Consider the following 281,802-nt stretch of genomic DNA (forward strand, 5'->3'; position numbering starts at 1 on the left):
CTCCATGCTGTATTTTCACAGGCTGTTATACTCCCCCTCTGCACTTGCCCCTCCCTCTGTCTGAAGTATTCTCACACATTTGGAGGGGGAAGTGCTCCTGCACAGCATAACAGCTTGTGAAGCTGCAACTCTGAGGGGCTCTGGTAACAGCCCCAGGAGCCCTTTATTAGCATAATTATAAAAGTTGATTTTAGAAGGAGGGAGGCCATGGATAATAAATATAAGAAGATACCACAGTCCCGGTGCCTGGATCTATGAGTAATGTCCCTGGTTTATCAGGATGGATTCTGATGGGAGATTTCCTTTAATACCTAGCTGTCAAAGTTAGTCTTCACCTTCGGGGCAGAACCTGGGGATAGCCCATCAGTATTACCAATCCCTCTAAGCATTAATTGTATGAAACAGAAAATCCAGTGATTAAGATTGGAGCAATAGTTTCTTCCAAAAAAAACAAAATGACTGTATAATCAGACTGCACAGGTTTTTGGTTGTAGTCTGTAACCATGGAAACCTATGGGCCAGTATGGGAGCTGTGTACACATACAAGGATCAAATCAATACTAAAAGTATTTCAGATGGATGGCAGCGAGGCAGATTTATCACAGTCTCTGGTGCAGGAGTAGCATTAGACTGTCTAGTTTAACGTTACATTTCCTATAATTGTTGGTGCATGTCCAATGCAGAGCACAGAGCACAGCAGTGTGAGGACTCCGGCCCCAGTGCACTTGGTGAAGCTACAATCCTGGAATATAGATGCATTTTTCACAGTCCTGCTGCTACTAACAACATACACAAAGGTCTGATTACACAGTGAATATATCTTTAAGCAGAATATGTGGATGTCACAGGACGAGCCTTTCCGGGTGGCGTGATGGAAGATGCGCTGGATTGGTCAATTACTCACCTTCGTAGGAGGAGGGAGAACTTTATCCGCTTCCTCCTACTCATAATAAGATTTTTTTATAGAGGTTTTTTTAGTCATAGCTGCTCATGGCTTTAACCGTTTCATTGCCTGTTTCTATCCTGAGCTAGACCCAGTCCCACAGAGCTGAAGTTCTGGTACAGTGTGGATGTTGAAGTAGTGGAAATATTAGCAGTGTGTAGACTTCTTGCTGCTGGAGCCAAGAGATTGGACGATTCGCTGTATGTAGCAGCAGGTGACGCTCGGCCAACACTCGCTCTCAGGTTTCCATGTCCTGAGCTGTGGTCTGACTCTGCGGCGTCCAATCTGCTGGTGGGGAGGATAGTCTGCAGCGCAGCCAAGTGACTCCTTCTGGAGGGGTGTGAGAACGATAAGGGGGGCAAAGACGTCAGAGCCAGATGTGAGCAGAGACCCTGACAGCTGAGAGCCGGCACATTATAACATATAATAGACCCGCAGGCTGCAGAGCATCACTACAGGAGGAAGAGTCACCAAAAAGTGTCCTGCTATTCAACCAATTATGTGAGGACATGGGAGCGGTGGGTGCATCTGACAAGTACTTACCTCTCCTGGGTCTTCTCCCGCTGTTGGCAATGCTCCCTCTGGGTTCTGATACCGGCAGGAGAGAAACCAGGAGCGACGAATCCTCGTCAGATGTGCACAGCACTGCCCGGGCTCCGAAACTTCACCTCACTGGAGTATATATATATACTTTAAATGGACAAAGCATCATAGTCACCGACGTGGCCAAGAATCTTCTCTCATCATCCAACTGCTAAACATCTGCACAAATACATTACTACAGTATAATGGGGGAAATGATACATTCCATAGGGGCAGTATTATAGTAGTTATATTCCTGTACATAGGGGGCGGTATTATAGTAGTTATATTCTTGTACATAGGGGGCAGTATTATAGTAGTTATATTCTTGTACATAGGGGGCAGTATTATAGTAGTTATATTCTTGTACATAGGGGGCAGTATTATAGTAGTTATATTCCTGTACATAGGGGGCAGTATTATAGTAGTTATATTCCTGTACATAGGGGGCAGTATTTTAGTAGTTATATTCTTGTACATAGGGAGCAGTATTATAGTAGTTATATTCTTGTACATAGGAGGCAGTATTATAGTAGTTATATTCTTGTACATAGGGTGTAGTATTATAGTAGTTATATTCTTGTACATAGGGGGCAGTATTATAGTAGTTATATTCTTGTACATAGGAGGCAGTATTATAGTAGTTATATTCTTGTACATAGGAGGCAGTATTATAGTAGTTATATTCTTGTACATAGGGTGTAGTATTATAGTAGTTATATTCTTGTACATAGGGGGCAGTATTATAGTAGTTATATTCTTGTACATAGGGGGCAGTATTATAGTAGTTATATTCTTGTACATAGGGGCAGTATTATAGTAGTTATATTCTTGTACAATGGTTCAGTATTATAGTAGTTATATTCCTGTACATAGGGGGGCAGTATTATAGTAGTTATATTCTTGTACATAGGGGGCAGTATTATAGTAGTTATATTCGTGTACATAGGGGGCAGTATTATAGTAGTTATATCCCTGTACACAGGGGGCAGTATTATAGTAGTTATATTCCTGTACATAGGGGCAGTATTATAGTAGTTATATTCTTGTACATAGGGGCAGTATTATAGTAGTTATATTCTTGTACATAGGGGGCAGTATTGCAGTAGTTATATTCTTGTACATAGGGGGCAGTATTGCAGTAGTTATATTCCTGTACATAGGTGGCAGTATTATAGTAGTTATATTCTTGTACATAGGGGGCAGTATTATAGTAGTTATATTCTTGTACATAGGGGGCAGTATTATAGTAGTTATATTCTTGTACATAGGGGGCAGTATTATAGTAGTTATATTCTTGTACATAGGGGGCAGTATTATAGTAGTTATATTCTTGTACATAGGGGGCAGTATTATAGTAGTTATATTCTTGTACATAGGGGGCAGTATTATAGTAGTTATATTCCTGTACATAGGGGGCAGTATTATAGTAGTTATATCCTGTACATAGGGGGCAGTATTATAGTAGTTATATTCTTGTACATAGGGGGCAGTATTATAGTAGTTATATTCCTGTACATAGGGGACAGTATTATAGTAGTTATATTCCTGTACATAGGGGGCAGTATTATAGTAGTTATATTCCTGTACATAGGGGACAGTATTATAGTAGTTATATTCCTGTACATAGGGGGCAGTATTATAGTAGTTATATTCCTGTACATAGGGGGCAGTATTATAGTAGTTATATTCCTGTACATAGGGGGCAGTATTATAGTAGTTATATTCCTGTACATAGGGGGCAGTATTATAGTAGTTATATTCCTGTACATAGGGGGCAGTATTATAGTAGTTATATTCCTGTACATAGGGGACAGTATTATAGTAGTTATATTCCTGTACATAGGGGGCAGTATTATAGTAGTTATATTCCTGTACATAGGGGGCAGTATTATAGTAGTTATATTCCTGTACATAGGGGACAGTATTATAGTAGTTATATTCCTGTACATAGGGGGCAGTATTATAGTAGTTATATTCCTGTACATAGGGGGCAGTATTATAGTAGTTATATTCCTGTACATAGGGGACAGTATTATAGTAGTTATATTCCTTTCCATAGGGGGCAGTATTATAGTAGTTATATTCTTGTACATAGGGGACAGTATTATAGTAGTTATATTCCTTTCCATAGGGGGCAGTATTATAGTAGTTATATTCTTGTACATAGGGGGCAGTATTATAGTAGTTATATTCTTGTACATAGGGGGCAGTATTATAGTAGTTATATTCCTGTACATAGGGGGCAGTATTATAGTAGTTATATTCCTGTACATAGGGGGCAGTATTTTAGTAGTTATATTCTTGTACATAGGGAGCAGTATTATAGTAGTTATATTCTTGTACATAGGAGGCAGTATTATAGTAGTTATATTCTTGTACATAGGGGGCAGTATTATAGTAGTTATATTCTTGTACATAGGGGCAGTATTATAGTAGTTATATTCTTGTACAATGGTTCAGTATTATAGTAGTTATATTCCTGTACATAGGGGGGCAGTATTATAGTAGTTATATTCGTGTACATAGGGGGCAGTATTATAGTAGTTATATCCCTGTACACAGGGGGCAGTATTATAGTAGTTATATTCCTGTACATAGGGGCAGTATTATAGTAGTTATATTCTTGTACATAGGGGCAGTATTATAGTAGTTATATTCTTGTACATAGGGGGCAGTATTGCAGTAGTTATATTCTTGTACATAGGGGGCAGTATTGCAGTAGTTATATTCCTGTACATAGGTGGCAGTATTATAGTAGTTATATTCCTGTACATAGGGGACAGTATTATAGTAGTTATATTCCTGTACATAGGGGGCAGTATTATAGTAGTTATATTCTTGTACATAGGGGGCAGTATTATAGTAGTTATATTCTTGTACATAGGGGGCAGTATTATAGTAGTAATATTCTTGTACATAGGGGGCAGTATCATAGTAGTTATATTTCTGTACATAGGGGGCAGTATTATAGTAGTTATATCCTGTACATAGGGGGCAGTATTATAGTAGTTATATTCTTGTACATAGGGGGCAGTATTATAGTAGTTATATTCCTGTACATAGGGGACAGTATTATAGTAGTTATATTCCTGTACATAGGGGGCAGTATTATAGTAGTTATATCCTGTACATAGGGGGCAGTATTATAGTAGTTATATTCCTGTACATAGGGGGCAGTATTATAGTAGTTATATTCCTGTACATAGGGGGCAGTATTATAGTAGTTATATTCCTGTACATAGGGGGCAGTATTATAGTAGTTATATTCCTGTACATAGGGGACAGTATTATAGTAGTTATATTCCTGTACATAGGGGGCAGTATTATAGTAGTTATATTCCTGTACATAGGGGGCAGTATTATAGTAGTTATATTCCTGTACATAGGGGCAGTATTATAGTAGTTATATTCCTGTACATAGGGGGCAGTATTATAGTAGTTATATTCCTGTACATAGGGGGCAGTATTATAGTAGTTATATTCCTGTACATAGGGGCAGTATTATAGTAGTTATATTCCTGTACATAGGGGGCAGTATTATAGTAGTTATATTCCTGTACATAGGGCCAGTATTATAGTAGTTATATTCTTGTACATAGGGGGCAGTATTATAGTAGTTATATTCTTGTACATAGGGGGCAGTATTATAGCAGTTATATTCTTGTACATAGAGGGCAGTATTATAGTAGTTATATTCCTGTACATAGGGGGCAGTAGTATAGTAGTTATATTCTTGTACATAGGGGCAGTATTATAGTAGTTATATTCCTGTACATAGGGGCAGTATTATAGTAGTTATATTCCTGTACATAGGGGGCAGTATTATAGTAGTTATATTCTTGTACATAGGGGGCAGTATTATAGTAGTTATATTCTTGTACATAGGGGCAGTATTATAGTAGTTATATTCTTGTACATAGGGGCAGTATTATAGTAGTTATATTCCTGTACATAGGGGGCAGTATTATAGTAGTTATATTCTTGTACATAGGGGGCAGTATTATAGTAGTTATATTCTTGTACATAGGGGGCAGTATTATAGTAGTTATATTCTTGTACATAAGGGGCAGTATTATAGTAGTTATATTCTTGTACATAGGGGGCAGTATTATAGTAGTTATATTACTGTACATAGGGGGCAGTATTATAGTAGTTATATTCTTATACATAGGGGGCAGTATTATAGTAGTTATATTCCTGTACATAGGGGGCAGTATTATAGTAGTTATATTCCTGTACATAGGGGGCAGTATTATAGTAGTTATATTCTTGTACATAAGGGGCAGTATTATAGTAGTTATATTCCTGTACATAAGGGGCAGTATTATAGTAGTTATATTCCTGTACATAGGGGGCAGTATTATAGTAGTTATATTCCTGTACATAGGGGGCAGTATTATAGTAGTTATATTCCTGTACATAGGGGCAGTATTATAGTAGTTATATTCTTGTACATAGGGGGCAGTATTATAGTAGTTATATTCTTGTACATAGGGGGCAGTAGTATAGTAGTTATATTCCTGTACATAGGGGGCAGTAGTATAGTAGTTATATTCTTGTACATAGGGGCAGTATTATAGTAGTTATATTCCTGTACATAGGGGCAGTATTATAGTAGTTATATTCCTGTACATAGGGGGCAGTATTATAGTAGTTATATTCTTGTACATAGGGGGCAGTATTATAGTAGTTATATTCTTGTACATAGGGGCAGTATTATAGTAGTTATATTCTTGTACATAGGGGCAGTATTATAGTAGTTATATTCCTGTACATAGGGGGCAGTATTATAGTAGTTATATTCTTGTACATAGGGGGCAGTATTATAGTAGTTATATTCTTGTACATAGGGGGCAGTATTATAGTAGTTATATTCTTGTACATAAGGGGCAGTATTATAGTAGTTATATTCTTGTACATAGGGGGCAGTATTATAGTAGTTATATTACTGTACATAGGGGGCAGTATTATAGTAGTTATATTCTTGTACATAGGGGGCAGTATTATAGTAGTTATATTGTACACAGAGGGTGGTATTATAGTAGTTATATTCTTGTACATAGGGGGCAGTATTATAGTAGTTATATTGTACACAGAGGGTGGTATTATAGTGGTAATATTTCTCTACATAATAGTATTTAGTACATCCAGTCGTTGAGATTTAGGCCATTCAAACTTTTAATTTGTTAAAGATTAGATTTGGGTCTTCGGGTCATTGTTGTTCCCGTTCCCATGACTATGTAATAATGATCTTCTGCAGTAGCTTTCTTGTTTTAAAAAGACAATCTATTGTATAACAATGTCAGTAGAGACTTAATGGAACACTCCAGTCGCAGCTAATTCATTGAATAATACATGGTGCAGGGCCTGGAGGGAGGAGCAGGACTCAATTTGATTGTATTTCTAGAACCTGGAGTCCTGCTATGTCCAGGTTTTAGAATAAGTAATGGAACAATACAGATACAGACAGTGGGACATAATATCTGCCCTCTATGTGTCCCCTAGTATCAGCACCAGTTCTTGGGGCAGGTGCAGTGTAAGTGTCTGCCCTCCTCGGGGCCTGTATATGTATAATACAGAGTCCTCCCTGGAGAGTGAACGTGTTACATGAAGGGTTAAACATCACACAGTGATCGCAGGAGGAAAAACGTGAAAATCCTCCGACAAAAGGCGACACGTTCTGGAAGATTAACTGTGTACATGGCGGAACGGCAGCCATTTGTGGATGAATGGGGGAATCCGTGCGTCACTCGCCTCATGTCCGGATTATCGCTCCAGTCCTACGAGATCGGGGCAATGGTGCAGAAACGTGACGTGAGCAGATGGCGTCGCGGCTGAGCCAAGGTCATTAGAATATATGAATAATTAATTAGGGCAGTGCCACCTGCTCATATCATATATGACGACGCCTGAGAAAAGTCATATTTGGGGATTTCAGGAGAAGAATAATAATATTTTACCAGCGGAAAATTAATAAGACAACAACTGCATCTCCCAGACTGCACACAGCCCCAGGACCCGGACCCCAGGGTGACTCACAGGCAGGGGTGTAACATGACTGTAATGGGCCCTATATACCAAACCTCTCATCACTGTCTGCATCTAACAGGTATACAATATATACACGTTACATACACATGGACCTGGAGTGAATACAAATATACTATTAAGAAATTAATGTACTGCACACAAATATATACCAGCATATAATACCTAACGGCAATAAATGTACTGCACACATAAATATATACCAGCATATAATACCTAACGGCAATAAGTGTACTGCACACATATATATACACTCACCGGCCACTTTATTAGGTACACCATGATAGTAACGGGTTGGACCCCCTTTTGCCTTCAGAACTGCCTCAATTCTTCGTGGCATAGATACAACAAGGTGCTGGAAGCTCCTCAGAGATTTTGGTCCATATTGACATGATGGCATCACACAGTTACCGCAGATTTGTCGGCTGCACATCCATGATGCGAATCTCCCGTTCCACCACATCCCAAAGATGCTCTATTGGATTGAGATCTGGTGACTGTGGAGGCCATTTGAGTCCAGTGACCTCATTGTCATGTTCAAGAAACCAGTCTGAGATGATTCCAGCTTTATGACATGGCGAATTATCCTGCTGAAAGTAGCCATCAGATGTTACAGGGTACATTGTGCTCATAAAGGGATGGACATGGTCAGCAACAATACTCAGGTAGGCTGTGGCGTTGTACCAAGGGGCCCAAAGACACCATGACACCACCACCACCAGCCTGAGCCGCTGATACAAGGCAGGATGGATCCATGCTTTCATGTTGTTGACGCCAAATTCTGACCCTACCATTCGAATGTCGCAGCCGAGACTCATCAGACCAGGCAACGTTTTTCCAATCTTCTACTGTCCAATTTCGATGAGCTTGTGCAAATTGTAGCCTCAGTTTCCTGTTCTTAGCTGAAAGGAGTGGCACCCGGTGTGGTCTTCTGCTGCTGTAGCCCATCTGCCTCAAAGTTGGACGTACTGTGCGTTCAGAGATGCTCTTCTGCCTACCTTGGTTGTAACGGGTGGCGATTTGAGTCACTGTTGCCTTTCTATCAGCTCGAACCAGTCTGCCCATTCTCCTCTGACCTCTGGCATCAACAAGGCATTTCCGCCCACAGAACTGCCGCTCACTGGATGTTTTTTCTCTTTCAGGCCATTCTCTGTAAACCCTAGAGATGGTTGTGCGTGAAAATCCCAGTAGATCAGCAGTTTCTGAAATACTCAGACCAGCCCTTCTGGCACCAACAACCATGCCACGTTCAAAGGCCACAAATCACCTTTCTTCCCCATACTGATGCTCGGGAGAACTGCAGGAGATTGTCTTGACCATGTCTACATGCCTAAATGCAATGAGTTGCCGCCATGTGATTGGCTGATTAGAAATTAAGTGTTAACGAGCAGTTGGACAGGTGTACCTAATAAAGTGGCCGGTGAGTGTATACCAGCATATAATACCTAAGGGCAATAAATGTACTGCACACAGGCTAAGAGCAAATATAGAAATCACTTACGTATTGAGGCCCTGTTCACACTTGCGTTTTTCACACGCGTGTGCTGCGTTTGCTTTTCATGTGCAGAACTTGCATTGCACTCTGACCCATTGTAATCAGTGGGTGTTTTTCACTTGCATTTTTTTTTCAACGCACATTTAAATCTCTGCATTTGCTCCATGCAACTATTCACCCATGGATAACAGCCCAAACGCTCTACAGCGATTGTGAGGGGATGTGCTTTAATGTAAATGGAGGGAGGAGAATCAGATGGTGAGGAGGATTGTAGAGCCGGAGGGACATCCATGTACACGCACTCCTTAACCGCTGCTCATCAGGACACAACACTCAAGAGTTCAAGGAGAAATACATCATTTCTTCCATGTAAATACTGCCCCCTGGTGGTCACATCCATTATAGGTTTGCTAAATTTATCCAGGTACATGCAAATACTGCCCCCTAGTGGTCACATCCATTATAGGTTTGCTAAATTCATAGAGGTGCATGCAAATACTGCCCCTTGGTGATCACTTTCATTATAGGATTTCCAAATTTGTGCATTTAATGTGTCAGCAGAACATTGCCCCGTCCTCCCGTTACAAAGTTCACTGCAGGGCCGGTTCTAGACAAAGTGGGGCCCTGGGCAAAACTAAAAGTGGGGCCCCAAAATAAAACTATTTTATGACCAGTCACAGTCAGCAAAAGGCTCCCTTTAATATGGTAAAATAAACTGTAATTTTGGAGAATTTTATAGGAGATAGATAGATGATAGGGAGAGCATGGTGGCTCAGTGGTTAGCACTACAGCCCTGCAGCGCTGGTCAACATCTGCAAAGAGTTTGTATGTTCTCTCTGTGTCTTGTGGGTTTCCTCCGGTTTCCTCCCACTCTCCAAAAAATTACTGGTAGGTGGATTAGACTGTAAGGCCCATTGGGGACAGGGACCGATATTTTCTGAAAGCAGATACTTGCCCCATTTTCAAAATTGCATCGAGTTTACAGACATAGGCGCCTGCATGCAATTTTTTAAAATTTTACTTTGATGGCAAAAAATTTGTTCCAAACAGAAAATATATACCTTCACATCTAAATGTAATAGATGGACATGTGTAGAGTTCACAAATGTTCCCTATTGATATGTTCACATAAATAAATCCACATAATATCACTAAAACTTTAATAACTAGATATCTGCTTTTTAGCTAGAAATTTTTAGACAGTCACAACCTGCAAAATATATCAATAAAACAGAATAAACAGTAAAGGCGCCATAAAACCTATAGAATTTTGAAAGCAGAGAACCAGGCGATGCATTTGGCAATTAACATTCAAAATTTCCTCTGAAATATGTACAAATCCAGATACTGTACTTATATAAAGAAAATATACTTTCCTAAACAGTAAGATGTGAGGGGATTATACAGACCCCACATGTGAATATTCACCAAAATATGCAGCAAAGGAACTGCAGAAAATTGCACTGAGCCTCACACAGATGTATCCTTGTTGCTCCTTACACAATGGTCACCCAAATAAATAACTATATATCCATAAACCAAGCTAATGAGATATCAAAAGTCACTTTAAGATGTGCGCCATTGTATTTTTCATAAGAATTTGAGTGAGAACGTCATAACATAGGTGTAAATAATGGAGGATGGTGTTACATATAACTTTATGGACATGTTCTGGTCGCGGTGTAGTCACATTAGGCGAAGAGGATCGAATGTGCATCGTATCAGTCAATTTTACCAATAAAAAATAACTATCACAAAATAAAAGGCAATAAGAGAGAAAGTGTGTTTTTAGATAGTTCTGCATAGAGAAGGGTTAAAAACATAAATATTAGTTGATATTATCCCTTCTCAAAATGTAGTAACATATAAAGTGAATATTTCCAGTATCTGGGAGGTGCAGCAGCTCCTGTGTGCAGTGTGTTCTCCCTGCAGCCTGATGGCTAAGAATCTGGAGGGGGACACACATTTCAGGGGGCTGTATCTCTGGCTCTGTGACACATAGAACCTCACTTCTTTTTTCCAATGAAAGAGGAGAGTCTAAGTGTTAGGAAAACAGAGATATTAACTGTTAAACTGCCGTTGGGATTGATTTTTTTTATATATAAAATGGCACCTGATATTCTCACTTTAAACCTGAATATCTCTGGATCCATAGCACCTAGAAACAAAATTCATGATTCATTTGAAAGAAGAGATTCTCCCTTTTTAGGGGGCCCTGGGCAATTGCCCCCTTTGCCCACCCATAGCGCCGGCCCTGGTTCACTGTACTAGAATATTTTTCACCATTTGGATTTTTAATTCAGCAAAAACTTTTCCGAGTGCCCTTATCAATATTACCATCAATATTTTACGACGACCGAGCAAAGAACACACAGTCCACACAGAGCGGAAACTTCTAATACAGTTTTATTGTCATTAGGAAGGCACAGATCAGCAGTGAAGCCCTTATACATCCCTGATATCACAAGACTCCTGGGTCCATCTATACAAGTGGCCTCCATGTCTTGGCTCTGCTGGGAGTTGTAGTTCTGTAACACTTGGAGACCAAACAGCTATGAGCTCTCAAATCAACTACGCACATTGTACAGGAGAAAGATGGCAGCCAATGTCACATCCAGGAGAAGAGAATCTGAAGATTCTAGAACCCAAAATATTTGTAGGTGGCAGAATATTTATGACAATATACTGGGGCAATGCTGGGAGTAGTGGTTCTACAACAACTTATATGCCAAAGGTTGGAGACCACTCCTGTAAACCCTTTGTTAACTTAGAGATGGGAAGGGGGTCAATACTTTAACAAATACTGAACACATAACATTTAGTCATTAAAAAAACCAATAAAGAAACTTTCTGCCAGTAGAAATTGTGCAAATAATCCACAGATTTGAGCCCTAACGATGACCACTATTACACAGATATACAGGGAATACACGCTGAGGGTTGTACTTTTACAGCAGCTGGAAAGCAATGTTTGCTTGCATTTCCCTATACATACAGCGCCACCTAGTGTTACTGGATGAGAATGCACAGAAAGTAATAACATTGCAGGATCATGGAAACTTTGTATTGATAAATTGGCTATATTATTAGAATTTGTACAGGAAGGAGCGGACGTCTTGTTCTATAGGACTTTAGGTCAGGTCGATCCTTGAGGTACCTCTGTGTTGTGTTACTCTAGAACAGTTCACAGATTAGTAAGGAAATTCACATTCATCATTGCTGTCAGATGGAAGATGCTACACGACATTCTCCAGGACGATGGCGATGCCCTGACCTCCGCCGATACAAGCCGACCCCACCGCGTATTTACCGCCGCGACGTCTGATGATAGAAAAATAAGCAAGAATGAGATGTAAAGCAGCGGATGTGTCATATCTGCACTTCTATGGGGCGATCCATTGTAACGTACCTTAATTCGTGAGTCAGATGAGCGATTATTCGGGATCCGGAGGCGGCCAGGGGGTGACCTAGAGCGATGGCTCCGCCGTTGACATTCGTTTTCTCACGGTCCAGGCCTAAAGCTTTCTCCACTGATAAAAACTGAGCAGCAAAGGCCTCATTCACCTGGTAATAGAAATGAACACGATTTAAAGGGCATGTTCAAACGTGTTCCATATTTGTGATTGCAGGATGATAAGCAGCGATGTGTGAATATGGCCGAATTTGCAAGGTAATGTGGCAATACAACAGTATTGGTCAAAAAGAGTTCACAGACTGAACGGGAACAAGATGCAATACCAAAAGCAGCCACTGCCATGGGAGGCGCTGTTCCTGGAAATAGAAGATTAATTTCTTGATTCCGTGGCCAAGTTCATACCTGCATCCTATGCTTTATATAGATGAATGTAACGGAAACAGAATAACGAAGGTGAATGGTGGGGCTTCTGTATGGAAGGTTAGTCATGCTACAGCAGCCCTGTACTTACCTCCACCAGATCCATGTCCTTCAGGGTCAGGCCGGCTTTCTTTAGTGCTTCAGTAATGGCAGGGACAGGACCTAGAGAGAAGACATCACAGATGTAGGTACCACATACCCCGGGCCCCAGTGGTGGGTGTACTTAGGGCACCAAAGTTTGGAAGGTTTCTGCACTGGGAACTCCTGGCCAGCAGGGAGAGACATTATCCATTCACAAATTCAATATGGGATTTTCATTTTGGGGATTTGATGACAATCCCCCCTCCGTCCCAGAACCCCGCAATGAAAATCGTACATTGATCTTTTGGAAAGGATGATGTCTCCACCTGCTGGCCAGGAGAAGGTGCTACAGCAGAAGAGTGATTATCTTACCAATGCCCATGATCTTGGGTTCACACCCTGATACGTGGTAGGCTACGACCCGGGCCAGTGGCTTGAGCTTGTGTTTGGTGGTGGCTTCCTCGCTGGCTACAATGACGGCTCCAGCTCCATCGCAGATCCCCTGGAGGAATAAGAAGTCATCACTACACGGACGGATTATCCCGCTCCTGATACAATCCGTGGGAAGGTAAGGCAGACTCCGGCATACACACCCAACAAAAAAATTTGTACATTTTTATCATCCTAATTACCAAGATCTCTTCTCTCGCTAATATTGAAACTCGTCACTTCAGAGGATTTGTTACAATTGTATCCAGTCCTGGAATTCTCCCTCCGTCACATGGACAGACTGATACAATGTAGCGGTTTTCTAGAACTCTACATAAAGGTACCGTGCGTCCTCCTCACCGATGCATTCCCTGCCGTCACCACGCCGTCTTTCTTGAACACTGGGGGCAGCTTTGCCATCTGTTCCAGGGTGGTCTGGGGTCTTGGGTGCTCATCCTGCTCCATTTTAATGGGTCCTTTTTTGGACTTTAACTCGATAGGAGCCATCTCTGTGCTAAAGTGTCCGGCGTCCTGGGCTGAAAGCATCAAATAATAATATAAAAGAATGAATCTAATTATATTAGAAATACATTTGCACTCAGTGAGCTCCCCCTAGTGGTGACTACATTCATCGCTGTTTAGTAAAAAAAAAAACTATAAAATAAGCAGAAACAAACATTCACTACTCAGATATGACATTTTTCACACTAATTTGTGCAGTGAAGTATCCGTGGGGCCCGGACACATCTGCATTAGGATGTTAGAGTTTTCCACATTTCTCCTGTATAGAAGGACTCATCTTCGTGATACTCATGTTATAGCCGTAGCACATGGCAAAGTTTTGCCTGACAAACTCTGTCCACATGTCATCTAGAGTTACTGGACTGATCCCTTTAGAGATTAATTGGGCTTGGGCCAGTAAATCCAGGGGACACAAGTCTTTTGGACCAAATGTAACCACGTGAATTGATGCTTCAAGGAAATCTACCCTCCAAATCCATCATCATAAACCAGATGACCGGGAGAAGAAATGGCAGCTGCTCCTCACCCCTCCCCTCTCCATAGAAAGCCGCCTCATGTTGCGGTTAGACACTGTGTGCCATGATACGGCCATGTGCATGAGGCCTTACTCATAGATCACAGGCTGCTACACTGTGTGAGATTATGGTACATGAGGAGGGGAAAGAGGGAGGGTGCTGAGGGAGCGGGAGACCGTGTAACAGCCTCTGAAGCTACAGAACAGATGGGCTCTTGTAAAGCCCCAAGATCTCTTAAGGCTCATTAACATAATTGTAAAAGTTGCTGCCAGGTAAAAAATGTTTTTTTTTTTAGATAGAAAGGACTGCTCTTTTAGCTACAAACAGGGTGACCATTAGTAAAAGGAATGCTCATGGAACATTTCAATAACTGGAATAGTGAAAAATGTGGCAACAGTTTCCCTTCAAAGGGAGTGTGCTGACCATGCAGTACTGCTGCCAGTGTTAGGTATTGGTATTAAGTGTAGTCAGGCCTTTGAGCACATTGCGAGTAGCAGCAGGACTGTGAAAGATGCATTAATATTCCACTTGTATCTACTCCAAGTGCACTGGGTTTGTGTCCTCACACTGCTGTGCTCTTAGCACTCAGCTGCTCCACATACCCTCACCTATGCCTTGTGCGACTACTGTTGTATTTAACCAAAGACCATCCACAGCCATCAGGAGAAGCTCAATGCACAGAGCAAAGAACCCAGCAGTGTGAGGACAATCCCTCGATGCCTTTGATTATAAACAGACTGGTGTAATGTGAGTGCACTCACCGGCTTTCCACCTCTGCTGAGTCTGGTAGGAGTATTTATCACAGTCCTCCCTGGTGATGCCGTATTTTTCAGCCAGGTTTTCGGCCGTGATGGCCATGGGGGTCTTGATGAGAGAGTCGGTGAGACCGGCCCACAGGGTGTCTTCCATCTGCAGGAAGAGACGTCATTGCATTACATTAGAGCAGGGGTCCCCAAACTTTTTACATAGGGGGCCGTTCACTGTCCCCCTCAGACCGTTGGAGGGCCGGACTAAAGTTTAAAAATAAATAGCGGTACATGTGACCGCATCCATAATACACTGGCACCCCCCTCAATTAATTATTTAATATACCGGTACTGCACCCCCTTGTGAACTATTTTATATATTGGCCCAATAAAATTTATATACTGGGACCTCTCTCCATTACTTACTTACAATTAATTATTTCTTATGCTGCCCCTCATAATTAATTATTTCCTATTCTGCCCCTCATAATTAATTATTTACTAAGCTGCCCCTCATAATTAATTATTTCCAAAGCTGCCCCTCATAATTAATTATTTCCAAAGCTGCCCCTTATCATTAATTATTTCTTATTCTGCCCCTCATAACTAACTATTGGCCCCCAGTCGCCACAATCTTTTTACTGGCCTTTTTAAGAAAAAAATAAAAACCCTGTACTCACTTAAGTCTTCTTTCTTCTTGCCGCGTCCGGGCAGGAAGGGGTGCGCGGCCGTGTGATGACGCAATCGCGCTGCCGCGCAGCCTAGTTCATGGAGCGATGTGCGCCGGGGTTGTATTCCGGCCACATCGCTCCAGTAATAGTGCTCGAGCGGCCGCTTACTGCCGCATCGAGCACTATACAGTGACGGGCAGGAGCTTCCTGTCCGGACGGACGGAGGCTCCTGCCCGACTGTTGCATGCCGCAAGGTCCCGGCGTTGGCGCACCAAGTGTTGGGGGCCGGATCGAAACGGTCCGCGGGCCGCATGTGGCTCGCGGCCCGTAGTTTGGGGAACCCTGCATTAGAGGATAGATCTCCCCCGCATGAACAATATTGTGGGGCTCCTATGAGAGGGACTGACTAAATCGACCTCTGTCACAGTACAGAATTGTGCACACTGACAGCCCGATCGGGCCGATGGCTCTGTGTATAGTGCAATGTGGAAGTTCAGAGCTATTCATTGTAGAGACCGGAGCATCAATAGCCTGTACTGAATACTTGAGCTCCGGTCACATGACCTTCCACTTGGGCCACAATCTGCAGCAGTGGAAAAAACATTAGGTGGCTGCAGCTCGTGGACCTGACAAAAACCAAAGGGAAAAAAGTTTCATGCATACTTATACACATGACACTTATCTAGGAGCAAAGCTGGCTCCATCCGGCCTGCAAAGTCATTCATGTGTCTTCTTTGTACAACACAGCTACAAATACATAACAATGTACAGTGTAATGTATCGTCCTTCATTCATCTGGGGGTCTATATCTGCCCCTTTCCCCCAGATCTATGCCCCTCTATTGAAACTTCCACGGCTGACAGTGAATGGAGCGACAGGTTGCACGGAAATATGTCTCCGTTCATTTGGTAAAGTGCATCAGCATCTTATGCAAAACAGGGAAAATCCCTTTAAGAGAGAAGACTGGTAGGTAGCATTTAGGTGATGGGTCCAGAATAGATGGGGGTCTCCGGTGGGGACATAAGACATCTGTGTAGTCACAGCTATAAAGAAATACAATGAATTCCCCCTTTTATCTTTACCTTAATATCGACTCCCAACTTGGTACCAAAGCGGATGTTCCGGACGGCGTACGGCGCTTGGCTCATGCTCTCAGATCCTCCGCACAAGACGATTTCTGACTCCCTGAGGGCGATTTCCTATGATAAGAAGCACCAAAGGCACATGATATGGCACAGGGAAATTATAGCGATGCAGGTGGTGAAATGTATAATGTGTGGAGTGCGGGGGTTATAGTAGCTACGTTTAAGGGTGCGTTCACACCTGGCAGTACCAGATGCATTTGTAAACACATGACAGATCACCGGGCCCCGCCTTGCAGGGTCCACCTGCTGTGGGATCACCGGGCCCCGCCTTGCAGGGTCCACCTGCTGTGGGATCACCGGGCCCCGCCTTGCAGGGTCCACCTGCTGTGGGATCACCGGGCCCCGCCTTGCAGGGTCCACCTGCTGTGGGATCACCGGGCCCCGCCTTGCAGGGTCCACCTGCTGTGGGATCACCGGGCCCCGCCTTGCAGGGTCCACCTGCTGTGGGATCACCGGGCCCCGCCTTGCAGGGTCCACCTGCTGTGGGATCACCGGGCCCCGCCTTGCAGGGTCCACCTGCTGTGGGATCACCGGGCCCCGCCTTGCAGGGTCCACCTGCTGTGGGATCACCGGGCCCCGCCTTGCAGGGTCCACCTGCTGTGGGATCACCGGGCCCCGCCTTGCAGGGTCCACCTGCTGTGGGATCACCGGGCCCCGCCTTGCAGGGTCCACCTGCTGTGGGATCACCAGGCCCCGCCTTGCAGGGTCCACCTCCTGTGGGATCACCAGGCCCCATGCTTTACACTGCAGTTCTGCTTCTTCCCCTTACTTGGCAGCCGTTGACAATGGACTGGAATCCAGAGCCGCAGAGTCTGTTGACAGTCAGGGCTGGGACAGGAACAGGGATCCCGGATCGGAGGGCGACATGTCGGGTCAGGTATATGGCATCGGTCGCTGTCTGTAACACAAGTGACCCCCACATTACTGATAATATTCTGCATTACAATAAGATGGCGGTATATAGCACCATATAGCGGTATATACCTGAGCCACATTGCCGAATATGACGCTATCCACAGCATCTGGGGCCACGTTCCCAGCGGCGAGGGCGGCCTTAGCGGCGATCTCTCCCAAATCTGTGGCAGTGTGATCCTTCAGGACTCCTCCGTAAGTCCCAAAAGGAGTTCTCTTGGCCGCCACGACAAAAATACCTGAAACGGCAGCAACGTTTCATTACTGTAAAAACACCACTAAAGCTTTGGTAAAACATGGGGATAAGCCGGGTATGACCCCACAGCAGCACAGAGGATTTCAGGAGAAGAGTCGGCTCATAATGTAGGCAGCAATCTGTGATTATCTTACAAAGTGAGAGAACACAGACGTTATACACTGGATGGAGCTAGGTCACAGCAGCGCAGAGGATTTCAGAGGTTGTACCGTGTTTAACTACATGATAAGAGAGAACAAATCTTATTGTGGGGTCCGATCCCAAGAACCAGTGTCCCCTCTTCTCCCAATTTGATGGCCAGGGAGAAATGGACCCCATTATCGTGATAGGTCCCAGCAGTCACCTTCCTCCCCAGGCCCAGCACGAGGTACAATATAATATCCAGGTTTCACAGCGCTGCGGTGACCTTTGGAGTAGCTGCGGATGACAGTGACCCCTGCACCGCCCTATGTGCACAGTGATAGCAGCTCAGGTGTATGAGATATTACTGTACATGTCCTCCAGAGCAGGGTGTGTATATTACTGCCGCTGCCACTTTTTTCTATTTCAGTTCATCCTGAGGCTGCGGTCACACGTTTTTTTTCTGTTTGCGCTTTAAAACAGCTGAAGAGATTTGCCTAATTACATTGTTGTCAACATTGCATTTACAAAACGCACGTGTTAATGCTTTGTTAATGCATGTGTTAACAAAGCGTAACAAATGCATGCGCTAACATCACGCAAATGCATATGTTGACGTGCGTTTTGTAAACGCAATGTTGACAATGTAATTAGGCAAATCTCCTCTTCAGCTGTTTTAAAACGCATGCATTAGATGCAAACAAAACGCAACGTGTGACCGGAGCCTGAAGATCCAGTCAAGGAGGTGGGGCAGCTACACCATACGGTCAAGTTGCCCCGCCTCTGCTCTGCCACTCGCAACACTTACCCCACCCACTGTCTGATGATGTCATCCTCCTGTTTGATATTACTGTGCATTGCGCCATCCGGGCAAGCGCAGGAGTGGAGCCGCCTTCACCCCCGCAGAGCCCTCTCTCACACGCAGCGCTTATCCCTCCTCCTCTCCAGAGCGCTGACGTGTGCTCGCCCCGGCCCACGTTAGTCTCACTGCCGCACTATTACACTCCACTGATAGGTTCCCTTTCAAAGGGGGGGGGGGGGGGGAGTTCAAATGATTATTGCCTGCGCTGAGGAGCCGACATAAGGACGAGAGGAGAAATTCATCAAAGTTTTGTTCTTTTACAAAAAAAAAATTTTTTTTTGGCTATTTTAGCTGTGTGTTACCTGCAGGTTCCTCCCCAACACCAGGGATTGTGCATGGCAGGTGCATGGGATTGGCTTGCTGTCATTGTACTTTGCAGCTTTGGTGGTGACTAGAGGACAGGGCTACAGGGCACAGCTGCCCGGGTGCTACTAGCTGCTACTAACCGGGTGTCAGAGAGGCCTTAAAGGAGACAGCTAGAACTCCCCTTTAAGAGCAGCATTGGGTGAAACATTGCACCGGAGCAGTAACGGAGCACTTACCCGTGAGCAGGGGAGCCCTAGGAGCACTTACCTCTGACCAGGGGAGCCCTAGGAGCACTTACCTCTGACCAGGGGAGCCCTAGGAGCACTTACCTCTGACCAGGGGAGCCCTAGGAGCACTTACCTCTGACCAGGGGAGCCCTAGGAGCACTTACCCCTGACCAGGGGAGCCCTAGGAGCACTTACCCCTGACCAGGGGAGCCCTAGGAGCACTTACCCCTGAGCAGCGGAGCCCTAGGAGCACTTACCCCTGACCAGGGGAGCCCTAGGAGCACTTACCTCTGACCAGGGGAGCCCTAGGAGCACTTACCTCTGACCAGGGGAGCCCTAGGAGCACTTACCCCTGACCAGGGGAGCCCTAGGAGCACTTACCCCTGACCAGGGGAGCCCTAGGAGCACTTACCTCTGACCAGGGGAGCCCTAGGAGCACTTACCCCTGACCAGGGGAGCCCTAGGAGCACTTACCCCTGACCAGGGGAGCCCTAGGAGCACTTACCCCTGACCAGGGGAGCCCTAGGAGCACTTACCCCTGACCAGGGGAGCCCTAGGAGCACTTACCCCTGACCAGGGGAGCCCTAGGAGCACTTACCCCTGACCAGGGGAGCCCTAGGAGCACTTACCCCTGACCAGGGGAGCCCTAGGAGCACTTACCCCTGACCAGGGGAGCCCTAGGAGCACTTACCCCTGACCAGGGGAGCCCTAGGAGCACTTACCCCTGACCAGGGGAGCCCTAGGAGCACTTACCTCTGACCAGGGGAGCCCTAGGAGCACTTACCTCTGACCAGGGGAGCCCTAGGAGCACTTACCTCTGACCAGGGGAGCCCTAGGAGCACTTACCTCTGACCAGGGGAGCCCTAGGAGCACTTACCTCTGACCAGGGGAGCCCTAGGAGCACTTACCTCTGACCAGGGGAGCCCTAGGAGCACTTACCTCTGACCAGGGGAGCCCTAGGAGCACTTACCTCTGACCAGGGGAGCCCTAGGAGCACTTACCTCTGACCAGGGGAGCCCTAGGAGCACTTACCTCTGACCAGGGGAGCCCTAGGAGCACTTACCTCTGACCAGGGGAGCCCTAGGAGCACTTACCTCTGACCAGGGGAGCCCTAGGAGCACTTACCTCTGACCAGGGGAGCCCTAGGAGCACTTACCTCTGACCAGGGGAGCCCTAGGAGCACTTACCCCTGACCAGGGGAGCCCTAGGAGCACTTACCTCTGACCAGGGGAGCCCTAGGAGCACTTACCTCTGACCAGGGGAGCCCTAGGAGCACTTACCCCTGACCAGGGGAGCCCTAGGAGCACTTACCTCTGACCAGGGGAGCCCTAGGAGCACTTACCTCTGACCAGGGGAGCCCTAGGAGCACTTACCCCTGAGCAGGGGAGCCCTAGGAGCACTTACCTCTGACCAGGGGAGCCCTAGGAGCACTTACCCCTGAGCAGGGGAGCCCTAGGAGCACTTACCCCTGAGCAGGGGAGCCCTAGGAGCACTTACCTCTGACCAGGGGAGCCCTAGGAGCACTTACCCCTGACCAGGGGAGCCCTAGGAGCACTTACCCCTGACCAGGGGAGCCCTAGGAGCACTTACCCCTGACCAGGGGAGCCCTAGGAGCACTTACCCCTGACCAGGGGAGCCCTAGGAGCACTTACCCCTGACCAGGGGAGCCCTAGGAGCACCTACCTCTGACCAGGGGAGCCCTAGGAGCACTTACCCCTGAGCAGGGGAGCCCTAGGAGCACTTACCCCTGAGCAGGGGAGCCCTAGGAGCACTTACCCCTGAGCAGGGGAGCCCTAGGAGCACTTACCTCTGACCAGGGGAGCCCTAGGAGCACTTACCTCTGACCAGGGGAGCCCTAGGAGCACTTACCCCTGACCAGGGGAGCCCTAGGAGCACTTACCCCTGACCAGGGGAGCCCTAGGAGCACTTACCCCTGACCAGGGGAGCCCTAGGAGCACTTACCCCTGACCAGGGGAGCCCTAGGAGCACTTACCCCTGACCAGGGGAGCCCTAGGAGCACTTACCCCTGACCAGGGGAGCCCTAGGAGCACCTACCTCTGACCAGGGGAGCCCTAGGAGCACTTACCTCTGAGCAGGGGAGCCCTAGGAGCACTTACCCCTGAGCAGGGGAGCCCTAGGAGCACTTACCCCTGAGCAGGGGAGCCCTAGGAGCACTTACCCCTGAGCAGGGGAGCCCTAGGAGCACTTACCTCTGAGCAGGGGAGCCCTAGGAGCACTTACCTCTGAGCAGGGGAGCCCTAGGAGCACTTACCTCTGAGCAGGGGAGCCCTAGGGGCACTTACCTCTGACCAGGGGAGCCCTAGGAGCACTTACCTCTGACCAGGGGAGCTCTAGGAGCACTTACCTCTAACCAGGGGAGCTCTAGGAGCACTTACCCCTGAGCAGGGGAGCCCTAGGAGCACTTACCTCTGACCAGGGGAGCTCTAGGAGCACTTACCCCTGAGCAGGGGAGCCCTAGGAGCACTTACCTCTGACCAGGGGAGCCCTGGGAGCACTTACCTCTGAGCAGGGCCATGTTGCGGCGCGTGACGTGAGAAGGTCAGTACGAGAGTGGGCTGTTCTCCTTCACAGATCACTGGACACGCCCCCGCCGCCTGGGTAACGCCTCGGCCGCGCCCAACAACAATCACTAATCCGGCTGCAAATGTCAATCAATTGCCAAGCCGCGCCTCTTGAGGCCTAGACGTTTGTCAAATTTTCCTGTACACGGACACGCCCCTACCATGGACTCCTCCTGGTTACCTTTCACCTAGTTATGTCTCTGCCCTCCCCTCCTGGTGCCGGGTCCATGTCCTGATACCGGGCACTGCCAGCCTGGTGCCAGGTCCATGTCCTAATACCGGGGCACTGCCAGCCTGGTGCCGGGTCCATGTCCTGATACCGGGCACTGCCAGCCTGGTGCCGGGTCCATGTCCTGATATCGGGGCACTGCCAGCTTGGTGCCGGGTCCATGTCCTGATACCAGGCACTGCCAGCCTGGTGCCGGGTCCATGTTGTGATACCGGGGCACTTCCATCCTGGTGCTGGGTCCATGTCCTGATACCGGGGCACTGCCAGCCTGGTGCCGGGTCCTGATACCGGGGCACTTCCATCCTGGTGCCAGGTCCATGTCCTAATACCGGGGCACTGCCAGCCTGGTGCCGGGTCCATGTCCTAATACCGGGCACTGCCAGCCTGGTGCCGGGTCCATGTCCTGATACCGGGCACTGCCAGCCTGGTGCCGGGTCCATGTGTTGATACCGGGGCACTGCCTGCCTGGTGCCGGGTCCATGTTCTGATACCGGGGCACTGCCAGCCTGGTGCCGGGTCCATGTTGTGATACCGGGGCACTTCCATCCTGGTGCCGGGTTCATGTCCTGATACCGGGGCACTGCCAGCCTGGTGCCGGGTCCTGATACCGGGGCACTTCCATCCTGGTGCCAGGTCCATGTCCTAATACCGGGGCACTGCCAGCCTGGTGCCGGGTCCATGTCCTAATACCGGGCACTGCCAGCCTGGTGCCGGGTCCATGTCCTGATACCGGGCACTGCCAGCCTGGTGCCGGGTCCATGTGTTGATACCGGGGCACTGCCTGCCTGGTGCCGGGTCCATGTTCTGATACCGGGGCACTGCCAGCCTGGTGCCGGGTCCATGTTCTGATACCGGGGCACTGCCAGCCTGGTGCCGGGTTCATGTCCTGATACCGGGGCACTGCCAGCCTGGTGCCGGGTCCATGTCCTGATACCTGGGCACTGCCAGCCTGGTGCCGGGTCCATGTTCTGATACCGGGGCACTGCCAGCCTGGTGCCGGGTCCATGTTCTGATACCGGGGCACTGCCAGCCTGGTGCCGGGTCCATGTTCTGATACCGGGGCACTGCTAGCCTGGTGCGGGGTCCATGTCCTGATACCGGGGTACTGCCAGCCTGGTGCCGGGTCCATGTTCTGATACCGGGGCACTGCTAGCCTGGTGCCGGGTCCATGTTCTGATACCGGGGCACTGCTAGCCTGGTGCCGGGTCCATGTTCTGATACCGGGGCACTGCCAGCCTGGTGCCGGGTCCATGTTCTGATACCGGGGTACTGCCAGCCTGGTGCCGGGTCCATGTTCTGATACCGGGGCACTGCTAGCCTGGTGCGGGGTCCATGTCCTGATACCGGGGCACTGCCAGCCTGGTGCCGGGTCCAAGTCCTGATACCTGGGCACTGCCAGCCTGGTGCCGGGTCCATGTCCTGATACCTGGGCACTGCCAGCCTGGTGCCGGGTCCATGTCCTGATACCTGGGCACTGCCAGCAGGGTGCCGGGTCCATGTCCTGATACCCGGGCACTGCCAGCCTGGTGCCGGGTCTATGTTCTGATACCGGGGCACTGCCAGCCTGGTGCCGGGTCCATGTCCTGTTACCCGGGCACTGCCAGCAATGGAGTATATTGGCACCCTACAAACACTACATTCCTGTGCGCTGCCATAGTGTGCTCAGTCTCGTCTGATGTGTCTGGATTTAGGGGGAGACAGTAATGGATTCAGGGGAATAGTCCTGGGGTCGAGAAGACAATTTTGAAGAGAAAAATTCCTGGATTGATGTGTGTCAGTCCTGGATTCAAGGGGCACAGTCCTTGATAGAGGGGGCAGTCCAGGGCTCTAAAGGACAGTCCTGGATTTAAGAGGGATAGTCCTGGATTCAGTGGAACAGTCCAGGGTTCCAACTAATTCGGAATCCTCCAGACACAGGAACTGAGTGTAATTGTACAGCATTCAGGAAAAGAGGGTAATAAGATGGGGGTGAGGGGCAACATATGTAATATAATGACCCCCTTCTCAGTATAGTAGTACATTGTGGCATTAACATCTAACAATCCCCCCTGATTGTGTCCCTGGCAATTAAACCCCAGAATTGTGACCCCCAAACTTGATCCCCCCCTATGATTGTGGTCCACACACTTAATGGATAATATAGGCTGAAATAATCTAGTGACATAGTTGGACACAGTGGAGCGGTTTCCTATAGGGCCCCATAGGTCCAAGCACATACAGGAATCACTCCGAGCCTTCTGCATAAAACATAGAGAATTTATTAGTCCTTGTTCACACTGTGCATTGGAGAAGACATTGGGACATTATATACATTTTCCATGTGTTGTGTATATTACAGTGCATTGTATATAGATGACACCTCCCCGGACACAAGACGGATTCATACAGTGACATCACGTGTGACATGTGACCCCAGCTCCTCGCTATGTGCCAGGTGTGACCATGGTCCTGGTGATTGGCCGCTCTTCCTGCAATGTTCCCATTATTTTAGGTGCAGGAAGCCACTTTTGTGCCCTTATTTAAGTGCAAATTCACCGACTACTAGAGCTGTGGCTGCTCCTCCTGTGGCACCAGGGTCAGTGGGCAGAGACTTATGCTGGCACAGTAGTGTGGCACTTGCTTACAACACCAATAAGAAGCTTAAAGGGGATGTCTGGGATGGAAAAGTTATATCCTGTAGGAGGGGAAGCCATAGCGTAAGAAATGTATATGTATTCATCTCTCTTCTCCTCTCTGTTCCAGCACCTCAGCTCCTGACCCTCTCTGTTCCAGCACCTCAGCTCCTGGCCCTCTCTGTTCCAGCACCTCAGCTCCTGGCCCTCTCTGTTCCAGCACCTCAGCTCCTGGCCCTCTCTGTTCCAGCACCTCAGCTCCTGGCCCTCTCTGTTCCAGCACCTCAGCTCCTGGCCCTCTCTGTTCCAGCACCTCAGCTCCTGGCCCTCTCTGTTCCAGCACCTCAGCTCCTGGCTCTCTCTGTTCCAGCACCTCAGCTCCTGGCCCTCTCTGTTCCAGCACCTCAGCTCCTGGCTCTCTCTGTTCCAGCACCTCAGCTCCTGGCCCTCTCTGTTCCAGCACCTCAGCTCCTGGCCCTCTCTGTTCCAGCACCTCAGCTCCTGGCCCTCTCTGTTCCAGCACCTCAGCTCCTGACCCTCTATGTTCCAGCACCTCAGCTCCTGGACCTCCCTATTCCAGCACCTCAGCTCCTGACCCTCTCTGTTCCAGCACCTCAGCTCCTGACTCCCCCTGTAAACATAAGCTGCAGCGGTGACTTCACACTGATGACACATGAGACCACCAGCCATAGATAAGCACCAGTGAGGCTTAAGTGGTCCCCTGGCACATTGTAGGCTCTGTATACTGGGACCAGAAGCTGCAGTGCTGGAATGAAGAAGAAAAAGGTAGTAAAAGTTAATTTTTTGATCCGACAGCCTCCCCTGGCGCTGTGCACTACATTTTTTTGATCAGCACAGAAAGGTGTAAGTGCATCTAAGGAATCACATTGGGAACAAGTAGTCACCTGTAGTAATACAATATCTGGGCTTTTATATAGTTTTTTTTGTATAATAATTAAAAAGTTATTCTAAACATTGATAAAAAAGTAAAATCACACGTCATAAATAGAATATACATCACCGCTATGAGGGGAGATCTGGGGGGCCGCTCAGGCGTGAAAGAAGGACTGGAGTGTTTGTAAAGGACTGAGGATGAATATCAGGACAGGAAGGGGAGTCCTGGCTGGGTCCAGGTGCAGTGTCAGGCTGGTACATCTCGTATCATTGTATGTTATTATGTACAGCACAGAGGAGACGGAGGGACCGTGTGTTACTAGAGATCTGCTCAGCGTCCGGGTGCGTCGCCCAGTTGTCACTTTTTTCTAACAATTTTTATTATTACTCATTAGGAGGAGAAGTCACCTGCCTTCCCATCCAACCTGATCCGGGATCTCTTACTAGGAGTCTCTACAAGGAGATAGCGCTGGGAGGAGGATGCTCCGGGTGGTAACGTGGCTCCAACCCGGTGTAGCCTGACCCTGAGGCAGTGTAACCCATGACTGCATACGGGAATTGTTTGTAGTCTGTAAATATGGAGACACAAAAGTCTGCTGACAAACTGTGTACTCCATATCGACGAACTTATATAAAACTACCATCACAATCCATCCTGATAAACCAGGGACATTACCCATAGATCCAGGCACCGGGACTGTGATATCTTCTTATATCTGTTATCCATGGCATCCTTCCTGCTAAAATCTACTTTTATAATTATGCTAATGAGCCTGAAGGGCTCTGGAAGGGGTGTTACCAGAGATCCCCTGTAATGTAGCTTCACAGGCTGTTACACTGTTCAGGAGCCTCTGTGCCCCTGGTTTATCTTGCTTGATTTTGATAGTAGATTTCCTTTAAAGGTGTAGAAATTTATAATGGGGTAAGTGTAAGGCTCTAATAGGGTCTCCCTGATCACTGTCGAGAGCTGCGGGTCACGCAACCCCTGGATAACAGCACTTTGGACTGTGATGTCCCATGTCCCACAGCCCTTACTGCATGCACTGACACCCCCTCCCATATCAGTGGTAGAAGGCCAGCAGGACACAGGATGATACAGGAAGTCCTGAGTCCTGCTACCCAGAAGTCATGTGACCCACAGCTCCCAGGGTATGTATAATATGGGTGGTCCTATTAGGGTCTTATACCCTAGTATCCACCAAAGGGTCTTTTCATACTAAGACGATCATAAAGCGACTTCCTTCTGGACCTTTAGTGATCAGTATCAGAACCCGCCGATCACTTCTTCCATTTCCCTGCAGCGCCACCACCAGAGATCAGGACTTACCTTCAAAATAAAAACCCATAATACACTAGAACATGGATTTTCTATACCGGACAAAAGCTCCAGAGGGTTTTGGGATATTGTCCCATAATCACACATAGGCAGAGACCACGGTATTTGGAAGAGTGCTGTGATCTCTTCACTGCTTACCAAACACAGCGCCATACATGGTATAGTGGCTGTGCCTGGTATTGCAGCTCAGCCCCATTCACTTGAATGAGACTGAACAGCACACAGGTCATGTGACTGACTTAAGTGATGTCTCTCTGTAGGGGTGCGATGGTGTCACCCATCTCATTCTGAGGAACTACCCCATCTATAAAACCCCTTCTAAGATCTCCTTGTGCTACATAATAATCTCCGCTCTTCTCCTTCCTTCACTGTTATCTGTTCATTCTAATACATGGTAATGGGATCTGACTACAAAGAGTTTAGTTTGTAGTCGGTTACCGTGGAGACCCACTTAAATAACCTCATTTCCACATTTCGGCCTCAAACAAAGTTTCACCGTGTGTCAAGTCCTATAAACGCGGAGACGTCGTCCATCTTCTTGTAGTCTCTGAGCCGCCGCCGCACAAGACAACAACTTCTTTGTGAGAATCACAGCGCGATGTAAACATTTTCTACAGGATTTTTTTTTCTTTTAAAAATAAAAATAATAATAATAAATTTTCTTTTTCGCAAAATGATAAAATAAGATCAGCTTCTGCGGAGACTCAGACATATGTTTCCCTTCCGATGCGGCCTCCCGGTCCTCAGATTTTGACGTATTTCTCTCTCTTTCTAAATATATTTATATATATATATTTTTTTTTCTTGGGTTAGAATTTTCATTAAAAAAAAAAAAAAAATTCATTGTCTTTTTTTTTTCAAACTTTGTTGAGGAAATTGAGGCGGAGGATGTCGGGAATGTGAACAGTGTCCAAGGTGATTAACGAAGGGTTAAAGGGGAATAAGACCGGGAACATGTACTTGGAGTCTAGTAGGAGCTGCGGAGGGTCTTTCCGGTCTTGTAACTGAGCCTGGGGGGGGGGGGGGGAAATTACATATTAATAAAAATTTCAAACTACTTTTCTCCTGTATAAAATCAGCAGCTATCAGCAATGAGAAGGTTCTCACCTGGATGCTCCTGATGAAAGCCACCGTCACACGTTCCTCAAACTCATTGACTGGCGTGTACAGGTTCAGGATCTTTACTATCTGTAAGAGGAAGGAAACATCATCATTACATTCTGCGCTGGATTGGGTTTTATAATTAAAGGGATTGTCCACTTTAAGCACATTACAGCAAATAATTGATATTGTTTTTGTAACGAAAAGTAATTAAATTTTCCATCAATTCTTTATGGTTTTCTAGATCTCTGCTTGCTGTCATGTAACAGGAAGCGTCATTGCTTACTTCCTGTAGCTAAACAACGGTCCATGGTCACGTGACGTCACACAGGTGCATGGCTCGTTACATCCTTGGTCATGTGATGTCATATAGGTGCACGGCTCGTTACATCCCTGGTCATGTGATGTCACACAGGTGCACGGCTCGTTATATCCCTGGTCATGTGAGATCACACAGGTGCATGGCTCGTTATATCCCTGGTCATGTGATGTCACACAGGTGCACGGCTCGTTATAACCCTGGTCATGTGACATCACACAGGTGCACGGCTCGTTATATCCCCGGTCATGTGATGTCACACAGGTGCACGGCTCGTCATATCCCTGGTCATGTGAGGTCACACAGGTGCACGGCTCGTTATATCCCTGGTCATGTAATGTCACACAGGTGCACGGCTCGTTACATCCTTGGTCATGTGATGTCACACAGGTGCACGGCTCGTCATATCCCTGGTCATGTGAGGTCACACAGGTGCACGGCTCGTTATATCCCTGGTCATGTAATGTCACACAGGTGCACGGCTCGTTACATCCCTGGTCATGTGATGTCACAGAGGTGCAAGGCTCGTTACATCCTTGGTCATGTGATGTCACACAGGTGCAAGGCTCGTTACATCCCTGGTCATGTGATGTCACACAGGTGCACGGCTCGTTATATCCCTGGTCATGTGATGTCACACAGGTGCAAGGCTCGTTACATCCCTGGTCATGTGATGTCACACAGGTGCACGGCTCGTTATATTCCTGGTCATGTGATGTCACACAGGTGCACGGCTCGTTATATCCCTGGTCATGCGATGTCACACAGGTGCACGGCTCGTTAGTATCACACAACTCCGTTTACGGTTTGTGCTCTTGTGTGACATCACATGACATGAAGTAAGCAATGACGCTTCCTATAGAATGACAGCAAGCAGAGATCTAGAAAATCATGAAGAATTGATACAGACTATAGATTGGAAAATGCTTCAGCTGTTCATTACAAAAACAATATCAATTATTTTTGGGAATGTGCTTGAAGTGGACAACCCCTTTAAGGACATACAGGTGATTACTGATCCTTGTATCACCCCAGGGCCCAGTATCTGCCCCTCCTCACCTGCTGCGTTGTTAGTGCGGTGCACAGGGAACAAATGGCCTCCGAGTCCTCCTGAGTTTTCTTCTTCAGCTGCAGGAGTTGTGCGGCCTGGATCAGCGGCTCCATGGTCTGGGCGGCGCCGCTGTTGTGCAGGTTCTTCCCTCGGAGCCATTCCTCCAGCTGACTGATGTTATACCTGCACGAGACAACAGGGGGCTGATAAGAGACCAACCATAAGCCGAGCATAGACCCAAATAATTCCTATCTTACAGACCACATCAGGCTTGTGGTTCTGTGAGCTACAGAACCGGAGATACAGGGAGTTAAAAGAAAATTTCGGCTTTGGATTTTTACTTGCAGATCAAATTTCCAACTAGGTATTTAGTAGTTTTCCTGTATCTCAGGTTCTGTAGCTTACAGATCCACAAGTCTCATATAAAAGATGAGAATCTTCTCTTTAATATCACACCAGAGTATATTTCTTGGTTCTATAGAACCCAAAAAAGGGGCATCTGAAATGACTCTCGCCCTGCAGCCTCTAAACTTGACTCATCTCTGGTAAAATATGACTCTTTTATGCTCATTGTCACATGACTTTTGATGTGATTTTTTTAAAATAGGTAAACTGGTGAGATTTTACATAAAAGAGGGAAGTCTAGGAAGGACATTTCATCCCATAGCTGAGGGGCTGGGAGTTTAATGGTCTAAAATATAGTGACAAGTTCCATTTCAATGTACTTTATTTATGATATAGTATGAGCTACATTGTTTAGCAAGGTAAGATTAGAAGCATGGATGGAAACTAATTTCCATATCCTTGTAAAATAAATGAAATTTATTATGAAATTTACGTAACTGCAATGGATTAGATCAGACGGGTGAGATGCACTTCAGTTATTAGCCACCAAGTGGCGCTGTTCTGTAAATTTACAAATATGATTTTCTGCAATATGTAGAAAAAAATGGGATTTGACCACGACGTGTGAATGGACCCTTGATGGCCTCGATGTAAAAGGGTCTCATAAGGTTGACTCATAATTTAGGGTGCACTCACAGAGGTGAGGTGTGAGGTCTGTCCGGCAGTTTTTATGCTGGGACTGGACACCTACATCATTTGCATAGGATAGGGAAATATATAGGATGTCAGAACTGTTATGGAGACCCCATACAAGACGATAGGACCCCTGGGGCGGCCCTCACCTGAGCTGCATGCCGGTGCTCCAGGAGCAGACGTCCTTCCGCAGCAGCAGGTTGTTCAGGGCCACCGCGTTGACCATGTAGAAGAGCTGCTTGAAGACTTGCTGTATGATCTCCGGGTCCAGGCCGTGGTCACACATGATGCTGTTGAATAAGTTCAGCTGACGGATCACAGCTTCCAGGCTGTACGAGTTGTCGCCGCCGTCCACCATGCTGGACGAGCGCTTCCGGTAACCAGTCGGCTTCACCCCGGACAGACCCTGGATGCTCTCGTTTTCCAACATGGCGGAAACTGAGGAGAAACGGAATAAGAAATGGACTGATTTCAATGCATCAAGAAAGAAGCGTCACTTGACCTCAAGGACACAGCAAGTTGTAGAGAAATAGCTTTATTATTTCTGTCCTTCACTGTGTTACTGAGAAACTCTGAGTTGAATCCGTATGCTAATGAGGCAGCTGGCGCACCCTGAGCGCTGCTAGTCCTGCCTAAATCACTTCTAACAAGACAAGTCTCCTGCTTATCTTATGGCAGTGATACAGGATGGAATAGCAGTGCTCCAAGTGATCAGGTCACAGGGGCGTAAATTGAGGTGGGTGCAGAGGGTGCGGTCACAAACGGGTCCAAGAGGCGTCACTTTCCCAATATGAGACTACTAGTACTATAAACCGTACATTATAATTGGGGGCCTCGAACATACTCTGCACTGGGGTCCATCATCTTCAAGTTACGCCACAGGATCAGGACACGCTCAGGGTGCACCAACTGCCTCATTAGCATATGGATGCAAATGGGAATTTCTCAGGAACGTCATAATGGACAAATCATAGAACACTTCTCTATATCATGAGGTCGGCTGCTTATAATGTGGTGGATGTGATCTTACCGATCATTGGCTGCAATAGGCCTTCAGCGATCTTTATGAGCTGCTGGTAGATCTGGATGGACAGATCGCTGAGGACCTGGCGATACTCCGTGAGGTCGAAGTTTCGGAGACAGTGCTCGTTCTGCTTGGACGAGTTGCTGGTCATAAAACCCTGGAAAAAAGAAAAACGGAATTAACATTTCCTTTAAAAATCTGATAACAATTTTTTTTAAATCTATGTTTGACCAAAGGCTTCATGGTAACCTCTGCTACCCCCCTTTAGAAATCTTGGGACCCCAAAAGCCAAAAGGGGCTACTTACCTCGTCCCCACTGTATTGCTTCAGACAGTGGAGGAGACGGCTGGAGTTTGACAGCCAGAAAGACGTCATCTGGAAGTCATCGTTGTGTTTCTGATAACAAAGAATGGAAACAATGTTACATAAGAATTGTCAGACGAGCTTCATGACAACCAGCAGAATTCTGAATGCAGCTCTGAAGAAAGGTGCAGGTTGTATGGGTGCGATAATTAAAGTACAGGCAGTCCCCGGGTTACATACAAGATAGGGCCCGGAGGTTTGTTCTTAAGTTGAATTTGTATGCAAGTCGAAACTGTATATTTTATAATTGTGGATACGGACAAAAATAAATTTTGGCCCAGTGACAATTGGAGTTTAAACATTTTTTGCTGTAATTGGACCAAAGATTATCAATAAAGCTTCATTACAGACACCTTACAGCTGATCATTGCAGTCTGGGACTATAGTAACATCCAGAGAGGTCACCAGAGGTCAGAGGGGTCTGTCTGTAACTATGGGTTGTCTGTAAGTCCTATGGGTTGTCTGTAACTATGGGTTGTCCTTAAGTAGGGGAACGCCTGTATTCAAAATATGGATGATCTATCCATAGGATATTAGATTGGTGAGAGTCCGACACCTTAAACAACCCACTGATCAGATGCACAAAGCAGCAATGTTGCTCCGGTGGGCTCTGATTTGCATGTCCATCAATAATATGGCTTTTTGCTTCTCAAGTGAAAGGGGCTGAGGTTTAATACCACTTACAGCCACTACGTTATGCATGGCGCTGTTCTGTTTCTTTTAACAGCAGATGTGCAAGTTCTCCACCAATTTGGTATTGGTGATACCACATACATCTTATGACTGTACCTTTAGCACTTTCTTGATGCCGTTGATGGTGGAGGTGAGGAGGGAGTGAACCTTCTGGTCGTCGTTAATGTAGTCGGCGTGTCTGATACACATGAAGAGGATGTACGCGGGCAGACACGGCACACTTGTAGATATCAACTGCGGCTTCAGATCTAAAAAAAGAGACAGTGACACCATCATCAGACAGATCCACGTATCTCAGCTTCATCCTGGAATTTCTCGGGATTGTGGAGCTGTTCTGTTCTAGAAAGTTTCCGGACCTAGGATGAGGTTCCTGATCAGCATCGGCTCGTCCTCCTTGTAAAACTCCAACATTCCTTGGAAATCCTTCTCGATGCGCTGCACCGTCACCTGCCTGCTCAGCTCCGACTGCCGCCTCTCCGGCTGAATGATGTCCACCGATCCTGCAGACGGGACACAGGATTTGTACATTTCACATGGTTCTCGTGCAAAATACATCTTCAAACCCGAAATGTGTCTCCATAGTAACAGACTACAAGCAAAACTTGTGTAGTCTGATCCTGAAGTTATATTACTATCTATCTGTCCATCTGCTCACTAGTGTTTGGTAAAGTGCACTGGGTAGGTGAGAGATGGAGAGTTACACATGACAGCGAAATCATATTAGTCTGCATGTGCCCTGAATACGCAAAACGGAGATAAGTTTATATTAGATTAATTGAGAGCATATTATAGATCAGGTATTGTGTATGGGCAGCACGGTGGCTCAGTGGTTAGCATTACAGCGCTGGGGACCTAGGTTCAAGGGTCAACATCTGCAAACAGTTTGTATGTTCTCCCTGTGTTTGTGTGGATTTCCTCCAGGTCCTCCAGTTTCCTCCCACACTCCAAAACATGTAGGTAGGTTGATTAGATTGTGAGCCCCATTGGGGACAGGGACCAATTTGGAAAGCTCCGTGCAGCGCTGCGTAATCTGTGTGCGCTATATAAATAACGAACTTACGCAGCGCTGCACAAAGCATACCAAATCCCCATACTGTCCCCATGGGGCTCACAATCTAAACAACCTACCAGTATGTTTTGGAGTGTGGGAGGAAACCGGAGGACCCAGAGGAAACCCACGTAAACACGGAGAGAACATACAAACTCTTTGCAGATGTTGACTAGGGTGGGACTCTAACCCAGGACTCCAGTGCTGCAAGGCAGAAGTGCTACCCATTCAGCCACCGTGCTGCCCATATATAACGTTACCTTCAGATTCTTGCACTTTCTTCAGATAAAGCTTCAGTTGTTTTTTCAGCTTCTTCTCGTTCTTCTCCGACTTCTCCAGCAGTTCCTTCAGGTCCTGAAGAGAGATGAGAGGATGTTACTTATTCCTCAGCTCTTATATAACCAACTGAGACTGGATAATCTGCGAGACAATACACTGGACCTCAAAAACTCTTTCCTTAAAGGGGTTGTCCCGTTTATTTACATTGATTGTTGTCTCCACTGAATTGCACACATACACAATCACTTACCAGATTCTCATTTGTGAGTCGCGTGATCTCGTGCTGCAGTCCGAATTCCACCTGTGCCTCGGGGGACAGCTGCATGGCCTGGAGCAGTACCTGCTGCTGTTTGTCCAGTTCTTCCTTCAGCGCTTCTATCTGATCGGACAGCGCCTCCACCTCATCGCCGTGCTGCTGGCTCTGAGCTTGGAGCTGGGCCTCCAGGAGCCTATGGGATGGACAACATATAATAAAAAACAATTATCCCATTGAAGTCTTTTTCTTATTACCCTATTACACCGTCACCCTGCCACTGATCTCTGCTGACCCCAACGTGATCAGTGTCTCGTTTTCCCCATATGGATGAAATGGTAGATAGCACAAACCTTAAGACCTTTATATCAACACTGGAACTGCCAAATATATCTTCACCTTCTGGATCATCATTGTACCTCACTCCAAACCCCAGACCTTATTGCCTTTGGGATCATTGATCCCATTTTCCCATGTCCAGCAATATCACTTTCCTTATATGAGCCACTCTAGTCCATGTAGCTGCCTGCATCTGTCAGCTCCCTCTTCTGTGCAGCCCCCTCTTCTGTGCAGCCCCTTCTTCTGTGCAGCCCCTTCTTCTGTGCAGCCCCTTCTTCTGTGCAGCCCCTTCTTCTGTGCAGCCCCTTCTTCTGTGCAGCCCCTTCTTCTGTGCAGCCCCTTCTTCTGTGCAGCCCCTCTTCTCTGCAGCCCCCTCTTCTCTGCAGCCCCCTCTTCTCTGCAGCCCCCTCTTCTCTGCAGCCACCTCTTCTCTGCAGCCACCTCTTCTCTGCAGCCACCTCTTCTCTGCAGCCACCTCTTCTCTGCAGCCACCTCTTCTCTGCAGCCACCTCTTCTCTGCAGCCACCTCTTCTCTGCAGCCCCCTCTTCTCTGCAGCTCCCTCTTCTCTCCAGCTCCCTCTTCTCTCCAGCTCCCTCTTCTCTGCAGCTCCCTCTTCTCTGCAGCTCCCTCTTCTCTGCAGCTCCCTCTTCTCTGCAGCTCCCTCTTCTCTGCAGCTCCCTCTTCTCTGCAGCTCCCTCTTCTCTGCAGCTCCCTCCTCCTCCATGCTGCCTTCAGCTGACAGGCTGGAGGGGGGCCATAATTGAAATGGCTATAATTTCTGCACTGTGGCACCTAGACACACTTCTGGTGTCGTTTTATAGAGGAGGATCTCCCATTTAATATCGGATCAGGATTTTGTTTCCAGGTGCCACACACACAAAGATATCGGCAGTTAAACTTACAGTTGCGGATGGGAGCTGTATATAAAAACTGACCAGAACTTTAACAATGTTTATTTCAGGGGAGACTCTCCTCTTTAAAATGACACCAGAACTGTATTTCTAGGGAGCAAGGTTCTGAAGAAATAGCCATGTGAAGTGTGCACGCATCCGACTAGGATTTATATTTCAACTTAACTCCAAAAATCATGCTAGGTCTTATTTTGGGGAAACGCTAGATCAATGTATGTACAGAGATAAATGTAGCATGACCTGCTGCACCATTCATATGGAAGCAATCCCAATCTGTGGACCCCACCACTCAGCAAGCCATGGATAGGCGATAACTTGCAACTCATTCTAACCCCGTTAGAGGTTATATGAATATAGTAAAATGACAACTACAAATCTACTTGGCATTTTAAGGGTTAGAATGTTGAGTTTTTTAAGGGTAAGTAACTGATATTTCAGATAATTTTTGATATTGTGCGTGGGGAGAGTGTTGTGAACATTTTTCTAATATACTTCATTAAGAAAATTTTGCTTAGTTTGTAAAGTAAAAAATTGCAATGTGCCCCTTAGTTACAATGTTACTTCTCTGTTGCTATGGTAAATCTGTCTACAGGATTCTAAACCAGGATTCTCTCCTTTCTTATTTGTTACGCAGCTGTGAGTGGTATCCCTTTCTCCTCTCTCCCTGGCTGTAGTATGCTATGAGCAGTATTTTCAAAGATCAAGCTGAAAGTGAAGGGGTTAATCCTCCCTTCTCAGAGCGGTTTAACCAAACACAGGAAGATTATATGTGAGCTGATGTATAGACTCCATAGACACACACTGTACAGGCTGGAATACGCATCATGGGAGGGAGGAGCTTAATTTTTTTTTCTTACAAACTAAGCAGAATTTGTTAATTAAGTATATTATAAAAAATCTTAAATAACGGTTACACCTTAAAGTAAAAAATGCTGGAAAAAATAAAATCGGGAACAAAAAAAAAATCTACAGCAAGTCCCACGTTTCCCATGCAGCCCAGTGACAGGTCCACACGGCTAAATCTTTACGGTAAAATTGGTATCCCTAATGGAAGATTGACAGGTGGAGCTTTTGTACTGGGGGTCAATGTAGAAAAGAGGCGAGAAACAGGACTGCCAAGGGAGGAAATGACAGGAGAAGAAGCAGTAAATGCAGTAAAGGAGAAGAAGGAGAAGACAGACAACCTGGCCACTTGCTTTAACCCTTGATAAGCCAGGCCCAGCTCCCCGTCTTCATTCAGATACCCCCAGTCCTCAGTCTTTCTGGAGAGAAAGGACAGAAAAAAAGGAAAAGAGAAAAGGATTGCAGAGAAAGACACAAACATAAAGAAAGATTCTGATGGTTGTCACAGCCCCTCCCATCAGAAGAGAAAACACTATAATATATATATATATATATATATATATATATATATATATATATATATATATATATATATATATAGGATATAGTAAATAATTTACCTTATTTGGGCTATAAGGCGCACCGGATTATAAGGCGCACCATCAATAAATGCCTGCTAAACCGTCTAGGTTCATATATAAGGCGCACCGGATTATAAGGCGCACCTGATTATAAGGGTGAATGACCAGCAGGTGGCAGACCTGTGCACAGTACAAGGCAGCTGTTGTCTGTAAGTACGGGATCATATATAAGGCGCACTGGACTATAAGGCGCACCTTTGATTTATGAGAAAATAAAAGGATTTTTGAGCGCCTATAGTCCGAAAAATATGGTACTTGTTGGATCAGATACATTTTTCTATATTTCCCCCCCCCCCCCCATGCTTTGACCCGCTCTGGGGGGTTTCTCATCTCCTGCTTTACCTATTTGTCTCGCAGACTCCGTGGTACGCCTCTATGGCATCATCTTGGTCCATCTCTTTGTTGCTGTTGGGCCAGTTTGCTTCTGAGTCCTGCATAAAACATATGTTACATTAATAAATTACATTTAACCATAGACATGAGACCTTTTGTAAACAAGAACATTTACAATCTTTTCTTATTACTATTCTTGCACTTTTCCTCTTTCTCCCCTCTGCACTATTGTGGGAAGACTTTAGGGCAAGGTCACATGATACATTTCCCCCATTGCTACCAGTCTGTCTCCTTCCTCCTCTGGCAGCTGTAAATGTAGACCTCAGTAAATTTCCTAGTCTGTCTCCTTTCCTTCCTGGAAGTTGTAAATTTAGTCTAGAGAAGGTCCCATTTTAGTTAAATCTTATTCAAACTGTATAATATATTCTCCAGTAAGCTCCTTAGTCTCCTTCCCCCTCTGGCAACTGCAAATTTAGTCCCCAGGAAGTTTAAACTTAGTCTCCTTTTCCTCTGGCACCTGCAAATGTAGTCAAATTAAGCTCTACAGTCAGTAAATAGGCAGGAGTAAATATAGTGGGAAGACTTTAAAGCTATGTCACATGATACATTTTTCTATTGTCACCAGTCAGTCTCCTTCGTTCTCTGGCAGCTGTAATTGTAGTCCTCGGTAAGTTATCTAGTCAGTCTCCTTTCCTTTCTGACAGCTGTAAATTTTAGTCACATCATTTGTAAACTGTATATTATATTCTCCAGTACGTTCCTTAGTCAGTCTCCTTCCCCATCTGGCAACAGCAAAAATAGCCCCCAGTAAGTTTAAAGTTAGTCTCCTTTCCTTCCTGGAAGCTCTAAATTTAGTCTAGAGAAGGTCCCATTTTAGTCATCTTCTATTTAAACTGTATATTATATTCTCCAGTAAGGTCCTTAGTCTCCTTCCCCCTCTGGCAACTGTAAATATAGTCCCCAGTAAGTTTAAACTTAGTCTCCTTTCCCTCTGGCAGTGCAAATATACTCACATTTAGTTCTGTAGTAAGTAAATAGGAAGTAGTAAATAGAGATGGCAACTTTTTTTTTGCTACTATAGACACTAAGCTCCTTCCCTGACAAGCAGGACAGGAAGCTATTTCTTTTGGCTGCCCTGCAGTAAACAGAAGCTCTGTGTGCAGTGACATGATTGTAGAAAGGGTGCCTGAGTGTGAGTGACCAAAAGCACTTGGCCTATTAGGTGGACATAGATGTTGCTATACTATGAGCAGCAGGTGGCGCCATACATGCTGTGTAAGTGAACACTACAGCTTCCAGAAGAGGAAGGAGACCGACTGGTGGCAATGGAAAAATGTATCCTACAAATATATTTACAGGTGGGACGCCAAGTCCTCATGTATGAAATATTTACTCACCGTGTTCTTTTCTGAATCTTTTTGCTGTGCTGAGTTTACGATCTGCGTCCTGAGGTTGAGAACTTCTTCCTTGCGCACCTCCAGCTCCTCCAGGGCGGACTTTAGCTGGTTCAGTAGGAGGGTGTAGCCGCTGGGTTCCTCGTCGGAGTCCGCATCACCGGCAGAATCGGCAATGGCTTTTCGCAGTTCGTTCAACTCGTTCTTCAGCTTCTTGTTTTCAGACTCCAGTTCTTGCCTCTGAAACAGTGGTGGGAGGAGGATCATTAGATGCCACCAGTCCTGGTCAGTGCTGGTGGATCCATAACACAAGGGCCCACACACACAGGACCCTTACTAGGTGACTGCTGATTGTACCTCATTCTACCAACAGGAGGCGCTAAGCAAATTCATCATTTTCATGCTTAAAGATGGACTAAGCCAATCACATACAAGTATCTCACGACTGCAGGGTCAGACTACGTAGAGAGTTTGTTGTCTGTTACCATAGAGACACAACCTTCTGCGTTGGTGATGTACTGTAGGTGGATGTAAAATAAAGTTTTCACATAAAGTTATACACAGTATCTGGTGCCTTACCTTCAGGTTGTTGTAGGCGATGTCTGTGTCACGGTCATTTGCTGTCTCGATGACCTGGAGACACAAGGGATAATACAGCGTAATACAGGCACATTAGTGGACAGGGATGATTGAGTCTTTAAAGCCTTACGTTACGTGAACTTTATCCCTTAAATTTTGGAAATTGTGTGGAAGTGTCTAGTAAATCGCACAATGCAGTCTTCAATTTACTTGGTCTTAAAGGTAACCTGTCACTTGAAACACTAACTAAACAGATCTTTGAAAGCTACTATTATACAGCAGTACAACTATCCCTATATTGTTCCTCCCCATGCCTGTAAAGTTCTACAGTCCGTTGCCTCAGCACCTATGTGCACAGCCACACCTACAGCTCATTCCTGCCTCACGCTGGATGTAGGGACTCGCTAAAAGAGAACTCCTGAGGGAGAAGGAATGATGGGCTCCATTTCTCTTCAGCGAGTCACACAGCCTCTCTGTTTCCTGAAGGGAGAGGTGAATGAGGTAGTAGACCCTAGTTGGCTCAGCAAAAGAGAAAGCCGGAAGAGTGACATGGATGAACTGGAAGAACATGAATAACCATAGATGTTGAGTAAACTTAACAAACAGACAGTGGAACTTTACAGGCATAAGGGGGAACAACATAGGGATAGTTGTCTTGCTGCTTAATAGCAGTTTTGAAAGATATGTTTAGTGTGTGGCTGCACCTGCTGTTAATAGAATTCAACTATTTGCTTTACAGCAACCACATGGCCCATAGGAATCTGTAGCCTGGAGATGAGTCATTGACTTAAAGGGGAGAGTGTTGTGGGCATGCTCTGTGCTTGTTGTGGGCATGCTCTGTGCTCTTTGTGCAGGAAGGGTGGGGGTGGGAGGTATGTGGGGCTGTGACAACACCAAACGTGAATAGTGGATCCTGTGTTATCTATATACAGGCATTAACTGCTAGTTTCATCTATACTGTGTTGATGATGATGATGAAAAGTGATCTTGACGGAACAAGAAGTGTGAAGCTCAGTGTTCTCGTTGTGAAGGGAGATGAATATTTGATTCTGCATTGTCTTTATTTAGGTATTAGCAGTCAGTGTAATCCTGCCTGTGATAATAAGGAGAAGACTACTGAGAAGTGATCTCTACAAAACAGGAAGTGTCAGGCTTTTGTAAGACTTGATATGGATTTCATCCTGCAATGCTGTTACCTGAGCCTTTTTATTTTCCTCTTGTTCTTTCTTGTCCAGTTGGTGCTGTAGCTTCTTCCTCTCCAGCTCCAGCTCTCTCACCCTCTTCTGGAGCTTCAGGAACAGAGTCATGTCCATGGCAGCCTTCTCCAGCCCGGCTTCCTGTTAGGAGTTTGTGAAGGAAACAATGTGATCACCATTTGGGGTGCACAAGGCCATGGCACCCCACAAGTAGACAATGAATCCTTGCAGAAGTTTTAATACCCCTGTAAACATAATGGGGCGGATTTACTTACCCGTGATCCCGCGGTGCGTTGTCCGATGAGGATTCGGGTCCAGCACGATTCACTAATATCATGCAGGTGTCCTCATGAGTTCCTGCAGGTGTTGCTTCTGCTCCGAGGTCCGGCGGAGTTCACCTGCATCTTCCTGGTGCATGCAAGTGCTGATCTTGCGATACAAATCCTTTTTTAAATTCCACGGTTTGTCCGAATCTGATGGGTTGTCCGACACCCGCCCCCACCCCTTTTCAGTTGCATGCAAGCCGGCGGCGATGCGCCAAAATCCGATCAGGCGCACCAAAATCCCGGGGCAATTCGGAGCAAAACGGAAATATTAGGGAAACCTGACGAAAGTGCGGCGTTCGGACGCTAAGTAAATGAGCCCCGATATTTTGGAACACGGACACCTATGTGGGTGATATTATCGTGCACTTACCTCCACCTCCATTATGGTGTCTTCTGTGTCTCCTATTTCAGAGGTGGATATTGAGGGGTAGTTGGAATCGGACTCCAGGCTGCTTTGGTTGGAGGGGTTTCTGCGATGTCCCGGTGTTTGCTATAATAGATGTCAGAAAATGAATTATATGAAATTTCTCACAAGGAGTCTACAGCAGGTCAGTCAGTGTTAAGGTCAAGGGAAGGAGAGGGGGCGCACCCTGTGACCCTGTGAGTTTGGATCAGATTCTAAACCCAACTCCATTACATGATTACCATGGACTGCAAGGAGCGGAGCCCCATGTTATGTCACTCCTAAGATACCTGTCCAGGATAGTTGTCATAGGTACCGTTATAACCTAAACTTTCTGCAATGTCGTTGCTTTCTTCCAAAAACAGCGCCACACCTGACCATGGCTCGTGCCGGTATTGCAGCTCAGCTGTATAGAAATGAATGGAGCGGAGATGCAATATCCTGCACTACCTACGGTCATGTGCAAAGCTGTTTTTGAAAGAAAGCAGACAAGTTTTTTTAAAAACCTAAACATCGCCTTTAAAGGACATCTACCACCAGGATAAGGGATAGTAAACCAAGCACACGGACATTCTAGTGTGTGCACCCTCTGGCAGAATCTGCTCTTCTTTTAGCTTTTTATGTCCTTGTTTTTTTTAAAAAATTTAAATTATGCAAATGAGCTTGAGGGGCTACGGGCTCCATAGATGTTAATTAAGCCCAGAGCCCTTCAGGCTTCTTTGCATAATTTTGAAAGCCTTCTTTTTGTAAAAACAAGGGCATAAAAAGCTTAAATAAGTGCAAATCCTGCCAGAGGGGTCACACACCAGTCAGTGTGCTTGGTTTACAATCCTTCATCCTGGTGGTAGATTTAGTTTAAAGGGAACCTGTCATCAGAAATTGACCTCATTAACCATTACCAGTGTGTTACGATGCAGATAAACAACTTCCAAGTATGTTTCATGGCCCAGCACAGTGGCATCATCCATAAAATCAACTTTGAAGTGAGATTGTAAATTAGTTGTATAAAGTCATGGAGGCAGAGAGCTCAACGCTGAAGTCAAGCTCTCCTCACTTGAGAATGAAGGAAATCTGGTTAGTGATGTGTCTGGATACAGGACGTGAGGAGAGCTTGACTTCAGTGTTAGGGTGATGCCACGTATGGCGTTTTGAACCCGTTTTTGGTCCGTTTTTAAGCATGCCTTTTTTGAAAACGCATCCGTTTTTGACAGGTTTTACCAATTATCTTAATTAAAAATGGTAAAAAAAGGATGCATTTTTTAATGCATGCGTTTTTTAACGGACTGCTTAAAAACGGACCAAAAACGCCATTAATGCTCTTAAACTTTCCGCCTCCTTGACTTTATACAACCAAATTACATGTCACTTCAAAGTTGATTTTTGGACGATGAAATAGACATGATCTAGAAGGAGTTCAGCTGCTTGATGACATACTAGTAGTGGTTTATTAGGACAATTTCTGCTGACAGGTTCCCTCTGAGTCCCTATACTGAACGTGTGCTATGGTTATGCCATTACTGACCTTGATGAGGGTGACCTCCTCCCGCAGGTTGTCATATCTCTGCTCCAGTCGTGTGTATTCCTTCACTAGGTTCTGGTGGCGGGCTCGCTCTTCTTCCAGGTCCTTGCGGATTTCCTGGTTTTCCTTGAGTGCGCTCTGGGTAAGCTCATCTTAAAAAGGAAGAAATTTCGATTTACAAAGAGTTCAATCAAGAGACTGAGGGCGCATTCACAAGTTGCGTTTAGACCTGCGTTTTCGTCGCGTGTGAAACGCATATACAACAGCTGAGGAGGGGTGATTTGCCTAATTATATCACTGTTAGCATTTCCGTTTACAAAACGCACCGTAAACACGATGTTAATGCATGTGTTAACACCGTGTTAATACATGTGTTAACATTGCGTTAACAAACGTAAACGGTATTGTAATCAGGCAAATCACCTCTCCTCAGCTGTTGTAATGCGTCTCAAACGCAATGAAAACACGACCAAAACGCAACGTGGGAACGCGCCCTCAGGGTAATGGACGCCTGGTATCTGCCCGTGTCCAATGCAGCACATAAAAAGCCATTAAAAGGTATCACAATCTCATTTGACCTATCAAAAGCAACAGGAATTTCAAAGCAGCACAGAATTAGCAAAATGAAATGAAACATTTACCAAATTAACATAGAACTGTTCAGGCACTCGGTAATAATAAACCACAGATCATGTACCTGGAGTTAAAGGGGAAAAACCCCTGAGGCTCCTGGGCAGTGCAGAAGAATGGGAGACGTCTACAATGCTGGAACCATACACCCTCACACACATGCACACCTGGCTGAGGAGTGCCTGTGCCTTGAAGTGGAAGAAGGGAGATTTAAAGGGGTTGTCCACCTTTCAGCAAATAATTGATATGGTTTGTGCAAGAAAAAGTTATACAATTTTCCAATATGCAGGCGGACAACCGACTTACAGACGACCCCTAGTTACAGACGGACCCCTCTGCCCAATATGACCTCTGGATGTTACTATAGTCCCAGACTGTAATAATCAGCTGTAAGGTGTCTGTAATGAAGCTTTATTGATAATCCTTGGTCCCATTACAGCAAAAAATGTTGAAACTACAATTGTTACTGGGGCAAAATTTTTTTTTTTCGGCTGGATCTACAATTATAAAATATACAGTTTCGACTTACATACAAATTCAAACATATGGAACCTATATTGTATGTAACCCGGGAACTGCCTGTACTTTTGTATCAATTCCTCACAGTTTTCTAGATCTCTGCTTGCTGGCCTACTATACAAAGCTTCTATGTTTACTTTGGCTGGACAAAAATCTGACCATGGTCATGTGATGTCACACAGGTGCACGGCTCGTTAGTATCACAGAGAGTAATCAGATCTGTGTGTTATAACGAGCCATGCACCTATTGAAAATATCTATAACTTTTCCATACACAAACCATATCAATTATTTGCTGAAAGTGGACAATCCCTTTAATTCCCAGAGGACATAAGTATCCTTATCTTTCAAAACATGTTGTTTTGGCTCCATTCACACTAGTGATTGGAGCCATAGAAAATAGAGGAGACGCTTATGAGCTTGATTAACCCTTTAGTATATTCCTCTTTTACTACAGGTCTCCAGGTAGTAACTTCCCCCCTAGTTTTGGAGAGAGGAGTGGCCGGCAGCCTTGGTGTCACTGATATGTTAACAAGAAATACAGTTCCCTGTAATGTTCTACCTTCAGAACTTAGGAGGATTTGATTATTAAGTTCTTCTTTTTCCTCTTTGAGCTGAGAGTTTTCCACTTCTAGTTCAGATATTCTCTAAAAGAAGGATAAACAAAAAGAAGAGTGATGTTAAGTATCATTATAATTAAATTGTGCCTGTTTGAAGCCACCACTAGGGGGAGCTCAGGTGTCTATTGCAATCAGTTTTATCATAAACTGTATGGAGTACATTGCCTATTGTGGTAGCAAAGTGTTACTCATAATTTGGCGACAGTAGTACTAGTGGCGGTTGTAGAATTGGTAGCAGTAGGGTTGGTGGTGACAGTAATAGTGGACGCTGAAATACTAGTATGGTGGGAGTAGTAGTAGTGGTATTGGGGGTAAAAGTAGTTGTGTGAACATTGGTAGTAGTAGATACATTGTAGTAGAAATAGTGGTTGTATCAATTACAGTGGCACTAGTAATAGCAGAGGAGGCGGTAGTAGTAGTATTGTTGGTGGTGGTGATAATAGTAGTAGTGATAGAAGTGTCAGCAACTGTAGACATAGTGGTAGTAGTAGAGATACGAATATAAGAAGAGGTAGTAGTGGTGGTAATGATAGTAGTAGAAGTGGCACTAGTTATAGAAGATGTGGCAGTGGTGTTGGTGGTAGTAATAGTAAAATTAGTGATAGAAGTAATGGAGTCGTGGAAGTAATAATGGTAATGGTATTAGGTATAATAGCTGTATTAATAGTGGTGGTAGTAGGTATAATAGCTATAGTAATGGTGGTAGTAGGTATAATAGCTATAGTAATGGTGGTAGTAGGTATAATAGCTATAGTAATGGTGGTAGTAGGTATAATAGCTGCAGTAATAGTGGTGGTAGTAGATATACTAACATTGGAAGAGATAGTAGTAGCAATCGCACTAATAATAGCAGAGCAGGTAGTTGTAGTAGTGTAGAAGTTGTGGAGTATAGTATAGTATGGAAGAGATAGCAGTAGTAGCAGTGGTAGCAATGCTAGTAGTAGTAGAAATAGTGGTTGTATAAGTTCTAGTGGCACTAGTAATAGCGGAGGTGGTACTATTAGTAGTAGTAGTAGTAATAGCGGAGGTGGTACTAGTAGTAGTAGTAATAGCGAGAAGGTGGTAGTAGTAGTAGTAGCGATAGCGGAGGTGGTAGTAGCAGTATTGGTACTAGTAGTAGTAGTGGCACTAGTAAAAGCAGAGGTGGTACTGGTAGCAGTAGTGGTATTAGTAGTAGTAGTGGCACTAGTAATAGCGGAGGTAGTACTAGTAGCAGTATTGGTACTAGTAGTAGTAGTGGCACTAGTAATAGCGGAGGTAGTACTAGTAGCAGTATTGGTACTAGTAGTAGTAGTGGCACTAGTAATAGCGGAGGTGGTACTAGTAGCAGTAGTGGTACTAGTAGTAGTAGTTGCACTAGTAATAGCGGAGGTGGTACTGGTAGCAGTAGTGGTACTAGTAGTAGTAGAGGCACTAGTAATAACAGAGGTGGTACTAGCAGCAGTAGTGGTACTAGTAGTAATAGCGGAGGTGGTACTAGTAGTAGTAGTGGTACAAGTAGTAGTAGTGGCACTAGTAATAGCAGAGGTGGTACTAGTAGCAGTAGTGGTACTAGTAGTAGTAGTGGCACTAGTAATAGCGGAGGTGGTACTGGTAGCAGTAGTGGTACAAGTAGTAGTAGTGGCACTAGTAATAGCGGAGGTGGTACTAGTAGTAGTAGAGGCACTAGTAATAGCGGAGGTGGTACTAGCAGCAGTAGTGGTACTAGTAGTAATAGCGGAGGTGGTACTAGCAGCAGTAGTGGTACTAGTAGTAGTAGTGGCACTAGTAATAGCGGAGGTGGTACTAGCAGCAGTAGTGGTACTAGTAGTAGTAGAGGCACTAGTAATAACAGAGGTGGTACTAGCAGCAGTAGTGGTACTAGTAGTAATAGTGGCACTAGTAATAGCAGAGGTGGTACTAGCAGCAGTAGTGGTACTAGTAGTAGTAGTGGCACTAGTAATAGCGGAGGTGGTACTAGCAGCAGTAGTGGTACTAGTAGTAGTAGTGGCATTAGTAATAGCGGAGGTGGTACTAGCAGCAGTAGTGGTACTAGTAGTAGTAGAGGCACTAGTAATAGCGGAGGTGGTACTGGTAGCAGTAGTGGTACTAGTAGTAGTAGTGGCACTAGTAATAGCGGAGGTGGTACTAGTAGCAGTAGTGGTACTAGTAGTAGTAGAGGCACTAGTAATAACAAAGGTGGTACTAGTAGCAGTAGTGGTACAAGTAGTAGTAGTAGAGGCACTAGTAATAGCAGAGGTTGTACTAGTAGTAATAGTGGCACTAGTAATAGCGGAGTTGGTACTAGTAGTGGTAGTGGCACTAGTAGCAGTAGTAATAGCGGAGTTGGTACTAGTAGTGGTAGTGGCACTAGTAGCAGTAGTAATAGCAGTAGTGGTACTAGTAGTAGTAGAGGCACTAGTAATAGCGGAGGTGGTACTAGCAGCAGTAGTGGTACTAGTAGTAGTAGAGGCACTAGTAATAGCAGAGGTGGTACTAGCAGCAGTAGTGGTACTAGTAGTAGCAGAGGCACTAGTAATAACAGAGGTGGTACTAGCAGCAGCAGTAGTGGTACTAGTAGTAGCAGAGGCACTAGTAATAACAGAGGTGGTACTAGCAGCAGTAGTGGTACTAGTAGTAGTAGAGGCACTAGTAATAGCAGAGGTGGTACTAGCAGCAGTAGTGGTACTAGTAGTAGTAGAGGCACTAGTAATAGCGGAGGTGGTACTAGCAGCAGTAGTGGTACTAGTAGTAGTAGAGGCACTAGTAATAACAGAGGTGGTACTAGCAGCAGTAGTGGTACTAGTAGTAGTAGAGGCACTAGTAATAGCGGAGGTGGTACTAGCAGCAGTAGTGGTACTAGTAGTAGTAGAGGCACTAGTAATAACAGGTGGTACTAGCAGCAGTAGTGGTACTAGTAGTAGCAGAGGCACTAGTAATAACAGAGGTGGTACTAGCAGCAGTAGTGGTACTAGTAGTAGTAGAGGCACTAGTAATAGCGGAGGTGGTACTAGCAGCAGTAGTGGTACTAGTAGTAGTAGAGGCACTAGTAATAACAGGTGATACTAGCAGCAGTAGTGGTACTAGTAGTAATAGCAGAGGTGGTACTAGCAGCAGTAGTGGTACTAGTAGTAGTAGAGGCACTAGTAATAGCAGAGGTGGTACTAGCAGCAGTAGTGGTACTAGTAGTAATAGCGGAGGTGGTACTAGTAGTGGTAGTGGCACTAGTAGTAGTAGTAATAGCGGAGGTGGTACTAGTAGTAGTAGTGATACTAGTAGTAGTAGTGATACTAGTAGTATTAGACATAGGCAGTCACCTGTTGCATCTGCTGCTTCTCGCTCACATACAAGTCCTCGGTGATCTTCCTCTCGTCTCGGCTCTGGGTGAGTTCAGCTCTGAGGGCCTGGATCTCCTCCTGTAAGCTGCTGAGCTGGTTCTCGTCCTGCTGGTTCTGTCGCTGCCGCTCCAGCTCTTTCTGCAGCTTCTCCACCTCCGCTGTGTGCGCCGAGGTTACGGATACAAGTTGTTCCTTCAGGTCTTTGTGCTCTTTGTTCTGAAGAAAAGAAACGGACAGGGATCAGTAGAGACCAAGAGAGACCGAAACACAGACGTGGGAGGACACGCAACGTATCCCGTGTCACACATCACGGCTGCTCCGCTCTCACACCTCTCCCTTTGTGTGGATGGGACTGGGGCCATCATATAATAAGCTCATGTCACCCACTTGTTGTAGAAGCGCTGAGTGTATAAAGAGGGTGAGGACTTCTTAGTAGAGCACAAATCTTACATATAAAGAAGCCTATGATGGTCAAAGTAAATGAACTTTAGAAGTTGTAAAATTCTCTTATTCTACACCGATCGATCAAGTCGGCAGAAAAAGTATTTGTTATAGGTTTTCGCAAGTTAAAAATGTTTGTGCTACTATAACATTAAGAGAGGTGATGTGTCAGGGGCAGCAGAACAGCCAGCTGTGTGCAGGAGTTATACTCACTCTACAACACAAAAATACTACAATTATCTACAGTATTAACTATTTAGAAAGTGGCAGAATTTTTCATTGAAACAGAAAAAAAAAAAAAAATCACTAAAAAAGGTATCCATTGCCCTTAAAGGAATCAGTGTATTTCTGATGGTAGGTTTCCATTAAATCTCCCATCACAATCCATCCTGATAAACCAGGGACATTACTCATAGATCCAGGCACCGGGATTGTGGTATCTTCTATTTCTTATCCATGGCCTCCTTCCTTCTAACATCAACTTTTATAATTATGCTAAATGAGCCAGAAGGGCTCTGGGGAGGTGGGTTAATAGAGCCCCTCCATGCTGTAGCTTCTCAGGCTGTTACACAGTCTCCTCTCCCCTTGCTCCTTCAGCACATCACCCTCCCATTGCCCGCTGCAATTTTACACAGTGGCAGCCGGAAATGCTCCAGCACAGTGTAACAGCTTTTGACGCTACTGCACAGACGGACTACAGGAGGCTCATTAGCATAATTTTAACAGTTGATTTTAGAAGAAAGCGTAATCTCCCATGAGTTTACTACGCTCCTCAGGACTTTTTTATTATAACTCTACACGCCACAATTGCAGCAATATCAAGTTCTATAACTTATGCCAATCAGTCTGGGGCGCTCCGGCGATGTCACTGGATACTGAGCTCTGCACCTGCATCCTGATAGTGGCTTCAGGTTGTGCTGAGATTTCCTGCTGTGCTAGAGGCAGACAGAGCTGCTTCATGCACAGCCTGGACAGAGAGTTATTCACCTAGCTATCACAACGAAAGGAGATAAAGTAACAAAGAAATAACATATTGTGGAATAATAAGTAACACTGTTCCCAATATACACAGGGTCCAAAATATTGTGATAAGATTTGTAACAAAAGGTAAAGTAAAAAAATGGAACACTAAGAGGAAAATTAGAAGAATCGTACCTGATTTACAGCGCATTTTGGGTGAAAATTGTAATACATTTTTTTGCTTGCATGAGGCCACGCCCCTCCCAGTAAGCCCCACCCCCAACCCAGGTTCTTTTTTTCAAAATGCACAACTTTTGTCAAATGTTTTGCGAAAAAACTTGGCTTTCTCAACTAAATTGTCTATAAAAGAATATTATTTAGTATTAAAGTACCAAAAAAAGCCAAGAGCCCTGAGAATTGAGAAATAAGTCGGGTTATCCCCGGAGCACAGCGCCAACAGCGAATCAGAACAAATACCGAAATAATCTTATGGAGCCGATTCCACTGTGAAAACGAGGAGTGTAAATTGCCCCGTGTCCCCTACAGCTGATAAGAGAATGTACTCCACGCGGTGACAAAGAGTCGGAGCGGCCGCTATCGTAAATCATAGCCGGCTCATTGTTCTCCGCTCCGCGGGCTTTAAGTGTTACAAATAATCCCACATCGCAACGAAGAAACGGCGGATGCCGAGTCTGTGGAGGGTGGCGGTAATTAATTACTGGGTGAGATACCGTTCTGTTCTTATGGAGTTTGGTCGTTGTGAAAAAACTTTATATTATGCCAAAAACCATAGGGGAAATCGTTCACTTAAAGGGTAAGTTAATGGTTCTGATCCAATCACTGGTTTCTGTAGTCACGTGCACACGTCACCAGGTTTTACCCCTCTAAACTACCAGGCCTTGCAGGTCGAGTATGAAATGTCCTTTCTAGAATCTTTTATGTGAAACCGTATGAACTTCCCTATAAAAAAAAAAAAAATCTTCCCCAAACTCAGGCAAATATGACTCGTCTCACCTCATTCTCAGATGAGTCAAGTTTAGTGGTTGAACGGGGAGAGGCAAGTCAGATGCCCCTATGTTCTACAGAACCTAGAAACACACTGCTGGTGTCATATTAGAGATAAGAATCTCATCTTTCAGATTTCTGTGAGCTACAGAACTGGACATAGAGGCAGCTAAAAATAAGGCAGGAATTGGATCTTTTTCTACAGTGTATGGAAACAAAGCCATAAGCCCAATGTCGTCAGAAAGATGAGATCCTTCTATTTAATAAGACACAAAAAGCTTGTTTCTAGGTGCTATAGAACCAAAGAAACATGGGGTTCTGAAATGACTTTACTACTTCAACAACTAAACTTGACTCATCTCATGTGAAAATGAGGTGAGAAGAGTCATATTTGCCTGACTTTGCGGGAGATTTTTTTTTAAAGGTAAACTGGTAGTTTAGTGGGGTAACCTGGTGACAGGTTCCCTTTAAAGGAAATTTCCTATCAGAATACATCCTGATAAACCAGGGACACTTACTCATTGATCCAGGCCTAGTGACTGTGGTCATCTTCTAATTTCTGTTATCCACGGTCTCCTCCCTTATTAAATCAATTTTCAAAAGTATTCTAATGATCCTGAAGGTTTCTCTGTGGTGCAGCTTCATGAGCTGTTACTTGTCTCCCCTGAAGTCTCACACTGGGGGGGGGGGGGGGGAATTACTCCTACACAGTGTAACAGCCTGTGAAGATAGAGCACGGAGGGGTTCTGGTAACACCCCCTGAGTAATTCTCCCTAATTAGCGTAATTTTAAAAATTGATTTCAAAAGGGAGGAGAACAAATCTATGGATCTAGGAGTAAGTACCCCTATTTTTTCATGCTTGATGGTAGATGCGCTGTAAACATCACCAGTGAGGCCAATCATTTGATTCAGAGTCACATACACAGTTAACATAAGGAATAAAAGTCCCAGGGATTCTATAGGTGAGTTGAGTATATATCTTCATACAAATTTTCATTTTAAATTTATACTTGTCCTTAGTTTCCATCTGTATTTTTGCTCCAGAGCTGCACTCACAATTCTGCAGCTAAAACCTCTCACCACTCTCTGCTTGTTCAGTCTCTGAATAGATCTTGCTCTTGCTAATTCCATCCTGCCATGAATCATAATAAAACAGAAACTCTCCCACTTGTTGTGAAGCTCAGCAGTGCAGAATTCTGAGCGCAGCTCCGGAGTATGCACATATGAGGTTCTATCTGTTACCTGTTCGTCGATCTTCCTCTGCAGCTGCACCACTTTGTTCTCCATGCCCACGCTCAGCTTCTTGAAGTGCTCGGCCGTCCTGGCCTCAATCTTCAGCTGCTTGAGCTCCCGTCGGGCCATCATCCTGCGGAAGTAGCACTGGATGACAATGGCAGCGCTCCGGAACTTGATAAAGTTCTTGCGGGCGGCCCATCCTCTCAGGTGCTTCTGGATCACCTTCGCTTTGTGCTGAAGCAGGAGCTGAAAATCGGAAAGAAATTAAATTCTATTCGGCATTCTCCAAAAATTTACAAAAATTTAGGGACTTGTATTTCTGCACCTCAGCAGAGAGAACATGAGGAAGGTCAAAATTTGGTGGAGAATGCGGGCAATCACCTGCACCCTGGCTGGATCCTAGCAAACACTAGTGCAGGGAGCGGTCTACATTGATGGAGGTCACAAATAAAACCTGCCCAATACCGGCACCGAGCTCAGTACAGCACGCGCCGAAAATTGGGAAAGTAGGAGAACCAGGGCAGAAGGGAGGGGCAGACCATACATTGTTACTATACGAGATGAATGTGATACATTACCTCCCGATACGCTCTTCTATCAAACATGCCTCGCGTATAGGACTGGATGGTGATCGCCGCTCTCCGGATCCTCCGGTAGACCCGATACACTCGGATCATTCGGTATTGTTTCTGGAAGGAGATGGCGGCTCTCGTCTTGCGGAGATGGTCGGCCAATCTACCAGAAATCATGGAAAAAATACCGACAAAAGCTTTGACAACAGGACGTGCGTCTACATGGTCGGTCAGTTATCATCTTATATATAGTGAAAGGAGCATGATGTATCTCCTGTATATAATGATATATGTACAGCTGGTATAACCTGGGGATCTCCTGTATATAGTGATATATGTACAGCCGGTATAACCTGGGGATCTCCTGTATATAATGATATATGTACAGCCGGTATAACCTGGGGATCTCCTGTATATAATGATATATGTACAGCTGGTATAACCTGGGGATCTCCTGTATATAATGATATATGTACAGCTGGTATAACCTGGGGATCTCCTGTATATAGTGATATATGTACAGCCGGTATAACCTGGGGATCTCCTGTATATAATGATATATGTACAGCCGGTATAACCTGGGGATCTCCTGTATATAATGATATATGTACAGCCGGTATAACCTGGGGATCTCCTGTATATAATGATATATGTACAGCTGGTATAACCTGGGGATCTTCTGTATATAATGATATATGTACAGCCGCTATAACCTGGGGATCTCCTGTATATAATGATATATGTACAGCCGGTATAACCTGGAGATCTCCTGTATATAATGATATATGTACAGCCGGTATAACCTGGGGATCTCCTGTATATAATGATATATGTACAGCCGGTATAACCTGGAGATCTCCTGTATATAATGATATATGTACAGCCGGTATAACCTGGGGATCTCCTGTATATAATGATATATGTACAGCTCGTATAACCTGGGGATCTCCTGTATATAATGATATATGTACAGCTGGTATAACCTGGGGATCTCCTGTATATAATGATATATGTACAGCTAGTATAACCTGGGGATCTCCTGTATATAATGATATATGTACAGCCGGTATAACCTGGGGATCTCCTGTATATAATGATATATGTACAGCCGGTATAACCTGGGGATCTCCTGTATATAATGATATATGTACAGCTCGTATAACCTGGGGATCTCCTGTATATAATGATATATGTACAGCTGGTATAACCTGGGGATCTCCTGTATATAATGATATATGTACAGCCGGTATAAGCTGGGGATCTCCTGTATATAATGATACATGTACAGCCGGTATAACCTGGGGATCTCCTGTATATAATGATATATGTATAGCCGGTATAACCTGGGGATCTCCTGTGTATAATGATATATGTACAGCTCGTATAACCTGGGGATCTCCTGTATATAATGATATATGTACAGCCGGTATAACCTGGGGATCTCCTGTATATAATGATATATGTACAGCCGGTATAACCTGGGGATCTCCTGTATATAATGATATATGTACAGCTGGCATAACCTGGGGATCTCCTGTATATAATGATATATGTACAGCTGGTATAACCTGGGGATCTCCTGTATATAATGATATATGTACAGTTCGTATAACCTGGGGATCTCCTGTATATAATGATATATGTACAGCCGGTATAACCTGGGGATCTCCTGTATATAATGATATATGTACAGCCGGTATAACCTGGGGATCTCCTGTATATAATGATATATGTACAGCCGATACAACCTGGGGATCTCCTGTATATAATGATATATGTACAGCCGGTATAACCTGGGGATCTCCTGTATATAATGATATATGTACAGCTGGCATAACCTGGGGATCTCCTGTATATAATGATATGTGTACAGCCGGTATAACCTGGGGATCTCCTGTATATAATGATATATGTACAGCCGGTATAACCTGGGGATCTCCTGTATATAATGATATATGTACAGCCGGTATAACCTGGGGATCTCCTGTATATAATGATATATGTACAGCCGGTATAACCTGGGGATCTCCTGTATATAATGATATATGTACAGCCGGTATAACCTGGGGATCTCCTGTGTATAATGATATATGTACAGCTGGTATAACCTGGGGATCTCCTGTGTATAATGATATATGTACAGCTGGTATAACCTGGGGATCTCCTGTGTATAATGATATATGTACAGCTGGTATAACCTGGGGATCTCCTGTATATAATGATATATGTACAGCTGGTATAACCTGGGGATCTCCTGTATATAATGATATATGTACAGCTGGTATAACCTGGGGATCTCCTGTATATAATGATATATGTACTGCCGGTATAACCTGGGGATCTCCTGTATATAGTGATATATGTACAGCTGGTATAACCTGGGGATCTCCTGTGTATAATGATATATATACAGCTGGTATAACCTGGGGATCTCCTGTATATAATGATATATGTACAGCCGGTATAACCTGGGGATCTCCTGTATATAATGATATATGTACCGCTGGTATAACCTGGGGATCTCCTGTATATAATGATATATGTACTGCTGGTATAACCTGGGGATCTCCTGTATATAATGATATATGTACAGCCGGTATAACCTGGGGATCTCCTGTATATAGTGATATATGTACAGCTGGTATAACCTGGGGATCTCTGTATATAATGATATATGTACCGCTGGTATAACCTGGGGATCTCCTGTATATAATGATATATGTACAGCTGGTATAACCTGGGGATCTCTGTATATAATGATATATGTACCGCTGGTATAACCTGGGGATCTCCTGTATATAATGATATATGTACAGCTGGTATAACCTGGGAATCTCCTGTATATAATGATATATGTACAGCTGGTATAACCTGGGGATCTCCTGTATATAATGATATATGTACAGTCGGTATAACCTGGGGATCTCCTGTATATAAGGATGAATCTCATCATACCTGCGGGCTAGATATCCCCTTGTGTATCTTTGGATGGTGATGGCCGCCGCTTTCATCCTCTTATATTTCAGTCTCTGTAACCAGCCGCGTACGGTTTTCTGTATCATAATGGTGGCGGCGCGGAACTTATCAGCGCGCAGCTTCTCCAGATAAGCCACTTGTCCGGCACGGAAAAAGATCTTTGTGCGTCCAAACTGGAACTTGTCTGGATCCTGATAAAACCCAATATATATGTTCAGAACAGTCATTCACACCGCTGGTTGTACTGGTTATACTCCCAGTGTATACCTCTAGTGTGAAGGTAAAGGGGCGAGTCCAAATCAGCTACACCCCCTCATATAAAGCTGATCATGGTGCCCATCTGACCCCCTAGACCCCCATGTCTAGTAACATGAATGGGCTACAACATGGCAGCACAATATTACTAATTCATGACCCTGATACAAGTTACTGGCAACAATGTTACATCAGCTATTAGTAATACTAGTGGTCTCCTCATATGGGGAAGGGACACCCCAAAGCCCCTACCGACCCAGGGGCTATTCCAAGATCTGGACAGAGATCTAACAGAGTGACCTCCATATCACTTGTGTTCTGTGCGTCACCTTTATAAGATGCTCCAAAAGGTTTTTGCAGGTGATTTTCTTGTCAGATTGGGAAAGATCTTTCTTCGTCATCAATACACGGTATCTAACGAAGAAGTCATGATAGGTCCACCTAGAAAACAGAACATAGCTATAATACTATCTGATCTTAAATGGACACTAAACATATAAAAAGCACCAAAAAATATACCAGTATTGCCCTGTGCCTAGCTGTAAGACAACTGGCTACAACAGGAGCCTCTACCTGGTGCCTAGCTGTAAGACAACTGGCTACAACAGGAGCCTCTACCTGGTGCCTAGCTGTAAGACAACTGGCTGCAACAGGAGGATCTACCCTGTGCCTAGCTGTAAGACAACTTGCTGCAACTGGAGCCTCTACCCTGTGCCTAGCTGTAAGACAACGGACTGCAACAGGAGGATCTACCCTGTGCCTAGCTGTAAGACAACTGGCTGCAACAAGAGCCTCTGCCCTGTGCCCTGTACCTAGCTGTAAGACAACTGGCTGCAACAAGAGCCTCTACCCTGTGCCTAATTGTAAGGCAACTGGCTGCAACAGGAGCCTCTACCCTGTGCCTAGCTGTAAGACAACTGGCTGCAACAGGAGCCTCTACCCTGTGCCTAGCTGTAAGACAACTGGCTACAACAGGAGCCTCTACCCTGTGCCAAGCTGTAAGACAACTGGCTGCAACAGGAGCCTCTACCATGTGCCCTGTTTACAGTAGGGCTCCATTTGTTACTTGTGAACTGACTCCAGTCAAACATGTGACTGAAAATTAGGCGTTTAACCCCTGTGTCTGGCTGTAAGAGAACCGGCTGCAGCAGCAGGAACCTTTCACCTGTGACCTCTCTACAATAGGGCAAGGACTACCAGGCCTCACCCTTTATTTGAGAACTGAAGCTCAGTCAAAAATGTAACTGAGAATCTGGAGTTTAACTCCTGGGCCTGGCTTTAAGACAACTGGCTGCAGCTGGAGCCGCTCCCTTGTGCCCTTTCTATAATAGGGCAAATACTACTAGCCCTGCCCCTTATCTCAGTCAAAGATGAAACTCAGAATTAGGAGATTAACTCACATGTCTGGTTATAATACAATTGGCTGCAGCAGGAGCCCCTCCATTGTGCCCGGGCTAGCTGTCAGACAACTGGCTGTAGAAGGAGCCTCTCCTGTGCCCAGCCTACAATAGGCAAAGGCTACTAAACCCCAACCCTTATCTGAGCAGAACCTTGTGGTTCTGTGAGCTACAGAACTGGAGACACGGGCAGTTAGAGACACAGTCTCAACCTATTTCTTTACCTGTTGGTATCTCCCGTTCTGTAGCTCACAGAACCACAAGCCTGATGCCAACTAAAAGATAAGAATCTTATGTGCAATACAACACTCACTTTCTAGGTCCTACAGAACTGCAGGTAGAGTCGTCTCAAGTGACTCTCCCCTCTGCAGCCTCTAAACTTTTTTTTTCCCTTTCATATAAATCTTTATTCATTTTTTTTCCTTTTTGTAAAAAAAGAGATAAACACCATAAAAACAAAACAAACACATAATCCCTAAACCATCTCTAAAAAATTACCATGCCAACTACAAAGAGATACAGGAAATACAAATCCCACACCGATTCTTCCCGACCCCTCTAGTAGAGTCATCTTAGTCAAAATATGACTCCTCTCTGCTCATTGTCACATGACTTAGGCGGAAATTCTTTTTTTAAGTAAACTGATGAGATTTCACATAAAAGAGGGTATTCTAGAAAAAACATTTCTTTCCTGACCCGAGGAAGTCAAAATCCATCATGATAAACTGTGACAATCTTCGTATATTTGTTATGCATGGTCTCCTTACATCTAAAATCAACTTTTAAAATTGTGCTAATGAGCTTGAAGTGTTCCCTGAGGGGGGTTACCAGAGCTCCTCCGTGCTGTAGTTCCACACTGTGCAGGAGCACTTTCAACTCCCACTGTCTGAGATTACATCAAGCAGGGAAAATTCAGAGGGAGCAGGGGGAGGAGGGTAGTGTAACAGCCTGTGAAGCTGCAGCACGGAGGGTCTCCGGTAAAACCTCCAAGAACTCTTCAGTCTCATTAGCATAAAAGTTTATATTAGGAGGAAGGCACTGGATAACAGATATAAGAAGATCCCACAGTCCCGGTGCCTGGATCTATGAGTAATGTCCCTGGGTTATCAGGATGGATTTTGATGGGAGATTTCCTTAAACACTAAGTTATTGGATGGGATATAAATGTTACACGTCTGACCAGTGACTGGCGGATAGGATCAGTGCTTGGAAGCCACAAGGCAACATACTTGACAGAGAAAGTGAAGGCTTTGTCCCTTCTTCCAATGATCATTAAAGACCCCAGTAGTCGGACCCCCCCCCCCCTGTCCCCACTGAACATTGAATTAAGAAACACATTTATTGTAACATTATTTCATTCTCAATGAGGCATCCAGCCTTCTATCAGTCCTGTGTGAACACTCTCAACACCAGTATTCTTCCATTGATGTGGCCCGTGTGGGCTTGTTTTTTCAGGGATGAATTGCGTTTTTTGTTTTTTTTTCAATAGAACCAATTAAAGTGACATGTAAGATGTTGAAAAACCTTTATTATTTTGAAAAGATGAAGACGGAAAAAAAAATGAACAATAGTTTTTTGTGTTTGATTTCTTATCAGAGTCTGCCTTTGACAGAGCGTAATAGGGGAATAGTCATTGCAGACTTCATGGCAGACATTGGGGCATTAAGGTATCAAGGTTAGCAAAGGTTAAAAGTTAAGAAGTAATGGGGGGGGTGATAAGAGGGGCCACATACCTGGAGGGGTAGCCTGCGGCACTGATCCGGATGGTCTCCAGGACGCCACACGCTCGCAGCTGCTGCACGGCTCTCTTTGGATCGAAGCTGTAAAACAATTCAAGATTGAATATATAACGTTCCTCACATCCCGCCAATTTCCGATATCTGCCAATCACTCTCTCAATGCCGCTATTATAGAGATTATACCGCCATCATGTTTGGAAATAAAAACATTGATCGTCTCAGAAGAAAATTAATGAGTGTTTTATATAATTTGTGATTTACAATCAAGCAAAACAAACGCCTCAGCTCCGGCTGTCACTCATCTGTCTGCAGCTTATGTCTAACACAGCACAAGTGTAATAGGAAATAACTGGCGGAAGAGGCAAAGACCCAAATTATGCTTTTATTTAATAAGAAAATCAGATGAAAGGAGATATAGGAGATTGTTGACAATTTATAATACAGCGAAGGTTGGAACCACAAACTATGACATATTAAATATGATTCCTGTACTAACAATAACATTATAGAATACTGCCCCCTATGTACAAGAATATAACTACTATAATACTGCCCCCTATGTACAAGAATATAACTACTATAATACTGCCCCTATGTACAAGAATATAACTGCTATAATACTGCCCCCTATGTACAAGAATATAACTACTATAATACTGCCCCCTATGTACAAGAATATAACTAGTATAATACTGCCCCCTATGTACAAGAATATAACTACTATAATACTGCCCCCTATGTACAAGAATATAACTACTATAATACTGCCCCTATGTATAGGAATAGAACTACTATAATACTGCCCCCTATGTACAAGAATATAACTACTATAATACTGCCCCCTATGTACAAGAATATAACTACTATAATACTGTCCCCTATGTACAAGAATATAACTACTATAATACTGTCCCCTATGTACAAGAATATAACTACTATAATACTGCCCCCTATGTACAGGAATATAACTACTATAATACTGCCCCCTATGTACAAGAATATAACTACTATAATACTGCCCCCTATGTACAAGAATATAACTACTATAATACTGCCCCCTATGTACAAGAATATAACTACTATAATACTGCCCCCTATGTACAAGAATATAACTACTATAATACTGCCCCCTATGTACAGGAATATAACTACTATAATACTGCCCCCTATGTACAGGAATATAACTACTATAATACTGCCCCCTATGTACAGGAATATAACTACTATAATACTGCCCCCTATGTACAGGAATATAACTACTATAATACTGCCCCCTATGTACAAGAATATAACTACTATAACACTGCCCCCTATGCACAAGAATATAACTTCTATAATACTGCCCCCTATGTACAAGAATATAACTACTATAATACTGCCCCTATGTACAGGAATATAACTACTATAATACTGCCCCCTATGTACAGGAATATAACTACTATAATACTGCCCCCTATGTACAGGGATATAACTACTATAATACTGCCCCCTATGTACAAGAATATAACTACTATAATACTGCCTCCTATGTACAAGAATATAACTACTATAATACTGCCCTCTATGTACAAGAATATAACTACTATAATACTGCCCCCTATGTACAAGAATATAACTACTATAATACTGCCCCCTATGTACAAGAATATAACTACTATAATACTGCCTCCTATGTACAAGAATAGAACTACTATAATACTGCCTCCTATGTACAAGAATATAACTACTATAATACTGCCCCCTATGTACAGGAATTAACTACTATAATACTGCCCCCTATGTACAGGAATATAACTACTATAATACTGCCCCCTATGTACAAGAATATAACTACTATAATACTGCCCCTATGTACAGGAATATAACTACTATAATACTGCCCCCTATGTACAGGAATATAACTACTATAATACTGCCCCCTATGTACAGGGATATAACTACTATAATACTGCCCCCTATGTACAGGAATATAACTACTATAATACTGCCCCCTATGTACAGGAATATAACTACTATAATACTGCCCCCTATGTACAGGAATATAACTACTATAATACTGCCCCCTATGTACAGGAATATAACTACTATAATACTGTCCCCTATGTACAAGAATATAACTACTATAATACTGCCCCCTAACTACTATAATACTGCCCCCTATGTACAAGAATATAACTACTATAATACTGCCCCCTATGTACAAGAATATAACTACTATAATACTGCCCCCTATGTACAAGAATATAACTACTATAACACTGCCCCCTATGTACAAGAATATAACTACTATAATACTGCCCCCTATGTACAGGAATATAACTACTATAATACTGCCCCTATGTACAAGAATATAACTACTATAATACTGCCCCCTATGTACAAGAATATAACTACTATAATACTGCCCCTATGTACAAGAATATAACTACTATAATACTGCCCCCTATGTACAAGAATATAACTACTATAATACTGCCCCCTATGTACAGGAATATAACTACTATAATACTGCCCCCTATGTACAGGAATATAACTACTATAATACTGCCCCCTATGTACAGGAATATAACTACTATAATACTGTCCCCTATGTACAGGAATATAACTACTATAATACTGCCCCTATGTACAAGAATATAACTACTATAATACTGACCCTATGTACAGGAATATAACTACTATAATACTGCCCCCTATGTACAGGAATATAACTACTATAATACTGCCCCCTATGTACAAGAATATAACTACTATAATACTGCCCCTATGTACAGGAATATAACTACTATAATACTGCCCCCTATGTACAAGAATATAACTACTATAATACTGCCCCCTATGTACAAGAATATAACTACTATAATACTGCCCCCATGTACAGGAATATAACTACTATAATACTGCCCCCTATGTACAAGAATATAACTACTATAATACTGCCCCCTATGTACAAGAATATAACTACTATAATACTGCCCCCTATGTACAAGAATATAACTACTATAATGGAGAGGAAAAAAATGATGATTCATACGAATAAGGACCTCTATTCTTCGGTCCGAAACGCGTAACCTTTTTCTCTCCCCAGTGATCACTTTTTAAACGATGTATTGAAAATAAAGATGAATTTTTTTACTTCATTTGCCTGTTGCCGATGACATCATTTTTTTCCTCTCCATTTCCAATTTGGCCCCCGGGACCGGACCGGGTCTTGCATCGTTGCACGGCACCACCTTCACTACAAGCTGCTAATCAGGTGAGCTGACACCTGAGCCTTTTTTGGCTCTTTCCTCATAACTACTATAATACTGCTCCCTATGTACAAGAATATAACTACTATAATACTGCCTCCTATGTACCAGAATATAACTACTATAATACTGCCCCCTATGTACCAGAATATAACTACTATAACACTGCCCCTATGTACAAGAATATAACTACTATAATACTGCCCCCTATGTACAAGGATATAACTACTATAATACTGCCCCCTATGTACAAGAATATAACTACTATAATACTGCCCCCTATGTACAAGGATATAACTACTATAATACTGCCCCCTATGTACAAGAATATAACTACTATAATACTGCCCCCTATGTACAAGGATATAACTACTATAAAACACTTAATTTTTGTTTATAATCTATACATGTATTTTCATGGATTATAATGTAATCCATCAGACATGGCAGCATAAACCATGAAATAACAAATTGTCTTCTGTTCCTTCTGGTTTCCATCCTTATGGATCTTTATAAACAATGAGACAGGATCCAATAGACCCATCTGTGTTTGGAAATGTTTATCGCCGGCTCTGCTGATGCCGGTCCATTTCATGGCAGCTGCTCTGTACCAGCCGGAAGCTGTCTTTATGATACGCAGTAGCAGAGCTGAGTATGTCGGACGTGCGGCGTTAAGTTCCAGCTCTGCTACATCTGTGTTACAGCATATATACTCCTCAGCACTACACTTGTAGTTTGTGTAATGGGGCTGTGCTGCAGTACCGGACACAGCGGGCAGTCAGAGGTGGCGCTGTTCTGTAAATAATCATTATCAGAGGGAAATGATTGCTAGCCTTCTGGACAAGCCGGGGCTTACCTTCATGTCTGGAGGGCTGAGCGTAGGCCCTGTGAAGCGGCTGATAACAGGTTCCCAGGGTCTGTCGCCCAGACATCCAGCTCTGCCCAGATATACTTACACATGGAGAATGAGCATAGGGGGCGGACAATGGGGCGACTGTCCCGTCCTGCATCTCATTACTGGGGGCATCTATAACGCACGGGTCCACTTACAACCGGTAGAAACTTCTCTCCAGGGTCTGACTGGTAACAAATCCAACACAGCAGAGCCGAATGTGTCGCCGGATGTGTTGTAATGTCTCTCTGGCAGCTTTATATTAGGTTTTGCTGTTGTTATTGATAATGCATAGGATCAATCACAAATATCACATCAATGAGGGTCCGACATGTGGGACCCCGACTAGTGAGCAAACTCTGGTTATGAGAGTAACACAAAGAAGAAAGCTGGAAAAGCTCCCTGCGTAGTGGTAGAACCAGGTCATTACATTTCATTCAAGTGAAGGGGAGCTGCAGTAACACAACCTGGCCACTACACATAGAGTGGCGCATGACCATCCCCTGTGCCTTTTCTGCTGCACAAATTTGGTCTGTGGGGGGGGGGGCACCAAAAATTCTGGCGTAGATTCTTTTAAATCTGGCAGAAAGTCTTCCTAAGCTCCGCCCTCTTGCAACTTTTATAAAACTTTGCAGAAAGTGCCAAAATATTTATGCCGCTTTCCATTTAACCTGCTTTGCACCTGAAGTCCTATGAAGTGCCAAAGTAATATCCCCAGACGATCTACCGGACCACAAATCTGCTAATCTCACAAATGTAAATGTTTGTAAGGTGATGATCATAAGGAATTAAAGGGGTTGGGTGGGACTTAAATACTGATGACCTGTAAGTACATCAGGTAGGTGCTTCAGTGCCCGGCACCCCACTGGTGAGACAAGGTATTGCAGCATTCAGACAAGCTCTATGGTGATTCCTCTCCATAGTTTGTATGTTCTCTCCATGTTTGCGTGGGTTTCCTCCGGGGCCTCCGGTTTCCTCCCACACTCCTAAACATACTGGTAGGTTGATTAGATTGTGAGCCCCATTGGGGACAGAGACTGATGTGGCGCTATATAAATAATGGAATTATTATTATTATTTACCTGGCATAGCGCCACACAATGTACAGTGGCTGTTCTTGGTATTGACACTCAGCCTCATTCATAGTACTGACCAGGTCATGAGACTGACAGGTGTCACATCATGCGCCTGTAAAGCAGATGCTGGGGGTCCAAACCTCATGATATTGATAAAAAAAACCCTTTAAGACCAGGCACAATCCTACCCCTTAAAGATGACATGTCCTTGGGACATCTTCTAAACCTCTCCATAATTTTAGGCTAAGTGTGAGAGCTTAGTAAACATATAGGGGCTTATTTACTATGGGTCGCGGACCGCACTTTTGTCGGACTGTTCGCCGTTTTCGGGATTTGTGCGGCTTTGACAGGTATTTAACAGGGGTCTGCGCTGGGATTGTGTCACACGTGATCGGGTTTTGGCGCAGCTGTGCTGCTTTCATGCAACAGAAATCGGGGGGCAGTGCCGTCGGATGATCCGTCTGATTCGGACTGAGCGCAAGATTTAACTTTCAAATTGTGTCGCAAGACAATGCACTTACATGTACCGGGAAGAAGAAGGTGAACTCCGGGGACCTGAGCGGGGAAGCGACACATGCAGGATATCGGGCGCACGATCTTAGCGCGGCACAATGCACTTTCGGGGAATTAGAGCGGACGGGTAAGTAAATGTGCCCCATAGTCTTTCACCGAGGCAGCATAACCTTCCCCTCCCACCGATAGACCCCTAAAACCACAATAGACCCCATCGCAGTGATGTTGTGTATCCACAATCTTTTTGGAATAGTCAACTATTTGCACATTTTTTATAAATGGATATAAAATGCTGTGTATTGTACTATAAATTTTGGGTGCACAATGATAAAGGAATGCGGTGACGGATGCTCCGGGTTAAGGGCGATGTTTTGCGCAGTTGTAACTATAAATCTAGATCCAATGAGATTTATAATATCCCAGGTGATCTGGAACAACAAGTCCCATCATCTTATGTTTTATATTTTCCCCTGTGGGCTGATAGATGTCCCCGGGTGTCAGTATCTACAAGGGGTTGAAGTTCCTATACAGCAGGTCCATATTAATCTCAGTGTCAGACCTCAGTACTAGGAGAGTGATTCACAGCAGTGCGGCAGGAGCAGACGTAAATCTGTCTTTATGTCCCTAGTTTCATCCAATGATATATTGTATCTCCTCCACATACACAAAAGGAAACAATGACCACCACAATAGTGAGTGCAGCTCTGCAGTATAATATAGGATGTAACTCAGGATCAGTACAGGATAAGTAATGTCATGTATGTACACAGTGACTGCACCAGCAGCAGAATAGTGAGTGCAGCTCTGGAGTATAATACAGGATGTAACTCAGGATCAGTACAGGATAAGTAATGTCATGTATGTACACAGTGACTGCACCAGCAGCAGAATAGTGAATGCAGCTCTGGGGTATAATACAGGATGTAACTCAGGATCAGTACAGGATAAGTAATGTCATGTATGTACACAGTGACTGCACCAGCAGCAGAATAGTGAGTGCAGCTCTGCAGTATAATATAGGATGTAACTCAGGATCAGTACAGGATAAGTAATGTCATGTATGTACACAGTGACTGCACCAGCAGCAGAATAGTGAGTGCAGCTCTGGGGTATAATACAGGATGTAACTCAGGGTCAGTACAGGATAAGTAATGCCATGTATGTACACAGTGACTGCACCAGCAGCAGAATAGTGAGTACAGCTCTGGGGTATAATACAGGATGTAACTCAGGATCAGTACAGGATAAGTAATGTCATGTATGTACACAGTGACTGCACCAGCAGCAGAATAGTGAGTGCAGCTCTGGGGTATAATGCAGGATGTAACTCAGGATCAGTACAGGATAAGTAATGTCATGTATGTACACAGAGACTGCACCAGCAGCAGAATAGTGAGTGCAGCTCTGGGGTATAATACAGGATGTAACTCAGGATCAGTACAGGATAAGTAATGTCATGTATGTACACAGTGACTGCACCCGCAGCAGAAAAGTGAGTGCAGCTCTGGGGTATAATACAGGATGTAACTCAGGATCAGTACAGGATAAGTAATGCCATGTATGTACACAGTGACTGCACCAGCAGCAGAATAGTGAGTGCAGCTCTGGAGTATAATACAGGATGTGAATCAGCACCAGATGAATATCAGTAACATTTTGAGTCTATTCTTATGTATAGTATTAGGACACTGTACATTCTGCCAGTCTCACCTGAATGCCTCCTTTTCATCATTGGGTTTAATACAGCGCACATAATGAGGTGTAGTTGCATTTAAAGTTTCCATCAGCAAATGAAGAGAGTTCCGGAACTGAAAAAGAACATATAGAAGTTATTTCTCCAATAAGATTATAAGAGGTTCTGCCTCGCAGTCACACCCTGCTATGATGTCTCCATATAATGCACAAAGAAAGTAGCAGAGGATTCGGTCCATAACTCTCTCACTCCATCACAGCAGGAACATATATGACATTATACAGAAGTACTGACCTCTACTGAAGTGAATATAGGACTTGGATTGAGATAAAAACTTACTATTAGCTGCAGCAGCCTGTGTCAGTGTTGTCTCACAGTCAGCTCCTTCTATCTCCCCTTCCATCTCCATATTCTATACAACCATAGAATGTTGTGTGTATGTGATAAATCGGGAGAAGTCAGGGGATACAATGTGACCATTACCTGGTGTCCCACCGTCTTCTTATGTTCTTTATTGGCGTTCTTAATCGCCGGCTTTGCTGGTCTGACACTAATTTTGGATTTTCCTGTGGGGGTCGGAGGGACGGGATCCTTGTCCTCTTGGAACAGATCGGCGACCAGTTGATACTGTCAGAAAAATAGAAACTTCTCTGTAATCCTGGAAGGAGTTTCCTGGTCAATCTCTCATCAGACCAGAGTAGTAGAGCGAGCGGACAGATCTTTATAGACTACATCACACAGAAATATCAGCATATTCCAGATACAGTATTCTTCTCTAGGCTCAACACACTGAAACATTTTGACTCCACCGATACATTGTAGCAAACTATCAGCACAGAACATGGTGCTTTCCTATCTTATATTTCGGACACATCCCGTTATCATAAGACTGGTTAGGGACTGACCCCTGACAAGGGACAGGCAAAGACAATGTTATTGGACAAGCCAAGGTCAGGGCAAGCAGAGCCGTGGTCAGTGGAAAAGCCGGGGGCCAGTGGAAAAGCCGGGGGTCAGTGGAAAAGCCGGGGGTCAGTGGGAAAGCCGGGGGTCAGTGGGAAAGCCGGGGGTCAGGGGGAAAGCCGGGGGTCAGGGGGAAAGCCGGGGGTCAGGGGGAGCAGAGCCGTAGTCAGTGGACAAGTCGAGGTCAGGACAAGCAGAGCTGTGGTCAGTGGACAAGCCAAGGTCAGTGGACAAGCCGGGGTCAGGGCAAGCAGGGCTGTGGTCATTGGAAAAGCCGGGGGCCAGTGGAAAAGCCGGGGGTCAGTGGAAAAGCCGGGGGTCAGGGGGGAAAGCCGGGGGTCAGGGGGAAAGCCGGGGGTCAGGGGGAAAGCCGGGGGTCAGGGGGAAAGCCGGGGGTCAGGGGGAGCAGAGCCGTAGTCAGTGGACAAGTCGAGGTCAGGACAAGCAGAGCTGTGGTCAGTGGACAAGCCAAGGTCAGTGGACAAGCCGAGGTCAGGGCAAGCAGGGCTGTGGTCAGTGGACAAGCGAGGTCAGGGCAAGAATAATTTATCCATAATCAAGGCTAGGTAAAAGATGCTTATGTCAAACACAGGTACTTTATTGTTCCCACCGGGATAGGGGCCTCTAATGATCCTGGGTATGGTACCACTGGCCATGCAGACACAGATAACACAACTAGTGCTAAAAATTGGTAGCGACCAGACAGGGCTAGTAGGAAGATGAAGTCAATGGCTGGAGGAGGTCGGGTAAATACTCTGGACCAGTGGGAATTTCAGAAATGTAAGAAATAAGTTAGTGACTTAAATCACTTTATAAGATGTTAAACCTCCTGTAACAAACTCTCAGTCACATAGGTGGATGGCTCATTATATCCCTAGTCATGTGATGTCACCTCGATGCACGGTTCCTTATATCCCTGGTCATGTGATGTAACACAGGTGCATGGCTTGTTATATCCATCACATGATCAGGGAAATAACGAGACGTGCACCTGTGTGACATCACATGACCAGGGATATAACGAGCCGTGCACCTGTGTGACATCACATGACCAGGGATATAACGAGCCGTGCACCTGCGTGACATCACATGACCATGAATCAGTGTTTATCCACAGTAAGTGAACAATGAAGCTTCCTAGAATGACAGTAAGCAGAGATCTAGAAAATTGATACAGAAAATATTTTTGAAAACTGTATAACTTTTTATTACTCAAAAAAAACTATCAATTGTCACCGATAGCGGACAACCCCTTTAACCCCTTGACGTAAATCAAAATGTTCTTGTTCACGGACAGCAAGCAGACATATTAAACGTGTGAGAAATTGATACAAAATGTACATGATACATTCTTACCTTACTGGCTTTCAGGATATTGATCTGCTCTTCATACACTGTATCCCGATTCTTCTCCAGGAATCCATCGCACTGGTATTCCACCTATGGAACATATAGATGGAAGATGTGTCACAATGGGGGGGGGGGGGATCGCGTTTTTCCGTCGGGTTACCCGAATATTACCGGTTTTCGCCGATTTTCCCTGGATTGCCCCGGGTTTTGGTGCACACAATAGGATTGTGGCGCATCAGCGCCGGCATGCACACGACAGAAATGGGGGGGGGGGGTGTCCGTCATTAAGCCTGACGGATTCGGAAAGACCGCCATATTTTTTTAAAAAGTGTCGCTTGACACGCACTTACCTGCACCCAGCAACGGATCGTGAACACCAGTGAACTCCGATGGACTTCAGCGGAGCAGCGACACCTAGTGGACATCGGGCGCACTACCTTAGTGAATCGCCCGAAGACCCACTCCTCCACAGAGAGGACCTTAGTGAATCCCGGCAGACCCGAATCCTCGTAGGGCAACGCGCTGCTGGATCACGACAGGACCGGGTAAGTAAATCTGCCCCAATGAGCACTGGGGCAGGTACAGGCCCAATCTCATATTTTTTACAATTCCAACCTAAAACCTAACAGAAAGTCTTGTACTCTAATATACGCAACCAGGAAAGCGCAAATCACTACGTGGTCACTCAGATCCGAAAATTACGTTCTCCACCGTTCCCTTCTGTTTTTAAAGGTCAGGCTGCCTACAGCTCAATATCCAATATCATTGTACCAGATCATTGTGCCAAAATATTGTCTGTGACCTTCTCAGAGTACAGAGTCATAAGTGGGCGCTGCGGGGGAACCCGATGGGGCATCATTTGTAATTATATCCAAATAAGTAAAGGAAATCATCGAGCTCAGCGACTGGATAATATACCGCCATCTACTGCTGCTCAACACATAGGGGCACATTTACTTACCCAGGTCTGTCCCGATCCAGCAGCACGTTGTCTGACGCTGATTCGGGTCTGCCGGGATTCACTAAGGTCGTGCGTCCGATATCCAGCAGGTGTCGTTACTGCGCCGAGGTCCACCGGAGTTCACCTTCTTGTTCCTGGTGCATGTAAGTGCGTGTCTTGCGACACAAATCGGTTTTCCCGAATCCGTCGGGTTGTCGGACGGACACGCCCCCCGATTTCCGTTGCGTGAATGCCGGTGCCACAATCCGATCGCGTGCGACAAAAACCCGGGGCAATTCGGTGCAAAACAGCGCAAATCGGAAATATTCAGGAAAACCTGATGGAATCGCGGCCGCAGGGCCCTTACTCAATGAGCCCCATAATATATCATCTATGTGGTCAGATCTTCTCCATGCTCTATACAATGTAAATGTGACAGTAAAATGTATCTCAGTGGATATCATACTACTGAGGGACTTAAAAGGAGTTCAAAGCAAAGAGCACAGAGCACAGCAGTGTGAGGACATGCCCCCAGTGCACTTCAGGAATATGAATCCATATTTCACACTCCTGCTGCTACGAACAACATACACAAAGGTATGATTGGACATTTCTCCAAAAACAAATCCTAATAATATATGCAGAGAGCACAGAGCACAGCAGTGTAAAGACACAACCTCAGTTTACTCCGAGAAGCCACAATCCTGGATTATAAATCCATATATCACAGTCCTGCTGCTATGAACAACATACACAAAAGTATGATAACACATCTCTACAGGGACAATACTTAACACTATATACAGAGAGCACAGCAGTGTGAGGACACGCCCCTAGTGCACTTAGAGAAGCTACAATCCTGGAACATATATCCATATCTTACAGTCCTGCTGCTACTAGCAACACACACAAAGTAATGATTACACAGCTCTCCAGGGGCAATGCCTAACACTGTCTGCAGTGAGCACTGGACACAGCAGTGTGAGGACATGCCCCCACAAGTGCACTTGGAGAAGTTACAAATCCTGGATTAAAAATCCACATTTCACAATTCTGCTGCTACTAACAACACACACAACACACCCAAAAGTATGATTACACAGGTCTCCAAGGACATTACCTAACAATATCTGCACAGAGCACAGCAGTGTGAGGACATGCCCTCCCAGTACAATCCTGGAATATAAATAAATATTTCACAGTCCAGCTGCTACTTACAACAAACACATAAGTCGGAATGAACATCTCTCGAGGGGCAATAACCAACACTGCTTGCAGTCTGCATGGTACAGATACATTCCCTTTATTCAGCAACTATATATTATACATTGGAGGTCTCTCCTGCTTATACTTTATCAAAAATATTACATTTTCAGGATGTTTGGAACCTTATTTTCTAAAACAGAGCTCCAAATCCTCTGAACAGAGTTAAAACACAAAATGCTGGCTGCCTGCAGCTACCACTAGAGGGAGAATTCTACATAGAGGGATAGACAAGTAAACCAGTCTGCAATGAGCTCATAATCTCCCCCTAGTGGTGGCTGCAGGTAGCCAGAACATCTATGCAGTGGATTTGGAGCTCTGCATAAAAAAAACAAACAACAAATCATAAAGATGCAAAGAAAGTAATCACTGCAGAATATTGACCTGCGGATGACACTGAGGAGATACAATGACATAACTGATGATAGTGACGGGATTGTGCTGATCCGTAGGGAGACATCACTTACCATGTCAGCAAAGTGCGTGACAATGAAAGAGATATTAGACATCCGAGGTTTCTTAAAGTGCTGACTGCTGCCATGCCGGTCGTACAACTTCTGTGCCCAGTTCTTGTCTGTGCCTTTAGGGACCTGAAGACAAACAGCTACGATAATTACTACTATAGGCTGCCATGTATAGAAGCTGCAAAGCTGTGCCAGTGCTACTTGACCTTAAACTCTCTATATAATATAATATAAATATTCAAGCAGCATTGTTATTTATTACAACTCTTCTTATTATTCTTCTTACAACTCTAGTGTCACCCCCTCATCCTCATAGACTGTAAGCTCTTGTGTCACCCCCTCATCCTCATAGACTGTAAGCTCTTGTGTCACCCCCCTCATCCTCATAGACTGTAAGCTCTTGTGTCATCCCCTCATCCTCATAGACTGTAAGCTCTTGTGTCACCCCTCATCCTCATAGACTGTAAGCTCTTGTGTCACCCCCCTCATCCTCATAGACTGTAAGCTCTTGTGTCACCCCCTCATCCTCATAGACTGTAAGCTCTTGTGTCACCCCCTCATCCTCATAGACTGTAAGCTCTTGTGTCACCCGCTCTTCCTCATAGACTGTAAGCTCTTGTGTCACCCCCTCATCCTCATAGACTGTAAGCTCTTGTGTCACCTCCTCATCCTCATAGACTGTAAGCTCTTGTGTCACCCCCTCATCCTCATAGACTGTAAGCTCTTGTGTCACCCCCTCATCCTCATAGACTGTAAGCTCTTGTGTCCTCCCTCATCCTCATAGACTGTAAGCTCTTGTGTCACCCCCTCATCCTCATAGACTGTAAGCTCTTGTGTCACCCCTCATCCTCATAGACTGTAAGCTCTTGTGTCACCCCTCATCCTCATAGACTGTAAGCTCTTGTGTCACACCCTCATCCTCATAGACTGTAAGCTCTTGTGTCACCCCCTCACCCTCATAGACTATAAGCTCTTGTGTCACCTCCTCATCCTCAGACTGTAAGCTCTTGTGTCACCTCCTCATTCTCATAGACTGTAAGCTCTTGTGTCACTCCTCATCCTCATAGACTGTAAGCTCTTGTGTCACCCCCTCATCCTCATAGACTGTAAGCTCTTGTGTCACCCCCTCATCCTCATAGACTGTAAGCTCTTGTGTCACCCCCTCATCCTCATAGACTGTAAGCTCTTGTGTCACCTCCTCATCCTCATAGACTGTAAGCTCTTGTGTCACCCCTCATCCTCATAGACTGTAAGCTCTTGGGAGCAGGGCCCTCATCCCTATTGTTCCATAAGACTGTTATTATTCTGTAATGTTTTATTTTATTTGTATATGTTTCCCCCATAATCTGTAAAGTGCTACGGAATACGATTATTATTGCTTGTAAGATCTCAGCTATTAGTCAGTGAATGGAAACCTCTGAAGGTCTGAGCAACTCAAAACTCTGAAACAGAAATAATGGTGATATAAAAGAGCTCTAAACAAGACTGAGAAAATAGGCTTATGGTCAGGGGATGCACCAGCCATGAGGGGAGTTGAGCCTCTTGCCTCAGACTGCACCTCCTGCAGAAAAATGGGGGAGCAGCATCAGGGGCTTTAAGGTTTTTCTCTAGATTCGGCACCAGAATAAGGGTAACTTTACCAACAGTCTGCAAGCATATGCAATGGTCTGCAGGATTTCTGCTGCTACATTCATTGACAGAAATGGCCACTTACTGTCCAGACTCACCTTACACTCCTCATCCAGAAGGTCCAGAATTCCAAGTTTGGCCTCAATCAGGTCAATGCAGGGCTGGTTATCATAGAAGTCAATGAGGGTCCAGGGGATCTGCTCCTTCATGTATTCCTCCTGCTCCAGTTTGAACACGTGCTGCAAGGAGAACAGAGACTGAAGTGCTAAAACCCACAGGCTGCTGCTGGCTTCATCGGAACGGTGTCTCGTATGGAGGATGTTAGGAGCACAGCAGTGTGAGGACCCCTTATAGTGCCACTTTGAGAGGCTACAAACTTGGAATGTTAATAGATATATCACAGTCCTGCTGCTACTAACAACAAACACAAAGGTCTGATTACACATCTCTCCGAGGACAATACCTAACACTGGCTGCAGAGAGCTAAGAGCACAGCAGTGTGAGGAAAAGGCCCCTGTGCACTTAGATAAAAGTACAATACTAGAATATAAAGCCTTCTTTTACAGTCCTGCTGCTACTAAAAACATACATAAGGTATGATTACACATATCTCCAGGGACAATACCTAACACTGGCTGCAGAGAGCACAGAGCACAGCAGTGTGAGGAAACAGTACAGTGCATTTAGATAAAGTACAATACTATAATATAAATCTGGGGGTTAAGGAGAGGAGTCTGGAGCCGACATACTGAGTTAAACTGCTGCTGTAGCTTCTCGTTGGCATAGTTGATGCAGAATTGTTCAAAGCTGTTTATTTCGAACGTCTCGAACCTGCAGAGGAAGAGGAAAAGAATCAGTTCAGCTTTTCCATAACCCTGAAAGACAGCAGTTTCATTGGAACCCAGTGAAGTGGGGTGCTGACCGTTACCCAGCTTTCCAAACACACTGACCAGCAAGTCTGCCCATCAATACATTGCTGCAGACAAGGAGGACCTCATTTACTGCATGTATGTAGATGTCTATACAAGTTGGTTGTCTACTGGTTAGCAATAGTGCCACATATCATATAGTGGCTGTGCTTGGTATTGCAACTCGACTATATTTACTGGCAGTGAAGCTGCAGCCAGACCATTTGAGCAATAAAAATGCCGTCACTCCAAGCAGATAACTGGCCGGATATCTTGTTTTCTGACCTTTGCTCATCTGAAAACTACTAGAACTATCACACCGGGGCAGCATTCAGGGACAGCAGGAACTTATACCTAATAAATGGTCAGTAAAATCCCCATATACGGCTATACTGTAGTATGGCTGTGTATGGTAGAATCAATCAGACAACTTAGGGTTAAAGTACAATAGGGCGTTGGAAAAATAGTAAAAAAAAAGATTTTTTTTTGAAAAGTTAAAATGTAAAAAAAAAAACATAAAAATTCAAATCAAATCTCTAGAACTGGTATAAAAATAAACAGTAAAACTTATAAACATGTTAGGTATCGCTGCTTCAATAACGGTTATTCACTGCGTGTAATCCCGTCATGGCCCTCACACAGCTCTTTACTTTGAAAAATAAAAAGTTATAGATTTTTGGAGGAGGGGAGTAAAAAATGGGAATGCAAAAACAAAAAAAAGGGCCTGGGTCATTAATGGGTTAACAGCAGCACAGCAGGCTGGCGATAACTCCTTCCTTTGAGGCTAGCAGGGCTGTGGAGATAATGGGGCAGATTTACTTACCCGGCCCATTCGCGATCCAGCGGCGCGTTCTCTGCGCTGGATTCGGGTCCGGCCGGGATTTATTAAGGCAGTTCCTCCGCCGTGCACCAGGTGGCGCTGCTGCGCTGGAGAGCATCGGAACGCACTGGAATACACCGAGCCGGGCTGAGTGAAGGTAAGTGCAATTTTCGAGACACATTTTTTTTTTAAATGCGGCGTTTTTTCCGAATCAGTTGGGTTTTCGTTCGGCCACGCCCCCGATTTCCGTCGCGTGCATGCCGGCGCCAATGCGCCACAATACGATCGCGTGCGCCAAAAACCCGGGGAAATACAGGGAAAATCGTCGCAAATCGGAAATATTCGGGTAACACATCAGGAAAACGCGGATCGGGCCCTTAGTAAATGACCCCCATTGAGCGCCATTGGCTTGCAGGAATGTCAGTAAACCGGTGGTCAGCTTCACTGGGAATCATCTCCTATGAAGCCAGATGGGCTCTGCTACATCAGCAGCAAGATAGCAATAACTGTGGTAGCAGCACACAGAGACACATTCAGAAGAACAGAGTGTCAGAAGGAGAACTAATCTCTAGAATGAGACTAAGAGTCAAAACGAAATGACCCAGAAGTCTGGGACAGAGAAAGAATTTATCATCTCTATGTTCTGGGACTTTCCAGGGTGCCAGCCAATCATGAGCCTGATAACCTGCAGGAAGATACATGTAACATTTATCTGATAAATACAACATTTAAGCCTTTCAGGTTAACAGATACAAAATAACAAATCACAATTCACTGCAATGCCCCATTTCTGCCACTTGGTGGTTGTGTGGCACTAGGATGCAGCTTAACCAATGGAATGATTAAAGGGATCCTGAATGTGGATGAGGCCTTTAAATAAATGGCTTTAACTTAAGATATGGCTTTTTAAAAACTGAAGTCCCCCTTTAATTATTGCGCAAGCTACAAGTTCCTAACAGGATCACTCCTGGTAACTTTCAGTCGATATAGGTGTCACAACCTGTGCAGATAATGATACGGATACAGCAAACCTGCCCCCCATTTATAGCTTATATCGATAGGTACAGGTATGTATTTGTATGTATTAAATTTGCAAAATAAATAAGGTCAATAATCCCCCCCCAAACAATCGCTCCGAGCCCCAGGAGTGTATAACAATCCTGTATAATCCTCCCTCACCGCTGTGGTGCAATATTAAGCTGCTTTACATTTTTTCCCTTAGTTTTCTAAAAAAAAATTAAAAAGTTTTCATTGTGTGCAGTGCGCTCAGGCGATGGCCGCACTCGGTGCTGAAAATACTAATTGTCCTATTATAAGTGAGGGAAAGCGTCCATTCATCTGTTCTGAGACTCCATAATCTCGGAGGACAATTAAGGAGACGCAATGCGCCTGTCGGAGGCTTCTCCGAGCAGCGGCGCCGAATTGTGCAGAAGATTCACATTATCCGATCATTTACGTCCTGGGGCCCGAAGCAACGCAGCACCGAAATAATGATACCGCCCCCCTGCTAGACCCCATACATCATCCCAATACTGGAGACAGGATACCGCAAGGGGAGGGGAAACCACAAATATTCCTATTCTGACCCCACAAATGTCACATTTTCCTGGATCAATTGAACTTGGTAAAGAAATTCTCTATAGTGCTGTGTATACAGTTAATCATTTGTCTCTATGGTTACAGACTACAAACAAACCCTGAATGTAGTCTGATCCAGTAATTATATGCTAAAGAAGTTGACTGTAGGGTCAGTAATTATTGACTATTTATGACCCTTTACTTTAAAGGAAACCTACCACTTGAAGTGGCAGGTTTCCGATGGAAATACCGGGCACCAGCTCAGGGTGAGCTGGTGCCGGAGCTGATTTTTGTTAGTGTTTTAAACCGCGGTACCGCGGTTTAAAACACTTTTTAAACTTTATAGCCGGCGCAGGGAGGTACACGCTCGGCGCTTACCATGCACGCGGCTACATAGGAAGTGAAGGAGAGCCGCGCGCATGGTAAGCGCCGGCTATAAAGTTTAAAAAGTGTTTTAAACCGCGATACCGCGGTTTAAAACACTAACAAAAATAAGCTCCGGCACCAGCTCACCCTGAGCTGGTGCTCGGTATTTTCTTCTGAAACCTGCCACTTCAAGTGGTAGGTGTCCTTTAAAGGAAATCTCCCATCAAAATCCATCCTGATAAACCAGGGACATTACTGATAGATCCAGGCACCGGGACTGTGGTATCTTCTTATATTTCTTATCCATGTCCTCTTTCCTTCCAAAATCAACTTTTAAAATTATGCTAATGAGTGTTATCAGGGCCCCCTCCAAGCTGCAGATTCACAGACTGTTACACTGTGCAGGGGCACTTCCCCCTCCTATTTGTGAGAGATAACAACAGAAAGAGATAACGGAGCAAGGGGAAGAAGAGACAGTGTAATAGCCAGTGAAGCTGCAGCATGAATAGGTTCTGGTAACACCTCCAGAGAACGTCATGCTCATTAGTATAACATAAAAAGTTGATTTTATTAGGAAGGAGGCCACGGATAACAAATATAAGAAGATTTACACGGTTTACTGTGACTGATTTTGATGTTAGATTTCCTTTAATTGACTGAAACCATAGGTGTAACATGAGGCCACTGCTTAAGCACTTTGGCTTAGTGGTTAGCATTACAGCCTTGCAGTGCTGGGGTCCTGGGTTCAAGTCCCACCCAGGTCCACATCTGCAGAGAGTTTATATGTTCTCTCTGTGTTTGCGTGGGTTTCCTCCGGTTTCCTCCCACACTCCAAAACATACTGGTAGGTTGATTAGATTGTGAGCCCCATTGGGGACAGGGGCCAATTTGACATGCTTTGTGCAGCGCTGCGTAATCTGTGTGCGCTATATAAATAAAGAATTATTATTATTATTAGTATAGCAAAAATTATTAAAGGGAATGAATGGAGTATCAAACTGCAGGTTCAACCTGCCTCTCCATCAATTCAATGGAACAGGACCCCAACTCTCATAATTGAGGTTGTGGTGGTCAGACCCCACTTATCACCAGGTAGATAGAGGCCAAGATTAAAGGTCAATCCCTTTAATCCTTTCTGTCTCCTTTGTTTAATAACCTACAGACATGTAGAAGAAGCAGCATAGATGGCTCTTACCCGTATATATCTAGCACCCCGATAAAGGAGTGCTGCTTGCTGGTGGTGTGCAGAGCCTTGTTCACATGTTGCACTATCCAGTTGAAGAGCTGGGCGTAGATGTGCTTGGCCAGAGCGTTCCTGGCGTTGACCGCTTGCTGGACTGACATGTTCTTCACGTAAGTCTCTGACGTGGTGACCAGTTTGCGGTGGCACAGCCAATGCTCCATCTGGTCGTGCTCCACCCCAAGCAAGGAGCAGAAGTGGTTCAGATGCTCGTCTCCTTTCTGGTGAATAGGGAAGAGAAGAGGGATGGATGATGGTATAGAAAATACATAGAAGAATGTATACTGAACAACTGAAGATACAGTATGCATCTGTAGAGTTTACATGACCTGGGAAGTTTGGACACTGGAAATGAACAATGTAAATTTTCACCGGTGTCTGCGGGACCATCACTGGTGGCTTGCAGGGTTACGGTCCATAGATGTGATACCACTAGGTGTCAGTACAGGTTTTCGGCTCTATTGTATGTAGATTTACTTACTTGGTTCATTCGCGATCCAGCGTTGCGTTCTCCGACGCTGATTCGGGTTCTGCCGGGATTCACTAAGGTCGTGCGCCCGATGTCCACTAGGTGTCGCTGCTGCACCGAGGTCCGCTGGAATTCACCTCCTTCGTTCCGGTGTATGCGAGTGCTATTTTTGTGACAAATTTTTTTTTTTTTCAATTCTGTGGTTTTTCCGAATCCGTCGGGTTTTCCAACGGCCACGCCCCCCCATTTCTGTCGCGTGAAAGTCGGCACTGATGCGTCACAATCCAATCGCGTGCGCCAAAATCCTGTGGCAATTCGGCGCAAAACGGAAATATTCCGGAAACCCCACGTAAGTGCGGCGTTCGGACCCTTAGTAAATGAGCCCCATAGTGTCTACAAGTCATGAGGCTGCGAAACAATCACCGGTGACTGCGGGACAATCACCGGAGGCTGCGGGACAATCTCCAATGGCAGCGGGACAATCACCGGAGGCTGCGGGACCATCACCGGGTCCAATACCACTAGGTGTCAGTACAGGTTTTCTGCACCAATGTATATATTGGGGTACATTTATTTACTCGTCCCTGTGCGGTCCCCAACGAGAATGCACCAGCTTTCACTTACATCGTGCGCCCGATATCCTGCATGTGTCGCTTCACCGCTCAGGTCCGCCGAAGTTCGTCTTCTTCTTCCTGGTGCATGTAAGTGCTGGGGCTTGCGACACAATTTAAATGTTAAATCCCGCGCTCAGTCCGAATCAGTCGGACCATCCGACAGCCACGCCTCCCGATTTGTGCTGCAGGAAAGCCAGCGCCAAAATCAGATCGCGTGTGCCAATATCCCCTGCTAAATGCGGTGCAAATCGGAAATAGTCGGAATATCCAACGATAGTGCGGTCCGCGGACCCTTAGTCAATGAGCCCCTTTGTGTCTACAAGTCATCAGAACTGCAGCAATTAATGGAGCAGCTCCATCAGGTCAATCCTGTTACGGCCTGTAACAATGATGTAAGTGAGTGGAGCCATTAATGAATTAGTCAATGCGTATCTGCATCAATGCACCGTATAGCACCGCTGGCTGCAGCAGAGCCGCTCGTCACTCAGTTCAATGAGGCTTGGATAATAGATTGGGCAAATGGACAGCATCCGCAGGCGATGGATCTCCATCTACACTAGTCATATTCATTTCTACATTGGCCAATAACATTGGGGTCTCCCACAGGTGTAGACCCCCTTCCCAATGATGCAAAAGACATGAATTTGTAAGTCCCTGTGTATAGCGGTGTTATACGGCTTATTTTACTATCATCCTTTGAACTATTCTTCCCTGGGGCTTTCAGGTCTCTAGTGGTTCTAGATTTTCCGATTTGGTTCTCTGTAGATTTTCTTGTATCCCCTGACTAGCATTGGTACATAATGTAATGTACAGCTAATGGCCCATTCTATAATGGAAGTGATTCCAGAATATTCCTTACCGAGCAGCTGCTGGACTCCCCGTCCCGCTCTGAGACGATCTCTATGTTCCCCAGGTGCAGAATGGAGGCTATGATCTTAAAGATACTCATCTGATGCGACTCCTTCACTCCTGGCGAGATACAAACACATCATATACAGTATAATAACATAGGATGGGAAGTGGTAACTCTTATCAGAGCCCTGTCTGTCTTATGACAAGAGGTCAATTATTATAACTATTGGCTTATTGTCCACTTCCAAATCCTGGCGCGAGTTCAGACGCAGGCGCAGTGAAGCAAGGAGGGCAGACCTCTGCTTCCCTATGCGCATTGAGGATCCTAGAGGATTCAAGGACTTCCGTTACCTGGAGTTTCAGAAATAGGGCCACCGAGACAGGTAAGGTAACAAGGTTTATGACCCTCACCTCCAAATGCATGAAGCTATGCTCAGGGACTCCAAACCTACTGACAGGTTCCCTTTAACCAAATAGGAAATAGAAAGCAAGACGCCGCCCTCTAAGGTAGACCAACATATGATATCAATATACCGTCACCGCACCTCAGGTGGGGGTTCCCTTTTAGGGACAGGAGTGCCGGAGTCTACAAGGAGGTCCAATTACATGTTGCGATATCCTCCACTGGAAGAAACGCTGTGGCAGTGATGGCGAACCTATGGCACTGGTGCCAGAGGTGGCACTCAGAGCCCTTTCTGTGGGCACTCAGGCCATCAGCCCAGGACAGAGTTCACCAAACAGGACCAAATCCATTAAATTTTCCCACAGTCACAGGCAACTTATAAGATGTTGCTTTTAGCACTATTTTACAGCGACACTTCATTGACTGTTTGGAACTGCTTGAAAAGTGAGAAGGTGTTGACAGAACTGCATTATCTTTGGAGCTCATCCTGCTGGACCTAACATTCTTCCTGTACAGAGAGACCCGGGAGGGAAGCTACAATGATAGTCTGAATTTGCCCTCCTTCTTTCAACTGTATTGATGGCCTCAGGGGGGGCGATACAATTAAAGAAGTGGAAGAACTGGTAGCAATAAGTTACTGCTTAAAATGGCACGTTGGCACTTCACGGAAAATAACTGGACTTTGGTTGTAGTTTGGGCACTCGGTCTCTAAAAGGTTTGCCATCACTGCGCTGTGGGATCCGCATTATAAGACCCATTTCTGTCTTTATATGAAAGACAGGTCTTTATATGATAAGGTGGTACAGTACACAGTTTTACCCCACTAAACTACTAGTCCCCTCAGGTCATGGATGAAATGTCCTTTCTAGAATTCCATCTTTTAGGTGAAATCTCAGCCTTTTACCTATAAATAAATCTCCCCCAAATATGACTCATTTTCACATGAGATGAGTCAAGTTTATTGGGAACAGGAGCAGTGCCACTTTAGAAGCCCCTTTATTCTGTTCTATAGCACCTGGAAACATGCTGATAATTGAAGCTAAGATCTTTGAGATCACATCAGGCGTGGCTTTTTGAGCAACAGAACCAGGGATACAGGCAGCTAAAGTAATAGAGATCCAGTTTCTGCCTATTTTTTTTGCTGCCTTCCCGTCCAGTTCTGTATATCACAGAAGGTGATCGGAAAGATGAGATTCGTATCTTTAATTTGACACATAAAGCACGTTTCTAGGTGCTACAGAACAGAAGATAGAGGCGTCTGAAGGGACACTACAAAGAACATTACATCCCCTACCTGAGAGGGCTGGTAGTTTAGTGGGGTTAAACCTGCTGATAGGTTCTCTTTAGTAAGGTCATATGTATTAGGATCAAAAGTGACTTCTCAAAATAAGCTCAGTCTGTGGTATGAGGGGGATTACAACACAAGGATCCAATGTATCCCAGATCCCAATGACCGGCACTCTCCATCACCTAACGTCTTGTAAATACTTGATTTGAAGAATAAAACTTCATAAGGAGTGAACCAGCCGTCCTCCAAAAGATCAGCGCCTATCGTCCCATATCAGGAGGCGGACGCTCAGATACACAGTGTCAGACGCCTCCAGCTCATACACTTTGTGCCTCAGTCGTCCATCTGTTCTGTATTTTACATGTCCCATAAAAGCCCCGTGGCTGATGGCGTCCACCGCTGGTTAGATACAAGGTGACAATGTCACTTGTAAAATGCACAAAATGCTGTATGTAAACACACATAATTCTGCTACTATCCCGTTCATGATGTGAAAGGAGCTGTATACACAAAACGACAACATATTTCATTATAAAAGGTTAGTTTGCTAAATTGTTTCATTCTGAATTTTACATATTTTAGATCAAAAATAGTTTGGATATTGTAAGTATCATTTGAGAAACTGATATTTTAGCAGGAGAAAGATCCCTAAGCCATAACATTTAGGTTGGTAGAGGACTTGTTTTTTGCAGGATGATTTGTAGTTTTTAGTTGTATCATTCTGAGTTGAATATTTTTTTGCGTTTGCCCCCATATACTGACAGCCATCCTATGAGGCACAACCTCGAAAAGGGGTAACACAGTGGTCCCGAACGTGTGTCAAAGTGAACTCCCTTCCTTCATCTAACCCCCTACATGCTATAGCCCAAACTGACCAAAGCATTCATTGAGTTAATTAACCAGGATGAGATCTAGCTTTGATCACAGCCATTCAAAGTTTCAGCTGAAACTCTTAAAGGCATGGGCACAAGTCATGGACTACACCTAGTGGATAAGGGCCTGATATCTGGCAGTCCAATCACTGTCCAAGAGACAGTTCTGGCAGTCTCTGCGATCAGTGGAGGGATCTATAGGCACAGTGTAGTGGACATGCCGGAGTGCTACAGCCCATTCTTATCAATGGCATAGCCACTACACACCGGATGGAGCCATTCGCTTCCATAGTGTGGAGCCAGAGCTGATTGGTGGTGGAGCCACGTGTCGGACTGCCACCGATAACCAATCCGACAAAACAGGACATTGGTATAAAAATTCACATAAAACCCCTTTAAGGAACAGCCATCATTGCCATATGGGCACATCGCAAAGCAGGGAGGGGTTAAAAAGGCACCCCCTCTCCCCCCCACACCTTCTAAATGGAAAATGGAAAAGAGACATCAAACTGGAGCAAAGTGAATATTGAAAAATTGATTATAACAGGAGCTTCCGTCCATGCAACGGCGTCTTCCATCATCGCTGACATTTTCCAATCAGCGCTCGCTGGTAAATGCGCTAACGTAAGACAAACAGTTTGCTGAACGCTGTCTAATTAGCTGGCGTCATTATCCGGGTTATAAATTCTCCTCGGGAGAAGAAAGATTAAAGTTTCCTTTAAGAAACAAAATGCAACAAATTGCGGCCTCCGAGTGTAAGAGGAGCAACCAACAAGAAGCAACAAAGTAACACGTGAACTGCTGGTCCTACAGCAGACAGAACAGGACGGGAGGGGGTGAGGGGGTGGGGGGGGTCCTGCTGCTGCCAGTTGTCTTACAGTCCATTAAAAGATGTAAGGAGGAAGAGGTATGGCAGATTTATCTGTATATCTCTTTATTTTATCTGAACAAAATGAAAAAGTCATCACTATCATATTAGTGGGGGAATTCCATGGCGGCAGCAGCAGCGCCAATCGGATGCTGCAGTCTGATTCTAGCTACACCTTCCTTGAAGTTGAGGCAGCAAAGCCTAAGAAAGCTATGCAATGGGAGTCCCAGCAGCAAGATGGAGTTAGCTGGAAGCAGAGGGCTCTGTCCACTGTGCTAGTGGCTGTTCCAAGGTACTGCAGCCAAGTTTCATCCATTGAAGTTAATGGGTGATGAACTGCAGTACCTCAGAATGGCCACTGCACAACGGACACAGACTGCCTCTGTGTAGCTGGAGGCTTCTGCAAAAAACTTAGTGATGGGGTGAATCCCCACTGAACCTGTCCTACATAGCGGCCATAAAAATAGTTGAAATCCCTTTTATACAACTTTACTATTCATGACTCAGCCTATACCGTGGCCCTGAATGGGGTCACTGCACAAAGCCAGGGGCAGATGAAGATGGCCATGTATGAAAATTGTGCAAATCTAATTATTAATTGGAATTTACTTCCTTCATATGATACTAGATTCAGGTTATTTGGCAAAAGAGGGGGACCCCTTCTGTCCACATTCAGTTCTGCAGGTTGAGGACCGTTGGAGGACATTCAAAAGATCCTGGTAGGAACCTTATGGAGCATGAGGATATCAAGGCTGGAGGTCCTTCTCTTCATGATCTCTACAGGGCAGTATCCAACTTTATAATCCACTACTGCACAGAGCTCCAGCTAAACGTGGACTGGTGGGGTGCAAGGGAGCAGTCCACTGCCAATCAGATATTGTGGTCCTATCGAAGGAATTAGTGAGTTCTGTTAAGTAAATATTGATAATTACCATATATATGTGCTGAAAACCCAAACTCGGCTTATACTCGAGTAAAAAAAATATAGGTTTTACCAGGTTTTTGTGGTAAAATTAGGGGCCTCGGCTTATACTTGGGGCGGCTTATACTCGAGTATATACAGTACAAATTGCTGTGTCGCTTCCAAGAAGGTCATGAAACTGACCCAACAGCCATGGCCCTGAAATACATCCCTTACCCAGAAGTGTGAATGCCTGCCTGGTCTTCTCAAAGTCATCGGCGTCATCCACCCCGTCAATGACCGTGTCCCCTCCCTGCGAGGTGTAAAAAAAGTCCTCGGCTTGTGCTAAAATATAAACAAAAACAAGAACAAAAAAGTTATAAGAACAAAAACAATCACTGAGTGTAGTAAACACAGAAATGTCATCATGGCGACTCATATTGTTATCCGGATGGTCTATACATTCCCCAAAAATCTGGAAAATACTGTCCCCTATCTGCAAGACTATAACCTACAGCGTAATACTGATGTATAATACTAACACAAGGAGTTCTAGGCAGGAAGGAGTCACCGTATATATATTTTCCCTGCCCGCGGAGACAGATTCCTCCAGAAATTTCTATTTCTCACCAGAGACGAGGTTTAATTGGTTTAGCCGGAGATGAATAATTGTATCGTTTTATTCCTTTTCGGTTGTTATCTTTTATGTAATTACGGAATTTATCTCATATCGCAGAGAGAAGGTGCGGAGCCTCAGATAAATGGTGATAATGATAGAATACTAGAGAAAGTACACATGGTTCCCCTGTCAGTACTGGACTGGGTTCTTTGGCCCATGCTCCATAAACATCTATAAAAAATACCCTACTAGCCTCCAAATTGGGTTGTCTTCTGCTGGACCTCCAGTGGTGGGTTTGATCCTGGGCCCACCGGAGGATCCTCCGATTCTACGGTGGGCCAGTCTAATGCTAGGATCCTCCGATTCTACGGTGGGCCAGTCTAATGCTAGGATCCTCCGATTCATACGGTGGGCCAATCTAATGCTAGGATCCTCCGATTCATACGGTGGGCCAATCTAATGCTAGGATCCTCCGATTCATACGGTGGGCCAATCTAATGCTAGGATCCTCCGATTCATACGGTGGGCCAATCTAATGCTAGGATCCTCCGATTCATACGGTGGGCCAATCTAATGCTAGGATCCTCCGATTCATACGGTGGGCCAATCTAATGCTAGGATCCTCAGATTCTACGGTGGGCCAATCTAATGCTAGGATCCTCAGATTCTACGGTGGGCCAATCTAATGCTAGGATCCTCAGATTCTACGGTGGGCCCATCTAATGCTAGGATCCTCCGATTCTACGGTGGGCCAATCTAATGCTAGGATCCTCAGATTCTACGGTGGGCCAATCTAATGCTAGGATCCTCCGATTCTACGGTGGGCCAGTCTAATGCTAGGATCCTCCGATTCATACGGTGGGCCAGTCTAATGCTAGGATCCTCCGATTCATACGGTGGGCCAATCTAATGCTAGGATCCTCCGATTCATACGGTGGGCCAATCTAATGCTAGGATCCTCCGATTCATACGGTGGGCCAATCTAATGCTAGGATCCTCAGATTCTACGGTGGGCCAGTCTAATGCTAGGATCCTCAGATTCTACGGTGGGCCAGTCTAATGCTAGGATCCTCCGATTCATACGGTGGGCCAATCTAATGCTAGGATCCTCAGATTCTACGGTGGGCCAGTCTAATGCTAGGATCCTCCGATTCTATGGTGGGCCAGTCTAATGCTAGGATCCTCCAATTCTACGGTGGGCCAGTCTAATGCTATCTACCAACAGTATCCCAAAACTGCAAGGCAGAAGTTGTAACCACTGAGCCACTATTTTATCCTAGTCCTCAAGGCCTTTTGACCACTAGGGCAGGGGGGGGGGAGGGTCAGGATTTATGGAGCAAACATAATGAGGCAGATTTACTTAGGCAGTTCCTCCGACGTCCACCAGGTGTCACTGCTGCGCTGAAGAACATCGGAACGCACTGAAGTTCACCAAGCTATCCTGGGTAAAGGTAAGCGCAAGTCCAGCAACACTTTTTTTTAAAAAAAATGCAGCGGTTTTTCCGAATCCGTCGAGTTTTCGTTCGGCCACGCCCCCCCGATTTCCGTCACATGCATGCCAGCGCCGATGCGCCACAATCCGATCGCGTGCACCAAAATCCCGGGGCAATACAGGGAAAATCGACGCCAATCGTAAATATTCGGGTAACATGTCGGGAGAACGTGAATCGGGCCCTTAGTAAATGACCCCCAATGTATGGTAATGGTAGGTGCACCTAAAGTATCTTGCCCAGTTGTGTTGCAAGTTACGGTGATGGAAAACTGGCCAAAAGTAATCACCATTGGAAAAAAAAAAGGTTCAAGGTAATTTTGCTACATTTATTATGTTCGGCACGGTGCACATGACACTTTAGTGTGGTTTTATTTGTTTTGAATTAAAGGTTACATTTTAGCACAAAAAAAAAACAAAAAAATCACCATTTGGATAATAAAAGTAAAACATTTTAGCAATAGATTTGGGATAAGATTTTTATTGCAGCGAGCTCCTCCCCAGCCTAAGCCCCAGCTTCTTCTCCTACACACTTCCTCTTAGGATACATTAAAACTACTTAAAGAGGTTGTTCCGGAATGTAATGATGACCTAGATTTTGGGTACCCGACAGCCAGCCAATCCGCTATTTGAAGAAGTACTACTATCTCTTCTCAGATCAATGAGGTCTTCTTTATTGGCAACACAATACCCATCAAGTAAAAGTGATTCTTTTTCATAGGTTGTGTCTGGCAACGCAGCTCAGCTATGTTTTATTAAGGGAATTTAACATCAGGATGAACCAGGGACATTACTCATAGATCCAGGCACTGTGACTGTGGTATCTTCTTATATTTTTTATCCATGGCCTCCTTTCTTCTAATATCAACTGTTAAAATTATGGTAATGAGTCAGATGGGCTCTGGGTGTGTTATTAGAACCCCTGTGCTGTAGCTTCAGAGGCTGTTACACTGTGCAGGAGTACTCCTCCCCCTCTCACTGTGTGAGGTTACATAAGGCAGAGTGAAAGCTAAGTGCTAAGGGAGAAGGGCGGAGGACAGACTCTGGTAACGCCTACAGGCCCTTCCGGTCCATTAGCATAATTATAAAAGTTGATTTTAGAAGGAAGGAGGCCAAAGATAAGACATATAAGAAGATACCACAGTCCCGGGGCCTGGATCTATGAGTAATGTCCCTGGTTTATCAGGATGGATTCTGATGGGAGATTTCCTTTAAATGGATCTGAGCTGCTATACCACAAACATCCTGTAGACAAGTATGGCGCTGTGGAGTTATAACTTCCAAATGCAAAATTTAGATCTAGCTTAACAGGGGGTATTGGAAAAAAATGGGGTCCCTTCTTCCGCTGACCCCAATCATTACTGTACACCATAGCTGGAGCACATAGCGATAATTTGCCGTCTCCCGGTTGAACCATTAAAGTGTTTTATTTGATAAACTTTATTGATAGTGTAATTATGCACATTCTCACATAATTACATCTAAGCTCACGTCTGTGGGCTATAATTATTCATTACGATGATCTGATGGATTTTACCGATTTTTGTTTTTTGCCGTTTATGAGCGGAGAAAAGCTGAGCTGTCAGTAAAGACTTACACAGTGATAGGTCGGCAAATTCGGGCAGAGCGGAGGAGGCGCAGAGCTGGTAGAAGATGTGGTAGTTCCTCTCCTCTTCTGCCTGGGGAGATAAGAGAAGAGTTAGGGGCGAGCAAACAGAAAGTGGGGGGCATCTCCCCCATTATATTATTAGCCCCTCCCCCTTGTCTCATATATTTTCACTCTAGTTTCAGAAAACACATGAAAGTTGTGGAAGATAAAAATGTGTTTGTTCAGTTTTTTTTTATGTTGCAGATACAGTGAAACCTCTCCAGAAGACCACCCCTTTTACAATACCCCCTCATTAAAAAGACAGAATTTTTTTGGGTCTGTTTTTTTTACCCCCATTATACTATATGCAAGCCCCCCCTATAAACAACCCTTTAAAAGACCAATTTTCTGTTCAAAATTGGGCGTTTTGGGAGCAGCCATATTGGAAACCAGCACAGCCTTCCTCAACTGTCTGTACATGGTACAGGGAATTGGTTTATGGCAGCTGCTGCAAAAATTTTTTTAATGCTCATAAAATCAACCCATGAATATTATTTTCAAACAATGGATTCCAATTAAAGGACAATTCCACTTTTAACACAATTTACCAGTAGGATTTAGTAAAAATTTGCCAAGACCGGATACAGATGCTTCCCACAACAGACATCAACAATGATTCACACAGACCCCAATAACTGGGGGTATTATTGTGCCAATCCCATCTACTATGCTGTCAGCCATATCTGTCGGCAGCCTCGAGGTGTCATAATGGAGTGTTCTTTGAGTATCAGTGAGTTTTGAGTTTGCTGCTCTTTTAAAACAATCCATCTGGTTCAAGGGACCAGGAAGCAGTAACTTTACACTGCCCTACAGTGTGCAGGGTCATATGATCTACCCCCACACCCCCAGTATGGAGCCTCATTGCACCAGTGTACTAAAGACATCCATCCCCCTCAGTCACAGCTGCTGTGACTGAGGGGGCTGGATGTCTTCAGTACAGCAGCCAACAGCCACATGATGCAATGAGGTTATCTCTGGAGGAGGAGTCTATGTGACCTGGAGGCAGTGTAAAGGTGCTGCTTCCCGGTCCCTTGGACCACACAAGTTGTTTTAAAGTAAGTTTTTATATTCCCTGGATAACACCTTTACATCTTTCTTATGCATATGCCACAAAAATCAACTATTTAGGAAAGTTGATTTTGAAAGTCTGTACAGCAATGAGCTCCCGCTTCACCTTTAATCTGAAACCTCGATCTTTCTATCTTCTGCACTTTCTTGTGTTGTTGTCTTGTAACAGTTTTATAGATTTTCATTTTTTTTGGCAGAATTTTAACTACACTTGGGCACTTTGACCGCAAAATTCCCGGATGTCAATAACCAAATCCTATAGCAGTGGTGGCGAACCTATGGCACGGGTACCAGAGGTGGCACTCAGAGCCCTTTCTGTGGGCACCCAGGCCTTCACCCCAGCACAGAGTTTGCCAGATAGGACTCAAGGCTTCCTCCTGTGGTCCAGTACAGCCCAGGACTTGCCATTTTAAAGCAACATCCCTGGCTGCCAGGGTTACAGCAGGAACAAGGTGTGGATAGAGACATATTGGGGGTCATTTACTAAGGGCCCGATTCGCGTTTTCCCGACGTGTTACCCGAATATTTCCGATTTGCGCCGATTGTACCTGAATTGCCCCGGGATTGTGGCGCACGCGATTGGATTGTGGCGCATTGGCGCCGGCATGCGCGCCGAACGAAAACCCGACGTATTCGGAAAAACTGCCGCATTTAAAAACCGAAAAAGTGTCGCTTGGGGAGCGCTTACCTTCACCTGGTCCGAGGTGGTGCATTCCGGCGCGATGAGATGACTTTCAGCGCAGCAGCGCCACCTGGTGGACGGCGGAAGAACTACATTCATAAATCCCGGCCGGACCCGAATCCAGAGCAGAGAACGCGCCGCTGGATCGCGACTGGACCGGGTAAGTAAATGTGCCCCATTATTGTGGAGCTCCTGCTCTGGGAGCTGTGATTCTTCCTCTTCAGGGGACCCTAGAGGGAAGCTAAAATCCAAATTTCTTCATCATCTTTCTATTGTATTGGTGAACTCATTTCACCAATATGATTGAAACCTGAGATACAGCAATGATTAATTAAGTTAGTGCTTAAATTGTCATGTTGGCACTTTGCGACTTATAGATGGGTTTTGGTTGTACTTTGGGCACTCTATCTCCAAAAGGTTGGCCATCACTGTCCTATAGTATAAGATGATGTACAGTAGGAAGGTTCTGCTCCAGCCTTGCATCGGTGCCGTGACGCCTGCTCCTTCCATGTCCTTGTTCTAAGTTTATCAAAAAAAGAAAGAGAAAAAAATCAATCTGGCAGAAAAACCGTCGCCTATCTATCCCGGCAGCAGCAGCGCAGAGTGAAGGGACATTTGTCATTCACTGGGGAACCCGACTTCAATCTCCAAATGTTTCTCTTCAGCAGGGATCCAGTCTGAGCGCTTCATCACTCGGGCAGGTGAGAACAAATCTGATTCAATTACTTCTTCTCTCTTTTAAGGCAAAGTTTTCTTTTAAATTGGTGCCAAGGATGAGAAAATTAAATTGTGAGCCCTGAAGACGGACACGGAATCTGAAAATGGGCGCAACGGCCCAGATTTATCAAAACCAGTGCAGTGTGTACTATGTGCAGTGTGCTGTGTAGTGTGCAGGGGGCGCCAGATTCCGGATTTCTGGTGCACGTTCTTCATGAATCTGGTACCCCCTTTAGTAAATCTGGGCAAATATTCTGTGTATAGCAGAATATTCCAGTGATAGATAATAATGACTGAAGGAGTGCGCACCCTGCCCTGACCTCGGATCGCATCCTGATCACAACCTTCACCCAGACCAGGGGTGTCCAGTACTGCTGCTTCCTGACCCATCTGGGTCACTGATCACTAGACTGAGACTTCCCTGGTTGGTGGTAATATGGCATTTGCCTGTAGTGAAGTCCAGTTCTTGTACAGGGAAGGTTAGGGTGACTGGGGTGGATACTATGGGGTCACTAAAAAAACTATTTTATGAGTAGCCCCACATAAAAAAATATTGCATGGAATAAAACCCACTTTTTGTGTTGATTTGTAGGCGCTGCCGGGCACCTCATTGAGTGGAGGCCGCTGCTGGGCACCTCATTGAGTGGAGGCCGCTGCCGGGCACCTCATTGAGTGGAGGCCGCTGCCGGGCACTTCATTGAGTGGAGGCCGCTGCCGGGCACTTCATTGAGCGGAGGCCGCTGCCGGGCACTTCACTGAGCGGAGGCCGCCGCCAGGCACTTCGTCGTGTGGAGGCCGCCGCCAGGCACTTCATTGAGTGGATTTTGCTGCCGGGCACTTCATTGAGTGGAGGCCGCTGCCGGGCACTTCATTGAGTGGAGGCCGCCGCCGGGCACTTCATTGAGTGGAGGCCGCCGCCGGGCACTTCATTGAGTGGAGGCCGCCGCCGGGCACTTCATTGAGTGGAGGCCGCCGCCGGGCACTTCATTGAGTGGAGGTTGCTGCCGGGCACTTCATTGAGTGGAGGCCGCCGCCGGGCACTTCATTGAGTGGATTTTGATGCCGGGCACTTCATTGAGTGGAGGCCGCTGCCGGGCACTTCATTGAGTGGAGGTTGCTGCCGGGCACTTCATTGAGTGGAGGCCGCTGCCGGGCACTTCATTGAGTGGAGGCCGCCGCCGGGCATTTCATTGAGTGGAGGCCCCCGCTGGGCACTTCACTGAGTGGAGGCTGCTGCCGGGCACTTCATTGAGTGGAGGCCGCTGCCGGGCACTTCATTGAGTGGAGGCCGCTGCCGGGCACTTCATTGAGCGGAGGCCGCCGCCGGGCACTTCATTGAGTGGAGGTTGCTGCCGGGCACTTCATTGAGTGGAGGCCGCTGCCGGGCACTTCATTGAGCGGAGGCCGCCGCCGGGCACTTCATTGAGCGGAGGCTGCTGCCGGGCACTTCACAGAGTGGAGGCTGCTGCCGGGCACTTCACAGAGTGGAGGCTGCTGCCGGGCACTTCACAGAGTGGAGGCTGCTGCCGGGCACTTCACAGAGTGGAGGCTGCTGCCGGGCACTTCACAGAGTGGAGGCTGCAGCCGGGCACTTCACAGAGTGGAGGCTGCCGCCGGGCACTTCACAGAGTGGAGGCTGCTGCCGGGCACTTCACAGAGTGGAGGCTGCTGCCGGGCACTTCACAGAGTGGAGGCTGCTGCCGGGCACTTCACAGAGTGGAGGCTGCCGCCGGGCACTTCACAGAGTGGAGGCTGCTGCCGGGCACTTCACAGAGTGGAGGCTGCCGCCGGGCACTTCACAGAGTGGAGGCTGCTGCCGGGCACTTCACAGAGTGGAGGCTGCCGCCGGGCACTTCACAGAGTGGAGGCTGCTGCTAAACATCTAATTAATGAGGGGGCTGCAAGACAGTATATTAATTAGGAGGCTGCTGCTGGACAGTATGAACAGTTAACTTGGAGCTGAAAGTCACAATGTAACAGCTTCATCTATGTTACACCAACTGGTAGCAAAGTACTTAATGCGGTATAGAGGTATAGACTTGTACCAATACAACACTGCAAAATATAGTATACACCTGTCATGAGGCTCTACCTCATCCTAACACCTTTACATATACATTTACTATTGGATATCTGGCTATCTTTATCTATCTCTCTAGCTATCCTATCTTATCTATATATACCTAAAATATATATATGTTACACGAGTGCTGTGTACATGTCCGTGTAGCATATATACAGTACATGTATTTTCAAGTGTAATGTGTGGGACAGGGGGGGGGGGCAGTGCAATTTTAGGTATATATAGATAAGATAGGATAGCTAGAGAGATAGATAAAGATAGCCAGATATCCAATAGTAAATGTATATGTAAAGGTGTTAGGATGAGGTAGAGCCTCATGACAGGTGTATACTATATTTTGCAGTGTTGTATTGGTACAAGTCTATACCTCTATACCGCATTAAGTACTTTGCTACCAGTTGGTGTAACATAGATGAAGCTGTTACATTGTGACTTTCAGCTCCAAGTTAACTGTTCATAGAAAGTTTCTTGTTGCAAAACTTTTTCTGTGCTTCTTACCCTGCGCTCCCCTCTTACATAGGTGGCATTAGTTAGAGGTCATTTCTAAAAATTGATTGAAAACTCCATATGAAGGAAAACCGTAGACAGGGGCACAAACCTGGAACACGACACGGGACTTCTCCAGCAGGTAGGTTCTCATATTGGCACCAATAATGTGATATCTCTTGTCAAATCCGATCTGGATGTATTTCCCAAACCGGCTGCTGTTGTCATTCCGCGTGGTCTTGGCATTTCCGATGGCCTGAGGAGCGAAAATTCAAGAGGTAAGTGTCCATGTACGGGCTAAATAACATATTTGTAGGGGATCATATGTGACATAAAATAATAGATAATACAGGATGTTACAGTTTTACTATCCCTCACCGCTGCAACTCATGACAATTTCTTACATTGTTCTCCCTTTTGATGAAAGCCGTTGTGGTCACAAGAAGTACTGCTCACATAGATAAATATATGAGATAGATAGGAAGAAAATGGCTCTCTTGAGCCGAAACGTCGCTATTGTTATATGTGATGGAATAAAAGGACCACTTTGAACTTTTTTGACCACAAACGGAGTGCTGCACGTTTTCTTCATATCTCTATTTGGAGGACTTAAGGCCCAGTCCTGTGTTGCCTGCACCCACCTGCTTAAGACGTCTTGTGTGCTGCTTGTATTTTCCTTTCGTAGGAAGATAGATAGATATGAGATAGATAGATATGAGATAGATAGATAGATATGAGATAGATAGATATGAGATAGATAGATAGATAGATAGATATGAGATAGATAGATATGAGAGATAGATAGATATGACATGAGAGATAGACAGATAGATAGATGGATAGATAGATGGATAGATAGATAGGAGATAGATAGGAGATAGATAGGAGATAGATAGGAGATAGATGGATAGATAGATAGACATGAGATACATAGACAGATATGAGATAGATAGATAGATAGATAGATAGATATGAGATAGATAGAGAGATAGGAGATAGATAGATAGATAGATAGATAGGAGATAGATAGATGATAGATAGAGAGATAGATAGATATGAGATAGATAGATAGATGAGATAGATAGATAGATAGATATGAGATAGATAGATATAAATGAGATAGATAGATATGAGATAGATAGATAGATAGATATGAGATAGATAGATATGAGAGATAGATAGATATGACATGAGAGATAGACAGATAGATAGATGGATAGATAGATGGATAGATAGATAGGAGATAGATAGGAGATAGATAGGAGATAGATAGGAGATAGATGGATAGATAGATAGACATGAGATACATAGACAGATATGAGATAGATAGATAGATAGATAGATATGAGATAGATAGAGAGATAGGAGATAGATAGATAGATAGATAGATAGATAGGAGATAGATAGATGATAGATAGAGAGATAGATAGATATGAGATAGATAGATAGATGAGATAGATAGATAGATAGATATGAGATAGATAGATATAAATGAGATAGATAGATATGAGATAGATAGATATGAGATAGATAGATAGATAGATAGATAGATAGATAGATATGAGATAGATAGATGATAGATAGAGAGATAGATAGATATGAGATAGATAGATAGATGAGATAGATAGATAGATAGATAGATAGATATGAGATAGATAGATATAAATGAGATAGATAGATATGAGATAGATAGATATGAGATAGATAGATAGATAGATAGATAGATAGATAGATAGATATAAATGAGATAGATAGATATGAGATAGATAGATATGAGATAGATAGATATGAGATAGATAGATAGATAGATAGATAGATAGATAGATAGATATGAGATAGATAGATAGGAGATAGATAGATAGGAGATAGATAGGAGATAGATAGATAGATAGGAGATAGATAGATAGATATGAGATAGATAGATAGAGAGATAGATAGATAATACAGATTTCATCAGCCTCCTGAGACTACATTGTGCTCCTCTTATATCCTGGGGCCGGGCTCCATACAAAGCTGAGCCTGTTCCTCCCTGAGTGAGAATAAGGATGACCTCCATTCAGCTCGGGGTAACCTGAGATCAGCAGCGACTATCATTCATCTTTGCTGACCTAATAACAGAGCAGGAGAATGATCCCGGAATTATCCGTACACAGAGGTTTTCATGCTACAGGTGACATTTCTAATGAAACCCCTCAGGCTGTACACACATAGCACCATTGTCCTCCAGATGTGATGTAACCGCTGGATCACACCCTTCTTCATGAATAAGATATCTTCCCTGCATCTTAAGACCTTATTAATACTCTCTCTCAGTGTCCCAATGACAACACTTCCTGATCTGCAGTAGCTCAGCCTCGTCATAGGGACACAATCCAGACGCTTTACATTGATGTTCACATCCAAAACGGTCAAAAAAGTGCAGAATATTCATTTTATTTGTAACACTGTATCTAATTGTTGCCCCTGTGAATAAAATGAGTCTGTCAGGAAGTGTTATCATAGGGACACTGACAGCATCAAGTCTGTAGCTTCGATCATACATTTCTAATTACGGAATTTGATGGCGCTATATAAAAATAAAGATTATTATTATTATTAATTAGGGGAACGCTTCAATTTAAAGAGTTCACTGCCTAAAAATATATTGGGGCAGATTTACTTACCCGGTCCATTCGCGATCCAGCGGCGCGTTCTCTGCGGGGGATTCGGGTCTTCCGGCAATTCACTAAGGCAGTTCCTCCGACGTCCACCAGGTGTCGCTGCTGCACTGAATGCACTGAAGTTCACCAAGCCAGGCCCGGGTGCAAGCGCGTGTCCAGCGTCAGTTTTTTTTTTAAAAATGCGGCGGTTTTTCTGAATCCGTTGGGTTTTAGTAAGGCCACACCCCTCGATTTCCGTTGCGTGCATTCTGGCGCCGAATTCCCGGGGCAATACAGGGAAAATCAGCGCAAAACGCAAAAATTCGGGTAACCCGCCGTAAAACCGCAAATCAGGCAATTAGTAAATGACCCCCATTGAAGTGAGAGAGCCCTGTGTAATACCTCATTCCTCCTGTGGGGGAGCTGCAGGGATATTGAGCACTTCCTAGAATGTCTCTACACAGGTCACTGGGGGTCTCAGCTTATAGCCTGGGATTGCCTAATGTAGAGAGCCCCTTTTAGAACAGGGGCATAGGGTACAACTAAAAATTAATAAAGTATATTACAAATAATTTGTAAATGTATCAGAATATAAATCTCAATAAATTCATGACCCGTGGTGAAGGAGAGCTCAGTACGGTTTTATGATTCTGTAGTTACATGCATTTGCAGATTTTTTTGGCTGAGTCAGCCGGGCCCGGGGTGATCCCAGTGATGCGTCACATCTCTCCTAATTACTGCATATAATAAGCCGCGCTTGTTTTATGGTAACGCATCCACCGCCAGAGCAAAGACTAAATTTATCTGGACTATAAAACAGAAGCGACGGTGACAGCTAATGATTACCCTTGACTCTTCTGGACTCCAGGGTCAGGTTCACACCATACACTGATATTTTACTATTTTAAAGGTGAATATTGTAACAATTTAAAGGGAACCTGTCACCAGGATTTACCCCATTAAACTACAATGCCCTCAGGTTGGGGATGAAATTTCCTTCCAAGAATTCCCTCTTTTACTTAAAATCTCTCCTGTTTACCTATAAAAAAAATTCCCTGCAAACTCAGGCAAATATGACTCTTCTCGTATGAGAAGAGTCAAGTTTAGTGATTGGACGGAGAGGGGCTTCAGGAGCCTCTATCTTTGGTTTTATAGCACCCAGAAGCTTTGTGTGTCATATTGAAGAAAAGAATCCCATCTTTCAGATCCCATCTAACAGAACTGGACATACAGTACAGCTACAAAATAGGCAGGAACAGATCCGCAGCTCACATTTCCAACTATATCTTAAGCTGCCTGTATCTCTCGTTCTGTAGCTCTCTGAACCATAAGCCTGATGTGTTTTGGAAGATGAGATCCTTATCTGTAAAGAGAAACTGTCATGCAAATTAACCCACAGAAACTGAATACTTCATTAAAACTATGATTAAAAAGTATCGCCTTATCCCAAAATGGTTCTATACCAAGGCTGCAACGTTAGAAAAATCAGATTGTAAACTTATATGCAAATCACCTGATGTGAGTCATTCACAATAATTAAGTCATTCATATTTAAAATTTACTTGAATTGATCCGCCTCCTTGTTCCTGATTGACAGACTTATGATATTCTGCTGTATGGAGAGCTCTGTTACATCATTGGGCGCTAAAATTCTTGTGACCAGGATGTCATCATCTGGTCACACCTGTAACATCACCTGTTACATCTGCAACATCTACCCCATGTATGTATCTGATCACATGAAATCACAGCAGCCTCCATGGACGATACGGAGGAGTAGATGGATTGAGGCGTGATGTGTTTTCATGTGATCAGATGTATGCATAATGTACAGTTTGCTAATGATAGGAAGATAAAGGACCTGTGAGGATGTCACCTTGATCACATGATTTAGTAAGGGCTGCCTGAGCTGGACAAGCCTTCTCTGATCCCAGGAAACATAACATAAAGTTGATTTATGTGGATGTAAGGGGAACAATTTTTAGCTAAAAGAAGGGGGTCAGTTAGTTAATAGGGCTCTATAGGAACCCGTCACTGGTTGTATATGTGCAAATGTGGTGACAGATATCCTTTAACTTTTATGCTTTATCCTTACATTTTTAAGCTGCTCTCAGGGGCTGATCTCCCCATAATACAAGATTTTATTGGGGATCTCAGGGGCCCTTCCAGCTATGGCCATTTGGGGTCCAATAGTCATGGCTTTGCTTGGGGTCCCAAAAATACCAAATTTTCAGTGTTAGCCTTCTCACCTCCATAATGGGACTGGACGCCAGGACCTTTTCCTCCACATTAGTTTCGCTGGCAGAGCCCCCAACGGTGGCGAAGTATCTCATGGCGTACTTGGCGGATACAGTCTTTCCAGCTCCAGACTCTCCACTCACAATGATGGACTGATTCTTCTCATCCCTGGAAGAAAAGAAGAGGAGGAAGTATCAGCCCCGGGGATAAAGGAGCCAAATCTAATCCTTATGCAAAGCTGTGACACTGACCGTAACCGTCAATAATCACTGTATCATCCCTGTCCTGTGACATCACTGTGTGTATTATCCCTGTCCTGTGACATCACTGTGTGTATTATCCCTGTACTGTGACATCACTGTGTGTATTATACCTGTACTGTGACATCACTGTGTGTATTATACCTGTACTGTGACATCACTGTGTGTATTATACCTGTACTGTGACATCACTGTGTGTATTATACCTGTACTGTGACATCACTGTGTGTATTATCTCTGTACTGTGACATCACGGTGTGTATTATCTCTGTACTGTGACATCACTGTGTGTATTATCTCTGTACTGTGACATCACTGTGTGTATTATCCCTGTACTGTGACATCACTGTGTGTACTATCCCTGTACTGTGACATCACTGTGTGTATAATCCCTGTACTGTGCCATCACTGTGTGTATTATCCCTGTACTGTGACATCACTGTGTGTATTATCCCTGTACTGTGCCACCACTGTGTGTATTATCCCTGTACTGTGACATCACTGTGTGTATTATCTCTGTACTGTGATATCACTGTGTGTATTATCTCTGTACTGTGACATCACTGTGTGTATTATCTCTGTACTGTGACATCACTGTGTGTATTATCCCTGTACTGTGACATCACTGTGTGTATTATCTCTGTACTGTGACATCACTGTGTGTATTATCCCTGTACTGTGACATCACTGTGTGTATTATCCCTGTACTGTGACATCACTGTGTGTATTATCCCTGTACTGTGACATCACTGTGTGTATTATCCCTGTACTGTGACATCACTGTGTGTATTATCCCTGTACTGTGACATCACTGTGTGTATAATCCCTGTACTGTGACATCACTGTGTGTATTATCTCTGTACTGTGACATCACTGTGTGTATTATCCCTGTACTGTGACATCACTGTGTGTATTATCCCTGTACTGTGACATCACTGTGTGTATTTCTTGCAATACATGAATCTGCTCTTCTCTCGTACATCTGTAAGTCCACGTTCTTTACTGTTACAGATATTCTCGTGTCTCTCTGTGTCACATAGTAGCCGCTCAGTGTCCTCTGAATGTTCTGTATTTCTATACTGAGTAACTGGAGGTGCGGTGTCAGCCAGGAGCGAGCACAACAATAACTAAAACCTTTAAACACTCACAGAGACTTGTGAGACGGAGCTTTAGGGCTTATTCACAAGCTCGGTCTGTGAAACATGGTTACCGAATTTCACCGACCGATTCCTGCTCCGGGTATGGGAGTCCAAGCATCATAGTTTATACACAATACAAAAAGCTCCCACAGGATCACTGCTGAGTATAGTGGACATGGTTACAGTACAGAGCAGAATGCAGGGGATCCTTGCATCACATAACTATATAATGCTTGGACTCCCATGCCCAGAGCACTGTTCGGTCCATGACATTTGACCATCATAAGGTCTATGTGTCCATAGGTCAGATTTCGGTCCAAGGGAAATACTCCAAATGCTCCACATGTACTAAAAGAACCACTAAGTGGAACTGATAAAGGGCGTGTCCTCACACAGCTGTGCTCTTAGGACTCTGCATTCAGCTGCTGTAGTGTTCAACCACAGTCCTGCTGCTACTAACAACATATATAAAAGGGTTGATTACATAGATCTCCGGGGGAATACGTACCACTTGCTGCAGAGAGCACAGCAGAGTCAGGACACCTCCCCAGTGCACTCATATATAAAGCCATTTTCACAGTCCTGCTGCTACTACAATATTCACAAGGACAATGAACTTAGCAGTGTCTGCAGTTTTGCATGGTCACAGATGACGGATTACCTTTAACTATGATTAATTTACATAAAAGTGTGTTAATTAGCGGAGTTATTTTTGTATATTCCTGACTATATTCCGGGCCCCTCCTCCAGGAGACCTGATCCCAATTACACAGAAACACACAGAGTCATCAGAATTGCATTTTTAGCCGCTGTCTCAGAGGAAGCTGGTGTTAATTTATATTTACACCTTCACTTCTCAGTAATCATCAGGTGCCCAGGCAAGTACAGCTGCTGCAGAACCTCCAGGGAGGCCAAGCTGTCAATCACAGCACCACTCTACTACATATCTGTCCTATCTCCAGCGATGAGAAATAGGACACCATTCAGACTTGTCTGGGCAGAGGCTGTCACATGCTCCATAGATCAGAGCTGCCGAGGCCACTCATTACCCTGACCAACCCCCAGGAGGTTAATGTGACTGATTAAATAGAATTTAATAAATACCTTTCCACCTCCTAATAGGTCACTACTTACATTCAATATAAATCCTTTTATTGCCTCTAGAAACATATAATTAAACTGACATACATGGATAGATAGTGAGTGCAGCTCTGGAGTATAATACAGGATGTAACTCAGGATCAGTACAGGATAAGTAATGTCATGTATGTACACAGTGACTGCACCAGCAGCAGAATAGTGAGTGCAGCTCTGGGGAATAATACAGGATGTAACTCAGGATCAGTACAGGATAAGTAATGCCATGTATGTACACAGTGACTGCACCAGCAGCAGAATAGTGAGTGCAGCTCTGGAGTATAATACAGGATGTAACTCAGGATCAGTACAGGATAAGTAATGCCATGTATGTACACAGTGACTGCACCAGCAGCAGAATAGTGAGTGCAGCTCTGGGGTATAATACAGGATGTAACTCAGGATCAGTACAGGATAAGTAATGTCATGTATGTACACAGTGACTGCACCAGCAGCAGAATAGTGAGTGCAGCTCTGGAGTATAATACAGGATGTAACTCAGGATCAGTACAGGATAAGTAATGTCATGTATGTACACAGTGACTGCACCAGCAGCAGAATAGTGAGTGCAGCTCTGGGGAATAATACAGGATGTAACTCAGGATCAGTACAGGATAAGTAATGTCATGTATGTACACAGTGACTGCACCAGCAGCAGAATAGTGAGTGCAGCTCTGGAGTATAATACAGGATGTAACTCAGGATCAGTACAGGATAATGAATGTCATGTATGTACACAGTGACTGCACCAGCAGCAGAATAGTGAGTGCAGCTCTGGGGAATAATACAGGATGTAACTCAGGATCAGTACAGGATAAGTAATGTCATGTATGTACACAGTGACTGCACCAGCAGCAGAATAGTGAGTGCAGCTCTGGAGTATAATACAGGATGTAACTCAGGATCAGTACGGGATAAGTAATGTCATGTATGTACACAGTGACTGCACCAGCAGCAGAATAGTGAGTGCAGCTCTGGGGTATAATACAGGATGTAACTCAGGATCAGTACAGGATAAGTAATGTCATATATGTACACAGTGACTGCACCAGCAGCAGAATAGTGAGTGCAGCTCTGGAGTATAATACAGGATGTAACTCAGGATCAGTACAGGATAAGTAATGTCATGTATGTACACAGTGACTGCACCAGCAGCAGAATAGTGAGTACAGCTCTGGGGAATAATACAGGATGTAACTCAGGATCAGTACAGGATAATGAATGTCATGTATGTACACAGTGACTGCACCAGCAGCAGAATAGTGAGTGCAGCTCTGGGGTATAATACAGGATGTAACTCAGGATCAGTACAGGATAAGTAATGTCATATATGTACACAGTGACTGCACCAGCAGCAGAATAGTGAGTGCAGCTCTGGAGTATAATACAGGATGTAACTCAGGATCAGTACAGGATAAGTAATGTCATGTATGTACACAGTGACTGCACCAGCAGCAGAATAGTGAGTACAGCTCTGGAGTATAATACAGGATGTAACTCAGGATCAGTACAGGATAAGTATTGTCATGTATGTACAGTGACTGCACCAGCAGCAGAATAGTGAGTGCAGCTCTGGAGTATAATACATGATGTAACTCAGGATCAGTACAGGATAAGTAGTGTCATGTATGTACACAGTGACTGCACCAGCAGCAGAATAGTGAGTGCAGCTCCGGGGTATAATACAGGATGTAACTCAGGATCAGTACAGTTTTCAGGCGTAGAAGCACTGAGATAACCATAATATACAGTATTGGTAAACTGTCAAACTTTTCATTACAAAAACAATATCAATTATTTGCTGAAAGTGAACAACCCCTTTAAGATGAATTGTTTACCCCCGGATCTAGCTGTGAGGGGCTCTGGATGCTGTATATAGAGCTATGGCTGTGTCCATTGTGGATCAGCAGGGATGTGAGCGCACAGACTATCACCAGTGACACTGTGTGACATGTCAATGTTTTTATGGCAGATTTTCCTTGTGCCCAACTGAGTTGTAAAATATTTATACCCTCGTCTTCAATCTGAGTCAAATGTCAAAACAGAGAAGTGAAGGAGGCGAGATCTGTGAGCGCGACGCGTTTCGAGTATAATGGAGCGGCCGGGCTGATAACGCCGCACACGCTCAGGGGACATCGACGACTGTTTACAAAGTTACCATCCATTTCTCCGCTTCACTAAAGCCACCTCAGATGTCAGGCCACGTGCGCCACATTCCAGCGGCCGGGGGGCTCCACACGCTGCGCAGGTTGTGGGATGACATTTTATGGATGCGTTATATTTCCTGAGGGCCTGACAACATCAATGACACCAACACCTTCTGCTCCGTCCTAAGTGTTAGTATAAATTACATGATTTTATATAAGAATATATGCAAAAAAATCTATAAAGTTTATAGTATAAAAATCTATAAAAATCTTTGAGTTTGGGACTTATAACTCCATGGATTTAAAGGGAACACATCCCCAAATGCAAATACCCTCTTATATCATTGCTACTGTGCCCCCTATCCACAGGATAAGGGATAGGGTGGCACTGTGGCTCAGTGGTTAGCACTACAGCCTTGCAGTGCTAGGGTCTTGGGTTCAAGTCCCACCCAGGTCAACATGTGCAAAGAGTTTGTATGTCCTCTCTGTGTTTGTGTGGGTTTCCTCCGGGTCCTCTGGTTTTTACAGATTCATAGGCACAAGGCATTAACCCTTGCATCCCCTTTGCATGATGACAGCTGATAAGAGTCCACTATACAATGCCTTCCCGTCTATAGTGGACACATAAGAGTAGAGCAGGCAGGGGGAGATAACACGCGGAGGGATGAGTAACAATACATGTCACTGCCAAATGACTCCACAAACTATTCACACACACAAAAGCAATAATTCTCATCTTTGTCCTGATTTGTTGCACTCCGGACAGCTGCGTCCTCTTATCCCTACTGTCATCCATGCAAATCTAGTTTAGGATCTTCTCCGTGCGGCTGTACCGGCTCTGATACCCCAGGACACCGAGCAGGAGTCCGGCTACAAATCTTTACTCCTCTGAATACTGATGACCAAATGCAATTCAATGATCTTTTTGGAAAAGCAGCCAAAGTGCTCAGTGTCAGCGCCGCTTGTATGGAAAGTAGAAGGGGCCACAGTGACAACATGGAGACTTTGTATACAACACAGAATGGGGACAGCTCAATGCCTCTATAAAAAAACATAAAAATAGAAACCTTGATAATTCTGACAAAGGAAATCAAAATCCATCCTGATAAACCAGGGACATTACTCATAGATCCAGGCACCGGGACTGTGGTATCTGCTGATATGTTATCCATGGCCTCCTTTCTTCTAAAATTTATTTTTAAAATTATGCTAATAATTGTTACCAAAGCCCCTCCATGCTGCAGCTTCACAGGCTGTTACACTGTCTGCCTAATGTAATCTCACACAGAGCGTACAGTGTACACTGCACTGTCAGTGAAGATGCAGCATGGAGTGGCTTTGGTAATGCCACCTAGGGCCCTTCTGGCTCATTAGTATAATTTTAAATGTTGATTTTAGAAGGAAAGTGGCCATGGATAACAAATATAAGCAGATCTGGATCTATGAGTAATGCCCCTGGTTTATGAGGATGGATTTTGATGGTAGATTTACCTTATAAATATTTGTGTGACCTACTCATAGAATGCATAATCATAGTGAGGGCCTGATACCAGATCCATGGCGGCACCAGCTGTCATCCCTTCAACCAATTTGATATTTATTACGTATCATAATGTTAGGTCATCCATATCAACATGTATGATTGAATGAAAATTTTCCCCCAGACTGATACATTGTAGCAAACTGTTGCTGATGTGTTTAGCTCACAGAGCATTGTCTAGACTGGATCACTGCAAACAGAGTTTGCAGCCTGTGGATATAACATGATATCCAGCCTAGACAATGCTCTGTGAACTAAATACAACAGTGGCAGCTGCACAGATCTCTCTTCTAGTTTGTTACAATGTATCAGTATGGAGTCCAGGGTGTTTAGCTCACAGAGCATTGTTTACAGTGGATTCACAGTCAGTAACCCAGTACATAGGTAGTTCTTCTCCAAGATGAGAAGCGGAGACAATTGTATCCATTCTAGACAATGCTCTGTGAACTAAACAACCTGGACTCCAGACTGATACATTGTAACAAACCAGGTAGATCTATACAGCTTCTGCTGATTTTTTTTTAGCCAAGTACAGGGTTACTGCCAGGAATGCAACCAAGGCTGTTCTTATTCACTGACAGCAAGCAAGGACATTGAACATTGTTAGAGGTTGTCCCAAGTACTAAAAACTGAATAATTTCCATTTATACACAAAATAATCATTTATAATAAACGAGAGAAGACCTTAAAAAAAGGGTCAAAAAGACACAATGACTACTCCCATATCACTGATTAACCATGCAGGAGGCTGGGTGACCTCTCAGGTGCTACACTGGGATAACAGAACTATTCATGACATTAAAGTGACAACTGGGAGGGACATACCTGGCCATCTGCTTATAGGCTTCCTCTGCCACTGCAAATATATGGGGGTCCATGTCGCCCATGTTTTGCCCGCTGTAAGCATAAATGACATCTTCCCCGTAGATTGGCAACTGCTCGTAAGGATTTATGGCAACTAGGACAATTCCTATGGAGAAAATAGGAGTCAGAATTTAAGGAGTAACATTGTGGAAGAGCCCCTTCCCCATCTGAAGACTACACTGCAGAAATAAAGGAGGAGGAGGAGGGGGATGCAGCTGCAGATTATCGGTGTCTTGCTTTAGAAACAATGTTGTTGGGTTGCATGAAGGTGCAAACATTACGCATCTGTAACATTATTATTTGTGCTGAAGGGGTGTTTATTTTTGTACTATTGACCTATTCTATGTCAGATCGGTGGTGGTCCAACATCTAGACCCCACAATGATCCAGGGTCTGAAGCAGAAGTTTCCATGTACTTTACAGAGCTGTAGTATGGCGCTTATGGCTCCACCCCCTTGTATAGTGGTCTGGTGGATGTAAGTGGTGGACCCCCAATTGTATGATACTGATGACCTATCCTGAGGATCAAAACTGACCATTAGCCCAAGAAATCCCTTTAAAAATCATGTAAAAAAACGCATATTATTTGCACCTTCATGGAACCTTAATGATTGTAGTTAGTGGTTTTTCAGGCCCTCGTAGACACACTTCCTCTTATAACGTATCACCAAAAACTGCAAATAATAAATAGCCCCCAACCCTCCCTCTCCCCCGTCTTTAATGTCTTTAATGGCAATTTAAAGGGAAATTCAGAGCAACAATGTATCTTCCCTCATACATCAAATTACATCATCTCTATACACTGTATATACTGCTGGTGGTGTATAGGGTGACCTGTAAAGATGGGGATCAAGCACAAAAATCCCCCCAAATCCACACAAATCTCAACGCTCAGTCAAGATACCTGGTACTGGTGCACAGGTCACTTACCGCAATATGTATAGATGTGGTTGGACTCTAAAAAGCGAACCTTGAGGTTATGGAGCACGGCTGGTTCATGGAGGTAACTGAGAGCCGTCAGGTCATTCTCTCCCACCAGAATGTCTGGATTACGGAGGGGAGGTAGTGACGTGGGGGACACGGGGTGCTCCAGGACCTGGGGGGGAAATAGGGTGCACCATATTAGAAATACAGGGAGAACAAGGCAGACAGAAGCCAAACTGTATCTACTTCTGGAGAATACAGATCAGATACACTAGCAGACAGTATCTCATGCGATTAGCTTAGATACACTAACATAGAAGGCAGTATTATACATTATAAGATCAGATACACTAGCAGACAGTATCTCATGTGATTAGCTTAGATACACTAGCAGAGAAGTATTATACATTATAAGATCAGATACATTAGCAGACAGTATCTCATGCTTTTGGCTTAGGTACACTGGCACAGAAGGCAGTATTATACATAAGCTCAGAAACATTAGCATACAGTTTCTCATGCGGTTGGCTTAGATACACTAGAACAGAAGTAAGTATTATAGATTATAAGCTCAGATACACTAGCAGACAGTATCTCATGGGGTTGGCTTAGATACACTAGCACAGAAGGCAGTATTATACATAAGCTTAGATACACTAACAGACAGTATCTCATGGGGTTGGCTTAGATACACTAGCACAGAAGGCAGTATTGTACATTATAAGCTCAGATACACTAGCAGACAGGGTCTCATGGGGTTGGCTTAGATACACTAGCACAGAAGGCAGTATTATACATGATAAGCTCAAATACACTAGCAGACAGTATCTCATGCCGTTGGCTTAGATACACTAGCACAGAAGGCAGAATTATACATAAGCTCAGATACACTAACAGACAGTATCTCATGGGGTTGGCTTAGATACACTAGCACAGAAGGCAGTATTGTACATTATAAGCTCAGATACACTAGCAGACAGTATCTCATGGGGTTGGCTTAGATACACTAGCACAGAAGGCAGTATTATACATAAGCTCAGATACACTAACAGACAGTATCTCATGGGGTTGGCTTAGATACACTAGCACAGAAGGCAGTATTGTACATTATAAGCTCAGATACACTAGCTTGCAGAGAGTATCATATAATATAAACATATAATCAAAATAACACAATACAATTAGATACACTATCCCAGAAACCAGTATCCCATTCCATACGCTTAGATACTAGCACAGCAGAAGGTATCACATACAATAGGTTTGGATACACTGGTTATACGCAGCTTTGATTCACAGTTTAGATATATTGTATCTTTGTATTTTTCTCCTTTGATCTTCAGAACACAAAGTCTTTGGGACAAGGTATCTTAAATATTCTCCTTGTTCCTGACCCGAGTCGGATCACACAGAACATTCATGAATCCTTCCCCCCCTCTCCTGATTTAGAGGAGCAGACGGAGGGTTTGACAAGGGTTGTGTATCTCTAGCCCAGTCCTCCGACTGACAGCCTTCCACTTCTCTTCTGCTGATCTGTCAGTTTTAGGAAAATACAATCCCCCTCAAGGGCAAGTGGAGGGAACCTGACAACCCCATTAATGAAGTATGAAATACCGAGTATACACCGCGGCGCCCTGATACCACACTCACCGTTAATCTTCCGGCTGTCACTTACAGGATCGTAATGGTGTTTTATTTGTAAGGTGTCTCTTACCTAAAATAACTGAGGCCGATGACTGTCACAAGAAGAGTTTAAAGAGAACACAATCTAGAATTTAGGCTCAAAATATTTAGTAATATTTAATATATATATATATATATATATATATAGTCAGATCCTAAAAGTTCCCACTTCTGCTCCCTCAGTACCTGTAGCCACCACTAGAGGGTGCAATTGGGGGTACATATAGCATCAGGGGGCGGCTCTCAGTTGTGGGACTTCCACCTATGATGCACGTCATCTGTTCTGCTCAGTCCCAACTGAGATGGACACCATAATGTCATCACATTGGCCTGCACTGCCAAGCACCCATCTCACAGGCTACAGGCCTGAAGTAGGGGGTGAATGGCCCTGTGTTAAGCCACAAAATTTAAAGGGGTATTCTCGCCTGGGCATTCACATTCAGTTTCACTAATCTTCCATTTATAAACATTTCTTCAATTGAATGTTATTAAAAAAAATGTTCCTGTGTGAAGATAATTTCTCATAAATGTAGTCATCCTGTCCCTTAGAAACGAGATGGCTTCCTCGGTTACGACCACGTCACACTCTGGCAGCGGTGGCCAGACATGAGCTATTGAGTCCTGTCTGACCTCCTGGATTCAGCAATCATTACCACAGGACGGCTGTGGGTCATGTAGTAAATCCCGGGCATTTCATATACAATAACCTTTTGTTTCTTTGTGCAATCCCTCCAGCAGACGTGGCCGTATCCGAGGAAGCCATCTCGTTTCTAAGGGACAAAATGACTACATTTATGAGAAATTATCTTCACACAGGAACATATTTTTTAATAACATCTAATTGAAGAAATGTTTATATATGGCAGATTTATCAAACTGAATGTGAATGCCCAAACGAGAATACCCCTTTAACTGTAGGGGGGGATCTGATTCAGTATTTCACTCCTACCTGGGTCGAAAACTGACTTCATAATAATAATAATTCTTTATTTATATAGCGCACACAGATTCCGCAGCGCTGCACAGAGTTTGCCAAATCAGTCCCTGTCCCCAATGGGGCTCACAATCTAATCAGCATACCAGTATGTTTTGGAGTGTGGGAGGAAACCTATTAGACAATTCGTTTTGGAGAACCAAAGAGAAGTGGCAGGACCCCACCCCTGTTTATACTGCTGTTCCCATGGGTTGTTCTATAGTAATAAGAAGATGACAATGCAAACATCTGATGTGGAGAGTGACTGAGCATGTGCGACCATCAGCACTTGGTTTGTTAGGAGGACGAGCAATGCAAAGATCTGAATATGTGGAGAGTGACTGAGCATGTGCGACCATCAGCACTTGGTTTGTTAGGAGGACGAGCAATGCAAAGATCTGAATATGTGGAGAGTGACTGAGCATGTGCGACCATCAGCACTTGGCTCCTTAGGAGGACGTACGCATTGCTACACACTGTGAACAGCAGGTGGCGCCAATTATATATGAAAATGTCATACATCGTCATTGGATTGTATTTTGATGGCGTTTAAATAACATATTGAGCAATTATTAAAAAGAATATGATACAACTTTAAGCTCAATAAGTAATGAGTATACATCGGAATTTGCATACTCCAGTAGTGAAGAATTTTTTGTATGTGATTTATGTAAGGAATATGACATCCAATCCCTGGATCTTAGGGCACACAATGATTTGGGGAGAGCCTGACAGTCAGGGTCACTTATTTTACTGTACTGTTCCTTTAAGAGGTAGCACTCAGACTCCAGCCCCTGCACTGTTCCCTCCATCTCTCAATGAAAAGAAGTGACAGATACTGGTGCTGGGGTAACAATTAGAAGGACCGGTGTGCTCAATATACTCACAGATTCATCTTCAAGTTTTAGATGCAGAACTTTATCCCCTTCTTTATAATCCTTGATAATTTCAGCTGATCTCCAGACCTCCTCCTGATCGGGGATCCAGACCCGGGTGTACTGCAAGACAAAGGAGAATGAGAATTAGATACATTGTATACCTATAGCAGGGTGCTGAGTACTATGTGTCTAAATATAGTATAGTAAGTCAGTCTACAGGACATATATAGAGTTGAAGCTAAAATTCATGTCCCATGGAATGTAGGATGTTTTGGATTTTTGCTCCTAGGAAAGGAGATGCAATGTCATATCACATTAAAAGGATATTCCCATCAGGGCATACACATTTAATTTAATTCATTTGCCATATTTAAACATTTTTTCAATTGAATGTTATTAAAAAAAAATGTTCCTGTGTAAAGATAATTTCTTATAAATGCAGCCTGGCTTCCCCTTAGAAAAAAGATGGCTTCCTTGGATACGACCACCCTGCACTCTGGCAGCAGTGGTCAGACATGCCCTATTGAGTCCTGCCTGACCCCCTGGATTCAGCGATCATTACCACAGGACGGCTGTGGGACATGTAGCAACCACCGGACATTTCATAAACAAAAACCTTTTGTTTCTTTGTGCAATCACTCCAGCAGAGGTGGTCGTATCCAAGGACAGAGTCTTGCTTCTAAGGGACCATATGACTACATTTATGAGAAATTATCTTCACACAGGTAAAAAAAAAATTTTATAACATCTAATTGAAAAAATATATATACATGGCAGATTAATGAAACTGAATGTTAATGCCCAGACAAGAATACCCCTTTAAGTATCACAGTACATGAGGCCATAGAAGACTATGGAAAGGGGAGATAGGAGAAGGGGAAGAGAATGAAAGACCTGGACATGCTGCAGGAGCTAACAGAGTAAGTTTTTTATGTTTCCCCAAGTGCTTGGAGTTTTAAGAGCATCGATATACAGGCAGTCCCCGCGTTACATACAAGATAGGGTCTGTAGGTTTGTTCTTAAGTTGAGTTTGTATGTAAGTCGGAACTGTATATTTTATCATTATAATCCCAGCCAGAACTTTTTTGGTCTCTGTGACAATTGGATTTTAAAAATGTTGGGTTGTCATAAGAATCAGGAGTAACAATAAATCTTCATTACAGACACCAGTGATATCTGTTACAGCTGATTATTGTAGCCTAGGACTAAAGTACAGTAATTACCAACATCCAGAGGTCCGTTTGTAACTAGGGGTTGTATGTAAGTCGAGTGTTCTTAAGTAAGGGACCGCCTGTACTGATTATTTTGATCTAAAATTGTTCAATCCGCAGTCAATTATGTGAGGTTAGGGTCAAGGCAGTGACCTTCAGACACGGACAGCAGAGCCAAGAAGCAGAGGAGTTGAAGGAGAGCAGAGAAGGTGGAACAGAGACTGCAGGAGAGAATCCTTCCTCTCTACTACTGTATTCGCACCAGCAACCCCGTTTCTGTTAGAAGTCCGACATAATTATGGGTTGCGCTCGTTAAACTGACCCCCAAAAAACTGCTGCACTTCGGGTGCCTACAGGTCGTGCCAGATTCATTAGGACCGTGCACCGGTCTCTACAGGATAGTGAGGGAATGCATGTAGTGGGTCTCTGTGTGCAGTGTATGGGAGACATCATAGCAGATGGTCTACAGCCTCCAGCTCTGAGACCACTGAGAACTACATACAGAGCCTGCAGAGGGGAAAACTGCTACACACTGCAGAATACACGTCATATAATGGCCACATAAATCGCTACTACTCATCTACACACATGGACACTCATACTGAAAATGTATAAAAAAAAAGTGCCCTTTAAGAAGATTCAATAGACGTTACACTGGGGATCTATGCGGTTCTTGTTACACCTATAAGCTTGGGTTTAGATCAGAAACTTCTGTGAGTGACGTCATTCAGCACCTGCAGCTAAATATAATGAAAAGACATAAAAGAGAAGACGCATTCACTATATAGATCAATAGCAGCAGCACCATGGGGGAGGGGGGGCACATACTTTACAATCAGGTCTCTCTGTGTGACTTATTGAACGGACACTGAAGTACGGATGAGAAATCCCAAATCTAAACCGACCTGAAGGATCCGTGATGTGCAGCTTCATCGCACAACACAACGTCTCCCAATGTCCTGAGGATTTCACTACAGACAGAAGCTGCAATCTGATCCAGACCTGACCCCGGGCCAAGAGGAAGAGCAGAACTGCTACTATACCGCACCACGTCACCTAATACACAGGTCACAGCTCATAGTAGATGCAGAAGATGCTCATTGATGTTACATATCTCTGACGTGTCACTGCCCACCGCTGCTATATACTAAACCAAAGAGATTCACAGGTACAATCTTGTACATAGGAAAAGTATTACCGTATAAACTCGTGTATAAGCCCAGTTTTTCAGCACAAAAAAAGGTGCTGAAAAATCTCACCTCGATTTATACACAAGTCAAGAAAAAAGTATAATAGTAGTTATATTCTTGTACATAGGAAGTAGTATTATAGTAGTTATATTCTTGTACATAGAGGGCAGTATTATAGTAGTTATATTCCTGTACATAGGGGGCAGTATTATAGTAGTTATATTCTTGTACATAGGGGGCAGTATTATAGTAGTTATATTCTTATACATAGGGGGCAGTATTATAGTAGTTATATTCCTGTACATAGGATGCAGTATTATAGTAGTTATATTCTTGTACATAGGAGGCAGTATTATAGTAGTTATATTCTTGTACATAGGGGGTAGTATTATAATAGTTATATTCTTGTACATAGGGAGCAGTATTATAGTAGTTATATTCCTGTACATAGGGGGCAGTATTATAGTAGTTATATTCTTGTACATAGGAAGTAGTATTATAGTAGTTATATTCTTGTACATAGAGGGCAGTATTATAGTAGTTATATTCCTGTACATAGGGGGCAGTATTATAGTAGTTATATTCTTGTACATAGGGGGCAGTATTATAGTAGTTATATTCTTATACATAGGGGGCAGTATTATAGTAGTTATATTCCTGTACATAGGATGCAGTATTATAGTAGTTATATTCTTGTACATAGGAGGCAGTATTATAGTAGTTATATTCTTGTACATAGGGGGTAGTATTATAATAGTTATATTCTTGTACATAGGGAGCAGTATTATAGTAGTTATATTCCTGTACATAGGGGGCAGTATTATAGTAGTTATATTCTTGTACATAGGGGGCAGTATTATAGTAGTTATATTCTTATACATAGGGGGCAGTATTATAGTAGTTATATTCTTGTACATAGGGGGGCAGTATTATAGTAGTTATATTCCTGTACATAGGAGGCAGTATTATAGTAGTTATATTCTTGTACATAGGAGGCAGTATTATAATAGTTATATTCTTGTACATAGGGGGCAGTATTATAGTAGTTATATTCTTATACATAGGGGGCAGTATTATAGTAGTTATATTCTTGTACATAGGGTCAGTATTATAGCAGTTATATTCTTGTACATAGGGGGCAGTATTATAGTAGTTATATTCTTGTACATAGGGGGCAGTATTATAGTAGTTATATTCCTGTACATAGGGAGCAGTATTATAGTAGTTATATTCCTGTACATAGGGGGCAGTATTATGGTAGTTATATTCTTGTACATAGGGGGCAGTATTATAGTAGTTATATTCTTGTACATAGGGGGCAGTATTATAGTAGTTATATTCTTATACATAGGGGGCAGTATTATAGTAGTTATATTCCTGTACATAGGAGGCAGTATTATAGTAGTTATATTCTTGTACATAGGAGGCAGTATTATAATAGTTATATTCTTGTACATAGGGTGCAGTATTATAGTAGTTATATTCCTGTACATAGGGAGCAGTATTATAGTAGTTATATTCTTGTACATAGGAGGCAGTATTATAATAGTTATATTCTTGTACATAGGGGGCAGTATTATAGTAGTTATATTCCTGTACATAGGGGGCAGTATTATAGTAGTTATAGTCTTGTACATAGGGGGCAGTATTATAGTAGTTATATTCCTGTACATAGGGGGCAGTATTATAGTAGTTATATTCCTGTACATAGGGGGCAGTATTATAGTAGTTATATTCTTGTACATAGGGGGCAGTATTATAGTAGTTATATTCTTGTACATAGGGGGCAGTATTATAGTAGTTATATTCCTGTACATAGGGTCAGTATTATAGTAGTTATATTCTTGTACATAGGGTCAGTATTATAGCAGTTATATTCTTGTACATAGGGGGCAGTATTATAATAGTTATATTCTTGTACATAGGGGGCAGTATTATAGTAGTTATATTCCTGTACATAGGGAGCAGTATTATAGTAGTTATATTCCTGTACATAGGGGGCAGTATTATGGTAGTTATATTCTTGTACATAGGGGGCAGTATTATAGTAGTTATATTCTTGTACATAGGAGGCAGTATTATAACAGTTATATTCTTGTACATAGGGGGCAGTATTATAGTAGTTATATTCCTGTACATAGGGGGCAGTATTATAGTAGTTATATTCTTGTACATAGGGGGCAGTATTATAGTAGTTATATTCCTGTACATAGGGGGCAGTATTATAGTAGTTATATTCCTGTACATAGGGGGCAGTATTATAGTAGTTATATTCTTGTACATAGGGGGCAGTATTATAGTAGTTATATTTTTGTACATAGGGGGCAGTATTATAGTAGTTATATTCCTGTACATAGGGTCAGTATTATAGTAGTTATATTCTTGTACATAGGGTCAGTATTATAGCAGTTATATTCTTGTACATAGGTGGCAGTATTATAGTAGTTATATTCCTGTACATAGGGAGCAGAGCAGTATTATAGTAGTTATATCCCTGTACATAGGGGGCAGTATTATAGTAGTTATATTCCTGTACATAGGGGGCAGTGTTATAGTAGTTATATTCCTGTACATAGGGGGCAGTGTTATAGTAGTTATATTCTTGTGCATAGGGAGCAGTATTATAGTAGTTATATTCTTGTACATAGGGGGCAGTATTATAGTAGTTATATTCTTGTACATGGGAGGCAGTATTATAGTAGTTATATTCTTGTGCATAGGGAGCAGTATTATAGTAGTTATATTCTTGTGCATAGGGGGCAGTATTATAGTAGTTATATTCTTGTACATGGGAGGCAGTATTATAGTAGTTATATTCCTGTACATAGGGGGCAGTGTTATAGTAGTTATATTCTTGTGCATAGGGAGCAGTATTATAGTAGTTATATTCTTGTACATAGGGGGCAGTATTATAGTAGTTATATTCTTGTACATGGGAGGCAGTATTATAGTAGTTATATTCTTGTGCATAGGGAGCAGTATTATAGTAGTTATATTCCTGTACATAGGGGGCAGTATTATAGTAGTTATATTCTTGTACATAGGGGGCAGTATTATAGTAGTTATATTCTTGTACATAGGGGGCAGTATTATAGTAGTTATATCCTTGTACATAGGGGGCAGTATTATAGTAGTTATATCCTTGTACATAGGGGGCAGTATTATAGTAGTTATATTCTTGTACATAGGGGGCAGTATTATAGTAGTTATATTCCTGTACATAGGAGGCAGTATTATAGTAGTTATATTCCTGTACATAGGGGTCAGTATTATAGTAGTTATATTCTTGTACATAGGGGGCAGTATTATAGTAGTTATATTCCTGTACATAGGGGCAGTATTATAGTAGTTATATTCTTGTACATAGGAGGCAGTATTATAATAGTTATATTCCTGTACATAGGGGGCAGTATTATAGTAGTTATATTCTTGTGCATAGTGAGCAGTATTATAGTAGTTATATTCTTGTGCATAGGGGGCAGTATTATAGTAGTTATATTCTTGTACATGGGAGGCAGTATTATAGTAGTTATATTCCTGTACATAGGGGGCAGTGTTATAGTAGTTATATTCTTGTGCATAGGGAGCAGTATTATAGTAGTTATATTCTTGTACATAGGGGGCAGTATTATAGTAGTTATATTCTTGTACATGGGAGGCAGTATTATAGTAGTTATATTCTTGTGCATAGGGAGCAGTATTATAGTAGTTATATTCCTGTACATAGGGGGCAGTATTATAGTAGTTATATTCTTGTACATAGGGGGCAGTATTATAGTAGTTATATTCTTGTACATAGGGGGCAGTATTATAGTAGTTATATCCTTGTACATAGGGGGCAGTATTATAGTAGTTATATCCTTGTACATAGGGGGCAGTATTATAGTAGTTATATTCTTGTACATAGGGGGCAGTATTATAGTAGTTATATTCCTGTACATAGGAGGCAGTATTATAGTAGTTATATTCCTGTACATAGGGGTCAGTATTATAGTAGTTATATTCTTGTACATAGGGGGCAGTATTATAGTAGTTATATTCCTGTACATAGGGGCAGTATTATAGTAGTTATATTCTTGTACATAGGAGGCAGTATTATAATAGTTATATTCCTGTACATAGGGGGCAGTATTATAGTAGTTATATTCTTGTACATAGGGGGCAGTATTATAGTAGTTATATTCTTGTACATAGGGGGCAGTATTATAGTAGTTATATCCTTGTACATAGGGGGCAGTATTATAGTAGTTATATCCTTGTACATAGGGGACAGTATTATAGTAGTTATATTCCTGTACATAGGGGGCAGTATTATAGTAGCTATATTCTTGTACATAGGGGGCAGTATTATAGTAGTTATATTCTTGTACATAGGGGGCAGTATTATAGTAGTTATATTCCTGTACATAGGGGGCAGTATTATAGTAGTTATATTCTTGTACATAGGGGGCAGTATTATAGTAGTTATATTCTTGTACATAGGGGGCAGTATTATAGTAGTTATATTCTTGTACATAGAGGGCAGTATTATAGTAGTTATATTCTTGTACATAGGGGCAGTATTATAGTAGTTATATTCCTGTACATAGGGAGCAGTATTATAGTAGCTATATCCCTGTACATAGGGGCAGTATAATAGTAGTTATATTCTTATACATAGGGGGCAGTGTTATAGTAGTTATATTCTTGTACATAGGGGGCAGTGTTATAGTAGTTATATTCTTGTACATAGGGGGCAGTGTTATAGTAGTTATATTCTTGTACATAGGGGGCAGTATTATAGTAGTTATATTCTTGTACATAGGGGGCAGTATAATAGTAGTTATATTCTTATACATAGGGGGCAGTGTTATAGTAGTTATATTCTTGTACATAGGGGGCAGTATAATAGTAGTTATATTCTTATACATAGGGGGCAGTGTTATAGTAGTTATATTCTTGTACATAGGGGGCAGTATTATAGTAGTTATATTCTTGTACATAGGGGGCAGTATTATAGTAGTTATATTCCTGTACATAGGGGGCAGTATTATAGTAGTTATATTCTTGTACATAGGGGGCAGTGTTATAGTAGTTATATTCTTGTACATAGGGGGCAGTATTATAGTAGTTATATTCTTGTACATAGGGGGCAGTGTTATAGTAGTTATATTCTTGTACATAGGGGGCAGTGTTATAGTAGTTATATTCCTGTACATAGGGGGCAGTGTTATAGTAGTTATATTCCTGTACATAGGGGGCAGTGTTATAGTAGTTATATTCTTGTGCATAGGGAGCAGTATTATAGTAGTTATATTCTTGTACATAGGGGGCAGTATTATAGTAGTTATATTCCTGTACATAGGGGGCAGTATTATAGTAGTTATATTCTTGTACATAGGGGGCAGTATTATAGTAGTTATATTCTTGTACATAGGGGGAAGTATTATAGTAGTTATATTCCTGTACATAGGGGGCAGTATTATAGTAGTTATATTCTTGTACATAGGGGGCAGTATTATAGTAGTTATATTCTTGTACATAGGGGGCAGTATTATAGTAGTTATATTCTTGTACATAGGGGGCAGTATTATAGTAGTTATATTCTTGTACATAGGGGGCAGTATTATAATAGTTATATTCTTGTACATAGGGGGCAGTATTATAGTAGTTATATTCTTGTACATAGGGGGCAGTATTATAGTAGTTATATTCTTGTACATAGGGGGCAGTATTATAGTAGTTATATTCTTGTACATAGGGGTAGTATTATAGTAGTTATATTCTTGTACATAGGGGCAGTATTATAGTAGTTATATTCCTGTACATAGGGAGCAGTATTATAGTAGCTATATCCCTGTACATAGGGGCAGTATAATAGTAGTTATATTCTTATACATAGGGGGCAGTGTTATAGTAGTTATATTCCTGTACATAGGGAGCAGTATTATAGTAGTTATATTCTTGTACATAGGGGGCAGTGTTATAGTAGTTATATTCTTGTACATAGGGGGCAGTATTATAGTAGTTATATTCTTGTACATAGGGGGCAGTATTATAGTAGTTATATTCCTGTACATAGGGAGCAGTATTATAGTAGTTATATTCTTGTACATAGGGGGCAGTATTATAGTAGTTATATTCCTGTACATAGGGGGCAGTATTATAGTAGTTATATTCCTGTACATAGGAGGCAGTATTATAGGAGTTATATTCTTGTACATAGGGGGCAGTATTATAGTAGTTATATTCTTGTACATAGGGGGCAGTATTATAGTAGTTATATTCTTGTACATAGGGGGCAGTATAATAGTAGTTATATTCTTATACATAGGGGGCAGTGTTATAGTAGTTATATTCTTGTACATAGGGGGCAGTGTTATAGTAGTTATATTCTTGTACATAGGGGGCAGTATTATAATAGTTATATTCTTGTACATAGGGGGCAGTATTATAGTAGTTATATTCTTGTACATAGGGGGCAGTATTATAGTAGTTATATTCTTGTACATAGGGGGCAGTATTATAGTAGTTATATTCTTGTACATAGGGGTAGTATTATAGTAGTTATATTCTTGTACATAGGGGGCAGTATTATAGTAGTTATATCCTTGTACATAGGGGGCAGTATTATAGTAGTTATATTCTTGTACATGGGGGGCAGTATTATAGTAGTTATATTCTTGTACATAGGGGGCAGTATTATAGTAGTTATATTCTTGTACATAGGGGGCAGTATTATAGTAGTTATATTCTTGTACATAGAGGGCAGTATTATAGTAGTTATATTCTTGTACATAGGGGCAGTATTATAGTAGTTATATTCCTGTACATAGGGAGCAGTATTATAGTAGCTATATCCCTGTACATAGGGGCAGTATAATAGTAGTTATATTCTTATACATAGGGGGCAGTGTTATAGTAGTTATATTCCTGTACATAGGGAGCAGTATTATAGTAGTTATATTCTTGTACATAGGGGGCAGTGTTATAGTAGTTATATTCTTGTACATAGGGGGCAGTATTATAGTAGTTATATTCCTGTACATAGGGGGCAGTATTATAGTAGTTATATTCTTGTACATAGGGGGCAGTGTTATAGTAGTTATATTCTTGTACATAGGGGGCAGTATTATAGTAGTTATATTCTTGTACATAGGGGGCAGTGTTATAGTAGTTATATTCTTGTACATAGGGGGCAGTGTTATAGTAGTTATATTCCTGTACATAGGGGGCAGTATTATAGTAGTTATATTCCTGTACATAGGGGGCAGTGTTATAGTAGTTATATTCTTGTGCATAGGGAGCAGTATTATAGTAGTTATATTCTTGTACATAGGGGGCAGTATTATAGTAGTTATATTCTTGTACATAGGGGGCAGTATTATAGTAGTTATATTCTTGTACATAGGGGGAAGTATTATAGTAGTTATATTCCTGTACATAGGGGGCAGTATTATAGTAGTTATATTCTTGTACATAGGGGGCAGTATTATAGTAGTTATATTCTTGTACATAGGGGGCAGTATTATAGTAGTTATATTCTTGTACATAGGGGGCAGTATTATAGTAGTTATATTCTTGTACATAGGGGGCAGTATTATAATAGTTATATTCTTGTACATAGGGGGCAGTATTATAGTAGTTATATTCTTGTACATAGGGGGCAGTATTATAGTAGTTATATTCTTGTACATAGGGGGCAGTATTATAGTAGTTATATTCTTGTACATAGGGGTAGTATTATAGTAGTTATATTCTTGTACATAGGGGCAGTATTATAGTAGTTATATTCCTGTACATAGGGAGCAGTATTATAGTAGCTATATCCCTGTACATAGGGGCAGTATAATAGTAGTTATATTCTTATACATAGGGGGCAGTGTTATAGTAGTTATATTCCTGTACATAGGGAGCAGTATTATAGTAGTTATATTCTTGTACATAGGGGGCAGTGTTATAGTAGTTATATTCTTGTACATAGGGGGCAGTATTATAGTAGTTATATTCTTGTACATAGGGGGCAGTATTATAGTAGTTATATTCCTGTACATAGGGAGCAGTATTATAGTAGTTATATTCTTGTACATAGGGGGCAGTATTATAGTAGTTATATTCCTGTACATAGGGGGCAGTATTATAGTAGTTATATTCCTGTACATAGGAGGCAGTATTATAGGAGTTATATTCTTGTACATAGGGGGCAGTATTATAGTAGTTATATTCTTGTACATAGGGGGCAGTATTATAGTAGTTATATTCTTGTACATAGGGGGCAGTATAATAGTAGTTATATTCTTATACATAGGGGGCAGTGTTATAGTAGTTATATTCTTGTACATAGGGGGCAGTGTTATAGTAGTTATATTCTTGTACATAGGGGGCAGTATTATAATAGTTATATTCTTGTACATAGGGGGCAGTATTATAGTAGTTATATTCTTGTACATAGGGGGCAGTATTATAGTAGTTATATTCTTGTACATAGGGGGCAGTATTATAGTAGTTATATTCTTGTACATAGGGGTAGTATTATAGTAGTTATATTCTTGTACATAGGGGGCAGTATTATAGTAGTTATATCCTTGTACATAGGGGGCAGTATTATAGTAGTTATATTCTTGTACATGGGGGGCAGTATTATAGTAGTTATATTCTTGTACATAGGGGGCAGTATTATAGTAGTTATATTCTTGTACATAGGGGGCAGTATTATAGTAGTTATATTCTTGTACATAGAGGGCAGTATTATAGTAGTTATATTCTTGTACATAGGGGCAGTATTATAGTAGTTATATTCCTGTACATAGGGAGCAGTATTATAGTAGCTATATCCCTGTACATAGGGGCAGTATAATAGTAGTTATATTCTTATACATAGGGGGCAGTGTTATAGTAGTTATATTCCTGTACATAGGGAGCAGTATTATAGTAGTTATATTCTTGTACATAGGGGGCAGTGTTATAGTAGTTATATTCTTGTACATAGGGGGCAGTATTATAGTAGTTATATTCTTGTACATAGGGGGCAGTATTATAGTAGTTATATTCCTGTACATAGGGAGCAGTATTATAGTAGTTATATTCTTGTACATAGGGGGCAGTGTTATAGTAGTTATATTCTTGTACATAGGGGGCAGTATTATAGTAGTTATATTCTTGTACATAGGGGGCAGTATTATAGTAGTTATATTCCTGTACATAGGGGGCAGTATTATAGTAGTTATATTCTTGTACATAGGGGGCAGTATTATAGTAGTTATATTCCTGTACATAGGGGGCAGTATTATAGTAGTTATATTCCTGTACATAGGAGGCAGTATTATAGGAGTTATATTCTTGTACATAGGGGGCAGTATTATAGTAGTTATATTCTTGTACATAGGGGGCAGTATTATAGTAGTTATATTCTTGTACATAGGGGGCAGTATTATAGTAGTTATATTCCTGTACATAGGGGGCAGTATAATAGTAGTTATATTCTTATACATAGGGGGCAGTGTTATAGTAGTTATATTCTTGTACATAGGGGGCAGTATTATAGTAGTTATATTCTTGTACATAGGGGGCAGTATTATAGTAGTTATATTCCTGTACATAGGGGGCAGTATTATAGTAGTTATATTCCTGTACATAGGAGGCAGTATTATAGGAGTTATATTCTTGTACATAGGGGGCAGTATTATAGTAGTTATATTCTTGTACATAGGGGGCAGTATTATAGTAGTTATATTCCTGTACATAGGGGCAGTATAATAGTAGTTATATTCTTATACATAGGGGGCAGTGTTATAGTAGTTATATTCTTGTACATAGGGGGCAGTGTTATAGTAGTTATATTCTTGTACATAGGGGGCAGTATTATAGTAGTTATATTCTTGTACATAGGGGCAGTATTATAGTAGTTATATTCCTGTACATAGGGGGCAGTATTATAGTAGTTATATTCCTGTACATAGGGGGCAGTATTATAGTAGTTATATTCTTGTACATAGGGGGCAGTATTATAGTAGTTATTTTCCTGTACATAGGGGGCAGTATTATAGTAGTTATATTCCTGTACATAGGAGGCAGTGTTATAGTAGTTATATTCCTGTACATAGGGGGCAGTATTATAGTAGTTATATACTTGTACATAGGGGGCAGTATTATAGTAGTTATATTCTTGTACATAGGGGGCAGTATTATAGTAGTTATATTCCTGTACATAGGGGGCAGTATTATAGTAGTTATATTCTTGTACATAGGGGGCAGTGTTATAGTAGTTATATTCTTGTACATAGGGGGCAGTATTATAGTAGTTATATTCTTGTACATAGGGGGCAGTGTTATAGTAGTTATATTCTTGTACATAGGGGGCAGTGTTATAGTAGTTATATTCTTGTACATAGGGGGCAGTATTAGTATCACGCATACAGTTTACACTGTAGATAGAACGATTAATATCAAAGTATGAATGGCCCTTTAAGGACTCCGGATACGTTCTGTTACCATTAAGTGACCATCACGGAGGAGCGCAGCTGCTTCTCTGCTTCTGATCACCGCCTATCACACACTGCAGCAAGGACCAGCTCTGTAATTACTCATTCATTCTGTTACTAAGTGCTTTATTTAGCTGCTTTGTCATGGACATGGAAGTAAGAAACACCCAATTAGTAGAGGATTTTATACCTACTCTACAAACACTGCAGGGAGGAAAGGGCTACTGCTGCCTCCATTATTATAATTTAAAGAGAAATTTCACTGAAAATAATTTACATATATTGTGGCCGTACCAGCATATTAGACACCAAGCTATCTGAGGACACAGACTCCACCAGCAGAAGAATAGTGAGTGCAGCTCTGGGGCATAATACAGGATGTAACTCAGGATCAGTACAGGATAAGTAATGTCATGTATGTACACAGTGTCTGCACCAGCAGCAGAATAGTAAGTGCAGCTCTGGGGTATAATACAGGATGTAACTCAGGATCAGTACAGGATAAGTAATGTCATGTATGTACACAGTGACTGCACCAGCAGAATAGTGAGTGCAGCTCTGGGGTATAATACAGGATGTAACTCAGGATCAGTACAGGATAAGTAATGTCATGTATGTACACAGTGACTGCACCAGCAGCAGAATAGTGAGTGCAGCTCTGGGGCATAATACAGGATGTAACTCAGGATCAGTACAGGATAAGTAATGTCATGTATGTACACAGTGACTGCACCAGCAGAATAGTGAGTGCAGCTCTGGGGTATAATACAGGATGTAACTCAGGATCAGTACAGGATAAGTAATGTCATGTATGTACACAGTGACTGCACCAGCAGAATAGTGAGTGCAGCTCTGGGGTATAATACAGGATGTAACTCAGGATCAGTACAGGATAAGTAATGTCATGTATGTACACAGTGACTGCACCAGCAGCAGAATAGTGAGTGCAGCTCTGGGGCATAATACAGGATGTAACTCAGGATCAGTACAGGATAAGTAATGTCATGTATGTACACAGTGACTGCACCAGCAGAATAGTGAGTGCAGCTCTGGGGTATAATACAGGATGTAACTCAGGATCAGTACAGGATAAGTAATGTCATGTATGTACACATTGACTCCACCAGCAGAAGAATAGTGAGTGCAGCTCTGGGGCATAATACAGGATGTAACTCAGGATCAGTACAGGATAAGTAATGTCATGTATGTACACAGTGACTGCACCAGCAGCAGAATAGTGAGTGCAGCTCTGGGGTATAATACAGGATGTAACTCAGGATCAGTACAGGATAAGTAATGTCATGTATGTACACAGTGACTGCACCAGCATCAGAATAGTGAGTGCAGCTCTGGGGTATAATACAGGATGTAACTCAGGATCAGTACAGGATAAGTAATGTCATGTATGTACACAGTGACTCCACCAGCAGCAGAATAGTGAGTGCAGCTCTGGGGCATAATACAGGATGTAACTCAGGATCAGTACAGGATAAGTAATGTCATGTATGTACACAGTGACTGCACCAGCAGAATAGTGAGTGCAGCTCTGGGGTATAATACAGGATGTAACTCAGGATCAGTACAGGATAAGTAATGCCATGTATGTACACAGTGACTGCACCTGCAGAATAGTGTGTGTAGCTCTGGAGTATAATACAGGATGTAACTCAGGATCAGTACAGGATACGTAATGGCAGGTATGTACATAGTGACTGCACCAGCAGCAGAATAGTGAGTGCAGCTCTGGGGTATAATACAGGATGTAACTCAGGATCAGTACAGGATACGTAATGGCAGGTATGTACATAGTGACTGCACCAGCAGCAGAATAGTGAGTGCAGCTCTGAAGTATAATACAGGATGTAACTCAGGATCAGTACAGGATAAGTAATGTCATGTATGTACACAGTGACTGCACCAGCAGCAGAATAGTGAGTGCAGCTCTGGAGTATAATACAGGATGTAAATCAGGATCAGTACAGGATACGTAATGGCAGGTATGTACATAGTGACTGCACCAGCAGCAGAATAGTGAGTGCAGCTCTGGGGTATAATACAGGATGTAACTCAGGATCAGTACAGGATACGTAATGGCAGGTATGTACATAGTGACTGCACCAGCAGCAGAATAGTGAGTGCAGCTCTGAAGTATAATACAGGATGTAACTCAGGATCAGTACAGGATAAGTAATGTCATGTATGTACACAGTGACTGCACCAGCAGCAGAATAGTGAGTGCAGCTCTGGAGTATAATACAGGATGTAAATCAGGATCAGTACAGGATAAGTAATGTCATGTATGTACACAGTGACTGCACCAGTAGCAGAATAGTGAGTGCAGCTCTGGAGTATAATACACAATGTAACTCGGGATCAGTACAGGATATTCAGAGATACAGATACAAAAAACTGCTAATTCAGTGTAACCTTCATATGAATATTCTTGTTTTTGTGCAATAGACATTGCAGGACTAGTAGCCACATGTATTGAACAGATGGTTGCTGGGTAATGGGTACATACCTGTATCTGTAAAATATGCAAAAGAGAGATCTGACATGTCCATAAAGTCCAAAAGATGGTTCCTATAGTCTTTTTTCGCCATATAGATATATCTTCTACACTCACCGGCCACTTTATTAGGTCCACCATGCTAGTAACGGGTTGGACCCCCTTTTGCCTTCAGAACTGCCTCAATTCTTCGTGGCATAGATACAACAAGGTGCTGGAAGCTCCTCAGAGATTTTGCTCCATATTGACATGATGGCATCACACAGTTGCCGCAGATTTGTCGGCTGCACATCCATGATGCGAATCTCCCGTTCCACCACATCCCAAAGATGCTCTATTGGATTGAGATCTGGTGACTGTGGAGGCCATTTGTGTCCAGTGACCTCATTGTCATGTTCAAGAAACCAGTCTGAGACGATTCCAGCTTTATGACATGGCGCATTATCCTGCTGAAAGTAGCCATCAGATGTTACAGGGTACATTGTGCTCATAAAGGGATGGACATGGTCAGCAACAATACTCAGGTAGGCTGTGGCATTGTACCAAGGGGCCCAAAGACACCATGACACCACCACCACCAGCCTGACCCGCTGATACAAGGCAGGATGGATCCATGACACCAGCACCACCAGCCTGACCCGCTGATACAAGGCAGGATGGATCCATGACACCACCACCACCAGCCTGAGCCGCTGATACAAGGCAGGATGGATCCATGCTTTCATGTTGTTGACCCCAAATTCTGACCCTACCATCCGAATGTCGCAGCAGAAATCGAGACTCATCAGACCAGGCGACGTTTTCCCAATCTTCTACTGTCCAATTTCGATGAGCTTGTGCAAATTGTAGCCTCAGTTTCCTGTTCTTAGCTGAAAGGAGTGGCACCCGGTGAGGTCTTCTGCTGCTGTAGCCCATCTGCCTCAGAGTTGGACGTACTGTGCGTTCAGAGATGCTCCTCTGCCTACCTTGGTTGTAACAGGTGGCGATTTGAGTCACTGTTGCCTTTCTATCAGCTCGAACCAGTCTGCCCATTCTCCTCTGACCTCTGGCATCAACAAGGCATTTCCGCCCACAGAACTGCCGCTCACTGGATGTTTTTTCTTTTTAGGACCATTCTCTGTAAACCCTAGAGATGGTTGTGCGTGAAAATCCCAGTAGATCAGCAGTTTCTGAAATACTCAGACCAGCCCTTCTGGCACCAACAACCATGCCACGTTCAAAGGCCACAAATCACCTTTCTTCCCCATACTGATGCTCGGGAAAACTGCAGGAGATTGTCTTGACCATGTCTACATGTCTAAATGCACTGAGTTACTGCCATGTGATTGGCTGATTAGAAATTAAGTGTTAACGAGCAGTTGGACAGGTGTACCTAATAAAGTGGCCGGTGAGTGTGTATGAAGCCTGAACGATTCTGATATCAAATCCACGGACAGACTCATAGATGAGAGAAAGCAACTAGACACCCGTCTTATTAATGCAAAGTATTTACAAGGAGCTTTCGCTGTTATAAAAGGATATGATGGATGTGATCAGTAACGCAAATCATAAGCTCAAGCTCAGCCTCACAGTTATGGATATAGAGCTGGCCAAAAAACATTAATAAGCTAGAATTACATCTGATGATGTCCTCCTGCTCTATAACATGCTGCCTGCAGATAGGACACTATGTACAATCTGCTCAGCCCCTCCTGCTCTATAACATGCTGCCTGCAGATAGAACACTATGTACAATCTGCTCAGCTCCTCCTGCTCTATAACATGCTGCCTGCAGATAGGACACTATGTACAATCTGCTCAGCCCCTCCTGCTCTATAACATGCTGCCTGCAGATAGGACACTATAATCTGCTCAGCTCCTCCTGCTCTATAACATGCTGCCTGAAGATAGGACACTATGTACACTCTGCTCAGCTCCTCCTGCACTATAACATGCTGCCTGAAGATAGGACACTATGTACACTCTGCTCAGCTCCTCCTGCTCTATAACATGCTCCCTGCTGATAGGACACTATGTACAATCTGCTCAGCTCCTCCTGCTCTATAACATGCTGCCTGCAGATAGGACACTATAATCTGCTCAGCTCCTCCTGCTCTATAACATGCTGCCTGCAGATAGGACACTATGTATAATCTGCTCAGCCCCTCCTGCTCTATAACATGCTGCCTGCAGATAGGACACTATAATCTGCTCAGCCCCTCCTGCTCTATAACATGCTGCCTGCAGATAGGACACTATGTACACTCTGCTCAGCTCCTCCTGCTCTATAACATGCTGCCTGCAGGAAGGACACTATGTACACTCTGCTCAGCTCCTCCTGCTCTATAACATGCTGCCTGCAGATAGGACACTATGTACAATGTGCACAGCTCCTCCTGCTCTATAACATGCTGCCTGCAGTAAGTACTCCATCAATGGCCCACATTTATCATTTAGTGTAAAGGGGGCTCCAGATTCATCAAAACTGGCACCTGGTCTTCATGAATCCTGCGCCCCCTGCACTGCTCGGGAAGTGGACACCATTTTTTTTGTTGGCGCATGTCAGTAATAAATGTCGCTCAAACCTGGACTAAGCAATAACTCGCCCGTCTAGGTGCACATTATTTCTGGCGCAGACACTTTATACATACATGCGCAGCAATTTGCAGGTTATTGTCACTGCGAAGTCAGACAGAAAACTGGCGCAGACACTTCAATAAATGTCAATAAGGAGGATTATAACCCGGTCCTCCTCCTCCTCATTTGCTCCAAATTAAGGTTTTTTTAATAGAAACAATTCGGAAAGAATCAAACAATAATGCGAGAAGAGCAAGAGCTAATGAATCCGCACTTTCCTGGAAGACTTAGTCGCTCCGCCGCGTCTTAAAAGTTGTCACATAATGACTTTAAGAACAAACATTGAATTCAAATGGGCTTAATGTGCAGCGTCGGAGAAGGTAAATGTAATGTGATCAAACATCTCAGAGCCGTGACTGAGCGGAAAGGAGCGACATCTCCCTCTTCTTCACACACAGAATATGGTCATCAAAGTCCCTTCAAATGCTCCTATCTTAGGCTCTGTAGCACCTTGATGGCTGCTGGAGTCATTGTAATAAAGAGAATCTCACCTTTCAAATTGTATCAAAATTGTGCTACAGAACAGGAGACACATGCAGAATTGGAAATTGGATCTTTATCTGCATCAACTATGTCTTTATCTCCAGTTCTGTAGAACAATTTGGTCAGGGCACAGTTTGGATATGAGAGATAAGATTCTCATCTTTACAATGACTCCAGCACCATGGCACTAAGTGCTACAGAGTCTGGAGTGGGAACGTCACTTTAAACGCCCCTATCTTAGGCTCTATAGCACCTAGAGCCAAGTCAGTGTGAAGATGAGAATCTCATCTTTAAAAATTCTGCCCTGGTCAAATTGTGCTACAGAAGTCAGTTAAAGACGCAGCTAAAGATGCAGTTTCCAATTATGTCTTTAACTGCCCGTATCTCCTGTTTGGTAGCACAATCTTGACACCATTTGAAAGATGAGATTCTATTGTTTACAATGAACCCAGAATGCATGTAAGTGGTATAGAGCCTGAGACAGGAGCATCTGAAGTTACTCTCCCGCTGTAACCTCTAAACTTGACTCTCAAACAAAAAGTGACTCTTCTCTGGTCATTTGTATGTTATTTTGGAGGATATTTTTGTTTAGGTAAATGTGTGGATTTTACCTAAATCATGCTCTACGTTAGATTGCTGCTAGATTAGTGGGGCAATAACAGGTGACCCCCTTTAAGGTAGCACTGGCGACAAAGTGGAAAACGTATTTCTTGCCCTTAAGCTGACTGTAAATCTGTAAATATTCAAAAGCTTGTTTGTCCCACACCCATTTCAACCTGTCCCCAAAAATATAAAAATTTACATTCACGATTTTGACAAGCATGAAGGACGCACGCGGCTCCAAGGTGATGTGATCCGTGTGAAGTTTTGGTCAGACACGGATTGGATAGAAGTTAGAGCACAGTAATATCTGGGGGGGCCACATGTCCCGGACCCCCTGTCCTCTGCTGGGGGGGGTTTCTCTTTCAAAGTAAAGTGTACAAAGACCTTAAAACTCCCTGAATCGCTGTGTGCGGGATCATGGGTCATCCATTATTTATCATAAAGTCTTATCCCCCCAAGACGCCGCTCATCCAGTTTTAATGCCGACTCAAGTCAAGAGAGTATGAAAAATATATGAAAATTTTTGCATTGTACAAAACACCCAACTTCACAGAAAGGGGATGAAAGAAGGCAGAAGCTTGTGTGGCACAGGGGGTAACAATAATGATGCCAATGAGTTTCCTATCACTGCTTGCTGTCAGTGAACGCAGTGATCCAGAGGATGAAAACGTGTCTGTATAATTGTATCAAAATGGGGGCGTCAGCTGACGGGGTGAAGAGGGACCCTCATCCCCATACACAGAGACCGGGGCTACAAATAATACATTATATTCTGGTACAAGATAAGCGCAGCAGAGATTTGGCTTCACTTATAAATGTATAACAGAGCAGCAACCAATCAGATCATCAGCTGCCTCTCCTCTGAAATCCTCTGTGCTGCAGGGGAACCTACTCTTTCCCCCTATATGACCACTTGAACATTTCTTCCTTCTGTCTATCATGACATGGTAATATTCAGTTCTGTCGTGACTGAAGCCGACCAGATATTACCTCCATATAATGAGCGCCCCCCCCTCTTCTGAAGTCCTCTGTGCTGCTGGGGAACCCGCTGCGTCCGCCATATAATCCTTGGTCAGTAAGCACCCATTAAAGCTATATCCTCTTTCATTCATATACAGCCCAAGAAAGCAGGGAACAGGTAACTCCCATCAAAGAATTAGCGCAAACCTCTCCTAAAATCCTCTGTGCTGCTGGGGGGACCCGCTGTTTGCACTATATAATCCTGGATCTATAATCTTCCATTAAGCCTTCCTCCGATCGTTACATTGTCACTTACAGCCCAAAAAAGCACCTGACAGGTAACGAATGTCTCCTGAAATACTCTGTGCTGCTGAAGAATCTATCATCCATCAGTCTGTAATCACTTACTGATAGTGGCGTAACGAGAAGCTCATGGGCCCCAGTGCAAAGTCTGTGCCGGGCCTCCCCCGCCCCCACCGACTATAATGTATGGTTTATAGTAATAGTCTTCTCATATGGGAAAGTGACACCATAAGGGCCCCCTAAACCTCTTGGGCCCTGGTGCGACCGCAACCTCTGCACCCCCTCAAGTTAGGCCCCTGCTTACTGAACCCATAGCTTCCTTCTATCATGATATTGCAATATGAAACCCCATCCTCAGTCAAGTGGCCTTGTTACGCCCCCTCAAAATAAGCAACCTGTTCCTTAAACACTCTGTGCTCCTGAGGGACTTGTCACTTCCTCTCCAGCAGCCAGAACCTTTTCACATTCACTCCCATCTTGACTAACAGACATCAAAAGACACCCAGTGGCTCCTGTATGTGAGGACTATACTGCACTGTGGTATATGGTGGAGCCATATGAAGAAAGGAAGGAAAAGCAAGAACTTGAGATACTGATTATTCATTCACACGACCATACGTCCCCCATACACTTCTATGGGCTCACGGCCCTGTATGGGAGCAGTACGGTGCAGCACACTTGTGGCACAGTACCGCTCCGTAGCCCGTAGAAAGATAGGACATGTCTTATCCTTCTACGTAATACAGCGCCATGCACTGTGTATTCCTATGGAGAGGGGCGGGGGTGAGCGGCGCTCATGTATGCGGTACGGCGGGCATACACCGTGTGAATGAATAAGTACCAGAGTCACACTGACAGCTCCCCACACGCAGGGCTTGGTGCCAGGTGACGCCAACTTGGCGCTCATCAAGCGAGCGCATAAAACCCAAAGTGACAGAATGACAGAACCTGGACCCGAAGTGACAGAACCTGGATCTGCATCCACATCCGCTGTCAGATCCTTTATTCCTAATTACAGACCTATTCCCCAGCTCAGGTGAGACGATCTGCAGTGTTATAGCAGCCGCCTGGACGGCCGCCACCAGTTATCATCTATGTCATCGCTCTGCGGGTTGTTACATCATTAGGTGGACAAGGTCAATATGTATAATATGTAATATGAGAATAGAAATCTTATCTACAGTCCGGTCATTACTAGGTGGCACCAACACTGAGTACAATACACATACATAGAAAGACTCAACCTACAGCTGAAACCGGACGTCTCCACACACTATGAAAAGACACATTTATCAAAACCAGTGCAGTGTGTACTAGGTGCAGTGTCCTGTGTAGTGTGCAGGGGGCGCCAGATTCAGGAATTGTGGTGCACGGGCTTCATGAATCTTGCGCCCCCTGCACATCACCATTTTTTTTTTATTTTGGAGCACTTTGTTCGAGCTGCAGATTTGTGGGGCTGAGCACAATGGGCCACATTTAAAAAGAACAATGCAGTGTGTTCTATGTGCACTTGCCTGTGTATACTGCAGGGGGCGCAAGATTCAGGTTTTTTTGGTGCACCTTTAACACAATTCTGTCGGACTTTGTTAAATTTGGCGCACGGTTTGACTGAGCACCGGAAAAAACAAAATGGTTAAGCCCCTGTAAGCTCGTGGGGAGTCCGATCCAGGGGGAATCTCCTTACACGCTGTAGTCCAGCATTACCATGTAAGGGGATAAACACCCGGGATCAGAGATATTCCGTTCCCGGAGGATAGTGCTGGGTCTGGGCTTATCTCAGCCCTGCACCAGCACTTGCAAGACAATAGGTCCTGCAACCTGCTTCTTAGGCGCCAAAGTAGAATGGCGGCACGTCATTAACTGCCGTAAAAATACAGGACTGCCCATTTGATGAGGTCACATCTTTGGAAGATTCTGATTTATTGGTAGCATCTGAGATATTAAAGAGATACAGCTTTGGGTGTATTGTAAGCTACACCTGAAACACACTGCTTCTTTGTGTAACATCGAGAGGAAGTGTAAATCAGGCAAGATATCGGGAAGAGAATTGTGGACTTGCACAAGTCTGGTTCATTCTTGGGTGCATTTAGCAGAAACTGAAGGTTCCCTGTTCATCGGTACAAACAATTATACGCAAGTACAAGGGAATGTCCAGCCATCAAACTGCTCAGGAATGAGATGTGTTCTGTATCCCTGAGATGGTCTAATATCTGCCTCAACCCAAGTACAAAAGACCTGGTGAAGAAGGTGGCTGCAGTTGGTAATAGTGGGGGAGATTTATTATTATAGTCTCCACCAGAAAACTCCATTTTAGGTGAATTAGAATTAGCAAAATTTGTTATATTTGCCAAATGCCAGAATAATGCGAGAGAGTGAATGTTTAAGGTATTTCTATTTCCTTCTGCAAAGTCACAAGTGTCCACACATCTCCTTAGTATTTGGCACCATTGCCCTCACACTCTATGACTTGGGTCACAAGTTTTGGATCCTTCCACAAGCTTCTCACGATAGTTGTAAGAATTTGGATCCATTCCTCCTGACAGTAACTGGAGTCGTGTTGGTAGCCGCTCGCTCCGGCCTTTTCAGCTTTGCCCATAACATTTCAATAGGATTGAGATCAGGACTTTGTGATGGCGGCTCCAGAACATTGACTTCTTCATTGTTCTCTTTTAGCAGTTTGCCAGAAGCTTCGGGTCATTGTCCATTTTAAAGACCCATTTGTGCTCAAGCTTTACCTTCCTGGCCGATGTCTCAGTATTTGCCACATAATGTTCCTTCCTCATGACCCTTCTATATAGTGATGAGCCTCAGACCCCCACAACATGATGCTGCCCCCCGGGTGTCACAGCCAGGATAATGTTCTCAGACTTGGAAGCTTCTCCCTTTTCCTCCATACGTACTGATGGTCATTATGGCCAAACAGTTCAATGTCAGACCACAGGACGTGTCTCCAGATATGAAGGTCTGTGTTCCTGTTACAATCTGGCTTTTTCCTGTTTCTCTTGGAGTGATGCTGCACATTTCGAACCAAAGCACATTCATCTCTGGGACACAGAACCCGTCCCCTTCCTGAGCCATGCGATGGCTGGACTGTTCCATATTGTTTGTACTTGCATATAACTGTTTACACAGATAAACAAGGCACCTTTAGGAAATTGCACCAAAGGATGAACCAGACTTGTGCAAGTCCACAATTATCTTCCTGAAAGCTTGGCTCATTTCTGTAGTCTTCCCCATGATGTTACACAACGAAGCAGTACGTTTCAGGCGTGCCCTCACACACATCCACAAGTCTGTCTCTAATTAACTCAAATGTTGCCAATAAAATTATCAGATACTTAAAAAGACATGACATCATCACAAGGGCTGTCCCAAATTGTATTAAGGCATAGTAATCTTAGGTTGACGGCACAAGTGACGTATTAAACCGTTTTTGGGCCGTTTTTAAGCAGTCCATTAAAAAACACATGCTTTTTTTGGAAAACGCATCAGTTTTTTGTCCGTTTTTCAATTATCCTAATTAAGATAATTGGAAAAACCTGTCGAAAACGGATACGTTTTCAAAACGGACTGCTTAAAAACGGTCCAAAAACGGGTTCAAACGTCACGTGTGCAGCCGGTCTTGGTGTATGTGTATGAGGACTGGTGTGTAGTGCACCCCCCCCCCCCCCCACAACATTGTACATTGTAGAATTTGGCAAATATAAATAATTTTGATAATACAGATAGAGATTTATTAAGATTCATGACAGATAGTGAAAAAACCTCATATGTGTCTTTTTATATAATGTCTGGAAACTACCGCTTTCAACTTTATATCCTAAGCCCTATGGCCTCCTGCGGCTTTGTATCCATTTAGCTGCTGACAGATGCCTTCAGTGGGGGTGTCAGGGGGTCTTTTGGGAGTATTAAGATATAATACTTTGTCCCAACCAGTATGACAGGATCTACAAGTCACATCTTTGTGTAACCTCATCCCTGTCCCCGGCCTGTCCTCCACTGACCTGCACAGATTCTATTGTGTACCATCGCCATGGAATCCAGGTTACTATGTAGCAATCGCTGGGCCTGAGATCTGCTGGGAACCTGCACTGACTTATTGTCAGGGGTATAAATGTATCTATATAGTCAGCTGAGACGAAGCAGAAATGACAGAGAATCTGTGATTTATAGAGGATGAGTGTCATATATCAGATACAACAAAGATTATCAGATATGTCGGGTGTAGTACAATGGAATCTGCCCCATGCTGAATCTGAGTCTGGACTGTCAGATGTAGCAGAACCAGGTTTGCAGGATGCAGCAGAACTGGATCTTTTGGATCGAGCACAAAGAAATCAGACAGCAGAGTCTTCAAAAGTACAGTAGCAGCGCCATGTCAGTCGGAGCCGCGTTCACACATTGCGCTCGAATCGGGTTTAGAAACGCATGTGCACTGGGGGAGGAGCTTGTTCTGATCACCGAGCCGCGAAGAACCGAAAGCTTGCAAGTACAAATAAAAAAACTCGGGTTATGTCCATCTCCCAGCAGAAAGACACAACACAGAGGTCAACTACTAATCCTATGATGTGACAACTTCAAAATGTGGTGTGTCATCTCCCCGCTGTTTTCAAAATTCTCTGCTTGGTGTCAATGAACATGGAGGGTTTGCTTCACTGACCTGCTCTACAGCCCCACCTGTCTGCTAAGAGGAAGAGGTGTAATAGGCTTCTGGTTGAATACTACAGCAGTCACTCAGAGCAGATGGGAGGGCCTGTGGTGCAGATCAATGCAGAGAGAGTACACAGAGCACAGCAGTGTGAGGATATGCCCCCAGTGCAGTTGTGGAAGCTAACAATCCTAGGTATGATTACACCGATCTCCAGAGTCAATACGTAATACTGTCTGCAGAGAGTGAAGAACACAGCAGTGTGAGCATATGGCATTAGTGCACTCAGAGAAGCTACAATCCATATTTCACAGTCCTGCTGCTACTAAAAAAAACACACAACGTTATGATACATCGCTCTCTGCAGAAAGTGTAAGGCATTGTCCCTTGATAGACCTTTGTTTGTGTTGTGCATGTCCTCACACTGCCGTGCTATTCACTCTCTGAATACAGTGTTAGATATTGTCCCAGGAGATAAGAGCACAGCAGTGTGAGGACATGCCATTAGCACACTTAGAGAAGCAACAATCCTGGAATGTAAATCCATACATATATCACAGTCCTGCTGCTACTAATAACAAAGGTCAGATTACACATCTCTCCAGGACGCTGGTAACACTCACTTCTGACTCCATCCGTTTGTGTTACAATGTATCCAACCCCCACAATCACCTATTTATGGTAACGATTAGGAGTGGAAAATCCCTTTAATTTCCCTCCTTACATGTCAGGCCAGTGTGGAACGCGTCACATGGCGAACAATAAGCAGAATTGGACGTATTTACATAACACGAGAACGCTTATAGTAGTCATCCGCGCTGTCAGCAGTCTCTACAGTAGTCAGTGACACATCTTCCGCTGGTGACACCCAAAATATCCATGAAAGATAAACAGTGCGCCGCCGCCTTACGCCACCACATTCAGCAAGCAGTATGGCCGCCATCCAGATATTACAGTATCTAAAGCTGCTCACTGGATAATACGAGAGACATCATGGCCTGTCTGCATCTAAACATCTCAATAAAGTTTAGAAAACTCCTTAGGTAGATTTTTTAAAACTATTGCCCATAACAACCAATCACAGCAAAGCTTTCATTTTGCAAACTGGACATTTGGGCAGATCTACTGGATCAGACTACATAGTTTGTTTGTGGTCTGTTGCCGCGGAGACACAGATGTGCATAGCATCTGTGTACACAAGGCACAATATGGGTTCAAATCAAAATTCAGAACCAGCGGCAGAATACTGATCCTCTCCTGAGCTTCTCACAGCTGAGAGTCTGTTACAATGGTATCCAATCAAGATATTGATTGAATCTCTTCTGCCCTGCTTTGTTTCAATGTGTCAGTGGAGATAAAGATATGAAAATAGAACCGAGAGAACTGTGTACACTAGATCCCACTGTGACAAACCCTCAGCTCTTAGATCTGCAGACATTTTTAGAATCTGAATATAACTAATAACATTATCATTCACTGATAGCAGAGATCTTGACATCTTTCAGTGTATTTAGGGAAGTTATTGTGCTTTATTTTTTTATACATCTGAATTTCTCCTGTTTTGGGCTCTGGGGCATCTAGGGGCGCAATGAATTTTCGTTTACTGGGTTTTTCCTCTGAATATTTCGCATCAACAATAAACCTGCTGCCAGCTGAGGTTTTCGTTTTGTGCTGTTGGACGTTTAGTTCCTCTCGGGTGCCGAGCAGTGATTGATGGTTATATACAGACTTATAAAGCGGCGGCCATAAAACCCAAAGCCAAAGTCATATGTCATCTGGGTTTTCTCCTGCTGCGCTCTCCGAGAGACACCAAATTCGTAGAGACCGGACCTCTATAACAAAGATCAAGCATACAGGCAGTCCCCGGGTTACATACAAGATAGGGTCAATAGGTTTGTTCTTAAGTTGAATTTGTATGCAAGTGGAAACTGTATATTTTATCATTGTAGTTCTAGAAAAAAAATGTTTTTTGTCCCAGTGACAATTGGAGTTTCAAATTATTTTACTGTGATGGGACCAAGGATTATCAATAAAGCTTCATTACAGACACCTTACAGCTGATCATTACAGTCTGGGACCATAGTAACATCCAGAGAGGTCACCAGAGGTCACAGTGGACAGAGGGGCCCGTCTGTAACCAGGGGTCGTCTGTAAGTCGGGTGTCCTTAAGTAGGGGACTGCCTGTATTTATCTTCCCAGAAAATAAACAATAAAATCACATAAATAAACGGTAACATTTTGGATACATCCTATTGTAGCACAAGTTGTTTTACAATGTTACTATAGTTTGTATCCCATTCTAGGTGTGCGTGGAAGCTGCAAAGTGTATTCCATCCAAGTTAGATGACTACAGATATGGCTCCTACAGAAACACAAAGTATATGTCAAAGCTCCCATTAAAGCAAACAGAACTATGACCTCTGCTCTAGGAAGAGCCACTTATCAGGAGTGTAAAAAAGTTGGGTGACAATCTTTCTAGGAATCATTTTTCGATAGCGTATTTAGTGTCACCAGCTTTGAAATAAGAAAACAGAAATTATAAGCTTCATCAAAACTTCCGTTCAGCTAGATCTTTTCCTGGAAAAGCTGGGTGATTAGCAAAACGACCTTCAATAAAAGATCCATAAGGACTGTTACCAGGCAAGTCTGACTGTATAAGCAGTGTTACGCCCTCTGCTCCTATTCAGGTAAGTGAGAAAGCTGAGTAATTAGCACGTCCACTCTATGGCCCCATTCACACAGCCGTTATTGTGGCCGTGATCCGCTCACACCTACAATGGAGGCCTATGGCACCTGGTCTAGGTGCATTGTAGGTTAACATCTGCAAAGAGTTTGTATGTTCTCTCCGTGTCTTGCGTGGGTTTCCTCCGGGTCCTCCGGTTTCCTCCCACACTCCAAAACATACTGGTAGGATGATTAGATTGTGAGCCCCATTGGGACAGGGACCAATTTGACATGCTTTGTGCAGCGCTGCGTAATCTGTGTGCACAATATAAATAAAGAATTATTATTATTATTGTTGTTCCCCACAGTGTTTTACCGCATCGCGAATAAGCCGGGCGGCCTGCATGTCCTATGTTTTGCCGTATTTGTCTCGCGGTCACTTGGATTTCAATTCAGAGAGGAGGGGTGAAGAGAGCTCACTCGTCGCCCCTTATCCACCCGGCCATGAGCTATTCCCAGTATTCGAGCACATGGCCTTGCGAATGTAATCTAAGGTTACATGAAAACAGCACATAGGTTTATAGGGGCTGTAAACAAGGCCTCCGTTACCCGTATTTGTCCTCTGTATGTGTCCTGTTTTTCTCTCGCATGGGCAAGAATAAGGTTCACGTATCACCCGCATGTCCAACGTATTTATGGTTCGTATTATATACAGAAGGCTGGGAAATCATGTCACTGAATTGTCCCAGCCACTTGGGTTTGTGTTACTTAGCAGATACGGACAGCGTGCGGATGACACCTGATCAGGACACATCAGGATTTTCCACAGCTCCATAGAGTTATAGCTATATGGACCTGCGTTAAAAAAAAACCTTGAGGACGTGACACACAGATACGGACCTATGGAATGAAACGAAAAAAAACATTGGATAACGTTGAAATGTGAGAACACTGTAGAAAATACGGACGAGACACGTCCATAAAACAACATGGGGGGAGATTTATCATATGCCTGCCTCCATGTATCTGCGGGTCGGGCTGCGCAGTGTTTATTTCTCAATGGTCCGGTGAGGGTGCGCAAGCGAGGCAGGAAGACTCCATTGGCAGCGTCCCCCTTGGTGTGAAGATGGCACAAAGAGGTAACCCGATTATTTAAGGGCTTTTACTTCACATTTCTGGCACAGAAGCCGTAAAGAATCTCCCCCAGAGTGTTCTGAATGGGTTATTATCAAGCTTTCCCAGGCTCCTGAAAGGTCATCTTGTATGTATAACCAGTGTTATGTCCTCCCCTGTATAATAAGGAAAGTTTGCCTTTGGTTGTGTAGGAAAGCTGAGTGACATTTTCATTGTGAACTGTACGGGTCATAATTCTTCTTTATGAGACTGGAAATAGATTGGTATCAACTGGCAAAATTGTTTAATCTAATCAAAGAATACAGAGTGAAATTCCAACAATCCCGCAATCCTATAATCTGGAATATTTGATAATCCGGTATTGCTGTGAAGCCATGACCGCAGATTGCGACGATTCCTTCTGCTGGTGACACTTTGGCGCTGGTCCAATGACTCCTGCCTCCTACATTGGACATGCCAGCTCCTCCGCTCTGCACTGGTGTCACCGCTAATTGCTCATTAATTAGATTTTCCAAACAATCTCTGTTATGCTGCTATTTATACATTGAGTGATTGTAGCGCCAGGTGCCCGCTCTTCACTGCCTCTGCTTCATGTCAACTTTTGTGAAGGAGACGACAACCATGGGGTACAAGACGTCAATAACTAAGCAGAGTCAAAGCCATGTTCACCTTGCTCCCCCTAGTGGTGGCAGCAGGAAGCCAAAGTTTAATTATTTAAGACCACAATGGGAGTCTCCATCGCCAATTAGCTGTCCGATACTATGTGTGCGGTATGTTCTCGGACTCCAGCTTGTCTGCATCGTCTTTTGGATTGATGTAGGTAAAAACTCACATCCTTGAGTTTTTAATCCACCATGCTTTACACTGCTGCACTGCTGGTTTAGATAAGCAACTTACAAAATCAATAAGATGATCTATGAGCCCAACATTATTTATGAGTATTTCCTCTTTCCTGAAACCAGATAAGAGTTGGAGATAGTTCTAGTCATGATACATAAACCGGCCCTGAGCAGGATGTAAAGTGGTGGCGGCCATCTTGGATTTTTACCCAGCTTTCCCAGGATCAGATTAATCATGAATGAGCCCGTGCCACGTTCATAGCAAGTGACAGCAAATATTTGTTGTAATTATTTTTATAAGGACAGAACAAGAATCTCCATTACAGACAGGAAGGGCCGCGGGCCAACCAGTTCTGCCAGGTCTATTGCCTCGACCCGGGTGCATTCTCTACGTGATTGTCCTTTGAGCTCTATAAATGGGGTGTGTGGAGGTTAGGAATGTGACTTCCTGATTGTTCTGGGTCAATTCTAAATCCATTTACCGGCTTCTAGGTGATGACTGCAACTTTCTACAGTCTTAAAGGGCTGTTCTGGCAATATAAAGGTGAATGCTACTAGATCGGGGAACCACAATTTTCAGAAGAGTCGCATTTCCCATGTTGGAGTGCTAGAGATAGCTGAACTCTGCGCTTGACTTCTCTCCAGCAGTCCCATAGAGTTTAGTTTGAGATCCATTTTTCACTTAAAGGGATATTTTGAAGGGTATTCAGAGCTGGATTTTATTTTTAGACCGCGCTTATGAACTAATATAATAAAGGAAACGGAAAATATTACAAGGATGAATGTTCTGGTCTTTAGGCAGATTATGCCTTTAATGGTCGGTAAAGTGGACCTCTCACTGCCTCCATCATCTCCATCTCTGTGCATCCTCTAATTGGTGCTGATCCACTAATTCCGACGCAGTTGGAATTTTTTTTCTAGCTCTCACCGTTCCCGAGCAATTAGTGCAATCAGACCAAGGCTCTGCAGTCAAGAACTGCCCACTTGACAGTTTATAACCTAATTTGCATAGAGGAGTCCAAAACTAACAACACTAATTAATCAGGAATGGTGTGGGCTAGAAAAAAAATTCCAACTGTTTCGGAATCAGGGGAGCGACCCCTATTAAAGGGTGTAAAGAGTCGGAGTGGGTGGGGGTAGTCCCCTTTAAAGGCAGATGCCAGGTGAGGCAAGAATAACAAATAATCATCAAAAGAGCAGGGATGTGGTGATAATGGAAGAGGCAAGAGACTGTATAGTGATGAGATAGAATCCATAAGGGTGGCTCAGTGGTTAGCACTACAGCCTTGCAGCGCTAGGGACCTGGGTTCAAGTCCCATCCAGGTCAACATCTGCAAAGAGGTTGTATGTTCTCTCTGTGTTTGTGTGGGTTTCCTCCAGGTCCTCTGGTTTCCTCCTACACTCCAAAAAATACTGGTAGGGTCATTAGTTTGTGAGCCCCATTGGGGACAGGTTCAGTTTTGGCAAGTTCTGTGCAGCGCTGCGTAATCTGTGTGCGCTATATAAAAAATAAATTAATAATCAATACCTCCTGCATAGACACCGCTCCTGTAGTGTATCTCTTATTGATCGGACACTTTGGGAACTTAAAAAGATTTCAGTTCCTGTGGGGAAGTTCAGCTTCATATTCTTCTATGCGAAAGGTCAGTTTCTAACCTTAGAAAGTTTGAACAAGAGGTGAGGACGGGAGAAGTATTCAGTAATATCTATATATATATAGCACTGGAGACACAGGTTCTCAAAAGGTGAAACCAAGAAGATACAATATATACAGTGGAAGGCAAAAATCTGGAGTATAAAAACAAGGTGGTATATCAGATGCCACATGGAGGGGTAAGGCCTCTTGCACACTAGCGTTGCGTTTCACGTGCGGGTGCAATGCGTGAAAAACTGACGTTTTTGCTGCGTTTTTGTTGCATTTTTGTTCGCGTTATTTTGCGTTTTCGGTGCGTTTTTCACGCGCGTTTTTTTAAGTCAATGGGACTTTTTCAAAGGGACCAAGGTTCGGGAATAAAATGTTTTATTTAATTGAAAAATAATGTCTTCTGATAAGTTGCAAACATCTGCGATCTATTCTTCACTGTTCCGCGCGCGTATATTATCTCCCGACAAGTTAGCAGATGTGAAGAACAGTGAAGAATAGAATAAAAACAGTGAACACAGTGAACACAGGATCATTTAAGATAAAAACACAGTGCAGAACACAGTGCAGAATAGATTACAGATGTTCGGCACATCTGCTTACTTGTCGGGAGATACGCGCGGAGCGGTGCGAACAAAATAGCATGTGAAGAACAATATATATGTGTGTAAAGAACACATTGCAGATGTTTCCATACATCTGCAATGTCTTCTTCACACATATATATTGTTCTTCACATGCTATTTTGTTCGCACCGCTCCGCGCGTATCTCCCGACAAGTAAGCAGATGTGCCGAACATCTGTAATCTATTCTGCACTGTGTTCTGCACTGTGTTTTTATCTTAAATGATCCTGTGGTCACTGTGTTCACTGTGTTCACTGTTTTTATTCTATTCTTCACTGTTCTTCATTGTGTTTTTTTAATTAAATGATCGTTCGCGAGCAGGGGAAATACTGTTATACTGGTCACCTAGCAACCCTTACGTTTAAAACGCATTGCACTCGCATTGCACTTGCAATGTTTGCGAGTGCAATGCGTTTTTGATACGTCCCCATAGACTTGAATGGTGCGTGAAAAATGCGCGTGAATCGCAAAAATAGAGCATGCTGCGATTTTGACGCGCGTGCAAACGAACGCAAGCACGCGCGTTGAAAACCACGCAAATGGAGAAAGACCCATTGAATACAATGGGACAGAGTGCAATACGAGTTCTGAGCCTCAAATGCACGCGCAGAACTCGCGCGTGAAAAACGCCAGTGGAGAAGGGGCCTAAGTTTTACCCATAAATCAACCCTCGCAAATGCATTGCACCACAGAGAGAGGTTGGGCTCCACACAGCGGCAGAATGCAGGGACTGAACAGTTGGTTTGGAAAACCATAAAGAAGAGCGAGAGCAATCTGCATAATCCATTACTGCTTAGAACTGTATCAGCATCCACGGGGGGCCAATACAGATTAAACAAATGGCAGAGCAGGTAGCAAAGCCGGGGCGCAATGTGAAGACTGCTGCCGGAGAAGAGGAAAGGTAAGGAGGTAGAGGACAGAAAAGAGGGCATTAATAATTGAGAGGGGGGTACATAAGAAGGGGCGCTGTAAGCCTTATACGCGGTGGCTAAACAAAGGGAAACATTATAAAAACCTACAGGAAGGGGGCAGTATTATTTGCGGGGTTCACAGGGGAAATTATACATTAAACTGTGCAAGGCCACTAAGGGGGCTTTATACTGTGTGGGAGGCGAGGCAGAGCAAAGTGCTTGACAGGTGTGAAACCCGGAAACCTTTTACGAAACTTTTACCTCCTCCATGAACTTTCCTGCCACAACACAAGTGGCAAAGTTGGAAATTCGATTTCTAGCCTTCACTGTTCCTGAGTAATATGCAAATTAGGTTATGTACATGTCCTGTACATCTGGCGCATGCGCATTCTATGTAGCATCACTGCTCATGTCCTCTACATCTGGCGCATGCACATTCTATGTAGAATCACTGCTCATGTCCTGTACATCTGGCGCATGTGCATTCTATGTAGAATCACTGCTCATGTCCTGTACATCTGGCGCATGCGCATTCTATGTAGAATCACTGCTCATGTCCTGTACATCTGGTGCATGTGCATTCTATGTAGAATCACTGCTCATGTCCTGTACATCTGCTGCATGCACATTCTATGTAGAATCACTGCTCATGTCCTGTACATCTGGCGCATGCACATTCTATGCAGAATCACTGCTCATGTCCTGTACATCTGGCGCATGCACATTCTATGTAGCATCACTGCTCATGTCCTGTACATCTGGTGCATGTGCATTCTATGTAGAATCACTGCTCATGTCCTGTACATCTGGCGCATGCGCATTCTATGTAGAATCACTGCTCATGTCCTGTACATCTGGTGCATGTGCATTCTATGTAGAATCACTGCTCATGTCCTGTACATCTGCTGCATGCACATTCTATGTAGAATCACTGCTCATGTCCTGTACATCTGGCGCATGCACATTCTATGTAGCATCACTGCTCATGTCCTGTACATCTGGTGCATGTGCATTCTATGTAGAATCACTGCTCATGTCCTGTACATCCGATGCATGCACATTTTTTATAGGATCACTGCTTACGTCACGTACATCTGGCGCATGTGCATTCTATGTAGAATCACTGCTCTTGTCCCTTACATCTGGCGCATTTGCATTCTATGTAGAATCACTGCTCTTGTCCTGTACATCTGGCGCATGCACATTCTATGTAGAATCACTTCTCATGTGCTGTGCATCTGGCACATGCGCATTCTATGTAGAATCACTTCTCATGTCCTGTACATCTGCTGCATGCACATTCTATGTAGAATCACTTCTCATGTGCTGTGCATCTGGCGCATGCACATTCTATGTAGAATCACTTCTCATGTCCTGTACATCCGATGCATGCACATTTTTTTATAGGATCACTGCTTACGTCACGTACATCTGGCGCATTTGCATTCTATGTAGAATCACTGCTCATGTCCTGTACATCTGCTGCATGCACATTCTATGTAGAATCACTTCTCATGTGCTGTACATCTGCTGCATGCACATTCTATGTAGAATCACTTCTCATGTGCTGTGCATCTGGCGCATGCACATTCTATGTAGCATCACTGCTCATGTCCTGTACATCTGGCGCATGCGCATTCTATGTAGAATCACTTCTCATGTCCTGTACATCCGATGCATGCACATTTTTTTATAGGATCACTGCTTACATCACGTACATCTGGCGCATGTGCATTCTATGTAGAATCACTGCTCATGTCCTGTACATCTGGTACATGCACATTCTATGTAGAATCACTGCTCTTGTCCTGTACATCTGGCGCATGCACATTCTATGTAGAATCACTGCTCATGTCCTGTACATCTGGCGCATGTGCATTCTATGTAGAATCACTGCTCATGTCCTGTACATCTGGCGCATGCGCATTCTATGTAGAATCACTGCTCATGTCCTGTACATCTGGCACATGCACATTCTATGTAGAATCACTGCTCATGTCCTGTACATCTGGCGCATGCACATTCTATGTAGAATCACTGCTCTTGTCCTGTACATCTGGCGCATGCACATTCTATGTAGAATCACTGCTCTTATCCTGTACATCTGGCGCATTCACATTCTGTGTAGCATCACTGCTCATGTCCTGTACATCTGGTGCATGCACATTCTATGTAGAATCACTGCTCATGTCCTGTACATCTGGCGCATGTGCATTCTATGTAGAATCACTGCTCATGTCCTGTACATCTGGTGCATGTGCATTCTATGTAGAATCACTGCTCATGTCCTGTACATCTGGTGCATGTGCATTCTATGTAGAATCACTGCTCATGTCCTGTACATCTGGTGCATGTGCATTCTATGTAGCATCACTGCTCATGTCCTGTACATCTGGTGCATGCGCATTCTATGTAGCATCACTGCTCATGTCCTGTACATCTGGTGCATGCGCATTCTATGTAGAATCACTGCTCATGTCCTGTACATCTGGCGCATGCACATTCTATGCAGAATCACTGCTCATGTCCTGTACATCTGGTGCATGTGCATTCTATGTAGCATCACTGCTCATGTCCTGTACATCTGGTGCATGCGCATTCTATGTAGAATCACTGCTCATGTCCTGTACATCTGGCGCATGTGCATTCTATGTAGAATCACTGCTCATGTCCTGTACATCTGGCGCATGCACATTCTATGTAGAATCACTGCTCATGTCCTGTACATCTGGCGCATGCGCATTCTATGTAGAATCACTGCTCATGTCCTGTACATCTGGTGCATGTGCATTCTATGTAGAATCACTGCTCATGTCCTGTACATCTGGTGCATGTGCATTCTATGTAGCATCACTTCTCATGTCCTGTACATCTGGTGCATGCGCAGTGAAGTAAGGTCTTCTCACAGAATTGATGGATGTGATGAAAGGGTCTCCTTTACTTGTATGAGTCACAGGTATTTGCAATATCACCAGCCTTGTGCATGAAATCCATGCAAAGGTTCGTGATGAGCTCATACCTGTGCGGTGCTGGAGGTAGTGGTGGGTGTCACAGCTCAGCACCTGAGTCACGCTGAGCACCGCGCCTCCTCTTTTATGTTGAGGACGTGCTGTCATTGCAGCGGGTGTGGTGTCCGTGCACATGGTGGCGCCACCCATGCCCTTCCTCATCAGCCCTGGTGATGACTTCTCCCCATAGAGCTGCCATTCCATTTATAGCGCTCGGCTGCTGACAAGGTGTTTCCAGGCAGGGAGGCTTTGTGTACAGCACGGAGATAACGTCATTGGTTATTTCTATAGGCCCCGGACTTTGCACTGAGATCATCTTAGGACTAGATAAGTTTATGAGGATATCTGCAGTTTGTATAATACGCTCTGCTCTGCAAACATTTGTGTATAGGAGAACAAGTCACTGCAGGCAGAGAAGGATTGAGTATAGACATCCCATTACCAGAATAGATGTCACGTCCGCTCCCTGGTCACCAAGTCCCCAGAGCGGAAAGGAGGAGGTGGAGCAGTCACTTGAGTCTATTACAGACCCCCAGCGCATGCGCATGCTCTTGTATACATGCGACTGGGGTCCAAGCAGACTCCTGGGTAAAAAAAAGGTTAGAGATTAAATAGTCGGATTTACAAGATGTGTTTGAATTGCATTTCAAGACCTCAGCTTGCTGTCAGTAAAATGCAAAGGCTCTTTGTTCCATTCAGAATTATTAACCCAGTACATAGCTAGTCCTGAAGTCTATACAATGCTCTGTGAGCTAAACACATCAACAGCAGCTGCACAGATCTCTCTGCTGGTTTGTTACAATGTTTCAGTCCGGAGTCCAGGATGTTTAGCTCACAGAGCATTGTCTAGACTGGATACAATTGTATCCACTTCTCCGATGAGAGCAGGACTAGCTATTACCTGCCTGATAGCACTTTATAGGACTGTAGAAACCGTATTGCCCCCTTTGGGGGAGACTCCTGGTGCCCTGGGGGCATCCCGTGCCTTTGGTATTTATAGTATATAGATAAATAGTAGAAAGTACGTAAAATATTATATCCGTATGATGTGATGTGATACAACACATAAGACCCCTGGATCGCTGTCATCTCTGCAGTCAGTGTCTGACGTCTCCATATTGCGCCAAAGCGGTTTCGCCGTAAGACGGGCAGAATCCCTGAGTGTGTGTGACAGGGGGTAATGGATTGTGCATATCAGGCGGCCATAGTGCTAATGAACAGCAACACACAACATCTTCCTGCCAAGGAATAAAGAGAAGGAATAAATCGGCATTTACACGTTTTGCAAAGGCTGAAATCTGCATCCAAATCAAAGCGACATTTCCAAAAAATGATGCAAGATCCCATCCCCTTTGCTGCAATGGTAAATGGTAAACGTTCAGCTTTGCCAAATAAATCGTGGCTACCTATACATGAATATATACAGTACATATACACATCCAATACCGTACTTCCACAAGTTTCCAGCTTCTATGTGGAACCACATACAGACGGTCCCCGACTTCAGAACACCCGACTTTAAAATCCAATTGTTACAATTGTAAAATATACAGTTTCAACTTCCATACAAATTCGGCTTAAAGGCTTTTTTCCCATGAAGAAAATTTCCCTTGGATAGGGCCTAACTTGCTGATCAGTGGGCTCAATGCGGGTCTCCATCGGACCCCTCGTCACTCCGTCAGATTAATGAAGCAGACGGCCGCACATGACCGTTCTGCTCCATTAATCTCTATGGAGCTGACGGAGATCGCCGAGCGCAGCGTGGGGAAAATACCTTTAAGACCAAACCTACAGAATCTGTTACGTAATCCAGGGACTTCCTGTAGTGGTTTAGTCTGTGTTCGCATGTGACGTATATACATCCCCCATAGACGGCAATGGGCGAGCGGTGCCGTACAGGAGCACTGCACCGTACCGTTCCGTAGCCGGGAGAAAGATAGGACATTCGCCATATATCACTATGGATAGGGGCGGGGGTGAGCAGCCCTCCTCCTCTTTCCGGTGCCGACGTGTGCCCGCTGTACTACGGTACGGTGGACACAGGACGTTTAAATGTAGCCTTAGTTTCATAAGCCCCCCCCCCCTAATTTTTACCAGCCAAAAATTGTGTACCATTTTTGGTAAATAAATCAAACTCTTGATCTTTTAATAAAAGTGATCAAAATGAAAGTTGTAAAAAAGAAGGCACATAGATAAGACCTGTAATATAAGAAGGACAAGCCGCTTCATGGTCCTGCTAGAAAGTATTCCGTCTATGGAAATAATGAGGGAGGGGTCCAGACACCTGCCGGGCATGTACAGTATGAGACGCATTATACAGCATGTCCGCTCCTGCATCAGACAGGTGCAGGAAGAGCCGGAGCGCGAAATGCACCAAAAATCATAGAGACCAGTTACAGACGTCTGACTGGTGATTTGTACACAAGAACATATACATTACACAACAATCCATTCAAAGAGTTTCTGTAGAATATTAGAACTCATATTAAATAAGCAGTTCAATATAGAGAGCACAGAGCACAGCAGTGTGAGGACACCCCCAGTGCACTTGAAGAAGCTACAATCCAGGAATATAAATCCCTATGTGACAGTCCTGCTTCTACTAACAACATACACAAAGGTCTGATTATACATGTCTCCAGGGACAATACCCGACACTGACTGCAGAAACACAGGGGGGAGGAAAATTCTCAGGTACACTTGGAGTAGCTTCAATCCTGGAATATGAATCAATTTTTCACAGTCCTGCTGCTACTAACAACATACACAAATGTCTGATTACACATCTCTCCAGGGACAATACCTAACACTGACTTCACAGTGAAAAGCTCCCCTAGTACAATCCTGGAATATAAATCCACAGTCCTGCTGCTACTAACAACATACACAAAGGTCTGATTATACATCTCTCCAGGGAAAATCCCTAACACTGACTGCAGAAACACAGGGGGGAGGAAAATTCTCAGGTACACTTGGAGTAGCTTCAATCCTGGAATATGAATCAATTTTTCACAGTCCTGCTGCTACTAATAAAACACACACAGAGATATGATTACACATCTCTCCAGGGACAATACCCAACACTGACTTCACAGTGAAAAGCTCCCCTAGTACAATCCTGGAATATAAATCCACAGTCCTGCTGCTACTAACAACATACACAAATGTCTGATTACACATCTCTCCAGGGACAATACCTAACACTGACTGGTTCAGCATAACCATAAGTTGGTTGGGTGTTACATATGGAATGCAGTCTAATAAAGACAGGTACAAGATATTCACCAACCAAATTGGGGAAAATGCCAAAAAAACAGGTAGCAGTATTATGCCACCCCATGCCTTTTTAGCACCGCTGCACAGGGGATCCCATACATTTTGTGCAGTCCTTAGCCTTAGAAATGTAAGGCTACTTCTATTATCACCAGCTTGTCTTTGTTACATCCCCATTAATAAAGCTTTACTTTAATCAATGGACCTTTAACAGCCCCCCCCCCCCCCTATTTTGTGGATTGCTAGAGGGGATCTTGGCAGCAGGACCTCTGTGATCAAACATCTGATCCGTGGATAGGGGAAAAATGTAAAACCAGATACAACCCAACTGCCCATCGAAACAAAACCTTATAATCCATTGTCTAGGGCAATGATGGCGAACCTTTTAGAGACAGAATGCCCAACCTACAACCAATACCTACTTTTATGTCGCAAAGTGCCAACGCGACAATTTAAGCAGTAACCTATTGATCCTAGCTGTATCACAAGTTTCAATCGTATTGGCGTCTTGAGGACGCCAATACAACAGAAAGAAGATGGAGAAATTATAGCTTCCTTCCAGGGTCCTCTGAAGAGAAACAATTAGGGGACCCAGGGCAGGAGCTTCAATGATAATCCTTCTCTGTCCACACCTTCTCGCTTCTTGTGTAGTCCTGGTAGCCAAGGAGGTGTCGCTTTAGCATGGCATGTCCATGGCTGTCTTGGACCGCAGGAGAAAGCCATTAGTCACATCTAGCAATTTCTGTGCTGGGGTGAAGGCCTGGGTGCCCACAGAAAGGGCTCTGAGTGCCACTTCTGGCACCCGTGCCATAGGTTCGCCACCACTGGTCTAGGGCATGGGTGACAAACACAAAGCTCCTTGTGTCGAAAATTTGGGTGACAGGTCCTCTTTAAATGTCTAGGTTCATATATAAGGCGCACCGGATTATAAGGCGCACCTGATTATAAGGATGAATGACCAGCAGGTGGCAGACCTGTGCACAGTGCAAGGCAGCTGTTGTCTGTAAGTACGGTTCATATATAAAGGCGCACTGGACTATAAGGCGCACTTTTGATTTCTGAGAAAATTGTGGGGTTTTCTTTTCATTTAGATCCAGATACATTTTTGCATCCACATAAGACGGAGGAACAAAAATTGTGAACATTCTCCTTAGTTTCTATGAAAGTTCGAGTTTCATGGAGGCTGAAGGCAAGTTACTATAGTGCAATGTAGGGAACGGTCTTTTGTTGCTACAATTTGATGAGGTAATGCAGAGATGAGCAGCTTTTCATAAGTGCACTGGAGGCGGAGCCTGATTTGCCTACAGACAAGAACTGCATCCTCTCAGCTGTTACTAGTGTCACTGCTTTTTTTTTATTGCACAATTAAAATGTATGACTGCTCACAAATCAGATGCGCGAGCTACTCGCATGTTAATTCGCATATTAATGAAAGTAAAAATTTATCAAGGTGACAGGGCTGAAGTTTTCATGCTGCAGATGTAGTTTTCATGCTGCAGATGTAGTAGCCCATGAGCTTACAGTTTATTATTTTGTTGTTGAAGTCATTGTAACCCAGTATACAGAAAACTCCCCCTAGTGGTGGATGTAGGCAGCCAGAATTTATTCCAGAAGAGTTAACAACAAGTTCTCCTCTACCCATAGGATGGACAATGTGCTGATGATGGGGAAGTAATCAGCTGCTTTATACATTTTTGGGTACAATGGACCCTTGTTCTTGTGATGTGTGGGGGTCCTACTAATGAGACCCCCCACGATCAGCAAATCCTGTGGTTGAATACTTCTTTAACCTTTGCCTATGCAAGAGATTTGGATCTCTGTATCAGAAAAGGAAACCTACACGTGGTGTGAGAAGGTGCAGACTCATTTCCAGGTTACAATCCCCGGTGACATCATTTCAAAGAGAAACATTTTTATTGCTACAAGTCTCGGCCACTTTACAATCTGCTAGGAATGTATCAGGCTGCTGAGTGGTGTTATATGGAGAGAGTTATTCTGCTCCATTTATCTGGAGGCGGCTGTGACAGCTGCGTTATCACACTGCTGGGTCGGTGCCAAACCCACATGTTCCCCAACTACTGCTAGGAAATCCTCTAAGATCAGAGAACCAAATAATGGTATAAATTGCTTGGGATCCACAAAACAACTATAGTGCTCTATACTACTACTATAGTACTCCTATCTACTACTATAGTACTCCTATCTACTACTATAGTACTCCTATCTACTACTATAGTACTCCTATCTACTACTATAGTACTCCTATCTACTACTATAGTACTCCTATCTACTACTATGGCATTCCTTTCTACTACTATTACAACTATAGTGCTCCATTCTACTATAGTACTCCTTTACTCTACTCTAGTTACTCCTTTCTACTACTGTTACTAATATAGTTCTCCATACTACTACTATTACAGTGCTCCATACTACCACTACTGTACTACATTTTACTACTATAGTGCTCCATACTACTACTACTACTATTACTACTACTACTATCATGCTCCATACTACTACTATAATACTTCTTACTACTACTATAATGCTTGAATCAACTACAATTACTAAAATACTCAAAACTACTACTATAGTACTCAATTCTATTACTAGTTCTATTATAGTACTCCATTCTACTACTATTACTAATATGGTACTCCATACTACGGTACTACACTACATTTTACTACTGTAGTGCTCCATACTACTACTACTACAACTACTGCTACTATCATTCTCTATACTACCATAATACTTCATACTACTACTATAGTGCTCCATTTTATTACTATTACTGCTAAAGTACTCAAAACTACTACTCAATTCTACTACTGGTTCTACTATAGTACTCTATTCTACTACTATTACTACTCTAGTGCTCCACATTACTAGTAATAAAAAAGTGCTCCATACTGCGATTACAAAAATACACAATACTACAACTACTACTGCAGAAGTCCATACTTCTACTAAAAAAATTAAAAAGGGGGAGGGGTTTGTTTATATGTGAATTCTTGCCTCAAGCCCGTCCTGCGTGATGACATCAGTAACGCAAATGTGGAGTCCCTATGGGTGGAGATAAGGGGAGGGAAAAAGAATAATAAAATATTACTAGGGGTTTGTTATAAGGCTCCAAATATAATGGAGGCAGCAGAGGAAATGCTGATAAGTGAAATGGATGCGGCTTCAAAGCACAGGGAAGGACTTATCATGGGGGACTTCAATTACCCAGATATTGACTGGGGGGCAGAAACATGCAGGTCCTTCAAAGGTAGCAGGTTCTTGTTAACAACAAAAGACAATTACCTGTCGCAACTAGTCCTGGAGCCAACAAGAGGAGGGGCACTGCTGGACCTTATCCTTACCAACAGACCTGATAGGGTATCAAAACTACAGGTTGGGGGGAACCTGGGGAATAGTGATCATAATATCATTGATTTTGTATTACGCTTTACTAAGAGCGTTAGTGAAGGGGCAACCAACACTCTAAACTTCAGGAGGGCAAATTTTCATCAACTAAGGGAAGACCTTAAAGGCATAGACTGGGATAATGCTCTCAAGGACAAAAGCCCCCCCAAAAAATGGGACTTTTTCTCATATATTCTGAAAAAGTCCTGTGAGAAACACATACCTTATGGGAAAAAGCATAAAAGGAACAAGAAAAACCCTATGTGGCTAACTAGTCTTGTAAGGAAAGCAATAAGCGAGAAAGATAAAGCATTTAAGGTGCTAAAACGTGAAGGTAGCGATGAGGCATTACAGGATTATAGAGAGAAAAATAAATCCTGTAAAAAGCAGATAAAGGCCGCAAAAATAGAGACTGAGAGAAATATTGCCAGGGAGAGCAAAAATAATCCCAAATTATTTTTCAAGTATATAAATGATAAGAAACTAAAAACAGAGAGTGTGGGTCCCCTTAGAAATAACATGGGGGTCATGGTGGAAGGAGATGAGGAAAGGGCCAATCTACTGAATGTCGCCTTCTCAACTGTCTTTACCCAGGAAAATCCCCTGGTGGAAGACACAATGAGCAATAATGTTAATTCTTTTTATAATGTCAACAGTTTAACCCAGGAAGAGGTACGGCGCCGCCTCGCAACCACTAAGATAGATAAATCACCGGGGCCAGATGGCATACACCCCCGGGTTCTGCATGAATTATGTACGGTGATAGACAGACCATTATTTTTAATATTTGAAGATTCACTAAGGACTGGTTATGTTCCACAGGAATGGCGCATAGCAAATGTGGTACCAATATACAAAAAAGGATCAAATAGCGATCCTGGAAACTACAGACCCGTGAGTCTAACTGCTGTGGTGGGGAAAATATTTGAGGGGTTTATTAGAGATGCTATCCTGGAGTATCTCACTGTGCACAACCTTATAACCCAGCGTCAGCATGGGTTTATGAGAGATCGGTCCTGTCAGACTAATCTGATTGGTTTCTACGAGGAGGTAAGTTCAAGACTGGATCTGGGGGACGCTGTGGATGTTGTATATCTGGACTTCTCAAAGGCATTTGACACCGTGCCACATAAAAGGTTGGTATATAAAATGAGACTGCTGGGAATAGGAGAAAATCTGTGTATCTGGGTAAGTAATTGGCTTAGTAATAGAAAACAGAGGGTGGTCATTAATGGCACATTCTCAGATTGGGTTGATGTTACCAGTGGAGTGCCACAGGGGTCAGTATTGGGGCCACTTCTTTTTAATATTTTTATTAATGACCTTGTAGTGGGTTTACACAGTCAAGTTTCAATATTTGCAGATGATACTAAGCTGTGTAAAGTAATAAATACTGAGGTCGATAGTTTAGCATTACAGAGGGATTTGTGGAAGCTTGAGGGATGGGCAGAGAAATGGTTGATGAGGTTTAATGTAGATAAATGTAAAGTTATGCACTTGGGCCATGGAAACAAAAAGTATAATTATGTTCTAAACGGTCAATTACTTAGTAAAACTGGAGCTGAAAAGGACTTGGGCGTATTGGTGGATGGTAAACTTAATTTTAGTGACCAGAGCCAGGCGGCTGCTGCTAAAGCAAATAAAATAATGGGATGTATCAAGAGAGGAATAGATTCTCATGATAAAGACATAGTTTTGCCCTTATACAAATCCCTGGTCAGACCACACATGGAATATTGTGTACAGTTTTGGGCACCAGTGTATAAAAAGGATATAGTAGAGCTGGAACGGGTGCAGAGGAGAGCAACCAGGATTATTAGGGGAATGGGGGGATTAGAATACACTGACAGATTACAAAATTTGGGATTATTCAGTTTAGAAAAAAGACGACTGAGGGGAGACCTCATTACAATGTACAAATACCTGAACGGACAGTACAAGGATCTCTCCAAAGATCTTTTTATACCTAGGCCTGTGACCAGGACAAGGGGGCATCCTCTACGCCTAGAGGAGAGGCGATTCTACCATCACCATAGACAAAGGTTCTTTACTGTAAGAGCAGTGAGACTGTGGAACTCTCTGCCGCAGGAGGTTGTTATGGCCGACTCTATGTACATGTTCAAGAGAGGCCTGGATGCCTTTCTGGAGAGAAAAAATATCACGGGTTATGGGGATAAAACATTTATTTAATTCTTGAAGGTTGGACTTGATGGACTTGCGTCTCCTTCCAGCCTTATATACTATGATACTATGATACTACAGCTCCTTATACCAATATCACTATATCGCTCTATACTACTAGTGCACACAATACTGCTACTTAAATACTCCATGCAGCTACTACCATATTTCTCCATACTACTTCTACTATAGATCCCAATAATAATAATGCTAAATCACTATACTGCTCCATACTACTATAGTTCTTCATACATATACTAATTTACTATGGTGCTCCATAGTACTACAGCTCTTCATACTAATGCAAGTATAGTACTCCATACTACTGCTGTAGTACTTTATACTACTTCTATAGTGTTCTATACTACTACAGTATTCCATACGACTTCTTTAGTGCCAAATCCAACTTCTGTATACTACTATTGTACTCCATACAACTTATACATTGCTCCATGCTGCTACTACTACTACTACTACTACTATAGTACTCCATACTACTACTACTAAAGTACTTCATACTACTACTACTGCGACTGTACTCCATATTGCTATAATAGTATTACATTCTACTACTATTAATACAATAGAACTCCATACTACAACAGTGCTCCCTACAACTACTACTCTATTACTCCATACTACTATAGCTTAGTTACATCAGCCAGACAGGCCCTATAGTGTTGTCAATGTGTAATACTCGTTTTATCCTGTGTTGGGGGATATTCTGGAACACATACTTACTGCAAAGTCCCTCCGTATAAAAGATAGCCACCATGACCTATAGTTATGCCAAAGAAGTTTAATACTTCATGTACAATGTGGGAGTATTACAGTGAAGTTCCATCCTTCCTGCACGGCAACTCCATAAAATACTGTACAGGTAATCGCTTAGTATGTGGAGGCTCAGTGCATGATAAGTTAGCAACAACTTCTCCAAACACGGTTCATTCATTCAGTAGAAGAGTCATTAAGGATACAATGTGTCGCCCTGTTATCAGTTCAGAGCCGTGAGCTCAGCAGTACGAGGCGGCGCTGATCGCAGGTAAAACTGACTCTTTTTGGCTTTATTACAGAAGCATCATCCATAGAAGAGCCTAATAAGCAGAAGCCGGGGAGCCAGGGGCAGGACGCGGGGCTGGAAACCTCCGCTACACCGGATAATCCCCTTCCCACTGCTGGGACCATTGTATTTATAATGTGCTGCACTCAGCAGTCGGCACAGTCACTCGCTTATACAGAGTCTTCAGGTGCCGGGGGTTCACGCCGTGCCAAGTACCTGGTCATTAGCACAATGCTAGGGGAAAAAATTTACGCCTCAGCAGCGCCTGGGTTTTTCTTTTATCTCACACATCAGCATTGGAGAGGAATGTGCTTAGTGGCAGAACAACCACAACGTCCCTGAAGAGCCATCACCGCTGACTACTGTCCCATGTCCTCAGCAAACGCCACGCACAATCCTACAACTGAGCAGCCAACATGCTTATCCGAATATAAGTAAGGGGGTGCTCATTCAGTGTCTATCCCAAGTTGTGCAATTTATTCATATAATGTTAGAAGAGTGCCCCCTACTGTTGCTCTGCATAGCCTTCCCTGTGTCCACCTCAGGATGAAGGTGGACACACATGCTCAGTCTGGCTTTATGTGGCAGATGGAGGTGGAGTACTGGCAGTACATGAAAATGTAGAGTCTTCTCAGCTTTACAGAGATGATGCTCAGCAAGAGTCTCCCCCAACTGTATCTATGAAAATGTTTCTCTGGGTCCATCTCAGGCTCAGGAGGACACACATGCTCAGCCTTGCATCCACAGATTATGTAGAGGGATCTGATGGGCGCTTATGAAGCTGCAGAGTCTTCCCTGCTTGTCAGAGAACATGCTCATCAAGAAACCCCATATATTCTCTGAATTTCCCTTACTGTGTCTTTCTCAGGCCCAATTGGACACTCATGCTCAGAGGGATGAGGTATACTGGTTGTACCTGAAGCCTTCTTCTGAATATGCAAAGTCTTCTCAACTTGTCAAAGACAATGCTCAGCAATAGGCGCTCCACTTACGGTTTCCTCCTCAGCTCTAGGTGGACACACATGCTCTTTCTTACTTCCCCAGATCTAGCTACTGCTAGGCTTTGGGATTTATCAAGTTAAAGTTGCATGAGGGTGCTACATTAATATTAAAGGAGTTTGCTTGTTGGATTTAGTGGACAGACGGCACTTCAAATAGCTGATCGCTGGAAGCACAGATAGTTTGGAGAACCCTTGAAGCTATGGTGACTTCATACCCCGGCCGTCCCCACAGGCAGGCGGTGAACACATCTGCACGCCTCACGTCTGTGCCACAATCTAATAATATCTCTTGCTGAATTGTGTGACACAGTGTAGCCTGCATTGACAGTCCATGTGAATGGGAGGACAGTGGTGACGGGTTTGAAACATGGAGCGTGACATTATCAGCAGCGAGCAGGACGCCCATAGACGAGGCAGGGGAGGGCAGTGCTGGCGGGTGAGGTATACACATGGAGAATATTTGGTGGAAAATCCACCACCGGTATATGAGGTTTTTTTAGCTAAAGGCACTTACTGGTGGGCTCTGTGCTGCCGATTCTGCAACATATCGTGGTTAGGCACAAAAAACGTTGCGTTTGTCGAAAAAATTCAACTTTGGATGATATTCAAATGAAGCTCAGGTGCTCCTGCGACGTCATAGCTTACATTCGACGGTCTGCCGAATTATAGTTATGCACACCTCCTCATCAATTGGTCAATCTAGTTACCCAACCTCATCATACCTGCATTGATAAAACTACAATTCTCAAACAGGCAGTGTGCTACAACCCTAAAGCTGTGGACATGTGCTGGGCTACCTATATACCGGGGGCATGTGCTGGGCTACCTATAACCTGGGGGCCTGTTCTGGGTTACCTATATATCCTGGGGGTTTGTGCTAGGCTACCTATATATCCTGGGGGTTTGTGCTAGGCTACCTATATATCCTGGGGGTTTGTGCTAGGCTACCTATATATCCTGGGGGTCTGTGCTAGGCTACCTATATATCCTGGGGGTTTGTGCTAGGCTACCTATATATCCTGGGGGTTTGTGCTAGGCTACCTATATATCCTGGGGGTTTGTGCTAGGCTACCTATATATCCTGGGGGTCTGTGCTAGGATACCTATATCCTGGGGGTCTGTGCTAGGCTACCTATATCCTGGGGGCAGGTGCTGGGCTACCAATATACTGGGGGCAGGTGCTGGGCTACCAATATACTGGGGGCAGGTGCTAAGCTACCTATATACTGTACTGAGGGCATGTGCAGGGCTACCTATATACTGGGGCATGTGCTAGGCTACTTAGAGTGTTGTGACATTAATTAATATTGTGATATCAAGAAGGAGTGCCAACAATGAGGAAGAAAACCGTGATGGACCAGGCCATGATGTCTGTGCAGCCCAGATGTTCAGTACATTTAATGCTGGTATATATTTGTGTGTTCATTTACTGCTGATATATTTATGCACGCAGTATAAATCATTTTTCGTATATAATTATAGGTGCAGGATATTTTTAAGTGCTGGTAAATATTTATATGTGGGCCCCAGTCATTGGTATCAATGTGTTGGTATATGGTATATTCACTGCTGGAATATATTTATGTGATTGCTACATTCATTGCAAGTAAAAATTTACATTTGTGGTATATACATTTCAAGTATATACAGATATGTGTATTATTTTCACTGGAGGAACATATTTTTCTATCAGCACTATATTTACTGCTGGGAGGCCTTATTTTAGATGCCCGCAGAGCAGTTGGCCTCTTAAGATTTCATTCTTATGAATCATTAAATGGGAAGGGTTCATTTATCTCTGAGGATCGGCACCAATTCTATCGTGATTTTGCTCCAATTTTACAGGTGGGGGGGGGATTCTATCTTGCTGGTCTGCCAATGGCATAAAGCAGTGATGGCGAACCTTTTAGAGACCGAGTGCCCAAACTACAACAAAGACCCACTTATTTATCGCAAAGTGCCAACACAGAAATTTCCTTTGTCATTTATATTCCCTTCTCTGTCACAGTTTTCATTGATACCAGCACTCTGAGGACACCAATAAAGCAGAAAATAGTCCCAGGTACAGCTGTCACTTTAAAATAGCTCTGTGCACAGCAAGTCCTGGGCTGGAAGATACCTGGAGTCATCTCTGGTGATGGCCTGAGTGCCCACAGAAAGGGCTCCGAGTGCCACCTCTGGCACCAGTGCCATAGGTTAGCCATCACTGGCATAAAGGGACACAGAAAACTGTACAGTGTGAACAGGGGACAGCTACATGGTCATATAGACCTCTCCTACCACATGTAACCAGCTCGGAGAGGTTTAGAGGAACATGATTTTCTCCCTGCAGTCGTGGGAAGTGATATTTAATCATAGCTTTGGTCTTTCTAGTCACTGACTCAGATCTTAATAACATCCACTATACCATGGGTGGAATTTTCCTGCTGCTTAATGACAAAGGAGCTGCAGCAGCCCCCCGCAGCGCAGAACTTCTCATGGCCGGCCATTGATGCCGTCCTGCGGGGAGAGAGAAAGCTTTACACCGACCGAGGAAACAATGTGTCCTGCTGCCGCTACATCCGTTCTATCAATATTATTGACCCCCCGCCTCAGGAGACGCAGAGATCTGTGCCGATATTACAGAAGCACCCGCACACGTTAAAGGGACCCTGATGTAAGAGCCTATCGGTATTTCATGAAAGAAAGCTGAATGGGTCCAAAATTACACATTATTGAATGACATAGACTCCTAAATGAGAAGACACAATAAGAAACCTTTGCACAATTCATAAATCAAATGAATCCACAAAACACCGTCTAAGGCCTAGTGCACACTACCGGAAGTTTGCTGCAATATGTGCGGCTAACTCACAGCCCCTATTGACTTCTACTGGACGGACTGACGTGCAGGGCTAACTATATACTGGCGGCATGTGCAGGGCTAACTATATACTGGGAGAAGGTGCAGGGCTACCTAAATACTGGGAGAAGGTGCAGGGCTACCTAAATACTGGGAGAAGGTGCAGGGCTACCTAAATACTGGGAGAAGGTGCAGGGCTACCTAAATACTGGGAGAAGGTGCAGGGCTACCTAAATACTGGGAGAAGGTGCAGGGCTACCTAAATACTGGGAGAAGGTGCAGGGCTACCTAAATACTGGGAGAAGGTGCAGGGCTACCTAAATACTGGGAGAAGGTGCAGGGCTACCTATATAGTGGAGGCAGGTGCAGGGCTACCTATATAGTGGAGGCAGGTGCAGGGCTACCTATATACTGGGGGCAGGTGCTGGGCTACCTATATACTGAGGGCAGGTGCTGGGCTACCTATATACTGGGGGCAGGTGCTGGGCTACCTATATAGTGGAGGCAGGTGCTGGGCTACCTATATAGTGGAGGCAGGTGCAGGACTACCTATATAGTGGAGGCAGGTGCAGGGCTACCTATATAGTGGAGGCAGGTGCAGGGCTACCTATATAGTGGAGGCAGGTGCAGGGCTACCTATATAGTGGAGGCAGGTGCAGGGCTACCTATATAGTGGAGGCAGGTGCAGGGCTACCTATATAGTGGAGGCAGGTGCAGGGCTACCTATATAGTGGAGGCAGGTGCAGGGCTACCTATATACTGGAGGAAGGTGGAGGGCTACCTATATACTGGAGGCAGGTGCAGGGCTACCTATATACTGGAGGCAGGTGCAGGGCTACCTATATACTGGAGGCAGGTGCAGGGCTACCTATATACTGGAGGCAGGTGCAGGGCTACCTATATACTGGGGGCAGGTGCAGGGCTACCTATATACTGGAGGCAGGTGCAGGGCTACCTATATACTGGGGGCAGGTGCAGGGCTACCTATATACTGGGGGCAGGTGCAGGACTATCTATATACTGGGGGCAGGTGCTGGGCTACCTATATACTGGGGGCAGGTGCAGGGCTACCTATATACTGGGGGCAGGTGCTGGGCTACCTATATACTGGGGGTAGGTGCTGGGCTACCTATATAATGAGGGCAGGTGCCGGGCTACCTAAATACTGGGGGCAGGTGCCGGGCTACTTATATACTGGAGGCAGGTGTAGGGCTACCTATATACTGAGGGCAGGTGCTGGGATCCCTATATAATGGGGACAGGTGCTGGGATCTCTATATTATGGGGGCAGGTGCCCCATTACAGAGCCACCATTTTCCTACTCCTACTATATTTCACCTGTCACTCTAATTATGTCACCAAAAGAAACACTCATGTTACTCTCACGCAATCTTTAGAAAAATATCACTACACACTGCTGTAATAAAGTGCATGTTAATATTTCCTATCTTCAAAACTATATATACCTTATTTCTATCTTACCTACTGGATGCTGCACGTGGGACACCGTTGCAAGCGTCACATAAAAAAGATAGCCCCGCACTAGCCCCTGCGCGGCGTGTCACATGATGCTGCCGCCCGTTGAACACACCCACATACAGTAATGACCGGCCACAGCAATCAGAGACCCGAGCAGAAGTTGGGTGATATCACATGGTGTGCGGTTTATCCCAGGACTGCAATCTATGGTGTTAAAATTTTTCACAATATTATTTTATTTCAGTCAAACTTTTACAAAAAAAAAAAAAACACTCATATCTATTCTGTCATTTAAGCTGAGCGCCCCAATGCAAAAGATCACATCTTATATGTAACGCAATAAACATTGATGGTCCCCCTCTAATCCTGTAGATCTTTTATTTAATATAAAAGTAAAAAACATAACAAATACAAACAAAACATAATATACACTATATACAATCTCTTACCTGCTGGTCCAGCCCCATTCACACCTAGTAAAAACAATAACTTACAATACACCGAAATGAATGAACACCAAATACCACAACCCCCACCCAACCGATTATCACAACCTAAACCAAACCAATAAACAATAAGACAAGCCACACCCGCAAATAAACAAAAATGACTATAAATATACATAAACCCACCCCACACCCTCTAATAACAAACCACCCCACACAGATCACATCCCACACCCTTTTTTTTTGTTCGTTTTTTTTTTAAATATATAATAAATAATACACACAACACTACACTAAACTAAATCCCACAACACTACACTAAACTAAATCCCACAACACTACACTAAACTAAATCCCTCGCCCGCACCCTCCCCTTCCCCCCAGACACTGGTCTAACGTCCAAAGTTTGCGTTAAGTAGTCCAGACCAGTGCCCAGGGTCATAGAGTCCAAGATCAGTTCATAAATCCCAAAATCCCACCACCATCACCCCCCTCCCAACCTAACACTAATCCCAAACCCCACTATACACAATATATACAATATATACAGTATTTACAACATAACAAAGAAAACAGAATACAAATAAAACCTGAACAACATAAATACAAACCACATAAAGCCCAGGTTCGGCGCCTGCAAGCCCCTACATCACTATAACCTCAGATACAAAACAAAAATCTACAGTGCAGCTTCAGCCCAACACCAGGAGAGGAGATGACAGACTAAGGGACACTAAAGGAGAACCCCCTCCAAAGGAGAGAGGCCCTCCCCGTGCCCAGCCTCTCATACTCCAGAGAGCGCACCTTCACCAGGTCACCCAGAATGTTCCTAACCACCTCAACCACCGGGAGGATTTTACGCTGCATCGATACTAAGCACCGTGCGTTCCACGTGTGGTACCTGACCACTAGGCTGACTAGGAATAACGTGCAGCGGTCCCGGCCACCCAGGCCTCTGAATGCTCCATAGGCCCACTCCGCATAGGAGAGACCGGCCAACCCGGGCCAATGGATGGAAGCGCCCACCCGGTTGTACACCTCTGTGTTAAAGGGGCACTGAAGCAGGAAGTGGTCCATGCTCTCCAGCAGGCCACCGCACTCCTCCCGGGGACAACCCCTTTCCTCAGAGCTCCTACACTTCAGATTGTCCCTCACACACAGCTTTCCATGGAAGCAGCGCCAAGTCACGTCCCAAAACTTCAAGGGGATCCTGATGGAATTCAATAAACTCAAACCCACCCCCAGATCCCGACTTGGGCAATCCCTGAGGGCCAGAGGCTTCTGGAAATGGGTCAACAGAACCCTCTTGTCAAGGACTTTCCTCGACATGGTCCTGATCTCCCACATTCCCAGACCCCACCGGCGAATCACCTTCAGAACCGGGGTAGCGTAAGACGGAAGATGCCCATGCGGTGTGCGAAGATCCTTCACTTGCCCTCCTGTCTCCCATTCCTGGAAGAAAGGCCGAAACCATCCCCTGCAGGAGTATACCCACGGAGGAGCCCTCTCTTTCCAGAGGTTTGCTACATTGATCTTAAGAAAGGTATTCACTAGGAACACCACAGGGTTGACCATACACAACCCTCCTTGTCTCCTCGTGCGGTAAGTAACCTCCCTCTTGATAAGGTTCAGCCTATTCCCCCATAACAGCTGGAAGAACAGACTGTAGACCCGAGTCCAGAGGGGTTCTGGCAACATGCACACACTGCCCAGATATATCAGCAATGGGAGCAGGTAAGTTTTGATCAGATTAACCCTTTCTCTGAGGGTCAAAGACCAACCCTTCCACTGGTCCACCTTCTGAGCGGCGATCTTAAGCCTGCCGTCCCAGTTTTGCATGGGGTAATCCCCCTGGCCGAATTCGATGCCGAGAACTTTGGCGGAGTCCTGGGGCCCTGGAAGAGTGTCCGGGAGATCAAAGCCTGGATCCCCCTCTCCCAGCCAGAGACTCTCACACTTATCCCGGTTGATCTTGGACCCAGAAACCTCTGAGTAGCGGTCAACCTCTGACATCACCCATTGCGCCTCCCCTCCCGAGGACACGAAAACGGTGACATCATCAGCATACGCTACCACCCTTAGAGTGGCTTCCGGTGCTGCCCGATCCATCCCGACTCCCACCAACGGCCCACGATCAACCCTCCTAAGGAATGGGTCGATCGCAAACACGTACAGTAGTGCGCTCAGAGGACAACCCTGGCGAACACCAGACCCGACCTCAAAAGAGCGGCCAATCCAACCGTTCACAAGCGGGAAACTCTCTGCCCCTGCGTACAAAACTTTCAGCCAATTGACAAACTCCCCTGGCAGGCCATACCTCAGAAGGACAGACCAGAGGTACTCGTGGTTAACCCGGTCAAACGCTTTTGCCTGATCCAAGGACAGCAAGTACCCCTTCCAGTTACCAGCCCTGCCCTGCTCCACTGCCTCCCGGACACAAAGCACAGCACTAAATGTACTGCGGCCTGGAACAGAGCAGTGCTGGGTCCCCGAAAGGAGCCGGGGCGCAAACTGCACCAGCCGATTAAACAGCACCTTTGCCAAAACCTTTCTGTCCGTATTGAGAAGAGCTATGGGACGCCAGTTCTCAATACGAGATCGGTCCTTACCCTTTGACAGAATGATCAGGGCAGACCTCCTCATTGACTTCGGCAGAGCGCCCGAGGAAAGACACTCATTGAATACCTCAGTCAAGAGGGGAACCAAGGCGTCCTTAAAGGAAACCTACCACTTTAAAATGACCCCTCTGACCCACAAATACCTTAAGCTAGCTCAGGATGAGCTGATGCCAGACCATATTTTCAATTAAACCAGAAACCGCTGTATTTGTAGAAACATTATTTTCTTGTGGTAGTAAAATCTCTCTTCGGCGCTTCTATAAGCGTCATACAGCGCGCACCCCGGACCCTACTCCGCGATCACGCTGTCGTCAGCGCCGCTCCCGTCACTAATTTTGCTGTGCCCGAGAGCCGGTGACGTCACCGAGCTCTCGGGCACACTAGCGCATGCGCACCACCTCCTCCCGGCGCGTCGCGGCCGGATCCCATTGCGCATGGGCGAAGTCCCGAAGCCTCGTAGTATCGCGAGGCTTCGGAGAGAAGACCCAGAAGACCACCTCCACTATGCTCGCCGCTATACTTCGCCCATGCGCAATGGGATCCGGCCGCGACGCGCCAGGAGGAGGTGGTGCGCATGCGCTAGTGTGCCCGAGAGCTCGGTGACGTCACCGGCTCTCGGGCACAGCAAAATTAGTGACGGGAGCGGCGCTGACGACAGCGTGATCGCGGAGCAGGGTCCGGGGTGCGCGCTGTATGACGCTTATAGAAGCGCCGAAGAGAGATTTTACTACCACAAGAAAATAATGTTTCTACAAATACAGCGGTTTCTGGTTTAATTGAAAATATGGTCCGGCATCAGCTCATCCTGAGCTAGCTTAAGGTATTTGTGGGTCAGAGGGGTCATTTTAAAGTGGTAGGTTTCCTTTAAAGGTCTTATAAAACTCGGATGTTAAGCCATCCGGACCCGGCGATTTCTTGAGGGCGAGCCCTTCAATCGCCAGGCTGACTTCCTCTTCCCTGATCACTTCGGTCAAAACATCAAGAGAAGGGTCTACTCCTGGCTCAGGGACAGTTTCAGCCAGGAAAGCCGACATCACATCCCGATCTAGATCCTTCTTGCCCAAGAGGTGCGAGTAGAAGGATCTGACGACCTCCAGAATCCCTGATCTGGACCTTTTCAGGGATCCCGTACTGTCAACCAGTCCCGTGACAACTTTACCATTCACTGACATCTTGCAGTTTCTGTAAGGGTCGGGCGAGCGGTATTTCCCGTAATCCCTCTCAAAAACCAAAGATGCGTGTCTATCGTACTGACACCTCTTCAGCAAGGATTTCACTCTGGAGATGTCCTCACGACTACCTCCAGTCGAGACGAGATGCTCGAGTTTCCTCCTCAGGCCCTGATACAGGCGGTACCTGTCCAGGCTCCTGAGGCTCGAGAGCTGGCGGAAGAATCTCGCCACCCTTTTCTTGAGCATCTCCCACCACTCTGACTTACTGCTACAAAGGCCCAGCAAAGGTACCTGGCTCTGAAGAAAGTCCTCAAACGATTGTCTTATCTCCGCTTCTTCCAGGAGAGACGAATTGAGCTTCCAGTAGCCTCTTCCCATCCGGGGGGTCTCTGTAACATTCAGAGAAAACAAAATTAAACAGTGGTCGGAGAACTCCACCTCAACAACGGACACTGCTGAAGAAATGGCTTCCTCCTTTAAATAAAACCTGTCTATTCTAGACCTGCAGCTACCCCTATAATAGGTGAACCCCGCGTGGCCTGGGGTGTGCCGGATGTGGACATCCACCAGGCGGGCCTCACTAGCTATGCTATTAAGAGCGACGCTATCATAAGTCAGCTTGTCTCTGGAACCTCCCCTATCCTGGGACCTCGTGACAGCATTGAAGTCCCCTCCAAAGACCACCTGCCGACTTGTAAAAAGGTAGGGCTTGATCCTCATAAAGAGACACTTCCTGTCCCACTTGGACTGGGGACCATAGATGTTAATTAGGCGAAGTTCTTGTCCCTTCATGAGGACATCCAGGATCAGGCACCTCCCCATTTCTAACTCAATAACTCGTCTGCATTCTACCGGTGCGGTAAAAAGGACCGCCACTCCGCTATACGGCTCGGCCGCAAGAGACCAATAGGAAGGCCCGTGTCTCCATTCCCTCTTAGCTTTAAACACGGCCGCCAAATCTGGCAGCCTGGTCTCCTGCAAAAATAAAATGTCGGCTTCAACACGGCCGAGAAAATCAAAGGCCGCAAATCTAGCCGCATCAGACTTAATGCTGGCGACATTAATGGACGCCAGCGTCAACGGAGTGGGTGCCGCCATCATGAGTGATTGAGTTAGACGGCTTTCTTTTTACCCATCTTACCACCACCCTCGGGAAATGAACACCCCCTTTTTAGACATATTGTGGTGTCCATCTCCCGCACCTCTGATGCTTCAGGGGCAGATCCAGGACCTGCCCCCTCATCCTCGTCTCCAGACTCTGGGCCAGTCTCCCCTCCTGAGGACCCTGACTCCCCAGGGGGAGACTCGGCACCCCCTGCAGGCTCCGCCACCTCTGGCCCTTCACCCTCAGCCCCTCCATCGGCAGGAGAGGCTCCATCCAGGGCCAGGAATCGATTTGAAAGTTCGACCAGCGGGGGGTTGGTTGCACCTTCCTTGGGTACCTTAGTCAGGGTGGGAGAAGATCTTACACCTCCCTTCTTTTTACCCTTTTTCTTCTTTTTGGCGCCACGCTTACGCTTTTCCTCTAGCCACGCCCTATTATCCTCATCCATACTCTCATAATGGGAGGAGTCTGAGGACGTGGCACCTTCCTCTCTCTCGATCCTCCTGACCTCCTCATCCAGTACATCATCCCCTGGGGCCTCAGCGACAGGTGTGGTCTCCAGGACAGCGCCAGAGGTTGTCCCAGTAGCCCGAGACTCCCCCCGCTCTCTCTCCTGTTGACGCTTCTCTAGACGCCTTAGCTGGGCAGGCGTCTTTTTCCTGTCTTTCTTCCCTGGCCCCTCCATTCCTCCGCCTTTGCTAGTCCCCTCCCCAGCAGATTCAGCCTCATGGCTTTCATCCGCTGAGGCTGAGCCCGCATTAGCGAAGGAAAGAGGACAACGACTGTACGGGTGACCGAGATCACCACACAGGTTACACCTAATCTGCCCTGTACAGGATGCAGCGAGATGGCCGACACCCCCACACAACGCACACTTCTGCACGGTGCAGTTTGCGCTGAAATGTGTGGGGTCACCGCACCTGTGACACAGCTTAGGCTGCCCCCGGTAGAAGATCAGGATCCGATCCCTCCCCAGGAAGGCTGATGAAGGGATGTGGGCGACTGAATTACCTGAACGCCTCAACTTCACCATGAAGGTCCAGGCCCCTGACCAGATACCATACTCATCACGATTTTTCTCGGGTACTCCCAGTACCTCTCCATAACGATTTATCCAGGTCATGATGTCAAAGCAAGATAGTGATTCGTTACGGGTAAGAACGGTCACTTTCTTGAGTTCGCTCTGGCGGGACACTGCTTGCACAGCAAAGTCCCGCCACTCGGGCTCGTTGTACCTCAGCTCATAGTTGGACCAGAAGAGCTCAAGCCCCTCCGGCCGAACAAAGCTGATATCAAACTCAGATGTACCATAGGGATGGATCAAGGCAAAGATGTCAGCCGCCTTGAAGTCCATCTTCAGCAGCAGCTCAACTACCCGTGCCCGAGGGGGACACACATCACTGCCACGCCACCGAAGACGCACCACATTCCTACGGTTAGCACCCGGCCCGGTTGTCGGGAGCGACCATGATGTCTCCCTGCCTCTTTGCTCTCGGAAGGCAGACAGGCCGTGCCTCTCTATCCAAAACGACAAATCAACCTCCTGCCCCGCTACATTGATCGTCCTTTCACCCTTCTGTAAGGCCTGCAGGAGGCGCCGTTGCAAAAAGCCGTCCCCAGAGCCCAGAGACGAGGATGATGGAACCCTACTTCCCCCAGCAGCGACACTGGCATAGCTCTTAACGGGGGCCGCCACTGGGGGAGCAACCGGACCAACCCCTGCACCCACCACATTAACACTACCCACCTGCATGTTACACCCAGCCGCGCCACTCACACCCCCAGTCCCTCCATCACTCACCCCCAAAGCTGGAAAAGATTCAGCACCACTCACACCATTCACATTATCCACCACAACATTACTGACTCCACTCACACTGGCTGGACCAGCAGCAATATTAGCAGACAAGACCACCTCCGCATCTTCAGGCACAAGGGACGGGGGTCCCCCCGCAGCGCATCGCCCAGAGGGAACCCCAACTTGTGTCACACTTGTGCCCTCCGCATCATCGGTAGCAGATGTTATTTTACTTTTCTTAGAGGAAGGTAGGAGTCGCCGCTGATCTTTGGCTGGTATGTGGCACCGCTGGTCCCCACCTTCCTCAGCACTTCTCTGCAGACTGTCTCCAACACCAACACAAAATAGGACTTTAGGTTTGGGAGGTCCGGAGCCCTCAGCCTCAGCGACCCCTCCACGCTGCCGCCGCTCCATAACCAAGTGATCAGCGGCAACAGCATGAAGAGGCGCCGAGGCACCTGAAGCTGCCACCAGTGCCGGGCTATCCCCCCCTCCCACTGGGGGACGCACCACAGCACTGGATTTGGATGGTATCGCCACTGCCGAGCCGCCCTTACTGTCCGGCCTCGCGGCCGATGCCTCCCCTGCTCCCCCACTGTTACCACAAACAGAGACGGAGCCCATCGCCACATCAGATGTCACACCTGTAATCTCCCCGCTCCCTGGCACTGAGTCCACTGCAGGACCCGTGCTGGGCTGGGTAACGGGGCTCGCACAGTGAGCTGGCCCTGCGGCCGACTCGGGTTTTACGGGGAGGGGGCTGTAGACTAGACTCACCACTTCCACGGATTTGGTCTTCTTCTTTCGTGGTTTGCTGCCCCCCAGTGCATCCTCCGGCAGATCGTCTCCAAAAGTAAAGTCCTGGAGGTGCACAGGGGACTCGAGCCGTCTGATCTCCTCCATCAGCGCCCCTCCCTGGTGGCTGTCACTATCCTCACCTGGGCCGGCAGAACCGCAGCCAGATGACATGGCCACTTGTCCTGCAGGGGGCCCACTGCACGGTACCGAACTTTCCTCCTCCATCTGATTCTCTGGCTGAAGCCCCATCAGCCGCCTCTGCTTTTCCTCCTCCATCTCCCGGAACCGCTCATCATTAAGAATTTTTTCTTTAAACGGACCGCTCCTCTCCAGCAGATACGCCTTCCTCTCCTCCAAGGCCTGGATGTTAGTCTGGAGCCTGGAAATCTCTGCCAGAATCTGCTCCTTCTTCCTCTTCTGGGCAGAGCTTGCCCTGGCATGGGCGCACCTGAGCTCCTCCCGCAGTCTCCTCACCGTCTTGCTGGCTTCTTCATACTCAGAGAGGTGGCCCAGAGCCCGGGAGGCATAGGTGGAAATAGACTCCCGGGTCCTCAGCATTCCCCAGCCCTCTTCACTGAGGTCAGCCTCACCTCTCTGAGCACTCAGCTTTCCTGCGGTATCCATCTTTCCCGAGGTACCCAGCTTTCCCGAGGTATCCATCTTTTCTGAGATCTTGCTGCTTTTTGAAGCCTTAGCTGGCCTGGGGGTACTTGGAGCAGCATTGCTGCTGTTCCTTGCAGATCTTCTTACCCCCAAGGCTTCCGCAGCGCTGGCCGGTTCCTGGCTACCCCTGCCCCCCGCCGGCCTAGACCGGGAAGCAGGAGCCTGGGACTTGCTGCCCTGGCTCATGCCTGGAAACCCACTCCCTCCCTGGGAGAGGAGAGAGCAGGCCCCAGGTGGAGGTGGTTTTCCCTGGAGCTCAGGAGCAGCAGCAGCACACAGCCTCTCACAGCAACAGACAGCTAACGAGGTAACGAGGCACACCAGAGATGCACTCACTATCTGCTGCTGGTGCAGTCACTGTGTACATACATGACATTACTTATCCTGTACTCATCCTGAGTTACATCCTGTATTATACTCCAGAGCTGCACTCACTATTCTGCTGCTGGTGCAGTCACTGTGTACATACATGACATTACTTATCCTGTACTCATCCTGAGTTACATCCTGTATTATACTCCAGAGCTGCACTCACTATTCTGCTGCTGGTGCAGTCACTGTGTACATACATGACATTACTTATCCTGTACTGATCCTGAGTTACATCTGTATTATACCCCAGAGCTGCACTCACTATTCTGCTGCTGGTGCAGTCACTGTGTACATACATGACATTACTTATCCTGTACTGATCCTGAGTTACATCCTGTATTATACTCCAGAGCTGCACTCACTATTCTGCTGCTGGTGCAGTCACTGTGTACATACATGACATTACTTATCCTGTACTGATCCTGAGTTACATCCTGTATTATACTCCAGAGCTGCACTCACTATTTTGCTGCTGGTGCAGTCACTGTGTACATACGTGACATTACTTATCCTGTACTGATCCTTAGTTACATCCTGTATTACACTCCAGAGCTGCACTCACTATTCTGCTAGGAGGGTCACTGTGTACATACATGACATTACTTATCCTGTACTGATCCTGAGTTACATCCTGTATTATACCCCAGAGCTGCACTCACTATTTTGCTGCTGGTGCAGTCACTGTGTACATACGTGACATTACTTATCCTGTACTGATCCTTAGTTACATCCTGTATTACACTCCAGAGCTGCACTCACTATTCTGCTAGGAGGGTCACTGTGTACTTCTGAAATACTTTGTGATGCTGTGATCATTCTTGGCCAAGCTACTGAATCAGATACTAATTACTGACAAAATCTAGATGAGCACAACACACACAACACTCACAACTCTTCTACCAGAAAGGGAGAATAAAAAGATCTGCTAACACAAAAAATTAGAACCACAGAGTCACAGCCCAATTTATTGATCATGGAAATAGATGATCCCTTTGAGCATCCGCTGGGCTCTGTGACACCTCCGCACTTTGATTTCTTCTCTTGATACGGTTTGGTCCCCGCTCCCCCATCGCTGATGCGCGGTTGTACAGAAGAAGCGCTTTCATCTCAATCGCACTGATCAATAATGGAAGTAATATTTTCACGCAGAGTCACATCAAACGTGAAGACGGCGACTCAGAATCTTTCCGGATGGATAAATAGGTTCCTAGGTTGTGGCCACATCTTGTTGTATCAAATAGTTTCAGAAAGGAAAGCCATCAACCTTGTATCTATATATTATTACTATCATTTTCAGGTTTCCAGATTCTGGAACTTCTGGGAAGTTCTGGGGGTCATAGGAGCTGTCTGGCCAATAAGTGGCCTCCTTACACAAGGGACATGATGTCCCATTGTCCAACGGAGGGACTGTCTGGTTGAATTGTTCTCTTGATACCTAGAACTCCCGGCTGAGCTGTCAGTTACAGAGACCAGCATATGTGCCCCCCAAAAACGATTATCACAGGATAAGGATTTTGTGAAATTTTCTCCATAAAAAGAAACATCCCCACCTATTCCGTTAGCAGGGCTTGTCCACCTTCGGCAAATAATTTAAACGGTTTGTGTAATGTAAAAGTTGTACAATATTCCAGTATACATTTAGCCTCACTTCCTCTTGGTTTTCTAAATCTCTGTTTGCTGTCATTGTACTGGAAGCTCCGTGTTTACTTACTTTAGATGTAAACCGGTACCTGGTCAAGTCCATGCCTGTGATGTCACACAGGTGCACGGCTCGTTATATCCCTGGTCATGTGATGTCACACAGGTGCACGGCTTGTTATATTCCTGGTCATGTGATGTCACACAGGTGCACGGCTCGTTATATCCCTGGTCATGTGATGTCACACAGGTGCACGGCTCGTTATATCCCTGGTCATGTGATGTCACACAGGTGCACGGCTCGTTATATCCCTGGTCATATGATGTCACACAGGTGCACGACTCGTTATATCCCTGGTCATATGATGTCACACAGGGACATGGCTTGTTATTTGCCTAGTTATGTGATGTCACACAGGTGCACGGCTCGTTAAATATCCCTTGTCAGATGATGTCACACAGGTGCATGGCTCGTTATATCCCTGGTCATGTGATGTCACACAGGTGCGCAGCTCGTTATATCCCTGGTCATGTGATGTCACACAGGTGCGCAGCTTGTTATATCCCTGGTCATGTGATGTCACACAGGTGCACGGCTCGTTATATCCCTGGACATGTGGTGTACGGCTTGTTATATTCCTGGTCGTGATGCCACACAGGTGCGCGGTTCGTTAAATATCCCTTGTCAGATGATGTCACACAGGTGCACAGCTCATTATATCCCTGGTCAGATGATATCACACAGGAGCATCGCTTGTTATTTGCCTAGTTATGTGATGTCACACAGGTAAACGGCTTCTTATATCCCAGGTCATGTGATGTCACACAGGTGCACGGCTTGTTTTATCCCTGTCCATGTGATGTCACACAGGTGCACGGCTTGTTTTATCCCTGGTCAACCTCACATAACCTCATATTTATGGAGTGAGGGAACCCTGGTGACATCATCTCCTCCATCACCTGATTTGCACACACCACACACGTGAATATTTCTGAATACTGAAGATGAAGAATTTTACAGCTTTGCACAAAATCTTGGGAGTGTCCAGGGTTAAAACGTATTCTCAGCAGAGTGGAATGTCTGAAAGAACCTTTAAAGATTAAGAACAAGCCGCCGGCAGCCTGACCCCATCGAGAAAACTGAAGATTGTGCAGTGACATTTGATATGCTTGTCAATGTCTGAGCAGCCTGCGATGGATGAACTACATATTATACATTATATTACAGAAACTACCGAGGTCATGTAGATAAGTTATACAATTTAAGTACTCCACCTGCAGAATAGTGAGTGCAGCTCTGGAATATAACACTACATCCTGTACTCAGGATCAGTACAGGATAAGTAATGTCATGCATGTACACAGTGACTGCACCAGCAGCAGAATAGTGAGTGCAGCTCTGAAGTATAATACAGGATGTAACTCAGGATCAGTACAGGATAAGTAATGTCATGTATGTACACAGTGACTGCACCAGCAGCAGAATAGTGAGTGCAGCTCTGGGATATAATACAGGATGTAACTCAGGATCAGTACAGGATAAGTAATGTCATGTATGTACACAGTGACTGCACCAGCAGCAGAATAGTGAGTGCAGCTCTGGGGTGTAATACAGGATGTAACTCAGGATCAGTACAGGATAAGTAATGTCATGTATGTACACAGTGACTGCACCGGCAGCAGAATAGTGAGTGCAGTACTGGAGTATAATACAGGATGTAACTCAGGATCAGTACAGGATAAGTAATGTCATGTATGTACACAGTGACTGCACCAGCAGCAGAATAGTGAGTGCAGCTCTGGAGTATAATACAGGATGTAACTCAGGATCAGTACAGGATAAGTAATGTCATGTATGTACACAGTGACTGCACCAGCAGCAGAATAGTGAGTGCAGCTCTGGTGTATAATGCAGGATGTAACTCAGGATCAGTACAGGATAAGTAATGTCATGTATGTACACAGTGACTGCACCAGCAGCAGAATAGTGAGTGCAGCTCTGGGGTATAATACAGGATGTAACTCAGGATCAGTACAGGATAAGTAATGTCATGTATGTACACAGTGACTGCACCGGCAGCAGAATAGTGAGTGCAGTACTGGAGTATAATACAGGATGTAACTCAGGATCAGTACAGGATAAGTAATGTCATGTATGTACACAGTGACTGCACCAGCAGCAGAATAGTGAGTGCCGCTCTGGGGTATAATACAGGATGTAACTCAGGATCAGTACAGGATAAGTAATGTCATGTATGTACACAGTGACTGCACCAGCAGCAAAATAGTGAGTGCAGCTCTGGAGTATAATACAGGATGTAACCCAGGATCAGTACAGGATAAGTAATGTCATGTATGTACACAGTGACTGCACCAGCAGCAGAATAGTGAGTGCAGCTCTGGGGTATAATATAGGATGTAACTCAGGATCAGTACAGGATAAGTAATGTCATGTATGTACACAGTGACTGCACCAGCAGCAGAATAGTGAGTGCAGCTCTGGGGTATAATACAGGATGTAACTCAGGATCAGTACAGGATAAGTAATGTCATGTATGCACACAGTGACTGCACCAGCAGCAGAATAGTGAGTGCAGCTCTGGAGTATAATACAGGATGTAACTCAGGATCAGTACAGGATAAGTAATGTCATGTATGTACACATATAGAAACCTGGGATTGGAGTAGGTGATGCACAGCCTGCAAACTTCCTCCAGAAGTGATAGTATAGAGACAAGGAGAAAGCAAAAAGGAGCGCTCTCCTAGTGTATTAACGATGGTATTTAAGTGAAAAGAAATTTTTGTCCTATAGGACTCTCACCTGATCGATGATCAGTGTACAGCATGTAGGGTTTTTAGTTGCGGGTATCCGACTGCTCAGCATGTGTGTACGTCCCGTCCTCCGTGTTCCAGGGGTACCCGGGGAAGGTTTCTCGATGTACCAATTATACTGAAGCTCTGTGCATACGTCGATCCGAGCGCTCAAGGATTTTCCACACTCCCGATATATTAGATTAATATCAGATTTTATTGATTAAAACATCAAACTGCCCGAGTACCGGACCGAAACGCGTTGCGAGTTTGATGTTTTAATCAATAAAATCCGATATTAATCTAATATATCGGGAGTGTGGAAAATCCTTGAGCGCTCGGATCGACGTATGCACAGAGCTTCAGTATAATTGGTACATGTATGTACACAGTGACTGCACCAGCAGCAGAATAGTGAGTTCAGCTCTGGGGTATAATACAGGATGTAGCTCAGTATCAGTACAGGATAAGTAATGTCATGTATGTACACAGTGACTGCACCAGCAGCAGAATAGTGAGTGCAGCTGTGGGGTATAATACAGGATGTAACTCAGGATCAGTACAGGATAAGTAATGTCATGTATGTACACAGTGACTGCACCAGCAGCAGAATAGTGAGTGCAGCTCTGGAGTATAATACAGGATGTAACTCAGGATCAGTACAGGATAAGTAATGTCATGTATGTACACAGTGACTGCACCAGCAGCAGAATAGTGAGTGCAGCTCTGGAGTATAATACAGGATGTAACTCAGGGTCAGTACAGGATAAGTAATGTCATGTATGTACACAGTGACTGCACCAGCAGCAGAATAGTGAGTGCAGCTCTGGGGTATAATACAGGATGTAGCTCAGTATCAGTACAGGATAAGTAATGTCATGTATGTACACAGTGACTGCACCAGCAGCAGAATAGTGAGTGCAGCTCTGGGGTATAATACAGGATGTAACTCAGGATCAGTACAGGATAAGTAATGTCATGTATGTACACAGTGACTGCACCAGCAGCAGAATAGTGAGTGCAGCTCTGGTGTGCCGTAAGTAGTCTAAGATTATTACAGTAATGTTGGATATTTGTAGATTAATATTACATGTATAAACAGTAAAATCTAATTAACAAGTGGAAGTCCTCTTTAAATTAAGACGAGTCAGTAAACGTTTTTTGTCCACCAATAATTTACAGAATGGTCTTTGTAGCGCCGCCGGGAGGGGGGAGGGGGGGGGGTAATCAGTTTTGTATTTAGGAATGGCAGCTGCACACAAGTGAGTGGATGGGAATAATGGCTGATGTCAGGGAGCAGCAGAGAGAATCCCCATATTACCATACAATCTGCTCAGTGAATCATGCCGAGGGCTGACCCACTTACAGGCACCATGCAAAAAATTCCAAAAACTGCCAAGTCTTGTGAAACATCACATTCTTGTCAGTACCCGAGAAAAGGGATAGATAGAAGAAAACCCAACCACATGCAGCACCGGCACTAGCCATAGGGATGGATGAGAGAGGTATGGAAGAGGAATAAGTGCTACCTGCACCATATAGGGCACTAATATATGGAAATAGTCAGGGGTCCTACAGGTTGAGCTTCTATCAGATTTAACTTGGCCCAAATTCCATAAAGCTCTCCCATCACTTTGGTGCAGACCCCATCCATATCACAGTGACGACACATTCACCAGTCCTGTGGCTTCTGTGCAACAGAATGCTGCAGAGCTGCAATACCAAGAACAGCCACTATACCATGCAGGGCGCTGTGTTTGGTAGTTAGCGCAGAGACAAATCAAAGTGATTATAAGGTCAAAGACAAATCCCCTAGGGACTAATACGCACTGCTGTGACGCAGACCTGCTCAAAGATTGTGTTATGTCACGTCAGCCAATCCTGACTAAACTCCAATCAAATGACCCTAACGGATAATACCACAGATTTCTATGACACTGACTGATTACACAGCAGAGACAGGTTCTGCAGCAGCTAAGGAGTGTACAGTGTGGTTCTGCAGCAGCTGAGGTGTTTATTATCAGTTTCTGCTGCAGCTGAGGTGTGTATGATGATGTTATGGAGCAGGTGAGCTGTGTATTATGAGGTTCTGCAGCAGCTAAGATGTTTATTACGATGATCTGCAGCAGCTGACTTGTGTATTATGAGGTTCTTCAGGAGCTGTGGTGTGTATTACCAGGTTTCTGCAGCAGCTGAGGTGTGTATTATCAGGTTCTGCAGCAGCTGAGGTGTGTATTATCAGGTTCTGCAGCAGCTGAGAGGTGTTTATTACCAGGTTCTGCAGCAGCTGAGGTGTGTATTACCAGGTCCTGCAGCAGCTGAGGTGTGTATTACCAGGTTCTGCAGCAGCTGAGGTGTGTATTACCAGGTTCTGCAGCAGCTGAGGTGTGTATTAGGGTGATGTCACACATGGCGTTTTTGTCCGTTTTTCCGAATTTGCGCAATTAAAAACGGACAAAACCGCATGTGTTTTTAAAAACGGATACATTTTTTAATGCATGTGTTTTTTTTTACGATCTGAAAACGCACTAACTAAAAACGGCCTAAAAACGCCAAGTGTGACATCACCCTTACCAGGTTCTACAGAAGCTGAGGTGCGTATTGCGAGTTTCCATGGATTTGAGGTTTGTATTGTGATTTTGGCTGCAGTCACACGCGGCATTTTGAACCCGTTTTTGGCCAGTTTTTAAGCAGTCCGTTAAAAAACGCATCCGTTTTTGAAAGGTTTTACCAATTATCTCAATTAAAACTGGTCAAAAACAGATGTGTTTTCAAAAAACGCATGCGTTTTTTACCGGATGCGGTTTTTACCGGATGCGTTTTTTGACGGACTGCTTAAAAACAGGCCAAAAAAGGGGTTCAAAACGCCACGTGTGATCGCAGCCTTAAACTGCTGCTTCCGGGGAGATGGAGCATTGCATGTCCTTCAGTGGTCAGGACAGGAAAACATATTTCCTTCTAATGTATCACTGACAGATCAGGAAGAGATAAGCGGCGTCCCCGTGTGCCGCTCATCTCAATACAACCATTACGCCCTGACACATTGTGACGACACATACACTGCGACACAGAAAATCCCTCTCTGACGGCTGCGGAGGACGAGGTCTCGCAGGGATTTCATCTGTAGTAATTTGGCAGAAGATGGGGGAAGCGCTGCCGAGTCTCTAATAGACATCGGATAATGAGATTGCTCTTTTACTGCTCATATCCGCCGCTCCGCGCCACAATCAGCAAGATCTGCTGCAAACAACGATAGATAATATCACCTCTGCATCGAGGAGGCGCCATAACTAGAACATCAAAGCTCTGTTCATACATTTCCTTTACGTTGTGTTAACTTGTTTACAGCATGTTAACACATTTGTAACATGTAACAATGTATATGTTTACAATGTATAAACGCAACTGAATGTAACCATTATATGTGATACATTATTCTCCTTCTTTCACATCCCTTTAAGACTCCTTAGTGTGACCCGTTTCCGGTACTGAATGACTACACCCCTGACTGCTATACACACAGATAATCATAGCCCTGATGTTACCAGGGTCAATCACATCCTGATCTAACCCGATGTCTGTGTCATCATCCTGAGAGCAGCCTCCATGGATACGGCTATGTAAACAGGCACGCCATGTGCTCGGCTGCCGTCTCAGAGGATCCCTTTAATTAAAGGGTAGCATCACTTCAGAGAAACACTGCAACAATAGTTACTCAGAAGCACCCACCCGCTGATTTTGGAAAAAAGCTCCAACCTTGAGGGCACGTTCACACGTTGCATTTTGGCATGCGTTTTCATTGCGTTGAAACGCATTACAACAGCGGAGGAGAGGCGATTTGCCTAATTTCATGACTGTTAACATTTGCATTTACAAAACGCATTGTAAACATGATGTTAACTAATGTGTTAACATATGCAAACAGTAATGTAATTAAGCAAATCACCCCTCCTCAGTCGTTGTAATGCGTTTCAAGCGCTTACAAACGCTTCCCAAAAAGCAACGTGCCCTGAGGCTGCGTTCGCACGTGGCATTTACATTGCGTTTTGAAACCCGAGGAGAGGAGACTTACCTAATGACATTGCTGTGAACATTTACGTTTACAAAATGCAACGTTAACACCTACGTTAAGATTATGTTCCTGCGTGTGCGTTTTCTTAATGTAATGTTAACGCGTCGTTAACAGCAATCTAATTAGGCAAATCTCCTCTCCTCAGCTGTTGTATCACGTTTCACAATGCTACGTAAACGCCACACGTGAACGTACCCCAAATGTGAGCCTTCAAAGGACTGTGACATAGAGGAAGCTTCCCTGAAAAGGATAGGGGCCATTTTGGAAGAGAAACGATAGTCAAGGTGAGGCAACGTTGGCACCTGAAAAAGGCACCATGGGTGTCCTAGGTGAAGGGTGACATTAAAACACATTGACATGCATGAACGGATATGGAATTTATTGTGGGATCCCAATAATGACCCTGAATTAATTATAATCATATATTCACCCATGTGCCATCTTACCCCCTCCACCGCTACACCACTGAGGTAAATGGTATTAAAGGGGAAATATTTCCCAGACCATTAACGAAGTCACCACGACGGTAATGAATGATGACAGCTCCACCTTAATTAACCTTCGTGTCTGAGACTTCTTAAAAACTAATGAGATACAAAGACAGTAACAGATGTCACAGCAGCGGGCGACCCTGTGCTGCAGCGGAGGGCACCCTGCCGGACCTGCGGGGAGATAATGTCATATAATGGATGACACAGGCTGAGATAATGAGCTACAATGTACCAATGGCATTAAACATCCCCTTTAAAGACAGATTGAGAAGAATTACCGCAGTGCAAGAAGGGAGCTGCTGCGGGAGAGAACGAGAAGAGAACTGCTGCGGGAGAGAACGAGAAGAGAGCTGCTGCGGGAGAGAACGAGAAGAGAGCTGCTGCGGGAGAGAACGAGAAGAGAGCTGCTGCGGGAGAGAACGAGAAGAGAGCTGCTGCGGGAGAGAACGAGAAGAGAGACGCTGCGGGAGAGAACGAGAAGAGAGACGCTGCGGGAGAGAACGAGAAGAGTGACGCTGCGGGAGAGAACGAGAAGAGAGACGCTGCGGGAGAGAACGAGAAGAGAGCCGCTGCGGGAGAGAACGAAAAGAGAGCCGCTGCGGGAGAGAACGAAAAGAGAGCCGCTGCGGGAGAGAACGAAAAGAGAGCCACTGCGGGAGAGAACGAGAAGAGAGCCGCTGCGGGAGAGAACGAGAAGAGAACCGCTGCGGGAGAGAACGAGAAGGGAACTGCTGCGGGAGAGACCGAGAAGAGAACTGCTGCGGGAGAGAACGAGAAGAGAACTGCTGCGGGAGAGAACGAGCAGAGAACTGCTGCGGGAGAGAACGAGAAGAGAACTGCTGCGGGTGAGAACGAGAAGAGAACTGCTGCGGGAGAGAACGAGAAGAGAACGGCTGCGGGAGAGAACGAGAAGAGAACGGCTGCGGGAGAGAACGAGAAGAGAACTGCTGCGGGAGAGAACGAGAAGAGAACGGCTGCGGGAGAGAACGAGAAGAGAACTGCTGCGGGAGAGCTAAAAGAGAACTGCTGCGGGAGAAGAGAACTGCTGCATAGCGGCACCACATGAGGATGACAACTTCTATATATTCTATAGAGGCAAAGAGGAAAAACATGGTTGCTTTCTTCCAAAAACAGCGCCACACCTGACCATGGTTATTGTGGGTATTGCAGCTCAGCTGTATAGAAACGAATGGAGCAAACCAACCATAGCCTGGAAAGAAGCTTTTTGGAAGAAAGGAACAATGTTTATCAACTACTGGACAACCCCTTTAACTACAGGTTATATTACGTAACATAGACAAGCAAGGAGGAAAGACAAGGGAGCGCTCTGTGCTATTTATGAAAGTCTAACTATGGAGTTCAGCCACCGAATTCTCTAAAAGACGATGGAGCGGAGTTAGTGTCACAAGAGATAAATTGTAGCCAACATCTGAGAATATAAAAAGTATCTAATTATTACCCCAAATTACTGACTTTGTAGCGTTCTTAAAACACAACTATCCTGCCTTCACATGCAATCACATCACACTACACCTCAGATGATGGATCACAGGATAATAAAGGGTTAATGAGCCAGATTTAAAGGGCCACAAACACTAAAAATTCAGCAGCTCATAAAAGCCGGTTACATAAGTCAACCATTATTGGGGCATCAGTCACAGCAGACACTGTGCTGTAGTCTCCCTCCAGCCAGGCGGAAAGTGGCTGATAACAGGGAACAATAGGGCTAGTTCTATCATTATAAGACAGATTTTGAGTGCTGTTTTGCTTTAAGATCAATGATGATCCGCTCAGTGTCTGGTAAGGTAATAAATTACCCAGCAGTTAAGCAACACTGGTCCCTCCAGGCAAATCCACAACTACTAAGGGACGGTCACACAAGCTGCAGCGTATTGTGTAAACGCTGAATCAGTTATCATCCCCCATAGGGCGCAACATGGACAAAAAACCTGTTCTGCAGAACAACAAACTGTCCCTATGTGACCGTCCTCCATCACCACCGCATCAATCACCAGCATGCAGCAGTGAGATGGTTAACATCTGCAGGAAACAAAATATCGAGGATCCCTGGAAGTTTAATCGAAACTAATTCACTGCTTCCGCTTTCACTGTGCACACCTGCCAGCCGCGACCTACCTGATCCCCACTGCCTGGTAGTCACAGGTATTCACCGCCCCCAGAGAGATCACTACAGGCTCTCACCTCACATGTCTCATTCAGGAGAAGAAAGGAAAGGAGGTATTATATTCTACTACCTAGGGGGCAGTATTATAGTAGTTATATTCTTGTACATAGGGGGCAGTATTATAGTAGTTATATTCCTGTACATAGGCGGCAGTATTATAGTAGTTATATTCTACTACCTAGGGGGCAGTATTATAGTAGTTATATTCTACTACCTAGGGGGCAGTATTATAGTAGTTATATTCTTGTATATAGGGGGCAGTATTATAGTAGTTATATTCCTGTACATAGGGGGCAGTATTATAGTAGTTATATTCCTGTACATAGGGGGCAGTATTATAGAAGTTATATTCCTGTACATAGGGAGCAGTATTATAGTAGTTATATTCCTGTACATAGGGGGCAGTATTATAGTAGTTATATTCCTGTACATAGGGAGCAGTATTATAGTAGTTATATTCCTGTACATAGGGGGCAGTATTATAGTAGTTATATTCTTGTACATAGGGGGCAGTATTATAGTAGTTATATTCCTGTACATAGGGAGCAGTATTATAGTAGTTATATTCTTGTACATAGGGGGCAGTATTATAGTAGTTATATTCCTGTACATAGGGAGCAGTATTATAGTAGTTCTATTCTTGTACATAGGGGACAGTATTATAGTAGTTCTATTCTTGTACATAGGAGCAGTATTATAGTAGTTATAGTCTTGTACATAGGGGGCAGTATTATAGTAGTTATATTCCTGTACATAGGGGGCAGTATTATAGGAGTTATATTCTTGTACATAGGGGGCAGTATTATAGGAGTTATATTCCTGTACATAGGGGGCAGTATTATAGTAGTTATATTCTTGTACATAGGGGGCAGTATTATAGTAGTTATATTCTTATACATAGGGGGCAGTATTATAGTAGTTATAATTGTTGTACATAGGGGGCAGTATTATAGTAGTTATAATTGTTGTACATAGGGGGCAGTATTATAGTAGTTATAATTGTTGTACATAGGGGGCAGTATTATAGTAGTTATAATTGTTGTACATAGGGGGCAGTATTATAGTAGTTATAATTGTTGTACATAGGTGGCAGTATTATAGTAGTTATAATTGTTGTACATAGGGGGCAGTATTATAGTAGTTCTATTCTTGTACATAGGGGACAGTATTATAGTAGTTCTATTCTTGTACATAGGAGCAGTATTATAGTAGTTATAGTCTTGTACATAGGGGACAGTAGTATAGTAGTTATATTCTTGTACATAGGGGCAGTATTATAGTAGTTATATTCTTGTACATAGGGGGCAGTATTATAGTAGTTATATTCTTGTACATAGGGGGGCAGTATTATAGTAGTTATATTCTTGTACATAGGGGGCAGTATTATAGTAGTTATATTCCTGTACATAGGGGGCAGTATTATAGTAGTTATATTCTTGTACATAGGGGGCAGTATTATAGTAGTTATATTCCTGTACATAGGGGGCAGTATTACAGTAGTTATATTCCTGTACATAGGGGGCAGTATTATAGTAGTTATATTCTTGTACATAGGGGGCAGTATTATAGTAGTTATAATTGTTGTACATAGGGGGCAGTATTACAGTAGTTATGTAATTGTAGTAAACATATATAAAAAATATATATAATATAATAAACACTTATATGAATTACAACATTGATTGTATGGATTTTCCCAGTGTTTCCTGCTCGGATTACTCCCTAGTGACTGTACCCTAGAAGTCAAGTGCACTAATCCACAATGATCTGTCTGTGTCGGTCACAATAAGGAAGTATTATAAGAGCAGGAGGTTTACAGGCCAGACTAGGCTCTAATCCCTGTATATAAGGCTGATGCCCCAGCAGCACTTCAGAAAATGCAGAAACTGAGCTCATTACACTGAATATTAAATGAAAGCTCCTGGGAGAATAGCTTAAGCAGCAATTCCCTGATGGAGGGATATTCTTGGAAAAGTTCCTGTAAACTTCTGTAGGGGGCAGCATATAATCCTCACAAATTACTGTTTGAAGCTAAATCAGGATCTAGACATTCATGGATCTGTCCTCCCACTTACAGTATCACATAACAGGTTCTCGGGCTCTGAATGTAAACAATGAGAGTTTCTATTCAGTGACAGCAAACAGAGATTTTGAAAATGATTTAGAAATGAAACAAAGGTCAAATAGTAAACCCCATTCAGTCAATCATTCTAAAAACGACTTAGAACTAGACCCAGGCAGAGATTTGGTAACTCTCCGCCACATGTATGACTAACCACCGACATCCATCATGATGCAGCGTTTTGTAATCTGATTTCCATGAATAACATGAAGCAATCGGCCATTACAGGAAAGACAGGGAAATCGGAAAGACAAGAAGTAGTCCAAAGAAAAGGAGATGCCTATAGCACATGGCGGAACAATGAAGGAAGATGAAAAGCTGGAATGCGATTGGTTGCTATGCGCTATAAAGGAGATGCAGAGCTATTGTCCATAGCAACCAGTCAGGTCAATGCTTTGTTTACATTAGGCCTCAGGAAACGGAAACCTAGAATGCGATTGGTTGCTATGTGCTATAAAAGAAGGCTTTGTCCATAGCAACCAGTACAGTCACTGCTTTGTTTACTTTAGGCCTCAGGAAACTGAAACCTCAAATATGATTGGTTGCTCAAATTAAAGGAATTGTCCATGCTTATATATATAATAAGGCTGAACTATGACAGCATTAGCCAGATCCCTAGCAGTTGTACATCATAAGTCTCAACCAACAAAGAAGGCCATGACACAGGCGCTGAGAGACCCGATATATGACACAATACTGTACTACATGAGGGAGGCCATGACACAGGCGCTGAGAGACCCGATATATGACACAATACTGTAATACATGAGGGAGGCCATGACACAGGAGCTGAGAGACCCTATTTATGACACAATACTGTACTACATGAGAGAAGCCATGACACAGGCACTGAGAGACCCTATATATGACACAATACTGTAATACATGAGGGAGGCCATGACACAGGCACTGAGAGACCCTATATATGACACAATACTGTAATACATGAGGGAGGCCATGACACAGGCACTGAGAGACCCTATATATGACACAATACTGTACTACATGAGGGAGGCCATGACACAGGCGCTGAGAGACCCTATATATGATACAATACTGTAATACATGAGGGAGGCCATGACACAGGCACTGAGAGACCCGATATATGACACAATACTGTAATATATGAGGGAGGCCATGACACAGGCACTGAGAGACCCTATATATGACACAATACTGTAATAGATGAGGCAGGCCATGACACAGGTGCTGAGAGACCCTATATATGACACAATACTGTAATAGATGAGGGAAGCCATGACACAGGATCTGAGAGACCCTATATATGACACAATACTGTAATACATGAGAGAGGCCATGACACAGGTACTGAGAGACCCTATATATGACAATACTGTAATACATGAGGGAGGCCATGACACAGGCGCTGAGAGACCCTATATATGACACAATACTGTAATACATGAGGGAGGCCATGACACAGGTGCTGAGAGACCCTATATATGACACAATACTGTAATACATGAGGGAGGCCATGACACAGGCACTGAGAGACCCTATATATGATACAATACTGTAATACATGAGGGAGGCCATGACACAGGAGCTGAGAGACCCTATATATGACACAATACTGTAATACATGAGGGAGGCCATGACACAGGAGCTGAGAGACCCTATATATGACACAATACTGTAATACATGAGGGAGGCCATGACACAGGAGCTGAGAGACCCTATATATGATACAATACTGTAATACATGAGGGAGGCCATGACACAGGCACTGAGAGACCCTATATATGACACAATACTGTAATACACGAGGGAGGCCATGACACAGGCGCTGAGAGACCCTATATATGGCACAATACTGTAATACACGAGGGAGGCCATGACACAGGCGCTGAGAGACCCTATATATGGCACAATACTGTAATACACGAGGGAGGCCATGACACAGGATCTGAGAGACCCTATATATGACACAATACTGTAATACACGAGGGAGGCCATGACACAGGATCTGAGAGACCCTATATATGACACAATATTGTAATACATGAGGGAGGCCATGACACAGGAGCTGAGAGACCCTATATATGACACAATACTGTAATACATGAGAGAGGCCACGACACAGGAGCTGAGAGACCCTATATATGACAATACTGTAATACATGAGAGAGGCCACGACACAGGCGCTGAGAGACCCTATATATGACACAATACTGTAATACATGAGGGAGGCCATGACACAGGAGCTGAGAGACCCTATATATGACACAATACTGTAATACATGAGAGAGGCCATGACACAGGCGCTGAGAGACCCTATATATGACACAATACTGTACTACATGAGAGAGGCCATGACCCAGGAGCTGAGAGACCCTATATATGACACAATACTGTACTACATGAGGGAGGCCATGACACAGGCACTGAGAGACCCTATATATGACACAATACTGTACTACATGAGGGAGGCCATGACACAGGCACTGAGAGACCCTATATATGACACAATACTGTAATACATGAGGGAGGCCATGACACAGGAGCTGAGAGACCCTATATATGACACAATACTGTAATACATGAGGGAGGCCATGACACAGGTGCTGAGAGACCCTATATATGATACAATACTGTAATACATGAGGGAGGCCATGACACAGGCGCTGAAAGACCCTATATATGATACAATACTGTAATACATGGGAGAGGCCATGACACAGGAGCTGAGTGACCCGATATATGACACAATACTGTACTACATGAGGGAGGCCATGACACAGGCGCGAGAGACCCTATGACACAATACTGTAATACATAAGGGAGGCCATGACACAGGCGCTGAGAGACCCTATATATGACACAATACTGTACTACATGAGGGAGGCCATGACACAGGAGCTGAGAGACCCTATATATGACACAATACCGTACTACATGAGGGAGGCCATGACACAGGCGCTGAGAGACCATATATATGACACAATACTGTAATACATGAGAGAGGCCATGACACAGGAGCTGAGAAACCCTATATATGACAATACTGTAATACACGAGGGAGGCCATGACACAGGCACTGAGAGACCCTATATATAACACAATACTATACTACATGAGGGAGGCCATGACACAGGAGCTGAGAGACCCGATATATGACACAATACCGTACTACATGAGGGAGGCCATGACACAGTTTGAAACCTTAATACGTGTATAGTAGTATATGGTGTGGGGGGGGGTCACTCACCAAAATGACCCACAAGATAGAAACGTGTCATTCTTGTTTTGGCCATCAGGACAGAACCAGCTGGGAGTTGTAGCAGATTTATAGGATCCAGATCACTTGTCTAGACAGGCAGGAGACAGGTATTCAAATCAATGCAAGGCCCTTCCTGCCGCCATAACGAGGACAAGGGTCAATGATGTCACATATATGAGTGACCCCTGTACAGACAAGTGACACGTATAAGTGACCCCAATATAGACACATAACACGTATAAGTGACCCCAATATAGGCTGGTGACACATATAAATGACCCCAATATTGACAAGTGACAAATATGAGTGATAAGTGACCCGAATATAGTGACTCGTATATAGACACGTGACATGTACAAGTGACATCAATACAGACAGGTGACATGTATAAGAGACCCCAATATTAGCAAGAGACACATGAGTGACCCCAACACAGACAGATATAAAGTATTAGTATCCCTATGTATACATATAAGAAGTATGAGTGACCCCTATATAGACAGGTGAAAAGTATAAGTGACCCCAATATTGACAAGTGACACATATGAGTGAGCCCAAAAAAGACAGGTGACACATATGGATGACCCCAATATAGACAGGTGACACATATGGATGACCCCAATATAGACAGGTGACACGTATGAGTGACCCCAATATAGACAGGTGACACGTATGAGTGACCCCAAAATAGACAGGTGACACGTATGAGTGACCCCAATATAGACAGGTGACACGTATGAGTGACCCCAATATAGACAGGTGACACGTATGAGTGACCCCAATATAGACAGGTGACACGTATGAGTGACCCCAATATAGACAGGTGACACGTATGAGTGACCCCAATATAGACAGGTGACACGTATGAGTGACCCCAATATAGACAGGTGACACGTATGAGTGACCTCAATATAGACAGGTGACACGTATGAGTGACCTCAATATAGACAGGTGACACATTTGGATGACCCCAATATAGACAGGTGACACTTATGAGTGACCTTAATGTAGACAGGTGACACATATGAGGGATTACATTATAGATATGTGACATGTATGATAATATATAGATGACAGGTGATACTAGTGACTCCAGTATAGACAGGTGACTCCTACATAAATCACATCTAATCACTATAAGTCATGTACAGTATAATCACAATAGAGCAGAAAGTGCATCTAGCACTATATCACCAGTACAACCAGTGCATCTAGCAGTATATCACCAGTACAACCAGTGCACCCAGCAGTATATCACCAGTGCACCCAGCAGTATATCACCAGTACAACCAGTGCACCCAGCAGTATATCACCAGTACAACCAGTGCACCCAGCAGTATATCACCAGTGCATCTAGCAGTATATCACCAGTACAACCAGTGCACCCAGCAGTATATCACCAGTGCACCCAGCAGTATATCACCAGTACAACCAGTGCACCCAGCACTATAGTACCAGTACAACCAGTGCACCCAGCACTATAGTACCAGTACAACCAGTGCACCCAGCACTATAGTACCAGTACAACCAGTGCACCCAGCACTATAGTACCAGTACAACCAGTGCACCCAGCACTATAGTACCAGTACAACCAGTGCACCCAGCACTATAGTACCAGTACAACCAGTGCACCCAGCACTATAGTACCAGTACAACCAGTGCACCCAGCACTATAGTACCAGTACAACCAGTGCACCCAGCACTATAGTACCAGTACAACCAGTGCACCCAGCACTATAGTACCAGTACAACCAGTGCACCCAGCACTATAGTACCAGTACAACCAGTGCACCCAGCACTATAGTACCAGTACAACCAGTGCACCCAGCACTATAGTACCAGTACAACCAGTGCACCCAGCACTATAGTACCAGTACAACCAGTGCACCCAGCACTATAGTACCAGTACAACCAGTGCACCCAGCACTATAGTACCAGTACAACCAGTGCACCCAGCACTATAGTACCAGTACAACCAGTGCACCCAGCACTATAGTACCAGTACAACCAGTGCACCCAGCACTATAGTACCAGTACAACCAGTGCACCCAGCACTATAGTACCAGTACAACCAGTGCACCCAGCACTATAGTACCAGTACAACCAGTGCACCCAGCACTATAGTACCAGTACAACCAGTGCACCCAGCACTATAGTACCAGTACAACCAGTGCACCCAGCACTATAGTACCAGTACAACCAGTGCACCCAGCACTATAGTACCAGTACAACCAGTGCACCCAGCACTATAGTACCAGTACAACCAGTGCACCCAGCACTATAGTACCAGTACAACCAGTGCACCCAGCACTATAGTACCAGTACAACCAGTGCACCCAGCACTATAGTACCAGTACAACCAGTGCACCCAGCACTATAGTACCAGTACAACCAGTGCACCCAGCACTATAGTACCAGTACAACCAGTGCACCCAGCACTATAGTACCAGTACAACCAGTGCACCCAGCACTATAGTACCAGTACAACCAGTGCACCCAGCACTATAGTACCAGTACAACCAGTGCACCCAGCACTATAGTACCAGTACAACCAGTGCACCCAGCACTATAGTACCAGTACAACCAGTGCACCCAGCACTATAGTACCAGTACAACCAGTGCACACAGCAGTATATCACCAGTACAACCAGTGCACCCAGCAGTATATCACCAGTACAACCAGTGCACCCAGCATTATATCACCAGTACAACCAGTGCACCCAGCACTATAATACCAGTACAACCAGTGCACCCAGCAGTATATCACCAGTACAACCAGTGCACCCAGCACTATAATACCAGTACAACCAGTGCACCCAGCAGTATATCACCAGTACAACCAGTGCACCCAGCAGTATATCACCAGTACAACCAGTGCACCCAGCAGTATATCACCAGTACAAATAATGTCCCCAACACTGATAGACCAGTACAGCCATCAAACCCAGCTAAAGAATCCCAGTACAGCCAGGAGTACATGACCAGTACAGCCACCAGTGTGTCCAGGTCATTATCACCAGTACAACCAGTGTCACCAGTAAGGCCAGTGCCCCTTGCACTGTACTCCCAGTATGTGAGGGCTGTACCCGGCGCTGTGCTCTGCACTCACCCGGGAGTAGAGCTCGTACACGGACATGCTGCTGCTCGGTGCCGGTCACTCTCCGCTCTCCATGGGCTCCCGGCTCCCGCCGCTGCCGCCGACCTTTAGCTCCCAGTCCCGGCAGTGAGTAATCCCCGTGCCCGGGCTCCTGCCGCCTCCTCCAGCCACTGACTCCACCTTACGCCGCTCCCTGCACAGGTGTGGGAGGAGAACAGCACAGTGTACACAGCGCGCACAGGAGCCTCGCCGCACTACATGCACCCCCGGCCATCAGCTCACCGCACTACATGCACCCACAGCCATCAGCTCACGGCACTACATGCACCCCGGCCATCAGCTCACGGCACTACATGCACCCCGGCCATCAGCTCACGGCACTACATGCACCCCCGGCCATCAGATCACCGCACTACATGCACCCTCGCCATCAGCTCACCGCACTACATGCACCCCCGGCCATCAGCTCACGGCACTACATGCACCCCCGGCCGTCAGCTCTACCGCACTACATGCACCCCCGGCCATCAGCTCAGCGCACTACATGCACCCCCGGCCATCAGCTCACCGCACTACATGCACCCCCGGTCATCAGCTCACCGCACTACATGCACCCCCGGCCATCAGCTCACGGCACTACATGCACCCCCGGTCATCAGCTCACCGCACTATATGCACATCCGGCCATCAGCTCACCGCACTACATGCACCCCCGGCCGTCAGCTCACCGCACTACATGCACCCCCGGCCGTCAGCTCACCGCACTACATGCACCCCCGGCCATCAGCTCACCGCACTACATGCACCCCCGGCCATCAGCTCACCGCACTACATGCACCCCCGGCCATCAGCTCACCGCACTACATGCACCCCCGGCCATCAGCTCACCGCACTACATGCACCCCCGGCCATCAGCTCACCGCACTACATGCACCCCCGGTCGTCAGCTCACCGCACTACATGCACCCCCGGCCGTCAGCTCACCGCACTACATGCACCCCCGGCCGTCAGCTCACCGCACTACATGCACCCCCGGCCGTCAGCTCACCGCACTACATGCACCCCCGGCCATCAGCTCACCGCACTACATGCACCCCCGGCCATCAGCTCACCGCACTACATGCACCCCCGGCCATCAGCTCACCGCACTACATGCACCCCCGGCCATCAGCTCACCGCACTACATGCACCCCCGGCCATCAGCTCACCGCACTACATGCACCCCCGGTCATCAGCTCACCGCACTACATGCACCCCCGGCCATCAGCTCACCGCACTACATGCACCCCCGGCCAATCGCTCACCGCACTACATGCACCCCCGGCCATCAGCTCACCTCACTAAATGCACCCCCGGCCATCAGCTCACCGCACTACATGCACCCCCGGCCAATCGCTCACCGCACTACATGCACCCCCGGCATCAGCTCACCGCACTAAATGCACCCCCGGCCATCAGCTCACCGCACTACATGCACCCCCGGCCATCAGCTCACCGCACCACATGCACCCCCGGCCGTCAGCTTACCGCACTACATGCACCCCCAGGTGTAACTACCCCGCACTACATGCACCCCCATCAGCCACCGCATTACATGTACCCTCAGCCATCAGCTTACCGCACTACATGCACCCCCAGGTGTAACTACCCAGCGCTACATGCACCCCCAGCAATCAGCTCACCGCACTACATGATCCCCAACTCTCACTATCCCGCCTCCAGATGTGATTACACTACATGCACTTTGTCCTTTAAAAGCAGGTACCTTTGGGGCGCCACCATGTAGGGGGACATACAGCGTACGGTCTTGTCTAAATTGAGCAGAAGAACGTGTATGTGATCAGTATGGGAGCCCAACAACTGGACCCCACTAACACTCATCTAGGACATCATTCATACATTTTCGTGGCTGTAATATCCCTTTAGGTTGGTGTTAGAGCTGGTTCAATGGATTTGGGGAGAACTGACGCAGGACAATGAGTTCTTATTAGACAAAAAGTATTTAAATCTGCAAAAAAAGTAATGATGTGAAATTATATAATATCTTGTAATAAGTTATTATTATTTCTCAGCTTATTGCGCCCCCTAGTGTCCAGTTTTGTGAAGTAAATCAGCTGTAAAACCATCAGTTTCCAAAGTTATAAAGTTCTCATCTCATTGCAGGTTCTTCTATTCATAGACTCCTATCAGTCAGCAGGCGACCCTTCATAGTGGGGATAGCAACACTTTACATTACTAGGCTGCCCCCTCAACCACTAAAACTGGGTTCCTCTAGTGGTTTAAAGGGTAGCCTAGAAATGTAACGTTTAAAGGGATTGGGGCAGATTTACTTACCTGGTCCATTCGCGATCCAGTGGCGCGTTCTCTCCGGTGGATTCGGGTCTTCCGGCGATTCACTAAGGCAGTTCCTCCGACGTCCACCAGGTGTCGCTGCTGCGCTGAAGTGCAGGTAAGCGCCTGTCTAGCGACCCTTTTTTTTTTTCTAAATGCGGCGGTTTTTCCGAATCCGTTGGCTTTTTGTTTGGCCACGCCCCCCCCCCCCAATTTCCGATGCGCCACAATCCGATCGCGTGCGCCAAAAATGGGGGGGGAATTCAGGAAAAATCGGCACAAAACGGAAAAATTCGGGTAATCCGCCGTAAAAACGCAATTCGGGCCCTTAGTAAATGACCCCCATTGTGTCCCTAATTACATTATCCACAGGACCCTCAATGATCACGAGCTGTGGACCTATGTTTTCATGATTATTGGGGGTAGGAAATAAGTGTAAATGTTGGTAAAACCACATTAAAGGGATCTGTCAGCAGGTATGACCATGTAGTATTGCGGACTGTGAAGTATAGATTCATATTCCAAGACTGCAGCTTCTCCAAGTGCACAGGAAGAGTGTCCTCACACTGTTGTGCCCTGCACTCCCTGCATTCATTGTTATACATTGTCCCTGGAATGATATGTAACCTTTGTGAATGTTGTTAGTAGCAGCAGGACTGCTACAATCCATATAAATATGGATTTATATTCCAGAATTGTAGTTTCTCCGAGTGCACTGGAGGTGTGTCCTCACACTGCTGAGCTCTCTGCAAACTAATGTTATGTATTGTCCATGGAGAGATGCCGTTCTGTATGTTGACAGTAGCAGCAGGACTGTGAAATATAAATTTATATTCCAGGATTTTTTTTCTCCAAGTGCACTAAAGCATGTCCTCACACTGCTGTGCTCTTAGTTTAGCTCTCTGCAGACCAGTGTTATGTATTGTCCCATGGAGATCTATTTTATCAGACCTTTGTGTATGATGTTAGTAGCAGCAGAACTGTGAAATATGGATTTATATTCCAAGATTCTTTATTCTCCAATTGCACTAAAGCGTGTCCTCACACTGCTGTGCTCTTAGCTCTCTGCAGACCAATGTTATATATTGTCCCTGGAGATCTATTTAATCAGATCTTTGTGTATGATGTTAGTAGCAGCAGAACTGTGAAATATGGATTTATATTCCAGGATTCTAGCTTCTCCAAATGCACTAAAGCATGTCCTCACACTGCTGTGCTTTTAGCTCTCTGCAGACCAGTGTTATGTATTGTCCCATGGAGATCTTTTTTATCAGACCTTTGTGTATGATGTTTGTAGCAGCAGAACTGTGAAATGTGGATTTATATTCCAGGATTCTAGCTTCTCCAAGTGCACTGGGGGCAAGTCATCACACTGCTGTGCGTTTAGCTCTCTGCAATGCACCACAGCCTCTTCCCTTTGACAGGGAGGCACAGGTAGTGAGAGAACGACCTCAGGCACCACATTTGCTCACAACTTTGGAAGGCAGAGAGAAACTTCACTCGTCTCAATGAAACAGAGCTCAGACAGGGGGTAGAATTCCCACAATACACAATGGAAACAATGTATATATATATATACAGGCTGTCCCCTACTTAAGGACACCCGACTTACAGACGACCCATAGTTAAAGACGGACCCCTCTGCCCACTGTGACCTCTTAGGAAGCTCTCTGGATGTTACTATAGTCCCAGACTGCAATGATCAGCTGTAAGGTGTCTGTAATGAAGTTTTATGGATAATCCTTGGTCCAATTACAGCAAAAAATTTTGTTATGGATACAAGTGATGGTACAAACAAGTTTACAGATGAACAAAAGGAAGCTGGTTACTGCATGCTGCCACTGGGAGAGGTTCCTTCTGTGTGCGATGGTCACCATGAGGCCCCTTCCACACTAGCGAGTGTGATGCGATGAACTCGCATCACACTCGCAACGCAAGCTGCCGGGAACGCACGGCCCGAACGCTGCACCGCGGGAGTGAACTGACATGCTGAGTTCACTCCCGCGGTGCAGCGTTGGGGCCGTGCGTTCCCGGCAGCTTGCGTTGCGAGTGTGATGCGAGTTCATCGCATCACACTCGCTAGTGTGGAAGGGGCCTGAATCTCCCCTCCAGCAACAACCCAACACAGATGGCTACAGATATATAAGGTCTTACTTGGATTTGCCTTGTCTTCCTCTAGGACAGCACAGCAGTGTGAGGACACACCCCAGCTCACAGTTTTAGGCTGCCTTCAGATGCAGTTTTCAAAGCCAAAAGCAGGAATGGATCATAATAGGTGAGAACATATCATTGAGAGAAGTTACTCATCCTCCTTTTTTCACTCGAAAACTGCATCTGAAAAACTGAGCGTGTGAATGCTCCCTTAATCTACAAACTCAGCCACAGATAAAAATTTTTATTTATTTTATTTTATATTTCCTTTTTTCTCCTCTGCATGATGCATCTCACAAATGAACATAGGACCATTGCACAAATTCTTCTTCTACCCCGAGGTGACATATCCGCTGTGTATGGAGTGCACTATAGTGTGGTAATGATATAGATCTGTCCTGTATGTTATATGGGGGGTGTATGGGGGTCACTGTGGTAGCCAGTCTTTAGGGCTGGAGATCCGTGTCCTCCTCAGGGGGTGGACTTGTTCCTGCCGTATGTAGGGTCTGGAGAGGATATCCCGCAGCTTCTGCTGATAGGACTTCTCGGCTCGTAGCCCGGCCTCATGTTCCCTGCGCTCCTCCTCTTTTTCAGCCTCCCGCTGCAGCTGCTGATAGGCGACCTGAGACAGAAGCTGCTGCTGATACTGCCTGGCGTTCTTCAATTGCCTGTGGAGAAGGTCGGAAATACCTTGTTAGACGCCATGAAAAAGGAAAACGCAATGTAAAGGTGTTTTTCCTGAATGTTACAGATAAGTGTGGGCTAGTTGTATGGTATATATACAATTATTGGGGTTATACTCATCATCGTGCCCCTACTCCTGCCCCATCGTGCCCCTACTCCTGCTCCATCGTGCCCCTACTCCTGCCCCATTGTGCCCCTACTCCTGCCCCATTGTGTGTAACCTGTACCAAGCTTATGGCAAGGTCATCAGACTACAGCTATGTCTACCAGCTCCCAAGTCCCCCTTACATGTGATATCATGTATTATGACCTCTTCAGACATATCCTTCTTGTTACTTAGTGTTCTGCCAGTCTAGAGTAACTCTGACAATGCTGTATATTCATGTAAATTAGCCAGGGGCGGGGCCATGACAACTGCTGCACCTTCTATCTTTTTCCTATGCTTCCCAACGCCGCCCTCTTCTACCTTATCATTCACAGCGGGACATACCCATAACCTTGCCTGGCATAGTTATGCATAAAAACCTGGAAACATTAATAATAATTCTTTATTTATATAGCGCTCACAGATTACGTAGCGCTGCACAAAGTCCCTGTCCCCATGGGGCTCACAATCTCATCATCCTACCAGTATGTTTTGTGGGAAGAAACCGGAGTACCCGGAGGAAACCCACGCAAACACAAAGAGAACATGCAAACTCTTTGCAGATGTTGACCTGGGTGGGATTTGAACCCAGGACCCCAGCGCTGCAAGGCAGAAGTGCTACCCGCTCAGCCACTGTGCCGCCCTAACTGACTCATGTGACTACACCATGGAGCAAGCGCAGAGGGATCATAGCCACTGGCGGAGTGGGTGACATTCCCGCACCTGCACACCTGCTGGTTTTTATGCAAAACAACACCGGGCACTGCCGCCTGATGGATACAGCCTCATTATGTATGCGCCACAATGGAGAGGGGGGGGGGGTAGTTGGCTTCCATCAAGTGTTTTCCTCTCATTGTCACATGACTTCAGAGAAGAATATTTTTTATATAGGTAAACAGGAGATTTTTATAATAAAAAAGGGAATTCTAGAAAGGACATTTCTTCGCCTACTTGAGGGGGCTGCTAGTTTAGTGGAGTAAAATCGTATGACATTGTCCTTTTTATGCAAATAGCCTTAGTACGCATTTGAGCTCAAAACACACTGGGGAACATTTACTAAGAACAGCGCAGCCTGTACTAGGTGCAGTTACCTGTGTAGTGTGCAGGGGGCGCCAGATTCAGGAGTTGTGGGGCACGTTCTTAATGAATTTAACGCCCCCTGCAGTCCCACGACAGAGGGCACCACTTCTTTTTTGATGGGGCGAGCAACACAACTCTGTCGGGCTTTGTATGATAAATCTGGCACCGGAGCGCCCCCTTCAGTGCAGAAATTTGTGTCGCATGTAGAATAGTGCAGCCGTAACACAAAAGGGACCCAGCTGCGGACACTTATTAAGTACCTGTGCAAGAAGTTTGTACATGGAAGAATGTGCAAAGTCCGACAGAAATCTGGCGCAAGGACCTTAGTAAATGAGCCCCGCAGAGCTGCACTCTGTCACCCCCCCCACCCCATGGTCTAATCTCCAGCCTTTGAGAATGGTTTTACTGTCACGTGTCACGATGGTGATGGCCACTTACCTTGCACTTCTTTCTGTTTCCAGCTGTTTGTGTTCGGCGATGGCTTTCTCCAGAAGTTCCTTGTCTCGGGCCAGTTCTTCCTGTTGTTTGGCATTGCGCTCCACTAGAAGTATAGAGGGAGAGCTCAGTGCATTGTGGGGCTTCGAAATCCCCCGACAAAACGGCTTCTGTCACTGGAAACACAATGACATCGTCTGATGCCAAGGTAAACCGTGTGCAAGGGAAATGGCTTGATGGATAATTATCCGTGTCCCTGGTCGTCTAGAACAGTGAAGGGATAATTATCTGAATCCCTGGTGGCCTAGAGCAGTGAAGGGATTATTACCAGTATCACTTGTGGTCTAGAGCAGTGAAGGGGTTATCAGTAACCCTGGTGGTCTAGAGCAGTGAAGGGGTTATCAGTTACCCTGGTGGTCTAGAGCAGTGAAGGGATAATTATCTGTATCCCTGGTGGCCTAGAGCAGTGAGGGGGTTATCAGTAACCCTGGTGGTCTAGAGCAGTGAAGGGGTTATCAGTTACCCTGGTGGTCTAGAGCAGTGAAGGGGTTATCAGTATCCCTGGTGGTCTAGAGCAGTGAGGGGGTTATCAGTAACCCTGGTGGTCTAGAGCAGTGAAGGGGTTATCAGTATCCCTGGTGGTCTAGAGCAGTGAGGGGGTTATCAGTAACCCTGGTGGTCTAGAGCAGTGAAGGGGTTATTATCAGTAACCCTGGTGGTCTGGAGCAGTGAGGGGGTTATCAGTTACCCTGGTGGTTTAGAGCAGTGAGGGGGTTATCAGTAACCCTGGTGGTCTAGAGCAGTGAGGGGGTTATCAGTATCCCTGGTGGTCTAGAGCAGTGAAGGGGTTATCAGTAACCCTGGTGGTCTAGAGCAGTGAGGGGGTTATCAGTAACCCTGGTGGTCTAGAGCAGTGAGGGGGTTATCAGTAACCCTGGTGGTCTAGAGCAGTGAGGGGGTTATCAGTAACCCTGGTGGTCTGGAGCAGTGAGGGGGTTATCAGTAACCCTGGTGGTTTAGAGCAGTGAGGGGGTTATCAGTAACCCTGGTGGTTTAGAGCAGTGAGGGGGTTATCAGTAACCCTGGTGGTCTAGAGCAGTGAAGGGGTTATCAGTAACCCTGGTGGTCTAGAGCAGTGAGGGGGTTATCAGTAACCCTGGTGGTCTAGAGCAGTGAGGGGGTTATCAGTAACCCTGGTGGTCTAGAGCAGTGAGGGGGTTATCAGTAACCCTGGTGGTCTAGAGCAGTGAAGGGATAATTATCTGTATCCCTGGTGGCCTAGAGCAGTGAGGGGGTTATCAGTAACCCTGGTGGCCTGGAGCAGTGGAGGGGTTATCAGTAACCCTGGTGGTCTAGAGCAGTGAGGGGGTTATCAGTAACCCTGGTGGTCTAGAGCAGTGAAGGGATAATTATCTGTATCCCTGGTGGCCTAGAGCAGTGAGGGGGTTATCAGTAACCCTGGTGGCCTGGAGCAGTGGAGGGGTTATCAGTAACCCTGGTGGTCTAGAGCAGTGAGGGGGTTATCAGTAACCCTGGTGGTCTAGAGCAGTGAAGGGATAATTATCTGTATCCCTGGTGGCCTAGAGCAGTGAGGGGGTTATCAGTAACCCTGGTGGTCTGGAGCAGTGAGGGGGTTATCAGTTACCCTGGTGGCCTAGAGCAGTGAGGGGGTATCAGTAACCCTGGTGGTCTAGAGCAGTGAGGGGGTTATCAGTAACCCTGGTGGTCTAGAGCAGTGAGGGGGTTACCAGTAACCCTGGTGGTCTGGAGCAGTGAGGGGGTTATCAGTAACCCTGGTGGCCTAGAGCAGTGAGGGGGTTACCAGTAACCCTGGTGGTCTAGAGCAGTGAGGGGGTTACCAGTAACCCTGGTGGTCTAGAGCAGTGAGGGGGTTATCAGTAACCCTGGTGGTCTGGAGCAGTGAAGGGGTTAATCTAGCTATCCCTGGAGGTCTAGAGCAGTGAAGGGGTTAATCTAGCTATCCCTGGTGATCTAGGATCATGAAGGGATTACAATCAGTATTCTTGTTGGTCTAGGAGAAAGAATGGATTACTATCAGTACCCCTGGTGGTCTAGATTAGAGAATGGGTAAATAGCGGTATCATTGGGGCACTGAGCCCCATGAGCACATATCCCTTACGTTTCTCTTGAATCTGCTGGCGTCTGGTCTCCATGACGTCTCTCATCAGTCGGTTCCGGGCCTCCTTCTCCAGCCTCATCTGTTCGGCCCGCTTGGCCCAGGATTTCTCCAATTCTGCCTCAATAAGTTTATCCATTTCTTTTTCTTGCCTCTTCTCCTCCTCCAGCTGCTGCGCCAGGTACTGCCGGTATATCTGCTGCTCCCTCTGTAGCTCCAACTACAACAAGGAGCACGGGTCATGTTACCGGACCTCCATACAGCGCATCTCATAATATGATTGCATTCATTAAATCCTTTATAAGAAGCTTAGTTCCAAGTTATATTGCTACAGTTTGAATAAATACAGTATACAGTGAGTGCCCCCTAGTGGTGACTTCAAGCTTACAGAATCCAAGATTTATGGGGGTTTATCCTTAAAGGAACACTCCAGTAACAGCTTATTCACTGAATTATACCTTGTGCAGGGGCTGAAGGGAGGAGCAGGAGTCCAGGTTCTAGGAATGCAATGAAATTGAGTCCTGCTCCTCCCTTCAGGTCCTGCACCATAATATTATTCAATGAACAGCTGTGACTGGAGTGTCCCTTTAAAGGTGCCTGGATCCATGAGTAAGTGTCCCTGGTTAATCATGATGGATTTTGATGCTAGATTTCCTTAATGTTTGATTCCAGCACTGTTATTCATGTCTGTGAGAGTGCTAGTGATACCCGAGCGCTGTGCTTGGCTAGTCAATAGACACTGAAGGGACTACACACCTCCTCCTCCTTTCCTGGGAACACCATGACCATGGTTTTCATGACTGATGGGGGTCCCAACAAAAACTTCCTAGAACCCTAGACCATCATTTCTAGAAGTTAGACCTGACTCCTTGCACCCCAAAGAGAACAAAGTCCACTTTACAGGATGTGGATTTGTCATTAAAAGAATTAAATCAAAGTAAGGGATAACTTTTTAAACTTGATTCAGCTTTTTTAAAAAGACATGTACCACCAGGATGAAGGATTGTAAACCAAGTAGACTTACCTGTTGGTAGGATCTCTCCCCTCCCCTCTGGCAGGATCTGTTCTTCATTCAGCTTATCTCCTGGTGTTTAAAATCATGCAAATGAGCCTGAGGGGCTCCAGGTTCTATTAACATGTATGAAGCCTGGAGCCCCTAAGGTTCATTTGCATAATTTTTCTTAAAAACAGGGGTATAGGAAGCTTAAAGAAGAGACGATCCTGCCAGAGAGGACACACACCAGCATGTCTGTGTGCTGGGTTTACAATCCTTTATCTGGGTAGTAGAATTCACATCCTGTAGAGTGATAGCCTCGGACATGTCATCACTTTCTGATCGCCAGGGACACAGTGCTGATGGACTTAGAAGTCCATATGGTACCACATCATAACTGCAGCCCCTTATCCTCAGGGGACCAGTGCTGATCATGAGGTGACGGCATCTCCTCGCTATATGATGGAGAAATCCCTTGCGCAGGCGGAGATGTTACCTTGCGCAGGCGCCTCTCCTGGCTGTCATCGTGGCTGTCCTGCATTATCTGCTCCATGATCTTCATGTCCAGCACCAGCTCCTCCTGCTGTTCTTGGGCCAGACGCTTCATCTTCAGGCGGACGGAGCGGTCCAGCATGTTCCTGACCTGTGACTGCTTCTGCTGCTTCTCCCGCAGAGCGCGCTCGTCCTCCAGCTTCATCAGTTTCCTCTGCTCCACCTGCCGGAGAGAGAACATTACTAACAATATTCCCCCTGGACAGTCACAGTCAGTGCTTGTTGGATCGGCTGTTCGGCTCCCAATCTGGAAATATGTCCGGGTCAGAGGCCGAACCCGAACTCTGTAGTGGTTACCAGTAGATGAGCCTCCTCCTCCTTCAGCCTCTTCTCCTCCATCCTCTGAGCCTCGGCCGCGGCCCTCTGGACCTGCAGGACATCTAACATCTCTCGGGTCAGCTCCATCTGCCGCTGTGTCTTCTTCTCTTCGTGTTCCACTTTGGCCAGTCGATCCTTCTCCCAGAGTTCGGCAAAGAGCATGTCCTCCTCCTTCTTCTGCCTCTCCAGCTCCTCCTTCAGTGCCAGCTGCGCCATCCTCTCTGTACACACCTCATCCTGATGCATCTTTGACTTGAGAGCTCGCAATTCCTCGCATTGCTCCCTAAAAAATGCAACACATCAGTTTAATCTTTGGCTCAACTTCTGGACATCCCTTCAATGAAGGTAAAAAAGTAGAGCGTCACCTATAGGTAAATAGTAATGTATATTAATAGTAGATACCTATAGGTGGCGCTAGTAACACAAATCTCTTCCATCTGGAGAAGATCTAATTTGCAGACATTTTCACAAATAAGTGAATCTCCACAAGGAAATCCATAAATTATTACTGCTCCTACTGTACTCCAGTCACATCTCAATCTTTAATCTATACTGTCACCATTTATGGCTATGTTCACACTGCACAATCTGGTCTTTATAGCCTCATCATGGCGTCATATTATTTGGAAGTGTGTGCAACTTTCTAATGAACGTAGTCTTTACTTTTGTGTTCTGGGATTCCTGCTTGCTGTAAGTGAATGGATACATTCACAGTAACAGAAAACGCATCGTAATCCCATGTAGATGACATTATCTACCATCAGAATCCAACAAGATAAACCAGGGACACTTACTCATAGATCCAGGCACCGTGGTATCTTCTTATATGTGTTATCCATGGCCTCCTTCCTTCTAAAATCAACATTGGGAATTATGCTAATGAACCTGAAGGGCTCTGGGGGCCTATCAGAGCCTCTATGTGCTGTAGCTTCACAGCCTGTTACACTGTCTGATGTAATCTACCACAGTGGAAAAGGGAAGTGCTCCAACACAGAGTAACAGCCAGTGCAGCTAAAGCACAGAAAGGCTCTGGTAATGTCCCAGTGACCTTCAGGCTAATTAACATAAGTGTAAAATTGATCTTAGAAGGAAGGAGGCAATGGATAACAAATAAGAAGATTTCCACAGTCACAGTACATGGACCCATGAGTGATGGATCATGATGGATTTTGACAGAAGATTTTCTGTAATTAATGGAACTGCAGGACCAGTAGACACCCTGCATCTCCTATCACTGTCTATGGGACTTCTGGATTGCAGCCTACAGATGTACCATTCATTTAGAGAAACAGGCCCCTTATGGTTGGGGTCCCTGCAGTCAGACCACTCACTGATGAGGGAACCCAGAATTAAATATCGGGTCTCGGTGCGTCCCGCGGGAACCAGACATATTACCTGATTGGCGCTTATGCAGCAAATCTGGCAAATTGATGCCCCTACCTACTAGCCTCAGATGTGATTGGTCAGTAGAAAACCTATTTACAGCCATGGCTAGTAATCAGTGCCGTCATTTTCCAGGTTGGCTGCCAATCTGGCAATAGGTTCAGGTCGCAAGGGATGCAGCTGAACCAGAACTGCCACTGGTTCAGCTGTCGTGTTAGAGGACTTACGACAACCTCGTAAAATCCTCTGTAGTGCATGTTACTTCAGTGCACAGAGGATCAAGGCTCATGTAGATTTGGTAAACAAGTTGTCCCCCTTCAAAGATGTCCGCCACGTACCTGAACTGCTGGTCGCGTTTCTCTGCCACTATCTCCAGCCTTTCCTTCTCTCTTCTCTCTCTCAGACTCTTGGCCCGTTCTCTCATCTTGGCCTGTCTCTCCAGGGTGGTCTCCTCCATAGACTCCATCTCCTTGATGTGCTCCAGCTCTTCTGTCTCCAGCAACACCTTCAGCCTGAGAGAGAAGAAAACTCCGGTCAGCTGCAGCGCATGTGCACATGTCACTACATGACGGCACAGCTACAGCGGGCTCGGAAACACCAGGAAATGAGTATACCCCCAGATGGGGGTCCGTGCCTGTATTATAGCACCCTGGTCATATACACAGATCTGGAGACAAGGCGATATCTTTGCCATCCTTCAGCACAATTTTTGCAGTGTGGCCAGGGCATAATCCTGCTGAAAGATGCTGGGACAGTACTGCCATAAGGGATGTAGAATGGGTCTATAGAATGGTTAGGTAGGTGGTGCATGTCCCAGCGACACCCACATGATGCCAGGACACAAGGTGTCTCAGAGGAACATTGCCAGAGCATTACACTGCCAGTGCCAATGTCTTCTTCCCATAATGTGGGGGTACTATGTCTGACACTATTACAGAAGTAGCTGACAATTAAACCAGGGACATTACTCATAGATCCAGACACAGTGACTGTGGTAATATTCTTATATTTGTTATCCACGGCCTCCTTTCTCCTATAATCAACTTTTAAAATTATACTAATGAGCCAGACAGGCTCTGGGGCATTACCAGAGCCTCTCCGTGCTGCTGCTTTACAGGCTGTTACACTGTCTCCCCTCCCTTCACCTGCTGTAATCCCACACAGTGGGAGGGGGAAGCCTGCAAAGCTGCAGCACGGAGGAGCTCTGGTAGCACCCCCAGAGCGTGTCTGTTTCATTAGCATAATTTTAAAACTTGATTTTAGAAGGAAGGTGCCCATAAATTAATATAAGAAGATACCACAGTCCCGGTGCCAGGGTCTAGGAGTAAATGTCCCTGGTTTATCAGGATGGATTCTGATGGTAGATTTCCTTTACAGAAGTGATTGACACACTTATGTAGGACTGTGGCTAACAATATTGTGGAGGGGGTGCTGTGACTGACTCTTTTATGGGGTACACTTGGAGGATACTGTGTCACCCTTAATTATGGAGGTGCTGACAGTATTAATAGGGTGCTGTACCATGGCTGTGTGTTGAAACTTTTCTATCTTTTAAACATCATTCCAGTGTCAGTCTCTTAATAATAATAATCTTTATTTCTATAGTCCCATCATATTCTGTAGCTCTTTACATATCATCGGGGACATATACAGATAAAATAGTACATTACAATAGGAGTCATATGGAACAGTAGGAGTGAGGTCCCTGCTTCCAGGAGCTTACAGTCTCTTGTGCTCAGGTTGAGGTAGTACACCTGTGTAGCGCTCACCTGTCCCGGCGCTCCTCTATCTGCATGCGGTAGTCCTCCATGGTCTCGCAGACCTTCCTCTGCACCCGGTTGTGCAGCATCTTGTGGTCTGTGATCCGCTCCCATCTGCTCTTCATGTCTTTCAGGTCGATGTCTTTGGTGAAGGCCAACATCTGCTCCCGGAGGTCGTCCTGCCGCCTCCTCTCCAGGATGATGTAGTCTTGGGGTCGACTGGAGGGGAATTTCGCTTTCTGTATTAAGAAGAACAGATACTGAGCATTTACCTGTCCCAGTGCTCGCCGACTGTAACCTGCCAGGCTACGCCACATGTATAGACACTGCCGAAATCCTACTGGCAGATGCACTAACAGTCTCCCAGAAGGGTAATAATTCTCCTCTTACCAGGAGAATGAAATTAATAGACATATATTTATACAAGAAAATCCATAAGGCCACTGTTTTCTGTGATTAAATAGGGGCCCTTGTCTCATTCTGCTCCCATCACTACATTATATGGGACCTGATCCAATTCTGCCCCCATGGCTGCATTATAGAGCTTCCATGTCCCATTCTGTTTCCATGGCTGCATTTTAGGGGTCCCTGTCCCATTCTGCTCCCATGGCTGCATTATAGAGCTTCCATGTCCCATTCTGTTTCCATGGCTGCATTTTAGGGGTCCCTGTCCCATTCTGCCCCCATGGCTGCATTTTAGGGGTCCCTGTCCCATTCTGCTCCCATGGCTGCATTATAGGAGTCCCTGTCCCATTCTGCTCCCATGGCTGCATTATAGGGGTCCTTGTCCGATTCTGATCCCATTGCTGCATTATAGGGGTCCTTGTCAGATTCTGATCCCATTGCTGCATTATAGGGGTCCCTGTCCCTTTCTGCTCCCATCGCTGCATTATAGGGGTCCCTGTCCCATTCTGCTCCCATGGCTGCATTTTAGGGGTCCCTGTCCCATTCTGCTCCCATGGCTGCATTATAGGGGTCCTTGTCCGATTCTGATCCCATTGCTGCATTATAGGGGTCCCTGTCCCATTCTGCTCCCATCGCTGCATTATAGGGGTCCCTGTCCCATTCTGATCCCATCACTGCATTATAGGGGTCCCTGTCCCATTCTGCTCCCATCACTGCATTATAGGGGTCCCTGTCCCATTCTGCTCCCATCACTGCATTATAGGGGTCCCTGTCCCATTCTGCTCCCATCACTGCATTATAGGGGTTCTGGTCCCTCCGTGGGTCGATATATTATAGTAATTTTTTTAAAGAACATCATCAAACTTATATATACAGGTCAGGGGCCTCTATAATTCCACATATAGAAAAAGGAGGGTTGATGGCCCTTGCAGACTTCATTTCTGGAGCCACAACAAGAACCTTTCATACTGAGCCCACAGCATGAGAGGTGGGTGATCCTGGGCAGTCTATGGGTGGCCGCTTGATGGCCACATTACTAGGAATGAATGGAGACGGCCTGTGACCGGCACACAGCTGCCCTCCAATTCTGCTGATAACCTCTCCAGCAGGTACAGGGCTACTGCAGCCTCACACACTTCACTTCTCCCATCCTCAGGACCACCATGCCCGGGTAATGCCTCTGCAGTAACGTTTCCACTGCAGCTACTACACACACCCTCTGGTTTGTCGGGGCACACCTCGACCTAACAAGTGTTACAGACACTGGTAGAGGCGTTGATGAGACATCTGCATACTGACATATAATAATACTGTCATACTGTGACAAAACATTAAACCATAACTGGCCCACACTAAAATATCACGGACTACCCATAAAGTGAACAAATAATTATGTCATATACTATCACTGCCATAAAGTATGTAGACAGACGCTCCATAGTCCACAAATAAAACAGTGACACAGCGCTGAAATAATACCACCACAAGGTGCCCACAGTATTGTTAAAGTGCACAAATGATTGTCACATATCCAAATAATAGTCACACACTATCCAACTTTTAGTGCCATAAATTATGCCAAAATAATACCTCCATAATGCTTATCATACCATGATATGCCCTAATAATACCGCCGTATAGTCTATAGTGTTATCATGGACTACAAAAATATCAGAAGCCATAGATTATGCACACTACCACACTATGCCCAAATAATACCACCAAAATGTGGCAAAATAATACTGCCATCCAGTGCCCAAATAACACTGCCATAATAGGGCCAAATATTACCGTCACACTATGCCAAAAAAATACCTCCCCACTATACCCGAGTAACACTGCCACACTATGCCCAGATAATAACAGAATAATGTGCCCAAATAATTCTGCCACCCAGTAGCTAAATAATACTGCCATACTATACTTAAATAATACAGCAATAATATGCTCAAATACTACTGTTATCCAGTGCCCAAATAATACCACCAAATACCAAACTATTCCCAAATATAACCAACATATTGGGGCTCATTTACTAGGGGTCCACGGATCGCATTTTCGTCGGGTTTCCCGACGATTTCCGTGTGGTGCCGCATTTAACAGGGGTTTTTGGCGCAGCTGCGTCGGCTTTCACGCGACACAAATCAGGGGGCGGGCTGTCAGACAAGGAAGGATTTAACATTCAAATTGTGTCGCAAGACAACGCACTTACATGCACCAGGAAGAAGAAGGTGAACTTGCGCCGGACTTCATCTTCGCCGGAGCGTCCGGATCGGGGATCTCAACAGGACCGGGTAAGTAAATGTGCACCATTGTTCCCGCACATATTCGCTATAATGTGCCCAAATAATACCGCCATACTATGCCCAAATAATACCGCCATACTGTGCTCATACAAGACCAAATATAACCAACATACTGTGCCCACATACCGCCATAATATGCCCCAGATAATACCGCCATGCTGTGCCCACCACATCTTACCACGGCCACATTGTGGGGTGCGGGTCCAGTAACCTCCCGGCAGCGCGGTCTCGTCCTCTGGCTTAGTAACATGGCGTCCAGCGTCCTGGAAGATATAGATAAGATGAAAAGACGCCTCCCGCAGAATTTTACCAGAATTATTCCCCCTAAAATTTGTCATTTTTTCATTTATTTTTTGTAGATTTGTAGACGTTGCTGAGTCGGACGGACGTGTCTGTCGTCAGTGGCAAAAAGAAGGGAAAAGCTTAAAAACGGAGGCGAAAAATCTTCCAACGTTTTTATCTTCTCTATTAATCGAACAGATTCTGACAACCCCCTCACTGCAATGTATATTACACCCGCACAGAGCACGCTGGGGGTTGTAGTCCTCCCGTATTACCGTCACTCCCGGGGATCATCCGATGCGGAGACTCTGCTGTATACGGTTACCAGGTAACAGCGACTCCGGAAGTGACGTTTCCGGTGTCCTAGGCACCACGTGTAAACAAGCGGCGGCGGCGGATGTTGCGCGCGTCTGACAGCAGGGGGCGCGCGTGTGACACGCATGGATAGCGGCTGCACTGCGCATGACAAATCTGACTGGCAATGACTGGGGCTTCAAGGGGTTGTCCATTTAGCACCATGATCTCCAATCTTTTGCTATACAAGTCTGAGGCATGCTGGGAGTTGTACTTTAGACTGCTGACCAAGCACAACCTGCTTTACCTATCATCCATCCATTTAACTGAATATAAAATCTTTATACAAGTACCTTATACGCAAAGCAGGACATGCTGAGCAAATATGCACTCTATTAACCCTTTCATGACCAAGTCATTTTCATGGGGTTTTTTTTAACTTTCCGGGTTTTTTTTACTCCCTTCTTTCCAAAAAAAAAATCCCATAATTTTTATTTTTCCATGGACAGAACTGTATGAGGCTTGTGATCTATGAATTACTTGCTGTAGATGATCCTGTCAACTCATGGGACCTTTAAAGGGGTTTCTTATTAAATATATGGCTGACCTACCATTGTTAGATAAGGTTTTCAATATCTCATTGGTGGGGACTGACAGGTGGCACTTGTTGATCAGCAGTTACCAAAGCCAGAAGCAGGGGCGTAACTACAGCGGTAGCAGCCATTGCAGCAGCTATGGGGCCCACAGTGTCAGGGGGCCCCGTCATCCGACCTGACACTATAGAATGAAGAATGTGCACCATTATATTCATATTACGCTGCACATTGCGGTGTATATATGCTGTATATGTGTGTGTATCTGTGATGTGTATATGCTATATGTATATGGTGTATGGTGTGTATAAATACAGTACGTTTTGTGTGTATGTAAGCTATATGTCTGTATATGGCACTGTATGTGTGTATATGTGAGGTGTATATGCTCTATATGTGAGTAACAGTATATAATTGTGTATGTATAAGTGATGAACTGTATGTTTATGTATATAGGAATGTAATATATCTTTAAGCCGGCAGGGGGTCCCCCTTCAGAAGCCTGCTATGGGGCCCTGCCTCTCCTAGTTACACCACTGGCCATTATCTGTACGGTGGCCATGCCAGGTTACTGCAACTCATCTCTTATTCACTTCCTCCAATAAAACTGACACAAATCTGGATTTTTTTTCTGCTATAATTTCAGAGATTCAGATATAAACTACCCCATGGATAGGAAATGGTCAATAACAGAACATGTAGAGCAGTGCCGGATATCCGTCAGATCGGACCCACTGAAAAACACTATCAAAGCTCAAACCTGATTTTACAGAGGCATATGATCTTTTATGATCTGTGACTCCCATCACGTGATCTCGTTATGTTGGATATACAAGAAGGAAGTTCAAAGTACAGAGAGCTGAACACTTGTCCCATATGAAGAACAAATTTAATAAGCCATAGTTATACTGTGAAAACCAGAATAGTCTGGGGACCAGGACTCCCAGCAGCACAGTCCTCTACAGTCATCTAAGGGCCAGTCCTCATCCGCGTTTTTGCTTCCTCTTTGCAGTTTCTCTTTAAAAATTGCATGGATAAGGGATCCGTTATTTTTCCCATTGATTTCAATGGTGTCCGTTAGTATCCGTTTTTACATCTTCCGTTATTTGAGTGGATAGTTGGACGCAAACTACTGAGCTTTTTCTTTTCTTCAAAAATAACGCAAAGCTAATGGCAGACTCCTTTCCGTCAGAATATTTACATTGTTTTCTAAGTAAGGCTAAATTCACACTACCGTTCCTTCCTTCCGTCAAAAAAGCCAACAATGGAGATTTAACGTATCAGTTTAAAATCCCATTGACATCAATGTAAATGTTATGTCATCCGTTGTGGTCAGTTTTGTCATGCATCCATTATCCAAGCATTTTTTCCATCCGTCATTTTTTTGGTTGAAAAAACGCATGGATAACGGATCGCTGTCTAAACTGACCGTAACGGATGACATAACATTTCCATTTATATCAATAAGATTTTTAATTGATACGTTAGACCTCCGTTCTTCACTTTATTTTAATGGAGGTAAGGAATCGAGGTTTTAACTGTAGTGTGAAGCCTAAAACGGGTGCTCTTGATTTGTATCAGTTTTTTTCACCAATTATCCATCCACTTTTTCATACTGAGCGTCCTCTGATTGTACATTTCAGCATTTCAATACGACCTCTAGTGCCTAAAGCAGCGAAATTAAAAAAAAAAAAAAAAACAGATGGCTATGATATAATGAAAAACAGAAACTAACTGATACTAAAAGATTTAAGGTTTCCGTTTTTTAAATGGATCCATTGAAGTTATCAGGTAATATCCAGACATCTGTTTAAAACTAAACTGCAAAATGGAACCAAAAACGCTCATGGGACTACAGATGACTATAATGCTGTGAGTCACATTTACTTACCCGGTCCGGGGAGTTCACCGAAAGTGCTTTGTCCTTGTATAATGCCCTGTGCCGCGATTCACATGTGCCCGATATCCTGCATGTTTCGCTTCCCCGCTCAGGTCCCCGGAGTTCACCTTCTTCTTCCTGGTGCATGTAAGTGCATTGGATGCACTTCAATTTGAAAGTTAAATCCTGCGCTCAGTCCAAATCAGTCGGAAGCCAGCGAAACTGTGCCAAAATCTGATCGGGTGCGACAAAAACCCAGCACAGACACTTGTTAAATACCTGCCAAAGTGATCTAATCCCTGAAAACAGCCCACAGTCCAACAAAAGTGCGAACCGTGACCGTTAGTATCTTGGAGTATCAAGTGTATCTTGGAGCTTTGCTTGATTGTATGAGTTAACATCGCATTTATATCATGTTTATGTCTTGTCATGTATCAGTAGAGGTCTGGACTCTGGGGATAGGGATGTAATGTTACCACTGTACAAGGCATTGGTTCCGCCTCACCTGGAATATGCCGTCCAGTTCTGAGCTCCGGTCCATAAAAAGGAGGCCCTGGAGCTGGAGAGGGTTCAACGTAGAGCCACAAAAATTATAAGGGGTATGGAGGGTGACCCCTCCATACAAAACAGCAGCGCACGGTTGAGCTCAGGCGATGGTCACAGCAGGGACAGCAGAGAGCTTCAAGAAGGGTCTAGATGCCTTTTTACACCTAAATAACATTGATGGCTATGTTATGTAGAACTGTTTCTCCTAAATCCCTTCCTCATCGAATCCCTTCCCTTCCTTGGTTGAACTTGATGGACATGTGGTTTTTTTTCAGCAGTATAAACTAGGAAACTATAATATTGTAAATATAATGTAAAAATTGTGTAATCGTATGTATTTGGTCTAAGCTCCTCTCTGCAGCCTTTAAATTGCGTTTCCAAACCTGCAGGTTACAATTTGCTACATCTCTTTACACATCTAGATACATTTTGCTGCTTCTATATAAATTGCTGATCATCCTTCATCCCCAGTGCTTTCTGATCTCTCCCCATTGTACTCCGAGGACTCGCAGAGCAGCCGCTCTCCACTGATCTAATCCCAGTCCCTCCTCCATTACACAATCCCCAGACTCGTGACCACAGCAGCACATGACCCGACATTGTTAAAAACACATGACATAGGTGTATACGGCAGATAGCAGCGGTATGAGCTCAGCCGGCCTTGGAGCTGACTATCTACTGGAAGAAGAGACTCTGGACTATAAGCAGGTGGTGGAAGTACCTGTCATGCCCACTATCTCTGTCATGGCTGTAAATCTGCAAAATCTAATATTAAAACTTAACATACTGTAAATAAAGGCTGATAATGATCTCCATACGCTCCCTATAAATATTATATTATGGATCCCTATAGCAATGGGCTTTAGAGGTTTGGGGAGATGGCAGGGAGCACCACTGACACCAGAGACTCCGAAGACTTGAAGCTTCTGGATATTGGACGCTGAGCGTTAAAGCCCAGTACTCAGCGTTCAATATAATGGATGCAGATCGCTAAGGGGTTAAATTTTTACGATGTGCCAGGAAGAGGGGCTTCTGGGTCTCTTAATCATCAGAACCAGTGGTACAACCCTATAGTTTCCCTGTCAACACATCACTCAACACTAGGGATTGGGCCATTGGTGAACTGGAGACATAGGGGCTCATTTACTAAGGGTCCGAATGCCGCACTTTCGTTGGGTTTCCCGAATATTTCCGCTTTGCGCCGAATTTCCCTGGGATATTTGCACACGCGATCAGATTGTGGCGCATCGCCGCCGCGACAAAAATTGTGGGGCGTGGCCGCGGAATTTAAAAAATAATTTGTGTTGCAAGATCAAGTATTTACATGCACCAGGAAGAAGGTGAACTCCCTAAATGTGCCACTTAGGGTCCATACTTGGCCTGGGAAACTTGCTTCATGTGTCGGCCACGGTCCCTCGACTGACCATGTCTTGTCCGACCTGAGCGTATAGCATCTTAGTGATTTATGAAGATCACAAGTCAAATGCCTTCAGGTCGGGAAGACCATGAGACCACAAATTCTTTGCTCTAAATATTGGTGTCTTAAAGGTCTGTAAACAACAGGAACCAAGAAAGAGGACAATAAAACCATTGTTTAACAATGGTCAAGGCTTAAAAGATCTGAACACCAGTTAATAGACCACCAGACATAGGCTCCAAGGCCATCAAAATGTATACTGATAAAGGAATGGTGACTGTTCCAATAAGGGCGTGTTCACACATTATTGCGTTTTGGATACGTTTTTTTAAATGCGTCCGAAATGCAAGTGGGAGGGGCTAGACCCAAACGCGTAAACCTTTCCACCGTGTTGGGTCTCAGGTATTTGTCACTGATGATCACTTGATAAAAACTGAGCCTCATGATGTCAGGACTCTAGATACAAATAACTGGGTAACTAAGAGTGGCTAGGAAATGGTTAACCAATGGCTACCAAGAATGTGCCGTAACCACCCAATGGATATCAGCACATGGATTGTAACTCATTGAACATCAGGAACTGGACATCAGGTACTGGGTCTCCAAACTGTACACCAAGGACTGAAGTGTAAACCACCAGGGACCGGTCTATCCGGTCTACGGATAGAAATCACCTTGTTCCCAATTGTATCAGTTTATGTATAAATTACTCTGCAAGGAGTTTAGTGAGTAACAAATCCTTTATATTTCTGAAGTGTTCATACGTTGCGGTTAAATTGTGTTTACAAAGTGTTTACACTACGTTAACACCACATTCAATGTTAACACATTGCATGAATGACGCCACCCTGTATCTTTCTTGTAGATTTGTATCGTTTCTGTTTTTTTGTTGCTAATTTTTCTCTTGTTTTCCCTTTTTTTTCCAATCACATGTAACACCATCATTTCCTATGACAAGGCTATTTTTGCGCGCTGTGGCAGACATCTGGTCAGTGACTGTCACATGGTTATCACAAATGCGACAAAGTCACCAGTGCAGCGCCGTAATGTACAGAGACAAATTGTGTCATTTTTATTTTTATCTATCTACCATCTATCTATCTCATATCTATCTATCTATCTATCTCATATATATCTATCTATCTATCTCTTATCTATCTATCTCTTATCTATCTATCTATCTATCTCATATCTATCTATCTCATATCTATCTATCTATCTATCTATCTCATATCTATCTATCTCATATCTATCTATCTATCTATCTCATATCTATCTATCTCATATCTATCTATCTCTCTATCTATCTCATATCTATCTATCTATCTATCTATCTATCTCATATCTATCTATCTCTTATCTATCTATCTATCTAATATCTATCTATCTCCTATCTATCTCCTATCTATCTATCTATTTCATATCTATCTATCTATCTATCTATCTATCTATCTATCTATCTATCTATCTATCTATTCAATGGGCAGATTTCTCTTAGGCTGCATTCAGACAAGCGTATGGGGCAGGCACACATCCGCCGCAATGGAGAGGTGGAGTGGTGACCCTTCCCCTCCCCATAGAAATGCATTGCATACGGGACATGTCCTATTTTTTCCCGTGTACAGAGCGGGATCACCATATTGTTCCATGCGGTCATTGCCACCTATGGGGGATGTATGGGTCACAAGCTTGCGGCAATATATACATCCCCCATACAGTAGTGTGAACGCAGCCTTAGTCTTATGTGTGTTTTTTGGTTGTATTTTAGTGACTTTTGGGATGCATTTGGGGTCATTTATCACATTTTCCTTTTGTTTTGGACTGATTTGTGCCCTATTCTTGCCTCATTTTTTGCTTGTGATACTGGAGAATAAAGTTCATGTGCGGCCGGTTGAGAGTTAATCCTCCTTTGTACCTCTGGGAAGTGGGTGGGAGGAGGAGTCATGTGACTAGGAGCAGAGTCATGCCCGATCCTGAGCCTTTATTACTGCAGTGTGAACAGAGCGCAGCAGCTGGTGACTCCCTATTGTACATCCGTCTCCTCCAAACACAGTCACATCATGGGGCTCGGGGTATTCACCTCCAAAACCTTCCTCGTCTTCCTCAGCCTGGTCTTCTTGGTAAGTTTATCCATGTATTTATCTATTTGGGGAAATAAAAAAAAGTTACATGACAAACTCTGCTCTGCTAATCATATATGTATATAGATTCTGTATAAGATCTAAAACTTGTATCGTAAGGTCACAAATTCTGGCAATATCCCAATGTTTTATCAGTGATTGCGGGTAAATATTACATTGTTAGGGTTTACCTCTATAGTACTGTCTGTGTTATATATGTAGCTGATGTAGCAGTGCTGAGTATGTTGATATTGTAGGGACAATCATTTCTTTTGTGTAGTTGACAAATTCAGCTGAAATCAATCTCGGCAAACCCTATCATTCATAATCTGCCCTCCACTGATGGCATCTGGCCAGTTTAGCCCTTAAAGGGGTTGTACATATATTCATAAGTAAGTTTTATTCATTCATTCATTCATTCATTCATTCATTCATTCTATATAGCTGAGCTGCAATACCGACACAAACCACAGCCCAGTGTGGCGCTGTTTTTGGAAGTTTTCAATGTTTTACAACCCGTCCTTTATCCTGTGCTTTGTTTCTTGGGTTTAGACAAACTTACCGGAAAGCGCCACCAGGCGACATGTTCATTGACAGTGACTTTAATTGCGAAGTTGTCTGGTTTGATTAACTATGTGAGTGCTTTAAAGTTTATGAAAAGAAATAATGGAGCTTAATCCCTCAGCGACGGTGAAGTCTGGTAACTGTTTATTCTGTAAACACAACAAAGTCGTATGAAGGTGCAGCACGTGACCTGTGCCAGCGACGTGAACTATAACTTGTCCTCTCGGCATGATGGTAGATTATTCATCTTTCCTGTTTTTTGTATGATGAGGAACTGGCCCGACCGCATTCAGATATAGAACAGGATTTACTTTCAGATCCGGTCACAGCCGGGGGTTCCGGGCTTAGCTCTAATTTTTGAATTTTTATAAAATTCTTCATATCTGCCTGTAGAAGTATAATACGTGGCGTTCGGTAGTCGGGCTTTCTTACTGACTCCCCCAAAGGTCAGGGCTGCACATGGCAGACATACATGGGAATAGGCAATGACCACTATGTTTTCACTAAATCCGCTTTAAACCATAACGGGGGTGGTTTTGCCTATAGTGCAACCCTATAGTGCTATTGTTTGGGGTCTCTGGCCCCTACTTTAGCCTTCTGTTTAAATTTTGGTTGAGTTGCATGCAGGGGCGTATTTACCGTGGTAGCGGCCATAGCTGCTGCTGTGGGGCCCACAGTGTCAAGTGGCCCCAGTATCTGGGGTGTATTGGGTGTGTATATGCTGCATGTGTGTGTATACTGTATGGGGGTTGATTTATGCCCCCTCCTTTGGCTGCCACGGCCCCTCCATTCCACATTTGCAATTATTCCAATGCTTCTACGCCAGAAGACAGTGATAAAATGTGTGTGTATTGTCTCTATATGGTACTGTATGTATGAGTGTATATGTTGTATGTATGTTTATACAGAATATAAATGAATTATAACTCATGTGTGACTATACAATTTTTTTAAGTTGAGGGGGGGCCCCCATGCAGAAGTCTGCTATGAGGCCCTGCTGCCCCTAGTTACACCCCTGGTTGCTTGATATGTATAGCTATTACAGGAGGTCAGCTGCCGGTCATATCACAGCGGATAGTCCCTTGAAATTACATAGACTTGGCCAAACGTGCATACGCCTTTAATTCTGGAGAAGGGAGTAATCATCATCATCAGATTAACTGCAGGGATAAAGGCATATGGAAATGTTACAAGCCTTGGACTCCGGCCAATAGGCAGATCTGTATCACGGCTGCATCTGATACACAACACTCATGTAAATCTACCATAAAACATACAGAATACTGGCCAATTTACTTCCTGGAGAGATGTTTAATCAGACCTTTGTGTATGTTAGTAGCAGCAGTACTGTGAAATATGGAATTATGTTCCAGGATTGCACTGGGGGGTGTGTCCTCGCACTGCTGTGCTCTTGGCTCTCTGCAGACCGTGGTGGCTATTATCCCTGGAGAGATGTGTAATCATGTAATTCATGTCCTCACACTGCTGTGCTCTCTGCACTGGAGAGATGTGTAATCACAGCTTTGTGTATGTTGCTAGTGCAGCATGCCTGCTATGGTCTAACAGAGTATTCGGCAAGATGAAGTCCTCAAGGCAAGTGATTGGATGCTGGCTGTCTCCCAGTATATGGCAGTCTCCACAAAAAGGCTGACTACGACTACGCAAGAATGGAGACCACACTGTGTAAGGTTCCCCATTGGGGCACTCTTGGCTTATTGGGGTCCCAGGCTGATGTTAAAGGGAGGCCTATCATTCTAAGTAGTTTGCCAGGAAACTGATAGGTCCAACTCAGTCTGTTTATTGTGTACCAGGAGACTGAACATCTGTCTCTGGTGGCAGGCAAGGCTGGTAGGAAAGCTGGTTTTAAGGTACAGACTTTCCCTTTAATGATGGGGCTGGAACTCTCATCTTCAGCTCTGCAGAAGGGAGTTGCAGCCCCATCGTTAAGGGGAAAGTCTGTACCTTAAAACCAGTTTTGCTACCAGCCTTGCCTGCCACCAGAGACAGATGTTCAGTCTGCTGGTACACAATAAACAGGTAGTCTCTGGTAGCCCTCTCTGCTCTGCTATATCTAGGCTCTCAAAAAATACTTTCTCTGCTACTAGACTCTGAATCAAAGACCGGACCTCTCACAGCTGAGAGGTCATGACTAAAACCCAAAAGACAGCCCCAGAACCCAGGGTAGAACTCCTTTCATTAATCTTGGAATCTGTCTCTGTAATATCCCAGGGTGTCAGCCGCCTGCTTACCACCGGGTGACATGAAACCGTAAACACAGGAAATGCATAATAAAATATTTAAATCGGTAAACATTGAACAATAAAGGTCTGTGTTGGTCACTTGTTGGCACTGATGTTATACACATACTCGGCTTAAACAGGAGTTTACTAGAAAAGCTGGGTTTTCCTCATGTTACAGAGAAAAGCAGGTTGATCAGGACTGCAGTGTCCACCCCAGTGGGACTACTTGACAAAAATTACTATTGACCCCTCCTACTCTAGGTCATTACATTAGTAGCAGCAAGACGGTGAAATATGGATTTATATTTGCGGATTGTAGTTTCTCCGAGTGCACTGGACATATGTCCTCACACTGCTGTGCTCTGTGCCTCTCCTCCTTTACTGTGTACTCTTATCAGGTGCAGAAAAGGAGGAAAGTAAAAACAGAATACATGTAATAAAAAAGGTACAAAGTCCAGAACACATCATCCAGACACGATGGGAAAGTCTGGACTTTAAGACGTTGCTACACGGCCATGTGATGCCAATCATGCGCCTGGCTGAAGATTAGACTTTATTGATGCTATATAAGGGCATGGGCACAAGTGCAATACACCGGATAAACCCCTGCTCATCCCTACCTGATACTGTTCAGTAGTAGTTATGGTGCCCCCTGGTGGTGCCATTTACCAGTGTTGGTGAGAAAAAGCTTTTGCAAATAAAAGGCAGCCAAAACCATGTGACCAAGTGCAACACCCCTGCCAAAGCATAGGCAAGGTGGTAGTTGCCAATAGCGCCCTTAGGTGATCAGTCTCCCTAAAAGATCCTATCTAGGAGGTCTCTAAGTACTGAAAAACTTTAACTCTTGCCTCACCAGGAGTTACAATGTGAAATGTTGTTGTCCAATAACAATCTCTGCTTTCTCTGAATGCTGCAGAAGATAGAAGGGTTAATTTTCTTGCACTGTATGGATGATGGTCCAGATAAATATGGCACACAATATTTTGTTTGTTTTTTGTGTGTGTGTATTTTTGTTTTTGTTTTGTTTTTTTGTCTTGAGGCTTAAACTAACTTTTGCCCCTTATCCACCCCACAGGCGGCTGCAGCAGCTCTGGGCTATGTCGGGATAAGTGTCATTATCACCTACAAGCAATATGAGAGCTTCCTGAGCAATGTCTACGTCATGCTCCCCGCCATCATCATCCTGGCTGTGGCCGTGCTCATGTTCATCATTGGGCTGCTGGGATGTATCTCCTCCATACAGGAGTCCTGCTGCGGCCTCGGATGTGTAAGTATATAATAATAAGTAATACACTTTAGTTATATGGCGCCAGCATATTCCGTAGCGTTTTACAAGTCTATATCAAGTACCGTATATACTCGAGTATAAGCCGACCCGAGTATAAGCCGAGGCCCCTAATTTTACCACAAAATACTGGGAAAACCTATTGACTCGAGTATAAGCAGAGGGTGGGAAATGCATTGGTCACAGCCGCCCCAGTGTATATAGCCTGCCAGCCCCTGCCCCAGTGTATATAGCCTGCCAGCCCCTGCCCCAGTGTATATAGCCTGCCAGCCCCTGCCCCAGTGTATATAGCCTGCCAGCCCCTGCCCCAGTGTATATAGCCTGCCAGCCCCTGCCTCAGTGTATATAGCCTGCCAGCCCCTGCCTCAGTGTATATAGCCTGCCAGACCCTGCCTCAGTGTATATAGCCTGCCAGCCCCTGCCCCAGTGTATATAGCCTGCCAGCCCCTGCCCCAGACTATATAGCCTGCCAGCCCCTGCCCCAGACTATATAGCCTGCCAGCCCCTGCCCCAGACTATATAGCCTGCCAGCCCCTGCCCCAGACTATATAGCCTGCCAGCCCCTGCCCCAGACTATATAGCCTGCCAGCCCCTGCCCCAGACTATATAGCCTGCCAGCCCCTGCCCCAGACCTTGCACAGAAGATATACAGGGGTCGCCGGAAAGGTGAGTTTAGATATATTTATTTTTTTGACTCGAGTATAAGCCGAGCTTAGGTTTTTCAGCACATTTTTTTTTGTGCTGAAAAACTAGGCTTATACTCGAGTATATAAGGTATATCATATTATCTAGAACCTAAATTGTATCATGAAGGCTGAACTCTGACCTCTCCCACTGCACTAAAGTTCTAGTCTGTGAAAACTGGAATAACTCTATGGGGCTCATTTACTAAGGGCTCCGCGGCCGCACTTTCGTCGGGTTTCCAGAATTTTTTCGTTTTGCGCTGAATTGCGCCGGGATGTTGGATTTTGGTGCATTCACGCTGGGATTCACTAAGGTCGTGCGCCCGATATCTAGTAGGTGTCGCTGCTGCGCCGAGGTCTGCCGGAGTTCACCTGCTTCTTCTCGATGCATGTAAGTGCTTGATATTGTGACACATTTTGTTTTTTTAATTTCCACGGTTTTTCCGAATCCGTCCGGTTGTCCGAAGGCCACGTCAGACATCGTGCCGCGGGATTGCGACTGGACTGAGTAACTAAATGAGCCCCTATGGCTCTGGAGGACCTGACTTGTGTTTGCATTATATTAAACACCCATTGATTTCAATAAGAAATCCTTGTAGTGTTGGGTTTCTCCTGGAGGTGGCGCTGTAGGGAAATTGGGGAAAACTTGCTGTAAGAATCTCGGCTGATCTGTAATGATTGATCCCAGCCTGTAATTACCAAGGAACCATTGAAGAAACCACAAATAATTTTTTTTTCTTTTCTATCATTTAAATAAATCTAAAATCCACTTTTCGTTTCTGCATTTCCATTTTTTGATCCCTAAAAATCCATAACTTTTATTTTCTACTTGAGGGCTTGTTTTCTGCTTAATTAATTGTACAGTTTTTATTCATAATGTTAATATATTTAATATTTCAATTCCTGGGAATTTCAAATGTTGCAAAATTGATTTTAAAAAAACGCATTTGCGCCAGTTTCTTGTGGGCTCTGCTCTCCAAACAAGTCCCCAATATTCTTTGCGTTGATGCCAAAATTGTATAGATTTTAATACATTAAAAAAAAAAAAAAATCCTTTTTATATCCAAAAAATTCACCTTCTGCCGTATTCATACTCTAATAACTTTTTTCGTAGTTCAGTATACAGACCTGCATAAGGTCTCACTTTTTGCAGGACAAGCTGACGTTTTGATTGCTACCATTTTGGTGACTGTACAACTTTTTGATCACTTTTATTCCAATTTTTTTTGAGTTGCTAAATTATGGAAAATTGGGTGTTTTCTGTTGCACTGTTTTCCATTAACAGGTTCACCGCAGGAAATTAAGTTTTCATATCTACTTTGGGACTTTTGGGAAGCAGCAATACCTCAAATGTTTTTATTATAACATCAGTTCTAGGGAAATCATTAGAATTTTTTAAATTGTTTTTACTTTGAAGCCCTCTAGGGTACTTTAACCCTAAGGGGTCTGATCACTCCTACCATATAAAGTAATACTACAGTAGGAGAATTTGCCCTGGATCTTAATGTGCCACCGGTTGTCTGACTGATCGCAGGTGTTACCGGTGGGTGTTTGAAGAGGTCTCAGCCCCACAGTTCTCTTCTAACATTCTAAACTGCCTCGTGGCATCCTGTGTCGTTAGAGGGTTAATGTCTAGAATAATTGTTAGGATAAATCCTGTTCTAACTCAAATCCCCAGTGCCTTGTAACCTCTCATATTTGTTCTTGTTTTCCAGTTCATAACCCTGATCTCCATCATATTTGCTGCAGGAGTGGTCACTCTGGTCCTGGGACTTGTGTATAAGGATAAGGTGAGATGCAAACTATGTAAAGGCCCATTGTACAGAATGATTGCAGGACCTGGCAAATACTTATCCGGGCGTGTGGCCATGTGCATGATTTTCTTAGAGTCCGCAGCCATAAAGTAAATCCGGGGCGCATTCTGCGAGTCGGAGGGAACATTATGATGCACCAGCGATTGATAAATCCACTTTCCCAAATATACTACTATATAGATCCCACATAGTAAAGTACAACATCCAAATAATCCTACCATATAGATCCGATATTCTGACAAGTGGCGGTGCTCCAGCAGGCCTAAACACTTTACACTTTTCAATTGGCCCTTTGTAATTCAATTAATCCCTTACATGATCTTTGGTTTCTATAGAAAGGAAAGCGTTTTTAGATGTAGCCATTTAAGCATCATAAGTACTTCAACCTTATTCTGTGTGTTTATTACAAAAGCTGCCAGACATGCCCCCTCTCCTGGTTGGGAGAATATTAACCTTTTAATTTTAGAAGTCTGTTGCAATAGGTCAGTATATTGTCAAGTAACTGAGGCTATAGAGAAATATGCAGCTTCAAGGGGCTACAGAGTTCTCCTTTTACCCCATTCTATACTATTCCATACTATAGAGGCATCTACCAGACATAGAGCTGAGCTGCTGTATCTAAGCTTCCTTGTTAGAAAAGATATAGTATTGATATTCTGTTTCCAAAATGCATTTAGATTTTTTCTAAGGAATGAATGGAGGAAATATATTTTTGCATTTTTTTTTTTTCTGTATGTGCCTAATTTGTTTTAAGACCTTTAGTAATGGACCTGGGTCATGAAAGCTGCTGGAAGGTAGTGATGAGTATGAGGAAAACGGGGGAGATGTTATCTCTATACCAGAATACTGGAGCATTTTAAATGTACGTTGCTGTGCTCCATATGTATTTTTAGGCGGTTTACGGACTTGTCGAAAATGGGGGCTTGGCCTTGGTGAAAGGGGGCATGGCCGTGCCAGAAAATTCAATATTGAGGCACAGCAAACTAGACCAACTAATAGGAGGTGCAAAGTAGGATTTACCACACTCCCCAATATGGACACTTTGGAATGAAGTTTAACCTCATTATTTTTTAATTTTTTTTTTTTTTTAGATTGATCCTGAACTTCAGAAAAACATGAAACGGTTATTTGAAAAATATAGTGGAGGAAACTTGGAGAGTTCTGCCATTGACTTCATCCAAGAGGAGGTAAAGTGGGAGATGATTTGCCTTGATCTTCGGAGCCACCATTCAGATAAATAAATATATGAAGTCTCTAATGTTCTATGGATTTATCTGGCACTGGATTGGGCAGTGCATTTACCGTAATGGTCATCGTGTGGGGGGGAATCATATTTGCCAACTAGTACACACCATAAACTCTTGTCGCTGAAACTTACTGTATTGCAATTTTAGGGGCAACATATGATGCTCTGTCCTAACTAATACAGCATCCAACATTGTAAGAATCACGAGTCTAGGGCAGTAAAGGTGGTTTAGGCTATTATCCGTGGTGGTCTGTGATGTTGAGCAGGTAATGGGATCAGTAGTGTTCTAGCTCTTTGAGGAGGTTATGGGATCGGTAGTGGTCTAGCTCTTCGAGGTTTTTGGATCAGTAGTGGTTGCTAACCGTAGAGCAAGCAGACTGCTATTAATAAGGTTACAGTATTCCTAGGGATCTAGGGAAGGGTTTATTTATGGTATATGAAATTATAGAATTTGTCATGGGCTAAGGTAGTGAAGGGGGTTATTGCCAGTACATCTGGCAGTCTAGGGTACCTAGGAAGTTACATTATGGTCTACGATAGTAAATTGATTAATCCAACAATTCCAGGTGGCTCAGAGCAGTCATATAATTAAACCTAAAGAGGTAATATTCAAACCTTGCCCCACGCTGGCCCAATGCATGGCACGTCCCCCTCCCTTTTTAACTGGTGAAGAGGCCGGAGAAGTCACAATTCCCCTCTCTCCGCCAGGAACAGATGGTTCTGCTATATGTTTTGTACTGTGCTGGGAGGCAAAGAGGGAACTGTGCAGCTGTACTACTGCATGGTTCCCTCTAAGATTGGGCAGAGATTTCAGACCGTTCTCTGGGGTAGTCAATGTTTCGGGTCCACTGTTTACATGGTGCTAAATCTGCTACCATTCTACAAGACCTGTAGAGTACTGGAGTCTATAACACTGTGATCCTTATGATTTTGTATCTTTACAGCTGAAGTGCTGCGGAATACAGAATTACACCAGCTGGGAGAACACCACGTGGTTCATGGCCAACCACACGGTGCCAGTCAGCTGCTGCAGGAAGAATGAGACCACGTGTGATGGCAAACTGGATGCAGTCAATAAGATCTACACAGAGGTAAAACTGCATCCATATGACTGGCTTTAGCTGCCTCAGACTGGCATTGTGCATGCACTGAGATAGTGGATTTAGAGTTCTGACTCTTTCTTTAATTCTAGGGCTGTGAAGTGAAATTGGAGAATGTGTTGCACAGAGCGCTCGGCTTCTCCTTGCTGGTTATACTTGGCTTTGCTGTCCTAGAGGTAAGCGCTGAGAAATGGCAGAATGAAAAACTTTACGAGTATTTACCCCTTGGTCCTGACCAGCTAAATAATTTAATTTTATTCTGTAGTGGGCATGAATGCAAAATTTGGTGCCTGATCCACAACTATAATGTAGAATTTAAAGGATTTGCCACCTCCAATTAGGAAGCAACAACTGATGGGCCCCCTTAGGTTACGCAGTGCAGGTGGGGTGGCTCTTTCCCACACCAGGTTTCCAGTCGGTGCACTGAGCTCCCCTTGGTGCAAATTGGTAGAATTTGACCTAACTTTGTGAAAGAGATCCAGAGCCAAAGCAGTGGCCATATGTCTGGACAGTTTTCGGTTTTGTAAGTAGGAGCAGTACTGTGAAAAATGGAGAAGTTACAATCCTGGAATATATATCCAAATGCACCTGAGGCAAGTCCTCACACTGCTGTGCTCTTATCTTTGCCTTTAACGTCTCCACATCCCCTCATCTTTGAGCCAAGCAAAATTCTACCATGGTTTACTAAGAGGTGTGCAGCAGCTCAATGCACAGGACTCAGAGCACAGCAGTGTCGGGATGCACCCCCAGCTACTATCTTAAAATTTCCACCAATTTTACATCCCCGCTGCTACTCACTACTTACACAAAGGTGTGATTACACCATGGTATGTGTACACGGCTCTCCCGGGCTGCTACCAACCAACACCAATAGGCAAAATTGCTGACTCCATCCACGGTAATGGTGCAGATGTGCCATGGGGGTCATCTATTGGACTATGACTCACTTGGTCTTTGTGGTCTCTGTCTATGGAGATATTAAGGGTAGCATTGGCTGTGCCTGTATTCTGCAGGTGGCCCCTGGAGACAGAGGCAAAGTCTAATCTATGATTCTGTATTACCAGGAATGACCCGGGTTATTTGGCTTCCATCTCACCACTCTCCCCTCTTATCTTTCAGCTCCTTGCTCTAATAAGTTTGTGCGTCATCTACCGCAGGAATAATAGAGAAGGATATCAGCTGCTCTAGAACCGCTCCGGAACCTCCTCAAACCAGGAGGAGAATGAGAGGTTGTACACCTAAACCCCCGAGATGTCTTCATGATCTTTGTAAACTTCTGTACTGTAATATTATGTCATTCTATTATCTATGCAGTGCTAATGGCGTATTTTATATTATTGTCTGTATATAGTGAATGGGATTTTTTTTGGGTTACTTTTTTGAAATAAACATTTTCTGTAAATAATTGTTTTGTTTTTTTTTTTTTTTCTCTTTTCTCTCTTGTCCTGGGTTAAGTTAACATCTGAATAAGTTGGTCCACCAACAACCTATGGTGCAGATTATCTAAAAATAAGTAAATAAAAACATTTTTGATTAAAAAAAAAACTTGTGAAACTGGGACATTTCTACTCTGTTTAAAAAGTGTTTCCAGGATTCTTGGGGACTTTATTATCACAGTCCGGTTGCAATAACGCTTGTACAGGCAGATTTTACTCTGAGGATAAATTTGCATTGGACTGTATTTCCCGTCTCCCTCTGATGGGCTCCGTGCTGTAGTCCCTTTCCTGCTGCAGCTCACGACTCGATAGGTCACATGACCTGAGTTCAGCTACTCGGTATAAGCCACTGATCTCTGGTCACATGACCTCCTGCAGCTGCTTTGAGTGAGCTCTGCTTATACCTATTGTAGTGTGTGCTCCTGCCATCGGCAGGATCGAACAGTCAGGGTCACAGCCCGATCCTGTACTGTGGCAAGGTGCCAGTCCCCATGTCACATCTGTCCCAGAAAACAGCACTGAGCACTGTAGGGGGATATTGTGACTTCAATGGGATTCCCAGAGCAGAGGGGGGTTAATACACATGCAGGGAGTATGCAATGTACATGGATCACTGATAAATAAAGGATCTTGCCATAAGATCACTGTGATCTGCATATAACAGCAGGGGACAGTGTTCAGGTTTGCCCGCAAGACCCGGACATAATGCCGGTTTGGCCTCCAAATACAATTCGTCAAAGCTCGCAAGAGCTTACAGTCTGACAAATAAGGAAAACCTTTTTGCTACCTTAAGAGGCAGCCTCCTTATCAAGCATGGCTTGCAGGAAGCCTAATTCCATTAGGCTTCCTGAAAGTCATGCTTGATAAGGAGGCGGCTTTTCAAGATAGCAAAAGAGGCATTGTTTTCCTTGTCCCATCCTGGAAAATGTAATTTGTAGATTTCCCAGAATCCCATAGTGGAGCATCAATCGCTCTTATTCTCCACACACCTGCAAGGTGGTCTTAATTGGCAAAGTATCCGTACGGAGAACTTTCTTCCCAACACTAGTCAAGAGCCTCTCACTCAGCCAAACCAGTTCCTACTTCAGTATTGCAGGGCATTCTGAACAAACCATAAGATGATTGCTTGTTCGTGTCCCATGGTAGAAGAAATAAAAGTTAGTTATACAATATAAAATACATTAATAAATTAATGAAAATGCCCCAAATCACCATTAACACATAAAATGACATATGATTTTGACCTTTTTTAAATAAATTATAACACAATCCACACACACTACGTCCATAACGACGCGTAGAATAAAAATAAATCTGCATAATGAATGCTGTAGGAAAAAAAAAAGTCCAAAAATTATGATCTTTCTTTTCTATTTCATCCCACAAAAAATGCAATAAAAAGTGATTTAAAAAAACCAATATGCAGCAAAGACTTACCGGCTATGGAGAGGGTTTAGCCCGTGATCCCTCTCCATGTAACTCGCACCGGCGCATGTCATTAAGTGGTTAACGTAGTTTGAGGAAGTTGCTCAGTTTCTTTGTCACCATCCAAACTTTAGTTACATTTCTTATTTTAAAACCGTACTTAATCCAATTGTGACCTCATCTAAAATGAGTTGAAAGGGTCTTTCTAGTAAAGACACAAACGCCAGATATGGGACTATAAAATATGGGATAAGTCTGATTGCTTGGGGTCAGACCGCTCGGATCAACCGCACACTTCAGGTTTCTGAAAATTGCACCCGAGGATAAACTAGACTTGTATAAGTCCACAATTCTCATATCTGGGCTGATTTTTTTTTTTTTACTTTCCCCATGATGTTACACAAAGAAGCAGTGTGTTTCAGGTGTGCTTACAAATACATCCACAGGTGTGTCGCTAATTAACTCATATCTTGCCAAAAAAGCAAAAGCTTCTAAAGGCATGAAATCATCACATGGGCTGCCCATAAAAAGGCATAGTACAGGCAGTCCCCGCGTTACATACACGATAGAGTCTGTAGGTTTGTTCTTAAGTTGAATTTGTATGCAAGTCGGAACCATATACTTTATAATTGTAACCCCAGCCAAATATTTTTTGGTCTCTGTGACAATTGGATTTTAAAAATGTTGGATTGTCATTAGAACCAGGATTAACAATAAAGCTTCATTGTAGACACCTCTGATAACTGTTACAGCTGTTTATTGGAGCCTGGGGCTAAAGTACAGTAAATTACCAATATCCAGAGGTCCGTTTGTAACTAGGGGTAGTATGTAAGTCAGGTGTTCTTAAGTAGGGGACCGCCTGTATAGTTGATTTGCATTGCTTGGTAAACAGCAGCCTCTTGTGGCTGAAAAGCAGAACTACAAGCCATGCAAAGCAAGAGAATACATTTATAAGTAACAATGGGTACAAAGTCAGTGGTTGGTTGTATATAGGTAAAGCATCAATGCCATCAGTCATTGGAAGATTAGAGCCATGTGTCAAGGAGGGAAGAGAGGAGTCTTATTATTAGTTAATTCAGTGTTTACCAATTTTTAGTTTTTAATTTTGTATAATACTTTCATATACTGTACAGGCAGTCCCCAGGTTACGTACAAGATAGGTTCCGGAGGTTTGTTCTTAAGTTGAATTTGTATGTAAGTCAAAATTGTATATTTTATAATTGTAACCCCAGAAAAAAAAAATTTTTCGTTTCTGTGACAATTGGATTTTAAAAATGTGGGATTGTCATCAGAAACGGGATTAACAATAAATCTTCATTACAGACGCCTCTGATAACTGTTATAGCTGATTATTGTAGCCTTAGGGTGATGCCACACATGGAGTTTTGAACCCGTTTTTGGTCCATTTTTTAAGCAGTCAGTTAAAAAACGCATGCGTTTTTGACAGGTTTGACCAATTATCTTAATTAAAACTGGTCAAAAACGGATGCGTTTTTTAACAGACTGCTTAAAAACGGACCAAAAACGTGTTCAAAACGCCACATATGGCATCACACCCAGGCTAAAGTACACTAATTACCAACATCCAGAGGTGTGTTTGGAACTATGGGTCGTCTGTAAGTCGAGTGTTCTTAAGTAGGGGGCCACCTGTATATAGGAACCAAAAAAGAACATAAGTACAAACGAATTGATTGATTTTCAAATAGTTTCACTAAACACCAGGGGGGTCATTTACCTTATCTCCCCCTTCTCTGAGCTCTTTTTGCGCCTTTTGTGAGTCTATTTTTTGCAGCTCATTTGTCTTTGTCGTTTTGGCTTTTCGTCAAATACAGTTTTTGTAGGCGTATTAGGTGCAAATTTTAAAAAAGGTGCAATATTGGTGTGCTAATAATCACACCATTGCCTTTCCTATGCCTGGTCAGGACTGGCGTGTTATTGCTCAATTATTGCAACCGGAAGCAGGATAAATAGGCGCAAACCAGGAAACTGCTACACGGCGAGCTCTGGCGAACTGCTGGAAAAAGGTGCAAAAATTGCACAAATACCCCAATGCACCCAAAAAGTCACTAAAATACAACCAAAAAAGGCGCATCAGACTAAGATACATCTGCCCCTGTACTTTTTATTATACCCGAGGACTTATTATTAATGAGCTCAGAGCAATAAATCCAATGTTGGCTGCGCCTGCACCTCCAGCACATGGCGACCTTTGCCTTCTGTCCTCACAAATACTTCTACACCTTATTATAGCAGGACATTTGCACCAAAACATCGGTGTCATCTATCTAGAGGCAGAAACAAAGGTAAATATATAGTTATATTGTATATAATCCCATAAATTATATTGTATCCATTTTATCTATGGAAGAACAATAATGTTACACACAACAACAACAAAGAATCATGTTTGTCAAATTCCACTTTATTATCCAATATAGGCGCTTCATTGTGTGACCAATCAGAATGACTGTACACCTTTATGTACTGGTGGGTTTGTGTGACATGTTATGTCATATCAAGGTAGCAATATCGAAACATCACATTTTTGTTGATAAAATAAAGTTCACCCTTTATAACCGACCGTGCTACTGCAGTGCTGCCTTCTCCCTGGATCTATGTGTTAGTGGTTTGTGGCCGGAAACCTTGCGGATGAGCACCCACCATTAACACCTCTCTCATATCTGCAGGATTTATCCCATAACTATCTATTTACCTTATTTCTATCATCTCTCTATCTCACATCTATCCAGAAATAGTAGAAATCCAAGTAGCACTATGATGATGAACCAAGTGAGGGTAGGTGCAAAGTCCACAGGTTTCTGGCACAAACATTTTATTAACAAGTGCAGAGAAGCCGGCAGCTCTCCAGAGATTTCAGTGTGAACCAAGGTGAAAGTTTATGTCAAACTGTCCACTTAGAAAGTAATACTGATAGACAATCATATTCATAGGCAATTAGCAAGACACGCTCAATAAAGGAGTGGTTCTGTACGTGGGGACCACAGACCACTTCTCAGTACCAATGCTTTCTGGTTGATGTTTTGGTAAGTTCTGAATGTTGGTTCTTTCACACCCGTGGTAGCATAAGACGGATTCTACAACCCACACTAGTGGGTCAGGTGGTGCAGCTCATCCAGGACGGCACATCAATGTGAGCTGTGCCCAGAAGGTTTGCTGTGTCTGTTGGCGTAGTGTCCAGAGGCTAGAGGTGCTTTGAGGAGACAGGCCAGTACACCAGGAGGCATGGAGGAAGAGCAGATACCAGGAGACATATCAGTACACCAGGAGGCATGGAGGAAGAGCAGATACCAGGAGATATATACACATATACTACTGAGCCTCATCAGGAGCATGCCCAGGCATTGTAGGGAGGTCATACAGGCACGTAGAGGCCACACACAATACTGAGCCTCACCAGGAGCATGCTGAGGCGCTGTAGGGAGGTCATACAGGCACGTGGTGGCCACACACAATACTGAGCCTCATCAGGAGCATGCCAAGGCATTGTAGGGAGGTCATACAGGCTCATGGAGGCCACACACAATACTGAGCCTCACCAGGAGCATGCTGAGGCGCTGTAGGGAGGTCATACAGGCACGTGGTGGCCACACACAATACTGAGCCTCATCAGGAGCATGCCCAGGCATTGTAGGGAGGTCATACAGGCACGTAGAGGCCACACACAATACTGAGCCTCACCAGGAGCATGCCGAGGCGCTGTAGAGAGGTCATACAGGCACATGGTAGCCACACACAATACTGAGCCTCATCAGGAGAATGCCGAGGCATTGTAGGGAGGTCATACAGGTACGTGGAGGCTACACACACTACTGAGCCTCATCAGGAGAATGCCGAGGTGCTGTAGGGAGGTCATACAGGCACGAGGAGGCCACACACAATACTGAGCCTCATCAGGAGCATGCCCAGGTACTGTAGGGAGGTCATACAGGCACGTGGAGGCCACACACAATATTCAGAAGGACCAGCTCACTCACAGTTTAGTATAGCAGGAGCGGTGTGACTGGTTGACACTGCCTTTTTTTTCTTCACCCCCCCCCCCCCCCCCAGTGCTTCTTAATAAAGAAGTAGGCAATGATCTGAGAGGCAAGTGCCTTACTACCTTAAATATGCCACTTGGTGCTTGGTAAGAAAGAACATAAAGAACCACTTGGCACAGGAGCCTCTAAGCGTGAATCCCCTTGTGCTTGCTAGTGCCCACATCACGCTATACCTTCCTTTACAGTGCCTCGATGTGGGCACTGAATTCAGCAGAAACCTATGAGAAGCAACACCCATTTGTCATTGGTCATGCCCACGTTAAACTGAGTGTGAGTGTAACACTCACATTTGTGAGTAGGGGCACGACATTGTTCCCCCAATGTCATTTTAATTAACTTAGAATTAATTAAACGTTACTTCATAAACAGTAATGTAAATGATGTTGTCACACATGGGCTGCAGTCTTATTCAACTTTAAAATTATATATAAAGATAGACGCTTATACGCCCTTAGTGTGGTCCTTCATGTCACCAACAATATTGTATTTGCCTCTTCTGTGTAAATATATATTCTGTATATTTAGTCCATGAGGAGTCGGGTTGTATGTGGATCATTAGTGTAATTAAAGGGGTTTTCTAGGACTGAAACATATAACTATCTGGTTGGGGGTCCTATTGTTTTTACTGATCAGATGTTTGAAGAGACCTCAGTGTTCAGATTATGTCTGGGTTCTTGTTACAATGTATGAAGCACAGCGCCTTACACTGTATAGTGTCTATGTTTGGTATTGCAGCAGCTCATCCAGGCAATATCACTTAAATTAAAGCAATAAATAAGAACGTTCATAACCTGAAAAACAGATGGAACGTCGACAAGTGAGTATCATACTACCCGTAGAGTCGTAAGACCAGCCCTCTAGGTGAAAGGTCCCAAGGCTGGCCCTTTAGCCAAAAGGTCCCAAAGCCAGCACTCTAGGCAAAATTCCCCAAGGCCAGCCCTGTAGGTGAAAAGTCCCAAGGCTGGCCCTCTAGCCATAATAACCCAAGGCAGGCCCTCTAGCCATAAGGTCTCAAGGCTGGCCCACTAGCCATAAGGTCCCAAAGCCAGCACTCTAGGCAAAATTCCCCAAGGCCAGCCCTCTAGGTGAAAAGTCCCAAGGCTGGCCCTCTAGCGATAAGGTCCCAAGGCAGGCCCTCTAGGCGAAAGGTCCCAAGACTGGCCGTCTCGCCAAAAGGTTCCAAGCCCGGCCCTTTAGGTGAAAGATCCCAAGGCCACCACTCTAGGCATAAGGTACCAAGGCTGGCCCTCCCTGCTAAAGGTCCCAAGGCTGGCCCTCCAGGCGAAGTGTTAAATCCACTCCTGTCCACTTCAAAATTCCAGCCCTGCTCCTAAAGGTGGGACAGTTAGGACAGAGTAACTGGAAAATGGATGTCAATAGAACCCCTGAAAATCTCCACTGAAGGGGGACACTGAAGAATGGATTTGTTAGGTGAAGTTTCATCTGGCAGAGAACATGAAAGAGCATTAGGAACAACATAAGGACATGACTCAAAAATGTTATACTGGAAAGAGACATTACATTGATTAGTAGATCAGTACATTTTGCTGTAATTCCACAAACAGACAGACAACAGGTCGAAAGCAACAACAACAGCAAAGAAATCAACTGGCGACGGATCCTGACACCAACCTTTCTTATCCCAATCTGTGGTTCAGACAGAGGATGATTCCGAGACTACAAGGACCCAAACCCAAGGAACCATCCGCCAACAAAGAGGAAACTCTGAAAAAAACTCTGAATCTAACCCCAGGTGTGACATCCAACAAGTATGGCTGATGTAGTACAATAAGGTGCGCAACACCAATAATCTCTGAGGTAACTGGTCACCCAGATTTTATGATGGGGCTCGGACACTCCACAGTCTCTTGAGAAAACTTTCAGTGGGAAACTCTACCAATAGGCATGTGACCATGTGAGACCCCAATTTAGAGCAATTTCAGCCTTAAAGGGAACCTACCACCACAAATCTACCTATAAAGGTAGATCGGGTGGTAGGTGGATCAATGGGATGTGAGGATAGACCTTTTAATGGCTAATCCTCACGTCCCCGCACTTTTTTACTAACTTTTATTAGACTTTTATGCAAATTTTATTATGCAGCTACTGGGGCGTGGAGTAGCCGCATCTGAGGTTACACGAGGCGGCTACTCCACGCCCTGGTAGCCACTTTACCCCTCCTACTCACCATCTTCGGCGCGTAGCTGCTCGTAGCTGCACATCCTCGTCCGACAATCCTGCAGTCTGCGCATGCGCAGAACAACAGGCCCACGCCTGTGCAGCACCGGTCCCCTACTTAAGGACACCTGACTTACAGACGACCCCTAGTTACAGCCGGACCCCTCTGCCCACTGTGACCTCTGGTGACCTCTCTGGATGGTACTATAGTCCCAGACTGCAATGATCAGCTGTAAGGTGTCTGTAATGAAGCTTTACTGATAATCCTTGGTCCCATTACAGCAAAAAATTATGAAACTCCAATTGTCACTGGGGCAAAAAAAATGTTGTCTGGATTTATAATTATAAAATATACAGTTTCGACTTACATACAAATTCAACTTTAGTACAAACCTACGGACCCTATCTTGTACATAACCCGGGGACTTCCTGTATTAATACAGTATAGAATCCTGAGAAATATGTGTATAGCGTTTTTATATCCCATATAGGAGGTTCTCTATATCCAAATCCCGGTAGTTTCATTAACCCCTGTATTTTGTTATCGCTGGTGGACTTAATATTCATTGAATTCACAGAGCAATATATCCAAGGCTGCCTCTGCCTGGACTTTCAGCAGGTGACGACCTTTGCCTTGCAGGTTATAGTGTCCTCACAATACTTCTACATTACTACTCTACCGCAGTGTAACAGGAGGTGTGCAGCGTGTGCATCTGTGTATCTGGAGGCAGAATCTGAGGTAAGGATATTTATACTGTATATAGTCCCATAAAACCTGCATATACAGCATGGGCACAGCACAGTACTACTACTCCTATCCTGTATATATGGGTACAGCACAGTACTGCTACTACTATCCTGTATATATGGGAACAACAAACTACTACTACTCCTATCCTGTATATATGGGCACAGCACAGGACTACTACTCCTATCTGGTATACAGTATATGTACACAGTACAGTACTACTACTCCTATCCTGTATATATGGGCATAGCACAGTACTACTACTCCTATCCTGTATGTATGGGCACAGCACAGTACTACTACTCCTATCCTGTATATATGAGCACAGCACAGTACTACTACTCCTATCCTGTATATATGGGCACAGCACAGTACTACTACTCCTATCCTGTATATATTGGCACAGCACAGTACTACTACTCCTATCCTGTATATATATACACACACCACAGTACTACTACTCCTATCCTGTATATATGGGCACAGCACAGTACTACTACTCCAATCCTGTATATATGGGCACAGCACAGTACTACTACTCCTATCCTGTATATATGGCCACAGCACAGTACTACTACTCCTATCCTGTATATATACACACACCACAGTACTACTACTCCAATCCTGTATATATGGGCACAGCACAGTACTACTACTCCTATCCGGTATATATGGGCACAGCACAGTACTACTACTCCTATCCTGCATATATGGGCACAGCACAGTACTACTACTCCTATCCTGTATATATGGGCACAGCACAGTACTACTACTCCTATCCTGTATATATGAGTAGAGCACAGTACAACTACTCCTATTCTGTATATATGGGCACAGTACTACTACTCCTATCCTGTATATATGGGCACAGCACAGTACTACTACTACTATCCTGTATATATGGGAACAACAAACTACTACTACTCCTATCCTGTATATATGGGCACAGCACAGGACTACTACTCCTATCATGTATACAGTATATGTACACAGCACAGTACTACTACTCCTATCCTGTATATATGGGCATAGCACAGTACTACTACTCCTATCCTGTATATATGGGCACAGCACAGTACTACTACTCCTATCCTGTATTTATGTGGGCACAGCACAGTACTACTACTCCTATCCTGTATATATACACACACACCACAGTACTACTACTCCAATCCTGTATATATGGGCACAGCACAGTACTACTACTCCTATCCTGTATATATGGACACAGCACAGTACTACTACTACTATCCTGTATACATGGGAACAACAAACTACTACTACTCCTATCCTGTATATATGGGCACAGCACAGGACTACTACTCCTATCATGTATACAGTATATGTACACAGCACAGTACTACTACTCCTATCCTGTATATATGGGCATAGCACAGTACTACTACTCCTATCCTGTATATATGGGCACAGCACAGTACTACTACTCCTATCCTGTATATATGTGGGCACAGCACAGTACTACTACTCCTATCCTGTATATATACACACACACCACAGTACTACTACTCCAATCCTGTATATATGGGCACAGCACAGTACTACTACTCCTATCCTGTATATATATGGGCACAGCACAGTACTACTACTCCTATCCTGTATATATGAGCACAGCACAGTTCTACTACTCCTATCCTGTATATATGTGGGCACAGCACAGTACTACTACTCCTATCCTGTATATATACACACACACCACAGTACTACTACTCCAATCCTGTATATATGGGCACAGCACAGTACTACTACTCCTATCCTATATATATATGGGCACAGCACAGTACTATTACTCCTATCCTGTATATATGGACACAGCACAGTACTACTACACCTATCCTGTATATATGAGCACAGCACAGTACTACTACTCCTATCCTGTATATATATGGGCACAGCACAGTACTACTACTCCTATCCTGTATATATGAGCACAGCACAGTTCTACTACTTCTATCCTGCATATATGGGCACAGCACAGTACTACTACTCCTATCCTGTATATATGGGTACAGCACAGTACTACTACTCCTATCCTGTATATATGGACACAGCACAGTACTACTACTCCTATCCTGTATATATGGGCACAGCACAGTACTACTACTCCCATCCTGTATATATGGGCACAGCACAGTACTACTACTCCTATCCTGTATATATGAGCACAGCACAGTACTACTACTCCTATCATGTATATATGGGTACAGCACAGCACTACTACTCCTATCCTGTATATATGGGCACAACACAGTACTACTACTCCTATCCTGTATATATGGGTACAGCACAGCACTACTACTCCTATCCTGTATATATGGGCACAACACAATACTAATACTCCTATCATGTATATATGGGCACAACAAACTACTACTATCCTGTATAAAAGGGAACAGCACAGGACTACTACTCCTATCCTATATGCATGGGCACAGCAGAGTATGACTACTACCCCTTGTATGTGGGCACAGGATCAGAAGACAGCGCTTCCTTCCCCCTCCCTCCTCATCTGACCCCTGTCCCCCTGTGTAATACACCCCCTCTTCTGCCTATAAACCACGCTGTATGTAAGTGCTCCCAGCGATGTCACTGCGTCTCCGGCACTGCACACCTTGCTGCACGATGAGGAGAGCAGTAAAGACAGGCGTCGGGGAGAGGTAAGTACTTTTTTTTTTTAATATATCTTGGATTGCCATTAGTTAATATAAATAGGGGTGAATTTTTGGAGCATTATGACTGGGGACATTATGAATGGGGTAAATATAGAGGGGGTATAATGAAGGGGGAAATATAGAGGGGGTATAATGAAGGGGGCAATAAAGAGGGGGTATAATGAAGGGGGCAGTATAGAGGGGGTATAATGAAGGAGGCATTATGAATTAAGGTGTTATAAACGGGGCAAAAGAGAAAGGGCATTATGGATGGCGACACTAGGGAAGGGGGGTTATAAATGGGGAGAAGAGGGGGCACTTAATGAAAATGGCATCAAGAGGGCGTTTACTAAGTAGAGGGTCAAATAGCTGTGCTTACCGAGAAAGAGTGCATTAAAATCCCCTGAAGAAGCAGTGTTTGGCGAAACCCAAGGTCAGGCATGTGAACCAGGCGTCCTGAATGTGATTTGTATCTGCGCATTTTTAACTTCACGTTTGTGAGTAAGTTTTAAAATGAATAAATTTCAATTACCAAGAACATACTGCACGATCTATGTGTAGATTTCTTCTAGCAATCGCTATAACTACTAGTGGAAACGGAGGAAGATAAATTATAGCGATGGTTGCCTGGATAGGGGCTTATTCTTATCGGAAGGTCTTTTCATTTGTGCCAATACTCTGAAGTGAATTTGGTGATCGAGTGAAAGTCTGCTGAACTGCATTTAGAAGAAAAAAGACAATGGGGCTCATTTACTTCGCGCTACTCCCTTTGGTCGGACTTTGCACCTTTTTCGGGGATTGCACGGCTTGGACAGGTATTTAACAGGTGTCTGCGCTGGGATTTTGGCACAGGCAATCGTTTTTTGGCGCAGACGCGCAGCTTTCATTCCACAGGAATGGGGTGACTGTGCCGTCAGAGGATCCGATGGATTTGGACTGAGCACAGGATTTAATTTTCAAATTGTGTCGCAAGACCAAGCACTTACATGCACCAGGAATAAGAAGGTGAACTCCGGGGACCTGAGCGGGGAAGCGACACATGCAGGATATCGGGAACACGATCTTAGTGAATTGCGGCACAGTGCATTATCACTGGACAATGCACTTTTGATGTTTTAACTTGTGGACCTCGGTTGGATCGGTCCTTGGCTGTTTGTAGCTCCTATAGAGAATAGTGTGCAGCACATTGCTATAATATAATGGTGGTAACAGGTTGCAGGAGCCTGTTTAAAAATTTGCCCTGGGGCGCAGAGGACTCTAGTTACACCACTGAACTCACTGAACTCACATACTGGCCAGAAACTGTATAAACCTCATACACACACGATTATGGAGCGTCTCTTAGAAGGTTTGAGCCGTTGAATACAGTAGAACAAGTATTTGTGACAAGGTGGAGCTCTGTGGTTTCTCCTCCTTGGGCGCAGAAGATTTCTGGCTCAGGGCCCGGATACCTGATACCTGTTTCTTCCTGGATCTGTGTATTTCACACCCTCGTCTTCTGCTGATTGTAATCTGGGTGTGAGCAATTTCAGAGCATCTCAAAAAAAGTTTCCGGTCTTGGATTTGTGTTGTTTTTTTGGATTGCTCCGTGATCCTTCCCCTTCCTGTGCCTCGTGTGCAGCGAGTTCCATCTCCACATCCAGGTATTCATTCTCACTAACCGGTAATCATGACGCCATTTTGTCCTATGTTCTTTTTGGCTAGAAGGTTTTTTCCCTTGGGTGTAATTACCACTAAAGCAGAAATAGTCGCTGCTATGGGGCCCAAGGTGTCAGGGGGCCCGGCAGCCGAGACTAGTACACAATAGTGATGGGTGAATTATGTGTAGTATTACTGTATGAAGAGGAGACCATAATAGTGAATAGGGGTCATTTATCATACGAAAGCACTCCTACCTGATACATCTGGGGGCTCCCATTCTGCCTGGTGTATAATTACAGTTCTGTAGCGAGATAAAGGGGACATAATTGTAATTACTAGCCATGCGCCAGTAGTTGCGATCATTTCATGGTCTATATGCCAGAAAACTGCCCTGATAAATGTCCCCCGATGAGGCTAGTAGGTGCCCTTTGACCCATTCCTGTGAATTAACACTAATGGGCAGAATGTTTCGGTACTTGTCTGGCAAAGAGTTATAATTCCTATGTGTTTACAGTGTATGCACGGCCGGTTTTAGACAAAGTGGGGCCCTGGGCAAAACTAAAAGGAGGGCCCCAAAATAAAACTATTTTATGAGCAGTCACAGTCAGTAAGAGGCTCCCTTATCCCAATAATAACACTTTGTAGTTACACCCAGTAGTAGGTAAGTATCTGTAATATGGGGCTGTAGGAGGATTTATAGGAGAGACAAATGAGAGGGAGATGGATGATAGAAGATAAAGATGAAAGATTTAACCAAGGGGTATTAAAAGAGCAATACATCCTCTGCCCACAAAAGTCCACATGCAGGGGGCTCCTTTCCAAAAAGGGCCCCAGGGCAAATGCCCAGTTTGCCGCCCCCTAACACTAAGTGTACGAGAACCATAAGGCCGGAGACATGTAACAATGTATACTTCAGCCTGTGGCTTGCACCGTTCAGTGAACCCTCTATAGTTACTTTCATGTAGTCGTCTCTTTGTCATAGATTTGGATATTGATACATGTGGGCATCCAGGTCTTGTTGCATTGATGAGTCTACAAGTGATGTCTTTCTCAGGATGTGCTCAGATGTAGATGTCACCGCTTCTAATATTGTAGCATTTTCTCAGATGGCAGCTTAAGGATGGATTATTGCCCCTGCATGGAGAGCTCCTTTGACGCATGTTTTCTACACAGCAAAGGGTGATGCCCCACGTGGCGTTTTTGGTCTGTTTTAGAGCATGCGTTTTCAGTCCGTTTGGCTGCTTGGAACCTGTTTATCTATTAAGATAATTGGGGGAAACGTGCAAAAACGCATGCTCTAAAACGGATCAAAAACGCCAAGTGTGGCATCACCCAAAATTTTCCAAACACAAGCGCCTCACCTCAAATCGTCTCCAGCCCTTTTATCTGTTTAATCGAGAACAACATAATGAAGGAATTGCCCAAACCTGCCCATGACACGGCGAAGAGTCAATCTTTTTTTGGGTCCCTTTATGAACAGGGTGGCACATGAAATGGATCTAAAACTCCTAAACCCTTCATACACTTTTAGGGCTCATTTACACGCCCGTCTGTGGGGATGTATATGCGGCCGCAAATTGCCCATAGACGGCAATGGTGACCCGGGGGCGGCACCATTCTGTGCCATACACTTGGAAAAGATAGAACATGCTCTATCTTTTCCCGTGTGTGCGGCCGTGCACCGCTATTTTCTATGGAGGGAGGAGGAGTCACCTCCTCGCCCTCTCCAGCACACGGTGGTATGCCCGCCGTGTGAATGTACCCTTAATGTGGATATCCTCAAATGACAGTGTGGACTTTTTTGTATGTTCTATTTACTGCGTTTCAGTAAACAGTAAAAAAAATATCTAAATTTGTGTCGGTGTCCAAAATATTTATGGACCTTACTGTATGCATCTATCTATTGTATTTAGTAGTGAGGTGCATCGCTTTGTCATTTGTACAAATCAGTGCATAATTTTGTGACACTGCCCCTTTAACACACACATAGCAGCTGTGGACTTTGCTGTGGGTTGGATCTGATTCCTCCCTCGTCTCCTCCTTCCTAAGCTCTGACAATTCATGGCTTTTGCCGTAGCCACATCCCACGCCCCGGCATGCCCATTCCCTGACACACATATCATGCATTGCTCTCCCTCCATGCCGCAGGAATATAGAACCTGCGCGGTCGGACACAGATCTACAATCCTCGTACATGACGGGTAATGCTGTGTGCAGTAAGAAGGTCTGTATTGTCTGCTGCATTCCTTAAAGGGAAACTCCACTTTGCTTTCTGCAGCCAGAATAATATTGATTATTATGTTGTATATACTAGAAGTGATTTTCAGCATAAGCGACCAGAGAAATCCAACACAGCAGATCATTTATGGAGCACGATCTGTTAGCAGGATCTGGTTTTGATCGCTCAGAATTATACTGCAAGAAGGAAATAGTCCTAAATGCGGACTACCGGGGGGCCACAACATAGCAAAAGATTTTTAAACTTCCATCCATCTATTTATCAAGGGCAGCACGGTGGCTCAGTGGTTATCATTACAGCCTCGCAGCGCTGGGGTCCTGGGTTCAAGTCTCAGGTCAACACCTGCAAAGACTTTGTATGTTCTCTCCGTGTTTGTGTGGGTTTCCTCCGGGTCCTCTGGTTTCTTCCCACACTCCAAAACATACTGGTAGGTGATTAGATTGTGAGCCCCATTGGGGACAGGGACTGATTTGGCAAGTTCTGTGCAGCGCTGCGTCATCTGTGTGCGCTATATAAATAAAGGAATAATTATCTATCGATCTCCTGTCATCCGACTGCTCTCCACTTCCTGTTGTCTCCTGACCCACAGGAAGTCCCTGGAGATGTCTGCTCAGCCAATCCCTGGTGACCAACCTCAGAGACTGATTGGCTAAGCAGATATATTTATGCATTTCCTGTCTGTCAGGTGACCTGAGGAAGTGAACCACAGAAGGGACTAGTTTGGGTGCTAGAGCCTTTAGAACTCCCCTTAAAGAGTTTGTCCAATATAACAGAAATATGGTTACTGTCTCTAAATAAATAACTCCACAACTGTCCTCAGGTTTATTAAGGTAAACCCATCCCTACCGCAACCTTTTTTTTTTTTTTTTTTTACTCCTACTTTACAAAAGACACAAGTGTTGTATTATTCTGTTCACACAGTCATATTAGGGCTTGTGTTCTACAAGACAAATGGTATTTTTTTGTATATTTCTGTTTGAATGCATTTATGGTACGTTGGGCCACATTTATCACTTGTTTTTTCTGTTGTTTTTGCGCCTTTTCGTTTAGGCGCACCGTTTTTGCGCCCGTTTTGCGATTAAACGTCAAATTAGCCGCGCAGCTAAAATAACCACCTTTCCCTCATCTATCGTTCAATTCCAGATGTTTTGCTGCGCCTAATGATATTCATCACGTGCGACTTTTGCATTTAGGCGCAAAAACGGACATTACAGACAGGAGCTGCAGACTCTATTTACAATTCATCACCTTCTATTTACAAAATATTCTGCAAAACGCTGAGCTCACAGCAAGAGAGAAGAGAACTTTGCACAAGTTTGCAGAATGTTGCAGATACTACAAACAAGTGTCCCCCATGTAATTCTGCACAGTATCACCAGTGTGTCTGAGGGGGATACTGTGCAGAATTACAGGGGTGCAGCAGGAGACCAGCACTGGGGGATCCCCTCCAGGAGAAGCCACTGCTGAGGAGGTCACTGGGTGCTGGGTGTCACACACCTGGGTGCTGCTGAGGAGATCACTGGGTGCTGGGTGTCACACACCTGGGTGCTGCTGTGAGTGTTATCTTCATTCTGGGCTGTGGGAGAAGCAGAGAGGAGCTTGTAGCAGGATCACATGTAAGTGCCCGAATCTAACATTGCGCCTAAACTGTGTTAAAGTAAAGTGATTAATAAGAGGCAGAAAATATACTTATCACAGATGGTTGTAGCTTGTGATAATTCTGGCAAAACAGTGCGCCCGAATTTAGGCGCAACTACTACACTTAGGCGCACAAAAGTGATAAATGTGGTACGTTGTGTCTGAAGTCTTGGGGAGCACCTGGTCATGTGCACATTATGGTAAAATTATGTTCTTTTTTTTTTTTACTCTGGATTAAGGTCCCAACATTGCTCACTGGATCCTCCATTAGTCTAGATATTCATCTGTAACCAATAAGATCAATAAGGTTGAAAAGGTCAGGAGATAGCTCACCGGTTTTGCTCATCATGAAATGTTTCTTATGTGAGGACTTGGCAATGAAAAGCAAGGAACCAACTCACAATTTTTCATTAATTGGCACGCTTGCTTTCTAATTACTAATAGATTTCGGGTGGTGTCATGACTTCCCACGGCTTTTTGCAACTCTCTTTCTTCAGGCGTTTAATACTTTTTCCACTATTCCATTTCACAGAACTTAGTTCATTGCCATCCATGGTTTTATTTCTTTGCCACTGTGGAGTGAATTCTATTTCATCTATCTATGTATATGTACCAAATATGTTAAAGTGGCTTTCCCACAAAAGAAAGTTAGTGCCTATCCATGGGATCTTGGTTACTTGGTGATCAGTGGGGGTCACAGTGCTGACACCCCCACATTGGACCTCTCGTCGCTCCGTCAGACTAATGGAGCAGACGGCCACACATGACCGTTCTGCTCCATTAATCTCTATGGAGCTGACGCAAAGCACCGCGCACACTGATCTCTGTCAGCTCCATAGAGATAAATGGAGCAGAACGGTCATGTTTCCCCATTGTAAAGTTGACTATATCAGATGGGATGCTACCTCGTGGAGTGCCAACATTCCCCATTCTTAGAGTGCCAACATTCCCCATTCACATCTGGCAGGTGTTGTCGAGCAAATACCCTACACAAGTCACAGAGGCTGATCTTCGACCTCCCCTTAAACAACCTGTTCCTGGGGCCCAATGTCAATATATTTACCTATAAGCAATTATTTATATAATTGATGTTAATTGTATCTTCTCCTCTCTTCTGTTGCACTGAAGACTCCTTGACCTCGAGAAATGGTTGGACTGAACGTAACTCCTGAGATCTCCTTGGTGGATGAACCCGTGAAGATCCGAGCTTGGGGCCTTCCTACGGAGCAGGTCATCACTATAAGAGCATGGCTGAAGGATGAAAAAGGAGAGATATTCCACTCCAGAGCTTTCTATATGACAGATAAGAAAGGGAATGTGGACTTGGAGAAAACTCCAGCCACTGGTGGAGACTTTCAAGGAGTCTTCCCCATGGGTCTGTTCTGGGCTCTCAGGCCAGCAATCCCATTCCTGAGGCTAATGAAGCGCGATGTGATGGGAAGCCCATTCTTGGTTCATCTGGAGCTATACTCTTCATTATTGTTAAATCCACTTCCAGAAGACTCACCTGTTGCCTCCAAAGTCATTGAACGGTGGTACGTGTCTCCAGGAGTCCAGAGAATACCAATAAGAGAAGGAAGAATACGAGGAACACTTTTTCTCCCACCAGGTAGGCCATTGGGTACTTGGCTGTCACAAGTATAAAAAAGACCCTAAGTAGCTTAACTAAGATATCTTAACGGGGTTGGTTCCGACCTGACATTAGTTACTTTGTCTTAGGTTAGATTATCACCCAGAGGTGGTTGAGGGCCTGACATCTATTTGCTGCACAGGATAATATAAGAAAGTCCAACAATGATGTTCATCCTCCCTCCTTTCTTCCTTTCTCATGTATAGTGTTTCAAAGCAAACCAGGAGTCTTATGTATCCTGTAACATTGCCAAGCAAATAGTCCTTTCCTTTCTTCTCTGTAGGTGAAGGACCCTTCCGAGGAGTTATTGACATGTTTGGTGGTGTCGGTGGTCTGCTTGAGTTTCGTAGTGGTCTCTTGGCCAGTCGGGGTTTTGCCTCTCTTGCTCTGGCTTATTTTGCTTATGATGACTTGCCGAGCTACCTGGGACAAGTGGATTTAACATATTTTGAAGAAGCCGCTCAGTTTCTTTGTCACCATCCAAAGGTGAGTTGCAATTCTTACTTAAAAACAATTGCCCTCTTCTAACTTACCATATATACTCGAGTATAACCCGACCCGAGTATAAGCCGAGACCCCTAATTTTACCACCAAAAATTGGGAAAACATATTGACTCGAGTATAAGCCGAGGGTGGGAAATGCATTGGTCAACCCAGTATATAGCCAACCAGCCCCCTATAGTATACAGCCAGCCCAGCTTGCCCCCAGCAGTATACAGCCAGCCCAGCCTGCCCCCAGTAGTATACAGCTTGCCCCCAGTAGTATACAGCCAGCCTGCCCCCAGTAGTATACAGCACTGCCCCCAGTAGTATACAGCACTGCCCCCAGCAGTATACAGCACAGCCCCCAGTAGTATACAGCCTGCCCCCAGTAGTATACAGCACTGCCCCCAGCAGTATACAGCACAGCCCCCAGTAGTATACAGCACAGCCCCCAGTAGTATACAGCACAGCCCCCAGTAGTATACAGCACTGCCCCCAGTAGTATACAGTACTGCCCCCAGTAGTATACAGCACTGCCCCCAGTAGTATACAGCACTGCCCCCAGTAGTATACAGCTAGCCCCCAGTAGTATACAGCCTTCCCCCAGTAGTATACAGCCTGCCCCCAGCATTAAAAAAAAATAATTATATACTCACCCTCCGGTGGCCCTGGTGTGCAGTGCTTCTCCCCCGATGTCCGCGCGGCTCGTCTTCAGGCTTCCGTGCCCGTCTTCTTTCTTCTGCTGGGCGCCGCCATTGTTCTCTCCCGGGCGGCGCCTAGTATGACGCGCCGCTGCTGACATCATACCAGGCGCAGCCCGGGGGAAGAACATGGCGGAGCGCAGCAGAAGAAAGAAGACGGGCGCGGAAGCTTGAAGAGGACCCGCGCGGACATCGGGGAAGCAGCGCTGCACACCAGGGCCACCGGAGGGTGAGTATATAAGTTTATTATTTTTAAGTATTTTTTAACTCGTGTATATTTTTATTGACTCGTGTATAAGCCGAGGGGACGGTTTTCAGCACATTTTTTGTGCTGAAAAACTCGGCTTATACACGAGTATATACGGTATTATCAGGGTCTTTAGTTCTTAAACCATTACCCAATGATAAAAACTGACAAGTTACTACAGCCCTAATGACATCTATGAAACCTTAGCTCCACATATTGCTTGTATCCTCAACCGAGTCCCCAAATATTCTAGACTAGAGATCTCCTATAAAGTGTAACTCTAAATTTCATAATGATTTTCACCAAAATGTTAAATGTGATTCCCTTATTCAAAACAAGCAGAACATATTGTGCTAATTGCCTTCTTTTTTTTTTAATTTTTCCAATCTTAAACTACTTGTCAGAAATCTTTCTCAGCAGCTATAAATTAGACTGTCAACTTTCAACACACGGAGGAACATGACATGGAATAAGTAGTAGAAACCAGCAGTGAAATAGTCACATGAATTATAGTCTGTGATGTGTGATCACTAAAGGTTCCCTGCTATGAAAATAGTCAGAACTGAAGCTGGGGGGCAAGAGTCACAGGTTTCTGCTAAACTTAGGAAACTAGCAAAGAGACAGATGGACATAGGTAGTGAAAGTAATGTACATAGTTGTCCTACATAACAAGAGCTATTGATTTGTGAAAATAAAATATTATTAGATTTGCACTTTAAATAATAGTGTTAATCGGTCTCTCTTATCAAGAATACTAAGGCTCATGGAGCCACCATAAATGGGTAAAGAGGGTCTCCCACTTGAAACATACAGTATATGAACAAGAAACACCTCAGGGTTGTGGTTTGTTTGATACTAAGGGCTGTTTAAAAAAAACAAAAATACATGCATTTTTTTTATGTTTTTGCCAATTTTATGTTATATCTACCTTCTAGGTGTCAAGTGATGGAGTTGGAGTGGTGGCGATATGTAAAGGCGCAGAGATGGCTTTGTGCATGGCGTCTTACCTGCCCCAGGTGGCCGCCACCGTATGTATCAATGGAACCAATGCCGTGAATGGCAACAGCCTCATTTATGGTGACCTCAGTGTGAATGGCATTCCCTACCACCCAGAAAGAGTTGTCATCACAGACTTCGGTTCCCTCAGCCTTACCCACGCAATGGACGACCCTAGAAAACCAGAACACCAGAACTCTATACTCCCCCTGGAGAAGGCCCGGGGTCCCATCCTCTTTCTTGTTGGGGACAAAGACCAGAATTATAATAGTTTGTTCTTTGCCAAGGAAGCCCAGGCCAGGGCAGTAAAGAATGGCAAGAAGGATGTGTATGTGCGGTGTTACCCCGGAGCGGGGCATCTCCTGGAGCCTCCAGGTTCTCCTTTCTGTCCAGTGTCACAGTCTCCATTCTTTCCACTTCCATTGACTTGGGGTGGAGAGCTCCTGCCCCACTGCCGAGCACAGGAAGCCTCTTGGAAAGAGACTCAGGACTTCCTCAGGAGGAACATTAACAGCTCCCGACGGAGTAAATTATGATCAAGTCAGTCTATTGGGGGGTCTACAATCCTGCAATCTGCAGACACCCCTGCTTGTAAAAATTATTTGGAATTATAAATAATTGGTGTGATGCCAACAAGGCTGCCGAGTGCAGTAGGGGCGGCTCACAGGTCAGTGCAACAGGAGCAGCTCACTCACAGGTCAGTGCAGCAGGAGCGGCTCACTCACAGGTCAGTGCAGCAGGAGCGGCTCACTCACAGGTCAGTGCAGCAGGAGCCACTTTCAGTGCAAGACACAATGCAGCATGATGGATGGACATGGCCTTGTTCTGCACCCTTCTTTCAATGCTTTGGTGTATGTGCTTAAAGGAAACCTACCACCACCCTTAATAGGTAGGTCTGGTGGCAGATTCCTCTGATGTAGAGTAGTAGAGCTCTTTTTAGGGCTAATTTTTTCGTGGCCGATAACTTTTGTACATTTCAATTCGCACAATATTCATATTTTCTAAAGAGGCTACTGGGGCGTGGAGTAGCCGGAGTTGAGGCTACATAGAGTGGCTACTCCATGCCCCAGTAGCCTCTTGTGTTCCGCCTACCCCAAGATCTTCAGCATGCGCGCACTCGTCTGAGAAGCTGGGTTGTGTGCATGTGCAGAGGCTCCGGCTTCAGGGCCGAGACCTTGCCGCGGCCTGCGTTCTGTGCAAGTGCAGAATCCAGCTTCTCAGACAAGTGCGCGCATGCTGAAGATCTCGGGTAGGCAGAACACAAGAGGCTTCTGGGGTGTGGAGTAGCTGTGCCGTGTAGCCTCAGCTCCGGCTACTCCACACCCCTGTAGCCTTTTAGAAAATTTGAATATTGTGCGAATTAAAATTGACAAAAGTCATCGACCACCAAAAAATTAGCCCTACAAAGGGCAATACTACTCTACATGAGAGGAACCTGCCTTAATAGGTAGATCCGCGGTGGTAGGTTTCTTTTAATGTACTCGTCATATTGGGGCTCATTTACTAAGGGTCCGCGGTCCGCACTATTGTCGGAATACCCGCCGATTTCCGCGTTGCGCAGCATTTAGAAAGGGTTTTTGGCGCACGCCAAAGGGAGGGCCGTCGGACGATCCGACGGATTCGGACTACGCTCGGGACTTAACAAAGCAATTTGTGTCGCAAGACGCGCACTTACAAGAACCGGGAAGAAGATGGTGAACTCCGGTGGACCTCAGCGGGGAAGCGACACATGTATGAATCGCGGCAGATGTGGATTCTAGCGGACAACGCACCTCGGGGATCACGCAGGGATCAAGTAAATGTGCCCAATTATGTGGAGTGTGAGTGTAGCAGGAGCCGCTCCCCACTACACTGCTGAATGGGTGATGGGCATGTTTCTTCCTGAGCTCTGACCCGCATGGTTGGTGATTGTGGGTCCCATGTCTCGCTCTATTGGCCCGTCTTTATCAAATACTTACAATGTCTTGTGGTTTTCCAGATTTGCAGCATTTCAGCTACAAACACACAAAACACACACACTCAGATGTCCGTCCACCTGAATAGTTACCATATAATACTACAGTGGCTAATTCTTTGTTGGGGTTTAAGGGAAATGACCCCCAAGGCACAGCCATCATGAAATTGAAAAAAAAGCCTGCTAGCCCTGATGTAAAATCTTAAAGGGAACCTGTCACCAGAAGGCAGAATTTCACTGGTGACAGGTCCCAACAAGTCCTGGGGTGATGCATCTTTTCGAAGATTAACGTTTGCTCGCTCATTTCCATTTCTCATTTCTACTCGGCCCCCGCTGGTAATTATTCAATTATTTCCCTTCCCACTTGCTCCCTCTTCTCATCCCTCCCTCCGTGATGTTGGCTCACTGTACACAAATACCTTGCGCCTGCGCCGTACAACCTGGCACCTGCACAGTTCACTGCTCGATGTGCCTCACAGCGAACTGCGCATGCGCACTGTCAATATGCTTTTCAACTAGCGAACTGCGCAGTCGCCAGGGTGTACGGCTCACCGTGCAGGTGCAAGGTTTCCTGTGAGCCGACGTCATGGAGGGAGGGATGAGAAGAGGGAGCAAGTGGGAGGGGAAGTAATTGAATTTGCTCCTCATGCATTTTGGCTCCCATCAGATAATAATAATTCTTTATTTATATAGCACACACAGATTCTGCAGCGCTGCACAAAGCATGACAAATTGGTCCCTGTCCCCATGGGGCTCACAATCTAAACAACCTAACAGTATGTTTTTGGAGGAAACCGGAGGACCCGGTGGAAACCCACGCAAACACAGAGAGAAGATACAAACTCTTTGCAGATGTTGACCTGGGTGGGATTCGAACCCAGGACCCCAGCGCTGCAAGGCAGAAGTGCTACTCACTCAGCCACCGTGCCGCCCTACCTGCGCCTCCAGTACAAGTGTCTTAAAGTAATATATAGTGATTAATACGTGAAACTGAAATGTTATTTTTGTAATATTATTTTCTATTCGGCATTTTATTTCTTTATTGTTGTTGTTTGTCACATCCGTGGTTTAGCGATATTCCCGGACGTGTTCCTGAACCAATGTTTTCTGTGGGCGTTTTCATCTTTGCTTTTTTTTTCACTGATCCGTTGTCCGTGGAAAAATGTTTGAAACATGTCCTGTTTTTTTCAATGATGTGGATCACAGAAGGCAATAAAAGTACAGGCAGTCCCCGGGTTACATACAAGATCGGTTCTATAGGTTTGTTCTTAAGTTGAATTTGGATGTAAGTTGGAACTGTATATTTTATAATTATAGCCCCAGACAAAAATTTTTTGGTCTCTGTGACAATTGGATTTTAAAAATGTTGGATTGTCATGAGAACCCGGATTAATAATAAAGCTTCATTACAGACGCCTGTGATAACTGTTACAGCTGATTATTGTAGCCTAGGACTAAAGTACAATAAATTACCAATATCCAGAGGTCTGTTTGTAACTAGGGGTCATCTGTAAGTCGGGTGGTCTTAAGTAGAGGACGGCCTGTATATGGCCCACATTTATCAAAACCAGTGCAGTGTCCTGTGTGGTGTGCAGGGGGCGCCTGGTGCACGTTTTCTTCATGAATCTGGCGCCCCCTACACTGCCCTGACAGAGTGCACCAATTTTTATTTTTTTTGGTGCCCCTTGAACATGGGGCGTGCGACACATTTATCATGCAGTTTCCGACAGAAATGTGTCTCACGCCCCATGTTCACCGGAACGCCCCTTTCAGTGCAGAAATTGGGTTGCGTCGGGTTTAGCGCACTTTATATATACACGTGCAAGCAGATTACACTGAAAAGAACGTTCAAAGTCAGACAGAAAATTGGCGCAGGGGGTTTTATAAATCTGGGCCACTGGGTCTGCAAAAAAGAAAAAAAAAAAAAGATGCAAGCGGAAGAAACAAGTCAGATTGTGCAGCGCTGAATATTGCAGCTTATATTCTCCGGCATAGGAATAGCAAAAGGATAATGGGACAGAAAACAGACTACAGACAGTCCCCGGGTTACGTACAAGATGTTCTTAAGTTGAATTTGTATGTAACTTTTTAATGTATATTTTATAATTGTAACTCCAGATAAAAAAAAAAATTTGGCCCCGGTGACAATTGGAGTTTCAAAATTTTCTGTTGTAATGGGACCAAGGATTATCAATAAAGCTTCATTACAGACACCTTACAGCTGATCATTGCAGCCTGGGACTATAGTAACATCCAGAGAGGTCACCAGAGGTCACAGGGGGCAGAGGGGTCCGTCTGTAACTAGGGGTCGTCTGTAAGTCGGGTGTCCTTAAGTAGGGGACCGCCTGTATTTTGCAGGACTCCTCCTTTACAAATACAGTACAGTCTGGACACTAGATGGCAGTAGGGAACTAAAAATGAGTAGATAATAACCGGCTTCCAGTATCAGAGGACCCGACTGTCCTTATGGACCTGTGATTTAGGCCGCTGACACACGTGGTGTTTTTGTTGCGATTCCGAATGCATTCAAAACTAATGCGTTTTTCAAATGATTGCTTGTGTTTGCGGATTTTTTTGTGTTAATTGCATGCAGCCGTGTCTCTTGGAATTTGTAAAAACGCAGTGATCTTGTCCTTGCTGTTTGCGTTTTCGCAAAGTTAAAAAATTTATCCAAAACCCATTTAAAAAACCAATATGCAAAGCTGATGCGTTTTACAAGGATGCAAAAATGCTATGAAAAAGACGCGTCAAAAACGCCACGTGTGTCACTGGCCCTAGGCCGCATGTTCCTCTAGTGTTGCGTTCATAACGCAACACTAGCGCACAGGGGGCGGGACTCGGATCCGATCGATAACCCGATCGCATGTGTTTTTCTGAAAACGCATATGCGATCGGGCCCAGACCCGCCCCCCTGTGCGTTAATGTTGCGTTATAAAACACCAACTAGCGGAACATGTGACCGCGACCTTAGGCCAGTGCCACACGCACCAGGCAGCTAAATTAACGCAAAACACCGGCGGCTCATTCCCCATCGCCCCGGTAGGCGTGGCTTTGTCTGCGTTTTAAAACGCAGACAAAGCGGTGCGTGTGGCACCAGCCTGAGGCTGCGAGACACCAGGTTATGGTTACCGATCAATCGGTTTTCCATAGAAACGCATACATGATTGGGCCTCGGCCTGTCCCCCCATACCCTAGCTCTGTGTTTGTAAGCACAGCGCTAGCGGTATGTGTGACCGCACCCCTAAGGCAGAGGTTAATGCAATTCAGGATAATGCCGCCAGAGTTTGGGACCCCTTAGGGTGCGGTCACATGTACCTCTAGCAATGCGTTTACAAATGCAGGCCTCGGGCCTGATCGCATATGGTTACAAATTGCACCTTAGGGTGCAGTCACACGTACCGCTAGCGCTAGGTAACCACAACCCGGTGTCTTCGCATTAAAGCAATGCTAGAAACTGGGTTCTGGTTATCAATCAATTGTGTTTCCATAGAAAGGCATAAGCGATCAGGCCAAAGCCCACCCCCATACGCTAGCGCTGCTTTTGTGCGACCCTTAATCCAAATAGTTGTGCAACATCCCCCACTGGGGCTTAGCCTTTTCTTGGGGCCGGGAGACGGCGCCTAGGGTGCGCTGATGTCACGGTGCTTGGTATGGGGACCGGAGGGCTGTCCTACAGCCTGGCAGGTCTCCAACAGGTGCTATGTGCAAGAAATATGGAGGGAGAGGCTGATGTACTGAATCTCCCTGGGGCAACCCCTGAGTGTCTGGAGGATGAGTCCCTGGGTAATAGATATGGAAGCCTGTGATGGTAACAGCCGTATCCAGGGATCAGACGGAGGCAACGTTGTGCAAATTAACTTACAGTTCTTTACTGAACAACAGATCGGCAACAGGCCATAACGGTCAACAGCAGATTCAGGGTCTGGTACTGGAGTGGTCATGGAGAGTGGTCTGCAGGAATAATGCACCAGCCTGATAGTAGTTGCAGGCTGGGATAATGGATATGGAGCTGTGTCCTGGGATTGGTATCTGTGGCAGCACTAAAAGTGTGCTGTACTGACTCTCTCTTCACTCTGACAGCAGGTCTCACTCTCTGCTGTGTGGAAAGACCATGAGGTCTGGACTGGACAATGTGCTCCCACTGCACTGAGGTTTTATAACCCCCCTGGTCAGGTGGTAGCACCTCTCCAATCACACTCCAGTTTACAATACAGCCACATAATTGGACAATATTTTACACCCATTTAACTATTGCCTTTCCAGGCAGAGGCTACAGCTGCAGATTAACTAAGTTCTCCCTGAATTATCCCTTGGGTGAGATGTGCAGGATGGATCCTGTCAGGTAGAGGGCCTTATTCACAACTACCCCCTTGCCTATACGTTGGCAGGGGTGTTGTATACCCCCTAGGTAATTGAGGTAATGGCTCGGCTATGGACTGGATGGGAAGGAAAACAAAGCTGACCAGCAGCATATGGCCTCCAGTTGGTCCATGCACAGGACAGTATGTAGGGGTGTAGGTGGTAAAATGCACTTTAGGGTAAGTGCTGGCTATGTGCAGTGTAAGGGAGACAAACTGCCCACGGTCCTGGCTACAGGCACCGGTGTTGGTGTTGGACTGAATACATAAAAATGAGGACTGTACAGTTGGCAGCTAACGCCTTTAAACCAACTGTTTGCTAAGGAAAGGTGTGGTGTCATGTCCTGTTATCCACTCCTTGCACCAAGGCCTGAAAATTTGTCCGAAGACACGTCACCTAGGTGGCATCATCATAAACATATATTGTACGTATAGTGCACGAGGTCAATAAAACTGGGGGTTGACGAACACAGAGGGTCTCTTGGACTGAGTGTTGGGGTTAGAGGACTTGACACAGGGGCGAAGGGTCGAAGACATCTCTTCAGCCAGTTCCTGTGTACCCGGAGTATTGGACGATCTCCTCTTGAAATCTTGTAGACTTCAGGGGAGAGACTGTCCCTAACTAGGTATGGCTCACACTCCCAACGCCCATCTAATTTACTGATGGGATTGTTGTTCCGTAGACATGCTTGTTCCCCGGGGGCAAGAGGCTCTGCGCAGGCATGGTGGTCAAAGGCTCTCTTTTGCTTGCCTCAGAGGCTTTGGAGGCTGTGACAGGGATGCTACTCTTCGGCATTTCTCAAAGGTAGTACAGCGGATGGTGGTCACTTGAGAGCCGGTATCAATCAAGGCCGGCAGGCAGAAGGTGCTCAGCGGGGATCAGCGATGCTCTCTTCCGGTGGCATGACACGTGCGTCGGATGGTGTGCATGCAGTCGCTAGGCTTGGTCGCAGCCTGCTCTGAAATCTAAGATGGCTGATTTTCCCTCTTTCTTGCTGGGCAGCAGGCTCCTCCACCAAGGTACTACACGCTACACGCGCAGGTGCCGGAGCTTAGCGAGCAGCACGTGACGATGAAATAACACAGTTTATGTTGTAAATCACAATTGCTTGGGCCTTTACCCGGATGGCAGCACAGGCTTTTTGTAGGAATAGTGCACCAGCCTGGTAGTAGATGCAGCCTGGGATAATGGAGATTAAGCTGTGTCCAAACCGTGGAAGCTGCTGCTCTGGATTAGAGTCTCCTGAGTTCCTGGGATTGGGTTCTGTGGCAGCACTAAAGGTGTGCTACACACTGACTCTCTCTTCACTCTGACAGCAGGTGTGACTTTCTACTCTGTGTAAAGAACATGAGGTCTGGAGCATGTGCTCCCCCTGCACAGGGGTATTATACTGGCCAGGTGGTAGCACCTATCCAATCACACTCCAGTTTACAATAAAGCAATATCATTGGATAACATCTTACATCCATTTAACTATTGCCTGTCCAGGCAGAGGCTATGGCTGCAGATTACCTGAGATCTCCCTGTATTATCCATTGGGTGAGGTAGAGGGCACTATTCGCAACTACTCCCTTGCGTATATGTTGGCAGGGGTGTTGCAGTTGTGGACACATAAAAACTGGATCCTCTAATGGGACAAATAGCAATAGCAGTCACTGGTGACCCCTAACCCCCAACCAGTAATTGGTGACCCCTAAACCCCAACCAGTCACTGGTAACTCCTAACCCCCAACCAGTCACTGGTGACCCCTAATCCCCAACCAGTCACTGGTGACCCCTAACCCCCAACCAGTCATTGGTAACCCCTAACCACAACCAGTCACTGGTGACCCCTAACCCCCAACCAGTCATTGGTGACCCCTAACCACAACCAGTCATTGGTGACCCCTAACCACAACCAGTCATTGGTGACCCCTAACCCCCAACCAGTCATTGGGCCATTAGTGACCCCTAACCCCCAACCAGTCACTGGTGACCCGTAACCCCAACCAGTTATTGGTGAAACCTAACCTCCAACCAGTCACTGGTGAACCCTAACCCCCAACCAGTTACTGGTGACCCCTAACCCGTCACTGGTGACCCCTAACCCGTCACTGGTGACCCCTAACCCCTGACTAATACAGAGGTGTGAACCCATGACCCCGTCACATGCAAACAATGGCCTCAGGACCCTCCATTGCAATAGGGGTCCAAATCATCTGACCCCATTTCTACCCCATAACTGTTAGTGTGTAATTAATGACTTTTTATTGGTGAATTTTGACAATTATTGAACCAATGGATCCTTATAGATGGACTAAACCGTTAAAACACTGGAGAACCAGCGCTCATGGCACTGACTGGACCGGATTTAGCAGCGACACTATAGATACAGGAAGACTAACACAACATGGACGCTGTACTGAGCCGTGATATCTAATATTGCACTTGAAAGAGATCGCTCTCATCAGTTACAACACGGGCTCCAGAAGTATGGCCGCCCGCGGGCAGCGCATACCGGGTGCGGAGACATTTGTGGGCGGAGCAGTTCGCGCTCTAGTGTTCCGGTGCTATTGGCTGTGACGTCACCGCTGCGCTCGGCGGGTAGATTTGAATGCACCGGCCCCGGGAGCGGCTGTCAGGTCGGTGATGGTTGATGTTATTACACAGCGCAGGGATGGAGGGGGATGTGATGACACCTGTGTATGTGTCAAATGGTAGCAGAGGCCTTACACGGCGCTGACGGTGGTGTATGACGTCATAGTATACCGTCCTGAAGCTGTATGATGTCATCATGTGAAGTGACCTACCTCACTCTCCTTATGCGATTACTTGTGTCATAATTAGAGTGTCCTAATTAAAGCCAATCATAATCCCTCCGAAATAATGGACATTAAGACCCCCCTGCGCTCATCATTGCTGTGATCTTCTCCCCCCAGGGTTTTGGTGAGACATGGAGGCGCTGGAGCTGGATGATCTGTGTTTTCACATCAACTCGAAGATATCTGTAATTAAGAAGACGCTGCAGCTTCGCCACATCGGTGAGTATAACCCCCATCGGACGAGACGATCCTGCAGGAGAATCCCCATCAGGAGCTATGAATATCCTGCTTCATACAACCAAGCGGAGGGGGATCCCATCATCATCATCATTATATCCATCTCCCCCGAATAGGGCAAATGGTCAGAAGTTATCCTTAAAGGGGTATTCCTCCCACAAAGACAAGATTCTTAAATCTACTCAGGATAACAAAATAACAAATTCTCTAATTCACTGTTATTAACAAAAATGCAGCATTACACAGATATAATTACAACCTGTCAAATCAATCCTGGTGCTTTGGTTACAATTTTGGTTGCCCCTGGATACGACCATAAATCTTCTGACTATGGTTGGATTTTTTTCATGAATAGCTTCTCCTATCTGCACACTGCAGTGCTCTCTGCCTCCTGCCCCCTGCCCCTCCCCCCTGCATTACAAGACCAACTCCAACACAGGCACTTCCTGTCGGCAAGCAGCAGCATGCAGAGGCTTACTCTACAAGCTACAGACAGATAAGGTCTTTATAGCAGAGCTGACTGTGTGTTTTATTCATTAGGTGAGATAGCAGAGAGTCATTGTGTGTTATATCCATCTCATGGATCGCGTCATCTCTGATCTGTCTCATCTCTCCTTCTATGTGTCAGATACTAGTAGAATGTTCAGAAGCTAAATAAGTGTATATAAACCCTGTACCCTGATAATCTAAGCACATTGTCAGCACACTGCATCTCACAGCACAGAGGAATCATGAAGTGTCTGCTTAGAGTCCCCGCTCACACTCTGGTGTCTGACACTGACCATCACTGAGTGATAGGAGCTAAACAGCAATAATACTGAGTAACATTGTAAAGTAAGGGGTTAAAAAGTATCTTTATTGTGTGAACATCACAAAGGGATTATAATTTGAGAATTTGCTTTCATGGATAAACCACTTTTAAACTTTATTTCTGTTCCCCTCTACACACAGGGCAGGACCCCTCCTTGGGGGCGGTGCTCAGTAAGGTGACCTATGAGCTGCAGCTGCTCTGTGAACTGCTCAACAAAGTGGAGACAGAGGTACAGAGGCAGGAAACCATCGCAAAGTCCTTAAAGGTAAGACGGAGAGTGATGTAACGTCCGCCCCCAGAACTGGGCAAAAATAATTGGACATTCTGGTTGGTTAAAGGGAACCTGTCAGCAGTAAATATGTAGATTCCAGACCTTTGTGTATTGTTTGTTAGTAGCAGCAGGACTGTGAGATATGAAGTTTTATTCCAGGATTGTACTAGGGCATTTCCTCACACTGCTGACCGCTTGGCTCTCTGCAATCAGTGTTGGGTATTGTCTCTGGAGAGTTATGCAATCAAACCTCTTGTGTGTGTTGTTAGTAGCTGCAGAACTGTGAGATATGGAGTTTTATTCCAGGATTGTACTGGGGACCTGTCCTCACACTGCAGAGCTCTGTGCTCTCTGTAGACATTATTGGGTATGTCTCTGGAGAATTGTGTATGCTGTTGGTAGCAGCAGGACTGTGAAATATGGTTTTATATTCCATGTTTGTAGATTCTCCTAGTGTTCTGGGGGGTGGTGTCCTCACACTGCTGTGCTCTCTGCAGTAAGTGTTAGGTGTTGCCTCTGGAGAGATGTGTATTCATACCTTTGTGTGTTGTTAGTAGCAGCAGGACTGTGATTGTATGGATTTATATTCCAGGATTGTAGCTTCTCCTAGGGCTCCGGGCATGTTTCCTGACCCTGCTGTTCCCTAAGCTCTCTGAAGCCAGTTTTGGGTATTGTCCCTGGAGATCTGTATCATTATACTCCTGTGTATGTTAGGGGCAGCGGACTGGGAAATATGGTTTATATTCCAGGATTGTAGCTTCTCCAAGAAGGGGAATGTCCTAACACTGCTGTGCTCTTAGCTTTCTGTATTGAATAGGTCAACAGCTCCTTTTCTCTCTTCTGAGTAAAAGCTATAGGAAGCTTCTGGTTTTATACTACAGCAGGCGCTGAATGGAGAGAACAGCAAACACAGGTAAAATCCTGAACTATAAATTCATTTTTCACAGTCCCGCTGCTACTCAGTAAAAAGGGGTAACAAACTGATTGTGGGAGGGGGGGTTACGCTGCTCAGGGGGTCTCATTCTTACTAATTGTTGGAGCGGCATGTCCTGCTGCTCCATTCAGTGCTATGGAAGTGCTAGTAATTGCCAATCACAGCGCTCAGGTATCTCCAGCATCTCATAGGCAGTGAATGGGAGTGCAGGAGATACCCCAGCCTGGTGCTTGCCAATTTTAGTCCCTCCCATAGTATTTAATGTAGCAGTAGGACACATAGTTGGGAAGGGGACCCCAATTCCCCAGTCATACTTGATACAACCATTTTGGGGTGCAGTTCCTCTTCAGGGCCAGAACATCACTGGAGCAATGAATCTGCCTCCATGTAAATCTCTGTGAATGTATGCACCATACACTGTTACCTATGGAGGGGCCGTATTCTCTGTGCTTCAGGAGCTGCAGCTGACACTAGAGGGCGACGTCCAGGAAGCCTCTCACCTCCGGGACAATGTTCCTCCTCATCTTCCCAAGAAGAGTCCAACCAGGTAAAGGGGAAATCCAGTCCACGTAACCTTCTGCTCTGTCCTTGTAGGTGAAGAGTTCTGCGCCATAAGCATGTGGAAAAATTACCTGAATGAAGAGAATTCTTCATTTTTAACCCCTTAATGATTTGTTACGTATTAGTACATCACAAGTCTGTTACCGGAGTATGGCGGCGGCTCACGGGCCCCATGTGGTTGCTGCATATGGCACTATTAGTATTAACCTGTATTAGTGAGTGTTATATTTTTGATTGCACAGTTGTTTAGTCCTGAATAGTTTCCCTATTAGGACTGGAACATCATAACTTAAAGGGAACCTGTCACCCGGGACCCCATTCTCACTAAAGGTAGGTTACACCTGCAGTGCACATATGTTTTTCTGCTTTCTCTGAGCATTTGCATTACAATATAATTGTCTGTTATAACTTACTTTGCACCCTGACAGAATCCTCTGTGTAGTCCCAGGGGTTTGGGCTTTGGTTTGGATGCATTTCAAAAAACATGTGTCTGTGCTGCAGACTCCTCAGCTCTCAGCCCCCACCTTTGTGCTCCTGTACAGCTCCTCCCTCCTGCTGCTTCACAGAGGTCACAGCCCAGTGAGCTGACATCAGTGGGAGAGGGAGGAGCTGTACAGGAGCACAAAGGTGGGGGATGAGAGCTGAGGAGTCTGCAGCACAGTCAAGTCAAATGTTTTTTTTTTAAATGCATCCAAAGCCCAACCCCTGAGACTACATAGAGGATTCTGTCAGATGGAAGGTAAGTTATAACACACAATTATATGGTAATGCAGAAAGGCAGATGTGCACTGCAGCTTTGACAGGTCTTTAGAGAGAATGAGATCCCTGATGACAGGTTCCTAGTAGTAATGCTGACCACCCGGTTTTTCCCCCCAGTCTGCAGTTGGAGGCCCGATTCTTATGTTCTATATAACCGCATGCCCCTTCCTATGAGTCCTGCTTGTGGGGCCCCCCCCCCCCGCTGTGCACTGATCCCACCCCTCTGTTAGGCCATTCGCGTTATGTAGATGACCTCACCGCGTTCCTGTGTGCATGACAGTGATCTCCCCCTCGGGGATGACTCGCGCTCTGAATATTAATGTCTTGTGTCCTCCGTTTCCTAGTAATTCGGTCCCAAGCGAGGAGCCTCCTGCTGAAGCCAAGGTCACCGCTCCAGAGCCGGCAAAGAAACCCGTCAAAGAAAAACCCATCAAAGAAATGGAGCTGATCACCGTGCAGGACTTCACCAGTGTGCCGGCGTAAGGAGGGGACAGGCAGATATCAGATGTTGTCAGATGTGATCATTCTGGGGTTATTGTGGTAAAGGCTGAGTCTCCCGACACTGCTGGGCCTGTGCTGACACACAGGAGCCAACCTGAGGAAGCAGAGCTGCAGTATAAAGTACAGCGAAGGGATGGAGACCTGAGCCGCTGTCATATTGTCTAGTGCTGCAGCTTGTGACCATTTAAAGGGATGTATCAGTAGGTGTCACCGTGCAGCCGTTGAATTTGTATGATTCCTGGATATCTGTGTAATCGCACCTCTGTGTATGTTGTTAGTAGCAGCAGGACTGTGAAATACAGATTTACATTCTAGGATTGCAGCTTCTCCAAGTGCAAGTGTCCTCACACTGCTGTGCTTTTTGCAAGTATTGTTCGTTATTGTCCCTGGAGCGATATGTTGTTAGTAACAGCAGGACTGTGTTATATGTATTTATATTCCAGGATTGTAGCTTCTCCGTGTGCTCTGTGGGCATGTCCTCCCACTGCTGTGCTCTCTGCAGCCAGTGTTTGGTATTGTTTTTGGGGATCTGTGTAATCAGACGGTTGTGTATGTTGTTAGTAACAGCAGGTCTGTGTTATGTGGATTTATATTCTAGGATTGTAGTTTCTCCAAGTGCACTGGGGGCGTGTCCTCACACTGCTGTCACTTGTCTCTGTGCACCCAACTGCTCCACAGCCATTTGTTACCGTTACGATTTTTACATAGAAGGGAAGGGCTAAGCAGTTCAATGACTAGAGCTTGAGCACAGCCGTGTTAGGACAATGCACGAGTTACATGAATTAGTTCCAGCAGTTGCGATGCCAGAGATAACGCACTGACCGGCTCCTTGTGGCTCCTCCCACAGGTACATGAAAAACCGTCTGACCTACGAGCAGATCAACCACCTGATCGAAGAACTCAACAAGGCCGTGGTGGGCAAGTACAAGATCATGCACCAACCTCTCAAGACCCTCAACAACATCGCCAGAAAGCAGCTGGGGCGCTTCAAGGAGGAGGAGACCGCCGACACTAAAGGTCTGTGCCGGCCCCTAAAGGTCTGTGCCGGCCCCTAAAGGTCTGTGCCGGCCCCTAAAGGTCTGTGCCGGCCCCTAAAGGTCTGTGCCGGCCCCTAAAGGTCTGTGCCGGCCGGAGAAGCCTCCACCAATGGGGAGGACTCTGTGGTACCTTTGTGGATATATATAGGCCGAGCTGTGGTTCAGCCTCTAATCCTCCATTGCTCCGCTCCATTGAAGTGAATACAGCAGAGATCTGTGGACTGCTGCCACGGTTTTATTATCCTCTACAACCCCTTTAACCTATAGCTCCATAGAAGTGAACATCTCACTCTTGTACAGCAGGTTATGACATTAGAGAAGGGGGGCACAAGCTGCGGCCCCCCTGTACATAACAAGTGCTCGCCCCACCAGACCTCTCCTTCTGCTCCGGTTACTAATCCGGGATGCGGTTGTATGCACCGGTGTCAGGACCCCGAGGAGTGGCAGGAGAGGAGCCGGGAGCAGCTGTCCCTACTATTCTCGGGGCCTCTCCTGCACCAGACCAGCTTCACTACACAGAGCAGAGGCTGCAGCGTAAGCAGGGGGTATTATGTTAGTTAGGGGGGCTCATTAGTGCCTTTAGGGGGCTTTCATGAGGGCATTCACCTTTAATTTCATAATGTCCTACATTTTTTCAATTGGATGTTATTTAAAAAATATCTAACAGTGCGAACATAATTCCTCATAAATGTAGCCATGTTGAAACGAGATTGTTGTTCTTGGATACAACCACCTCCACACTTTGGGAGCAGTGGTCAGACATTCGCTATTGAGGCACAGGACCACCTGGAATCAGCTTTCACACAGGACGGCTGTGGGACATGCAGTAATCGCATTTGGTCATCTAATTTGCAAAAACAGTTTTGTTTCTTTGTGCAATCCCTGTGCAGCGGTGGTTGTATCCAAGGACAACAATCTTGTCTCTAAGGGAACATGTGACTACATTTATAGGAAATTATCTTCACACAGGTAAATTTTTCTTAACGACATCCAATTGAAGAAATGTGTGTGTATATGTGTGTGTGTAATATATATATATCTCACACAAATTAAGTTAAATGTCAATGAGAATATCTATAAATCCACACGATGTCCATTCATATTGCAGATTTTTATTAAAAATATCAGCCTCTTAGAAAGTAACGTACAAAAGCAATGAGTATAGACTGTTGGAAAGTGAAGGCGGAAAAAAAATCTGAAAAATTCCTGAATGTTTTAAGGGTTAAACAACAAGCTGTTACATATATAAGCCCCCTATAGAGATTTCTCATCGTCACCTGATGACTTGATTTTCTTGTTTTGGCTCCCCCCCCAGGCCAATTTTTTATTGTCGACCAAGATATCAAAGAATTTACTCAAGTGAAGGTGGATAAGAGATTCCATGGAATGCTGAGCATCCTGCGGCACTGTCACCGCATCCGGGAGCTGCGCGGGAAAGGGATTGTGCGCTACCTTATCTGCTAATGACTCCCGGATACAGAGCGATCGTCAGCCCGGACCTCACTGACACTACAGATAAGACACACAGGGGCGGACCACCAGGAAGGGCTCGTCTTCACTCATACCAGTCAGACTACGGGGCGGACCACCCGGAAGGGCTCGTCTTCACTCATACCAGTCACAGACTACGGGGCGGACCCCCAGGAAGGGCTCGTCTTCACTCATACCAGTCACAGACTACGGGGCGGACCACCAGGAAGGGCTCCTCATGACTCATACCAGTCACAGACTACGGGGCGGACCACCCGGAAGGGCTCGTCTTCACTCATACCAGTCACAGACTACGGGGCGGACCCCCAGGAAGGACTCATTGCCAATGAAGAATAAGGGGCAGACCATTGGGACAAATCCATCCATCCATTCAGTATACACCTGTTAAAGGGATTCATAAATTTGGAATATATAATGATAATTCTGTGATTATGGGGGGTGGTTCCCGCTTTTAGGACCCTCCATTATTATTCAGAGCGGATTGTGGCAATAAAGACTCTTTCAATGCAGAGAAATCCAGAACATTTGTGTTTTATCTCAACAGACAATTGGTTTCAGTCCACTCTGTGTAATGCTCCATAACCCCAGGGGTGGCGCTGTAAGGGGGTCTTATGTTGCAGACTGGCTTTGGGATCATTGTTTCACTTGTAATGGGCCTATGAAAAAGTAGGACCTCCTAGGGTGTATGGAAACAGGGAGTTGTCCAGTGTTTGTAGCCCCAGTTATTAGAATTGTAAATGTCACTCCTAAATTTAGTGAATTAGGTGTTGGATAAAAAAAGGAAGGCTGGCAAGTTATGTCACTAGTACGTCCCTCTGTAATGCAGTCAGAACCGCCCTGGATCCATGAGATGGCCACTATTGATTCCTCAGAGGCGGACTCCAGAAGTCCTCGGGGGCGGGGCTAACATTAAAGTCAGGAGCTCCTGAGTTGCACCTGGTAATTATACCCCTTCCAGAAATGTAAGAGGGTGGTTAGCTCCGCCCTGGGGGAGGAGGGTGGTTAGCTCCGCCCTGGGGGAGGAGGATTTATCCGCTTTCTGCTGTGGAAAGGAAGTCCAAGGAACACGAAATAAATAAGTTCTGAGGGGGACAACACTGAGAGATTAAGTGACCTTGATTCAATCTAAGATTCAGGTCATTTTCATTGGCAGATGGCGCAGTAATCGCAGAGAATCAAAATGGGTGAAAAATTGTAAAAAATTTGGGAAATCTGGATAAATACACATCTGTTAGAAAACAAAAAAAAGTTACATACAGTACAAAGTTTGGACACATCTTCTCATTAAGAGTTTTCATGACTATAAAAATTGTAGATTCCCACTGAAGACATCAAAACTATGAATTATCACATGTGGAATTATATACGTAACAAAAAGTGTGAAACAACTGATAATCTGTTTTATATTCTAGGTCCTTTTGCTGTGATTACTGCTTTGCACACTCTTGGCTTCTCTTGATGAGATACAAGAGGTAGTCACCTGAAATGGTCTTCCAACAGTCCTGAAGGAGTTCCCGGAGATGCTGAGCACTTGTTGGCCCTTTTGCCCTCACTCTGCGGTCCAGCTCACCCCAAACCATCTCGATTGGGTTCAGGTTCTAGTGACTGTTGAGGTCAAGTCATCTGGTGTAGCCACCCCCACTACTCTGCTTCATGATCTAATAGCCCCCCCACACCATCACAATTTATAGTCATGAAAATACAGAAAACTCTTTGAGTGAGAAGGTGTCTCCAAACTTTTGCTGTGTACTGGTGTAATGTGAGTCCCCGCCTCTCACACATCAGGGGTTGGTGTACTGTGAGTCCCTGCCTCTCACACATCGGGGGCTGGTGTAATGTGAGTCTCCGCCTCTCACACATCGGGGGCTGGTGCAATGTGAGTCCCCGCCTCTCACACATCGGGGGCGGGTGTAATGTGAGTCTCCACCTCTCACACATCGGGGGCTGGTGTAATGTGAGTCTCCGTCTCTCACAAATCGGGGGTTGGTGTAATGTGAGTCCCCGCCTCTCACACATCAGGGGCTGGTGTAATGTGAGTCCCCGCCTCTCACACATCGGGGGTGGGTGTAATGTGAGTCTCCACCTCTCACACATCGGGGGCTGGTGTAATGCGAGTCCCCGCCTCACACATCGGGGGCTGGTGTAATGTGAGTCCCCACCTCTCACACATCAGGGGCTGGTGTAATGTAAGTTCCCGCCTCTCACACATCGGGGGCTGGTGAAATGTGGGTCCCCGCCTCTCACACATCGGGGGCTGGTGTAATGTGAGTCCCCGCCTCTCACACATCAGGGGCTGGTGTAATGTGAGTCCCCGCCTCTCACACATCAGGGGCTGGTGTAATGTGAGTCCCCTCCTCTCACACATCGGGGGCTGGTGTAATGTGAGTCCCCGCCTCTCACACATCGGGGGCTGGTGTAATGTGAGTCCCCTCCTCTCACACATCGGGGGCTGGTGTAATGTGAGTCCCCACCTCTCACACATCGGGGGCTGGTGTAATGTGAGTCTCTGCCTCTCACACATCGGGGGCTGGTGTAATGTGAGTCCCCGCCTCTCACACATCGGGGACTGGTGTAATGTGAGTCCCCGCCTCTCACACATCGGGGGCTGGTGTAATGTGAGTCCCCGCCTCTCACACATAGGGGGCTGGTGTAATGTGAGTCTCCGCCTCTTACACATCGGGCACTGGTGTAATGTGAGTCTCCGCCTCTTACACATCGGGGACTGGTGTAATGTGAGTCCCCGCCTCTCACACATCGGGGGCTGGTGTAATGTGAGTCTCCGCCTCTTACACATCGGGGGCTGGTGTAATGTGAGTCCCCGCCTCTCACACATCGGGTGCTGGAGTAATGTGTGTCCCCACCTCTCACACATCGGGGGCTGGTGTAATGTGAGTCCCCGCCTCTCACACATCGGGGACTGGTGTAATGTGAGTCCCCGCCTCTCACACATCGGGGGCTGATGTAATGTGAGTCCCCACCTCTCACACATCGGGGGCTGGTGTAATGTGAGTCCCCGCCTCTCACACATCGGGGTCTGGTGTAATGTGAGTCTCCGCCTCTCACACATCGGGGGCAGGTGTAATGTGAGTCTCCGCCTCTCACACATCGGTGGCTGGTGTAACTTAACATAATTATAAAATTATGATAATGAAGCTCCGGCACTCCTTTGCCTGGCTCTGCCTTTTCCTCTCACGTTAGTTATGCACTGCATCAGATAATGATGTATTCACTTTGTTATTCCTGAGAGGCAGAAGTAATCAATTGCTGCACCATCCCCCAGCTGCTGTGTATGAGTGAACCTCAGCTCAGCTTAATTAGTCGTGTCTATACTGTTGTAATGTGTTTATCAATGGCAGGCTGAAGCAATCCAGCTTTCCCAAGGCCCTGAATGTTATAATTAGTTTTTTCAGCAAAACCACTTAGTTCAGGGATTAAACAAGATTTGTTTCTGCATCAATGTAGCTACAACATTCTCAGGGTATGTTTGCTTCATTTTGCAACAAATCAAATGGTAGATTTGCTTTAACATACAAACTGGCTACATGCTAAGGAGGTTAGAGTAGAATTTATGAGTGCATGTAATAAATGTTTCTATCCCCTAGGTGGCGATGTGGTGTTACGTTGCATTCTGACACTTGTTATTATTAACAGCGCACCAAGTGGCGACAAGAAGTATTGCAGGTCAATTTTAAATGTGAAAAATTCGCAATTCTCAAAGTAATTGTTATGAGGCATAAACACTGCAAAGGGGCAGCGCCAATCCTGAGTTTGGTATTCTTATTACGCCATATTTAGACAGTATAATATGTGACCAGTTTGTTGTAGTCAGTGACGTATTCCACCGGGGCATTGATTGTGTTCCTAGTAACACGCATGTAGCATTGATGAATACCTCTGGAATAATGGCGCGTTTATGTCGTCCATACGTTGCATTATTCATCAGATTGTGAGCAGTGCAAAGGGCGATCCGTAATCTGTAGTACAGTCCACGCTGCGCACACGCTCCATCGCCACTTACACGTGTAATGATTGATGAGTAACTAGTTCAGTCGGCCGTGAGCGGTGACCTCTATGATTCCTATGTACAGCACTTAAAGGAGTTCTCCACTTTGGACAATGCTATATTGGTAAAATTGTGCATAAAGTGACCCCTAATATAGGACAAGATCTTTTAGTACTGACCTCTATTGTCTATAGATTTACTTCTTTCCCACAAATCAGCTGCAGTACCAGTCATGACCTACAGACAGGTGTGGCGCTGTTCCTTAAGGAGGAAAAAAACATGTTTTTGGAACCATGTTCAGACCTGCCACATGCAAAATCGGACTTCTGGAGCAGCTTTGGACCCTGGACCTGAACGGGATGTTCGGATCTACTCATCTCTATTCATAGCATCTCTGCATTTCACCATATATATGAATATTAATGGATGCCTCTGCACCTTGTATGAATAGGGGCAGCACGGTGGCTCAGTGGTCAGCACCACAGGCTTGCAGCATGGTGACTCAGTGGTTAGCACTACAGGCTTGCAGCATGGTGACTCACTGGTTAGCACTACAGCCTTGCAGCATGGTGACTCTGTGGTTAGTATTACAGAATTGCAGCGCTAGGGATCTGGGTTCAAGTCCCAGGGTCAACATCTGCAAAGAGTTTGTATGTTCTCTCCTTGTTTGCGTGGGTTTCCTCCGGGTCCTCCTGTTTCCTCCTACACTCCAAAACATACAGGTAAGGTGATTAGATTGTGAGCCCCATTGGGGACAGGGACTGATCTGGCAAGCTCTGTGCAGCGCTGCAGAATCTGTGTGCGCTATATAAATACAGGAATTATTATTATTATTAAGGTCAGCTACATATGGTGCATCTTTATGTTGTGGTTTCCAAGGACAACTTTAAACACAGATACTGTTTAACATCCAAGACAGCGCCTTTAAATTTGTATGCAGTTTGCTCCCCCTTGTGGTGGCTTTAAGCAAGCAAATTTTATAATTTAAGATGTCCCCAGCTCAGTGTAATGAGAGTGGTAAGCGGCACCGTTTGGCACAGTCGCAGGGGCATGACATTGGCACATTGGACGGTAAGTTCTCATGGACTCACGCCCCCTTGTGGAGACTGTAGATTACCGAAATATTTTTCCTATCTAATTTCTCTCTAGTACTGAGCATAAACCCCATGACACCCCTTCACCGTTGACCCTATTTTTCTATCAGTCACTAAAGGGAAGTCTTGCCCTTTAAATTAGTAACTTGTTGGCAGCCATTGGGTTAATAGCAGAAGTTGGCGGATATAATGACAAGCACGCGGCGGTGTCATTACACGAATACAACCCTCCGCACTCATCCCCTAATAACACTAATAGTTCCCCACATGCTCGGCTGCACAATTAATTAGGAGCGGCTCTGCGAGTGGAGCCTCAGTAGGGCGAGACGTTCAGCTGGAGGGTTATTAATGGCCTGAATATAGAAACCGCTCATAGTGGGGGGGGGTGGGTACATAGACAATGGGGCAGATACAGTGAAATATGACAAAATTATGGCTTACTGTTCTAAAATTTCACAGTGCCTGTCTGATCATCAGGATGAGATTGCACATCCTAATGCGGCAACAACCCTCTAATTAGGACGAGCATTCTTGTCCTTGCTTGTCAAGCTGTTACACTGAGCAGCAATCAGTAATCCAGTTTGTGTACATGAAGAGTAGTTTCAAGGAATTATGTGACTTCCCTCTCTCACCTCCCAGTTCTCTGTAATCTGAGCTTGTGTTTTGTGTCTAGCAAGAAGGAATTCAGCAGAGATTTCAGATTGAAACACAGATTAGGAAAAAGGAGGAGGGTGATAAGAGCCAAAGTAAGTGGAGAAGGAAACACTTTCCCCTAATAAGATACTGTACAAAGTTTTTTGTAGGCTTTTATACAAAGTTTGTTAAAAAGTTACCGTCCTTTTAGAGGAAATCTCCCAGCAGAATCCATCCTGATAAACCAGGGACATTACTCATAGATCCAGGCACCGGGACTGTGGGATCTTCTTATATTTGTTATCCATGGCCTCCTTTGTTCTAAAATCGACTTGTGCTAATAAGCCTGAGGGGCGTCACCAGAGCCCCTCCGTACTGCAGATTCACAGGCTGTTACATTGTTCCATCCTCCCCTTCTGCTCCCTTCCTCTTTCTGATGTTATCTCACTGCAGCAGAGGAAGTTTCAGGACACACTGGGAGGGGGACAGTGTAACAGCCTGTGAAGCTGCAAAAAGGAGGCAGCTTATTAGCATAATTTTGAAAGGTGATTTTAGCAGGGAGGAGGCCATGGACAACAAATATAAGATGATTACCGCAGTCACGGTGCCTGGATCTATAAGTAATGTCCATGGTTTATCATGATTGGTTTTGATATATGGGTAATTTATAGAAATCTTCTCTGATTAAGCTTCACCGTCTCCAGTCTCCTAGTAATGGTCCACAGGAAAACAGGATAAAAATAGGGCAATGCTTTTTTTGGAAATGGAAGCCAGAAATCAATGTTCCGTGTTCTGCGCATTGGAAACACTGACAGCACATGGATGAAATTCCCTGCTGTGTAAATGAGCCCTTAGGCTCGGATCCATCCTCCGAAAAAAAGATGGATTTCCCATAATGCAGATATTACCCTCCCCTCCCCCAGCGCGGAGAGTATTTCTAGTAGCAGATTACTGACAGATAATGGACATAATCCGGGCTGCACGGTTATTTTGGTTGCAGGATCTTGTCGGATGCCTGAGCTTCATGAGAACTTATGTGAAAGGAGATGAAGGAGAAGTCAGAGACAGGATCCTGTCACCATCCTGACAAATATGGGAACATTTTTGACTATAAAGTAAAAGGGGCAAATGGACGGGGGCATCTATGATAAATATATGGCCATAATCCCAAATAATATCAAGGGAAATGGATGTAGAGACAGGACCATACAAGGAATATTTGGACACTGCATGACGGTATTATTGGGGAACACTGTGGGGCTTATCTACTTACCCGTCCGGAGGAGATCCTTAAAGTGCATTGTCCGTGTATAATGCGCTGTGCGGGGAGTCACTAAGGTCGTGCACCCGATATTCTGCATGTGTCACTTCCCCGCTCAGGTCCGCAGGAGTTCACCTTCTTCTTCCTGGTGCATGTAAGTGCATTGTCCGTGTATAATGCGCTGTGCAGGGAGTCACTAAGATCGTGCCCCCGATATCCTGCTTGTGTCACTTCCCTGCTCAGGTCCCCGGAGTTCACCTTCTTCTTCCTGGTGCATGTAAGTGCATTGTCCGTGTATAATGCGCTGTGCGGGGAGTCACTAAGATCGTGTGTCCGATATCCTGCATGTGACGCTTCCCCGCTCAGGTCCCCGGAGTTCACCTTCTTCTTCCCGGTGCATGTAAGTGCATTGTCCGTGTATAATGCGCTGTGCGGGGAGTCACTAAGATCCTGCACCCGATATCCTGCATGTGTCGCTTCCCCGCTCAGGTCCCCGGAGTTCACCTTCTTCTTCCTGGTGCATGTAAGTGCATTGTCTTGTGACACAATTTGAAAGTTTTATCCCGCGCTCAGTCCAAATCAATTGGATCACCTGACGGCACCGCCCCCTATTTATGTCGCATGAAAACCGGCGCCTATGCACCAAAATCCGATCGCGTGCAACACAATCCCCTGCTAAATCCCTGTCTAAGTGGAGCGATCCCCGAAAACGTTGGAAAACCCGACGGAAATGCGGCCGCCAATAAGCCCCTGTATTATTCGCAAAATGTAGGGTGCAATTACTTGCATACTTGTGGTTTGTTTTGGGTGCTGTATGGGGGTATCTTTGTACTGTTTTGGGCACAGCATGCTGGTTTGTATTGAGGGGACACTGCAGAGCGGTATTATTTGGTATTGTTCGGACACTGTAAGATCATATCATTTATTACATGGAGTCATGTGGCTTACACTATCCTACGTAGCGATCGGAGGAGTGTGAGTCTCTGCCCAAGGTCAAAACTACGCGAGTGTATCATGGAATTATTTTACATTACTCCAATGGAGCGATTGATTTGCATTTGCTACTATGGCACTGGCTATGAAGTAAGTTCTGCTATATGGCCTACACATGACGATGAGCTCACCGCATGATATTAAGAAGATGAACTTGTACTTGTGAATGATGGAGTAAAGTGGAATCATTTGTCTCCTGTGGTGGATATTGTTGGACACGTTTTTTTGTAAAAAAGTGGAGATCCTCTAGTCCTAGACCAGTTTATCACCTATATAAAAGATCCCAACATTCTCCATGATGGGCGTCTATTTTGCAGCCTGTCAGATACCAGCTTCACGTGTATATAGAAGAATACAGTAGCCGCTGCGCTATGTCACACCTGATGGATCGATGGACGCTTTGAACTTCTCTGAAGTTGATGTTTTCCATTTGGTTGTGCTCCGTAGTAGGCAGAAGGGAACGCTACACGGAGAAGGGAACGCTACACAGAGAAGGGAACGCTATGCAGGGATTGAAATGCAACGAGGGGAAGGGAACGCTACAAGGGGAATGTGCCACAAACTACGATTAAGCACTAACTCGCCCTTTTAGGTGCACATTTTTCAGACAGAGGTCAGACTGAAAACTGGCGCAAACGCTTTGGTAAATTTGGGTGTGTATTTTCCCTGTACTGTGACATCACTGTATTATCCCTGTACTGTGACATCACTGTGTGTATTATCCCTGTACTGTGACATCACTGTGTGTATTATCCCTGTACTGTGACATCACTGTGTGTATTATCCCTGTACTGTGACATCACTGTGTGTATTATCCCTGTACTATACATTACTGTGTGTATTATCTCTGTACTGTGACATCACTGTGTGTATTATCCCTGTACTGTGACATCACTGTGTGTATTATCCCTGTACTATACATCACTGTGTGTATTATCTCTGTACTGTGACATCACTGTGTGTATTACCCCTGTACTGTGACATCACTGTGTGTATTATCCCTGTACTGTGACATCACTGTGTGTATTATCCCTGTACTGTGACATCACTGTGTGTATTATCTCTGTACTGTGACATCACTGTGTGTATTATCTCTGTACTGTGACATCACTGTGTGTATTATCCCTGTACTGTGACATCACTGTGTGTATTATCCCTGTACTATACATCACTGTGTGTATTATCTCTGTACTGTGACATCACTGTGTGTATTATCTCTGTACTGTGACATCACTGTGTGTATTATCTCTGTACTGTGACATCACTGTGTGTATTATCTCTGTACTGTGACATCACTGTGTGTATTATCTCTGTACTGTGACATCACTGTGTGTATTACCCCTGTACTGTGACATCACTGTGTGTATTATCTCTGTACTGTGATATCGCTGTGTGTATTATCCCTGTACTGTGACATCACTGAGTGTATTATCTCTGTACTGTGACATCACTGTGTGTATTATCTCTGTACTGTGACATCGCTGTGTGTATTATCCCTGTACTGTGACATCACTGAGTGTATTATCTCTGTACTGTGACATCACTGTGTGTATTATCCCTGTACTGTGACATCGCTGTGTGTATTATCTCTGTACTGTGACATCACTGTGTGTATTATCCCTGTACTGTGACATCACTGTGTGTATTATCCCTGTACTGTGACATCAATGTGTGTATTATCCCTGTACTGTGACATCGCTGTGTGTATTACCCCTGTACTGTGACATCACTGTGTGTATTATCCCTGTACTGTGACATCACTGAGTGTATTATCTCTGTACTGTGACATCACTGTGTGTATTATCCCTGTACTGTGACATCACTGTGTGTATTATCCCTGTACTGTGACATCACTGAGTGTATTATCTCTGTACTGTGACATCACTGTGTGTATTATCCCTGTACTGTGACATCACTGTGTGTATTATCCCTGTACTGTGACATCACTGTGTGTATTATCCCTATACTGTGACATCACTGTGTGTATTATCCATGTACTGTGACATCACAGTGTGTATTATCCCATGTACTGTGACATCACTGTGTGTATTATCTGTATACTGTGACATCACTGTGTGTATTATCCCATGTACTGTGACATCACTGTGTGTAGTATCTGTATACTGTGACATCACTGTGTGTATTATCCCTGTACATTGACATCACTGTGTGTATAATCCCTGTACGGTGACATCACTGTGTGTATTATCCCTGTACTGTGACATCACTGTGTGTATTATCCTGTACTGTGACATCACTGTGTGTATTATCTCTGTACTGTGACATCACTGTGTGTATTATCTCTGTACTGTGCCATCACTGTGTGTATTCTCCCTGTACTATACATCACTGTGTGTATTATCTCTGTACTGTGACATCACTGTGTGTATTATCTCTGTACTGTGACATCACTGTGTGTATTATCTCTGTACTGTGACATCACTGTGTGTATTATCCCTGTACTGTGACATCGCTGTGTGTATTATCCCTGTACTGTGACATCACTGTGTGTATTATCTCTATACTGTGACATCACTGTGTGTATTACCCCTGTACTGTGACATCACTGTGTGTATTATCCCTGTACTGTGACATCACTGTGTGTATTATCCCTGTACTATACATTACTGTGTGTATTATCTCTGTACTGTGACATCACTGTGTGTATTATCCCTGTACTGTGACATCACTGTGTGTATTATCCCTGTACTATACATCACTGTGTGTATTATCTCTGTACTGTGACATCACTGTGTGTATTACCCCTGTACTGTGACATCACTGTGTGTATTATCCCTGTACTGTGACATCACTGTGTGTATTATCCCTGTACTGTGACATCACTGTGTGTATTATCTCTGTACTGTGACATCACTGTGTGTATTATCTCTGTACTGTGACATCACTGTGTGTATTATCCCTGTACTGTGACATCACTGTGTGTATTATCCCTGTACTATACATCACTGTGTGTATTATCTCTGTACTGTGACATCACTGTGTGTATTATCTCTGTACTGTGACATCACTGTGTGTATTATCTCTGTACTGTGACATGACTGTGTGTATTATCTCTGTACTGTGACATCACTGTGTGTATTACCCCTGTACTGTGACATCACTGTGTGTATTATCTCTGTACTGTGATATCGCTGTGTGTATTATCCCTGTACTGTGACATCACTGAGTGTATTATCTCTGTACTGTGACATCACTGTGTGTATTATCTCTGTACTGTGACATCACTGTGTGTATTATCTCTGTACTGTGACATCGCTGTGTGTATTATCCCTGTACTGTGACATCACTGAGTGTATTATCTCTGTACTGTGACATCACTGTGTGTATTATCCCTGTACTGTGACATCGCTGTGTGTATTATCTCTGTACTGTGACATCACTGTGTGTATTATCCCTGTACTGTGACATCACTGTGTGTATTATCCCTGTACTGTGACATCAATGTGTGTATTATCCCTGTACTGTGACATCGCTGTGTGTATTACCCCTGTACTGTGACATCACTGTGTGTATTATCCCTGTACTGTGACATCACTGAGTGTATTATCTCTGTACTGTGACATCACTGTGTGTATTATCCCTGTACTGTGACATCACTGTGTGTATTATCCCTGTACTGTGACATCACTGAGTGTATTATCTCTGTACTGTGACATCACTGTGTGTATTATCCCTGTACTGTGACATCACTGTGTGTATTATCCCTGTACTGTGACATCACTGTGTGTATTATCCCTATACTGTGACATCACTGTGTGTATTATCCATGTACTGTGACATCACTGTGTGTATTATCCCATGTACTGTGACATCACTGTGTGTATTATCTGTATACTGTGACATCACTGTGTGTATTATCCCATGTACTGTGACATCACTGTGTGTAGTATCTGTATACTGTGACATCACTGTGTGTATTATCCCTGTACATTGACATCACTGTGTGTATAATCCCTGTACGGTGACATCACTGTGTGTATTATCCCTGTACTGTGACATCACTGTGTGTATTATCCTGTACTGTGACATCACTGTGTGTATTATCCCTGTACTGTGACATCACTGTGTGTATTATCCCTGTACTGTGACATCACTGTGTGTATTATCCCTATACTGTGACATCACTGTGTGTATTATCCATGTACTGTGACATCACTGTGTGTATTATCCCATGTACTGTGACATCACTGTGTGTATTATCTGTATACTGTGACATCACTGTGTGTATTATCCCATGTACTGTGACATCACTGTGTGTAGTATCTGTATACTGTGACATCACTGTGTGTATTATCCCTGTACATTGACATCACTGTGTGTATAATCCCTGTACGGTGACATCACTGTGTGTATTATCCCTGTACTGTGACATCACTGTGTGTATTATCCTGTACTGTGACATCACTGTGTGTATTATCTCTGTACTGTGACATCACTGTGTGTATTATCTCTGTACTGTGCCATCACTGTGTGTATTCTCCCTGTACTATACATCACTGTGTGTATTATCTCTGTACTGTGACATCACTGTGTGTATTATCTCTGTACTGTGACATCACTGTGTGTATTATCCCTGTACTGTGACATCGCTGTGTGTATTATCCCTGTACTGTGACATCACTGTGTGTATTATCTCTATACTGTGACATCACTGTGTGTATTACCCCTGTACTGTGACATCACTGTGTGTATTATCCCTGTACTGTGACATCACTGTGTGTATTATCCCTGTACTATACATCACTGTGTGTATTATCTCTGTACTGTGACATCACTGTGTGTATTACCCCTGTACTGTGACATTACTGTGTGTATTATCCCTGTACTATACATCACTGTGTGTATTATCTCTGTACTGTGACATCACTGTGTGTATTATCCCTGTACTGTGACATCACTGTGTGTATTATCCCTGTACATTGACATCACTGTGTGTATAATCCCTGTACGGTGACATCACTGTGTGTATTATCCCTGTACTGTGACATCACTGTGTGTATTATCCTGTACTGTGACATCACTGTGTGTATTATCTCTGTACTGTGACATCACTGTGTGTATTATCTCTGTACTGTGCCATCACTGTGTGTATTCTCCCTGTACTATACATCACTGTGTGTATTATCTCTGTACTGTGACATCACTGTGTGTATTATCCTGTACTATGACATCACTGTGTGTATTATCCCTGTACTGTGACATCACTGTGTTTTATCTCTGTACTGTGACATCGCTGTGTGTAATATCTCTGTACTGTGACATCACTGTGTGTATTATCCCTGTACTGTGACATCATTGTGTGTATTATCCCTGTGCTGTGACATCACTGTGTGTATTATCTCTGTACTGTGACATCACTGTGTGTATTATCCCTGCACTGTGACATCACTGTGTGTATTATCCCTGTACTGTGACATCACTGTGTGTGTTATCCCTGTACTGTGACATCACTGTGTGTGTTATCCCTGTACTGTGACATCACTGTGTGTATTATCTCTGTACTGTGACATCACTGTGTGTATTATCCCTGTACTGTGACATCACTGTGTGTATTATTCCTGTACTGTGACATCACTGTGTGTATTATCTCTGTACTGTGACATCACTGTGTGTATTATCCCTGTACTGTGACATCACTGTGTGTATTATCCCTGTACTGTGACATCACTGTGTGTATTATCCATGTACTGTGACATCACTGTGTGTATTATCCCTGTACTGTGACATCACTGTGTGTATTATTCCTGTACTGTGACATCACTGTGTGTATTATCTCTGTACTGTGACATCACTGCGTGTATTATCCCTGTACTGTGACATCACTGTGTGTATTATCCCTGTACTGTGACATCACTGCGTGTATTATCCCTGTACTGTGACATCACTGTGTGTATTATCCCTATACTGTGACATCACTGGGGCAGATTTACTTACCCGGCCCATTCGCGATCCAGCGGCACGTTCTCTGAACAGGATTCGGGTCCGGACGGGATTTATGAAGGTAGTTCCTCCGCCGTCCACCAGGTGGCTCTGCTGCGCTGAAAATCATCTGAACGCGCCGGAATACACCGAGCTGGACCAAATGAAGGTGAACGCGCCCCAAGCGACACATTTTCGGTTTTTAAATGCGGCGGTTTTTCCGAATACGTCGGGTTTTCGTTCGGCCACGCCCCCGATTTCCGTTGCGTGCATGCCAGCGCCGATGCGCCACAATCCGATCGTGTGCGCCAAAATCCCAGGGCAATTCAGGTACAATTGGCGCAAATCGGAAATATTCGGGTAACACATCGGGAAAACGCGAATCGGGCCCTTAGTAAATGACCCCCACTGTGTGTATTATCCCTGTACTGTGACATCACTGTGTGTATTATCCCTGTACTGTGACATCACTGTGTTTATTGCCCCTGTACTGTGACATCACTGTGTGTATTATCCCTGTACTGTGATATCACTGTGTGCATTATCCCTGTACTGTGATATCACTGTGTGTATTATCCCTGTACTGTGACATCACTGTGTGTATTATCCCTGTACTGTGACATCACTGTGTGTATTATCCCTGTACTGTGATATCACTGTGTGTATTATCCCTGTACTGTGACATCACTATGTGTATTATCCCTGTACTGTGACATCACTGTGTGTATTATCCCTGTACTGTGACATCACTGTGTGTATTACACCTGTACTGTGACATCACTGTGTGTATTATCCCTGTACTGTGACATCACTGTGTGTATTACACTTGTACTGTGACATCACTGTGTGTATTATCCATGTACTGTGACATCACTGTGTGTGTTATCCCTGTACTGTGACATCACTGTGTGTATTATCTCTGTACTGTGACATCACTGTGTGTATTATCCCTGTACTGTGACATCACTGTGTGTATTATTCCTGTACTGTGACATCACTGTGTGTATTATCTCTGTACTGTGACATCACTGTGTGTATTATCCCTGTACTGTGACATCACTGTGTGTATTATCCCTGTACTGTGACATCACTGTGTGTATTATCCCTGTACTGTGACATCACTGTGTGTATTATCCCTGTACTGTGACATCACTGTGTGTATTATCCCTGTACTATACATCACTGTGTGTATTATCTCTGTACTGTGACATCACTGTGTGTATTATCTCTGTACTGTGACATCACTGTGTGTATTATCCCTGTACTGTGACATCACTGTGTGTATTATCCCTGTACATTGACATCACTGTGTGTATAATCCCTGTACGGTGACATCACTGTGTGTATTATCCCTGTACTGTGACATCACTGTGTGTATTATCCTGTACTGTGACATCACTGTGTGTATTATCTCTGTACTGTGACATCACTGTGTGTATTATCTCTGTACTGTGCCATCACTGTGTGTATTCTCCCTGTACTATACATCACTGTGTGTATTATCTCTGTACTGTGACATCACTGTGTGTATTATCCTGTACTATGACATCACTGTGTGTATTATCCCTGTACTGTGACATCACTGTGTTTTATCTCTGTACTGTGACATCGCTGTGTGTAATATCTCTGTACTGTGACATCACTGTGTGTATTATCCCTGTACTGTGACATCATTGTGTGTATTATCCCTGTGCTGTGACATCACTGTGTGTATTATCTCTGTACTGTGACATCACTGTGTGTATTATCCCTGCACTGTGACATCACTGTGTGTATTATCCCTGTACTGTGACATCACTGTGTGTGTTATCCCTGTACTGTGACATCACTGTGTGTATTATCTCTGTACTGTGACATCACTGTGTGTATTATCCCTGTACTGTGACATCACTGTGTGTATTATTCCTGTACTGTGACATCACTGTGTGTATTATCTCTGTACTGTGACATCACTGTGTGTATTATCCCTGTACTGTGACATCACTGTGTGTATTATCCCTGTACTGTGACATCACTGTGTGTATTATCCCTGTACTGTGACATCACTGTGTGTATTATCCCTGTACTGTGACATCACTGTGTGTATTATTCCTGTACTGTGACATCACTGTGTGTATTATCTCTGTACTGTGACATCACTGCGTGTATTATCCCTGTACTGTGACATCACTGTGTGTATTATCCCTGTACTGTGACATCACTGCGTGTATTATCCCTGTACTGTGACATCACTGTGTGTATTATCCCTATACTGTGACATCACTGGGGCAGATTTACTTACCCGGCCCATTCGCGATCCAGCGGCACGTTCTCTGAACAGGATTTGGGTCCGGACGGGATTTATGAAGGTAGTTCCTCCGCCGTCCACCAGGTGGCTCTGCTGCGCTGAAAATCATCTGAACGCGCCGGAATACACCGAGCTGGACCAAATGAAGGTGAACGCGCCCCAAGCGACACATTTTCGGTTTTTAAATGCGGCGGTTTTTCCGAATACGTCGGGTTTTCGTTCGGCCACGCCCCCGATTTCCGTTGCGTGCATGCCAGCGCCGATGCGCCACAATCCGATCGTGTGCGCCAAAATCCCAGGGCAATTCAGGTACAATTGGCGCAAATCGGAAATATTCGGGTAACACATCGGGAAAACGCGAATCGGGCCCTTAGTAAATGACCCCCACTGTGTGTATTATCCCTGTACTGTGACATCACTGTGTGTATTATCCCTGTACTGTGACATCACTGTGTTTATTGCCCCTGTACTGTGACATCACTGTGTGTATTATCCCTGTACTGTGATATCACTGTGTGCATTATCCCTGTACTGTGATATCACTGTGTGTATTATCCCTGTACTGTGACATCACTGTGTGTATTATCCCTGTACTGTGACATCACTGTGTGTATTATCCCTGTACTGTGATATCACTGTGTGTATTATCCCTGTACTGTGACATCACTATGTGTATTATCCCTGTACTGTGACATCACTGTGTGTATTATCCCTGTACTGTGACATCACTGTGTGTATTACACCTGTACTGTGACATCACTGTGTGTATTATCCCTGTACTGTGACATCACTGTGTGTATTACACTTGTACTGTGACATCACTGTGTGTATTATCCATGTACTGTGACATCACTGTGTGTGTTATCCCTGTACTGTGACATCACTGTGTGTATTATCTCTGTACTGTGACATCACTGTGTGTATTATCCCTGTACTGTGACATCACTGTGTGTATTATTCCTGTACTGTGACATCACTGTGTGTATTATCTCTGTACTGTGACATCACTGTGTGTATTATCCCTGTACTGTGACATCACTGTGTGTATTATCCCTGTACTGTGACATCACTGTGTGTATTATCCCTGTACTGTGACATCACTGTGTGTATTATCCCTGTACTGTGACATCACTGTGTGTATTATCTCTGTACTGTGACATCACTGTGTGTATTATTCCTGTACTGTGACATCACTGTGTGTATTATCTCTGTACTGTGACATCACTGCGTGTATTATCCCTGTACTGTGACATCACTGTGTGTATTATCCCTGTGCTGTGACATCACTGCGTGTATTATCCCTGTACTGTGACATCACTGTGTGTATTATCCCTATACTGTGACATCACTGGGGCAGATTTACTTACCCGGCCCATTCGCGATCCAGCGGCACGTTCTCTGAACAGGATTCGGGTCCGGACGGGATTTATGAAGGTAGTTCCTCCGCCGTCCACCAGGTGGCTCTGCTGCGCTGAAAATCATCTGAACGCGCCGGAATACACCGAGCTGGACCAAATGAAGGTGAACGCGCCCCAAGCGACACATTTTCGGTTTTTAAATGCGGCGGTTTTTCCGAATACGTCGGGTTTTCGTTCGGCCACGCCCCCGATTTCCGTTGCGTGCATGCCAGCGCCGATGCGCCACAATCCGATCGTGTGCGCCAAAATCCCAGGGCAATTCAGGTACAATTGGCGCAAATCGGAAATATTCGGGTAACACATCGGGAAAACGCGAATCGGGCCCTTAGTAAATGACCCCCACTGTGTGTATTATCCCTGTACTGTGACATCACTGTGTGTATTATCCCTGTACTGTGACATCACTGTGTTTATTGCCCCTGTACTGTGACATCACTGTGTGTATTATCCCTGTACTGTGATATCACTGTGTGCATTATCCCTGTACTGTGATATCACTGTGTGTATTTTCCCTGTACTGTGACATCACTGTGTGTATTATCCCTGTACTGTGACATCACTGTGTGTATTATCCCTGTACTGTGATATCACTGTGTGTATTATCCCTGTACTGTGACATCACTATGTGTATTATCCCTGTACTGTGACATCACTGTGTGTATTATCCCTGTACTGTGACATCACTGTGTGTATTACACCTGTACTGTGACATCACTGTGTTTATTATCCCTGTACTGTGACATCACTGTGTGTATTACACTTGTACTGTGACATCACTGTGTGTATTATCCATGTACTGTGACATCACTGTGTGTATTATCCCTGTGCTGTGACATCACTGTGTGTGTTATCTCTGTACTATGACATCACTGTGTGTATTATCCCTGTACTCTGACATCACTGTGTGTATTATCCCTGTACTGTGACATCACTGTGTGTATTATCCCTGTACTGTGACATCACTGTGTGTATTATCCCTGTACTCTGACATCACTGTGTGTATTATCCCTGTACTGTGACATCACTGTGTGTATTATCCCTGTACTGTGACATCACTGTGTGTATTATCCCCTGTACTGTGACATCACTGTGTGTATTATCCCTGTACTGTGATATCACTGTGTGTATTATCCCTATACTGTGACATCACTGTGTGTATTATCTCTGTACTGTGACATCACTGAGTGTATTATCCCTGTACTGTGACATCACTGTGTGTATTATCCCCTGGACTGTGACATCACTGTGTGTATTATCCCCTGGACTGTGACATCACTGTGTGTATTATCCCCTGGACTGTGACATCGCTGTGTGTATTATCCCTGTACTGTGACATCACTGTGTGTATTATCCCTGTACTCTGACATCGCTGTGTGTATTATCCCTGTACTGTGACATTACTGTGTGTATTATCCCTGTACTGTGACATTACTGTGTGTGTTATCCCTGTACTGTGACATCACTGTGTGTATTATCTCTGTACTGTGACATCACTGTGTGTATTATCCCTGTGCTGTGACATCACTGTGTGTATCATCCCTGTACTGTGACATCACTGTGTGTATTACCCCTGTACTGTGACATCACTGTGTGTATTATCCCTGTACTGTGACATCACTGTGTGTATTATCCCCTGGACTGTGAAATCACTGTGTGTATTATCCCCTGGACCGTGACATCACTGTGTGTATTATCCCCTGGACCGTGACATCACTGTGTGTATTATCCCTGTACTGTGACATCACTGTGTGTGTTATCTCTGTACTATGACATCACTGTGTGTATTATCCCTGTGCTGTGATATCACTGTGTGTATTATCTCTGTACTGTGACATCACTGTGTGTATTATCTCTGTACTGTGACATCACTGTGTGTATTATCTCTGTACTGTGACATCACTGTGTGTATTATCCCTGCTCTGTGACATCACTGTGTGTATTATCCCTGCACTGTGACATCACTGTGTGTATTAACTCTGTACTGTGACATCACTTTGTGTATTATCCCTGTACTGTGACATCACTGTGTGTATTATTCCTGTACTGTGACATCACTGTGTGTATTATTCATGTACTGAGACATCACTGTGTGTATTATCCCTGTACTGTGACATCACTGTGTGTATTATCCCTGTACTGTGACATCACTGTGTGTATTATCCCTGTACTGTGACATCACTGTGTGTATTATCCCTGTACTGTGACATCACTGTGTGTATTATCCCTGTACTGTGACATCACTGTGTGTATTATCTCTGTACTGTGACATCACTGTGTGTATTATCCCTGTACTGTGATATCACTGTGTGCATTATCCCTGTACTGTGATATCACTGTGTGTATTATCCCTGTACTGTGACATCACTGTGTGTGTTATCCCTGTACTGTGACATCACTGTGTGTATTATCTCTGTACTGTGACATCACTGTGTGTATTATCCCTGTACTGTGACATCACTGTGTGTATTATTCCTGTACTGTGACATCACTGTGTGTATTATCTCTGTACTGTGACATCACTGTGTGTATTATTCCTGTACTGTGACATCACTGTGTGTATTATCCCTGTACTGTGACATCACTGTGTGTATTATCCCTGTACTGTGACATCACTGTGTGTATTATCTCTGTACTGTGACATCACTGTGTGTATTATCCCTGTACTGTGACATCACTGTGTGTATTATCTCTGTACTGTGACATCACTGTGTGTATTATTCCTGTACTGTGACATCACTGTGTGTATTATCCCTGTACTGTGACATCACTGCGTGTATTATCCCTGTACTGTGACATCACTGTGTGTATTATCCCTGTACTGTGACATCACTGCGTGTATTATCCCTGTACTGTGACATCACTGTGTGTATTATCCCTATACTGTGACATCACTGGGGCAGATTTACTTACCCAGCCCATTCGCGATCCAGCGGCACGTTCTCTGAACAGGATTCGGGTCCGGACGGGATTTATGAAGGTAGTTCCTCCGCCGTCCACCAGGTGGCTCTGCTGCGCTGAAAATCATCTGAACGCGCCGGAATACACCGAGCTGGACCAAATGAAGGTGAACGCGCCCCAAGCGACACATTTTCGGTTTTTAAATGCGGCGGTTTTTCCGAATACGTCGGGTTTTCGTTCGGCCACGCCCCCGATTTCCGTTGCGTGCATGCCAGCGCCGATGCGCCACAATCCGATCGTGTGCGCCAAAATCCCAGGGCAATTCAGGTACAATTGGCGCAAATCGGAAATATTCGGGTAACACATCGGGAAAACGCGAATCGGGCCCTTAGTAAATGACCCCCACTGTGTGTATTATCCCTGTACTGTGACATCACTGTGTGTATTATCCCTGTACTGTGACATCACTGTGTTTATTGCCCCTGTACTGTGACATCACTGTGTGTATTATCCCTGTACTGTGATATCACTGTGTGCATTTTCCCTGTACTGTGATATCACTGTGTGTATTTTCCCTGTACTGTGACATCACTGTGTGTATTATCCCTGTACTGTGACATCACTGTGTGTATTATCCCTGTACTGTGATATCACTGTGTGTATTATCCCTGTACTGTGACATCACTATGTGTAGTATCCCTGTACTGTGACATCACTGTGTGTATTATCCCTGTACTGTGACATCACTGTGTGTATTACACCTGTACTGTGACATCACTGTGTGTATTATCCCTGTACTGTGACATCACTGTGTGTATTACACTTGTACTGTGACATCACTGTGTGTATTATCCATGTACTGTGACATCACTGTGTGTATTATCCCTGTGCTGTGACATCACTGTGTGTGTTATCTCTGTACTATGACATCACTGTGTGTATTATCCCTGTACTGTGACATCACTGTGTGTATTATCCCTGTACTGTGACATCACTGTGTGTATTATCCCTGTACTGTGACATCACTGTGTGTATTATCTCTGTACTGTGACATCACTGTGTGTATTATCCCTGTACTGTGACATCACTGTGTGTATTATCTCTGTACTCTGACATCACTGTGTGTATTATCCCTGTACTGTGACATCACTGTGTGTATTATCCCTGTACTGTGACATCACTGTGTGTATTATCCCCTGTACTGTGACATCACTGTGTGTATTATCCCTGTACTGTGATATCACTGTGTGTATTATCCCTATACTGTGACATCACTGTGTGTATTATCTCTGTACTGTGACATCACTGAGTGTATTATCCCTGTACTGTGACATCACTGTGTGTATTATCCCCTGGACTGTGACATCACTGTGTGTATTATCCCCTGGACTGTGACATCACTGTGTGTATTATCCCCTGGACTGTGACATCGCTGTGTGTATTATCCCTGTACTGCGACATCACTGTGTGTATTATCCCTGTACTCTGACATCGCTGTGTGTATTATCCCTGTACTGTGACATTACTGTGTGTATTATCCCTGTACTGTGACATTACTGTGTGTGTTATCCCTGTACTGTGACATCACTGTGTGTATTATCTCTGTACTGTGACATCACTGTGTGTATTATCCCTGTGCTGTGACATCACTGTGTGTATCATCCCTGTACTGTGACATCACTGTGTGTATTACCCCTGTACTGTGACATCACTGTGTGTATTATCCCTGTACTGTGACATCACTGTGTGTATTATCCCCTGGACTGTGACATCACTGTGTGTATTATCCCCTGGACCGTGACATCACTGTGTGTATTATCCCCTGGACCGTGACATCACTGTGTGTATTATCCCTGTACTGTGACATCACTGTGTGTGTTATCTCTGTACTATGACATCACTGTGTGTATTATCCCTGTGCTGTGATATCACTGTGTGTATTATCTC

General features: G+C 44.7%; 6 protein-coding genes across 12 annotated transcripts; 3 read left to right on the plus strand and 3 right to left on the minus strand.

Annotated features, from left to right (window-relative positions):
• Positions 1-11,459: 11,459 nt before the first annotated feature.
• On the minus strand, positions 11,460-22,376 carry ACAA2 (acetyl-CoA acyltransferase 2). Its single transcript, XM_072133246.1, has 10 exons — positions 22,219-22,376; positions 18,000-18,166; positions 17,785-17,913; positions 16,953-17,069; positions 15,215-15,362; positions 13,777-13,952; positions 13,360-13,489; positions 12,998-13,068; positions 12,481-12,635; positions 11,460-12,392 (listed from the first exon to the last, which is right to left on the minus strand). The coding sequence occupies exons 1-10, from the start codon at positions 22,232-22,234 to the stop codon at positions 12,308-12,310; spliced, it is 1,194 nt and encodes a 397-aa protein (XP_071989347.1). The 5' UTR covers positions 22,235-22,376; the 3' UTR covers positions 11,460-12,307.
• Positions 22,377-24,744: 2,368 nt separating this feature from the next.
• On the minus strand, positions 24,745-189,021 carry MYO5B (myosin VB). Of its 2 annotated transcripts, XM_072133253.1 has the most exons (40): positions 188,792-189,021; positions 109,107-109,217; positions 105,570-105,735; positions 104,601-104,745; positions 97,564-97,720; positions 92,788-92,931; positions 87,589-87,670; positions 84,121-84,228; positions 79,559-79,668; positions 77,572-77,837; positions 73,454-73,535; positions 72,803-72,943; positions 71,079-71,201; positions 68,415-68,498; positions 66,582-66,725; positions 66,116-66,213; positions 58,668-58,754; positions 55,867-55,978; positions 55,262-55,473; positions 52,313-52,469; positions 51,741-51,980; positions 48,071-48,307; positions 44,717-44,801; positions 43,009-43,157; positions 41,454-41,573; positions 40,758-40,898; positions 39,562-39,615; positions 38,986-39,222; positions 37,598-37,686; positions 36,956-37,033; positions 34,518-34,716; positions 34,249-34,342; positions 33,297-33,440; positions 33,037-33,188; positions 32,191-32,280; positions 31,891-32,041; positions 31,010-31,298; positions 29,831-30,005; positions 28,459-28,539; positions 24,745-28,361 (listed from the first exon to the last, which is right to left on the minus strand). In XM_072133253.1, the coding sequence occupies exons 1-40, from the start codon at positions 188,816-188,818 to the stop codon at positions 28,209-28,211; spliced, it is 5,514 nt and encodes a 1,837-aa protein (XP_071989354.1). In that variant the 5' UTR covers positions 188,819-189,021; the 3' UTR covers positions 24,745-28,208. The 2 variants fall into 2 exon arrangements, with proteins under 2 accessions (XP_071989354.1, XP_071989360.1); XM_072133259.1 differs by lacking the exon at positions 36,956-37,033 and having other exon boundaries at positions 188,792-189,020.
• Positions 189,022-193,498: 4,477 nt separating this feature from the next.
• Positions 193,499-208,709, minus strand: CFAP53 (cilia and flagella associated protein 53). Of its 3 annotated transcripts, none has more exons than XM_072133280.1 (9): positions 208,521-208,709; positions 205,639-205,723; positions 202,759-202,988; positions 201,328-201,501; positions 199,586-199,889; positions 199,233-199,451; positions 197,746-197,962; positions 195,609-195,711; positions 193,499-193,929 (listed from the first exon to the last, which is right to left on the minus strand). In XM_072133280.1, the coding sequence occupies exons 2-9, from the start codon at positions 205,708-205,710 to the stop codon at positions 193,689-193,691; spliced, it is 1,560 nt and encodes a 519-aa protein (XP_071989381.1). In that variant the 5' UTR covers positions 205,711-205,723; positions 208,521-208,709; the 3' UTR covers positions 193,499-193,688. The 3 variants fall into 3 exon arrangements, with proteins under 3 accessions (XP_071989381.1, XP_071989375.1, XP_071989369.1); XM_072133274.1 differs by lacking the exon at positions 208,521-208,709 and adding an exon at positions 206,018-206,111; XM_072133268.1 differs by lacking the exon at positions 208,521-208,709 and adding an exon at positions 205,975-206,051.
• Positions 208,710-212,427: 3,718 nt separating this feature from the next.
• On the plus strand, positions 212,428-222,928 carry LOC140116850 (tetraspanin-36-like). Its single transcript, XM_072133290.1, has 7 exons — positions 212,428-212,591; positions 216,471-216,662; positions 219,079-219,153; positions 220,269-220,364; positions 221,368-221,514; positions 221,616-221,699; positions 222,643-222,928. The coding sequence occupies exons 1-7, from the start codon at positions 212,532-212,534 to the stop codon at positions 222,709-222,711; spliced, it is 723 nt and encodes a 240-aa protein (XP_071989391.1). The 5' UTR covers positions 212,428-212,531; the 3' UTR covers positions 222,712-222,928.
• Positions 222,929-231,294: 8,366 nt separating this feature from the next.
• Positions 231,295-244,450, plus strand: BAAT (bile acid-CoA:amino acid N-acyltransferase). Of its 4 annotated transcripts, none has more exons than XM_072156709.1 (4): positions 231,295-231,359; positions 240,684-241,164; positions 241,469-241,671; positions 243,552-244,450. In XM_072156709.1, exons 2-4 carry the CDS (start codon positions 240,702-240,704, stop codon positions 244,146-244,148), a joined length of 1,263 nt encoding a protein of 420 aa, XP_072012810.1. In that variant the 5' UTR covers positions 231,295-231,359; positions 240,684-240,701; the 3' UTR covers positions 244,149-244,450. The 4 variants fall into 4 exon arrangements, with proteins under 4 accessions (XP_072012810.1, XP_071966290.1, XP_072012721.1 ...); XM_072110189.1 differs by lacking the exon at positions 231,295-231,359 and adding an exon at positions 235,599-235,680; XM_072156620.1 differs by lacking the exon at positions 231,295-231,359 and adding an exon at positions 237,743-237,902 and having other exon boundaries at positions 243,552-244,449.
• Positions 244,451-252,404: 7,954 nt separating this feature from the next.
• Positions 252,405-259,843, plus strand: SKA1 (spindle and kinetochore associated complex subunit 1). The gene is made up of 7 exons (XM_072110318.1): positions 252,405-252,546; positions 252,844-252,945; positions 253,915-254,039; positions 255,435-255,526; positions 256,644-256,778; positions 257,648-257,817; positions 259,153-259,843. The coding sequence occupies exons 2-7, from the start codon at positions 252,858-252,860 to the stop codon at positions 259,299-259,301; spliced, it is 759 nt and encodes a 252-aa protein (XP_071966419.1). The 5' UTR covers positions 252,405-252,546; positions 252,844-252,857; the 3' UTR covers positions 259,302-259,843.
• Positions 259,844-281,802: the final 21,959 nt, after the last annotated feature.

This window comes from Engystomops pustulosus, chromosome 1 (assembly GCF_040894005.1).
Source record: "Engystomops pustulosus chromosome 1, aEngPut4.maternal, whole genome shotgun sequence".
NCBI lineage: Eukaryota > Metazoa > Chordata > Amphibia > Anura > Leptodactylidae > Engystomops > Engystomops pustulosus.

Coding starts and splice junctions, on each gene's coding strand:
- ACAA2 (XM_072133246.1), bottom strand. Junction 13,490..13,776: donor TGACGGCAGGGAATGCATCG/GTGAGGAGGACG, acceptor TTATTCCTCCAG/GGGATCTGCGATGGAGCTGG. Junction 12,636..12,997: donor AGGACATGGATCTGGTGGAG/GTAAGTACAGGG, acceptor TTCTATTACCAG/GTGAATGAGGCCTTTGCTGC.
- MYO5B (XM_072133253.1), bottom strand. CDS start 188,818: ATGTCCGTGTACGAGCTCTACTCCCGG. Junction 105,736..109,106: donor TAAAACTTGAAGATGAATCT/GTGAGTATATTG, acceptor TTTCCCCCCCAG/GTCCTGGAGCACCCCGTGTC. Junction 52,470..55,261: donor AGGGGATATCTAGCCCGCAG/GTATGATGAGAT, acceptor GATTTCTGGTAG/ATTGGCCGACCATCTCCGCA.
- CFAP53 (XM_072133268.1), bottom strand. CDS start 206,036: ATGATCCCCGGGAGTGACGGTAATACGGGAGGACTACAACCCCCAGCG. Junction 205,724..205,974: donor CCAGCGTGCTCTGTGCGGGT/GTAATATACATT, acceptor TATATCTTCCAG/GACGCTGGACGCCATGTTAC. Junction 199,452..199,585: donor AGGAGGAGGCTCATCTACTG/GTAACCACTACA, acceptor TCTCTCCGGCAG/GTGGAGCAGAGGAAACTGAT.
- LOC140116850 (XM_072133290.1), top strand. CDS start 212,532: ATGGGGCTCGGGGTATTCACCTCCAAAACCTTCCTCGTCTTCCTCAGC. Junction 212,592..216,470: donor TCCTCAGCCTGGTCTTCTTG/GTAAGTTTATCC, acceptor TCCACCCCACAG/GCGGCTGCAGCAGCTCTGGG. Junction 220,365..221,367: donor TTGACTTCATCCAAGAGGAG/GTAAAGTGGGAG, acceptor GTATCTTTACAG/CTGAAGTGCTGCGGAATACA.
- BAAT (XM_072156709.1), top strand. CDS start 240,702: ATGGTTGGACTGAACGTAACTCCTGAGATCTCCTTGGTGGATGAACCC. Junction 241,165..241,468: donor AACACTTTTTCTCCCACCAG/GTAGGCCATTGG, acceptor TCTTCTCTGTAG/GTGAAGGACCCTTCCGAGGA. Junction 241,672..243,551: donor TTCTTTGTCACCATCCAAAG/GTGAGTTGCAAT, acceptor TCTACCTTCTAG/GTGTCAAGTGATGGAGTTGG.
- SKA1 (XM_072110318.1), top strand. CDS start 252,858: ATGGAGGCGCTGGAGCTGGATGATCTGTGTTTTCACATCAACTCGAAG. Junction 252,946..253,914: donor GCTGCAGCTTCGCCACATCG/GTGAGTATAACC, acceptor CTCTACACACAG/GGCAGGACCCCTCCTTGGGG. Junction 254,040..255,434: donor CCATCGCAAAGTCCTTAAAG/GTAAGACGGAGA, acceptor TCTGTGCTTCAG/GAGCTGCAGCTGACACTAGA.